The 288,358-nt window shown below is 39.6% G+C and overlaps 2 protein-coding genes across 2 annotated transcripts; both read right to left on the bottom strand.

Moving 5' to 3' along the window:
- Positions 1-77,668: 77,668 nt before the first annotated feature.
- Positions 77,669-230,160, bottom strand: LOC126195272 (xylulose kinase-like). Its single transcript, XM_049933803.1, has 13 exons — positions 229,976-230,160; positions 207,736-207,818; positions 207,489-207,633; positions 172,112-172,291; positions 165,028-165,129; positions 131,326-131,457; positions 131,001-131,154; positions 117,121-117,265; positions 108,786-108,901; positions 99,709-99,882; positions 99,182-99,279; positions 79,030-79,173; positions 77,669-77,860 (listed from the first exon to the last, which is right to left on the bottom strand). Exons 1-13 carry the CDS (start codon positions 230,018-230,020, stop codon positions 77,789-77,791), a joined length of 1,590 nt encoding a protein of 529 aa, XP_049789760.1. The 5' UTR covers positions 230,021-230,160; the 3' UTR covers positions 77,669-77,788.
- Positions 230,161-242,092: 11,932 nt separating this feature from the next.
- On the bottom strand, positions 242,093-242,561 carry LOC126195655 (uncharacterized). The gene is made up of 2 exons (XM_049934279.1): positions 242,495-242,561; positions 242,093-242,454 (listed from the first exon to the last, which is right to left on the bottom strand). Exons 1-2 carry the CDS (start codon positions 242,559-242,561, stop codon positions 242,093-242,095), a joined length of 429 nt encoding a protein of 142 aa, XP_049790236.1.
- Between the last annotated feature and the right edge of the window lie 45,797 nt (positions 242,562-288,358).

Raw genomic sequence — 288,358 nt, 5'->3', positions numbered from 1 at the left:
CATCTTTGATGGCCCACCAATACTATTATTTCTACAAGGACTACAGTGGGTCTGCATCTTTGATGGCCCACCAATACCATTATTTCTACGAGGACTGCAGTGGGTCAGCACCTCTGGTGGCCCACCAATACCGTACTCTCTACCAGGACTACAGTGGGTCTGCTCTGTGATGACCTACCTACCAATATTCTTCAAAACGTTGAATAACTCTGTTGTGGGTTTGCTCTGTTGTGGCCCATTACCTGTCAGCATGTCAAGAGTCAGCACTGTCTTTCCGTTGGAAGGACAACACTACTTCTTCAAGACTGCATGGAAATCCACTACTTCCGTGTGCATTGTCTTTTACTGCTCAGACTTTGAGAAAAGAAACGGCAGTTTTACTGTGATGAATGATCAGGACTTTCTTTATGAACTGTGAGAAAATTTTAGCTTTTGACCAACATTGTATTAATAAGTGTGTGCATTTGATATCTTTCTTACTGTAATTATGAAAATTTTTTCAAATCTGTATTGGCCAGTGCCCAAAACAATTTGTAAAATTTTTTGTGGGGAGCATGGGGGCTATGTAAGTAGGCTGTTTGTTTTCTTATTGGCAACGTTACGTAGCACTCTGTATGAAAATCACTGGCTGTGCTGTGTGCAGTCTGTGGCTAGTTTGCATTGTTGTCTGCAATTGTAGTGTTGGGCAGCGGCAGCTGGATGTGAACAGCGCATAGCGTTGCGCAGTTGGAGGTGAGCCGCCAGCAGTGGTGGATGTGGGGAGAGAGATGGCGGAGTTTTGAAATTTGTAAGACTGGATGTCATGAACTGCTATATATATTATGACTATTAAGGTAAATACATTGTTTGTTCTCTATTAAAATCTTTCATTTGCTAACTATGCCTATCAGTAGTTTGTGCCTTCCGTAGTTTGAATCTTTTATTTAGCTGGCAGTAGTGGCGCTCACTGTATTGCAGTAGTTCGAGTAACGAAGATTTTTGTGAGGTAAGTGATTTGTGAAAGCTATAGGTTAATGTTAGTCAGGGGCATTCTTTTGTAGAGATTATTAAAAGTCAGATTGCGTTGCGCTAAAAAATATTGTGTGTCAGTAATTTTTCAAAGGGGACGTTTCATAAACTTCTTGCCGTGCTATTCACCATTTCACCCATAGCAAATGGGAGAAACAGTGAACCCGGGCGGGGGTGATACGGTGAAGGACTTTTCTTATGTGTAACGTGTAAAGCTTTTATTTAGGTACATCCCAACCAGGGTTTTTGAGAAGTCATGAAATGTTAGCGTTTCCTATCTCATGCGAGTGTTATGTATATTCTGTTTTATCCAACGTCTCAACACAATCGTTAATTTAAAAATTAGTTTTCATATATTTTTTGCGAGTAAACTTTGGTTTGTCAGTGATTAAAAAAGTAAATGTCCTAATTACTGCCATTGTTTCAGGCAAAGACGGCTACATTTTAGAAAAGACAGAAAAAAAGGATCCAGCGATCCTGATTGGACAGAGGAGCAACTTAACGATGCCGTAAAAGCGGTCCAAATGGAATGAGCCTGAATAAAGCCTCAAAGGAGTTTCACGTTCCTTGGTCAACGCTGAAGAGACGATTAGCAAACGTGTTCTTTACGAAAAAACCCTTGGGTGGGCCGCCTGTAATAACACAAGAATGTCAGAAAAAGTTGGTAAAACATATCATAAAATTACAAAACTTCGGATTTGCACCGAGAAGGACAGAAGTACGTACCATGGCATATACACTAGCTGAGAAATATATCGAACATCACAAATTTAACGAGAAAAGGAAATTGCTGGAATGGACTGGCTACATTTATTCTTAAAAATAAATCCGGAACTCTCAATCCGCAAATCGGAAGGATTTTCACAAGCACGGTCAAGGGGTTTAAGTACGGTACAAAAACGTTTCAAACTATTTTTCATTGCTGCAGAACATCTTGGTAGAGCATAACCTCCTTGATAAGCCGGGAAATATATTCAACGTAAATGAGTCCGCACTTCAACTGAATAATAGACCAGGTTACGTGTTGGCAGCAAAGGTGTCTAAGGGTGTTCCAGCGATGGAAATGTCGTGTGGCTAGAGCCTCCCGTCGGGTAGACCGTTCACCTGGTGCAGGTCTTTCGATTTGACGCCACTTCGGCGACCTGCGTGTCGATGGGGATGAAATGATGATGATTAGGACAACACAACACCCAGTCCCTGAGCGGAGAAAATTTCCGACCCAGACGGGAATCGAACCCGGGCCCTTAGGATTGACAGTCTGTCACGCTGACCACTCAGCTACCGGGGCGATAACATCCGGTGAAAAGGTTGAAACCATATCTGTAATCGCTTGCTGCAATGGAGAGGGCATGTTTTTACCCCCAGCTTGTGTTTTGAAGCGAAAAAATGAAAAGGCCGAGTACAAGGACGGTATGCCGCCGGGTTCCACTATTTTCATGTCACAAAAGTCGGCGCACGTAACAACTGATATTTTCCTTCTGTGGCTAGGGAACCATTTCGCACCGGGAAAGCCTGAGGGAACAGTCGTGCTTATTTTGAGTGGACATAGCTCTCATTGCAGCAGCATGAATACATTAGAGTTTGCAGAAGAAAAAAACATAATTTTGCTCTGTCTACCCAGCCACACCACACACTACCTGCAGCCGCTATAAAGCTCTGAAATCCTATTATTACAATGCTTGCAATACGTACATTAAAATGAATCCAAATAGAAAAATTTACAGACTAATATTCGGAGGACTGCTTACAATTGCATGGGTACAAGCAGCTACGACAGAGAATGCAATATCGGGGTTCAGAAGCACAGGAATCATCCCGCTTAATCATGATGTCATCGCCGAATACGCGTTTTCAACATCAGCTTCAGATCAACATCAGGAAAACAACGAACGTCATGAAAACAGACTTACTTCACCTCGACCAAGTTGTTCGCACTGGCAGGAGATACCCAATCCCTCGGAAGGAGCAACTGCAGACGTAGATAACCATCAGGGACTTGCACACGTACAAGCTTCACCACAACTGGGCTGTTCGCAACGGGCGGAAAATCCACATGAAAACATGCAGTCTTCATCAGAAGCAACAGATATGGCCTCGACAGTGGCAACAGAAGAATCTCAAATAACCCATGGCAAACTCTTGGACCATATTTCGCCGATGCCTATCCTAGATAAAGTTGCACCTGCAAGGAAGAAGTCCAGAGCTTTAGCTGAGGTTTTGACTTCTCCAGAAAACATCGACAACCTGGGAAACAGAAAACGACAAAATGAGTCAGTGAAGAGTAGAGCAAATGCTAAAAAGAGGACCAAAGGAGAAACCGTAACCAAAGGAAAAACCGTCAAAGAGACTACCAAAGGAACTATCAAGCAGAAGCAGCCTAAGAAACGAAAAGCGTCTACTACTGACACCGAATCCGACTCGTCGCTGGATATCCAATTGCAAGACGATGATGACGACGCGGATGATGAAGGGTGTTGTTGTGTGGGGTGCGGTGAACTGTACAGTTGCACTAAAAATGATGTGGATAGGATCAAATGTATTAGCTGCCAACGTTGGCTGCATGAAGACTGTTCAAAATATGAATCTATGTGTGACGTATGTGGCAAAAAGCAGGGGAAATAAGTTCACAATTTCACCCAAAGGGCATTCGCCATTTCACCCATATACACGGGTGAAATGGTGAAATTGATAAAAATTAGTATTGTTTTTTTAAAAAAACGTTTATAGTGCCTTAAAGAGGAAGTGGTACTGTTAATGTGTTACTTATGTATTTTGTGAAAGGAGAGTGTTTTTATTTTGTTTAAATAAACAATTTCTTGTCTTCCACGAGGCCCAAATTGTTTGTTCACCATATCACCCTGATTTACCCTATAGATTTCTAAGGCTCAGACATTGTTTCCACGGAATTTAGATACAAGCATTTAGGCTTATTTACATTCGTTTTGATAAAATTACTGTGTCAACTAGTTTTGAGCCCTCTGAAAATGTACCGCTATAAAGAGGCAAGGAATGGTTTAACGAGAGGCGTTTAACATTTGTTGCCCAATGGCAATGGCAGTAAATCCTCAATACTATCTCATTCTTACGAAAGCTTTTTATAATATGCCAATTCACAACTTCTGAAAATAACCGCCGCTATACCTGCTTTACCGCCAACCGAAGGCTGAGATGAGGGCAACGGACTGGACGGACACATCTACACAGTGGAGTCGTAAAGCGGGCATTGTGTGCACAAAAAAAGGGTTCAAATGGCTCTGAGCACTATGGGACTTAACTTCTGAGGTCAGCAGTCCCCTAGAACTTAGAACTACTTAAACCTAACTAACCTAAGGACATCACACACATCCATGCCCGAGGCAGGATTCGAACCTGCGGCCGTAGCGGTCACGCGGTTCCAGACTGTAGCGCCTAGAACCGCTCGGCCACTAAGGCCGGCATTGTGTGCACAGCCACGCACATTAAAAAGTCACAAGTGTTCGTGTTCGCCGATACTGCAATATTGCCTGTGACCCACTTCCATTGGCCACCTCGGTTGTATAAGAAACCCTGGCGTCTGAGAAACGCTTAGAAATAGAATCTGTATTACACCTCATAGCTAGGACTAACAAGTTCCAAGGCACAGTCGATTTAGATAAAGATCTATAAGACTGTATCTGTTTACTTGTTGCCATGGGAAGCGACGCGACTTTGGAGAGAAACATCTTCCCCCTCAGTGAAAACTTAAAAAAGCCAGTAATTGGCGGTTTACTTTTTTCCAGAGACGCAGGTTTCATAATTCTTGCGCCGGTTCGAAATGAGTTTGTGCTGTCGTGTGGTGGAGGGGGGGGGGGAGATTTAGCGCCTCTAGAGCCCTGTGATTGGCTCAAGACGGTGTGAAGACGGTGTCGTTCGTGCACTTTGTGGGAAAACGGATTTTTTTTCTGAAGAGGTACGAGGCACTCTTGAGCTGGACTTTGGTCTGGAAGAGCGGACTTCTGGTCGATGCTCTGGCATGCGTGGTTGTTGCTTAGGTCCTGTCCTGAGACTGACTTCACTTGTGAGTAGTTTAGACTGGGAAGCCTTTGGTTAAGTTCTTACTGTACTGAAAGTGTGACTTCAAATGTCTCGGACTACTCATTTGCCAAGGGCGTACTTGTTCGTTTTTCGTTTACTAGTCTTGACATTTGGTATCCTTGTGCGCTCTGTCGTATAAGTGAGCCAAACTGGTCCTTGGTACGACCAGTGAACGGGTGTGTCACATACTGAATTCTATCGTGATTTTAGAGCTCTAGTAGAGAGTAAATTGCGATCCGTCTCCCTGAACGCTAGACCGTGAGATTTTTGCATTTCTTTCATGGCCGCGATCGATTCACAGGTACTGCCTCAGGTCTCACCTCCGCAACACACATCTCGCCCGCTGCAAGCTACATTGCTGCTCGAAGGAAGCACGGTAACGTACTCGTGCTCTGGCCTTGTCAGGGCGTACAGATCTCAATCGCCACTTGCTCTCAGCTGCACCTATGTAGTGAAATCACAGTAGATTTAATCAATCAAAATCTGCTTAGCGTTAGATCAATTCAGATTGCGTTATCCACATTTTTAGGGCCAGAGTACTTGACTCACCTCTACCACCCAGGATCCTTGTCCATTGTGGTCTTAAACCACCAGTTACTTGTTTACAGTACTCAATCAAAACTTGTTTGGCATAATTTTTGTCTGTCTTTGTTTTGGGAAAATATATGTTGTTGGAACTCTAGTAAATTTTGCTTCATTCTCAATCTTTTTTTTTTAACAGCCCCACAGGGTTAACTTTTAGTTTTGATGATTGCCACTCCAATTCATGTATCATGTCTGTGCCACTATCTCCCCTATTTCGCGATAATACAAAACGAGCTGCCCTTCTTTGAACTTTTTCGATGTCACCCGTCAGTCCCATCCAATGCGAATCCAACACCGCACAGCAATACTCCAGAACAGGGCGGACAAGCGTGGTGTAAGCAGTCTCTTCAGTAGACCTGTTGCACCTTTAACTGTTCTGCCAATGAATCGCAGTCTTTGGTTTGCTCTACCCACAACATTATCTATGCGACCGTTCCAATTTAAGTTATTTCTAGTTGTAATCCCTAAGTAGTTAGTTGAATTTACATCCTTCAGATTTGTGTGACTTACCGCGTAATCGAAAATTAACTTAATTGTTTTAGTACTCGTATGAATAACTTCAAACTTTTCTTTATTCAGGATCAACTGCCACTTTTCGCACCATACAGATATCTTATCTAAATCAGTTTGCAATTTGGTTTGGTCATCTGATGACTTAACAAGACAATAAATGACAGCATCATCTGCAAACAATCTAAGACGGCTACTCAGATTGTCTCCTGTGTCGTTAATATAGATCAGGAACAATAGAGGCCTATAACGCTTCCTTGGGGAACGCCGGATATTACTTCTGTTTTAGTCGATGACTTTCCGTCTATTACTACGAACTGTGACGTTTTTGGCAGAAAATCACGAATCCAGTCGCACAACTGAAGCGATATTCCATAGGCATGGAGTTTGGTTAGAAGTCGCTTGTGAGGAACAGTGGCTTGACCTTCTGAAAATCTAAAATATGGAATCAATTTTACATCCCCTATCGATAGCACTCATTACTTCATGAATATAAAGAACTAGTTGTGTTTCACAAGAACGATATTTTCTGAATCTATGTTGACTATGTGTCGATAAATCGTTTTCTTCGAGGTAATTCATAATGTTTGAACACAGTATATATTCCAAAACCACCGGGCAGCTACGTCGCCTGGTCTGAGGCGTCTTTCACAATTCCGCCATTGGAGGTTCAAGTCCTCCCTCGAGCATGGGCGTGTGTGTTGTCCTAGGGATCGATGCAAATATTCAAAATTTGGGACTTAACTGCTATGGTCATCAGTCCCTAAGCTTACACACTACTTAACCTAAATTATCCTAAGGACAAACACACACACCCATGCCCGAGGGAGGACCCGAACCTCCGCGGGACCAGCCGCACAGTCCATGACTGCTGCGCCCAAGACCGCTCGGCTAATCCCGCGCGGTGGGATCGATGATCTCAGCGGTTTGGTCCCATACGAATTTATCACAAATTAACAAAATTTTTCAAAAAACCTACTGCAAATTGGTTTCAGTGATATGGGCCGGTAATTCAGCGGATTACTCCTATTTCACTTTTTGGGTAATGGTGTGAGTCGAGAAATTTTCCAGCCTTTAGGTACTGATCTTTCAGTGAGCGAGCAGTTGTATATAATTCCTAAATATGGAGCTATTGCATCAGTACACTCTGAAAGGAACCTGACTGGTATATGATCTGGACTGGAGGCGTTGCCTTTATTAAGTGATTTAAGCTGCTTTCCTACACTTAGGATATCTACTATGTTTCTCATCTTGGCAGTTGTTCTTGATAGGAATTCAGGAATATTTACTTCGTCTTCTTTGGTGAAGGAGTTTCGGAAAACGGTGTTTAATAACTCTGTTTTAGTGTCACTGTTGTTAGTGACTTTACCGTTGTTATCGCGCAGTAAGGTATCGATTGCGTCTTGCCACTCGTGTGCTTTATTTATGACCAGAATCTCTTTAGGTTTTCTGCCAGAGTCCGAGACAGGATTTCGTTGTGGAAATTATTAAAAGCATGTCGCACTGAAGCACGCGCTATATTTCGAACTTCTGCTAAACTTTGTCAATCTTGGGGATTTTGCGTTCTTTTAAATTTAGCGTGCTTTTTTCGTTGCTTCTGCAACAGCGATCTGACCCGTTTTGTGTACCATTGGGGATCAATACCACCACTTATTAATTTATGTGGTATACGTCTCTCAATATTGCCGTCGATACTATTCCTTTGAAATCATTCCACAGCTTTTCTACGATTTCATGATGAGATCGGAAAGAATGGAAACTGTCTCTTAAAAATGCGTTAAGAGCATTTTTATCAATTTTTTTAAATAGATGTACTTCACATTTCTTTTTGATGGTTATGAGTGTTACGGTATTCAGTCTAGCAGCAACTGCCTTGTGGTAGCTAATCCCTGTATCCGTCATTATACTGCCTATTTGTCCAGGATTATTTGTTGCTGAAGAGGTCAAGTATGCTTTCGTAACCATTTACGCTTCGAATGGGCTCATGAACTAATTCTTGGAAATAATTATGAGAAAGCATTCAGTACAATTTCGGATGACGTTTTATGCCTGCCGCCGGTTTCAAACGCACAATTTTTCCAGCATATCGAGGGTAGATTGAAGTCACCACAGACTATATTGTATGAGTGGAGTACCTATTTGAAATGAGACTCAAGTTTTCTTTGAACTGTTCCGCAACTATATCTTCTGAGTCGGGAAGTCGGTAAAACGATGCAATTAATAGTTTAGTCCGATTGTCAAATATAACCTCTATCCATACTGTTTCACAGGAACTATCTACTTCAAATTCACCATAAGGTAAACTCCTTCTGATAGCAATAAATACACTATCGCCAACTGTATTTAATCTATCCTTTCTGAACACTGTTAGGTCGTTTGAAAAAATTTCAACTGAACTTATTTCCGGTTTTAGCCATATTTCTGTACTTGTAACTATTTAAGCTTCAGTGTGCTTTCTATTAGGGCTTGAAGCTCTGGCTCTTGCCCAACACAGCTACAACAAATAACAACTACAATTCCGATTGTTGCTACAACTACCTTAATTTGTTTTACCTGACTCCTTTTAGACAGACGCCCTTTCTGTGGCTTCCTGAGACACTCTAACCTCAAAAACTGCCCAGTTCCTTACACACAGTCCCTGCTATCCTTGTAGCCGATTCCTGTGTACAGTGGACTCCTGAACTATTAAGCGGAACCCAGAAACCCACCACCCCATGGCGCAAGTCAAGGAATCTGCAGCCTACATGGTCACAGAACCGCCTGAGCCTCTGATTAACACCCTCCCCTCGGCTCTGCACCAAAGGACCACAGTCGGTTCTGTCGACGATACTGCAGATAGTGAGCTCCACCTTAATCTCGCAAGCAAGACTGGCAGTCTTTATCATTTCCACTAAACGCCTGAAACCAGAGTGAATCTCCTATCCAAAGTGACACACGTTACTGGTACCGACATGAGACACCACCTGCAGTTGGCTGCACCCTGTACTCTTCATGGCATCTGGAAGCACCCTTTCCAAATCCAGGCTGACTCCTTCCAGCATGCACATGGAGTGCACACTGGCTTCCTTCCCCTCCTTGGTAGCCATGTTCCTAAGGGGCCCATTATATGCCTATGTTGGAGCTCCCAGCTACCAGCAAACCCATCATCTGTGACAGCCCAGACCTAGGGGGCCGACAAGCTTCCTCTGGAACAGGGTGGACGACTGCATCTGGCTTAGAGACTTCGTCAGACACAGATAACACCCGAAACCTGTTCGTCAAACAAACTGTGGAGACTCTACAATCGGCCCCTCAGAAAGTCTTTCGCTGCCTGCCAGAGTTTGGAACGACCTCCCACTTGACCACAGGTGGCCACCAATTGAGGGACATGTGGGACATGCTCAACGTCCCTCACATCCCCGCTTCTAACCCCCCCCCCCCCCCACAGTGATGCCCCTTGGCAGGAGACTCAAGCTGTGTGATGGAACCCAACACTACCTGGAGCTGTGAGTGCAGGGCCACCAACTCAGCTCGTATCTGTACACAACAATAACAGTTCCTACTCCTTACTGAAGTCACTCCTGTTTGAAGCTAATAAAAATATGTAACAAACGAATGGTGTACTCAGCTTATTAGCAGCAGGAACTCGACGTGCTCTCTCCTGATGGTCTAACTGACACTGAGCTACACTACCAAAACAAACAAAAGCCTGTGTGATACGAGGGTCGATAACAACGGCGGTACTATACACTACACTGTTATTAAAATAAAATGTTTTGCCCAGTAAGCACTCAAACGCGCAAGAAATTACATAAATATACTAGTTACTACACAGATAACTGAAAATAAGTCGCTCCTATTTGAAGATCCTAAAAATATACAACAAAGGAACGATGAACTCGCCTTATCAGCAACAGGAACATGAGGTGCTCTCTCACTGACGGTCTAACCAACAGAACAGTGGTGGAAGAATGGTTTAATGATAACCGCTAATTGTTGATGACAAGAAAACTGTATGGATTAACCTAAACCACATAAGGAACATAAATAAGACCAATTGAAAGTTTACCTTATGGAATAGCCAAACCAGCAGAAGAATCGCGTAAAATTTTTAGGATTATGTATGGATCAATATCTAAGATCAGAAAGACTGTGTAGAAATTCTTAACAAAAAATTAAGCAAGTGGGTAAAATTTTAAGAATGCTGAAAGATTGTTGCAATGCTGAAATCGTGTTAATTGCTTATTACACCTGAATGCATAGTTTGCTAAGGTATAACATATTATTCTGGAGGAACACCTGTTTTGCAAAGCAGACTTTTAAACTTCAAAAGAAAGCTGTTAGATTAATGAAGCATGTTGCTTACAGAGAATCAAGCAGAGGTATTTTTAAGGAGTTAAAAATCATCACCCTACCTCCTATATGTTTGGAAGTATAGACTTCATTAAGAGCCATAGAGAGTTTTCAGCATTGAACAGTGAGATTCGGAATTATCAAATAAGAAATAGGGACAGTTATCATATGGTTATGCACAAAAATCAAAATATCAGGACAGTGTAGTTTACACACCAAAAGTCCTCTACAGTGCATTCCCAGATAACATCAAAAATACCGAACATTAATAACTTAAAAAAGAACTGAAAGATCTAGTAACAAACAACAGCTTCTACACTATTAATGAATATCTGGAACATTGCTAAAATCCGTAAGTTCTGCCTCATAAACTTTTTAAACAAAAATTCGTAATTATCAAAGTATCCCTAGGTAAAACTAAACTCCTTTCACTAATATACTCATGTGTCTAAGTATGTACCTATCTTTTATGTGATTATGAAGTTGTACATGTTATTATGCCTATTTAACTATAATATTTTATACTTCAGTAAAATCAACCAAGATGTTTAAGTAACTTTTCAGCAATATGTCTATTTTCTCTATATGTATGTACAAAATATTTATTTTCTTATGCCTAATTATGTGGAATACTTTTTATGTTGCTACAGTCATGAAGATGTGCTGATAAGAAAGCACCCAGCCTTGATGAAATATTCCTAGTTATATGTGACTATAGTTTGTATGTGAATGTAAATACGTTTTATTCTGTTTTGTACTTTGACAATTCCAGTATTATGAATGTGATGAAATGGGCGCTAAATAAAGGAATAAAAGTAATGAAGCACCTTGAAGGTGCGTTTAGCTGGGCCATATTTTACAGTAATGGAAAAGTGGACAAATGGAAGGACTATGAATTTTATGAAAGTGATTCATCTTCCACCAGAGCTATGGGACATTGAAAGTAAAGAGTACAAAGATCGCAGTCAGGAAAAGCAAGTTGGAAAGTTGCTGCTGATGAGTTCAGAATCGCTCGACAGGGCATACAAAAAATTCTGAAATCTTTGAACCTATGTCAAATGAAAGACAGAAAAGTTGCATAGGAAGAACGGAAAGGTATATGGTTTGCTTTTGATGCAATGTGTTTCACATTGTAGTTTAAGCACGAATTGGTAGTGTGAACAGTGGTGTGTGCTGAACAAAAAATTAAATCAAAATCAAAAGTGTACTCTTATTTCAAACATTTCTTAATGAAATATTTCAATCCTTATACCAAAGTGTTGCATATTTCTGGTACCATTCTGGTTGACGAATAGTAAACTTTAAAGAAGTAGGGTCTAATGTAGACTTCTGTAAGAATCGTCAGTAGAAAACTGAAGTGTGACTGGCAACTAGGTTGTAAATGGTAAATATTCTCTCATATTTACTCTGGTTTTGATATATGCTGCGGTACTGAACACAGTGATGTTAAACATTGCTGAGCAAGTCTATTAATAAAGAAACAAAGAAACTGATTCTCCTATGTGGAATAAGTTTGTACAGGACATAAAATACATAAGTTTAGTTGGAGACTTGAGCTACACAATAACTGTCTGTTGGGTGAAAGGCCCCAAGAAAAGTAAAAGATAATTTCTGGATTCATGTTAGATTGAAAAGTTGATAACACGAGGCATTACAATTATCAGTATCAAAGTCTACACATATCCCTGGTGCAGGGGCCACGTATTGACAAAGCTGGCTTCTTCAAATGTCAGAGATCGCTGCCTGGACCGAGCGAGGTGGCGCAGTGGTTAGCACACTGGACTCGCATTCGGGAGGACGACGGTTCAATCCCGTCTCCGGCCACCCTGATTTAGGTTTTCCGTGATTTCCCTAAATCGCTTCAGGCAAATGCCGGGATGGTTCCTCTGAAAGGGCACGGCCGATTTCCTTCCCCGTCCTTCCCTCACCCGAGCTTGCGCTCCGTCTCTAATGACCTCGTTGTCGACGGGACGTTAAACACTAATATCCTCCTCCTCCTCCTCCGCTGCCTGGAGTATGGCGTCAAAGATCCTGATGATTCCTTAATGAGAACACTGATTTATGAACCTCTATTCCAGTCATCTCATGGCCCAGAGCACTCGAAGGACTGAAGTAATCTGACACAGCCCAAGTGCGGCCTAAACACCGTGCAGGCGACAGTATAAAGCGAGGTCCATCTGTGGCCATGTGATCCTGCACAGGAAAGTTGGTCCAAGGGGTCAGCGGCCTTTGGTGGCGACCTTGCTGCCATCTGCTGGTCTGGTGGACGTTCGAAACCTTCGGGTTGTCGTCTGCTGGAGTGTCTCCTGCAACTCTGCTATGTAGGCCACCCACTTGGTGAATATATAAGGTTGACTGCAATATTATGGGTGTAATGTATCCCTCAAAATGTATTAAAAAAGAGTGTATGAGATTGCATTGTGTCTCTGAAAAGTAATTGTTCTTGAGATGGGATACATCACAAAGGGCCACAGTAGGAGTGGAAAACCGTCATGTGTGAATTGAAATTTGTGTTAGAGATAAGTAAAATTCACACTGGACCAGTATCTGCGCTTCTTCCTTAAAGACTATATTTTGTTGTGAATTCAGGCATATCTATCTTTGAGGGAGAGCAGATAAGTTTGGATATGGTGGACCGTGTTAATAATAGTACAATACGACGAATGAGTTGCATTGGACAGCAAGAATAATCGGACTTCGCATTTAAAGCACTTTTGACTGTTGGTTCGAAGTAAAAAGATGCAGATATGTGTATAACGCCGCGGTGATAGCGTGTAATTGACACATCACCAAACTAATCGCTTCCCAACTTGATTAAGCCGCTGAAACGTTAAACAGACCTTTACACATTATTAGTGATGATTAAGGTGCTTTCACGATCAGATGAAAACATATACATACTTAAATATGATTATTATTATTCTAGAGTTACACAGAGTGACAGAACGGCGAACTTACACGACTCTAAACAAGAGAAAAAGCAGGTACAGAGAAGGATAGCAAGTGTGCCTCGATTTTGAAGGGCCACACACACAACTGATGGATTGCAGTGGTCGGTTGCATGGGTGACCAATCGCTTCGTAGATCACACATGTGTAGGCACATCACAGCAATCGCATGGAAGTCCCAGGCTATCTGATGGATCACATGCAATTCGTGTTTGCGACGTGGGTGCCTGGCTGGTTAGCAGCGAAGCTTGAAATTATGGCTGCGACTCATTTCTGTAGTTATTGAGCGTGATTGTGCAGTTTTATTACTTTAAGTTTTGCCCACATTGAGTAAAAACTGTACATAAGAATATACAGCTATTCGGATACTATGAACTACTCTGAGTAGTGAAGTGGACACAGGCGTTGCCATTTATATTAAGAATTTATACAAAACACATTCTCCGATTTTTTAGAGATTACCATTTTGAAATTTGTGCTGTAGAATTTGAGAATCCCATAGTAACAACGGTACACTGGACTCCCTCGGATGATTGAGTTATTTATGAAGCAAATACAGGGTTATTACAAATGATTGAAGCGATTTCACAGTTCTACAATAACTTTATTATTTGAGATATTTTCAAAATGCTTTGCACACACATACAAAAACTCAAAAAGTTTTTTTAGGCATTCACAAATGTTCGATATGTGCCCCTTTAGTGATTCGGCAGACATCAAGCCGATAATCAAGTTCCTCCCACACTCGGCACAGCATGTCCCCATCAATGAGTTTGAAAGCATCGTTGATGCGAGCTTGCAGTTCTGTCACGTTTCTTGGTAGAGGAGGTTTAAACACTGAATCTTTCACATAACCCCACAGAAAGAAATCGCATGGGGTTAAGTCGGGAGAGCGTGGAGGCCATGACATGAATTGCTGATCATGATCTTCACCACGACCGATCCATCGGTTTTCCAATCTCCTGTTTAAGAAATGCCGAACATCATGATGGAAGTGCGGTGGAGCACCATCCTGTTGAAAGATGAAGTCGGCGCTGTCGGTCTCCAGTTGTGGCATGAGCCAATTTTCCGCGGGCTTCGCGTGAAACTTGCCCGCACGCGTTCAACCGTTTCTTCGCTCACTGCAGGCCGACCCGTTGATTTCCCCTTACAGAGGCATCCAGAAGCTTTAAACTGCGCATACCATCGCCGAATGGAGTTAGCAGTTGGTGGATCTTTGTTGAACTTCGTCCTGAAGTGTCGTTGCACTGTTATGACTGACTGATGTGAGTGCATTTCAAGCACGACATACGCTTTCTCGGCTCCTGTCGCCATTTTGTCTCACTGCGCTCTCGAGCGCTCTGACGACAGAAACCTGAAGTGCGGCTTCAGCCGAACAAAACTTTATGAGTTTTTCTACGTATCTGTAGTGTGTTGTGACCATATGTCAATGAATGGAGCTACAGTGAATTTATGAAATCGCTTCAATCATTTGTAATAGCCCTGTACATGCATTATTAACACTTTCAACACTGCCCTCTTTACACCAGGCACTTGGCTGTGAACTGGCATATTTAATGGATGTTTGAAATTAGATTGCAAACAACAGAAAAATGATAGGAATATGGTTTTTGCATCATTTAAAAGGAAAGAGTAAGAGCTTTACATGAATGTGAGTTTATTTTAGAATATAAAATACAAATGGGTGTTATAATTAATAAAAGAAAACACAAAAATGTGGTGGATAAAAAAGTTTTACATGGTCTAATCTCTTGAGTAATGCCATTATTACTGTATCTAAATTTAAAACAAAATGTCACTGGACTGTCTAACTGCAGGTACCTATCTTTTGTTTTTTTAGTTTTAGTGTTTTGAATATTCGTCGCAAGCCTTTCCTGTTTTTCATTACAGTCCCCACTCCAAAAGCTTTATTTTCCCACAACACGTCCAAAAGAGATGGACTGGTGTAGTACCTATCCATATAAATGCAATGTCGTTTGCCAAAGTACTGTGGACACAACCTTTTTACAAGGCCCTGGATACTATTGTTAACACTGCCTGCAGAACTTGTATATACATCACAGTTTAGCACATAACCAGTTGATGAATCGCAGAGAGCATACAATTTAATTTCATATTTATTGGGTTTGTTTTTCATGTATACTCTGAAGCTTGTTATACCACGAAAGGGACACATTGCCTCATGTATTGTCAGATTCATGCCTGGACGAAAACTAATTTTGCTTTTATTCACAAAGAAATCAAAAAAAGGCCTCACTTTGAGAAGTGGATCGTGCTTTTCTTCGCCTCTATTAATGAACGTAGCATTGTCATTCAAGTGTAACATCGACAGTGTAGCGCAAAATCGATCGCGACTCAACAATTTACTTGTAAATCCTGTCTGCGAAAACGGCTCCGTTGACCAATAATCACAGATTTTCGGCAATTTGACGACACACATATGCAAAATAATACTGAGAGACCAGTAAATCTCTTGCAATTTTAATGCAGACCACTTATGCCAAACAGTTTATTTTCAGGCTACCTTTGCTGCCGTAATAACGCTACCAGCGTACCGATTCATTTCACTTTTGATGAGCCGAATAAGGTCATCAAAGAAATAACTAAAATATTGAAGCTCCTCAGTGGCATCTGAAAAATGCGATGCTACGCCGACTACTTCCTGGAAATCCGGTAGTACTGGCTGATCGTCTAGTTCCGACCAATCTTGCTCTTTGTGGTCAGTGAGCCACACACGACCAGATACCACAGATGGTGACTGACAGTCTGTACCATTGTCTACATAGAAAAAGAAATAATGCTAAGATTGGTACTACAAGGTACTAAATGCTAGTGAAGTAATGAACACTACTCACAATACAAAATGAGGTAATGAACTCTTCACTTTATAAACAATTGAGACAGATACCGAGCGAGGTGGCGCAGTGATTAGACTCTGGACTCGCATTCGGGAGGACGACGGTTCAATCCCGCGTCCTGCCATCCTGATTTAGGTTTTCCGTGATTTCCCTAAATCACTCGAAGCAAATGCCGGGATGGTTCCTCTGAAAGGGCACGGCCGACTTCCTTCCCCATCCTTCCCTAATCCGATGAGACCGATGACCTCGCTGTCTGGTCTCCTTCCCGACAAACAACAACAGTTAGACATATACATACCCGAATCATCACTTGCACTTTCGTCTGGAGAGTACGAATCCTCATTGTCAATTTCAGATCCTGCATCTCCATAAAGAATATCTAAGATCTCTGCCTCAGTCAACCCGCTGAGCGATATTTTCAAGGTCGTAAACACCTGTGAATGAACTGCAGGTAACTTCGTCTTTGCAGTGCTCACAACCGCTCCCAGGATAGGAGAGCCGATAAGTGCTTGCCTCTTGCGGAAGAAGAATGAAATACCTCCACATTAGTTGACGAAACTGCTTCGGAGACCCGCTAAAAGCGCTTACGGAGCCAAATAATTGCTCGCCCGTACGGTATACGGGCGCCGTCGCCAACGTCAGGGCGGCCGCGCCCGTATGGCGTACGGGCACCGTGCTGTAAGTGTTAAAGGTTTTAGCTTGTAAACAGAGTGACATACCATAGTATTAAGCAGACATTTTAATTTAAACGTTCACACGACATTTATTTGACAGCTATACTGAAGTCAATTGTCATTTCATTTATTTTATCTCGCCCTTATACAATTTGCCGGCCGCGGTGGTCATGCGGTTCTAGGCTCTGCAGTCCGGAACCGCGGGACTGCTACGGTCGCAGGTTCGAATCCTGCCTCGGGCATGGATGTGTGTGATGTCTTAGGTTAGTTAGGTTTAAGTAGTTCTAAGTTCTAGGGGACTGATGACCACAGCAGTTAAGTCCCATAGTGCTCAGAGCCATTTGAACCATTTGAACAATTTATAACAAGAGTTATAATAGCCAGTAGTATGGATGATAAGAGGAGGAAAATTGTGGAATCATTGGCAATTTCTACGCTATGCACTCATGTATTTCTTGAAAGAAAAACTACATAGTACCTGTAAAATAGTAGACATAACACAGTGGGTAATTAGTGACAATAACAAACATAGTAGAAAAAATGGTTCAAATGGCTCTGAGCACTATGGGACTTAACATCTGAGGTCATCAGTCCCCTAGAACTTAGAACTACTTAAACCTAACTAACCTACGGACATCACACACATCCATGCCCGAGGCAGGATTCGAACCTGCGACCGTAGCAGTCACGTGGTTCTGGACTGAAGCGCCTAGAACCACTGGGCCACCGCAGCTGGCAAGCATAGTAGAACCAACATTTTATCGGTAGTCACTATAGTGTTGGTTTACACAACTCTTCCCTGCCTTACACACTTTTTTCAAGAGGTCTACTTTCTTCTGAGGTTATTTCTGAAATCAGTGAAGATATTTTTAATCTGTCTTGCAACTGCAATGAAATGCGTATTTTTGTCACCAAGTATGTTTCGTTTTATTGAAATAAAACAACTAAAGTTATCTTAATGAAACATATATACCATTGGTTCGCTTTCTCCATCTAGAAACAGTTCATTGAAAATGATTTTGATGTTAGTACTTAAGATTTTTGCTCACACGTTTAGAAATACAGATATCCTTACATTTTATTTGTCAACCTACGACTTTATGTACCCTTGAGAACTCAAAATTTGTCCCCCCCAGGGAGCCCACAGCTCTTTTGTGGGTATGTGTGTGGCGTGCATGAACCCCTGAGCTGCTGCAGCCTTTATTCTTTTCCGGCTGCTTTACCTTTCTCTACCTTCTCCTTCCCTGTCATTCTTCCCTTCCCTATGCCCCTTCCTTTCCTTCTCTTTGTGTCCTTCTTTATGTCAGCCTGGCTATGCTCATGACTTAGCTTCATCTTGCAATTTTGGTTGGTTGCTTTTCCTCCTCCTTTTTGGCTTCCCTTTTTTGGTCCCCCTCAAGAGTTTGACCTCCCATCTCCAAACTGGAAATCTGTAGTGTGAGCCAGATGAGGAAGAACTCCCTCCTTAGCATCTTCATCATGGGTTCTTCTCCCCCTCCTCCTCCTCTCCGTTTTCCCCCTTCCCCAACCCTCCCGCCAACGCCCTTTCACCTCCTTGCTAGGTCACCAGCTCAGCATCCATGTGGTGGGGCTGTTATATACCCATCTGGCTCAGTCCCCTGACAGCATAGGGATCACACTGCTGGTACCTGTGCTGTGAACACTTTGTGCAAGACAAGGAGTGGTTGCCCATCTTTTTGGGGCATTGGATTCCTGGCAATGACCATATTGCCTGGTGGCCATTGCTGTGACTGGTTGGCGCCCACAAGGCGAGCCACTGTTCAGAGTGGATGGTACCAGGGCAGATGTTGGCACATTAAATGGGTTAAACTCTCTGGCCACTCAACTGCGGCTGCGTCTCTTCCTCAACATAGTTCTGTCTCACATCCTGTTTGTGCCCTCCTGGCCTTACCCTATTTGGATGCACCCTGGGAGGAGGAGGGCCAGGCCTGCTGGCTTGGGGCAAAACCCTTTCCACAGTTCCTGGTCTGTATCAGGATCAACAGTGAGACGTTTGCTGTCACCAAACCCCTATTCTTTGGGGAACATATTGAGGACAAGTTCAGTGAAGTTCAGTCATTAAGCAAGATGAGATCTGGCTCTCTCTTTATAAAGACAACTTCTGCCAGTCAGTCAGCCTCCCTCTGTGCTTGCTACCATTCAGGAGACATCCCTGTGACTATCGCTTCTCACCTCACAAGCCACTGAATATGACACAGGATGTAATTTTCATTAGGGATATTCTCCTCAAGTTCGATGATGAACTGACGGCTAATCTGGAATGACAAGGTGTTCATTTTATCTGGCATTTCCGGATAGGTGCTAAGGACCATCATGTATACATTAGAACTTTCATTATCGCATTTTAGGGGGATACCCTGCCCGAGAAGATCAAGGTTATGATGTACAGATGCGACGTGAAACTGTACATTCCACATCCCATTCATTGCTCCCATTACCTCAAGTTTGGCCACATGCGGTGCCATTTCCATCTGTGGTGACTGTGGCTGCATTCGTCATATGGGGAGCCCTTGCACACTACCACCCAACTGTGTAAACTGCTCTGGTCTCTATTCTGCCCACTCACCGGAGTGTCCAGTGTACATGAAGGAAAAAAGAATTCAGGAAATAAAGATCCTTGGCCATATCAGCTACTTTTAGGCCCAGAAGAAGTTTGACAGACATCACCCTGTAAATATCTCCTCTACCTTTGCCTTAGTTACATCTGTTCATTGGCGACTCCATGGAGTGTTCTGTGCACCACGACCAGATAATGGATATAACTGGAAGGAGAAACAGCATTGGTCGTATTTTTTTGTTTTATTATCCGCAAAATCGATTTTAGGTCACTTAGTGACCATCCTCAGTGCTGTAATATACAATTAAAATTGGTAGGCACTGGTATCAACAAGCTTAGAGCGATCACATAAACTGAGCATTCCTCTTTTGCGGATAATAAAACAAAAAAATACGACCAATGCTGTTTCTCCTTCCAATTAGTTACATCTTCCCCTCCTCATCCCTCTCCCTTACCCCCATCCTGCCACCCTTCCTTTTCCTCACCATCTGTGGCTCCCGTCCCTTCCCCTCCAGGAACTGCTGCTCCTCCTCATCCTCCTCCTCCTCCTCCTCCTAGTCCAGGGAAGATGTCCTCTTCTCTGGCTTCTGCTAGGGATAGGGCTCCATCTTGAAACATCCCTCCCTGGTGCTCTCAGCCAGGAAGCTGCACTCCAAGGGTCCCAGTTATCTGACCCCAACATCATTGCCACCTATTCCCTCACTGATAACTCCTTCTCCCTCCCTCCAAGGGAGAAGGAGAAGCAACACAAGTCAAAGGATGAGGCTTCCCCAGGTTCCCCCTCCACCTCATCGCGAATTAGATCCAGCTTTGTGGATATCACCCCATCCTTGTTGGCGATGACCACCAGAAAAGTAACATGACCTCCCCTCGGCTTCTTTATGTCTCACCTGGACTCTCACCACATGATAATCCAGTATATTATCATCAACTTCTGGAAATACAACACCTTGTTTCCTCCTACTCTTCATTCTGTCTCGCTCTTCAGAAAATGCACTTTTGTGATCACCACTCTCCAACATTTCGTGTTATTGGGCATTCTGTCAGAACCATGCCTGCCCCGGGACAGTGCCACTTCACCAGGTATGAGTCTTCTATTGACCAACTTACTACTGTCTTTGATTTGTGTCTCTTCAATGACATTTCCCCTACCCACTTCAGTGCCATTCTTGGCACCTTTACTGCTATCAGCCTCACAATCTCCTCCCCTGCCCTCGTAGCTTGCCTACATTGGCCACCCCATGATCAGCTTTGTGACAGTGACCACTTTCCAGTGATTCTGTCACTCCCCTGCCTCCACTATGCAGACAGGCACCCACGTTAGGCATTCCACAGCGCCAATTGGCCTTCATCTATGTCTACTGTGCACTTCAACACCTCTCTCTTGAACTGGATTGATGCGGTTGTGCAGGACGTCTGTGCCACTATTCTTCATGCTACTGGCACTGCTGTCCCCCTATCCACAGGTCCTCCTCACCATCGACCATTACTGTGATTGTCAAAGGACGTAGCAGTTTCTGTCCAGGACCACCAAAGGCTGCTGCAGTGATTTAAACGACACCCTTCACAGACCAACCTCCTCGCTTTTAAGTATCTCCATGTTAAGGCTCGTTAGATTACCAAGCGGAGTAAAAAGGAATGCTGGTTGCTCTATGTTTCCTCCCTGGAGATGTATAGCTCTTCATCACACGGTTTGGTCTAAGCTCTGTAGCCTTCTGCACCGCCAGCGACAGTAAACTGTCCTGGGGCTTATCCTCCAATGTGCTCTACTGATCCACTGGTCCTTGCCGAACACATCATGACACACTCTGCGACAGCATCAGCGTCCTCTTCCTATCCTGCTACCTTTCCCTGGCAGAAACAGTGTTAAACAGACCCCCATCCACCTGTTTCAACCCTCACCAAGTTGAACCCTATAATGACAACTTCACTGAATGGGAATTCTTGCAGGCTCTTACCTCTTCACATGACATGGCCCCAGGCTCAGGTTCCATCCACAACCATATGATCCAACTCTTGGACATTACTCAGGGTCTTCAGCCACATTTGGCTTCCAGGTGCCTTCCCCTCACAATGGTGAGACAATGTAGTTATCCTCATCCTTAATCCTGAGGAGAGCCAAATGCCTCTCGAAAGCTAGCATCCAATTAGCCTGATGGACATACTTTGTATACTGCTTGAGAGGATGGTTAGCTTCCAGTTATGTTGGGTACTCGAATCTTGGGGCTTTTTTGGCTTCAGGGAAGGACGATCTCCAACTGACCATTTACTCAAATTGTAAACTGCAATCCAACAGACTTTTACTAAGCGTCTGCACCTTGATATGGTCTTCTTTAACCTACATAAGGCATACAATATGGATTCATGCCATAATATTTTAGTTACCCTCTACACCTGGGGCTTTCATGACCCCCTTCTAATTTTTATTCGTGAGTTTTTAACCCACCGGCTCTTCAGGGTTCAAGTTGGCACTTCACTTAGCACCCCTCGGATTCACGAGAGCGGTATCCCACAGGGTTCTATATTAAGTGTCACACTCTTCCTCATAGCCATCAATGGGCTTCTAACCTATGTTGGCCCTCAGGTTAGTCTGGTGTTGTATGTTGATGATTTTTGCATCTGGTGCAGCTCGCATTCAGTAGCATTGCTGAGTGTCAGTTCCAAGGCACCATTTGACAGACCTTTGCTTGGGCCATCTCCCATGGCTTCCAGTTTTCTCCCCCCAAAACGTGTGTTATGCATTTATATCGTCGATCCACATTACATCACAATCCAGAACTTTATTTAGGCAACCAGCTCCTCGATGTTGCAGCACAGCCCCATTTCTTGGGCCTTATTTTTGATAAAAAGCTGATGTGGCTGCCCCACATTCGATACCTGAAGACTACATGCATGTGGAAGCTTAATGCTCTCCACCTCCTGGCCCACACATCTTGGGTTGCAGACCATACTACTCTTCTCCATCTTTACCATGTGCTCTGGTCTCGTCCAGACTAGATTATGGAAGTAAGGTTTTTGGATCACTCTGAAAATACTTGATCCTGTTCACCACTGTGGGGTGCGTCTGGCTATTGGTGCCTTTCACACTACTCCTGTTGACAGTGTCCTCACAGAAGAGGGGATTCCCTGCCTATAAATATGATGAAGCCAACTCCTAATTTCTAATGTGATCACCATTTGCAGTTTCCTTGACCATCCCATGTACCCTGTCCTCTTTGCAAGTGAGGGACGTCTCCCTCCTTATCACCACCCACAGGTGGGATTGCTGGTTGGAATACTCTCACTTCCCTCTGTCAGGTTCTCCATCTCCACTCCCTGAAATATGTCCAGGGTGCTGTCACCTTCTACACTGATGGTTCTAAGATGATAGATACAGTTCAAAGATTATTGATACAGTTCTAAGATGATAGATACAGTGAGATATGCTTTCACATTTCCTACTGGCTTACAACACCATTTATTGCCAGAATCATGAAGTGTGTTCACAGCAGAGCTGCTAGCAATTACCAGGACCCTTCTTTTTGTTACTCAGGCCTCCCTCCACAGTGTTTTAATATGTACCGACTCAATGAGCAGCCTGCTACTCTTGTAATCCTTTGGTCTCTGCTATCTGTCATCTTCTCTCTTCCCTTGGCCATGGTCAGTTTTCTTTCTCTGGGTCCCAAGTCATGTGGGCATCCCAGAGAATGAAATGGCTGAGTGCCCGAGCGGTTCTAGGCGCTACAGTCTGGAACCGCGCGACCGCTACGGTCGCAGTTCGAATCCTGCCTCGGGCATGGATGTGTGTGCAGTCCTTAGGTTAGTTAGGTTTAAGTAGTTCTAAGTTCTAGGGGACTGATAACCTTAGAAGTTAAGTCCCATAGTGCTCAGAGCCATTTGAACCATTTGAATTTGAAATGGCTGACCGTTTGGCTAGAGAAGCTGATACTCGTCCTCCATTCCCTTTCATAACTCCAGCTGTGGGTATGCAGATCTATGTCAAATCTCTCTTTGCTCAAAAGTGGAATGACATCTCATGCACTATTGCTCTCAGTAATAAACTCTGCACAATCAAGGAGGCCACTGTGTTTTGGTGTTCTTCCTTCTGCTCCTCTCAGAAGGAGTCCACTGCTTTATGCCATCTACACATTGGTCATACCAGGCTCACCCATATGGTTGTGGAGCCAGATTAACGGTATCCCACATATTGGTGGAATTTCCCCTTCTTTTGGCCCTTTGTGATGTGTATAGTCTTTCTTAATTTTAATATTAGCAGATAATTCATGGATAATTGAACTGATTCTCAGTTTCCTCCATGAAAGTGGTTATTTTCCCGGTACAAGATTTTGCTTTACACCGGGAGCAGGGGCAGGGTGATTGTGGTTGAGATCTCCCTTCATGTTTTCTCGGTCTGGGACCTGATGACCACTCCCCTGTGCAAAGATTGCCCTTGTTTTCCTGTTTTTAGATTTGGCCTAGCCTTTTATGCTTTTTACAGAGAGTGTCTTAACTTCATCGTTTTATAATTTGACTCCGCTGACTGCATCCATCCACTTATAGCGAACCCTCTTTCTTCTGTGAGTAATTTTTATTGTGCCATAACATACAGAGTTAAATCACAAAATTTAATGCACAGGGACTCATCAATACTGCAATTACAATTTACATGTATTACAGAAGCAATAATTATTCATTTATAATTTACAGACACCGTGTATAACCTGACAACAGTATTACAGTAAAAAGAGAGAATAATTATTACAGTCATAGACATAAAACTTCTAAGCTTAATTAACAAAACATTTCAGCCACTTGCTTTCTTGCTCTGATTGTCGTATTATCACTAAGATAATCTTATAAGGAATAATAACATTTCTATACTAAGAGTTGTTATAGTTTTTGCTTTAGTTGCCCCATCTCCATGTTGAGGATTTGTTTCATTTTCAGAATGTTGTAAATTTTCATGCCCATGTATTCTGGAGTTTGTGCAAATAGCTTTAATCTATTAGTGGGAAGCATGAAATTCTCCTTGTTCCTAGTACTGTATTGATTCTTAAAGTTATGTCTATGAATAACATGGGGTTACTGTATACAAAAATAATCAGTTCATAAATGTACAAACATGGAGCACTCAACATTTTTAAATTTCTTAACAGTAGGCGACAGGATACTTCAACTGATTTTTGTAATTTTAAGATTCCAGTCATTTTGCTTGTGCCTCCCCAAAAAATAGTGCCATAAAAGTTGGAACCAGTTTTCCAAATTGTCTTAATATATTTATGACAGTTGAAGGAATTTGTTCAGGGTCATTGCCTTCAACAATGGCTGAAGTATCATCAGTGAATAAAACTCAATGTGAATTTATATTCAGGGATAGATCATTTATATAAAGTAAAAACAAAATTGGACCCAAAATTGAGCCTTGAGGAATGCCTTGTGAAATAATCATCCATTCACAGAAGGAATTTCCCTTACTTGATGATATAAATTCCCTTTGTTTACTGTTCATGAGGTATGACCTAAACCACTCTAAGGCACAACCCCCAATTCCATATCTTTCCATTTTATACAGGAGCAAGTGATGGTTTACACAATCAAATGCTTTCATGAGACCACAGAATAATCCTGCAACTTTTCTTGACTTGTTTAAGTCAGAACTGATTTTTTTCACAAACACATTAAAAGCCTCTATTGTACTCTTGCCTTTTTGAAAGCCTGACCTGAAATTATGTTTGATTTCTCTATATTTTTTTTAAAATTTGTGTTATCACCACTTTTTCAAATGTTTTTGAAAAAATCGGGAGAATAGAGATTGGGCGATAGTTCCCCATACCTTCTCTTGAGTCTTTTTTAAACAATGGTTTTACTGCTGCATACTTTAGGATATCTGGAAAGTGGTCTTCTTGGAGTGATTTATTAATTATTGAGCAAAGAGGGTGAGCTGTTATTCTGGCAGCTGCTTTAACTACTTTGGTAGGTATGCCATCCAATAGAATTTTTGTGTTTTAGCTGTAATATAGTTTTCTCTGGATCTTCAACTGAAATTTTCTCAAATTTGTTCAATTATTCTTCTGCCTTGTGTCTTAAACATACTTTTTCTTCATAAGCACATACATTTACATCTGGTTTAGTTACATTTATAAAAAAATGTTCAATGACTCTGACATCTGATCCAGGTTTGTTACAGTTTTACTCCCCATCTTATTTCTGGAAATATCTTTGCTGTCAGTTCTAATTCTCAGTTCTGATTTTACAATTGACCATACTGCCTTTGATTTTTTTCCATGACGTGTGATGTATTTAATATCAACACTTTTTTTTGCTGATTTCACTACCCTTTTAAATAAGCTTTTGAACTGTTCAACATAGTCAAGGAAAAAAGGGGTCTTTGTCGTGTTTCAGTTCCTTGTGCATTTTTTTTTCACTGGATATTTTTTTACAGCATTGATCCAGTTTAGCTTTTTAGGCACTTTTTTCTGGCACACTCTAAGTGGAAATATTTCATTAAATACATGTAAAAATTTATCAAAAAATATGTTCAAATGTACAGAGATTAAAATCTTATCTTGGACTTGCCACTTCACCTCTTCTAATTTAGAGCAGAACAGTTTTAAGTTTTCAACTGTAAAATGTCTTTTGCTGTAATTTTTTTCTGGTATTTTGTTCATTTGTATTAGTCATTTCAATAAACAAATTGGAATAGTCTGAAAGTCCTAAATCTGTATACAGCTTCCTTGCATCATCTAACTTATGATTTGTTAGAATATTATCAGTACAGGTTTCTGTCTTGTCATTTTTTCTTGTGAATTCCGTGCAGTTTGCCTTGAACCCAGATTTTTGGTTTTGGTCCATAAACTGTATTGAGTCACTGGCTCTATTTCATAAATTTTATTGAAATTAGAGGCTATTAAAACACTTTTCATTTTGTTGTTAGTGACTTTCTGTAAAAGACCCATTAACTTTGGTAAAAATAATTTTGTTACTGCTACACCTGGAATTATGTATATTTATATATTGCAATATTTTGTTTTTATAATTCAACTTAACAGCTTTCAAATACACCTTCTTCATTTAGAAAATTGATATCATCTTTAACTTTGGATTCTAAGGAGTTATTTACAAGTATGCATGAGTCTCCATGAGTACTATTTGTTCTACAGAAACTTGAAGCTACACTGATGTTGTTTAGCTTATTTAAAGTTGTGACACAATCTTTTGTAAGCCAGGTTCATTTAAACAAATAATTTTAATACTTTTGCATTCTGAGAGTAAACTCTGCAGTTCATCAGTTTTATTCACTCTACCATTACGACTGATTGTACCTAATCCATTTATATTCAAGTGCATTGAGAAAGTGTTGGTATTTCTGTCTGAAGTCTCAAAATTAGCATTCTTTGTAAGATTTCTACTCTGACTCTTTTCTGGTTTCTTATTTATACTAGAGTGTATATGTACTGTTAAACATTTGGTTCTACTTAACATAGTTTTTTCCTCCTCCTTGTGCCTGATGTTAAAAAATCTTTCAGGCGGGATGGAGGCACTATGTTTTGCGTGCCTGTTTCACTACACATTTCACTTGCAGCTGTTTCCTCTTCTTCTGTTGGTGGGGATGTTTTATGTGCTGGTTCTGGTCCAACTGGCACTGTTCATACTGCTGCTATATTATTTGGCATACTTCACTGCACTTCGCATGATTATTGTTTGCACTTTGTAAAACTGTTTGGATTGGATTGATTGGGCGTAAAGGAATGGCCACTGAGCTAGATGTGCCATGAGCATACCTCAAGATTTCTACAATTTTTTTACAAATGAATCTTTTTCCCTTCCCATTAATGTGCAAACCATGTCTGGTGTAGAATTCTCAGTCCATATCCCCAGTGTCAAGAAAGAATGTGTTTTAGGAGGCCTGGTAGATTTTATAATACTGCTTGTTGGCTTTCTCAATCTCCTTGTTTACACATTAAGAACTTGGGAGGCCAAATCTGCGTGGTATTCAAAAACAATTGTTCTCTAGTAGCATCAGTGTTTTTGTTAACGACTTTGTGGCTTGTTAGAGTTAATTTTTATAGACGTCATTGGAGCCTGCAGTTAATATCATGCATTGATCGTTACTAGTTTTGGAGCAGTTCTTTATGACTTCACACATGGATGCAAGTGGTTTGACGAAATGGGTGGCGTGAAATTTTGATGATTCCTCTCCCATGGCTGTCGGAATGCACAGAGATATCATTGCTATTCTTCTGCTCTTTAATTTCATTCATCTGGCGTTCTGTACATGGAACAATTTCAGTTTTAGTGACTGTATTTCGTGACGTGAGAGAGTTATTACGTTTGTTATTTATCTCCACAGCTGTAATTCCATTTCTAATAATATTTGGAATGTGCAAACTGTGTGTCGGTATTTCGCATCTATTATTTAGCGGTACACATTTTTTATGTTAGTTTAGGCCTAAGATGGTAAGTGCTTTTACAGTCAATGAACTGTGACTGTTTATCGCTTGTTGTCTCCACAAAAAGCTGAGCAAGGTACTCTAAAATGCAGTGAACAGAAACAGCAGGTTGAATAGAAACAAAACTTCATCTACACAACTACTTTCAATACTATAAGCTTGTATTGGACATTAATTTTAATTATTATTGTTTTTGGGTTGGCAACACTTCAGACTAACAGGGAAATTATGTTTTGCTGGTTTGGCAGCATTGTAGGCTGATATTTATCCTTGTGTCTGTGTCAATAGTTTTTAAGCCGTTTACCTACCTACTTTGAACTTCTCTGGTAAGTGAACATGTATTCTACACATGACAGTTAATGGCATTGTAAGTACTAGGTATAACATCCATATAAAACAGTAAGGGCTGGTTTTGTTTCACTTTCAATGAAATCAGGTCTGTGAATTTTCATTTTTTTTTATGCTTATAAACTTTGTGGGGTGAACAGAAACATGTTAATTCTGGTGTTTCTATTCACCTCACAATAACAAAGTCTAAAAAAAATCTTTTAGTATGCCATATTAATACTATATAATTCTCTAGTTATGTTACATGCACAACTAAATTATCTTCCCTGTTTCAGAGTTGTTGTTCAAATATGCCATGGAAATACAAACCCATCATTGGAGGTGGTTACAAAAAACACAGACCTACTTGTACAAACAATGCCCTCTCTCACATGAAATCAGGGGTTAGCTTGAGGAAAGCAGCTGAAAAACATGGGATTCATTATAGTGTACTATGCAGACATCTAAAAAGAGGCACCAACATTAAACCTCAAGGTGGACAAACTGCCTTGTCTTTTGAATAAGAGAACCTGTTTGTAGACAGGTTAAAAATATGCAGAGGATGGGGCTGTCCTATTGACTTTACAACCTTAAGAGTTCTAGTAAAGGATTTTCTGGACAGAAGGAGGAAGGAAGTGAGAACGTTCACAAGTAATCTCCCTGGTCATGATTTTGTGGAATCATTTATGAAGCGACACCAAGATCAATTAGCAGTGCAAATGTGCCAAAATATAAAACGCTCCAGATCTGGTGTTACACCAGAAACTATCAACAGTTACTTGAATGAACTGTCAAAGGAACTGGAGAATGTGCCACCATCTAATATAATAAATTATGATGAGACAAATCTTATATATTGTCCAGGAAAATGAAAGGTAGTCACATGGAGGGGAACAAAATATCCCGAAAGGGTCATGAACTCCTCAAAGGTATCAATCTCCATTATGTTTGCAGCTCTTGCAGATAGTACTATAATACCCCCTTATGTTGTGTATAAGGCTTTGCAGTTATATCGAAGCTGGACCGAATGTAGGCAAGATACAATGAAAGATACAATCAAGCAAAATCTGGCTGGTTCGATTCATTCTGCTTCGATAATTGGGTCCTTACAGTTGCTGCCCCATACCTGAAAAAGCTGAAAGGTAAAAAATTTATCATTGGGGACAATTTATCTTTGCATCTGTCCATAGAATCAGTTAAGTTGTGCAGGACAATGACATAAGATTTATATTCCTACCAGCAAATTAAACACACCTGACACAACCACTGAATGTGGCATTTTTTCGGCCTTTTAAAACTACTTGGTGCCAAATATTAGAAGAATGGAAGAAAGGCCCAGGAAGAAATGAGGCAACAGTTCCTAAGGATAAATTTCCTCTGCTTTTGAAAAAGTTATGTGACTCCTTGAAGGAAAAAAATATTATTGCAGGATTTAGGAAATGTGGGATTGTGCCTCTACACTGCAAAAAAGTGTTGTCAATGTTCCCAGGTACTGGTACCAGTACACCAGTAAATGAAAACCAGGATAAGAACAATCTTGAAGAAGACCTAATGCTGTTGACAACATTTTTGAGAACTCTTCCAGAGTCTTAGATAAGACCAGACTCCTAAACAAAGGAGGAAAATGATGAAAGTTAATGTCCAACCTGATAGAAGTGTTAGCATTGCTGACTTTGAGGACAAGTAACCCCCAATTCTTCACTTTACAGTGATCCAATCCCTTGACAACCAAACAAGCCAAGACAAAGAAAACAAAATACCAAGAAAAATAGAAAACGTCTTTATTCATCATCAGAGGATGGAGATGCATACTCAGTGCAGGACAAAGATGAAGACTTGATTTTTCTTCAGGTCAAGATGAAAATACTGGTATCTCCATAATCCATGATGACTACATGGTGGTCAAAGTATATGGTAAAACATCATCTTTTCGATGTTATGTTTGCTGAGTTAATTACCTTATTGACAATGGTTTTGTTGGAACATTTTTAAAAAGAGTTCCGCAAATGAAAAAGTCCACAATGACTGAAGAAGAATCCTGTGTCTCAAGAAACGATGTTCTCCTAAAATTGTCGTTGCCCGTTCTCAGATTAAGTGCTCGTTTCAAAGACATGCTGTGTCTTGAGGATGATCTGTCTGATTTAACAATTTATTAATAATACAGTACCAGGCTCATGGTAAACAACTGTGTTCTGTTTGTTCACCTAGAGTTTGAATAGATTAGCAATGTGACACAAACATTTTTGTATATTTTACTTAATTTTAAAATTAATAAACCATCATCTTTTGAAATAAATGTTCATCTATTTATTTTATAATAGAAAAAATATATTTCATAGCTTTTATCAACCTCTATTTGCTTTTAAAAGAAACAATGACAGTTTTATAACAGTATTTCTATTCACCCCTATCTGCAGGGTAATTAGAAACACCATGTTTAATTTTTTTAAATGTATTGAAAGAAAATAATTTGATAATAATATCATAAGCTGATAAGAACAATACAGACCTGAGTTTTGGGTAGTATTATTTTGTTTAAACTTGACAAACAATAAGTAAATTTTTCAACCAAAATACTTAAATTTGTTGCTATTCACTCCATCTTACTGTACCTTAATGCGTCGTCGAGCATCTTGACGCAATTTTTTGCATCCATTATTTCACTGAGGAGTGACTCTGTCACAGAAAGTTCCACATCTTCATTGTACATTTGTACTGCCAATTTGCGACCTTTATATTTTAATCCGCATTCGCATGTTTTTTCTTCATTAACTCACATGAAACAGTCAGACTGGCAGCATTTCTGAAACATTGAGCATACAAGGACTCCTTTTGTCATGTTTTCACTACACAGAAGACATTTGGTGCATATAAAACTCTCATTAAACATGGAGCGATTTGCCACCACCTGGATAACCGCCACTGCCATATTGTGAAAATTATACTGAGGGAATTAATAATAATTTTGATGCAGAAACATGTTATCATAGGCTGAGAAGTGGGAATTAACACTAAAAATGCTAACATCTATAACAGGTAGTACATTTATAAAGAGGTTGATTATTTACGAGATGCCAACTAACACTACTGAGAGAAAAAATACGCTTCTCATAATAGAAAACAATATACTGTGAACACAAAAGGAGGAGATGGCGTCGGACACGTCGGACGTGGAGGCCGAGGAGGAAATTATATGCATATAATCTTGATAATGTTCCTATTATTAATACATAAACTGCTAATTGTATGCTGTTATCACTAGTTTATTTTCTACACATCATTTACTAATTGTTCCAAGAACTTCCCTAATATTTTCCTCAAAGTTAGCCCTTGTGTTGGCAAATGGTTCAAATGGCTCTGAGCACTATGGGACTTAACAGCTATGGTCATCAGTCGTCTAGAACTTAGAATTACTTAAACCTAACTAACCTAAGGACAGCACACAACACCCAGTCATCACGAGGCAGAAAAAATCCCTGACCCCGCCGGGAATCGAACCCGGGAACCCGGGTGTTGGCAAATGCTTCAATTAGCAGATCTTCTGTGTAATCATATTATGAAGCTGATTCTTTAATTGCTCCATGCCAACATCCTAAAGCTCTGGATCACAAACAGACGATTATATATTTTACAATTTTCTTTCGGGGCGTTCTAGTTTCAGTTGCCCACCTGTGCAGTAATCTCATAGGCTTTTAGCAGACATCAGGGACAGTCCATCTGCTTAGTCTTTTGAACAGGGAAGGCCACAATAAATTAACAAATGCCTCAGCTATATCAATCAGTATGCCTACAAAGTACTAGTCACCTCATGTGTTCACAGTATGCATTATGTGATTTAACGCATCTTCAGTAGATTTCTGTTCACTGTTACTGTACAGCAGTGGGCTCATGCCAATTACCTGTCCATGGTGCCACAGGTGGCAGCACAGAAACTTTTCCTGTACTTCAGCTAGTGCATTTACCAAACAAATCGGCGTATAAGGTTTTGTGGATTTTTGTCTTCTTCCTTTTTTAGTATAATGACATTCAATATTTTCCAGATTATAGGCCCAACAAGAGACATTCGTTTAGTAACTGTACTGTTAGCTATGGAACAATTTGGTCTACTAGCTAGTGCAACACTTCTTCCGTCTTCTTTATCTTCATTACTGGCAGCTTTACTTCTTCCTGGGTAAATGGAATTACAATTAAATTATTCACACACTCCTCTAATAAATCAGAGTGAAAATACTAATGGTTATCTGTGCCTTCCATCACTGTATCATCTGGCATTAGTGTTCTCAGTAGGTATTGTACTCATGTCTCCCTATCTGACCTTATTGAGCCATCAGATTGTCTCAAGGTTCATTGTACAGTTGGCGACTGAACATTGTTTGTTACAGGTTTGTATGGGAAACCTCAAATATCAACTGCCATTTGGTCCTTGACACATGCCTCCCATTTTTCTACTCTTGTTAGGTGTAACAGTTTGTTATATTGTTGTTTGACTGCTCAATAGGCACTCAGCAGTCATCATCATTCTGTTTTCCTTAAGGATCCCTGGTAGTTTCTTCTCACCTGCCTTGCTGTGCATGTTAAATACTGTAGGGTGAGACTCCAGTAAATTTTAAATCCTTTTGAGTTTCTAACAAACGTTGGGATTGCCTTGGTCTTGTGCCTTCTGCAATGTTCGCACCAGTGCATAGGTTTTGGTGTCGACAGCAAATCTGCTTCCTTCCAGTGGCTGCATCTTCAATTTTGCATTTAAAAATTCCCAATTGGATTTCCATAGAATATATATTGTGTAGGACTGGATCTTAGTACCCAAGTCAATATCTGTGGCTATAATTATGAAATAAATGAGATTATGGTCACCTGTAAATCTGTCACAGCCCTCCTTGTTTGAAATGTCATCACTGCCTTTTGAGAGTGTGAGGGTGACATTTATATTTGTTGCAACACTTGCCTGATTTTGGAAATTAGGCAGGTTGAGTGGCCTATTCATGACATTAAGTCCAAGTTCTTATACAGAGTCTTGAAGGCAGAGTCCTATCAGTTATTCTGCTATGCCACAATGTTGATTTCACATTTGCATCTGAGGGAATATGGTATAGTTGTAGGTAAACAACTAGAATTCTCTCATATACAGATTTATTCACACTTAGCGTCTACACAGATACAAGTCCGGAGGCTAACTGCCGTCAGCGTCCAACATCCTGCCCCAAAGCCCTCTCCTCAAAGATAGCACACTTGCGCACAGAACAAATATCGATATTTATGGCGCTCTACGCCACATAGCCCCCCCCCCCCCAACCCGCCCAGTATGGGGTACGTCCCTGTGAATGGGGCGGGGGGGGGGGGGGTGGTGAGAAGTTAGGAAGGTAACACACAGTTCTTCTGCATCAGGCGGAAGCGGTCGACTTGGTAGGAGACCGGGGGGTGAAACCCGGTACGTCGATGGTGAAGTCAGCAAGCGTCGCCAGCGGCTGGAGACGACGTCCCGTCCTGGAGTGGAGGTGTAGCACTTCGTCAGCCGGCAGATGGAGAATCACCTTGCCAGAAGGCCTAACAAAGGCACGCAAATTGCCACATGCAGCACTTCTGCTCAATTTAAAGTGGTGCACCACACGAGATTCTGCACTTCCTCCCTCAGTATTGTCACATGTGAGTACCATACACACCGTATCACCATCTACGACAACAGATAATTTATGTATGTCATCAGGGTGCACATGTGTTTTGAATTCTTGGATGGCACCTGTGCGAGCAATGGTAGGGAGGCAGGGAGGTGTGGGAAAGCCATGGCAGGGGGAAGCATCTGCTAAGAGGGGGGTGGCAGGTGCACTGGACTGTGCAGGAGACAACCTCGGGCGATCAGCTGACAGACGAGGGAGCGTGACCAAAGGCAATGAGGAGCCAGCGTGGATTGAACGGCATGACAAAGAGCTGTCACACGAAGATGGTATAACAATGGTAGAATCCGAGTGGTTGGCAGTTCGACTGCGAGGGCTGTGAGGAGTGAAGCCCTGAAAAGATTGGCCACTCGAATTAGATGAATGCGGAGAAGGAGCAGTGCTCGGCAGAGAAGCACGCTGTGGAGAATCAATACCCAAATGCATGGTGTGGGAAGATGGATGGCCGCTCGAAGCAGGAGTGGGAGAAATAGGGGCAGAATCAGGGAGGTTCACCTGAGGCTCAATGAAAGCTGGTTTCACTCGGTTGAGTGAGACCGTGGTTACAGAGTCTTTTATGAGGAGATCCATGTTATTCTCAGAGCGTTTGACGACCTTGTAAGGACCTGTGTAGGGCGACTGAAATGGGGCTTTGACTGAGTCGTCTCTGAGAAACATGTACTCACAAGAGTCTAGTGTGCGCGGTACGTACACGCGCGGAGGTGTATGAGCAGCCGGAGGTGGCGGCTGAATTTTGCTGCAGTGCAAGCGCACCCGCTCGAGAAGTGAAGAGAGTTCAGAGGGCCGTGGAAGTGGGGTGGGAGTGACTAATTCTCCAGGCAAAACCAGAGGTTGGCCATACACAAACTCGGCTACGGAACCCTTGAGGTCTTCCTTGAAAGTCGCACGAAGGCCAAGGAGCACGAGGGGCAGTGCCTCTGTCCATAGTGAGTCATAGCAACGCAGGGCAGACTTTAAGGTGCGCTGCCATTGCTCGACAAGCCCATTGCTTTGGGGGTGGTATGCAGAAGTATGAATTTTGACAATACCACACATTTTTCATAAGTCAGAGAAAACTGAAGACTCGAATTGTCGCCCCTGGTCAGTGGTGAGGTAAACAGGTGAGCCAAATCTAGAGATCCACGAATCTAAGAATGCTCAACTTACTGTCTCGGAGGTAATGTTCGGAATAGGCACAGCCTCAGCCCACTGAGTCATCCTGTCAATAGCTGTAAACAAGTAACGGAAACCCTCGGAGAGGGGCAAAGGGCCTACGAGGTCGACATGAACATGGTGAAACCGGCCCGGCGGTTGGGCAAAACAGCCAAGGGGTGGAGAAGTGTGCCTGGAAACTTTGTTCTGTTGACACACCATGCATGCCCTTGCCCAAGACTGACAGTCACAGCGCATGTCTCTCCAGACTAACCGTTCAGTTACCAGACGGGTGGAAGCTTTGACACCGGGGTGTGCTAATGTATGTAATTTGTCAAAGACCTGGCATTGAAGGGGCTTAGGAATGAATGGCCGCAATGTACCAGTCGATTCATCACACCACACTAAGTCAGATATGCCAGGGAAAGTGGAGCGTACCGGTTGGAGAGAGGTTACCAGACGGGTGGAAGCTTTGACACCGGGGTGTGCTAATGTATGTAATTTGTCAAAGACCTGGCATTGAAGGGGCTTAGGAATGAATGGCCGCAATGTACCAGTCGATTCATCACACCACACTAAGTCAGATATGCCAGGGAAAGTGGAGCGTACCGGTTGGAGAGAGGAGCTGTGGTTTGAAATTAACTGCATGGTATCGGGGTCTGCCGATTGCAACCGAGGTAGGTCCGTTAAGTCAATTAAGGTTGTGACAGCACCAACACGTGAGAGAAAATCAGCGACCACATTGTCCGCTCCTCGGATGTAGCGAATGTCATTTGTAAATTGCAAGATGTAATCGATGTGACGAAAGCGTCGTGGGGGCGGATCAGCCGCAGGATTTTTTATGGCAGGAACTAACGGCTTGTGATCAGTGAGCACATAGAAATCTCGTCCCTCAACATCAGTTCTGAAGTGTCTTATGGCCTCGTAAACTGCAAGTAATTCTCTGTCGAATGCTGAGTATTTCTTCTGCGCGTTGTTTAGCTTTTTTGAGAAAAACTGCAGGGGGGTCGTAACATCGTTGTATGTCTGACTCAGTACTGCGCCGATAGCATTGTCACTAGCGTCAGTAGTGATAAACATTGTGGCGTCCGCCCGTGGGTGAGCAATAGTGACAGCGGAGGCCAACAGCTGTTTGAGTTCATTAAATGCCTTGTCCATGTCTGGTGTCCATGGTACCTGGTGGGTGCCAGAAGTTTGTGGGCCAGCGAGAGCATCTGTGAGAGGAGCCTGCACCACAGAAGCAGCTGGCAAATGTTTCTGGTAATAATTAACTGTTCCGATGAACCTGCGTAATTCCCTATAGGTCTGAGGGCGTAGCATCTCGAGAACAGGCTTGATCTTGTCCTGTGGTGGTGTCAGACCATCCGATGACACAACATAACTTAGAAATGTGACGGATGACTGGTGCAATTGAGTCTTTTTATTGTTCAGTTCAATACCAGCGGCTGCTAAAATATCCGTCACGACTTGAACACGCTCCTCACTCTGTTGTAAAGTAGAAGCAAAAACCAATATGTCGTCCATGTATACGAAACAAAAGTCTAGATGGGATAAAGTTTGACTGATGAAACGCTGCCACGTTTGGGGGGCGTTTTTCAACCCAAACGGCATAAATTTGTATTGGAACAGCCCGAAGGGAGTGGTTATGGCAGTCTTTTCAATGTCCTCTGGAGCCATAGGAATCTGATGAAATGTGTGCTTACAGTCCAAAACAGAGAAGTACTTTGCACCTGCGAGTGCATCATTGAAGTCTGCGATATGTGGGACCGGATATTTATCAATGATGGTGCGGGCATTTAAACGCCTATAGTCTCCGACCATACGCCAAGTACCGTCTTTCTTTTGGTCAAACAGGATACGACTAGCCCAGCAACCGGAAGAAGGTTCAATTATTCCCTTTTGTAACAGATCGTCCAATCGTTCTTTTGCAATTTTCATAAATTCCGGCTTGAGGCGGCATGGACGTTGCGATATGGGTGGCCCATCGGTTAGACGTAACCGACGAACTGTGCCGTTAGTGACTACTGCAATACGTGGCGCGGCACGACAGTCAGATGTCCGTGAAGCGGAGCAGGCAGTGGCGGACGGGCCAAGCTGTGGTGCTGAGGACACGGAAGTACAGGTGTGCCACCCGCTCATAGGCTGCTTAAAGGCCGCACACGTGTTAACATGGGCGAGGTTGGTACACTGGTTCTTGGTAGCGGGCCGTGCCGCTTCGAGCGCTGTAGGCACGAGTGGGCGTGGCCGGACAGCAGATGGCCGTAGTTCATTGCCGCAAGCTTGGCAAGTTAATTGTCCATTCGGAACCCAAGGAGCATGAGCACTCGGGCACACCCTATCATTGCAAAAGGGGGTGCTGACACAGTTTACAGAGTTCACAACATTGTCGTTAATGTGCGTGGGCACGGGAACACCAGATTGGCATGGACTGACCTTGTCTGTAGCCGACAAGTCGTCTGCTTGTAGTGCCGTGAGGTGTTGTTGTGTGGAGGCCAACTCGTGGTGTACGTCACGGAGATGCAGCAGCATTTCCATACGTTCCATCCGCAACTTCGAAGACTTGGTGCACTCCACTATCCACTTGTTTGTCCACGATTGCAGCTCCAAGGATAGGTTTACACACTTCTTAGCACAGCACACATGTTTGGTGTTAGCCGAACTGTCACTCGGCGAAGCGAAAGGAATATGTTTGTTAAGGGTGGGGTAAAACACAGTATTTTGCACAAAATCTAGTGACAACTGATAGTGCTTGAGGAAATCAATTCCGAGAATAGTTTCTTCAATTGTTGACACTAGAAACGTCCACTCCAGCTTGCACTCGGGCGATAGTTTCACTGTATACAAAGTGGAACCCGAACACTGTAGGGTAGACAAGTTCACTGCACGAAGTACTGTTTTGTGTGGTTGCACTTTATTGGTTGCTAGGCGAACCGGCAGCAAAGAGACGTCTGTGCCAGTGTCTACCAGAAAACATACACCTGATTGTAAATCGCAAACATAGACTCGACCACACTTACTGTTATTGTCCGAAACGGAGTGCAGCGTGGGATGGTGCCCATTGTTTACATCGCAGGAGGTGGCACCGTAACCTACCTGCGGTTGGAGTTTGGGTAAGAACACGGTGACTGGCATTTGTGAGCTTGCTCCCCGAATCTCGCGTGGAAGAAACAGTAAGGTTGGGCGGGCCTGTGCTCTTGTGGGTAGTTGCTAGGTGACAGAGTATCTACCCCAGAGTCTTCCACAGAGGCCGATGCACTGTCGTTGCGAGGAGTTGAAGGTGCAGGCCGGGCGGCTAGTTTAACAAACTTGTTATTAGCAGCACCAGACAAGGGCATGGCGTCAGAAAGCGTCTTAGTGCGGTCACGTTGTAACGGAACATATTAAAGGCTTTACTTTAATGAAGTATGCGATCCCTTCCAAATTCAACCAGTTTAACGAGTATTTATGATTATAGAAAAGTTATTGTGTATGTTAACAATGATTGCACAACATGTCTCCATAAACAGTCAACCCATTAAATTATACTGAATAACTAACCCACACAAAAGTTTATATCACTTGATCACTGATACAGCAAATGTCATCATGAAAAACACTAAGTTTATCTTGAATAATTAATATGAAGTACGAAAAATAGTGGCCAACTTAGGTATTTTGGATCTCCTTAAATAAAAATCACCCAGTGAAACCTATTTGTTCACTAGGAGCGTTTTCACTCAGTATTCACGTAATCAATCCTATTTTAGACGAAAACCAATGTAATTCTTCATAATTCACGTTACTTACTTATTTATGCAAATTAGAGAAGTCAATTGACAAACTTCTAAAAAACGACCTTTTTGTAACAAAGAATTATTCTGTCAAGTCAACAAATCTGTCTGTCATTTTAATAACATGTTAAATTATGTCACTCGATGCAAATTAACAACTTTTCTGCACAAATTATGATAACAGATGTACATGTGACTTATAAACTATATCTCTTTTTAGTAGTTCTTTGACAATGTTATAAATACAACCAGTCGGAGGCAGTCGGGGCAGTCGGAATGTCACTTTGGTGAAGTGTGTTTCTGTGTTATTGTTTGGCAAAACAAGTCAAAGAACATGTAAAGGAAGTACTACTTTGTGTTGTGTTATGGTCTTTGGTGGACAGTGGAATTAATATGGCCACTAAAGGAATAAATATTTGATGTTTACATACGTGTTGGTTTCGCTCGTTCTTTATCATCAAAAGCACATGAAAAACACGGAACCTCATGTGTTTACCCTAGACAACCAAATTTAGAGCCAGCATCAGCAACGAGACACCGCAGCGATCCAGCAAGCAGCAGCGATTACTACAATACAATATTTTGTAATGGCGCCAACCTAACATCAAGTGCTAACAAGCTCCGTAAATGGGAGTGAAATAGTGCGATTACAGCAATTAGCCGAAATATCCAACTACGATTTGGCGGTCCATTTACAAAAGTGGGGGCTCGTCCGGGATCTTTAAGTGCATCGATGATAATAGTGCAGCGATAAATTTCGTAAGTGCTTGGCACTCCAAAAAAATTTTATTTGTGCATTGTGGCAACAGTGAAAATATGTCAAAATTAAATAAATAAATAAATAAAGTGTGTTTGTGCGACTACGAAAAACTATCATCACACCGCTCGGAAGATTAACGTCTGGATTATGTCAATGGATTTCATCAATCAAGACTTCAGCTTCAATAAAACCGAATATAAGTGAAGAAAGCCAACAAGAACACCGACCACGACATCATAGCATAGACATAAAGCAAGGTATTTTGTTGTTGTTGTCATTTAAAATAATTAATTGTTAGCATGTCTCTACCTGAGAGGGATGAGATCGTAGGAAATGTAAAAATTGAACCAGGGGGTGGTGAACAATTAAACTTAACATAGTGGCTAGCAGAGTTTGCAACTCAAATAAGCTCGCAACTTAAACAATCAAGTGAACAAGTACGTTTGGATTTTAAACAATCAAGTAAAGAAAACACAGATAGACTGGATAAGTTAAGTTTGGATTTTGATCTATTAAGTACTCATCTCAATGAGAAGTGTGAGGAAATTAAAACTACCCTCAGTAAGAACACTAGCGAACAGTTGATACACTTCAGAAAAGAATTTCAAGTTAAAGTTGAAAGTTTAAATGAAAACATACAAGCTAACACAGACAGCATTGCTGTCATCTACAACAGAGTAGATGCTGAAGCTAAAAGATTAGATCAAAGAATAGACAAAACATCAGAAGACCTTAAACAAGAATACAACCTGTACACCACTAATGTAGATACAAAAGTAGAAAATATGCACACTAAATATTCACAATTGGAAGATGCATTGATGTCCAAACAAACGATTTACAATCAAAATACAATGTATGGGCACATCCAAGTGAAATGCTTTCCTGGTGAAAATCTGCACCCTATTGACTTTATTCACCAATGTAAGGATATGTTTGTTGTAGGAATGTCAGATAACCTAAAAATTAAGTTAGTAAAACGGTTTCTAGAAGGGGAGGCCCTATCCTGGGCAAATGAGAATAATGATTCTTGGAATACTTTTGAAGAGTTTGAAGCTAAATTTATTTGCAAATTTTGGTCACAATCCATACAAGCCAGATTAAAGTCAGAATTTCTAAATGGACCAGTGTATAGAGGGAAAGTAGGGGGAATGCAAAAATTTTGCAGAGATCAATTGAAAAAACTTGCTCACTTGAATAATTCTTTTGATATTATGACACAAATTGATGGTTTAAAAAGAAGATTACCAGAGAGACTGCAGTGGGAATTGGTCCATGGACCAGACGATTCAATGGAAGAGTTCCTGAAATTTGTAGATAGATTAGATAGGGCCTTGGAAAGAGAAAGTAACCAAAGTTTTGGCTCTGGCAACAACCAGTATGGGGGGTGGAACAGGAATGTAAATAGAGATTATTATGGGAGGAGAGACTTTGAAAATTCTGGAAATAATGCTCCAAATAGGGGAGATAGGAGATATGAAAATGATTTCAGAAACAATACACAGGAGGGAGGATGGAGGAGAGATAACAGGAATGATAGAAATAGGTATTGGGGAAGAGAACAAGAGAGAAGGGGGTTTCTTGAAACTAGTGAACAAAATGTTAACTACAAGCAGACAGACCGAGGGAACCAGCCGGGAAACGGTGGACAGTCCCACTAGATGTCCGTAGTTTTGGGGCTAGACAATATTATGACAGGACAACACATAACCGAACCTGGAAAAGGAGAGGATACAATGTAAAGAGTAAATACCATGAAAATACTGAAGTTGTTAGAATGAATAAATTAGAATTTAATAAAAGGTTTTGGGATACTATGAGTAAAAGTGATACAGTTAATAAAAACTGTGTTCAAGCACAGGTAGTTAGTGAAAGTGCAGAAGTTGAAGGTATTGCAGAGTTCCATAGTTGGGCTGAAAAAGATACTGGTGTGAATAACAAGTCAGACACACCACAAGTAGAATCTATTTTGGGGGGTTTATTTGATATGAAGGGGGATGACGAAGTGTTTAATGGAGCCAAAGACTCAATTGCTGAGATTCAGATACATAGGGGGGAAACTGCAGATGGGGTTGGTGTTGAGGAGGAGGAAGAAGTAATAGAGGGACATTTAAATAATGATCCTAAATCAAGTGATGTTATTGATGAGAGTGTGGAGGAAGAAATAAAAGTATTTGTAGAATTGAAAAGTGATGTGGTAAAGGTAAGTAATGTGACAAACATGGGTAATAATGAGGTTAATTTAAGTGAAATGCAGACTAGGGAATGTGTATCTGAGGACAAGCTATTGCCTATTGGGAACTATGAAACGCTAATCTATGAGAATGATGATAATAATAATAATAATATTAAAGAAAATATAAAGGGATGGAATGTAAATGTGTGTTTTCAAGGAAAAGGGGAAAAGTTTTTAGAAGTTTTGTGGAACAACTATGGAAACTGTATAAACAAACATGCCTTTTGGAAAGAATTAGCAAAGGTAAGTGCAACCTTGTATCCTATATGGTGGATAAGAATCCGTAGTGGACTTTATAAAAAATGGGGTGAAAACAATAATTTGTTGAGTGGCAACACAGTGTTAAGAGGAACAGATGAAAACAAAGGTTTATGTTTAAATGTCAATGCTCTGCAAACAGAGAGGGATGTGTCTAAGTGTAGGAAAGAGACATTAGACTTAGGAACTAAAGAAATTGAAAATGATGTATTATATGTTAAAGTAAACATTGACATTTGTCCATTTGAAATAAAAGAAAGCCCACATCCTAATGCGTATAGGCTTATCTTCCCCAGATCAAGAAGGTTATTTGGATTAAGAAACATCACTGAATTGAAACCATATAAATATGATTAAGCACATTTCCCTGTTTGAATACAGTTACTTACCCATTTTCTGTAAAGTGTTTTACCAGCAAAGATTTTTACTGGGTGTGTCAAATAGCAACTACCACTACAGACCCTGGAAAAGTTCCAGATATCTGAGACAATGTTTTTATATTTGTATTGTCACTATTGAATATTAAATTTTGAGACATCTTCTTTACTTGCAACGGGCAAGAAGGTGACAAACATTTATTACTTTCTTTTTGTATTGTTGAATATGGGACATACTTGCACCAAATATAAAAGACAATGAAAAAATTGTTGTGCAAGACAACATCATTTTGTTACTATTCTTTTTTTTAGGCATAAGATTTGTGTACAATTTTCTACAGCTAATCAGATGTTCACCAAGTTTGATGTTTGTGTTATTTTGTGACCAAATTAAGTGTGCAATTTTGGCATTAATAAGTTCTTGTACTATCTTGACTATGTGTCTCAATGGGAGACAAGTTTTTTTTTAATATTTCCTTTTTTTTAAAGGCATATTATATTCATACACGTGACTTCTCTAGTGTTTGTGTTTATATATCATGTCCATACTTATAATTATGTTCTTTGTTTTCATTTTCTTTATGTGGATCAAAAAGAGCAAACAGGTGGAATATTTTCCTATGGACATCTGACCTGTCCATCTATGTAATATATTTATGTTCCTTCTATTATCTTGACTAATCTGTGACGCAATGAGAGCTGACTTTGAAATAATTTACATATTTATTTTTTATATATCTTAAAATCGCATGTGATATATTTGTGTCTGTTTTTGATCATTTTCCATGTGGCTCACTGGGAGCAAAGCAACAATTTTTTTACTTTCATATATTACTAAATAATTTTATGATGCTGTCATACTGAGAGCCTTAACACAAAGTGCATTTGAAACAACACAACTAAAATATTTTCAGGAAAAAGTCATTTTGAAACGGTGTAACGGTTGTTGTATACATACACATTATGCATAGTAATTGACACATTTGTCCTAGTCGGCTAATATCATTAACATTCTGTAAATGATATTACCCGAGGGGGGTATTGTAACGGAACATATTAAAGGTTTCACTTTAATGAAGTATGTGATCCCTTCCAAATTCAACCAGTTTAACGAGTATTTATGATTATAGAAAAGTTATTGTGTATGTTAACAATGATTGCACAACATGTCTCCATAAACAGTCAACCCATTAAATTATACTGAATAACTAACCCACACAAAAGTTTATATCACTTGATCACTGATACAGCAAATGTCATCATGAAAAACACTAAGTTTATCTTGAATAATTAATATGAAGTACGAAAAATAGTGGCCAACTTAGGTATTTTGGATCTCCTTAAATAAAAATCACCCAGTGAAACCTATTTGTTCACTAGGAGCGTTTTCACTCAGTATTCACGTAATCAATCCTATTTTAGACGAAAACCAATGTAATTCTTCATAATTCACGTTACTTACTTATTTATGCAAATTAGAGAAGTCAATTGACAAACTTCTAAAAAACGACCTTTTTGTAACAAAGAATTATTCTGTCAAGTCAACAAATCTGTCTGTCATTTTAATAACATGTTAAATTATGTCACTCGATGCAAATTAACAACTTTTCTGCACAAATTATGATAACAGATGTACATGTGACTTATAAACTATATCTCTTTTTAGTAGTTCTTTGACAATGTTATAAATACAACCAGTCGGAGGCAGTCGGGGCAGTCGGAATGTCACTTTGGTGAAGTGTGTTTCTGTGTTATTGTTTGGCAAAACAAGTCAAAGAACATGTAAAGGAAGTACTACTTTGTGTTGTGTTATGGTCTTTGGTGGACAGTGGAATTAATATGGCCACTAAAGGAATAAATATTTGATGTTTACATACGTGTTGGTTTCGCTCGTTCTTTATCATCAAAAGCACATGAAAAACACGGAACCTCATGTGTTTACCCTAGACAACCAAATTTAGAGCCAGCATCAGCAACGAGACACCGCAGCGATCCAGCAAGCAGCAGCGATTACTACAATACAATATTTTGTAATGGCGCCAACCTAACATCAAGTGCTAACAAGCTCCGTAAATGGGAGTGAAATAGTGCGATTACAGCAATTAGCCGAAATATCCAACTACGATTTGGCGGTCCATTTACAACGTCCAGAATGCAGTGCACGGAGCTCATGTTGCCTGGCGGAGTATGCTCTGTCGGTGGCGTGTAAACGTTCATTTACTGGCCTATCTTCATACGCAGAGATTGCAGTCTGGACAGGCAAAGGCAGCTTTTCAGTCCAGATTTCTGCAAGCGTGTCATCAGGCATAACTTGCACATCGACGAGAAGACGGATGCACCCCCACAGCTGGGACGGAGACCTATCGCCGAGACGCTCTTCATAGATGAGCTGTCGCACATTTTCTCCCCTGGTTTTAGAGACGTGCTCCAGTATCGTCTGTTTTGCCACAGCATACTTCCCTGCTAGGTGGGGTGCTTTGACCAGATTGTAAATTAAATCGACGCAGTCATGAAGATGGTTCATGAAGCAGGCGAAGCGTGCGTCGTCGTCCAAAGCACAGACATTGAATGTTTGCTCAACCAGGTTAAACCAGAACTCCGGGTGAGCGGGTTTGAAGTCTGGTAATTTCGGCAGATTCGGCACTGCAGTCACTGCGGAGGTGCGCCTATTACTTTGGACGGAAGTAGAGCATGCAGAAGATTGCGAGTCCGAATTATTTGCGTCTCGTAATGCGGGAATCGCGAAATTCACTTGACGCCGGGGGGGTGGCTGAGAAGCGGCGGACGCTCGACTGGTGTGAGGATCGTAGTCAAAATGTGCATTCTCATTGATGTGGTAGCTCGGAGAGAAGCCACAAGTGCTTAAGTACGCTGGTGAATGTCCGTTATGCACACAGTATTCACTCGACCGTGGGTGGTGGGGCTGGTTGTAGATGTCGGGGTAATTACTGTCCAGCACAGAATTGTTGACTTGATTAGAAGCAACACAAGGATCCCACACACGTCCACTAGAATGCACACTCGGTGTGATATTTGCTGTTTGGTGAGCATTGAACACCTGTTGACTAGCCGGCGCGGAAGGATACACACGTGGCGGGAACTGATTCGAGTTTGAATTTACTACTGGATTTTCCAAAGTAGCAAAACCTCGCTCTACGCCACGAACTGTATTGAATTGTGTGTCCGACACAGGAGTAGGAATGTTCCGACCAACACGCTGTGGAGAACACGTGGGAAGGTCCATGCTAACAAAGCCAGAGTCCATGACCGTTGGCGGTTGGAAGATACTGGCGGCACTCGATGAATTCCACTGCATGTTCTGGCTGAAGGATTCCGAGGATTCTTGCGGTGTGTCCACTACAATGGCAGGAGTGCTGGAGAGATGTTGCTGGAATCTGGGCGGCAGTGAATGCTGAAAGGCCATTGTCTCGAGCTGAACAAAGGCCCTCGCGATCACGGAGAAACCCGACGCGGTAGGCGTGTAAATAACCTTCGGGCGGTAACTCGGACGCGTATTACACAAAACGGGGTCACCAGTGAGGGAATATGGTATAGTTGTAGGTAAACAACTAGAATTCTCTCATATACAGATTTATTCACACTTAGCGTCTACACAGATACAAGTCCGGAGGCTAACTGCCGTTAGCGTCCAACATCCTGCCCCAAAGCCCTCTCCTCAAAGATAGCACACTTGTGCACAGAACAAATATCGATATTTATGGCGCTCTACGCCACACATCCATTATGAAAATATTTCAGTCATGTCAACCCAGTATTGCTGGTGTTTTATCTCCTGACTGTTTTGGAAATATTGATTAGTTATGTAAAATTATCCTAAGACAATCATTATTTCTGTCATCACCACATGTTCATTGCACCATTGATGTATCTTTGTTATTGTTATATTTTTATCCAGCACCACAGTGGCAGTTGCTGGATAACATGATATTGTGATCTGTGCCATATGTAGCATATGAGATAATGCCCCATTCCTGTAGTATGGCTCCTGTATGTGGAGGTCCACTCTTCTAACACTTTCCAAAGTTCTTGCATCACTATGGTACTGCATGCACATTTCCCTGGTCAATTTTAATCATTTGTCTATTCCCTATTGCCATTAGGGTGCGAGTTGATTTTAGGAAAAAGAAGGATGGATGAAGGTTGTGTTTAACATCCCATCAACATCGAAGTCATTAAAGATGGAGCACAAGCTTGGACCGTGTCAAGGATGAGAAAAGAAATCAGCTGTGCCCTTTCATATGAACCATGCCAGCATCTACCTGTTGCAATTCAGGGAAATCATGGGAAAGCTAACTCTGGATGGCCAGACACTGTGTAACATTGTTGCTTTAATTTTCTATGAAAGTAGTGCTGATAGACAATAAAAGCGGTTTAAAAGCTGTGAGCTGTCTGGGGAAGTTAACCTTGCATTACTGCGCAACTGTTTCACCGGGTATCCAGTCTAGCTTACCAAATTCCCAACCAGACTAACATTAATTATAATCTTTTAATAGTCTTACAACAACCGGTGATATATATATAAAAGAGAATTTAAATAAAAAGAAATAAATCAGTTTATATTTGGAAATTTATTTTAACATTGATCATTGAAATTTCAGCATATTAAACTTGAGTCATAACTAAGCTGGTGCCTTATTTAGGACTGTGAAAATGTGAGTTTGTAATCTTACAGAACACATCAAATAGGGAGCCAAGATTGGGAGACTACATACGACACTGCATTCATAAAATATCACACAAAGAACATTGAAACAAATGCAAGAGGAAATTAACCACAACCAACCGATTCAATTTTCACCCAAAGCAGTTACGTTCATAGCGCAATCCTGTCCGTCATGTAATTACCACACACTGGTATACTAAATTCATACTAACTCTCTGTGAAATCTTCCTGAAAAGAATAGCTGAGGGCTACTTTGATGCTTTCACCACATGCTTCACGTGGTTAACTTGGTTTACACAAAGAGTGTAACTCCACAATAATTTTGATAATTAAAATAAATTACATCAAAACGCAATTTACTAAAGAAAAACCTCGAACTGGTTACTATCGTCTTACTATTAACCTCATGGGTCAAACAGTTGTATAAGCACGTAGTACTGGTCTCGTAAAGTACACCCCACATGGGTTGAACATAAAGAAAAGTTGCTATATTAAAAAAATATTGTCAAGACGAGACGTTATAATCTCACCCACATTCGCATTTAAGATAGATGATCTTAGTTAGAGTTACTGATCAACATGTGGTTCCACTTTACTCACAAAGTAGTGACAAAGCAACTACCGGAATATATTCTGAACTTCACACTCGAATTACACTGTGTAGCAATTTAAGATAACATTAGATATTTTAGAGCGAAACCTGAAATAAAGGTGATTAAATTTTCAGTTAGGCTGAACTTAAGAAATCCATTGTCCTACGGACTTAGCAGACACGCGCTTAGCCGGAGATCTTACCACTTCAGACGCTCGCCGCAGACAGACTGACCTGTGCTCCTACCGAGCGTGCTTCCCAAATACAAACAGAAGTGACCAGAGAGGCAGCTTCCTATACAAACATGACAAGCATAGAAACCTCTCTGCTTTTAGAAAGCGTAGCTACCTGTTCCGACGTTGGTCCTACTGTTCTCCAGCAGACAGGCTTGTCTGCTACCATCCAGCATGCAACTACAAATACATTTGCTCATTCATCCTCTCACACAGAAGGGAAGGGGGATGACAGTATTTTATCATATACAGTATATAAAAGAAAGCGGATGTAGGTTCCGTATGAGACTGTGTGACATGAATTACATATAAACTGTGTTTTAAAGTGTAGTAGTGTGACAGATCGTTCTTGTTTATGTGTAAAAGTAACATGTTTCACTGCTCAGTCTCCTCCCAGATAGTCAGAAACACCACGGTAAATTTAGAAGAAGAATTTATGCCATAAATGACAACAGATTTAAGAAATTAACATGAAAGGAATCCAACAGAAACCTTTCATAACCCCAACGCTCCGGGAAAAGACTGTGCAGGGAATTTTCTGGCCATGCTAGGAAATTCCCAAGCAGGCTTCTCACACCCAACTTACACCAAAAATTTAAAAAAAAAAGGCAAAAGGTCACCAGCTACTTGCTAAAACACAATAATTTCAACACATCTTTAGAATCTACCAATTTCAAAGAGAAAAAAAAAAAAAAAAAAAAACAATCTGTGACACCTATTTAAAAGATAGTGTAGACCTAATTCGGTCAGCAAGTAAAAACAATGGTCCCTGTCTCATTAATATGAAAACAATTTCTGGTTGCTACCCTTATGGAGTTCACCAGTATTTGCTCATTGCAAGAGCCAACTGATCACAGGAAAATTTATGACTGTTTATTAACAAGTAAAATTTATGATAATAGCAAAGGTGCCACAGCAATTTAAAAAAAAAAAAAAAAAAACATGAAAATAACATCAGTATTATAAAGCAGAACATTACAATGCACAATCCACAAAAGCAAAACAATGATAAGAGAAAAAACATGTTTTACAAAGTGGTTATTGCAAAAAAATTCTATATCTTATAAAACTAATAATTTGTAGAATTAAAATAACTTTGTGGCACTAAGTTAATCACTCTACTATATTTCAGTTAGTTAGCAAATAATGATCACTGTGTCATTATACTGAAACTACAATTAATTATGTGATTGTTACCCTTATGGTGTCCCTCACTATAAATATGCTCCATGCAAAGACTAATCGATCACAGTCCAATGAGAATGATTAGCTATCTGACTGATAAACGAAGCAATGCCACAGGAATGAATTTATGAAACAAAATATCAAAAATCTAATACAACACACAAAAACAAACTTTGAGTAATAAAACAGCTCTGAAAGTGCAATAGTCAACATGTAAAAAAAAAAAAAAAACAAGAAAAAACACCTGCAAAATACAAGAGTCAAAGTCTAAAAAAAAAAAAAAAAACAATAAATAGAACACCTGCAAAATAGAAGAGTCAGTCTAATAAACACCAATAAATTGAACCCCTGCAAAACACACGAGTCAAAGTTTCTCTGACAGAAACAAACGTATATGCATTGGACTAAGAACCATATAATCACTGTTCACTGACACACTCAGTAGTTCCACTGTTCCGAGGCTCAATATAGGAGGGGGGGGCGGGGGGTGGGGTTGTCGCCGCAGCTGTCAGTAGGGGTTTTTGTCCATTTGTTGCGTGCAATCCCGCCGTCTCTGCCCTCTCATGAAGTTTCTCTTGGTGGCCCGTGTCATGTACATCTCGATTTGGTTTCATGTTTGTGTTGTCAAATTCATGCGGTATCCTCGTTTGACACCCCAGGTTGATATTCCTGGGCAAGGATGACACTTAATGGCTCTTCTTTGTGCCACCCTTAGCTACCAGAAACATCGAACTATGATTTACTGTCGCTTGACAGTGGGCATCCGTCAGGAAATGTCAATAGGCGTCGTTGATGTCTGCAAGTTTCTCTGGACAGTATGTGTCAAAAGGCTCCATGCCCCTTGTGCTGTTAAATTCTTGAGTTATCCTCAATTGGCTCGCCGGTTTGATATTCCTGGGCAAGGATGACACTTAATGGCTCTTCTTTGTGCCACCCTTAGCGACCAGAGAACATCGAACCATGATTTACTGTCGCTTGACAGTGGGCATCCGTCAGGAAATGTTGATAGGCGTCATTGACGCCTGCAAGTTTCTCTGGACAGTACCTGTCAAAAGGTTCCACGTCCCTTTATCCCCTGTCTTCTGCCGTCTCACCGCGGCCGTCTCGTCACGGTCGCGTGCGTGTGGTGCGTTGCCAGCAGATGGATTTCAGCGCGGTGGACCGCTCGGCCATCTCAGGTCATCGCCACCATGAAGGGTCGCACTGGTGCGGCCGGCCATTAGCTCCGGGTGCAAGGGAAAGTGTTTGTCCCGTATCCTTCTTTTGTTGTGACCGCGCTCCCGAAGTGGCCCAGTTGACAGTGTGTCCTGCTGGGAAACCCACCGGTTTACAACTAGCCCTCCTCCTCGCTGCTCCCGCTGTCTCGTAAGAGTTTAGCCGGTTTGCTTTCACGTTCTCAACTGCATTCACAGAAATTGTTCATCATAGTTATGTGATTACAAAATGTCATACATAATACCACTTAGTATTGTCTTTCACAATTTTTAAGAACAAAAGTGAGACTTAATTTTTTTTTAATAAAAAGGTTAGAAGAATCGACAATATAAAAATAAAAGTTAAATGACTTGACAATATAAAAAATAAAAGTGAAATGACATGACAGTATAAAAATAAAAATTAAATGAACTGACAATATAATACCTAAATCCACATCACTAATGTGCTTCACTTGTGTTTTAAGAAATCAAATGATACTTATTAATTCACTAAAATGAATAGGATTATGCCTTGTGGAAGTATAGGTCAGGACAGCATAGGGTTCACATGTTATTTACACACACACACACACATGCACACCTGTTGTCTATACTACAAATTAACTACCCATAAACATGTATTACTCAAAATTCTACTTCTATCCACTACTAGTTAGTCCAACAAGCTACTTCAATGCTACTTCAACAAAGTGTTTACACCACTACAACATTGTTCTAATTCGTCCTCTTCCTGACGCTCGCCGCATATGTCTTGTCACATGATAAAAATGGAGAAACTTTCCTTAAACATACACAGTAAAAAGAACAATGCTTATTTACACGCCAAAACATTTATACCAGTTGACACACCTGATAAGAGACTCGCAATTATACATTTATCATACTCATATATTCACACATAAAACAGTAAGAAAATTTCATCTAAAATTACGTTATCACAAGAATTAATCACATAGATGACTCTGAGCAGGGTAAAAATATTTTCCTTATACAGGTTATACTACATTTTCTTACCCATTTCGTTCCTTCTTTAAGTTACCTTTCACTTCCAAATCAGTTATTTCGCCTGTGGTGGTTATTCTGGATTCATTTCTCATGAATGGCAAAATTGTGGTCACCTCTATTCTGTAAAAGAGTTTCATCTTAACATATTGAACTTACAACAGACACAAAAGATCCGAATCCTCCTGTAGTTTAAATGACAAATGTTTTGCTTCATCCTTATTACATTAAACCAAGCTTTCCTTCGGTCCCATAATCAAAATTATTTAATCTTCCTCTACCTTCAAGAGGGAAATTTCCTCAGTACAAATCATATAGGCTGTAGTGCATCCCGCCCAGCGAAAACAGTAAGCTGTAATGCTCACAGCATCAGCAAAACACATAAACGTCACTTTTCTAGGACAATTATTAATGCAGAATAATTTTTCAGGCTCTGGCTCAACATCAGTCTAGACTACAAAAAGGATCCATATTTCTGTTCCATTCTCCATTTGCTGACAAACTGCTCGTATTTGACTGTTGTTGTTGTGGTCTTCAGTCCTGAGACTGGTTTGATGCAGCTCTCCATGCTACTCTATCCTGTGCAAGCTTCTTCATCTCCCAGTACCTACTGCAACCTACATCCTTCTGAATCTGCTTAGTGTATTCATCTCTTGGTCTCACTCTACGATTTTTACCCTCCACACTGCCCTCCAATACTAAATTTGAGATCCCTTGATGCCTCAGAACATGTCCTACCAACCGATCCCTTCTTCTGGTCAAGCTGTGCCACAAACTTCTCTTCTCCCCAATCCTATTCAATACTTCCTCATTAGTTATGTAATCTAACTATCTAATCTTCAGCATTCTTCTGTAGCACTACATTTCGAAAGCTTCTATTCCCTTCTTGTCCAAACTGGTTATCGTCCATGTTTCACTTCCATACATGGCTACACTCCATACAAATACTTTCAGAAACGACTTCCTGACACTTAAATCGATACTAGATGTTAACAAATTTCTCTTCTTCAGAAACGATTTCCTTGCCATTGCCAGTCTACATTTTATATCCTCTCTACTTCGACCATCATCAGTTATTTTGCTCCCCAAATAGCAAAACTCCTTTACTACTTTAAGTGTCTCATTTCCTAATCTAATTCCCTCAGCATCACCCGACTTAATTTGACTACATTCCATTATCCTCGTTTTGCTTTTGTTGATGTTCATCTTATATCATCCTTTCAAGACGCTATCCATTCCATTCAACTGCTCTTCCAAGTCCTTTGTTGTCTCTGACAGAATTACAATGTCATCGGCGAACCTCAAATTTTTTATTTCTTCTCCGTGGATTTTAATACCTACTCCGAATTTTTCTTTTGTTGCCTTTACTGCTTGCTCAATATACAGATTGAATAACATCGGGGAGAGGCTACAACCCTGTCTTACTCCCTTCCCAACAACTGTTTCCCTTTCATGTCCCTCGACTCTTACAACTGCCATCTGGTTTCTGTACAAATTGTAAATAGGCTTTCGCTCCCTGTATTTTACCCCTGCCACCTTTAGAATTTGAAAGAGAGTTTTCCAGTCAACATTGTCAAAAGCTTTCTCTAAGTCTACAAATGCTAGAAACATAGGTTTGCCTTTCCTTAATCTTTCTTCTAAGATAAGTCGTAAGGTCAGTATTGCCTCACGTGTTCCAGTATTTCTACGGAATCCAAACTGATCTTCCCTGAGGTCGGCTTCTACCTGTTTTTCCATTCGTCTGTAAAGAATTCGTGTTAGTATTTTGCAGCAGTGGCTTATTAAACTGATTGTTCGGTAATTTTCACATCTGTCAACACCTGCTTTCTTTGGGATTCGAATTATTATATTCTTCTTGAAGTCTGAGGTTATTTCGCCTGTTTCATACATCTTGCTCAACAGATGGTAGATTTTTGTCAGGACTGGCTCTCCCAAGGCTGTCAGTAGTTCCAATGGAATGTTGTCTACTCCGGGGGCCTTGTTTCGACTCAGGTCTTTCAGCGCTCTGTCAAACTCTTCACGCAGTATCGTATCTCCCATTTCATCTTCATCTACATCCTCTTCCATTTCCATAATATTGTAACAAAAAAGACATATATCATCAATATTAACATATCATCGCATATTGGGAAGCCAATGGTTAAACAATCATATTATCGCATCCTCTTTTCAAGATTCTAAACTTACTCATTCCTTTCTCAGAGTTCTCCTATCTTAAAATATTCATACAGCACGCATACTATAGTAAGAGATCCTCATTTATACTGACAGATATAGAATAGTAATAGATAGATAGTAGCACTGAAAGCATAAAATCGGAAACAAGGCTACTAACAGCTGGGGACCTGGGTTTGCCAGACCCATAATACCCACAGATCGGATACTCCCCTGAGGTTTGCATTAATTCAACGCAGATCTTGCTTCTCTCAGGAGCGACTCTTTTCAATTTACACAAAAAAACCATAAACAGCATTTCACTCGTTCACAAAGAAACCTTTTATCTTCACATTTGAACCAACCTAAATCCTAATTGCACAAGGAAAGAAAAAAATTAACAACATTACTTCAATCAATCACATAGAAACATCTTTATCATTATTTTTACCAACATATTATCCAAAATGCATTTATCACAAACGTAAACTAATCAATTGTTTCTGTTCACCGTCCTCTCTACTCCTCACCGTCCTTTCTACTCATTTGCCATGTCGCTCATTTGTTCCGATTGGGCGCCTTCTGGGCTGATCATTTGTCATTGCCGGTTTTGTTCATTTCCATTTGCTGGATTATGTCTAGGGTTGGCCGGCCGAATTTCAACATCATGTGGTGCTCCGCCTACAATCCTATTTCCACCGTGTTCATCGTAGTATCGATTCTATTTGCTGTACCTGTTGCGTTCACGATCTTGTCCCCATTCTCAATCATTTCCGTTGTTCCGCCTGTGTTCGCGACTGTTACCCCAGTTTCTATGTGGCCAGTCCCGATTATTGTTCCGTTCGCGTCGCGACGACCAGTCACGCCGTTGATTAGTACTACGGTCACAACTGCGCCGCTGTGCCCCGTAATAACTTTGTGCCTGATTAGGCGGGCATTCTGCTGTATTATATTCCAACTCTTGGAGAAGTGTCTTAAACGTTTACACGTCCTCTTTGCATCGTCCTGCAAGAATGATGTGGCGCAAGTGCATCGGCAATTTGGTGATGCATATCCTAATTAGTTCCGCAGGTCCGTATGGATCGTATAGAAATTGATTTGCCTGCAGCATGTGGTCGAATAGGCATGCTGGGCTGCCGAAACCAGACTGGTTCAAATTTGGCAGCATAGTTATGCCATGCTGGACCCTATCTTGTGCCGCTTCCGACCAATAGGCGGAGAGAAAGGCTTGTCGAAACTCCCGAGTGGAGTTGCAGTGACGCGCTGCCGACCTCATGCGAATCGCCGGTTCACCTTCCAAATAGCCACACATATATTCTATCTTATGTGAACTTGTTCAGTTGGGGGGAAGACAGAACTGAAATTGCTCGAGCCATGCTCGTGGATGTATTCCTTTTTGCGAATTTCGAAATATCTCAAACTTTCTCACCGTAAGGAAATGTTTGAAATCAAATCCCCGCATTTCCTCCCGGCAAGGCCCTTGAATGTTTCTATTTTTCTCATGTCTGCCCCTCAAAATACATTCTTCCCTGTCGTCAAAATCTCCCTCGTGGCCGGAGTCCCTCTCTGCACTGTTTGCACGGCCATTTTTAGTGCTATTGGCGAGTTCGTAATCACATGCCATGCGGTTTTCCAGAAGTGCCACGCGTTCTTGTAATTCGCCTGTTACAGCTTTGTGCTGCCTGTTCACTTCGAACTGTCCCTTCTGAAATCTAAGAAGCGAACGCACTTCTTCGGTATCTGCGGCCGCTATCGGTGTAGTATTGTTCTTGCTTTCCGTCACCTTCATCGTGCCTACGATGTCCGCTAATGCCGCAATCTTATCATGTATTTGTCTGTTGTTCTCTGCCCCAGTCTGCTTCAATTGTTCTACTTGCTGTTCCAGTGCGTGAATCACTTGACTGTTGTCCGCTATTGTGTTGCTAACGGATATGGGACAATGCGTTTCCGCCTCTTGGACCCTCGAGAGTACCTGCTGGTCTTCTCTCTGGCATTCTTCTCTCAGCGCTTGGAAATTCCTAAGTAGCTGTTCTTCGCTCTCTTTAGATTCCACATCGCGACTCCGCTTGCCCTGTTCTAAGGCTTGCAGACGGTCATCGATTTGTTCAAGTGTACGGCCTAATTCTTTCATAATATCACTTTTTATTTCACTTGCCAGATTGTTTATTCTTTGTGAGTTATCATCGGACACTCTCTGCATTGACTTGTCGACTTTATTTGTCTGCTGGATTAGTTTTTCGTCTATTTGTTGGCCCAGCTCGCGGATCGATTTTTCAGATTTCTCTGTCATTTGTTCGCCTAGCTCGCGGATTAATTTTTCAGATTTCTCTGCGTTTTCTTTATTTTGTTGCAATAAGGCTTTCATGAGTTCTGCCAAATCAATTTGGTTAGTTGGAGGCAAATTAATTTCTGACTCTGATGTGAGCCCGTTCGTCCTGTTTTGCATTTCCTCTGAAGTATTCCCCAATGCATTTTCAGAACCGTCCGATGCGTTAATATTCGAAATCAAATTATCCCCTTGGTCCATGATGCTTAAGTTATTGGACCGCCTACTTTTAGCTTGGTTACATGTCTGCATTAGTTCAATTTATACCCGGTACGCAACACACTAATCAGAATAAATGTATCCCCCAAAAATTACGACAGTCACACGAAAGGTACCCAACCTAGTACACACTTTTTCACACGCAAAACAAATTTATATCTTTGATCAAATATAGAAAACAAAACAGGACAAACAACACAACGCCGCTCAACAACGCCGTGAATATTTTGAAAGTCTGCTCAGAAACAATGCAGAAGTTGTTTGAGCGCTGCAGGGAAAAAAATGAAGATTATACAACGCTCGCAGTCTAACGTTTCAGAGATTCCAGAGTCTAGCGGAATCACAGAACAGGGTCACCATGTGTAACATTGTTGCTTTAATTTTCTATGAAAGTAGTGCTGATAGACAATAAAAGCGGTTTAAAAGCTGTGAGCTGTCTGGGGAAGTTAACCTTGCATTACTGCGCAACTGTTTCACCGGGTATCCAGTCTAGCTTACCAAATTCCCAACCAGACTAACATTAATTATAATCTTTTAATAGTCTTACAACAACCGGTGATATATATATAAAAGAGAATTTAAATAAAAAGAAATAAATCAGTTTATATTTGGAAATTTATTTTAACATTGATCATTGAAATTTCAGCATATTAAACTTGAGTCATAACTAAGCTGGTGCCTTATTTAGGACTGTGAAAATGTGAGTTTGTAATCTTACAGAACACATCAAATAGGGAGCCAAGATTGGGAGACTACATACGACACTGCATTCATAAAATATCACACAAAGAACATTGAAACAAATGCAAGAGGAAATTAACCACAACCAACCGATTCAATTTTCACCCAAAGCAGTTACGTTCGTAGCGCAATCCTGTCCATCATGTAATTACCACACACTGGTATACTAAATTCATACTAACTCTCTGTGAAATCTTCCTGAAAAGAATAGCTGAGGGCTACTTTGATGCTTTCACCACATGCTTCATGTGGTTAACTTGGTTTACACAAAGAGTGTAACTCCACAATAATTTTGATAATTAAAATAAATTACATCAAAACGCAATTTACTAAAGAAAAACCTCGAACTGGTTACTATCGTCTTACTATTAACCTCATGGGTCAAACAGTTGTATAAGCACGTAGTACTGGTCTCGTAAAGTACACCCCACATGGGTTGAACATAAAGAAAAGTTGCTATATTAAAAAAATATTGTCAAGACGAGACGTTATAATCTCACCCACATTCGCATTTAAGATAGATGATCTTAGTTAGAGTTACTGATCAACATGTGGTTCCACTTTACTCACAAAGTAGTGACAAAGCAATTACCGGAATGTATTCTGAACTTCACACTCGAATTACACTGTGTAGCAATTTAAGATAACATTAGAGCTAAACCTGAAATAAAGGTGATTAAATTTTCAGTTAGGCTGAACTTAAGAAATCCTTTGTCCTACGGACTTAGCAGACACGCGCTTAGCCGGAGATCTTACCACTTCAGACGCTCGCCGCAGACTGACTGACCTGTGCTCCTACCGAGCGTGCTTCCCAAATACAAACGGAAGTGACCAGAGAGGCAGCTTCCTATACAAACATGACAAGCATAGAAACCTCTCTGCTTTTAGAAAGCATAGCTACCTGTTCCGACGTTGGTCCTACTGTTCTCCAGCAGACAGGCTTGTCTGCTACCATCCAGCATGCAACTACAAATACATTTGCTCATTCATCCTCTCACACAGAAGGGAAGGGGGATGACAGTATTTTATCATATACAGTATATAAAAGAAAGCGGATGTAGGTTCCTTATGAGACTGTGTGACATGAATTACATATAAACTGTGTTTTAAAGTGTAGTAGTGTGACAGATTGTTCTTGTTTATGTGTAAAAGTAATACGTTTCACTGCTCAGTCTCCTCCCAGATAGTCAGAAACACCACAGTAAATTTAGAAGAGGAATTTATGCCGTAAATGACAACAGATTTAAGAAATTAACATGAAAGGAATCCAACAGAAACCATTCAACTGGTCTGAGCCATTGTCCACCTGAATGTGAGTCCAGTGTAGTAACCTCTGTGCCACATCATTCGGAGTTGATTTTGTGTGAATGCTATGGAAACCCAGTGAGCACACACCTATGGAGTCATTCTCATCAATGATCACATAAAATTTGGCTATGTGTCATCACTAACTGCTTGTACAAATGCTTGATATCAGGTGTCTCCTGCCTCCTCTTAAAGATGACATCAAGTAGTCTGTGTTTGTAGGCAAGTTTTTGACTCTGAGTTGAATATGATCTACAGGGTGGATCACTATTAATAATGAAAACTCAGATGTATGAACGTATATGATAACACAAGCAAAAGTATTCCAGTAAACATTAGTCCACAAATAAACTATTTCAAATGTACTTCAGAATGACTGATTATGAGTCACCACTGACTTTGTTATGAAATATTGTGCTCATTAGTACAAAAGTACATAAACTTTGTTATTAAGTCTCCATCTTATTGGGTTCAGAAGCCAACTAACACCATGTTTGATTCTGAAGTCAGTGGCCGCTCATAACAACACATTCATAATTATCTTGCAAATGGGTCATTTGCTAACCCACATTTAATGGAATGGTGTTATTTCTTGTATTGTATACTTTCACCTGTGTCAGTTTTCATTACTAATTATGACAGGCCTACATCCTGTATTCAAATTGTGCACTTGGGTGCCTCTGGTGCCCCTCCTCAGCTTGGAGCTTTAAGCAGCCATTTGTGTCACTTGGGCCATAAACCATCCCACACTGAAGTTGAGTTAATCTCATAAGTTTCCCATAATTTTTGCACTTATATCAACACCCATTTGAATGAAGAATGAAGAAAGCAAACTGATGGTCATACAAAGTCTGTGTGTTCGGGCATTGAGCTCAGTTGCACTGAGACCAAGCATGTGTAGGTGTGTCAATTGCAAGAGCTTTTCCCCTATCTACCTGTGTTACCTCCTCAATGATCTGAAAAGATCATCCATATCTGGAGAACATTGGTTGTCAATGGAGTCTCTGATGTTGGGATCACTGTGACTGCACTATAAGGCAGTACGCCTAGTCTGTGAAGAGTAATACTCAGGTAGTATCATCAGTCGCATCTTTGGAGACAGACAGGGTTAAGACAATCACCCTTGCTATTTATAAATTTCGCTGGCAGGGGATCAGCACTATCTCTGTCCTCATGCAATGTGAGTCCACAGATCATATCAGCTATCTGACCAGTGAATGACTAATCAGCCTGCAGTGGTTAAAGATGACTCAGACAATTATTCACTGAAAAACTCAGATATCAGCAATGAGGCACTAGAGTTCACTCATTCTGTGGCATTGGACTGAAGTGCAATGTTTTCCCTCCTATACTATAGGCTGTTTCCGACCACTGGAATTTATAATTTCCACCAGCAAATCTCTATCATTCCTAAATTTCACCATATTCCACCTAAGTGTCTAAAATACCAACCTAAACATTTTGAATCTGTTCCCTGGCACCATATAAGCATGCTGCACTAGTCGCATCAAGGAAACACCTTGCAAATACCATGTAACACAAGTCTATTCTCAACAGTGACTGCAATTCAGCAAGCAATTGAAATCAAAACTCCCTTCATATATGCTGTACCCATTTGAAGCTACGCATTAAAGCTTACAGTACATAGCTTTAACAAACTGCAAGTAATTGATTGCTACATTTCAGCCAATGTTCCAAAACACCCCAGACATTTTCTTTAAGATCAAGTCGTTTATGAGGCCCATCGAGGTGTAATAGGAAGCCTTAGTGTTCGTCAAACAAACTATGTGTTCATCCCTGTGAACACAGCAGTTATCCATCTTGGAAGACAGAATTATCTATCATCCATCATGAAAAAGTAGAAGAAAGGGCAAAACTTGGTCTCTGTGAATGTTGAGATAAACATTCTCATTTGTATTGATGATAATCTGAATGAGTCAGTCCAAGTTATGGCCTGACCTATGCCCTACACACACTATGGGCTGAATGACTCATTTGGTGATTGGCAAACTCAACACCTTGCATCATTTTATAAAAAAGCAAAATCATAACTTGTCACACCACACTGCATGCCTCTACTTAGGTGCTAGCCAATTTCTGTGTTGTTTGTCCCACTGAAGCCATGCCACTTTCACTGTGAGCCATGCTGCGCAACAGCAAATGTCCTATAAATGCAGCTATTTGCAGTGTTCACTCAGAAATTGCTCGAGCTGGACCTGAATTCACTGACAATAGCAATTTCTATTGGGTCTGAAACTGATTGTCACTGAAAAAGCGTGACAATTGTCTCAGGTCCCTTTTGGTTAGGATATTTTTAAGACGGCTGTTCTTATGCAGTGTCACATGGCTCTGAGTGGTACACCATTCCTTGTAGACAAGCTGGACAGTCTGTCTGAGACACCAACAAAATGGGCAACATGATACACTGCTTTGTTGTAGACTCATCCAAACAAGACAGCTCCTTTCTGCCATTCTGTCATGCCTCCATGTGAAAACCATCTCATTCCACTAACTCCATACAACCAACCAACACAAGCACTGCACTTCACCATTATGACTTACGTAAGTGGTGGAGTGTGATATAAGTGCTTGGTACCAGTTCAGTGCCATGTACAGCCCTCTCAAATGACCAGTGTTCTCTTTGAAGGTGACAACTAATATTTTGTCTGGAAAGTTTATCTCTTCATAAGCATAACACAGATTGTGTCCAGTATCATATCAGGTGGCAAACCATTACTGAGGTTATACAGTAGATGAAACAGAAACTTCAAATTAGTTTTCACACAATCACTGTCAGTTTTCATTACTAATTACCATAGGCCTACATCCTGTATTCAGATTTTTCACTTGGGTGCCTCTGGCACCTCTCTGAGCTTGGCACCTCAGTGGTCACTTGTGTCACTAGGGCCATAAACCAGCCCAGACTAAACTTGTTTTAAACTTATATGTTTCTCACAATCCAAATTTTGTAAAAAGAAATGTTACCCAATTTGAATGGAGATGGAAAACTGGTCTGAATTCCACCGACCATCATATGAAGTCTGTATGTTCGAGAACTGAGATTGATTGCACTGAGACTATGCATGTACATGCGTGTTGGTTCCAAATGGTTTTCTGCCTACCTCCTTACTGTTTTGGAAAGATCATCCAGATCTGGATGATTTCAGTCACCAACAGAATCCCTGATGTCGATGCCACAGTGACCGCAGCCTAAGGCAGTATGCATAGTCTGTGGAAGAGTAAACCCTCAAGTATTGTCATAAGTATCCTCTCTGGAGTCATTCAGGTTTAAGAGGAAGGCTCTTGTTATTTATAAATGAATCCAGCAGGGGATCAACGTTGTTTGTTAGCTTCATGCAATGTGTGTCCACAGATCATAACAGGTAGTCGACAAATGAATGAGTAATCATCAAGCAGTTGGGGAAAAAAAAAAAGACTTTCGTCATATCAAGGAAACACCATCCTAATATCATCTAACACAACATCTACCTTTCAAAATGGCCTCATTTCAACTAGGAAGAGACTCACAAATTTCTTCAGATATGCTATATCCACCTGAAGCTAGTCATTAATGATTACAGCACATAGATTTACCAAACTGCAAGTAACTGATTGCCACATTTCAGCCACTGTTCCAAAACATCTCAGACATTTTCTTTGAGGTCATGTAGTTTATCAGGCCAATTGAGATGTGATAGGATGCTTTAGTGTTTATCAGACAAACATATGTCTTCAGCCCTGTGAACAAAGCTGTTATTTATCTTGGAAAACAGAATTACCCATCACACAAAAGTAGAAGAAAGGGCAACACTTGGTCTTAGTGACTGTGGAAATAAACATACTCATTTGTATTTATGGTAATCTGATTGAGTCAGTGCAAGTCATGGCCTGACCTATATCCTACACATAGTGTGGGTTGAATGTCTCGTTGGTTGATTGGTGAACTCCACATCTTGCATCATTTTATAAAAAGGCAAAATAGTAAATTGTCATACTATACTGCATGCCTCCACTTAGCTGCTGTCCAGTTTCTGTGTTGTTTGCCCCATTGAAGATGCGCCACTTTAATTTTCACTGTGAGCCGTAGTGCTTGACATCAAATGTCCATTACATGCAGCTCTTTTCACGGAGTTCTCCCAAATTGCTTGAGCTGGACCTGCATTCACTGAAAATAGCAATTTCTGTTGGGTCTGAAACTAATTGTCACTGAAATGACACGATAATCATCTCAGGTCCCTCTGTTCTTGTGCATTGTTGCATGGCTCCAGGTGGCACACTACTTCTTGTAGTCATGTTGGACAGCCTGCCCTGAGACACCAACAAAATGGGCAACTTCACAGTTTGGTTATGGGTGCATCAAAACACAATAGCTCCTTTCTGCCATTCTGTCATGCCTCCATATCGAACCATGTCATTGAGCTAATTCCATAGTGCCAACTGACACAAGCATACCACTTAACTGTTATGACCTAGGTAAGTGGTGGACTACTTGGCACTAGTTCTACGCCATTTGCAGCCTTCTAAAATGACCACTGTTCTCTTTTAAGGAGGAAAATACTGTGAGGGTCTCCCAGAAAGTAATGCACTGTATTTTTTCTTCTGCAATTCTTTATTGAACATGATGAGAATTACATACAAAAGAATGGTGTTTTATCTACACACCCTATTTTTCCACATAATCTCCATCCCTTCCTCCAGTGCAAAACAAGGGCATGTATGCCCTGTAGGTACCAATCATTGTCCTGGTAGCGGAGTCAGTGCTTCACTGCATGAATCACCTCCTCATCATCCTCAAAATGCCTTCCACGAATAGCATCCTTTAACGGCCTAAACAAATGGAAGTCTGAGAGGTTGAGTTCAGGTGTGTCAGGTGTGACAACTGTGGATGGTCTCCCCGACTGCTGCAAATCGTGGAGCTCCACCAAACCACCTTCTGATGACCTCACACCCACCCCCCTCCTGCCTAGTGACTAACTGTACTTCTGTTGACAGCAGATGCTCCATAGACTTTGCACAAGTGTTTGTGAATATTGTGAATATTTTCCACAGTTTCTTTCTTTGCAGCATGATGGCATGCTGTTTGCAACATGTATCACCTACAGATGCCATTTTGAAACTGTCCTGCAGCTACACTACTTGTCAGGAGTGACAGAAACTTGGTGTGCTCACTCAGGAGACTTCAAGTGACACATACATAACATTTCCCATTTGTAGCATTGTGTTCAGCTGAGAAAAAAAAATGTGGTACATTACTTTCTGGGCAACCCTTTATTTCATCAGGTGAGCTTATATTTTTGTAAGGTTAACACATGTTGTGTCCAGTACCATCTCAGGGTGCAAATCGCTATGGGGGTGTCCACCAGATGAAACAATGGCCTCAAATTAATTTTCAGACATTCTCAGTATGGCACAATATCTAGTGTCCTTGTATTTGCCCACATTATAAGCAGCTGTTCTTCATGAGGAATGTTGTTCTATGTTGTGGCCCTTCTTGGCCCCAGAAAGTTGCGGTATTGGGCAATTATCACTGGAGGAAGGTTTATCTCACTGCAGTCATCTAATTTATGATTGCCTTGTGCAAGGTAGGCATCACATATGCCTGGCAACATATTATGCATTAAAATTCTGAGCTCTGGATATTAAGGATACAAACCACGAGCTTGTTTCATAATCACAGGGGTTCATTGGACTAAAAATAATAAGTAAACAGAATCACCAATGAAATAACAAAAGTTATGATGTGCTTGCTCTTAATTGAAGGACTTTTATTTTTAATCTAAGGGATTACAGCCATATGAAAGAAGAGGACATGGTACTGGGCCTCCTCAACTAACCTATCACTCATTAAACTTTTGTGTTAGGCATGGTGTCCGGTAATAAACAGCATGTGTTAAATTATCCTGTGGAGTGCTTGGCCCTACGAATCATGTCAGCCACAGTTGTTGCCCAGACATTGGAACTAAAGCAAATCTGATACCATGCTTCCATGACTGCTTGAAGATTTGCATCTGCTCATGCATGAATATTATGATAATAAGTTATCTCACTCTGTATGAATCTTGCTTCATCCATAAATAAATTGAAAACTGAACTGCGAATCTTGAATGCTCACATTAGCTGAACTGTATCTGTTATTGTGGTCCTGTCCTGACAGCTTGCTCATGCTTTAAATGATATAGATAATGCATCTGTTCATGCGGAATTGGCCATGCAAGAGTGTAGTTCATGCCTTTAGCAACTGTGACTCTTGTTTCGTGTTCGTCACCATATTCATCTTGCAAAGTGTGTAAGTTTGTTGTGCTCTCTCAACCTTGTTACAAATGATCCTATGTCTGCAAGTTGCTGTAATGCGCCATTAAAGATGTCTTTTCACTTTCATGATACTTGTCTGTCTATTAAAATCATAGGCTTAACCTTAAAATACCATGTCTGCCATTTCCTGCATGGAATGATAGGACTCCATTCTATGTTGAAATTAGAATTATATTAATACCTTCAGCTACTAATGGGCATTGATATATTTCAACGAAGACAGGTGAAAATGTGTGCCCCAACCGGGACTCGAACCCGGGATCTCCTGCTTACATGGCACACGCTCTATCCATCTGAGCCATCGAGGGCACAGAGGATAGCGGGGCTGCAGGGACCATCTCGCGCATGCCTCCCATGAGACCCACATTCTCACCTTGTATGTCCACACACTACATTCGTAGTGTCCCACCCCAACACACTCATTACTCGTGGAAGACATTCTTACCAAGTCCCGTAAGAGTTCGGGGAATATGTGTGCATCCGCACAGAAGAAAGAGGTCTCACACTTCATGACTGGGTGATTTAGCAGACCAGGTGAGGTGCAATGGGATGCTTGAATTATTGTCAAATCAAGAACATATGCATGAGATCATGCAAACATGGCTGTTGTCTTGGAAGATGAGGGTGCCAACAGCATACTCATCATGGAGATTTAGATAAAAGGGCAGCAGTTGGTCACTGAGAAACATCCCATTTCATATCCATGGTAACTTGAATGAGTGGGCCTAAGTCAAGGTACAAAAAACGCCACCAAAATACCAGAGAACCACCTCCAGGCTGAACAACAGCTTCTGCATATTGCAGATTAAATGCATCATTGAACAGCATGCAGAGGCAAAACCACAACTTGTGATACCACATTATATGCCTCCAGTCAGATACATGTCTAGTTTCTGAGCTATTTGGTCAATTCAAGATGAGCAGCTTTATGTGCTGTTGTTCACTCGGAAACCAGTTGAGATGGAACTGCATTCACTGACAGCAGCAATTCCTGTCATTCTTTAAATGAACAGTCATTGATAAGATGTAGCAAGTGTCTCCAGTCCCTGATGATTAGAATATTTTTAAGAACACTGCTCTTACATCACATTACAAGGCTACAAGTGGTACACCCTTCCTTATAGACATGGACAGTCTGCATCAATTTACTAACAAACCAGACAACTTCACACACATTGTGGTCACGGGCACTTCTAAACACAACAACTACTTTCTGCCATTCTGTCAAATCCCTATGTATACCCATCCTACTACGCAATTTCTATGCAACTGACAGGCACATATTATACACGAACTCACTGCCATGGTGTACAGCAGTGATGAGTAGTCACATGAGCTCCCAGTTCTACAGTAAGTAGTGTGCTTCAGTGTGAGCAGTCTGCTCTTTTAATAAGGTGAGTATTATTTTGTCTGGTGAATTTATTTGCTGAAAAATTAGGCTGCATACAGTATTATCTCAGGGAACAAATCACTAATGGTGGCTTCAATAAACATTCAATCAGTTACAAATTAAATGTGTGTTGCATAGAGTACAGTATGGAAAGAAATATGGGAAAAGTAGTTACACCACTATTATCATGGAAAGTGAAATCTTCTTCAGAGTTTGTGCCATCTTCAGCCAATAGATGCTATGTGTTGTGTGATGGTTCCTCAGTTTCCTGTACATTTTTCTTCTCAGCTGAAGCTTCTGTCAACAGAAACAGAATTTTCAGTAATTGCAAATAGTTTTGTCTAGGCTGATGAGGATCCACATGTTACTGTTATAAAGAGCTGTTACTGATGGGTAACCATAGTCTGTGACTGGTTTATAGATTCATGCCTGTTTACAAAGCAAGGTGGTGCAGTGGCCAATTCACTGAACTCACAGTCTGGAAGATGGTGGTCCAAAACCTTGTCTGACTGTCCAGATTTTTTGCAGTTTCCCTAAATCACTTAAGGAAAATTCTAGGATGGTTCATTTGAACATTATATGGGTGATTTTCTTCCTGAGCCCGAGCATGTCTTCCAAAAATAATGATCTTTTCATTAAAGGGATATTAAGCCCTAATGTTCATGCCTTTTCTTGTATCTTCTTGCTCTTCTCTGTACAGCAACCATTCATACTGTGTTACTGAGTAACATACTCCTAACATTGTTGATAGAAATCCCACATGACCATTATCCATCATTTAGCTTGTATGTGATAGAGCTCAGCTTAGTTTGGTCATGAACATCTGTGTCAGATGTTCCTTGAGAGTTATATAGTTCGATGCCCATCTCATTCACTTGATCTAACTCCACTTGATTTCTACATCTGTATCTATGTGTATACTCTGCAAACCACTGTGAAGTGCATGGCAAAGGATACATCCCATTGTATCAGATATTACAGAGCTTTACCATTCCATTCATGTATGGTGCACAGAAAGAATAATTCTTTAAATGCCTCTGTGCATGCTACAATTGATCTTATCTTGTACTCACTGTCTCTATGGGAGGTAGTAGTATCACTTTCTTCAGCATCTCTGTGATACTCCCGCATGGATCAAATAAACTGTAACCATTCAAGCTTCCCTTCTCTGTACATATTCAATATTCCTTTTTAGTCCTATTTGTACAGGTCCCACACACTTGGGAAATATTCTAGGGTGTGTAACATGAGTTATTTGTATGCAATCTCCTTTGTAGACTGATTGCATTCCCCCAGTATTCTACCAATAAACTGAAGTATAGCAGCTGATTTACCCTTGACTGGACCTACGTGATCATTCTATTTCATATGCCTACAAAGTGTTACACCCTGGTATTTGTATGAGTTGATTGATTCCCACTCTGATTCACTGATACTATAGTCATATGATACGACTTTTTTCATTTTGTGAAGTGCACAATTTTACATTTCTGAACATTTAAAGCAAATTGCCAGTCTTTGCACCACTTTGAAATCTTATAAAGACCAAACTGAATATTTAAGCAGCTGCACTTCATCATAGTTAACTACATCATCTGAAAAAAGTACGAGGTTACTATTAATATTTTCTACAGGGTTATTAACATACAACATAAACAGCAAAAGTTTCAACACACTGCCCTGGGACATGCCAAAAGTTACTTCTACACCTGCTGATGACGCTCCATCCAAGATAACCTGCTGCATTCTTCCTGCCAAGGAAACCTCCATTCAGCCACAGATTTCTCTTGATACTTCATCTGATTGTACTTCTGATCATAAATGTAGATATGCTACAGGGTCAAATGCTTTTCAGATATCAAGAAATACAGCATCCAGACTGCCTAGACCCAAAGCTTTCAGTATGTCTTGTTAGAAAAGTGGGAGTTGGGTTGATTAATGATTATGTAATCCATGATGACTGGTAGGGAGCAGGTCACTCTGTTAGAGATATCTTACTATGTTTGACCTGACAATACATCGGAAGATTCTACAACAAATCAACATCAAGGGTACTGGATGGTAGTTTTGTGTGGTTTTTTTTTAATTATTATTTTTTTTTAATCACTTGTACCGTCCTTCTTATAAACAGGTGTGATCTTTTTGCTTGAGGGATCTATCATAGATCACAGTTAAAGGAGGGGCTTACTCAGCAGAAAATTCAGCATAGAATCTGACTGGGATTCCATCAGGCTCTGGAGCTTTATTCATTTTCAATGACTTCACTTGTTTCTCAACATGACTGACACTAATAGTTATTTCACTCATCTTTTCAGTGGTATGAGGATTAAAATGGGGGCAATTCTCCTGGATTTTCTTTTGTAAAGGAACAATTGAAAATGTTACGGATTTAACTTTTGCTTTGCTACCCTCACAGTCCCTCTACCTTACATTTCTAAGCATTTAAAGCAAATTGCCAGTCTTCACATCACTTTGAAATCTTATTAGCATCTGACTGAATGCTTATGCAGCTTGTTGCAGATGGCATTCATTATAGATAACTAGATCATCTGCAAAAAGTGCCTTATAAACTTTTCATGTGATCCCCCAATCACATGAAAATTTTATGAGGCACGTGTGGAGACTGAAGCCTGTGACATAGTTCAAATAATATCAGGGGTTGTTTGAACAAGTACAACAGAACTTTATGCAGTGCTGTCACGGTGCTTTGACAATTCTTGTAGACATAGCATCTTGTGTAGGTATTTTCTTATTTGATTTTACTGGCATTTGGTGTACATAGCATCCAACCAGCAATACATCTGATAATTACAATAAATTTACGTTGGTACTTACAGAGCACAGAGAGTGATGAGCTGAAGATATACTGGGAGAACATCAAAGTTGGTAGGAGAACAAGGCATGAACACTGAAAATTAATGTTAATATGTAGTCCATGGAGCTTCAATTTGAATATGAAAAGAAAATTAAATTGTACCAATTCCCACGTACATATTCAATTTATGTGATTTCCAAGTTAATTTTTGATGACCTTATCACATTTGATGATGTCCCATTAGTCAACTCGCTTGCTAGTATTAATATTAGAAGTTCATCCATTTTATTTAAGAGTCCTGTTATATCTTGATGATTTGATTAAAGATGTGCTCTTCTATACTTATTGTTCTATGCAAGATGTAATCTGTTGTTCATTGCAAGAATTTTCCAGGTCTGCATACTTCAACTGATCCAAAGCCTTTCATATTGCTTAGAAGGAACTTTATATAAGACTAGTGTTGCAAAGAATATATGGATGTCTGATACATTTATTGTTGAATTATTGAGGCTTATGTCCAAACTATGTACTACCTGTGCTCCCAATATGAACTGCTTCTAAAACATTTTTCCTCCCTGGAGCATAAATCATAGACTACCCTGGTGAGATCCCCAGATAATTACTTTTTATTTGTTACAGTAACAGGCCTATTCTGAAATTCGCACATCATGATTACTACTACCCAGTAAGGCAATTTTGATTTTCTTAACCATTTCTTTCCTAGTGTTTCCTTGCACTGCTGCTCATATTTGTCATAATTTGGTAGCAATAGTTGTGATAACACACCATAAGAAGAACTGCATCATTGTTATAAATGCAGTATTTTACATAAAATTGATACTGGCATTATTTATACTGATATCCATTTTATTTATTTGTTCTCGTTAAAGTTGTAGCAGTTTATCCTCTCATTCGATGCAGTAACAAATTTGATTTATTTCTTGAGTTTAATTTACTTATTTAAGAGAAGACAGTGTTTTGTGGTTTCTACGTGGTGCTGATTTGCTTAAATAGCTTGTAAATCAAAATAATTTGGCAGACAATGGAATTTCTTGAGTTTAAAAGTGTCCTCCTTTGTGCTATGGCATTTTTATTAGTGAAAATTATTCATGAAAAATAATATGAAGGTGATTTGTAGGTGACTAATTGTAATTAGTCAACAACATGCAATAAGGTTTTCAGATAGATGATATCTGTTGCAAAAGATATGGTAAAAATATATATAAAAATATTCCCACGTGGAATGTTTTCCTCTATTACATTCAAAAGATATGGTAATTTAGATATGTTTGCTACACAATTGGAGACATAATCTTACTAAACGTCTCAGGTAAGTTCTATATGAACAGTAATTTTGCAATCAGTAAAGTGACACAGAAATTAATGACTTCTGTTAAGTAATAATACATACAAAAATTTAAATTTAGTCTGTTCTTTATTGTAAAGTGAATCTAAAATAATTTTTCCAGAATCAACACTCAATTTCAAATTTCTTTTTGAAATATTTTGTACATTTCTTCTGTACTCACATGAAACAGGGACTAGCATATTTAACATTATGATTTTCACCAAGAAAAGATTGTAATAAAGTGATATTTTTGACTTTTTATTATTATTTATTGCACAAAAGTAAAATACAAAAGCTATCAAAAATCTATTAAAGTCACAGTGTCAACTATATTAAATCTTTGGCTACATCATTAAGTGCACATTTAGTTAAAGTACAACCATTAGATGAACAACAATAAATTACAATTAAAATTAGCAACTTGTGTTCAAAATGAAGAACAATAATTTTAACTCTAAAATTGTTCAAGTAATGTATTATGCATAACACTTTACCATTGGTGTGTTTTGCAACATTATTAATATACATGAAACTCCTTAGTGTAAAGCTAACACAAACATCAAAGACACAATTGTGAATGGTATTACTGAGGAAACAAAAGCTCTTAGTTATAAACAGCAGAAAAATTAGTAGTGCCATGAAACTGTTAAAGGTAAGTTTCAATATTTCGGCATCAGAAGGTTTTTCACCATAAACAAAATGAAAAATATTATAAAAGGAGAAAAATGTGAAGATGTAGAAGAGGAAGAGCAGCTCTCATAATCAAACATATGTGGGATATCCAGACAGATTAAATTAAAATTTAACAATGAAACCATACTATCTCGAGAGACAGCCAGACTGAAAGATAAGAAGCAAAAGAAAGAGACAAAGAGGCACTGTATGGCCTTCCAGGTACTGGTGACACTGTAATAATACCTGCTCGTAGTTCTTACATACAAACAGCTCACTTAGAATGTTGCTGTGAACATTGTAGTTAAGTTTCTGCCTCAACACACATCATTTACTTGAAGCAAAGAAATATTTGCAGTATTTTGAATATTTTTTTTTTACTATTACATTATACAGCTTTCACATTGCACACTTAAACACAAAACCTGATATCAAGCTGTTATAAAACAATCTCAAAAATATCCTTCCGTGTGAGATCTATCACAATAAGACAAAGAATCAATTAAAAACTAATGCTAAAAAAGACCACTTCACAAGTTCCTCCTTAAATACAGGTTGTCTAGAAACTATGGAGAATTTAGAGTGATAAAATTTCACAACCATTGTTTGAATATAACAGTTAAAAGCTAGAATCCTAAAACACATTCATGTCCATAACTAAAGGATTCTTTGAGTTCCATTAAAAAATATTTCATCGTGATGGACTAAACTGTGCCAGGATAGCAGGAAGGAAAACATGTGATGTATCATGTGCCTCTGTACCACTTAGATATAGTGATTCTAATTCCATGTTTTGTGTGTCCAACACCCCTGGATGCCACTATGTACCGGTGTCGCATTATTAGAAGATAAGTCTCCAGCTGCCTTAAGCCCCATGTGTCCAGCTGTGGTGAGGATACCAGAAGGTAGGTGTGTAGAAGATGTGACACAGCCTACTGTCAGAATTGTTATCTTTCCTTATGTACCCACAGACATCAACCTGCACAGCAATAGCTCCGATTTGAGACATCACGGCATCCTCTGGGTCATCATATCATCATTGTTTGCTATCAAAGGCTATTTTTGTGTTAGGTACTCATCAGCTGTGTTCCCCACATGGCTCAATGAGTACAGTGCCATGCCCACTTAGCAAGTGTTAGCAGTCACCTATCAGTGCGACTGCTATGTTTAAGCCCAGAAAGTGACTTTTCCTATGTGTTTACCCTCGGTAAGTGTTAAAACCCTATCATAATTGTGAAAAGGGGCCAGTGTGGTGTTTTCAGCATCCTGGATTGGGAGAGCATCATATCAGGAACACTTACACCACTACATGTGTGTCACAGGGCAAATGTGATGGCTGCAGCTCATAGATGTGATGCCCTGCAATTATATATGTTCCCTTTTTATCATACATTTAACCCTGACATACACCAGAAAGACTATTATGCCTTACTACATGAGATTGGCCTAGAAGACAAATGCTACCTGTATTGTGAGGGCATTATGCATCTAGAGTGACAGTATACTCTTCAGAGTTAATTGGAACATGCATAGGGTTCTCTAAGCCAAATAACTACAATCCTCATTCCACCAACACATACCAATGCTAACTTACACTGGGTGCCAATCAAGCAGTTAGACGAATTATCTACTGGATAGACTAATCCACATTATAAAGAACCAGTTTGCATCCTGTACTGCTATGTAAGGGTATCATACTTAGCACTGACTTTCTCCGTGCCACTGGCAGGTGGATGTGACACAGAGTAAAAGCTCCCCACAGTCCCTGGCCAGTTTTCAAGTGCATCTTGTATTTATAACATTATATCACATGTTACAACATTTACAGGTCAGCTTTATGTGCATTTATCGTCCTCATGCCTCTCATTTTGAGAATCTCATAGATTCCTTCACTTATGAACTTAAGTGTAAATAGTCTGTTATGAAAACTCAGTCTTATATTAAACAGGTGCATTAGTTACTCATATAGTTTCTGCTACATGCTGCTCTGACTTGAATTTGCCAGTATTTTGAAAGGAATGTTTCTAACACCAAATAGACGATAAACCCACAGATTAAATAAAATATTTTAATTTGTCTTTCAGCATAGACCACAGGTTAGCAGTGATTCATCCTCAAAATACCTGTCCAGCCTTAAATTATCTAGTTTTATACCTTACAACAAATGTTCTGCATCATTACATCATAATAATTTTATAATCATTAAAGTTGTGACTTCCCACACCACACCAACAAAAGATATTTCATAATACTGAAACGTCTGATATTGTACAAAATTGATTTTAGCTACAATGGCATCTAAAGTTACTCATTTACCACAGTGGAATTAAACTGGCATAAAAGTTATCCATTCACCCCTGTTTTATGAAAATTAATGCCATTAAAATAAGCATAATTTTGTGCAAAAATGATAAAAGTAATATATACTGCCTACACTGAAAGTAACACCCATTTCTGTTCAATCTCAGTTTCAATGTGTGGTAAAAAGAATACTGTATAGATCATAAATCACTACTCAAACACTTAGCACTTAAGAGAGGCAGACATTAAATAAGGATTGATTAATATTAATAGAGGTAGCTACAAGAAATTATAGCTATTTCTGTTACCAGGATACTCACAAATTTTTTTATCACAAATTGGAACTTAAATTCATCCTAAAGCCTTAACTTCGATGGGCTATGTGTTAGTGATCTGAGCCATTCTAATACACCTCATAACTCACTTCCAAGCTTCAACTTGATGGTATATCTCTTTTGTTTCTGAAAGCTGGTATGCAGGTTTAATCTCTCAGAATGTTCTACAAAAGCACAGATATTAAAGATTAATTCTGCTTTCCAATCTGTGGACTATGTTGTTTATCTGCATCCTTCCATGAATAAATAATTTAATTTTTCTTCCCAAATATGTATGAAAGCTAAGAAGAAATTTCAATAGTCTTGCAGTTGCAAGAATTCCAAGGGCTTGTCTTCATTAAGAACTACTAGATTTCCTTTCTGCTTCTGGTTTATACATGTCAATAATTATAACTAACATTGTAAGTTGATTAACCAAATTAGAAATGTAAGAAAATAGAAACAATAGCTCATGCACCTGCATACCCAGTGAGGGACAAGGAATGGCAGCTAGTCACCCCTCCCCTAACCACCTCCTCCCTACACAGGCAGGCATATCAGTTCAGTATAATTTTGAAGAAAGTCTAAGCAAGTAACAGACAATGACTAGTAGCAAGTGTATCCAGATCCAGTTGTCAGTAAATCTCAAAGCTATTTTACCATTCAATGCTACGGTCACTGAAAATAAAATGCCAGAGGACTCTGGGTTCCAAAACATTTCAGTATTGTTGTTTCTTCCCTTCTCAGTGGCAGCCAATGTCAAAAACTACTAAACATGTGAATACATAATGTATTTGTGTTTATGTGAATGTCATCTGCTTGGTAGCAAAATAATATGTATAATTCTTGTACAAACTGTTCTTTTTCACTTAAGTTTATTGTAGGTGGTAGAACTGGAAAGAACAATTAGAGAGATTCGAGCGCACACGGAGGCTTTCCAGCAGTCGTTCTTCCTGCGAACCACACACGACTGGAACAGGAAAGGGAGGTAATGACAGTGGCATGTAAAGTGCCCCCCGCCACACACCATTGGGTAGCTTGTGGAGTATAAATGTAGATGTAGATAGAAAGCACTGGTACCAGAAATATTAAGATCATTCTGGGAGATTTCAACACCAAAGTGGGACAGGACGACACGTATATGCCAACAGTGAGGAAGGAGAGTATACATGTGAAAACAACTGGGAATGGACTGCATCTCATCGGTTTTGGGCTTAGCTAGAACCTTCTGGTGAACTAGATGACCTTCCCCCACAAACTGATACACAAAGGTACCTGCACTTCCTCAGCTGGTAATGCCATCAATAAGATCATATGCATAAAGATGAGATGAAGATGAGATGAACAAAAAGTATATGACAAGTATTAGATCCTACAGACAGGCTGATACAGACACAGACCATTACCTAGTACTCAACAAACTACAACTTCAGTTGTGTTGTAAAAGGAGGAGGAACAACAGGGTCCAAGAGTCAATTTGAAGTTGAGAAGCTTAAGGATCCAGAGTTGTATCACCAGTATAATAATATCAGAGTTCATAACAAATCTGAGGTAATGAAAGAAGTGTTAATGATCAATGGGAAGATTTAAACAGGCTGTAGAAAAATGAAAGTGTGAGAAGACCTTCAACTGAGATGGCGGATATAATCTTATTCGTGCAAGAAAGCAAGCTCATGATGCAGAGAAGACTCAGAGATATTCTTTGCTATGTTTATGCTATGATGGGAGTGGTGGTGCTGCCACCATAGATGTTGACACCATCTGCGATGGCATGACGTAACTACCAAAACATCAGAAGCCGTCCTTGGGATGTATAATGCCACCACACCATCAGTTTTGACAATCAGTTGCTCCTGATGAAAACAATGGTGTAAATCATCATAAGCTTGAGGTTTTACCCTGAATTGACATGGCAAGAAGTTCAAGAATGTTTTATATAGTTGGAGGTAATATTTTGGGAAGTTGTTGAATGCTGAAGATCCTGAAAATGTCTTCCATGAAGGAAGAATTGCAGAGGGTGTACAGGAAGAATAATCTGAAGTAACTCAACAGGACATATGCAGAGCAGTTAAGAAACTGAATAATAATGAGGCACCAGGATAATTGCAGAGATGTCAAAGATGGATGGTGGAACACTTCAGAAAGAGAGATATATATTTTTGTAAGTGAAGTATAGAGAAAGGAGGTGATCCTGAAAGAGTGGAAATCAGCTACTATCATCCCACTGCACAAAAAGAACAGTAAAAGGAATTACTGAGGTATTTCTTATCTAAGCATACCACACAAAGTTTTATCACTAATAATTCTTGAAAAGCTGAAACCTTTCACTGAAGACATTGTTGGAGAGTACCAGGCAGGTTTTCAGACAGGAAGATCAACTGTGGATCAAATTTTGACCATGAGGTAAGTCTGGGAGAAGTGCTGAGAATTCAACCGTCAATTTCTGATTACATTTGTGGATTTCTCAAATTCTTATAATAGTATAAATAGATTAAGCATGTACAACATCCTGAGGGAGCTTGGCATGCCAAGGGTATTAATTAACTATTGAAGGTATAGACAGCAGAGACAGAAGCCAAAGTGAAATACCACAGCAAGTTATCCAAGCAATTCAGCATCAGAACAGGTGTGAGACAAGGTGATCTAATTTCACTATTGTTTTTCAATTTGGTCTGGCGAATGTAATTCTGGAAATGAAAAAAGAAGGCAAAGGGGTGAAGCTAAACTGAAGAATGCAGTTATTGGGATATACGGATGAGATGGAAGCCACAACAGAGTCAGAGGAAGAGATGGCAGAAACCACAGAGAGCTTATCAAAGAATGCCAATAAGACTGGACATGTTTAAGAGAAGGCTCAAATGATAAAAGTATCCATAGAAACATCTAATAAAGCCCAGTTATGTGTTGGAATATGAAACTTAGTGAGAGTGGAAACTTTTATGTAGCTTGGCACCTGGTTCTGCAGGCATAATGACCTGAAACAGAAATTAATCAATGTACTGTCTAAGCACCTAAAATTTATTTCAGTCTGAAACACCTAATGTCATCAAAAAATCTGTTAGTTAAGACCAAACTTAAAGTGTATAATGCAATGATAGTACTGGCAACATTATGAGGGACAGAAACATTAAGCACCACAAAAAAATGAAAAGAACCTGTTGATCTTTGAAAGGAAAATCATGAGAAAGATTTTTGGATCATCCTGCGAAGAGAAAACTTGTGGACATACAAAAGACCAGGAACTGCATGACCTGATGAAACAACTAAACATCATCCAGAAAATGAAAGAGCAAAGAATAAGCCTGGCAGGGCACATTGCCAGGAGGCCAGACAAGTGTCAGGCCAAAGCTGTGTATTTGGGAATAATTGAAAGACCAAGGAAGTGAACTGAAGAAGAACCTTCAGCTACTGGGTGCCCATGAGAACTGGACCCAAAGTGCACAAGATCATCATCTTGTAACATTTGCATTAAAGCACCGTTTCTGGGACAGGGAGTTGTGCTGGCCCAGGATCAAATATGCTTGACAGATTAATAATGAGGGCTGGTGTGCCAGCCAGTCCGGATGTGGTTTTTAGGCAGTTTTCCACATCCCATTAGGCAAATACTGGGCTTCTACCCAAGTCCCACCTCAGACAATTCACAAACATTCAGAAACTTTTACTCACTTCCACACTACTTGCAGGCAGTCGGGGGTACACATACCTGTAAGAGTGTGGAAGAGTGGTGACAGGAAAGGCATCCTGCCACTCATTAAATTAATCATGCCAAATCCATAAGTAATCATGCCAACCCTATGTTGATGTGGGAAAAAGACACAAAAGATAGAAGTTTTTATCAAGAAATTCTGATTTACTTCTTCCATCCCTCTCACCTCCAGAAAACTAATGAGCTGCCTTTCCTCCCTCCTCTCTCAGATTCTGAAAATACTCTTAAACACATGGACTGTAATTTTTTTTTTAAAGGACAAAGTTCAAGGTCAGGTCAGCATGTGAAACAGACTTACTCTTATCTCCTCTATGTCATTTTAAATGATACAGTTAGCTTTTAGCACATACACCATGTTCATAATGCAAATCTTAATTTTTTGCTGCCAATTTAAATCTGTCCATATTACGAAATACTAATATCACCATTGTGCAGTAGGAAATAGTTCTTAGATAAATGTGTATGATAAATGCAGAAATTACACACATAGAACAATGTAGATCACTCTGAAGATCGTCCTGTTGCAATATCTCTTTTTACAAAATGAACACAATGTTAAAGCAACTCTTAGAGAACAAGTAGCTATTAGATACATTATAGCACAACCCAATAACAAAATAGTTGGTGTTCTTAATAATAAAAAATATTAACAGTTTTATCTGGTAAGTATTGCACAAACAAGAATCTCATGTAGACAGAAAATCATCTGAGGTATTAATAATTTGCTATCAACACAGAAATAGCAAATAGATGGTGAAGATTGTGGTTATAATTTTTGATGGTCATTGGTAATTGCTTGTATTATGTTTCGGTACCGTTTCAGCATTGGATCATATATCTGAAATCAAAATATCATTTGTTATATAATGGGTAATTCAAAATCTATTTTGCTAAAAGTGCAGCTTAATTATAAAAAATTATGCACATCAACAAGCAGTAACAAATAACTGGCACAAGTTGTTTCAGTTTTAGTAGATAAGAAATGAAATAATTGTTGAATTGTCAATACATATTCCAAACATTCAGTAAAACTACAATGAACAAAACCAGAGTTGCGTATTATGAAAATTTCCAAATTTATGCTAGTTTAAGAATAATGATGAAAATTATTTTATAGTAATGGAGTGTAAAGTTATAATCACAAGGGAAACAAATCCTGCTGCAATTGACAAGCAGTTATTGTATTGGTGCACAAGGAACAGACATCAACAAACTTCATAATGAAACAATGGGAGCTGGACCAGGGACCACATCATTGATGGTATATCATTAACTGCAACAGCAAATGTCAAAAGGTAAAGTCACCACAAGCTCAAAGGTTGTGTTAAACTCGTAGCTTTCTTCTTTTGTAAGAGAAGGACAATATTTTCTACTGTTCAAATAATCTGTCTCAGTGCATGGTATTTATTTGGCTTGAAAACAGATGACAGCAGGTCTGGTATCGACTTCAATTAATTATACCATGTTTTGAAGTGTATGACATGTATTTGCAGTTGCAAATAGGGACAACCTACAACTGTATAATGAAATGACAACAATGAAAATTTGTGCCAGCTGGGACTCATGCTCTAAGCCAAAACAGTTAAGGAGACTGCTCGCTTAAAGTGGGAAATTTGGCTTTACGTCCTGGACTGGCACATATTTTCACTGTTGTCATTCCATTATACAGCAGAAAGGTGTCGGTAATTGCAGTTGGGAATACATTTCATATATTTTATTATGGCTGTAGTCACTGCAATGCCTGTTCTTCCAAACAAGCATACATACTGAAGGAAAATTGCACCATACTACCACCATACTACTTACCAACACAGGCACTGCAATATCACATTTGTAGGTACAAAAACAGTCATTTTTTCAAAACATTCTATTTTACAGAACTATTATATACTTCACAATATCTTACAAAATTCAAATGATCATGTAATCTAACAAAATAAGAAAATATAAATAGTCTGAAATTCTTATGAATTACATATATTGTAAGTATAAAATAATAATACTTACAGAAGCAGCATCACGATGAGGCTGACAAACCAGATGAGGGTGGCCTAAATGTGAAACCATTTCTTTGAAGGAACTTCCAGAGGCATGAACTATAGCATGCTTGGCTTGGTATGCAGCCCCCAGGACAGCAGAGTTCACTATATCCTACATTATACAGAATTATTTGAGCAAAATTGTATATCACAGTGTTCCAGTGAGAATAAATAAGACATGGATAAGCAAACTGTGGATCAGCTTCAGTTTCATCAAGTATCCATTATAAATAAAATAAAACTTCCTACACACACCTGCAGCAATATCATAAACTGAAACAGATACATCAGTTTTCTGTAAATGAGAAAATTAATGATATAATATGGGATTACTGGACAAATTCCATACAGGAGGTTCAGTTATCCTTCTTTCCTTGCTGATATGACAGTTATATCTAGAAATACAGAGCTAGTTGTAGAACAGTTGAATCTGTTAAAAGCTGGAAACCAGGATTCATTTCCGAGTGTCAGTTTCATGAAGAACATCAAGAAAGTACTAAAGTATCTAGTAACATGGCATTCTGCCCTTCACACAGCTCTAATACTGCCATATGTACCAGGTCTGAAAAGGATGTGCATAATAATAATAATAATAATAATAATAATAATAATAATAAACCCTGTGGCGGTCCGGGAAAAGAATAGACCTCCGGAATATTCTCCCAGTCGTAAAAGGCAACGAAAAGAACAAACCACTAATAGGGCTAACGCCCCTTCTAGTGTGATTAGTTGGTTCAGGACAGAACTAATGAAGCCTTGGACAAGTTCTGTCATGGTCGGGGACGATGCTTGAAGCCTATGCCCGTCCACAATGGTAACGACACTGCTAGCCATACGGAAAACAATTAAAATCCAAAAAGAGGTGTTTTGCAGCATATGCTTCCTGCAACCAATCTAGAAGGAAAACAAAGACAGAGGATGAGATGGTCAGATGAAGTTAACCGACACCTCATGTTCTGTTATTACCAAGCAACAAACTTAGGAACCAACACAACTGGATACAGATCACAAGTATACACAACATTTATCACCAGATACCCAGAATTAAAATTTTTAACAGAACAACGACTAGATGATCAGATCCGTGTAATAATCAAAAATAACAGGATACCCGAGTCAGAATTAGAAAACATCAAACAACAAGTACAACAAATACTGGAACAAAATAATGTGCAATCAGAAGAAAAAGAAAATACAGTACTGGCCTCAAACATCCCAGAGCAAATAAACAAAGAACAACACACATAAATTAAACAATCAGAGGAAAACAAAATCTTAAGACAGCCACCAGAACAAGCACAAATAGAACACGAAGTGACTCACATGTTAGATATAGAAGAAAAATTTCAGCTGACATATATAGAATACAAAGACACAAATACAGACATTAGACAATTCTTGCATAGACCACCAAATAACCCACAAGTCGAAACAACAATAACAAATATCAACACAATCATACACAAGAAAATAAATGAAAATACAACTATGGAAGAGTTACAACTACTGGTTTATATAGGAGCCCTCACTACACTAAATATACACACTAGGCAGAGATCAGAACCAACCAACACACAGAAGAAACTCACAAAACCAGCATGGCAACACAGGCTACAGATCAGAATAGGAAAACTGAGAGAAGACATCAGACAGCTAACACAATTTATAGGAAATGAAAGATCAGACAAAAAACGAAAAAGGTTAGGTAAAATCTCACAACAAGAAACGATAGAGCAATTAGGTGAAAAGAAGCAGAAATTACAAGCATTGGCCAAACAACTTGGAAGATACACAAAAAGTGAAAATAGAAGGAAACAAAACCAAACATTCAACACAAACTAAAAGAAATTTTACCAGACTATAGATAACACACAAATTAAAATAGACAATCCACCAAACATAACAGACACGGAACACTTCTGGAGCAACATATGGTCAAACCCGGTACAACATAACAGACATGCACGGTGGATACAAACAGAAACAGGCACATACAAGATGATACCACAAATGCCTGAAGTGATAATTTTGCAACATGAAGTGACTTGCGCAATTAATTCTACGCACAATTGGAAAGCCCCTGGAAAAGATAAAATAGCAAATTTCTGGCTAAAGAAGTTCACCTCAACACATTCACATCTAACTAAATTATTTAACAGTTACATTGCAGACCCATACACATTCCCTGATACACTTACACAAGGTATAACTTATCTGAAACCTAAAGATCAAGCAGACACAGCAAACCCAGCAAAATATCACCCCATAACATGCCTACCAACGATATACAAAATATTAACTTCAGTTATTACACACAAATTCATGACACATACAACACAGACCAAAATTATAAATGAAGAACAAAAAGGCTGCTGCAAAGGAGCACAAGGATGTAAAGAGCAACTGATAATATATGCAGAGGTGACATATCAAGCTAAAACAAAACAAAGGTCGCTACACTTTGCATACATTGATTACCATAAAGCTTTTGATGGTGTACCCCACTCATGGTTACTACGAATATTGGAAATATACAAAGTAGATCCTAAATTGATACAGTTCCTAAACATAGTAATGAAAAATTGGAAAACCACACTTAATATCCAAACAAATTCAAATAATATCACATCACAGCCAAGACAGATTAAGCATGGAATATACCAAGGAGATTCATTAAGTCCTTTCTGGTTCTGCCTTCCTCTAAACCCACTATCCAACATGCTAAATAATACAAATTATGGATATAATATTACTGGAACATACCAACACAAAATCACACATTTGCTATACATGGATGATCTAAAACTACTGGCAGCAACAAATCAACAACTCAACCAATTACTAAAGATAACAGAAGTCTTCAGCAATGATATAAATATGCCTTTTGGAACAGACAAATGTAAGAAAAATAGCATAGTCAAGGGAAAACACACTAAACAAGAAGATTACATATTGGATAACCACAGCGACTGCATAGAAGCGATGGAAAAAACAGGTGCCTATAAATATCTAGGATACAGACAAAAAATAGGAATAGATAATACAAATATTAAAGAAGAACTAAAAAAAATATAGACAAAGACTAACAAAAATACTGAAAACAGAATTGACAGCAAGAAACAAGCTGCTGGTGGTGGTGGTGGTTAGTGTTTAACGTCCCGTCGACAACGGGGTCATTAGAGACGGAGCGCTAGCTCGGGTTAGGGAAGGATTGGGAAGGAAATCGGCTGTGCCCTTTCAAAGGAACCATCCCGGCATTTGCCTGAAACGATTTAGGGAAATCATGGAAAACCTAAATCAGGATGGCTGGAGACGGGATTGAACCATCGTCCTCCCGAATGCGAGTCCAAAGAAACAAGACAAAAGCTATAAATACTTATGCTATTCCAATATTGACCTACTCATTTGGAGTAGTGAAATGGAGTAACACAGACCTAGAAGCACTCAATACACTTACACGATCACAATGCCACAAATATAGAAGAATACATCACATACATTCAGCAACAGAAAGATTCACATTAAGCAGAAAGGAAGGAGGAAGGGGATTTATCGACATAAAAAACATACATTATGGACAGGTAGACAATCTAAGAAAATTCTTTATAGAACAAGCAGAAACTAACAAAATAAACAAAGCAATCACTCGTATAAATACATCGGCTACACCATTGCAATTTCATAACCGCTTCTACAACCCTTTAGATCACATAACATCAACGGCTACGAAGAAAGTAAATTGGAAAAAGAAAACACTACATGGCAAGCACCCGTATCATCTAACACAGCCACACATCGATCAAGATGCATCCAACACATGGCTAAGAAAAGGCAATATATACAGTGAGACGGAAGGATTCATGATTGCAATACAGGATCAGACAATGAACACCAGATATTACAGCAAGCATATTATTAAAGATCCCAATACCACAACAGATAAATGCAGACTTTGCAAACAACAAATAGAAACAGTAGATCACATCACAAGCGGATGTACAATACTAGCAAACACAGAATACACCAGAAGACATGACAATGTAGCAAAAATAATACATCAACAACTTGCCATGCAACATAAACTAATAAAACAACATGTTCCCACATACAAGTATGCACCACAAAATATACTGGAGAATGACGAATACAAATTATATTAGAACAGAACCATTATAACAGATAAAACAACACCACATAACAAACCTGACATCATACTTACCAATAAAAAGAAGAAATTAACACAACTAATCGAAATATCCATACCCAATACAACAAATATACAGAAGATAACAGGAGAAAAAATTGAAAAACTCATCCAACTGGCTGAGGAAGTCAAGGACACATGGCATCAGGATAAAGTTGACATTATACCAATTATACTATCAACTACAGGAGCAAATATCCACCAGTACATCAACGCAATACAGCTACATCCAAACGTATATATACAACTACAGAAATCTGTAATTATTGATACATGTTCAATTACCCGAAAGTTCCTAAATGCCATGTAACATATACTGTGCAGTTAAAAGGAAGTCACGCTTGATCAAGGTCCGCGTCACTTTCCATTTTTAACCAGACATAACGTCTGAGAAAGGAAAGAAATAATAATAATAATAATAATAATAATAATAATAATAATAATAATAATAATTATTATTATTATTATTATTATTATTATTATTATTATTATTATTATTATTATTATTGTTATTATTATCATAATCACCACCACCACCATTGCTATTGTGCTGGGTGAATTAAAATGTTGACATGAAAGATTATTAATACACTTCCGTAAAAGACAAACACGTTTTCCATTTTTGTGAGGACTATTTTGTATCACTATATGGCAAAACTGCATGGGGCATGGTATGTATTGTCATCCCCAGTGCTTGGTGACTTGGTTCATCTGAGGCAGCCATAGGGTATTACACTAGCTATATGTTGCAGAGAGTTCATACCTAGGGCATGCTGGAGTTATGCAAAACAAGGGGGGTCTTTTGTTTGGTAGCACTAAAAGTTTGTTTTTGTATATATTTTGCATGACAATGAATTTATGCATACAAATTCATTTTTGTCATGCATACTAAGATCTGGAAGTTTCCCAGCATAATGACTATTCCATGGAGTTTTGAGATTGGAGCTGGATGACATCCATCTGACTGGCACTCGAACCCGGAATATCTTGTTTGCTAGGCTGTTGCATTAACCACTGCACCATCCACACACAGCATTTATCACAAATGCATGGACTATCTTGGCTAACCTACATTCCAACACAGTCACACATAATCACAGTTCCTATCCACATCCATGTCATCCCTTCTTGCTAATTTTAGATTCCTGTTGGAGGTCAAACGATATTGTGCATCCACACTGAAGGTTGTGAATTCATTGCCCATTAGAGTGAATCAATTATATGAATGTGTGGTATCTGTTCTTTTGGACATGTCAAAAAGAACAGACACCAAGCTTTCACATAATTCTTGATTTAGTTAACTGCAGAAACTCCAGTGTCATGTAGAAGAATACACTGGAAAACAAACAAATTTCTTGAGAACAAATTTTTTATTCTATGATCAGATAACCTAAGTCAGATCATTAATGGTATTTGACAGACACTTAGGTTGTCAAATAGTACAGGGGCAGATACCATTGTTACTGCAAAGCCAATATTTCATAGCTACTGTGAACAGTAACAGCCCTATTATAACACTCTCTTGGGCTAAGCCCAAAGTTATTTTAACCCCTAAGTTCTGTCTGCTAGAAAGTCCAGATCTAATTCCAAAATGGAATCAATATTCCATAAACTTATATTTTATTTCAAAGTAGATAGTGTGGGAATATACTGCATGACTTCTGGAAGTCAAGCAAATTATAGGGCCCATTATGTCCTATTTTCTGGATCTCATGTACAAATAAAGTGAACTGAGTTCCACAACAATACTTGTTAATGCCTACAGAGATGATCTGTGGTCTCTCCAAAACATCATCGTATGAAATCAGATGGACATTAGAAATACAAGTCTATTGTAATGGAACAGGCCAAAGCCAGCATCCAGTGCTGCTTTTAGGGCACCAGGTCATGGTAGATGATCTGTCAACAATAGCAACCATCTTCTGTGTGCCTGCTTCCACACTGACTTCATTCTGCACGATGACACCTGAGCTTAGGGTATTAGGCCCCTTTCAGCAAATTTTTGCTTGATCTAGAAATGTGACAGTGGTCAGCTACTGACAGCATGATCAGCTCCAGACATCTGTATTTAAACCACGAGCCCAGCCGAGTAGGTTATCGGCACAACAATTACAGTCATATTACATCATCTGCTGAGTGTCAGTTGCCACCACAAGATTGACAATGCTCTACAGACACAGTCATAATTGGTGGAGCTGTACTGGATGATGCTGCCAATACTACAGCAACACCTCTATGAGACCATCTGTCAAGAAACTTGCTGCAGCTTCATGGCCCATGCCACAAACGGACAACCAACTGGCTCCATTTGCTGGGGGCTCCCTGCCACCAGCTGCTGCTCTCCAGGCAAAGGTCCAGAGTTTACGTCTGTGTGATGCCATCATCTGCCATAGCACTAGAAGATGCCACTGGCTGCTTCTTGCCACTGGCAGATCCATATTATGTGTTCCACTCAGCTGCCTCTGTGTCAGCATCCCCCGAGTCAGCATTCCCTGAGTAAACAGCTTTCCTTCCAATAGTTTGTGTACACCACCAGGCCATACAGTACGCATATGCAGGGACTACATGGGATGATGCCAGCCTGTGGTCCATATAAGACACACTCATGTAACTGTTCAAGTCTATTTTGTTATCTTCACACTCATGTGTGTCTGCAACCTGTCTCTTTCAGCTTCCTACGAAGCTACATTCTGGAGTCATTCCTATCTCTCTTGCCATCATACAAACCCATGACACTCCAGGTGGAAGTTGAATTCCTCCTGAAAAATGGCTCCCACCACCCAGTAGCAGCCATTACACGAACTCGCGCACTTCATTGTGAAGTCAGAAGTGGGATGACTTGAAGACTGATTGAGTGACAGAGAAGAAGCAGCCCACTTCATTCTGGTGAGAGAAGCTGATGGAGACTGCAATGGTGATTCAACTTGGACAGCACCAATATATGAAAGTAGCAGCTCAGATTTTGGATTTTCATTTGTGGGACCCACATACCTGTCCATCCTCCTGGCCTTGGATTTCCACCCTCCTACTTTTCACTATGCCCAGTTTAGATTCAAATTTTAGTATTTGGTAAAGGCCCCATGGCTGAACTATTAACAGCTGTTGGTATGTATATAGTGCAGTTTGCCAAGACACAGCTCCGTGCACTGGACCACACAACTTAGTTTGCTGGGTATGCCAACAGAAAGGGCATTGCTCCAGGCAGTGAAGAGAGGGTACATGGTTAAGGTGATGACCTTAGGACAATGTAAACAGTAGGTGAATACAAGCATGGATTGTTATATGTAATGGTGCAGAAGTTTATTGGTCTACATGAGTGTATCTGATACACCTTTGTGAACCAGTGTGAGTACTGGGAATAATTAAGTATTTGCTTGGGTAATGGATTAAAGCAACTTTTAGGTGAGAAATTATGAGGAATGTGTACTGTGGCAATGTGAATAATAGAATCTTGGCATGTTTAAATTAGTAACCTTAAGACAATGTAAACAGTAGGTGAATACAAGCACAGATTGTTATATATAATGGAGCAGAAGTTTATTGGTCTACATGAGTGTATCTGATATGCCTTTGTAAACTAGTGTGAGTGCTGGGAATAATTGAGTATTTGCTTGGGTAATGGATTAAAGCAACTTTTAGGTGAGAAATTATGAGGAATGTGTACTGTGGAAATATGAATAATAGAATCTTGGCATGTTTAAATTCGTAAGAAACAATGAAGCTTTGTAGCATGATATGTTGAATAATAGGGAATTTGACTGTTTTCTGGAAATCATTTTATCATGGCACTGTTTTCCAGCTTTCTAGCACTGGCCAAGGCACGCCAGTACTCTATGTACCTGCGGTCACTGAGGTATCCTATGTGCCTGTACGCGTTGCTTCACATGAACTATTGTCTCAAGCACAGTTATTGCTGGCAGACAAGATGTCAGAATGAGATTTTCACTCTGCAGCAGAGTGTGCACTGATATGAAACTTCCTGGTAGATTAAAACTGTGTGCCCGACCGAGACTCGAACTCGGGACCTTTGCCTTTCGCGGGCAAGTGCTCTACCACTGAGCTACCGAAGCACGACTCACGCCCGGTACTCACAGCTTTACTTCTGCCAGTATCTCGTCTCCTACCTTCCAAACTTTACAGAAGCTCTCCTGCGAACCATGCTGAACTAGCACTCCTGAAAGAAAGGATATAGCGGAGACATGGCTTAGCCACAGCCTGGGGGATGTTTCCAGAATGAGATTTTCACTCTGCAGCGGAGTGTGCCATGTCTCCGCTATATGCTTTCTTTCAGGAGTGCTGGTTCTGCATGGTTCGCAGGAGAGCTTCTGTAAAGTTTGGAAGGTAGGAGACGAGATACTGGCAGAAGTAAAGCTGTGAGTACCGGGCGTGAGTCGTGCTTCGGTAGCTCAGTGGTAGAGCACTTGCCCGCGAAAGGCAAAGGTCCCAAGTTCGAGTCTCGGTCGGGCACACAGTTTTAATCTGCCAGGAAGTTTCATATCAGCGCACACTCCACTGCAGAGTGAAAATCTCATTCTGGAAACATCCCCCAGGCTGTGGCTAAGCCATGTCTCCGCTATATCCTTTCTTTCAGGAGAGCTAGTTCTGCATGGTTCACAAGAGAGCTTCTGTAAAGTTTGGAAGGTAGGAGACGAGATACTGGCAGAAGTAAAGCTGTGAGTACCGGGCGTGAGTTGTGCTTCGGTAGCTCAGTGGTAGAGCACTTGCCTGCGAAAGGCAAAGGTCCTGAGTTCGAGTCTCGGTCGGGCACACAGTTTTAATCTGCCAGGAAGTTTCAAGATGTCAGAAGTCAGTACCTATCTTTTCTGTCCAATTTGCCTGATCACTTGGCTATTTCTATTGCCTCTCTAATCTTCCTCCTGAAAGTAAGAGGATGTTACGCTAGTACACGTGCTTCACCAAAATCAATCTGTTTGCCGCACTCCTGCTGGTGTTCAAATTGACACAAGCACTGCTAAAGCAACTAGAATGAATTTTGACACAGGCAGAAGACTCATCACACAAGTTCCACAGGCACCAAGAAGATATAGTTTACCGAAGGTCCATAAAGGGGCCTTTCCTTTATGACCAATTGTGAGTACCATTAATTCACAGTCTAGCAAAGGAACTGGCTCCAAAGCTCTGACATTTGGTGGGCTACACAAATTTCTATGTTAAGGACTCCACCAACTTTTAAAAGAAAAGTGTATCTCAGCCACAGACCTGATGGTTAGCTTCAACGTAAAGTCTTTATTCATGAATGTAGTGGTACAAGACACCATGAAAATCTTAGAAGAACACATGGCACCTGATATCTGCGATCAAGTGCACCACTGTTTAACGACCACCTGTTTCAGGTGGAAAGGGGAATTTTATGAACAGACAGATGGTGTAGCTATGAGCTCCCCTCTCTAGCCTATTGCAACAGACATCTTTATGGAAGCATTTGAAGAAACAGCTCTCCAGTCCACACCATTACACCCAGAATGTTGGCTCCAATATGTTGTCGATACTTTCATTATCTTGGCACATGGAGAGGAAGAGCTATGAAATTTCCCCCAACACCTCAACCAGCAGCACAGCAGAATCCAATTCACTATGGAGATAGAAAAGAATGGGGTGCTGCCTTCCCTCAAGGTGGAAGTTTACAGAAAGTTTGACGATAAACTGGGCCATAGAGTATATATGAAGCAAACTAGTACGGACAGGTACCTGCATGCCTCCTCAAATAATCACCCTAAGCAGAAGAAATCCACCCTGCACTCTTTAATCAAGAGGGCTCACAGGATCAGTGATAAGGAACATCTAAAGAATGAACTACAAAACCTCAATTCCATTTTTTGTCCCAATGGCTGTGGAATGAAAGAAATAGATAAAACAATGATGTCAAAGATCAAAGGCAATGGAGGAGAGCAAAATGGAGCACTAATCGTCACTGTATTATCATATGTTCAAGGTGTCACTGAACGGGTGGGAAAAATTCTCCACTGAGCAGGTATCAAGCCGATTTTCCGAAGCAGCAACGGAGTAGATGATATTTGCACAACAAAAAGATACATTTGGCAAAATACATGCTGCTCGAGTTTATGAAATCAGACACGATTGTGGATTAGTGTATGTAGGTGGGACAGGGTGACCCATCAGCACCCGAATATCTGAACACGAAAAATATATCTGACTAAGGCAGCATACTAAGTTAGCGGTGGCAGAACACCAGCACGAGTGTGGCAAACAGATCGATTTTTGGTGAAGCATGTGTACTTGCGAAACAGCCTCTTACTTTCAGGAGGAAGATCAGAGAGGCAATAGAAATAGCCAAGCGACCAGCCAACATGAACAGAAAAGATGGGTACTGACTTCCGACATCTTGGCTGCCAGCAATAATAGTGTTACAGGACGACAGCTGACGTGAAGCAACACATACAGGTGCGTGGGAGACCGCACTAGCCACAGGTACATACAGTACTGACACACCTCAGCCAGTGCTAGAAAGCAGAAAAACAATGCCACATCACAGCGGCCACCTGGTTTTCCGTTCACCATTTTCCACCAATCACAAGCAGTAATGCGAACACTAATCAAAACATCGGGTTTCTATCAATGAAAAGAAATAATAAAAACACCAATAAAGACTTCTAACATACCTCCCCTTTATCCTAAACAGCCTATCAGAATTAGATAACAGCTATGTCTGCAGGTATATAAGAAACAAAGTTTTCTCATTCAGCAGTAAACGAAAACACTCTGAAGAAGGTCACTTGCAACAGGGACCGAAACGTTGGTAGTTTTATATATATTGACAATGCAGTCACAAACCCAGAAAAATTTTATTGGATGTGACAATGGCTGCAGAAGACTACGTTTATATGTTATTTTATGCTCATACCATGCTTTTTTTCCTTCATGAATTTCAGTATTCCTTTATAAAAATGGAAATAAAATGCAAAGAATTTGAAAGCCCATTAAATGCTCTATTCGAGTCATGTGATGCCTGTGATGTCACTGGCTAGCTCACTACTCCTACTGTCATAAATCTAATTCACAGTGATGTCTTGTTTTGGAATTCACATTTTCGAAAATGGATTACAAATGGTATGTAGTACAACAATGTACACATACATCCATAAAAACTCTTCAAAAATTGTTTTTGAGTGTTTCAGAGAATAAGGTGCATAAAAATTGGTTGCACTGTACCAGAAAAATGCCATCATGTTGATGCCTGAGTTGCCTTAATTAAAAAGTCTTGCACTCTGAAGTTAACAGTAATTTACCTCCAACATAGCTTTTCCACTGTTACAAAGAAGGATAGAATGTCAACAAAATTAAATTCTTACTAAAATTATATCTGCTTATGGTATATCTGCTTAACTGGTAGCTCGGTTGACATGTTGTGCCTCTATTTGTGCACCTGTCTTCTTTTTTGTGGGCCTTAGCTGTGTCCACACTGGCATCCCACATATGCACCCCTCACATCTGAAGGATTTCAACATTCAATTACTGCATGGCATAGTGTGCAGCAACATTTAGATTAAGTATCTATTAATGATGTGGACAGCAGTGTGACACAACCTTCATTCAGCCGCACCTCCCAACATCTGTCCGAGCAATGTGGTATCACATAACCTATGGAAAATTCAACACTAACCAGCATTTACATGCAACTGGTTTAAAGGGCAGTCCTTTATGCTCCACCTTTCACTCAGTGAATGTTGACACTCATCGCCTGACCTGTGTCAATGTTCACGAAGTCTGGACATTGGGGCGACAAATGGTCACCTGTTTACTCCTCACCCCTCCATCCATGGTTGAAACATACACATTCATTTACCCAGATGGCATATGTTTTCCTGCAGCCAGACTTGTGCAATAGTCTGGGTCAAAGGATAGATGGTCACCTAACTTCACGGTGTTGGGGACAAATCATGCCTCAGTCTTTGGAACCTCCTACAGAATGACGTCCAAGCTACCATGCCTATTTTGCCAATTACCTCTGTGGGATTTTGCACGATGCCATGCTCAGCTGGAATGTGCCTGGCATGGTTGGCTCGACTGCTGTCAACAAACACCCTTCCCTCACATTATTTCAAGCCCCTGGCGGGTGCAGCACCTGATACCCCAGTGTCCTTGTTTTCCATTCCTGTCTCTCCTATGTACCAATGGTATGTCACACAATGAAAGTTCATGGTTACAATTAAGTATCTCATTCTCTGACTGCCCCTTCTTGTCATCTGCTGGTTGGGTGGTAGTGTTGGAGACGCTGTGGCCAGGCCTCGTGTGGTTGACCACTGCCTACCCTGCACCCCTGGGTGCCATCATGATACACATCTCCTTTCCCATGATGTGAAACAATAAAGCTGCTAACTGGACTGAAAAGAAAGAGTTGTAGAAAAAAGAGCAAACTAGGAATTAAAAACTCTGTTTTGTGGAACAGTGATCTGAGAATAAAGAAAACAGAATGCCAATGTGTGAAAGTTATTTGAGAGGGCTTACTGTGGGCTCAAGATGATTAATATGAAGTGTAAAAACAATTGTAACATATGCATGATTGTATTTCAGTTAGATCACCATCAGGAATCTGGTGGCCTGGATTTTCTTAGGAGGAAGAAAGCCGAGGCCAGGACCCAGTGCCATATCTAGAGCACCAGCACCTACAGCCAATGACTGCCAACACAGCAGTCCTCCCCTATGTGCCAATTTCTGCTCTGACCTCCTTTCACGTGATAACTGCAGGCTCTGGGACACAGGTCCTCATTCACGATACTTCTGTGTGACCTAAGAACCCGACAGTGCTACATTCTCCATGTGGTCAGCTCCGGGCACCGGTATTTAAACCCTGGCTCAGCCAAGTAGATCATTGGCACAGCACGGTCATGTAATGTTGTCTGCCATGTGTCAGTGTTCTGCTGATGCACTCATAATCAGTACAAATGGAATATGCTGTACTGGACGAGGCCATACTTCTGATGCAGCCAATACTCTGCTGCTGCCTCTATGAGACTTCCTGCACAACAAGCTACCACTGCCACACGGTCCACATTTTGACTCTGGTCGACAAGAACCACACGCACCATGCAAGAACGCTGCACTGAACATCAACGTTACAACCGCCTTTTGCAGCCAAGCAAGTCCGCTATTGCTGAACATTGTATTTCTACTGGACATTCAATGGAGTATGAGAAAACAATGATTTTGTCCACAGCAACATCGTTCTGTGACTCCATTATTAAAGAATCCGTAGAAATACGACTGGCGGAAAATCTGTTAAACCATGGCAGTGGCTATCAGTTGGACAGTGCATGGAATCCCATCATCTCCACAATTTGCTCTAATAGAAGACGACAGAGTGCACCGACGGCTGCACCAAACAGCAACGCAGAGGGCGACTGAGTTCCGCTATTCCACCAGCGATGGCGCTGCCGGCAGGCAGTGTGGTTCATCTATCAAGTTTTCGACGTATGCGCAGAATAGTTACAATACGCTATATATTGCGGAATGGAGGATGTTTTCGCCAGTCTGCGATGGCTCACCTGAAGATGACTGGCAGGTGCCCAGTTGAAATATCGTGCTAAGTATTGAACGACAACCGACTGCAAGCCTGAAATTTGTTTGAACAACAATAGTAGATGGCACTGGATGCCTTTTGCTGGCAACAGAGCCATGGCGAGTGCTCTGCTTGGCCACCACAATGCCAGCATCCACCAAATTGGCATTCTCCAAGTAAGAAGCCTGTGTTCCAGTTGTCCGGATATGCTGCCAGGCCATATGCCATCATGCCTCTCTGATTCAGGGACAACTCCAGACTGTGTTCTGTACACGTATGCACATATATACTTGTTCAATTTTAATGGAATAACAAAGAATTGTTATGTTCACACTCATGTCTATCTGCAGCCTGTCTTTCTGCCTTCCTGCAATGCTACACTCAGGAGTCACACCTGTCTCCCTTGTCATCATGCAAACCCAGGACACCTTAGGTGGGAGTTTAACGTTTCCTGAAAGACACAAATTTTGCTTCCATCACCCAGTAACAGTCATTGCACACCTCCATCCACCACACTATATTTACGAGCATGAGTCTGATAATTCATTTGAAATTCATTGTACTGAAAAAAGTTAGATATTCAGAAAAGCAGGATTTGTGGACAAATATGTCGCAAAGCTTATGATTGACCACTTTTGTAGTAAAGTGCAAGCATTCATTACAGGAGAGAAGAAGTTGGGTCATATTCTGATGAATTTGTTAACAAAAATTAAGTTAATGTGCACTGTACCTGACATTAAAGATTCACTTTGGGTTAACCAATATCAGTGTAGCCTACATGTTGAAAAGAAGTCACAAATTTGCGAAAAAAAAGTTAAATGGAAATAAAATTATATCACTAGGAACTGCACAAAACAATTTTGTCAGATGTGAGTGCAAATATGCTGAATTCCTGAAAAATTAAATAAATGTTAATTTCAACAAAACAAAAACTGCTATATACTTGAAACTGTTCAGCTCCCTGTTACTATGACAAAAATGAATGAAAGTAGAGTAAATGCTGAATTCATGAAATGTTCGGAATACATTCTCAAAAGTTGGCTTCACCAGTGTAATATAATATATTTTAGCCTAACCTCCCTTTTCAAAATTCATATTGATTAAAGACTCCAATGATAAAATATCAGAGGACTATGTTGTTGTTGTTGTTGTTGTGGCCTTCAGTCCTGAGACTGGTTTGATGCAGCTCTCCATGCTACTCTATCCTGTGCAAGCTTCTTCATCTCCCAGTACCTACTGCAACCTACATCCTTCTGAATCTGTTTAGTGTATTCATCTCTTGGTCTCCCTCTACGATTTTTACCCTCCACGCTGCCCTCCAATACCAAATTGGCGATCCCTAGATGTCTCAGAACATGTCCTACCAACCGATCCCTTCTTCTAGTCAAGTTGTGCCACAAACTTCTCTTCTCCCCAATTCTATTCAATACCTCCTCATTAGTTATGTGATCAACCCATCTAATCTTCAGCATTCTTCTGTAGCACCACATTTCAAAAGCTTCTATTCTCTTCTTGTCTAAACTATTTATCGTCCATGTTTCACTTCCATACATGGCTACACTCCATACAAATACTTTCAGAAATGACTTCCTGACACTTAAATCTATACTCGATATTAAAAAATTTCTCTTCTTCAGAAACGCTTTCCTTGTCATTGCCAGTCTACATTTTATATCCTCTCTACTTCGGCCATCATCAGTTATTTTGCTCCCCAAATAGCAAACCTTATTTACTATTTTAAGTGTCTCATTTCCTAATCTAATTCCCTCAGCATCACCCGACTTAATTTGACTACATTCCATTATCCTCGTTTTGCTTTTGTTGATGTTCATCATACATCCTCCTTTAAAGATAATGTCCATTCCGTTCAACTGCTCTTCCAAGTCCTTTGCTGTCTCTTACAGAATTACAATGTCATCAGCGAACCTCAAAGTTTTTATTTCTTCTCCATGGATTTTAATACCTACTCCGAATTTTTCTTTTGTTTCCTTTACTGCTTGCTCAATATACAGATTGAATAACATTGGGGAGAGGTTACAACCCTGTCTCACTCCCTTCCCAACCACTGTTTCCCTTTCATGCCCCTCGACTCTTATAACTGCCATCTGCTTTCTGTACAAATTGTAAATAGCCTTTCGCTCTCTGTATTTTATCCCTGCCACCTTCAGAATTTGAAAGAGAGTCATAGGGTCAGTATTGCCTCACGTGTTCCAACATTTCTACGGAATCCAAACTGATCTTCCCCGAGGTCGCCTTCTATCAGTTTCTCCATTCGTCTTAAAGAATTTGCGTTAGTATTTTGCAGCTGTGACTTATTAAACTGATAGTTCGGTAATTTTCACATCTGTCAACGCCTGCTTTCTTTGGGATTGGGATTATTATATTCTTCTTGAAGTCTGAGGGTATTTCGCCTGTCTCATACATCTTGCTCACCAGATGGTAGAGTTTTGTCAGGACTGGCTCTCCCAAGGTTGTCAGTAGGTCTAATGGAATGTTGTCTACTCCAGGGGCCTTGTTTCGACTCCGGTCTTTCAGTGCTCTGTCAAACTCTTCATGCAATATCATATCTCCCATTTCATCTTCATCTACATCCTCTTCCATTTCCACAATATTGTCCTCAAGTACATTGCCCTTGTATAGGTCCTCTATATACTCCTTCCATCTTTCTGCTTTCCCTTCTTTGCTTAGAACTGGGTTTCCATCTGAGCTCTTGATATTCATACAAGTGGCTCTCTCTTCTCCAAAAGTCTCTTTAATTTTCCTGTAGGCTGTATCTATCTTACCCCTAGTGAGATAAGCCTCTACATACTTACATTTGTCATCTAGCCATCCCTGCTTAGCCATTTTGCACTTCCTGTCGACATCATTTTTGAGACGTTTGTATTCCTTTTTGCCTACTTCATTTACTGCATTTTTATATTTTCTCCTTTCATCAATTAAATTCAATATTTCTTCTGTTACCCAAGGGTTTCTAATAGCCCTCGTCTTTTTACCTATTTGATCCTCTGCTGCCTTCACTATTTCATCCCTCAAAGCTACCCATTCTTCTTCTACTGTATTTCTTTCCCCCATTCCTGTCAATTGTTCCCTTATGCTCTCCCTGAAACTCTGTACAATCTCTGGATCTTTCAGTTTATCTAGGTCCCATCTTCTTAAATTCCCACCTTTTTGCAGTTTCCTCAGTTTTAATCTACAGTTCATAACCAATAGATTGTGGTCAGAGTCCACATCTGCCCCTGGAAATGTCTTAAAATTTAATACCTGGTTCCTAAATCTCTGTCTTAGCATTATACACTCCTGGAAATTGAAATAAGAACACCGTGAATTCATTGTCCCAGGAAGGGGAAACTTTATTGACACATTCCTGGGGTCAGATACATCACATGATCACACTGACAGAACCACAGGCACATAGACACAGGCAACAGAGCATGCACAATGTCGGCACTAGTACAGTGTATATCCACCTTTCGCAGCAATGCAGGCTGCTATTCTCCCATGGAGACGATCGTAGAGATGCTGGATGTAGTCCTGTGGAACGGCTTGCCATGCCATTTCCACCTGGCGCCTCAGTTGGACCAGCGTTCGTGCTGGACGTTCAGACCGCGTGAGACGACGCTTCATCCAGTCCCAAACATGCTCAATGGGGGACAGATCCGGAGATCTTGCTGGCCAGGGTAGTTGACTTACACCTTCTAGAGCACGTTGGGTGGCACGGGATACATGCGGACGTGCATTGTCCTGTTGGAACAGCACGTTCCCTTGCCGGTCTAGGAATGGTAGAACGATGGGTTCGATGACGGTTTGGATGTACCGTGCACTATTCAGTGTCCCCTCGAAGATCACCAGTGGTGTACGGCCAGTGTAGGAGATCGCTCCCCACACCATGATGCCGGGTGTTGGCCCTGTGTGCCTCGGTCGTATGCAGTCCTGATTGTGGCGCTCACCTGCACGGCGCCAAACACGCATACGACCATCATTGGCACCAAGGCAGAAGCGACTCTCATCGCTGAAGACGACACGTCTCCATTCGTCCCTCCATTCACGCCTGTCGCGACACCACTGGAGGCGGGCTGCACGATGTTGGGGCGTGAGCGGAAGACGGCCTAACGGTGTGCGGGACCGTAGCCCAGCTTCATGGAGACGGTTGCGAATGGTCCTCGCCGATACCCCAGGAGCAACAGTGTCCCTAATTTGCTGGGAAGTGGCGGTGCGGTCCCCTACGGCACTGCGTAGGATCCTACGGTCTTGGCGTGCATCCGTGCGTCGCTGCGGTCTGGTCCCAGGTCGACGGGCACGTGCACCTTCCGCCGACCACTGGCGACAACATCGATGTACTGTGGAGACCTCACGCCCCACGTGTTGAGCAATTCGGCGGTACGTCCACCCGGCCTCCCGCATGCCCACTATACGCCCTCGCTCAAAGTCCGTCAACTGCACATACGGTTCACGTCCACGCTGTCGCGGCATGCTACCAGTGTTAAAGACTGCGATGGAGCTCCGTATGCCACGGCAAACTGGCTGACACTGACGGCGGCGGTGCACAAATGCTGCGCAGCTAGCGCCATTCGACGGCCAACACCGCGGGTCCTGGTGTGTCCGCTGTGCCGTGCGTGTGATCATTGCTTGTACAGCCCTCTCGCAGTGTCCGGAGCAAGTATGGTGGGTCTGACACACCGGTGTCAATGTGTTCTTTTTTCCATTTCCAGGAGTGTATAATCGATCTGATACCTTTTAGTATCTCCAGGGTTCTTCCATGTATACAACATTCTTTGATGATTCTTAAACCAAGTATTAGCTATGATTAAGTTATGCTCTGCACAAAATTCTACCAGGCGGCTTCCTCTTTCATTTCTTAGCCCCAATCCATATTCACCTACTATGTTTCCTTCTCTCCCTTTTCCTACTGACGAATTCCAGCCACCCATGACTATTACATTTTCATCTCCCTTCACTACCTGAATAATTTCTTTTATCTCATCATACATTTCATCAATTTCTTTGGCATCTGCAGAGCTAGTTGGCATATAAACTTGTACTACTGTAGTAGGCGTGGGCTTCGTGTCTATCTTGGCCACAATAATGCGTTCACTATGCTGTTTGTAGTAGCTTACCTGTACACCTATTTTTTTATTCGTTATTAAACTTACTCCAGCATTACCCCTATTTGATTTTGTATTTATAACCCTGTATTCACCTGACCAGAAGTCTTGTTCCTCCTTCCACTGAACTTCAGTAATTCCCACTATATCTAACTTTAACCTATCCATTTCCCTTTTTAAATTTTCTAACCTACCTGCCTGATTAAGGGATCTGACATTCCACACTCCGATCCGTAGAACACCAGTTTTCTTTCTCCTGATAACAATGTCCTCTTGAGTAGTCCCTGCCCGGAGATCCGAATGGGGGACTATTTTACCTCCAGAATATTTTACCCAAGAGGATGCCATCATCATTTAATCAAACAGTAAAGCTGCATGCCCTCGGGAAAAATTACGGCTGTAGTTTCCCCTTGCTTTCAGCCGTTCGCAGTACCAGAACAGCAAGGCCATTTTGGTTAGTGTTACCAGGCCAGATCAGTCAATCATCCAGACTGTTGCCCCTGCAACTACTGAAAAGGCTGCTGCCCCTCTTCAGGAACGACACGTTTGTCTGGCCTCTCAACAGATACCCCTCCGTTGTGGTTGCACCTACGGTACGGCTATCTGTATCATTGAGGCACGCAAGCCTCCCCACCAACGGCAAGGTCCATGGTTCATGGGGGGGGGGGGGCTATAGTATTACAAAATAGCACAAGCAACTATTATTTCTTGCAACATAATCTGTGAACAGAATAGCCTCTGCTGTAGTGTGCAAGTGTGTAAAGTGCAACATAAAACAAGGTGATGTCTTAAAGAAAGTATACACTCATTGAAAGAGTCTACATTTGGCAGGGAGTAGTGATTGCACATTATCCTATTATTAATAACTACTGTATCATATTTAAAATACAAGGTTGACCTACACAATTTACTTTACTTTTTATCTTAACTTCTCTGATTTAGGCGGTGAGGTGATAAGACATCATACTTGAATACAGGTGGACAGTGGTTTGGACCTCTGTTAGGTTATCCAGATTTAGGTTTTCCATAGTTTCCCTAAAGCAGTTAAGGCAAATGCTAAGTTGATTCTTATGAAAATGACTTGGGCAGTTTCCTTTCTCAGTCTGAGCTAGTGTTTTGTCTCTAATGATTCTAATCTTCATTCCATTTTGATCTCTATTATCCACACTTTTAAATTTGTTAACAACTTTCAACAATGCAATATGATCAAACTATCAATGTATTCATGTATTTATGCATTACATAACAACTGTAAATTGTTTTCCATATAACTCACCAAAACATAGACATCTGCATTGAAAACATCTGCTAAGACCTGAAGAATAGTTTGGTTTGCTGATGCGCCACCTGTTGCCAGGATTCTCATATCATTGCCTAAAAAAAAAAAAAGTTACCAAATTTTTGAAGATTTGACAATCTGTCTTCAGCAGAAGTTGGTAATGTTGTGTTACATTATTAGGTGAACAACTTACTGAACTTAACACATATGCACTGACACAGACATTCATCTACATAAAATTATATGAAGCCAGGGTCCTATTCCTTGTTTCATTCATTTCATGTAAAAATAGTTGAGAGTATTTCTACAGTTTTTTGTAGTTTCAAACTATAACATATTAAAATGTTCAACCAGAAACCAAATTAAACGTCGAAACAGAAGATAAAAGGGGTAAAGATGGCTAACAATCTGTTATCTGATGCGGCAAAAAATTCAAATTATCTTCTGGTTTAGATCATCTACCAGTCACATAACTGTACAGTGTTACATGCACTTGAAAAAATACTTGGCACAAAATTACCAACCTACAGAAAGACCAAGATCTTCTGCATGAGCTCTCCGTGCTATAAACTGCCCTTCGATGGCAGCTCGAACTTCTACTTCCTTACTACTGAACCTAGACACTCGATCACCAGCTTTGTTGTAACGAAAATCCCCTTGAACAAATGGTATAATTTCTTGTGCATCAAAGTAAAGTCCTGAAACAGAATGGAATCGACTAGATTAAATCACTCCTAAAATTAATAATAAATAGATTATGAAAAAATCTGTATCCATGAAAAACTGAAGTCAAACAAAGACAAAAAAACATGTATTTATACAGTAGCAACAGACACAAACATGAAAAAATTCTATCTTTCAGAAGACTAAGAAGAATAAACTCTATCTCTTAAAAGAAACCAAGTTGATAGATGAGACAGAGATATTAAATAATTAAGTTGGATAATCGAGCAAGATTCCTGATCAAGAAAGAAACAGCAAAATAAAGAAGGTGGAAAATCAACAATCAAATGTAAACAATAGGTGATATCTGGAAGTTAGAATGCAGGGAGTGAAGATTAACACAAGAAGTTCAACTGAGACAACGGCGAACAGCAACAGAGGAATATGAGTGAACAAGTAGTGGAGAAGAATTGGAAGGAGAGGAAAGAAAACAAAAAAGATCCAGAATGAGATTTTCACTATGCAGCGGAGTGTGCGCTGATATGAAACTTCCTGGCAGATTAAAACTGTGTGCCCGACCGAGACTCGAACTCGGGACCTTTGCCTTTCGCAGGCAAGTGCTCTACCATGAGCTATCGAAGCACGACTCACGCCTGGTACTCACAGCTTTACTTGGTAGAGCACTTGCCCGCGAAAGGCAAAGGTCCCGAGTTCGAGTCTCGGTCGGGCACACAGTTTTAATCTTCCAGGAAGTTTCAAACAAAAAAGATGTAGGAGAGGACAACATAAATACAAAGTAGGTAAAGACAATAACAGAGATATGGTGGAATGAAACAAGAACATAGGAGACAACAAGCAGAGAAAAGTTGTATGAAAATAACCAAGCACATACTTTGTAGCAATTTAAGGGCAACAGATTCTGAGATCCTGGTCCTGCTAGGAAGAATACAAATCATTAACATGATTAAGAAACCATAACAGTGACCATTACTGCATTTCAAAGCGTGCTCTGCATGGCTATTAATACAGACTCTCTGTCAGTGATTGGTGAGAACTTAATGGTGATACTAATTTATAATACTTATACCTACAAGGAAAGATGAAAACTGTTTTCTTGTCACCTAATATATGGCATTGATTGTCCAATGAGTGACTCACTTTGAGGTGTAAGTCTTACTGATGAAGGTAATGGAATGAGTTGAAGGAAAGTGCATAGGACAAGTTGTTGATGGGAGTCAATCTTGGCAGTGCATACCACATGGCAAGGAAGTAAGTTGAGGAGCAGCAAGTGTTTGGTTACATTAATTTTGGGGTTTGATTGGTGACAAAAGCTATTGTAGGTTGGTGTGAAGGCAGTAACAGGTAGGAAGGGATTCACTTTGAAGCATGATGTAAGAAAATCAATGTCCAGATACAGCAGTTGATTAATGATTGCCAGCTCATGACAGAATTTTATGACATTGGTTGCCCTGATTTGTGTTATGAGTAAGTAGTACTGCCAATATTTCAGATGTACAGCAAATCTTCTACTTAAATTGGTTGGTAGTGTGGCTGTAAGATGTGGAAATAATGGAGGCAGGTTGGGCATTCTCTAAGTTGTTTCTCTGTATGTTTACACAGGATGAAATTTCAACTCTCCTTCTCCCTTTCATATCTTTATATCTCATTTCCTTTATTTTATATTAATTTAACATATATGTCTCTTAAATGTACAAGTACAATTCTTAATATTTTCACTTGTCAAATGCCTTACAAACTGTACAAACTGTTCCCATCTTTCAAATACACTTGCATCATTCTTTCTCCTATGTTCTCATTACTTCTACATGCCCTTCCATTGAACCATTATTCATATTTGATAAGGTATGTGTATTTCTTGTCCCACAAACCTGAGTGATTATTCCCATATTACACTTCTTGTGTGTATGTCTTTACTCATCCTTACATCTACTTCCTTTTTAATTTAAATGAAAAAAGAAAACAGTTGTTTCTAAAACTAGAAATTCGGTGTGTTTTATGTACTTACATCCACTACTACCTGCTACAGTTACTTCAATTCTGTGTGTCTTCACACACACACACACACACACACACACACACACACACACACACACACACACACACACGCGCGACAAGCGTGCATTGGATCTCTTCTTCTTTCACATATAGTAAAGAAACTGATTTTATTGAGTAAATTATTTACAGACCAGTAAAACACTGACATCACATTCATTCTGTATTGAATAAAATAATAAATACATAATTTACACAAGGAAAAGTTACAGTAATTAAAGGCAATATCATGTTCAATGTGTCTTCCTCTTTTTCAACTATCTCAAAAAGATTTGTTTTGAGAAACCTTAGTCAACAACTTTTGGTTATGAGGATATCTGAAAAGTCAGGTCTATCAGGGATGTATCCGGACTCTTCTTGACCTGGAGGACAGTCATAAGAGCTACATCATGTCTACACCTGTTTGATGGCTGGTCATCATAAGCAAAAAGGAGGATTGCAAATGATGACAGGCTGTCTGAAGACTAAACAGATCTCAATATACAAAATTATGACAAACATATCTACCAAGGATTTGATTATTGTTCTTTATAATGTGCAATTCATTTAGTTTTTTGGGGCCATGAAGATAATTACAAACAGATTATTATTTTGAATGAATATCTATTGGAAGACAATTCTTGGTGTTAGCATAAGATGGGATATCTCAGTTTTGTCATAAAATCAAGGAACTGATCGGTGCTATCTGATTTGGGAAAAAAATTAGCAGAGTGTACACTCCAAGTATTGCATGAAGGCCACCTTTTAGATTTTTACAAAAAAATTTGGTGGAAACTATTCCACCATTTCTCAAAATACTTGCCTTTCATTAATTGATGCATTCATGGAGTATGCTGAAAAAAAAAGTAGTTCCACTTGCTGCCACTGGGTGAAAATATGGCACTGTAAGCACTCAGAATGTGAAATGTTCCCTGTTTTGATGCCAGTAACCTGTTAGTTCCTTGGCATCATTTATTAATTTCTTTTGTGAAATGACTTGGTATAAATAGTTAAGAAGGCTGAAGTTTTCCAAACAAAGTGCAATAGCTGTTGAGAACAAAGACCAAATACTGCTGGTAAAGTTGTTTTATCAGAATGGCAGCAATAGCAGCACTGCATTTCAGAAATATTGCTGACAGAAACAGCTGCAAAGAGAGCCATGTCAATAAATGGGCTAAAGAATACAATCTAGAAATCTGGACAAACAAGCGAATTAGGTGGTGCAGCGGGGGAGAAGGAAGTGGCCCATTCCCATGGCAGTTGTTGATGAAGTTCCTGTAGCAATAGCCAACTGTACAGTACATGCCTCAAATTCTGCAGCCAGTGCCCAAGCTGTGTTATGGGAATTATCTGTCCCTGAGTCAACAATTCAAAAGATTTTATGGTGTATTTTATATCCTTACAAAATACAGAATGTGCACCAAATGAAGCCCCAAGATAGGCTTCTGTGATGTGATTTCACCCTTTATGTTTTGGCACATATCAAAATGGATGACATGTTGCCATGAAATATTCTTTGGACAGATGAGGCACATTTTATGCTGTATGGTATTGTGAATGCTCAGAACTGTCACATATGGTGTTCTACTCCACCACATGTCATTCAGGAACATCCACTGCACACCACTTATGTGACTGTATGGTGTGGTGTCACAAGCTCCTTGTGCTTGGTCCGTTTTTCTTCAAGGAGATGACACCAAGCAGGCCAGTTAGGCCTACAGTGGGCATCTGCACTTTATAAATACCTCCTTGTGCAACATGTGATTCCAGCTTTATAAGAATACAACTGGGTCATATACCATTGTATTCATCCAAAATGGGTGACACCACATGTCACTTGTCAGGAGAAAGATTTGTTTTGAGAAACCTTTGGCAACAACTTTTGGTTATGAGGATATCTGAAAAGTCAGGCCTATCAGGGATGTATCCGCACTCTTCTTGACCTCAAGGACAGCATTACATCAAACATGCTCCAAGCAACTATTCCCAATGCTGTGTGATGGATGCAGCATGTCACTGAGTGTGGAAACCATATCAAACATGTGTTGTAACTCTTGACTATATCCTAATAAACATGCTAGAACAGTCGTTATTATGTGTTTTGTAGTTTTTCCCCATTTCATGCACCCGCATTACATTCTGAGTGCTTACAGTGGCATATTTTCAGATGGTGGCAGAAAGTGGAACTGTAATTTTTTTCAGCATACTTCACAAGCACACTGATTAATGAACATATCTGCAATGTTTCAGCATCCTGTGATGTATACAGCCTACACTGCAGCACTCAAAACACCATCAGTTTTATTATAACCACCTGGTACTTTTGCATGCACTTGAATCATGTAAGAACAGTTTTTTTCATTCTGGAGCTGGAATCTTTAAATTTGTAAATCTTATAGCCTACACTGCAGCACTCAAAACACCATCAGTTTTATTATAACCACCTGGTACTTTTGCATGCACTTGAATCATGTAAGAACAGTTTTTTTCATTCTGGAGCTGGAATCTTTAAATTTGTAAATCTTAAAGAGCATTAAATTTGACTACTGAAACCTGAAAATAATTTGAACATTATAGGAAATAAAACAAATGTTGTTAAAATAGAGAGTAGAGTGAAATTTGCATGGAAGCACAGGTGTTTGAAGAACATTCAGCCTTTATCCCTAAAGATGCAATACATATATGTAAAGGAATATCTGCTACAGGCATAACTAAACAAAAGGAAACCACAGTAATCAGAATTGTAAGCAGTACTGTAGTTTTAGCTAAATCCAAAAACAACCTTCAAAAACATACAAAATTAAAATAAATTAGAAAAACTGACATTTTAGAATGTAGCAAAGTGTTCAAAATAGGAAATACAAGCAATATATGGAGAGAAACTGGAGCACGCTGTCAGTAACCGACCACAAACAATGGGGCATCTAGGGTGGTTGGGTATAAGGACTTCAAGAAGCATATATAAGGTAAGAGTGTTGGGAGTGTTAGGGGTGAGGGGAGAGATGGACTTTGGGCAGAGGTTCTGGGATGGGCCTAAGGATTTGAGGAGAGACTGGAGATCCTGCTGGATTTCTGGATTGTGGTCACTGTAGCGAGGTTTGTAGGTGAATGAATCTCATGGCTGGCAGAATCCTTCTGTCAGGTAATCCTTGCAATCCTGAACAACAGTGGTGGAGTCTTTGCCAGTGGGTAATATTATAAGGTTGGGATCAGTTTTTAGGAGGTGGATTGTAGTTATCTCTATGAATGTATGGGTAGTTTGCATGTTGAGGGATTTGTGCTATGATGGCGAGGCAAGGTGCATGGTTAAGAAATTCTGGAAAGTTGACATGGGGTGATTTGGGGCAGTGGGGGTTGATCACAATTAGATGGAGGAGTGAACTGAGTTAGGCAGTGTTTAACATTGGTCTCTGGTTGCGTCTGATTGGTAGTGTTGGCAGCAAAACAGTCCACTGTGGGGACTGTGAGAAGGGCAGAAGGTCCTTAATAAGTCCTGCATGATTGAATTTGGGAGTGGGGAAAATGGTGAGGCATTTAAAAAGGACTGATATTTCTGCGGGGATAAGGCTTTTGGAGGAAAGATTCATGACTGTGTTACAGGTCTGTTTACCTTCCAGATTCTGTGTGGTGGTGGGAGGGAGTTTTTGAGGGTGGGGTAAATGTAGTAGGTCTCTGAGGCAGGATTTGTCAGTTATGAGGGGACGTGGGGCAGATTTGGAGGTTGTAGTATAGGTGGCTGATAGTGGTAGTCCAAGTTGGAGTAGGAATTGAACACAGTAGAGAGTTTTTGAGGTGGCATGTTGCTCTTTCTTTTTCACGGAGGGCAACAGTTTCAATGTGTGATATGGGATTCAGGAATTTGCAATTGCATAGCAGGAGAATTTTATGGGTGGAGAGGAGGTATTGCAAGAAGGTTTGGGCCTGATTGATATGGTTTTTGCAGGACTAAGTTGGTGAAGGCTAAGGACTGGCAGAATCTGAACAGATGGAGTTCATTGAGGAAGGCATTGTGGCAGCCAGAGATGGGTAATTTGATGGTAAGGCCATTTGGGGGGATTCAATGAGCCAAGTAACAACACAGAAACAGAATGTGGGACTGGGTTCTGGCAACGGATAAGCAAACTTTTCTGTATCGACACAGATGGAAGGAGCAAGGATCCATGGGGGAGGATAAAAATACATAAATAATGTAGAAATATGTCTAAAAAAACTCATAAAAATACACCCAATTAGGTGGGAAAAATCACGATAGTATGAGACAGAAGAAGTGAAGGAAAACAAGATGAACTCTGAGGGAGCAGGTCAAAAGTGAAAGGTGGAAACCAACTGAAATTGGAGTGAAGACACAAAGAGGTCACAGATTATAATTTGGTTTTCAGGTCAATGGGTGGATAAGTGTGAAGGGGGACATCAGATCTGACTAGATTAGGTGAAGTTAGTAGTTGTGAACGGGAATAGAGTGGAGAAGGGGGAGGAGGGGTGGAAAGGGGTTGATAGGCTGAGATAAAAATTTGTGGGGCACAGGAAGGTATGGGAAATAACAAGTGAAAATACAGGAGGATGCAGGACGATTGCTCAATTTGAAGGTATGGGATTAATGATATCAGCGGGTGTCGTGTGACGTGAACTGCTGCACCAACAATCAGTGCGATATTGGAGCCATCTATTGTGTGCAGCCAATATAGCTGATACAGCGTGGCTCATAAATAGCGAGTGCTGTGTGGTTTGTAAGGCGACAAGAGAAACACAGGAAAGAAGAAAAAGAAGGAAGGCCACTGAGTATTGTAATGCATTAGAAAATAGTAACAAAGGAGAACAGCACTGAGTTATGGGATGGAAGAAAAGCCATCAGGCAAAATAAAACAATGGAAAATCCAGGATGGAATGTAACAATTTTATGAAACAAATAGTTGCTACTCACCATATAGTGGAGACACTGAGTTTCAGACAGGCACAAAAAAATGATTGTCAGGAAGTGAACTACCAGCCAAGTCCAAGGTTGAAAATAGACAACACACACACACACACACACACACACACACACACACACACACACACACACACACACACACACACACAACCACAGTCTCTGGATGCTGAAGCCAGACTGCGAGCAGCAGCACATGATGCATGTAAAGAGGATGCTGAGGCAGGGAGGGGAGGAATAGCAGCTTAGGGGTGAGGGACAGTAACGTGTTGCTTGTTGGAGCCTACAGGCATGAGGTGGAGAGAGGGTAGAGCAGCTACGTGCAGTCGGGAAGTTTGACGAAGTGCAGGGGAGAGGGGAGGGGGGGGGGAGGGAGCAGAAAAATAAAAAGCCTTTGGGTGTGTTGGTGGAACAGAGGGCTGTGTAGTGCTGGAATGGGAACAGGGAAGAGGCTAGATTCATGCGGACAGCATGCACACCTTCACTCCACTCCTTACTCCCACCTTGGGCTACCACCATCCACAACCTAAACTACAATCTCCAAACATCTCCCACATCCCCTCATAGCTGACAAACCCTGACTTGCAGACCTACTTCATTTGCCCCACCCTCAAAAACTACCCTCGTGACTCAGTATCACCCAGGACGGACCAACTGAAACACATTCTCTGCCAGGGTTTCTACTACCTCTTTTCATGCCCTTACATGGGGTATGTCCTACCCACTATCCTTCCCACCCCTCTCACAGTGTTATTCCACCACCCACTGAACCTACACAATATCCTCGTCCATCCCTACAAAGCCTCTGCTCCCAACCCCTTGCCTCATGGCTCATATCCCTGTAATAGACATACAGACATCTTCCCAACACCAAGTACTCCAGTCTGGTCACAAGCGTCATCTACCCCATCAAAGGCAGGGCTACCTGTGAAACTGTTCATGTGATCTACAAGGTAAGCAGCAGCCACTGTGCTGCATTCTACATGGGCATGACAATCAACAAATCATCTGTTCACATGAATGGCCACCAACAAACTGTGGCCAAGAAGCATCTGGACCACCTGACTGCTCAGCACGTCGTCCAACATCACATTCTTCATTTCAGTGACTGTTTCATAACCTGTGCCATCTGGATACTTCCCACAAACACCAGATTTTCTGAACTGTGCAGGTGGAAACTCTCCTTCCAATATAACCTACATTCCTGTAACCTTTCTGGCCTCGTGCTGCTGTTCACAATCTGACCTCAGCAGCCAAAGACTGGGGTCATGTAACTTGGGTTGGGTGACAGAATTATATTTTGAGAGGAGTGGAAGGATTATGGATAAGATGTGCCCCATTTAGAGGCATGATTATAAACATTCACAGCCCTTTCAAACCATGTCATTAAGTTGTTAAGAGTCTGTAGTGATAAAGGGTAATGAGGATGGTGCTCTTTTTCAGTTGGTTTGGAGGATTAGAGTCATGTGTGGATATGGCATGAGACATCTGTTTGCAGACTACTCTTGGAGGATAGTGCTTGCCTGTGAAGGCCTTAGCAATGTCGTTAGCCTACTGGTCAAGGGTTTGTTTGTTACTGTAGATGGGTGAACAGTCTGCATGAGAGAGATTTTTTACTGTGGATGGGATGCAGTTATTAAAATCAAGGTACTGTTAATGGTTGGCAGTCATGAGATGAGCAGAGCTTTTTATGCATCCACAGAAGATATGGGGTTTGATGTCTTGATTGGAACAATTAGCTATCTGTCAACAGCTGTGCCAAACTGAGACTTAAACCGAGGCCTCAGATATTTTTTGCGATTGTTCTACCAATTATGAATGTTTAATGATCAGAAAAGAGGAATGATTACCACCTAAAATGTCACTGACAAAAAAAGTTTAAAACATGAACTTGGAAAATAAGCAAAGTAAACATGTCATGAATAGAAGAGTAGTTTCGTTTGTGAAGAAATTATTTACCCATATTTCCAAAGTTGCCTCTAGGTGTGCTGTCCAGAAGCTCATTGAAAAGATTCCATGATCGCTCTGCACAGTCATCTCTAATCCGTTCCCTTGTGAGAGATCCATTCTTAAAACTGAAGCAAAACAAACAGAAAGTAAATGAATGAGAACCAAGTTCATAATAAATTGAGGCAGTCTACAACATATCACTAAAAAATTTTTTGCAGCAATGAGGTGCGTCCAGTGAAAGTACATCTAGTGCAATGACATAAAAATTCATGTGTTCAAAATTATATCATGTGTTTGCTAACATTGCCAGTGAAAGAGGATTTTATTCATTCATTTATGTGTTTGCTAACATCACCAGTAAATGAGGTTTTTTTTCATTTATTTATCAGGTTCCATGCAACCATGCTACCCAAAGCTACTTGGTCATGGAACGATTTTATTGTCGGCTGATTTGAAAACTTACAAACAAAGAATAAATAAAACATAACAAAATTTGTGAGAGATTAAAAAAAAACAGCACATTAGACAGAAGTACCGAATTACTGCAAATGACTCCCAAAGAGAGTAGAAGGAGCACTCCACAAGGAAACCTTTCATCTTAGATTCAAAGACTTGGAGTTTACCACCAACTTATCAAAAATAAAATCTGTTAAACATTTCATTTCTTTCAGTACAATGCTTAATGAGTGTTATCTCAGTGTATATCATTTTTCTGTTTAGTGTTCACTGAATGAATGTTGCAGTTTCTTCTGGATAGGTCAGTATTGTAAACAGCAAATCCTGTGGTGGAATATATGTACAGGGATTGCCTTAGTATTCTGTGACATCTGAACAGTGGCCTACATGAAGTTCACGAATGACACCACAGTTCTGTCTGACTGCCTGCTTTGGGATAAGAATATTCTCCGTGAGTGCACAGAACTGCCCCAAAATATAACACTATACAAGATAATAGAGCAAAAGTAAACAGGCCTTTGTGTTTCATTTTCAAAGACAGTGGAGATTATTCTTACTGTGAAGACAGCAGCATTCAGTTTCTGCAGAACATCTTGAATGTGACACTTCCAAGAAAGCCTTCCACCTAGCCCCAGTTCTAAGAATTTAAAATGGTCTGTTTTGCTGATTGTATGACCAAGTTGGGACAGCAAAATTTTGTTTCTACAAGAGTCTGAATCTGTATGCATTGCAATTTGTTGCAGTGAAGCATTAACATGTTCTGCAAAAGCCAGACCCTATTAACTACCTTGCTTACATCACACTGCATGTTTTTCATAATAATGCAGAAGTACTAGGAGAACGTTTCCCTCACACACACACACACACACACACACACACACACACACACACACACTTTTCTTGAATCGCATAAAGTTCCAACTTACAAAGCATTGCATGATCCACATAATTAAATGTTTTGTTAAATCAAAGAAAATTACTACCGTCCTCAGGCTAGCTCTTAGCACTGCTAGTGCCTCACACACAAAATAATACATTGCATTTTCTGGGCATACTCCTTTCCAGAAGCCAAACTACAAGTTTGACAGCAAATTGTGTGTACTAATCTGTGGCACTAATCTCTTCTGTACTTTCTTCTCAAATATTTTTGTAGCAAAGAAAAATTTCTAAAGTGTTTTCACTAATGACTGTTTTAGTCTTTTAGGAAACTGACACATACTTGGGGTAGCTAGATTTCTGCCAAAGTGTTACCAAATGGTATTGTTTCTGGTCAATGAGTGAAACAATCAATTGAAATTAATAAATAGCATTGACCATCTGACAGAGGTAGCAATCACTATGTCAATGTACATACGCATAAATCGTGTCATCAGTTCTGGAAAATCTCCTTCTGGTGCATGCACATGATCTTGCTGCACTGACACTTTTGCCATACAAAACGTTTTGAAAAGGAAAGTTGATGATCTAATCCCAGGGTGTCTTTGTGTACAATGTTGTTATTCTGTCTAAAAGCATAGATGCATGGCTTGTGATTGGTAAAAATCGTGAACTCTCTGGCTGCCAACTGGAGGAAGGCAGGGGGGGGGGGGGGGGGGCAAGTACTTGATTGAATCATAAACACAAAGAAAGTCTTGATCATAAGTGCTCCACTTCTGCCAAGCACCATCAACTAGCTGTGTAATGCAGCACCAATAGTAGTCTGGCTAGCATCTACCACCAATGCAAGAGGTGTGACCATTGGGGGGTGTGCCAGGACTGTGGCATTTGCTATGCTTTGCTTTGTTGCTTCAAAGCCATGGCTCATCACGTCTGTTCATTGGTTCAAAGAATTTCCCTTAGTTTTAGGTCCAGAAAGTGCTTTACTTAGTGGTTCTTGCAACTTGACCAAGCCAGGCAGAGGATGCAGGTAAAGATTTAGCAGTCCTAGAAAAGAATATACTTTCCTAATGGTTACATTCTTGAAATTTTCATGATGGCTTCTACTTTGTCTGGAAAAAGTGGTGACCCTGCTGATGAAATCAGATGGCCCAAAAAGTAATCTGTGGTTAACCAAATACACACTTGGTAGTGTTTAATAGCATATTATGTTGTTCTAAGTGTTTAGAGACTTCCACCAAGAGTTTCTGGTGCTGTTTAGCAGTGGTTGTAAAGACGAGGATGGCATCTAGGTAGGCTAAACAGAATGACAACCGTTTACCAAGACTACATTAACATTGCATAGACCAAATGTCATGAACACACTCTTGAACAAGACATGATTATGGATATTTTCAGGATGTCCTCATCTGCATCAGGAACTTGTTTGAAAGCCTTTGCAGAGTTTAGCACACTAAACCCAGACACACCACAAAGAGCATATTTATAATCGCTTAGCATGGGAACATGGGAGCTGGATATCTGTTGGGCACTGTCCTTGCATTCAGTGCATGATAATCATCACATGGCTGCCACATGCCATGCTCCTTATGTATGAGGTAGAGAGTTGATGACCACAGACTGCTAGAAGGCTGAATAATACAGTTAAATTCTGCCTTTGCGAAAGCCAGACAGTCAGGACCCGATCACCTAGGTCTGCACTGATTTACCTCTCTTGGAGTGCCTGGAGGACGTATTATAGCTGTCAACTGTTCCATGTACTCAGCATATTTGCAACTTGCCATCTGGACGAGCTTCGCACTGTGTATCGCTCCACTGCATTGGCATCCGGCAGTTGTAAAGCCTGAGATGCTGTTGGCAAGCCTTGAATTCATCATGTCTAGTACCAGATGATAATGCACATGAAGTCTGCTTCAGTTATGGGTCCTGTGGAGTCAGCAACGGTGAAATTCCAAAGGAAAGGCTTGGCACAGACCCAACTCCAACTCAATAAGTTGACTGCCGTAAGTCACTTTGGATGAATTGTTTCCTCCAGAGAGACAGAATGAAGTCCATTTGAAGTACTGTAAGGTACATGGATAAATACACAAGTTTGAACCAATCCAGAAGAAATTTTTGTCCTGTCATCTGAGACTGTGATTGGCAATCAGATGTGTCTATGTCCAACTGCCAATGGCATTTGGGTAAGCATAATGTGATGTACACTTTTACGTCTCATCTCCAAACTCCTTTGATATCAGAGAAAAGAAGGTGGCTGCACTGTGCCATTTGGGGCCAAGGAGACAGTGCAGGTACAACTACACGATCTCTTGCAACAGCGTCCCCTGCCACTGCTGGAGCAGTGACAAGCCAGCAGTTAATTAACTTTTCTAGTCAGAGCTTTGATCATGTCTGCAAGGCAGATGTAAGCTGCATGAGTCACCTTGGATGAGATAGCACCGTTGCAAGGCACTGCCACTAAATTTATCGATTATTGGAACTTGTGTCCTCTCAGGCAGGTCCATGAGACACTATTATAAATTTCACCTGAGCTAGAAGAAAGCTACCACAAAGTACATAGCAAGGTATTAGGTACAACACCTGCATCAACTTTAAGGCGTAAGTGCCTGAGATATTGTGATGGTTTTCTGTCATCAATTTTGTCTTGCAGTAGGTCACTGTAATTTTAACTCCAGTGAGCTACTACGGAGTGATGTGAAGATGTACATAAGGAAAAAGTCATTTACAATAACATATGTGGAAAGACTGTTCTGTGAAGTTCTTGTGATAGTGGGTGCAGCCTCATGGACAAAAAAGGTCGAGCACATAGAAAAATGTATTCAAGCAGCACAGGTATCATCAGTGACAATGAAGATCTAAAGATCTGTCTTGCTCATGATGATGATGATGATGATGATGATGATGATGATGATGACAATGGTGGTGGTGGTGGTGGTGGTGGTTTTGCACTGATTGCAGCAACAGTGATGATGGGAAAGTAGATGAAATTGCATCATTGTTGCCATAAATTGGTGAGTGAAAAGCTGTGAATATTGGTTATTTATTGCAACAATGTCATTATAAAACAAAGAATGAGAAGTTACACTTTCAGATGTTGTTTATTTTGTAAACTATATACACTATTGTTTTCAAGTGTCGGTCATTGTCAAATGCTTATTTTCTATACTTATTTGCTTTGTTATTGAAAGTGTGTGCTTTGTTATGCTTATATCTAGATTTTCATGCAGATGTTTACTTGCTCTCATTGATGTAGCAACTCAAAAACGAATTCTTAAATACACTGTTGTTGTTCAATAGCTTACTTTTACAAGATGGAACAGAAAACTGTATGGGCTTTTATGTGTATAGATGTTGCTGTTGCAACATCACTATTGCAGTATAGCCAACCTAACTTGATGTAACTGCACACAGAGACCAAACCAAAATCCAGTGCCTCTGGCAGCTGGAGCACAAACTCTTTGACAGCTCACATAAACAGAGAAACTAATGGTAACTGACAATCTTGGTCACTACAGGTATTTAGTTGGATATGTTGCTGATATTGCTTACAACTTTTCTTAACTGCTTTTATAATCTGTCCCATGTACTCAATGTCACACTGGCATGGAATACCATATCCATCCGGTCTTTGGAAGCTTGTCATCTTTAACCAACAACTATCTTTGTTAGTACAGGTGAAATACTGTATATGCCATGTCTCAATAGGCCTTACCAGTTTTTGCAGGTACTGAACCAGAATGGGGCAGACAAGTAAGCACTTCCTTTTCTTTTTACTTCTTGGTCTCAATCTGTTCCACAAGTATTGTTGCATTGTGTGCAAAAGTGGAAATGTCAACTATGCTGGACACACACAAATGTACCACTCTATAAATAACACAGAGAAAAATTTCATAAATCGCTAAAATTGATACGCTGGCTATGCCATGAGCAGTTACTGTCTCACAGCAGTCGGAAAACAAGGTTAATTCTTCAATACTTCTAGTCAGCCTCTTTTCAGTGTTGCAAATCATGTTCATTATATGGATCTTGAAATTTTCTTGAGGCACTGAATATGAATTGAGACTAAAAATTTCCATATACTGTATACAGTACAGACTAATATGTCTGACTTTTGATCTTTCAATTTTCAAAATGAATCAAAGACTGAGGCCTGATTTTCACGTATGTGGACTTGAGGAATGAATCTACACCTACATCTACGACGATACTCCACAAGCCACTGAACAATGCGAGGTGCAGGGTAACCTGTAGCACTACTAGTTATTTTCCTTTCCTGTCCCACTTGCAAATAGAGCAAAGGAAAAATGACTCTCTGTGTACCTCCATATGAGTCCTAATTTCTCATATCTTATCTTTGCTGCCATTACAGGTAATGTATATTGGTGGCAATGAACTCATTTGACAGTCAGCTTCAAATGCCAGTTCTCTAAATTTTCTCAATAGTGTTTCTCAAAAGGAATGTTGTCTTCCCTCCAGGGATTGCCATTCGAGTTCCTGAAGCAAATCCATAATACTTACATGTTGTCTGAACCTACTGGTAACAAATCTAGCAGCCTGCCTCTGAATTCTTTAGATATCTTTCTTCAATCTGACTTAGTATGGATAACAAACACTTTATCAGTACTCCAGAATGAGTTGCACCAGCATCCTATATGTAATGTCCTTTACAGGTGAACTGTCTCTTTCCTAAAATTCTGCCAATAAAGCAAAGTCGACCATTCACCGTCCCTACCACAGTTCTCACATGCTCATTCCATTTCATATTGCTTTGCACTGTTATGCCCAGATATTTAAACAACATGAGTGTGTCAAGCAGGAAACTAGTAATACTGTATCTGAACATTACAGGGTTGATCATCCACATCACCTTACATTTTTCCACATTTAGAGCTAGTTACACTCATCACCCCAACTGGAAATTTTGCCCCAGTCACCTTATACCTTCTTACATTCACTCAATTTCGACACCTTACTGTTCACCAAGGCATCATTAGCAAACAACCTCAGGATGCTGCCCACCATGTCTGCCATATAATTTATATATAGAGAGAACAACAATGGTCCTATCATACTTCTCTACGGCACTCCAGATGATACCCTTGTCTCTGATGAACCCTCACCACTGAGGGGCAACACACTGGTTTCTATTACTTAAGAAGTCTTCAAGCCACTCATATATCTGTGAACTTATTCCATATGCTCTTAGCTTCATTAACAGCCTGCAATGGGGCACCATGTCAAATGCTTTCCAGAAATCTAGAAATAAAGAATCTGCCTGTCACCCTCCATCCATTGTTCACAGTACATCATGTGAGAAAAGTGCAAGCTGAGTTTCGCACAAGTGATGCTTTCTGAAACCATGCTGATTCATGGACATAAGCTTCTGAGTTTCAAGAAAGTTTATTATATTCAAACTGAAAATATGTACAAGAATTCTGCAGCAAACAGAAATTATAGATATTGGTCTTTAATTTTGCGGGTCCGTTCTTTTATCCTTATTATATACTGAAATCATCTGCAAATTTTTCCCCGTCATTTGGGACTTTGTGCTGGGCAAGAGATTCACGATACATGCAGGCTAAGTAAGGGGCCAATGCTGTAGAGTATTATTTGTAAAATCAAATTGGGGTTGCATCCAGGCTTGGTGGTAATGCACTGAAAGCTGGGACAACAGAAGTAAATACAACCTACCCAGACAAAGTATATAATTCAGGATAAAACAGTAACAAAACATAAAAACACAGTACCAGACACAGAATTTATGTTTGATCATTAGACATGTTTCATCTGTACAAAATACATGTGTCATTTGTTGTAGCACAAGTAACATGAATATCTTACCCCAAGTAGCCCCTGGCATATATAGAATGGCTGGCAGTTGGGAGCTGTGGGGTGAAAATCCCCATTCAGTCATCCTGTGATTTGACCAAATCCTTTAATGCCAAGCACGAGCAGTCTTACGATGCTTTTCTATGAAGGCTGTGTTGTCAACAGAAAGTCAATGCATAATTCCCTCCCATTCTAATCTCTGATTTAACCTGCCTTCAGTCTCCCTATGCACCTCTATCACAGATCACCCATTACATGATATGTCAATGTCATTCAAATAAGTCAGCAGACCAGAAATGTTCTTTTAATTTCTGTTACATAGAGTTGTTGCAAGTGCTTAGTTGCATCACTGGTTTTTATGTATTAAATCTGTACATCTGTGGTAAAAACGCATTAAAATTTCTTGACATTTTCTTGAATTTGTTGACTTGTTTGTCAATTTCTCTGATTTATGAAAACCAACACAATATTCATTCAGCTTACATATTCCAAGACTGAGTCCCTTCATGTATGATTTCTTGAATTATTCTTTTTGCTATAACCTAGTAGATGACACAAATATCAATTTTCATTCCTTGATTCAAATAATTGACACTAAATGAGCAATACAGATACAGAAATGACTCAGAACATTACTAATCTTTCAGAAAGTGCCCTTCTTCTAGATAACTAATACAGAACACACATATACCTCCACTGTTACAGCGTTGCAGCTGACTACATTGTACTGTGGCTGCAGCTTGACTGTTGAGTTACAGTCCTGGGACAATGTTGTAATGGTGGTGGTGGTGGTGGTGGTGGTGTGTGTGTGTGTATTCTGTTAGCTCTGTAAACGTACGTCATCCAAAAGCTCAGCAACATTTTCAGTCTTGTTTAAATGCCTATAAGTCACTCAATGCCCCAATTGTATGGTAAGTTGTTACTTTTACACCTCACATTATTTATAGTCCACTAAAAACTTTTAGTTACTTTAGTTCATTTTAAAAATAGTTGTTCCAACAGTAAAGCAAAATATAAGTTGCTCACTTCAACACTTTTAACAAAATTTTTGATATCATACAACAGTGATTGTATTTAACAATATAAGAGAAAAAGGCAGCTCAGATCACTATAGTTAACACATAAATAAATAATGTGATCTGGACTGCCTTTTTTATTATACTATTTAATCAAAATGTATTACCACAGCAGTGCCATATACTCCTCGCTGTTGAGTGGATTGCAGAGAACATGGCCATAAGGAAGGGTGTGTGGCTTTTCTAACCACAGGATTAGTGTGTCACTTGTGCCAAGACTTACGACAACGTCATTTTTAGTTTGTCGCATTCCTATAAATAAAAATAAACCTTAAAAACATAATAAGTATTTTGAAAAAAATGGTGGGTTTTTAAAGAGTATAAATCTTTCTGACAGAATAAAACTGTGTTCCAGGCACAGGCTCAAACCTGAATCTTTGTATTTTTACTGCCTTCAATTGTGAAAGGCAAATATTATTCAAGTCTCAGTCTTAGATACAGTTTTAAACACAAAAATACATTCATAGAAATTTGCCTACACCAAGGAACAAAATGGAAACACAGGGGAAAAAATTTTCTGCTATTATGAAAGAATTTTAATCTTCACAATAATAGTAAGCATAAATTGCTTCAGTTAACAGAGAAGTAGAATGTAATGTGCTTGCAGGTGGTTGAAGGTCATAATTTGTGTGGTGACACTGACTAATTGTTGAAATACCATTTCTCATGTAATCTTCGTTACAGTCTTCATGTAAATTACTCAGTTATAGAAGTAGTTATCATTTTCAAGAATGTTATTTGAAGAAGTGGCACACATACAAAAAATTGTAATTGTCTCACTCTACTGTACACCAGGAACTCATTAAAAAACTTTCACAGACAAACTCAATACACTAATATCATTAGTTTCAAGATATATATATCGCAAAGCTTTCATAACCGGTGACATTACCATAAACATAAGGGAAAAAGAGAGAATGTATCTTACAATAAATTCATTTAATCTCTACTGCACCCATGAACAACCCACAAGGCAAGGAGATTGCTTAGACATAGTAACCCAAGAGCATAGATATTATGTAGAATGTAGGGTGATTAAATTAGGAATATCATAAAGGACTATGTCCAAATATTAAGAGTGCCATTCTCTGAATGTACCAAAAGTTTTCTAAAGTATAGAATACTAAATAAAAATAAGCCTGAAAATGCTGTAAGGGAACTAGAATTAGTGGACCTTTTCTGTAAACTGACCACTGAGAAAACCATTGATGATTGCATCACTTTGTTTCTCGACATTTTTCAATGCACGCTAAATAGCAACTGTCCAACCACCTTCAAGAAAAATATTAATGACACTAAATGTGACCATAAAATACTAAAATATGGTATAATTTGAATAAAATAAGAATGCTCCTTCTTATAGCTAAAGACAGCTCTATTGAAAGGGGTGGAGTTAATACACAAAACTCAAACAGGTCTACAAAATTGATATTAAAACAGCCAAATGTGAAGCAAATGACAGCTAGAATTTGAATTATAGAAACAGTAGCACAGCAGTATGGAATGTCATTAAACGTGAAATAAACCAATGTAAAAAAAAGGCAATACCATTCCCATAGGCTCAAATGCATTAAATTAATACTTTGTAACTGTACAGGCTGTCGTCATTCAAGCTGCAACAACAGCTCAGTTGCTGAGACACTTTACCCCAAGAAAAAAAAAAAAAGTAAATAAATACATTACTGTGATCTAAAATTCCACCACATAATATTAGCAAAGCAAATAACAAGCTTGGAAATTCTTTCCAACAGTGGACTATTATGGAATGAGCAACTTCGCCATAAAGAACATCACAAATGAAATTAAAATGCTGTTGCTTTATCGAGCCATAAGAATTGTGGCAGATGGTACTTTCCCCAAGCACTTAAAATAACTGCTACACTGCTGGTGTTTCAGAAAGGAGAAAGACACCTCTCTGGTAAGTACTGACTAATCTTAATTCTCCAATTGTACCAAAAAAGAATAGGAAGCTTTTTATTCAAAAATATATATGCAACAATTTTGAAAATAATGGGTTACTGACTGCAAACCAACTTGGCTTTAGACCAAATCTGTCAACAGTAAAAGCAGTAGGATATCTGTTCCATATTTTGTTTGATAGTCTTGTTAAGTGATGAGCTACTTATGCTATTTTTTCACCTACAGACTTTGGCAAAGCCCTGGATTAGATGTCACATGAAACTATATCAATAAAATTACCTCACTATGTCATAAGAGATACGTCATTGAGCATATTTAGAACCAAGAACAGTTATTGAAAATAAAATAAATGATTTCTCAAATCACATAGTATGTGAAAATGTGCTGTATGCTGACAACATCACACAGATAGCAAGAGGTGAAAACTTACAAAATGTTCAAAATTACAACAGAGAAATAACTAAGATGACAAATCTGGGTTCTGGCCAACCAGTTGTCCATTAAGAAACAAAAACGGAAGAACTTTATCTCAGTCTCAGAGTAATGAGTACTGACAATAAGAATGTGAAATTACTTGGACTGGATCAATAAAAAAACTGTTGTGGGATGCACATAAATTACTTAAGCAGCAAACTAGCAAAGAGTATAATTTTTGTTGCCGGTACATAAATTAAGACAATATGTCAGTAACAGTCTGCTACTATACTCTTATTATGTGTTCTTTCACTCATATCTGCAATATGAAATACTGTTGTAGGGAAATGCACCAGATTTGAATTACAGTGTATTCTAGTTTTGTCTCCAAGGAAGATATGCAGAAGTCATTTCAGATCACTTAACATTATGATAGTCCCCAACTTTTAGTTCTATAGGTCTCCAATTTGTGCCAAAGAAAATTAAAACAAACTAAGAACAAGAAATAATGTTCTTTTGCACAATACAAGAAATAGTCATGATAGATTTACCATACCCAAGACTTTCTCACACACAGAGTAGCCATATACATATGAGACTAAAATTCTGTAACACATTGCTAAATTGACTCCCTTACACAAGTTTAAAAAAGTTTTAGAGACTTTATTAAAAGAGCAAGAATTTTACAAGTTGGTGAATTCATGGATAGTGTTTTCCATGAATAGTGCTTTGAGTAGCTGTACTTTTCAGTAAAATCATATCTAAATAATCATACAATTAAAATTAGAATTGTGCATTTATCCACCAGTAAATAAGTATACTAGTATTATTGCATAAAGAAGCCATAAGTAATTGTAAATGTCGGTTATTAATATGTAACTGCAAGTAATTGATATACAATTTTAATTATGCATTTATACATAATGTGTAAACAAGTACTCCAGAACCTACACAAGTGTACCAGTAATCGGCATTGTACTCTACTTATAGATGCTTTTATTTTCTGATAAAGCTATTGTATTAACTGTACTTTACATGCTGGCAAGGCCAATTGTATCAAAATGCACTGTACAGCTGATAATAAACATTCTAAAATGTTAAAAGTAAAGTCACAATAACTTTTTTTTTGTATATTGAATCCTTAAGTGGCACTTTAGGAATGGTCAGGTAAGGAAAACGAAAAGCATGTTCTCCATCAACAAAAAGCAAATCTTATTGCTTTCATGTTCCATGGACCATTCATTTTCAAATTGTTCTTTGTCAGACTTTTGGCATCATTGGGTAAGGGATTAAAATTTTTGGTAGCAGCACGGTGCACATTTTTCTGTGCAACAGACAACCTTAATGTGGAATAATGAGTGTCATTTTTCTTCTGGTATTGTAATTATGTATGTCATTGTTCCATTTGAATTGTAGAGGGTTAGTTACAACAAAATTTATGAGGAAATAAATATACTGTAAGCAGCAGTCAAAATGCCTAACTCCTAAAAAGGGTGTCTACAAGATGATTGTGGATGGGGACCACATATTATTGTTACAGCACATTTTTGAGCAATGATAACTTTCTTTCCTAAGTGTGAGTTGCCACAAATTATTCCATATGACATTACTGAATGAACATATGGGATGTGTGTTAATTTACTGATTTGTCTTTCCCCAAGATTTGCAATGATTTCAAGTGTCACATTTTTCATTTTTTTGGTGTGCGGAAGGGGTGAATATGTTTTGCCTTTCTGAAATTGCAAAATTCTTCTGTTGTTCTGTGCATGTTTGGATTGATCACAATACAACTGAAGACTAGAAATAAAAAAAATCCTCTAAATGCAATAATCATAAATTGGGGAACATGATTTTTAAGACTACAAGGTAATTAATAGTCATAATGTCAGTGTAATGTGTTTTATTTGAAAGTTAAGCATAACATGGATCTAGTTTCCAAATCAACTTACGAACATTATATTGTAATATAATGAAAAACTTACTGAAAGTGGAAAGTCAACAAAAGGCTCTAAGTTCCACAGTTCAGTACTCAGCACAAAGATAGTAAAGAGAGCAAATGAATGAAACAAAAGCTTTCTTGTACATACACAAAAAATTCGCCACATAACACTTTTGTAAAACCATTTGAGTCATCATGTGTCTGGTGCTGCATCATATCAGTCTAATCTTTCTTCTTTTCTTGAGATACATGGCTTTTAACACCTAGGGCACATAGTTGATTTTTCTTGGAGTCCTGTGCTTGTAAACATTTTTTTAATAGTGATATCTTTCCAGCCTCATTTCATTTAAGCTGCATCTGGTCTTAACTACATGGGGCTTATGTTTGCCCAATCACAGCCACTATACTTTGGAAATGTTTAGTTTTGTTGTTTTTGTATTACAATTTGCCACTTTCTTGAAATCTAAGACGTCAGATACATTCATGTTACTGTTGATAAATGGCTTTATTTGTGTCAATTCCTTTACATCATCTGGAACAATACACCTGGTAATTTTCTTTTCTGAATAAAAGTGAAATCCCTGTCTCAACTTAAAAGGAGTGACCTGATATGAGGAACTTGTGGTTTATTTTTTCAAAAACATCTGCTATAACAAGGTACATCGAGAGAAAGAGGATTATTCTGTTTTTTTGTTTTAGTCCCAACAGTTGTCACTCAAGATTATCAGCATTTTCTTTAAAGATGCAACATCTGCAGAGATTTTAAGCAAACAAGAACCAATTTCATTAGTACCACAACTTCCAAACCTTTGTGACACAAAATTATGTTTACATCATTATTATCAGCTATATGGACACTGAAGTTGTAAATGAAAGTTGTGTGAGGTAAAACAATGGACTATGAGTCAAAGTTGGAATGAACAGCAATTGCAAAATCAATTAATTCTGAACAGATAACAATGCTAGGCTTCTAAGATTCATTTTGGTCATACTTCATCATATCTTTAGTATCTCCACCAGTGCAGATCACGATGGAGGCAGATGAGCTGGTACACATAGCACAGCAGAATAGTGTGGAAATCTGCCATGGAGAACGTACATGACACATAGTATGGATAGATACGCTGGCTATTTACCTTGCGGACAGTAAGCCAGGCAGGGCAGTTCTTATGCTAAGTTCAACGACTGTAGACCTAGACTTGTGGTTTATATTAAGTGTTGTTGCTGAGTGCTCTATCATCAACCTGGTGCAGCCATGTGCAGGGTTTATCCCCTTGCACATCTCTATGTGGTTTCAGAAATTTCTGCTTCTCTCAGATTAACTTGCACAGCAAGTTTTTATTTCCTCTAATGCAGTTCTGTTCCCCATCATTATTGAGCCACTGTTGGCCCATGAAGTACCTGCACCAACAGTGTGGTGTAGCTCCATTGTCATGCTTTTGCAGGTACCAAAGTGCCAAAGTGACAATGAAGGACTTTCTTACATGCAATGAACGACATTCTTACATGTGAGAAACCCCTATTTTTTGTTTCCATTTTACCATTGTTAATTTTGGGCCACCATGGACCCAGCATTTCTGCAGTTCAGGCAGGAATGGTTGCACCCACACAAGGAAAAGCAACAGGAGCAGATGCAGAGTGTGAATTTGGTTTGCACCCTTGCCAATGGAACATTAGGTGCCTTTTGTGCATTCTTCTTCCCTGTCCCTGATGCTGTTTATCAGCTTCAATCAGTCTACAGAGACGTGGGAGAATTACCTGGACCAGTTCTTGCTGCACTGCCAGTAACACCACTTTTCAATTGTGCAGCCACTTGGGTTCATTTGAAGCTGTTCAAAATTAAAGCACTCCATTGACCTTAAAAAGCTTCCCTTTCTCATTTGCTAATGCAGTATTTCAGACATCAAACCAATGTGGCGGTAGAACAGCTGCAGTTTAGCCAGAACCCTGGGCAGACATATGCGGCCTGGATCATAGCAAACCATGAGTCAGCCATCAGACACCCGTGTGTTTTCTCTGGATTCTGGGACCATCCCCTATGTTCAATATGGGTCACTCCAGTGTATTTTGCTGACAATGGTTGTGGAGCAGCAGCCAGTAGAATGTCAGGCAGGCAATGGAGCAACAGTCATCCACATTAACTTAGATACTTACAGCCTTTTGGAGTGCCAAGAGTTGCAATGACTGCTATGTCAGGTTGTGCCTAATAGTGAACTGAGTCTTCCTCAGTGGGGGCAATTCTCCATCTCTATGCATTATAAAAAAAATCAGAATAGCAACTTACATTGTTAATGGCATCACTATTAGTGTAAAATACACACACCAAAAAAAGTTTTGCATCATCCTGGTTCCCAAACTCCTGAAGATAGATGTTGACTGTGGATATTGTATCACAGACACAGTCTCTTTCACTGTTCAGAGATGTCACTAAATCCGCCTAAAGATGCAAACAACCATACATGAGCAGCGCCTATTAGATGGAGGGGGTCTGACTCAGTTCCAGTCATTACACCAGGAAGGAGGTACACAGCTCATGTTGTCTGTAGTTCAACCATGCCTAGACGGCCAATACTGAGATTAAATCACGTCTGCATTGTTACTTTCTGCCTTGAACGGCTCTCAACAAGGGAAGTGTCCAGCCATCTCAGAGTGAACCAAAGCGATGTTGTTCAGATATGGAGAAAATACAGAGAGACAGGAACTGTCGATGACATCCTCGCTCAGGTCACCCAAGGGCTACTACTGCAGTGGATGACCACTACCTACGGATTATGGCTTGGGGGAACCCTGACAGCAATGCCACCATGTCGAATAATGCTTTTTGTGCAGTCAGAGGACATCATGCTACAACTCAAACTGTGCGCAATATGCTGCATGAGGTGCAACTTCACTCCTGACGTCCATGGCGAGGTCCATCTTTGCAATTTTGACACCATGCAATGCACTACAGATGGGCTCAACAACATGCTGAATGGACCGCTCAGGATTGATATCACATTCTCCTCACCAATGTGTGTCGCATATGCCTCCAACCAGACAATCATCAGAGACGTGTTTGGAGGCAACACGGTCAGGCTGAACACCTTAGACACACTGTCCAGTGAGTGCAGCGAAGTGGAGGTTCCCTGCTGTTTTGGGGTGGCATTACAAGGGGCCAACATATGCTGTTGGTGGTCATGGAAGGTGCCATAACAGCTGTACGATATGTGAATGCCATCCTCCGACCAAAAGTGCAACCATATCGGCAGCACATTGGCGAGCCATTCATCTTCATGGATGACAATTCATGCCCCCATCGTCCACATCTTGTGAATGACTTCCTTAAGCATAATGACATCGCTTGACCAGAGTGGCCAGCATGTTCTCCAGACATGAACCCTATCGAACACGCCTGGGGTAGATTGAAAAGGGCTGCTTATGGATGATGTGACCCCATCAACCACTCTGAGGGATATACACTGAATCACCATTGAGTGGGACAATCTGTACCAACAGTGTCTTGATGAACTTGTGGATAGTATGCCAAGACAAATAAAGGCATGGATCAATGCAATAGGACATGCTACTTGGTATTAGAGGTACTGATGTGTACAGCAATCTGAACCACTACCTCTGAAGGTGGTACAACATGCAATGTGTGGTTTTCATGTGCAATAAAAAGGGCAGAAATGATGTTTATGTTGATATCTATTTCAATTTTCTGCATAGGTTCCACAACTCTCGGAACTGAGGTGATTCAAAACTTTTCTTGATGTGTATATTTTTAGGCTCGACATCCTCTTTGTTTTTGACTTCCAGATAGTCGACAAAGTGCATTTAGTTCTGCAGTCCACGCCTTTTCATGATTTAGACTTCATACTGCAGTCATACAGCACACTGTTTGAGAATATTTTGGGTTGGGCATAAAATTTTGAGACTTATATTTGTCTTAAGGCATCAGCAGTACCTAAATTTTGCATCCTATTTCATTGAGTCAATGTGCCACCCCTTTGATGGTGATACAAAAGCCCAAGAGTGCCATGTGCATTTGTGGCAATTTTAAACAGACGGTCAATTTGCATTGTGCCACGGATTCTTATCCAATTCTGTGGCTAGTAGAGCTGTTGGCAAAGATGTAGGGGGAACCAGTATTTCTCACCTACCTGCAGTTTCCATTGCACACTGTCTTTGGGACTTCCTCTGTACTCAACAACCCCTTTGGTTATATCAGTTTAATCGATTGCCTTTTGGAATCTTGTCTGTGCTAGTAATTTGTCAACAGCATTTGGAACACCTGATTCATGGCATTCTCTGTTTCAGCAATGATCTTGGTGTCATCTGGGTAATTGACTCCACAAGAAAGGAGCATTTACAAAGCATTCATTGGTTTTACACTGCCTTGTGGAGAATGGCCTTCATTGCAAGCTGGGAAAGTATAGATTTTTTTTCCCCAAGGATGCATTTTTTGGGATATGTGCTTAAAAAATATGAAAGATGGCCTCATCTCTATGGACAACCACATCAAAGCCATCATCAAATAGCCACTGCCCAAGAACCTCTTTACACTGGTGAACCTTTACCCTGGCCTGTGATGCGTCCCATTATGGCATTGCTAGATCAGAATCTAGATGGCATCAAACAGCCCATCAGTCATGCACCAAAGATGATTTCCATTGCACAACATGTTTGGGGTAAAAAGTTTCAATTTTCTTGCATGGGATAAGGTTCCTGCTTATCATTGACCACAAGCTGCAGGTTTTCTTATTTGGCTCTCATTTTAAATTGTCTGATAAGATTGCCCACCAGTTTCAGAAGTGGGCCCCCTTTGTCAGTAACTGTTGGTAGGACATTCATTACTGCTCCACTGTCCATCATGACAATGCTGATCTGCTATTGCAGCTGCTGGCGGGGCCTGATCTGGAGCCTGATAGTCAGGACACTCTCGTGTTTGCTTTGGATGATGCCTTGCAGCAAATCCTGTCATATTTTCCACTGACAGCATTAGAGGTTGTGACTGCCATGGCTGCTGATCTGCTTTTCTGGAAAATTGTTTCAGGGTCCAGATGCAATGGCTGGAGCGTGACAGTTTCAAATTGGCTGGTCCCAGAGCTCCCTTGAGAATGGGTGGTTGTTGGTGGTTGACGCACTGTCCAGTTTCCCATACATAGACATCTGTCCTCCAAATTGTTAGCTATCAGTTTTCATGCATTTTCAGTTATTTTTGCCATTGAGGGATATGCGAGGACCCTCATGTCTGATAATGATACAAAATAAATTTGTGTTGCAGGAATTTGAACACTTCTCCATTTGCAGCAGTATCTGGCATCTGACGACCACCACATTACACCTGCCTTCTAACTCGGAGGGAGAGTGCTTTGTGAGTATGAAGAAGACCATGTCTGCCTCATTCTTTGATGATGTGGTGCATCAACAGGTGCAATCCAGTGGATCATTTGTGAGGCACCAACCATGGATCTCCTGGAATTGCTGCAATCTTAGTTGCATGCCATATACCACCATGTTCTGCAATGTTTTCCTCTGCAGCTAATGTTTGGGCCTGGTCCTTTGACCAGCAGCAGCAATGGTTGCCAAGTGTCATGGTGGGTCACAAAGGTTGACAGCTGCTTATGGCGAATTTCAGTAGGGAGCAGCCTACCCATCATACAAATAAGTTGTGCCCACACCTTGTTGGGCCCCCTATGGTCTTCTGGTCAGGCAAGCGGCACATGTAGTCATTGTGTTGTTCCAAGGACATGGATTCCACTTGCAGCAGTGTGCCTCCCCCTGATAAAAGTATCATAATAAAACTGTAATATAATGTCATGTAATGTAAAACTCTAATGCATTTTCATTGTTATATTAAAAACTGTTCAGCAGTTGTGAATCATTGTTGGTTTTGATGGCTTTGATCATTTAATGTACATTAAGATAGGGACTGAGACATTCTTTTTCAGTTTTGCATCCACTATAGTGATTTTGGTCTCACGGAAAAATTTGTTCATGTTGTGCCACTTGATTTTCTATTCTTTCACTGAATTTTCTGTGTTGCATTTTAGTACCCTTATCTCCTTGTATGTCATAAGGCATTTTTTCCCTTTCTTCCAGTTAGTACCTAGATTTCCTTCTGAATTAATGAAAATATTTTAGCAAATGTTCCTCTGAAAATTTACATTGCATCACCTTGCTCATCTGTAGCAGTGTAATGAATAGTTGCTTGTCTCCTGCTCTGTGTACAGTCATCATTGGTACCATGACATCAGCCATATCAAGCTACTCCCTTGTTTTTCAATACCTGCCACATAATAAAAATCTTCAAACAGCACAACTTTGAGTTCATAGTTAAAGTTCTTACATTTGTACTTGATGTTAACTGACTCTGAAAAACAAGAAGGAGAACACTGTGCACTATATCTGATGAGTTTTTTCTTTTCACAATGAAAATAACTTAGTGGAACATTATTGGTGCTTTCAAGCTAAAAGATTAAACATTTGTCCAGATATGGTTTGATTAGTGATCAGTAATGATACTATTTCCTGTGCTGGGCAGGCTTTTGCAGGAATGCATTTATTACTTGAACTTATGTATTCATTCCCTCCATTTTGCAACTTTTCTTCTCATTGCAGCCACAGTATCTTCTCCTTTAATTCATCATTTCTTCCTGCTTAAAATGCTACAAACATCTGTTACCATCACCATTTTATTTAACTCTGAAGAGTAAGTGTGGAGGACACAGCAGCTTTCATATGTTAACAGCAGAAGCTGTTAAGCTGTATGTCATCTGTTGATTGAATTTGGTACTGCATTTTCATTCATGGCAGTTCAAGACTTTTATACATAACTGGGCTTGGCACGTAGATCCCACAATACACAAAACTTCAAAATTCCTTATTATGGCACTTACAACAATTTTTATTTCAAGTTTTCACTCACAATTAGCTAAAAGCTTGTTTACATATATGAGAAACAATAGTGACCTAAGACTGAGCCCTGTGAAAACCCATAAGTGATGTATATCCAATCAGAAGAATTTTTTATGGTCAAATTTGTTGAATTATTAAGTGCAACAAGTATTAAGGAATGTATTTCATCCTTCTGACTTAAACAAAAGCCTTTTTTAGACCAGAGACATTTAGTTTCATTTTAAAGCACTGTAACAATTGTGTTTTTTCTAAATAATATTAATATTATGGTTGCAAAGACTGAATATATCCTGTACAACTTGTAAACCTGAGACTGTAGAAGAGAGACCTAAAAGATAACATGAATTAAGTACAACTATTATGATTACTCATATGTCAGTTATCGCTACATCTTGTCAAATAGCAGAGTGGGGGTTTTAACATCATCAAAATATATTTCTATTATTACAGATTCATTATGATAGAGTACCCTAATTTTTGTAGTTGAGCTTCACACTTGATGAGAATTATGACAGGAATAACCATGATATTAAAATAATTTTTGTCAACAGTAGTGTTGAGAGCAATGAGACAATTCCTACAGACATTCAATATTTCAAATGTTAATGTACTGCAACATAAATGAGTATACTTCTGCTGTCTTTGTTCAAAGACAATACAGTGCAATATGTTCACAAATCAAAAAATATGACTGACAATGTTCTAATGCAATCAACTAAGTGGTTCATCTCATTTTCTACTGGATTTTCTCTTTATCTTCTACATTACAGAGAGGCTCTACCAAGCTATCATGCAGCTGTAAGTCTAGCAGTCTTGAAAAAAAAAAGGATACAAAGGAGAGTTTGACTTAATCAGGAACTTTACAGCAACACCAAATATCACTTCTAGTAGCTTCTTTCCTCAAATTGCTCTAACCCTGCCACAATGCTTCCTCTCCCTGCCGATCACCAGCTTCACTCTTCTCCACACCTCTTACTATATTTTTATTTTTACAAACACAACATTTTTATTTTTTCACATCACAACCAGATTTTAACATTAATGTGTTAATGTTGTGTCAGACAGACAGTTGTGTCAGAATGAAATATAATATGAAAAAAAACATTAAAAAATTGAAAAAAGTCAAATATTTTGACTAAAGTAGGAAGTGAAATAAATTAGAGAAACATTTGACGTGCCTTTGCATGATTCTCAAAACCATGTGAAGCAAATGATGTGCTAGTTGAGAGTTTAAAGTTCAATGTTTAACTTACAATCTTAGAAATTTAAAGAGTAGTAGAGGATATTTGGCTGGTGGATTATATAGACTGTGCAGTCTGCTGTTGTGTAGCTTTGACATGTTTACATCATCTATCCCTGAAGGCATACAAAAGTTTCCAATAAGTTTATAGTGATAAAAATTTTTCAGTAGAGAATCCTTCAAATATCAGGAAGTAGTAGGCACACTGCAAATCAACACCTCATTTCCTGTAAGTAATTTTGAGCATCAATCAAAGAGGTGCATCAAATGTTTCTCTAATCTTTTTATTTCTCACTTTTAGACAAATCATTACACAAAAAATGACCATTTTTCTTTTTTCTTTATTTTTAAGTTTTGCTCAGAAATATGTTCTCAAAATGTCTTAAATGTAGAACTTGATTTGAAGGTAGCCATATTAAAAATCAAATTTAACACCAATGCAACATTCTTTACAAGAATAGCTATGCCTGGAACAGGCAAACTTTTTGATACGTCATTTGTGGTTCTACAATTTTCTTGAAATGTCCTGAATTAAGTACTTGGTGCAAAGGAAGCCCATTTGACAGTTAATATCAAACCAAAGCAACTTTTCATGTGTGAAACAGCTAGTCATTGAAAAGATGAACTTTCTGACACCTTATTTGCATTCCTTGTGTCTTCTGATTTCAAACTGTCTTAAATTTAGTTCTTGATTTGAAGGATGCCTTTTCGACAGTTAAATATCACACCAGTGCATCTTTTTATGTGCATAATGGCTAAGTCTTGAAGAAATGAACTTTCTGACACTTCATTTACATAGGTGGTGGCAGTTGTCATGAAATACCTCCATTTTTCCTGAAACCACTAGTCAAGTTTTTCATAATTACCTTGATTTCTTTCCAACAATTAAATATTTTTTCTGCAAAACCATACCTCACATTGGTCTACTTGCTACCCCATTTGTCCATTTTTGACTCCGTGTAGCTTATGAAAATTCGGACAATATTTTCCCTCAAATAAAGTATTAATTTTTTCTTAATTACTCTGATTACTTTGAAGCATTTAAACACTTTTTTGCAAAACTAGACCTCATGTCCTTCAGTTTGAAACCCCATTTGCCTGATAATCCATTTGTCCATTTCCCACTCTTAGATTATCTATAAAATTTCAGACAAAAACCCATTTGTTTATAGAGGGTCATGTTTTTGTTACATTCAAACATTGGACCAAAAATTGCACTGAGATAAAATGACTGGTTAGTACTTATCTCCATGAGATGAAAATCCAGTACTGCCAATAAACAAGTGTAAATATGTCTATCGGCAGTACGGAATTTTGTCTCCCAGATATAAGTACTGGCCATAGTTTCCGTCTCTTTAAACTTTTATAATTAGATACTCAGTTCTTTCTTAATGACCTGATTATTTAATACCATTCAGGCAATGGTAATATTCCCAAATAATGAATTTGGAAGCATACAGACAATAGTGAAATACATAGAGATTAGAGAAATGTCAAAATAAACAGTAAAAATTTAAGACAATTTTTAAGAACACGTGGCTTCATACAAAATCAATAAATGTTGCATACTATACCAATAAGTGATGCTGGGTTATCTCCAGTAAAGGCCACTACTTTGCAGTCAGTACTGAAGTCAAACCGTTCAACAAAATAGTTAGAAACTGGGCCCAACAAAGTGTAAGAGGGTACAGGCTCCCCCAACTTTTCAGAAAGACCAGGAGCACAGGCCTATAACAATGAGTAAGTGATTTCTTGATAGTTATTTTTTGGGCACAGACCTTAGAACATTAACAAAATCAATGTTTGTCTTGGAATTCAGGTTACTTTGTATCAAATTTTCACTGTTTGAAGTACAAAATGAAAGTAAGTATGCCTTAATAAATATTTCTAATATCTCACCTCAAGGCAAATTTTGGACCATTTCTTCTGTGTAATGTCCATTAGGTTCATACCAGAACCATCAGCATAGTCTATTGGAGCATAGTGACCCAGGAACAGTGAACATACAAAGCTGCTTACTACTGAGATTCTCTACAGAAAGGAAAACAGAGTTGTAGAGATGAGATATTTGTATATTTTTAACCAGGCATATATTCATACTAGGTACTATTTCATGAAATTATCACTATGCTGATGTAAAACTGGTAACACTTTTTTTCAATTTTTTCCCATGAGTTTACAGACAAATTTAGTGATGTGTTTGAGTTGAATTCATCACTTTTTTGTTAGTCAATCATCAACTCCAAGTACCCGATTGACCTCTAATGATCAGTTGCTTCAGACTGAAACCTTTGTTTGTTTTAACCCACATTTTCATTTATTAAAAGTTAGTTCATATGTACATAACAGATACATTTTGTGACTACATGAAATTACTTGACTTATTATCCATCTCTTTTCTTACCTAATATTCTACTTGCATGTACTAAACCATTGATTCATGGCTTCAATTTTGGTTTCCATTTTTGAGCTCCCAACATTTACTGAAAGTCTGAACACTCTTTTATTTGCAGTGAGATAACTTGTTGTGTGGGGGTAGCTTCTATGTGATAATCCCCTCCATCATGATTCTTAAAACATGATGAATTACTTCATAATAATTAATGTAAACAATCTTAAGAATTCTTCAACAGCTTCACAAATATATTGCCTTCTACAAAATTTGATTGCAATTCATACTCCCCAAATCAAATGTCATCAGTCAGTTAATAAACACAATAACAACAGAGGACTGAATTTTTATTCTTCTAACTTTACAGAAAGTTTTGTTTTGGCATGTTTTTAGCTGTTCTGTCCTTGAGTCATCAGGTTTGATCAACTTATTATAAATGTGAGTCGCATGTAAATAGAATTGGCATCTGTGGGGAACTCTTGCTTCCCTTAAGATGCATTGAATAATAGAGAAAACGGGCTTTCAGCTTCATTTAAAATTGTATGAAATATAAACTGGACCAAGCAACATGTCATTATGACATACTGTAATAAAACTGATTATGGTGAGATAAATATGCTAACTGATCTTGGATCATATGAAGTGAATGATCACACCAAAGACATAAAATCCAAAAATCTCTACTACATGACTATGCGAAAATCTTTAAATGTCAATGCTTATAAATAATTATGAAATTATAATGATGATTATGGACTTCTCAAAAAGGTAGACAATTAATTGTATTTTATTTATGAAATTTATGTCCCAATGATTGTTTTGCATACACACAAATCAATATATGCCTCTCCCTTAAAACCCACATCCTTTCGTCTTTCCCTCTCCTTCCCTCTTTCCTGATGAGGCAACAGTTTGTTGCGAAAGCTTGAATTTTGTGTGTATGTTTGTGTTTGTTTGTGTGTCTATCGACGTGCCAGCGCTTTCGTTTGGTAAGTCACATCATCTTTGTTTTAAGATATATGATAATAATTTCTTTGTTACATGTTGTTAGAGGTAAATATTTGTTCTTTTGTGCAGATGGTTGTACAAGTTTAAAGTGAGAGGCTGGAGAATGAGTTATGTGTGTTTTATTGATTTGCATTGGGAAGTGAGATGACTTACAATATACATAGATGATTATAGAAAGATAAACACACAACAAAGAAGAGCAACAAAAATGAGTATTTTCCATTATTAACAGAACTAGTTATTTAAATTCGACTGTCCCTGCCACTCACTGCAGAGTCACTATCTCAATGTGGCAAGTGCTGTGAAAATGTGACTAGCTGCCCAAGTTACTAACTTACTCCAAACATTAATAAATCAAATTTGGGCAGCAAGAGGGCATGGATAGTCAGAATATGGTGATGTTATCCAGGATTTTCTGAAAGTGATATGTGAATACGGAGTTGGACTATTTTTCTTATTGCAGATTAAAAGATATAGTGAAATTTTTATGTGAACAATCAGCCAGATACGAACCAGAACTGCAAAACAGTAACAATAGCAACAGAAAGGAGTTTGTAAGCAAAAAGAAGAAAAGGATGAAAAATAAAAGGTGAGGTGAACAACTAACAATGTCAACAACCAAAAACAAAGCTTAGCATTGGAAATATTTTTTGTTTGCTTTTTTGGTGAAGTTTTTTGATGTATAATTACTAACAATGACAGGCAGTGAATCTGGAACAGTAGGGAGTAATACTGACATGGCAGACTTAAATAGTGTAGTGAAACAAGAACAGGAAAATGTTAATGATGAACTTGTAAAACAGAAAAAGCTAATGGATTACTTAAAATGAGATGATAATAATGACATAAGTACCATGCTGTGGTTGTTAATAAATATGAACAATGGTAATAAGAATCAGTTCACAAAAACAGGTCATTCAATAGGAACATTATTTGATTGTGTCAGTAAAAATACAGCTCAAATAAATGATATCAGCCAACAAATTGATAGATTAGATGTTCAAGTAGAATCTGCTGACTCTAAAATGAAAGAAGTTGAATGTGACTTTAATATTGAAATTAAAAATGTCACAGATGAGATCACTGAAGGTAGATAGTAAAACAAAATTGCTTTCGAAAATGTGAATGAGGAAATAAGTACTGTGGACAAAAATGTAAATAATTGAATTTCAAAATTGGAAAGTAATGCTGACACGAAAGTGGCACTTGTTGAAAGCAGTTTTGTTGAACAGGTGAAAACAGGAGACAGCAAAATCGTAGAAAATGTGAACGGTACCATGTTTTGCAACATTCCAGTGAAAACTTTTCCCAGTGAAGGTAGTTTACATACTGTAGATTTTCTGCACCATTGCAAAGATAATTTTGTGTCTAGTATGACTGATATTATGAAAATCAAGTTTGTTAAGAAGTTTCTGGAAGGTGAAGCATTAAGCTGGACAAATCAGTATACCAATTATGACACAACCTATGGAGATTTTGAAAAACAATTTTTAGGTAAATTATGGTCAGGGACTGAACAAGCTAGAATAGTGAATTTCTCAATGGACCAAGTTACAGGGAAGGGTGTATTAGCATGAAACAGTTTTGCAAAAATGAGCTTAAAAAATTAGCACATTTGAGCAAACCTTTTGATGAACTGACCCAGATTGACACTTTAAAAAGGATGTTACTAGATGAGGTATAGTGGTCCTTGTCTGTGGGCCAGATGACACTAGTCCATTTTTTGAAATATGTAGATAAATTAGATAGTTTTTGGGGGGAGGGGGGGGACAGGGAAATACAACTACAACTGACACATAAATTTTGAAAGAGGTGTTAAAGTAAGTAAATCAGAACCGTGTTTCCTCTCCTCTCCAATGGTAGTGCTTGGTTCTTTGTTGTGAACTTCTTTGCTCCTTCCTTTTTTTCTATGTTTTTACTCTTTGAAGTGTTTGTTGTTGCTCTGAGTCATCTTTTGGATGTTACGGGAAGAAGATCACTATTCCTGAAAGGGTTGTGCTCTTGTTATAAAATTATATCCTAAGTCCATCCACAACAGGTTATAAGCCCAGGTTTGAATGCTTCAGGCTCTGAGAATTAAAGTATCCATTCATGAGACTATTTTTCCATTTAATAGGATATTTGTGAGACTGCAAAATTTTTGGAATGGCAGACACAGCGCTTCAGTTGATTCATGATATTAGTCGGACAAACATTTGCAAACTATCAAGTAAAGATCAGTGGGAAACATAGAAATGGCAGATCCAACTTTGTTGAAAGGACCATTCTCTTTATTCTACTGTAGATGGTACACATCAGTGTCCGTCAATAGTGGAAGGAGAAGAACCATCTGACACATATTGGTGCTGGCAACGGGCAGCTCATATCATTGGAACAGTGCTTGATGAGGAACTTGCTTTTCATGTAAGAAAGAAGACTGGCGCAAAAGAAACTTGGGATACCCTTATTTCAATATACGAACAATCTTCATTGCAGTGACTATATTCATTGTTCAATTGTTTCTTTGAAATGTCAAAAGATGACATCATGTCTATAATAAAACACATGTCCCTCCTTGCAAACATTTTCCCTGACTTGTGCAGTGAACTGAACAAAATTAATCTAAATGGAACTTTTCCCCTTTCGCTGCTCCAACATTGTATTTTCAAAACATTGGCACCTGAATATCAGTTTTACAGGTCGACCTGGTATCGCGTTTCTGAACCTGAGCAGACGACACAGCTTCTAATTGAGAATTTGCATTTGATTGAGAATTCACTAGCGACATAGGCAGCTGGTGTTTCCTACACAAAATCAAAATTGAATGAGCAACATCAAAAACAGAAGAGATTTGCAACAGAGGGGAGTAAGTCAAAAAAGAAAAGTCATACATGTCTGTATTGCAAGAAAGCTGGACATATTATAGCAAACAGCTGAAAGCGCATAGCCACAGAAGAAGCAAAAGCGACAGCTAACAACAATAATAATTCGAGTTCCAGTTTAAAAGTGAGCAACAAACCAAATACATTTCTAGCTGCTAGCTTGTTGTCACATGTTAATTTTGATAGTTCAGATTCTTGGATTTTGGACTCTGGCACAACACATATTTCACCAAATAAACAGCATATCGCTACATTCGAAAAGTTTCTGATTCCACAATGTATGCAAACAGCTGCCATAAAAGTTATTTTTGCACATGGGATTGGCAGTATCCATATTGAAATATTCACAAACAAAAGGTGGACACCTGCTTTGCTTGAAAATGTCTGGTATGTATGCGATGTCAGACATCATCTTTTCTCTGTCTGTCAAACTACACAATGTGGATATAATGTGGCTTACAATAACAAAGGTGTTATCATTCAGCGACGTAATGAAGTAGTCGCAACAGGAAGACTAGTTGGTTCAGTATACATCATGAACATGTGAGTTTGTCCTCCGGATTCATAAGTAATGATTAACATAACAACTTCAGAAGAAGAACTACAGTGTTGGCATGAGAGACTCGGTCATCAAGATAAACGTCATGTACGAGATGTGCTCTCTTGTTTCAGTATTTCAGTTAAATTCCCTGATACCACATCATCTTGTGATGGATGTGTTCTTGGCAAATCCCATTGTAAAACATTTAGCCATCGCAGAGATCGTCCACAAACTGTCGGTGAGTTGATCAATGTAGATGTTAATGGATCCAAGTCTATCAATTCTATAAATAGTTTTCATTGCTATGCAAAATAAATATGATGTGGATAACAATTTGAAAACATTTTTGAAGGAGTGTGATGCTATTGGTTATAAGGTAAAAGGATTTTGGTCTGACGGTGGAGGAGATTTGAATTGTAACGTGGTAACTGCTGTTCTATGAGACCATGATATTGAGTTTCATCTTACATGTTGAGACACTCTTAAGCAAAACTGTGTTTCTGAACAAGCAAAAGACCATATAGTTGAATCAGCTCGCTCAATGTTAACGTCTAGCAAGTTACCTAAATTGTTTTTGGCTCATGTATGTGACACAGCCATTTTTCTACTCAGTCGTAGTGAGAAGTCCAGTGTTGAAGGTAAAACATCTTTGAATTGTGGATGGGCAAGGTGTTTAAAAGTTTGAACTATCTATGAATTTTTGGATCAAAGTACTATGTTTCTTTGCCAAAGAAATTTCGGTCTAAGTTTGATGAAAAGGCTATACCTGGTCATTTCATTGGCTATGTGAATGAGAGAGATGGTTACAAAGTGTGGATTCCATCAAAACATCATGTGGTGACATCATGCAATGTTGATTTTCAGTCAGAAAAGCTATGTACAACTGGAAATTCGATTGAATTGGAATTTAATTCTGTACCTGAAGAAACAGGAGAGGATATTGAATCTAATGTTGATCAGATTGAAACTATTGACCAAGAATATTGGGATGAGTTACCAAATCAATGTCCAGTTCGTGAAACATGCCCCCAGTAAAACTTAGTGACTACGAATTAGGATACCAGTCTCACAACTCTCAAGAAGAAAATGCATTAGTTTGCCAGACAAAAGCAATCCATGAAGAGCTTGCATCAACGAACTTCAATGAAACTATGGAAACTAGTAATTCCAATGAATGGTTTAATGCAATCAAAGAAGAAATGAAGGCATTTGAAGAAAATGATACCTGGGACTTGGTAGAACTGCCTAAACAAAAACGTGTTATCGATGATCGACGGATGCTTCATATTAAATATAAGCCCGATGGATCGATTGATTGATGCCATGCTCACTTGGTTGTGCGCAGTATGTTTCAACATGCCATACTTGATTATGATGAAATGCTTAGTCCAGTTCCTTGTTATGACGCCATTCATGCTGTAATAGCAGTTGCAGCTGAAGAAAATCTGAAACTTGCTCAGTTCAATGTTATAACTGCATTTTTATTTGTTGACTTGGATACAGAAATATACATGGCTCAACCAGAAAGTTTCAATGATGGGTCAGGTTGTGTTTGTCGACTCAAGAAATCATTTTATGGACTTAAGCAATCACCTCATTGCTGGAATAATAAGTTTATTCATTCATGAGAATTACAAGGTGTACAACTTTGCTTCTGCCATTTTTTCCCCAACATTTGAGGCTTTAATGAAACAAATTGGTTACACATGTATGATTCAAAGTATTTTCCATTGCTGGTCACTACTTTCTCCCATCTTTCGGGCAGTGTAAGAATCCCACGTCGTAAAAATTGTTCATCTTTTGAAGCAATCCACGAATCGTTCCAATTTGTGACTTCTTCATGAAAAAGGAAGTATTGGTCAGCCAGACCATGCGCCATTGATCAAAACATGTGATAGTCAGAGGGAGCAATGCCTGGAGAATATGACAGGTGGGGTAGGACTTCCCATTTTAACATTTCCAAGTACATTTTGACCTCTTTTGCAATGTGGGGTTGAACGTTGTTGTACTTAAAAATCACTTTATCATGCCTCTCACTGTATTGCGGTTGTTTGTCTTTTGATGCTCTTCTCAAATGCATTAATTGTGTTCGATAACAAGCACCTGTGATTGTTTCACTTGGTTTTAACACCTCATAGTACACAACGCTGAGCTGGTCCCACCAAATGCAGAGCATGATCTTGGAGCCATGAATATTCAGTTTGGCCGTCAACATGGAAGCATGGCCGGGATATCCCCATGATTTTTTTGCATTTAGGGTTATCGTAATGAACCCATTTTTCACCACTGGTCACAATGCGATGCAGAAATCCCTTCCGTTTTAGCCTCTGAAGCAACTGTTTACAAACACACAAATGCCGTTCAACATCTCTTGGTTTCAGTTCACACGGGACTCAAGTTCCTTCTTTCTGAAACAAGCCCATAGCCTTGAGACATTTTGAAATGGCTTGCTGTGTCACTCCCACTAATCGTGCCAATTCTTCTTGAGTTTGACGTGAGTCTTCACTCAGCAATGTCTCCAATTCTGCATCTTCGAAAACATTCTCTCTTCCACCACTATGTTGGTCTACAACATTAAAATCATCGTTTTTTAAGTGTTGAAACAACTCACAACATGTTCCTTCACTACTAGCATCCTTACCATACATACTTGAGAGCATTCGATGAGACTCAGCCACTGTTTTCGTCATACTGAAACAAAACAGTAACACCTCCCGCAAATGACGAGAATTAGGCTCATAAACTGACATTTTCAATCAAGAAGAACTTTATGATGCAGACACGAATCGACGAGTGTTTGAATGAGGTTATGTTGACTGAGGTCCAAGTTAACTGCCTGATGTCTGCGATCTGTTTTTTTACAGCAAAAGCAAAGTTGTACACCTTGTAGTTCAACCGCAAATCTTTGCATTTACATTCAACAAAGCAAAGCTGATTGCTATTTATTTGATGATGGACTTATCACAGGAACAACAGAAAGTGCGGTGAATTCATTTTTAGATATGTTACAGACTGATTTGAAAATAACAGTGAGTTCCTTAGACTCATTTTTAGGTATGCAAATATAGCAACGAGAGTCTGGCTTGTTTATTTCACAGCAAGCATACACAGAGAAGTTCTACATTGTTATAACATGGCTGATTCAAAATGATTAAAAACTCCATGTATCAATGACCAATTAGACAGTGAATATAGCAATACTCTTGACAACAACATTCCTTATTGTTCAGCTGTGGGATCATCAATTTACCTGGCAGGCTCTACTCATGTATGCTTATGCTGTCTCAAAAGTTGCTTGATCTATGGCTAAACCCATTTCTTCTGATTGGAATGCTGTAAAAAAAAGTTTCAGATATCTTCATGGTACTTCAGACTTAGGTCTCTTCTATACTTCATGCGGAAGTAAACTTTGTGCCTATGCTGATGCTGATAATGATGCTGACTAAAACAAGATGATCAACAAATTATTTTGTTTCAATGATTGGTTGGTGATACAGATGTACCATGGACATCTCAACTGCAGAAATCAGTTGCACTATCCACCACTGAAGTGGAGTTTGTTGCTGCAAGTGAAGGAGCCAAGGAGTTAGTATGGCTCAACAGACTGCTGTTGAAGATCAGTGGAAAAAGAAACATGCCCATATTGTTAATTAACAATGCAAGTGCGATTAAATTAGTGAAAAATGCAGAGTTCCACAAATGTTCTAAGCACATCAAAGTACAGTATTATTTTGTACAAGAACTCTATCAAAATGGGGATATCAATGTATAATATGTGTGTTCTGAAAATCAACATGGTGACATTTTTACAAAGCCTTTAAAATCAAACAAATTTAAAGCAATGTGTACCAAGATAGGACTTCACAACTAATGTGTTTTGACCTCTTATTTTTTATTTAAAAGTTGTTCAGTGCACCACAGTTTGATTTGGGGGGAAGTGTTAAAGTAAATAAATCAGAACTGTGTTTCCTCTCCTATGGTGGTGCTTAGTTCTGTGTAGTGAATTTCTTTGCTCCTAAGAGTGTCTTTTTTCCATGTTTTTTACTCTTTGAAGTGTTTGTTGTTGCTGTGAGTCATCTTTTAGATATTAAAGGAAGAAGATCACTATTCCTAAAAGAGTTGTGTTCTTGTTATAAAATTATACCCTAAGTTCATCCTCAAGAAGAGGTAGTAATCAAAATTAGCACAGTAATAATCACAACAGGAGGGAATATAGTAACCACAATGATAACAGTTACCATAAGAAGGTGTGGTGTCACAGCCAGACACCACACGTCCTAGGTGGTAGCTTAAATCGGCCGCGGTCCTGTAGTACATGTCGGACCCGCGTGTCGCCACTGTGTGATCGCAAACCTAGCGCCACCACAAGGCAGGTCTCGAGAGACTGACTCGAACTCAGCCCAGTTGTACGGACGACAGAGCTAGCGACTAGACGTACGAAGCCTTTCTCTCTCATTAGCCGAGAGACAGAATAGCCTTACAGTGATTGTAATTAAAGTCTCCTTTGTGCGATGTACCACAATGAGTTATTAAAGATAAGTATTATACCAGCTACGTACTTTTCTTCATAGCATTAATTACGTATCCTGTTCCAGTACTTCACGCCCGTCTGCGTTAGTCTCGCGTGCCTTTTAAGCCACCTCTATTTACAAGGTGTTGGCCCAGCTGCCGACACATCACATGGCGACGAGTCTACAACGGATCTTGTGTTTTACTTTGCCCTAATTTCTTTGTGTCATGGCCTCGCCACAATCTCCAGATGTACTGTCCGAATTTTATCGCTTGCAGAATCAGCAGACGCAGGCGTTATTGGATGCTCTTGGACAGCTCGTCCAGGGTCAACGTGCGCTGCACACCGATGCGGCCGCCGCCGCTTCATCGCTACCGCCGCCACAACATGCTGTTGCACCTCAATTCAGACCCTTTGATGCCACCCACGAGTCATGGCAAGAGTGGTCCCGTCAGTTCGACTTCCATCTAGCAGCCTACAGAATTCAAGGTAATGAGCGGCAGCCATTTTTGCTTTCTTGTGTCGGTGTGTCCACCTACCGAGTGATAGTGAAGTTGTTTCCCCGGCGCAACGTAGCAACTCTGTCCTACGAAGAACTTTTGTCTGCTTTAGATGCCTATTTCAAGGAAACAGTAAATGTCGTTGCAAAAAGGTATACGTTCTTTCGTACAAAACGTACGGCCGGTCAGACTAATAGGGAGTGGGTTGCGACATTGCAAGGACTTCCTAGGGAGTGTGCGTTTGAATGCGAATGTGGACTTCCTTATTCAGATACTATGGTGCGTGATGCAATAGCACAGAACGTTTCTGATGTTCGCATACGGGAACAGATTTTGAAACTAGTTAATCCCTCCCTTCAACAAGTGTTAGACATATTGGACAGGCAAGACACACTTGACTTTGCTCAGGACTCGTTTGAAACTTCACCAGCAGTGTGTCACATTAACCGGCCCGCCGGGCCCGCTGCACGTGACGCTCAGCGGCCCTCGCGCCCGTCAGCGCAGCGGCAGCCTAGCTCGCAAACACGTGCGCCGTGTAAGCAAGCTAATGCAGTGCAATCATGACCGCGGTGTGCAACTAGACATTCGCGTGAAAATTGCCCGTCACGCCAAGCTATTTGCTTTTACTGTCATAAGAAAGGACATGTCCAAAGTGTTTGCCAGAAAAAGCTCAGATCAGACACTCACACCAATTCCAGGCCCTTTGCTTCGCGCCGGAATCGAACCAAGGAAACTCAGGCTCGTGCACCTTCGCCCATGGATGTTCATGTCGTTCATTCCACCCCGTCCAGTGACAGTGTTCATTCCACAAAAAGTGTGCGTCGACGTCGACGGAAGTCCCGTCACGTCGCACGTGATTCTGTCCCAGTGTCTGTTCCAGTTGCACAAAACAGTCGCTTTTGTCGTCAGCAGGACAATAAACTTTTTGTAGACTTAGACTTTGCAGGCACAGTGATACCATTCCAGCTCGATACCGGAGCTGCAGTTTCATTGCTCAATCACGACACGTACAACCAACTGGGCAAACCTCCGTTGCGTGCCGCAAATGTTCAGCTCAATAGTTACTCAGGCCAGAAAATACCAGTGTTAGGACAGTGCAGCCTTCTTGCAACATACAAGGGACACACAAAACTTGTGTCATTTTACGTTCTTCGTTCTTCTACTGCAGTGAACTTGTTTGGTTTAGATTTATTTCAGTTGTTTAATTTGTCTATAGTAAATCAGGTCCTCTCAGTGATTCAGACTGTGCCTTCCGCCAGTGTTTCTAGTCTATGTGAAGAATTTGCGGACATTTTTGCACCGGGCCTTGGTTGCGCTAAGAACTATGAAGCACATTTGGAACTCAAAGCCAACGCGCAACCGAAATTTTTCAGTGCGCGCAATGTTCCCCACGCATTGCATGATGAGGTCGCAAGAACATTAACCGATTTAGAATTTCAAGGTGTCATTGAACGTGTGCAGGCTTCTCTCTGGGCCTCACCCTTAGTAATTTTGCCAAAACCTTCCGGAAAATTGAGACTTTGTGTGGACTTCAAGGCAACTGTGAATCCACAACTTGTGACTGCAACTTTTCCTTTGCCCCGCCCGGAAGATCTTTTTGACAAACTGTGCCCGGGAAAATATTTTTCAAAGTTGGACCTAGCAGATGCGTACTTGCAAATACCTGTGGACGAAGAATCCCAGCGCGTCTTGGTGGTAAACATGCATCTTGGTTTGTATCGCTTCAAAAGACTGCCATTCGGGTGTGCGTCCGCACCTGCATTGTTTCAGCAATATTTACAAACTGTTTGTGCGTCGGTCCCTACTGCTGCGAACTATCTGGACGATATTGTGATCTCCGGAAAGACAGAAGCCGAACATTTGCAAAATCTCCGAACATTATTTCAGGTCTTGCGACAAAATGGTCTTCGCTTGAGGAAGGACAAATGTGTGTTTTTTGCTCGTGACTTGCCGTACCTGGGACATGTCATAAATGCCCAGGGCATCCATCCGAGTCCGGAGCACCTCCGTGCCATACAGGCCTTGCCGTCGCCACAGAACTTGATGCAACTACAGAGTGTGCTGGGTAAAATAAATTATTATCATAAATTTCTGCGCAATGCTTCTTCCATTTCAGCTCCGCTTCATCGCTTACGCCGTAAAGGTGTTCCGTTCGTCTGGACGCCGGAATGCGAACGCGCCTTTCGCCAGTTGAAATCGGCGTTACTTTCAAATACTTGCCTTACGCCGTTCTATCCCCAGAAACCCCTTTTGTTGATGGTAGATGCATCGGATTTCGGGATCGGGGCTGTGCTTGCGCACAAAGATGGATCGCATGATCGCCCTATTGCCTTTGCATCAAAATTGCTCTCATCTGCGCAAAGAAATTATTCACAGATAGAGAAAGAGGCTTTAGCTCTCGTGTTTGGTGTTACTAAGTTTCACGATTTCTTGTATGGTCGTCACTTCACCATCATCACGGACCACAAACCTTTGACATCGCTTTTTCATCCGAACAAGCCGGTACCTCCGCGTACGGCGCAGAAATTCATTCGCTGGTCTCTTTTCCTCTCGCAGTACCGCTACGATATCTTGTATCGGTCCACTGCTAAGCACGGAAACGCTGATGCGTTGTCCCGTTTGCCTGTTGCTGAGGATAAAGCGTTCGATTCTTCCGAACTTGCTTGCATGTTCATTGATGCGGAAACCGATGACGTGGTCGCATCGTTTCCGATTGATTTTCATCGTGTCGCTACAGCCACGGCTGCTGACCCTGTCCTTGCTCCCGTTTTGCGTTTTGTTGCTACGCAATGGCCCTTGTCCAAGTCACGGATCGAGGATCCGCTGGTTCGCCGATTTTTTGCTCACAAGGAGAGACTTTTTGTACGACGTGGTGTTTTGTTGTTGCGTTCTGATAATGATCAGTCCCGAGTCGTGGTCCCACGTTCGTTACAGTCCTCTGTCTTACGGCTTCTTCACCACGGACATTGGGGTATAGTGCGTACGAAACAACTTGCTCGTCAGCACTGTACTTGGTTCGGAATCGATGCTGCGATTACGAATATGTGCTCCTCTTGCGTGGTGTGTGCCGAACAACAATCCGCACCGCCGCGGAAATTCTTTGCATGGCCGAAAGCCACTTCCCCTTGGCAACGCTTGCACATCGATTTTGCTGGTCCATTCTGGAATGCTCGTTGGTTGGTTGTGGTCGATGCTTTCAGTAATTTTCCTTTTGTTGTCCGGATGTCTTCCACGACGTCTTCTGCCGCAATCCAAGCCTTGTCTGCTATCTTTTGCATTGAAGGTCTTCCGCAGACTATTGTTTCCGACAATGGCCCACAATTCATGTCCGCAGAATTTCAGTCCTTCTGCAAGGCCAATGGTATTCAACATCTGACGTCCGCGCCGTTTTCGCCTCAGTCAAACGGTGCCGCGGAACGATTGGTCCGGACTTTCAAGTCACAGATGTTGAAATTGAAAGAGTCGCATTCTCGGGAGGACGCATTATTGCTCTTTTTGTCCTCGTATCGCTCTCAGCCCCGCGATGGTCGCTCGCCGGCTGAGTTGCTCCATGGTCGTTCTCATCGAACCTTGATGTCTTTGCTGCATCCGCCACATCAGGTTCCTGTGCTGCGCCAGACTCCTGCTTTTGCTCCTGGCGACGTTGTCTATTATCGCACCTATCGCGGTTCACGGCGTTGGCTCGCAGGGCGCATTCTTCGCTGCCTCGGCTGCGCGATGTATTTGGTTTTGGGGGCCTCTGGTGAGGTGCGTCGGCATCTCAATCAGCTGCGCCTCTGTCGTCGCCCGGGTTCTGCCGCTCCCCGTCTGCTTTCAGCGACGGAGCCGTCAGGTCAGCACCCTGGGGACCCATCTCCTGGCTCGCCTCATCCCCAGGTGTTACCGACGCTGCCTTCCATTTTGCCTCATGGCGTCGCGCCGCCGCAGCCGCCGCAGCCGCCGCAGCCGCCGCAGCCGCCGCAGCCGCCGCAGCCGCCGCAGCCGCCGCAGCCGCCTCCGGCGCCGCCCGCAGTGGACGCTTCGCTGCAGCCGCCACGCGCCTCCCTGGGTCACGCGCCGCCGATCGCTTCCCGTGACCAGCTGTCCTCCGCCATGGCACTCTTGCCCGCTCCGGACCAGGTGTCGTCATCGCGCATCGGATTCTCCGACCACATGGAGGTCGACCCTTCGGCCCCTCCTGTCTCTTTACGGGCGCATACACCGCATGTTGACGTGCACCCTGGACTAGGTTTTCAGGCGTTTCCTAGCTCCCCTCGGACCGAATGGCCGGGTGCGGGTGGCACAGCCTCGCCTGTTGTTAGGCTCCCCACCTCATCGCATACGTCAACATGGGGTCCTCCCCACGGCGGGCGGAAGCCTTATCTCACGACCGTTCGCCGATTTGCGGGGGAGGAATGTGGTGTCACAGCCAGACACCACATGTCCTAGGTGGTAGCTTAAATCGGCCGCGGTCCTGTAGTACATGTCGGACCCGCGTGTCGCCACTGTGTGATCGCAAACCTAGCGCCACCACAAGGCAGGTCTCGAGAGACTGACTCGAACTCAGCCCAGTTGTACGGACGACAGAGCTAGCGACTAGACGTACGAAGCCTTTCTCTCTCATTAGCCGAGAGACAGAATAGCCTTACAGTGATTGTAATTAAAGTCTCCTTTGTGCGATGTACCACAATGAGTTATTAAAGATAAGTATTATACCAGCTACGTACTTTTCTTCATAGCATTAATTACGTATCCTGTTCCAGTACTTCACGCCCGTCTGCGTTAGTCTCGCGTGCCTTTTAAGCCACCTCTATTTACAAGGTGTTGGCCCAGCTGCCGACACATCAGAAGGAACACACTAGGGTAAATGATAACAATTTCCAGTCTGGAAAGCAACATAGTTGCAGCAAAAAGAGAAAGAAAAGTAAAAAAGCTAAATGTATCTGTTCCATAGAAAAAAAGGTTGCAGGAACAAAATGTTTTGTGCCATATGTAAATAAATATACAGTTACAGTTGTTCAAACATTTTTGAGCAAATGATTTAAATGTGCTAACTTACTATTTTTGCTTGTGCTGTGTTACTTTCCTACTAGTTGTAAATAAGTCATGATTTGTATTTTGTTATTTTCTTTCATAAGAAGTAATTAGTTTTTTTACAGTGTTATTTGTCAATGTTTAGAGTAAGCCTTAACTGCAAGACTCAAACAACTCCTGAGCATTTATTCAGTTCTTAACATAATTTTCTTTGTGATATATAGAATGTTGAATGTCATAAAGCTGAATTTGGAATCTATAACATGGTAATGAGCAAATGAGTATTATGCTACTGTCATGATGTTTCTGTAAGGTGAGTTTATTGTTAATGGTGACATTTAATTGTGAATTGTAAGATGAGAATATTTTGTGAGAAGTGAGAATTAATGAAAATGTCTTATGGTTCTATCATAAGGATAATTACAATAATGATGATTATGTCAATGTATTGTGGAGAACTATGATGAGGAAGCAGTAGACTAGAGACTTTGTATTACACATGATAGTAATTTGCATTCAGCAAATCATGTGAAATATTATTGCTAAGTATCATGTAGCTGAAAAACATAGTTACTAGAGGAGTCTAAGAGAAGAGTGAAAGTAAAATTTTAGCTGAGTTTTACAAAAATGAAAATACAGAACCATGTGGAATAATAATTTAACAGAGCTATTACATATAAAGAAAAATAATTACCAACTATACTACGTAGAGAATTACATAAAAGCAAAGTTGAAACCAAACATTGTAGGCAGACTGCATTGTACAGTAAAATAATAAATAGAGATGAGGTCACTGCTAATTGAGATATGGAAAATTTTTTACTATGTCAAAATAGACTGTCTGATTTATTGTTTTTGCTTGTGAATAGTGCTTCATCAGTTTGAATTTCCATGCTGCAACATTTGTCTGTTACTTAAATATTCATCTTTTTATAACTACATTATACTATGTATTTGTCTTCTACTGTCTCAGTGTAATGGAATTAATTGAAGATAAGTTCACCAACACATTAGTAATATCAAATGAGCTTATATGCATTAATAAAAAGAAAATTAAAATTTTTTACTTAAATGATTCAGACTGAGAAAATATTACTATATCAAACAATGGAAAATCCAGGATGGAATGTAACAACATGATAGAAGGAAAGTTGCTACTCACCATATAGCAGAGATGCTGAGCCATGATAGGCACAATAAAAAGATGCACACAATCATAGCTTTCGGCCATTAAGGCCTTTGTCAGCAGTAGACACACACACACACACACACATACACACACACACACACACACACTGACACAAGCGCAACTTGCACACACATCTGCAGTCTCAGAGAGCTGAAACTACACTGAGAGCAGCAGCACCAGTGCATGATGGGAGTGACAATCCATTTCGTACCAATAAGTCCCTTCCGTACAGCCTAGCCACCCATGGTCCTCACATCTGCAGTGATCAGCAGTCCCTCTCTAAATATACCGATGATCTCACTGAAGCCTTCACTGACCATAATTTCCTCCCATCCTTGTACAAAAACAAATCTCCCATGCCTTATCTTTCCAGTCTCCCACCACCTCCCAAAGTCCCACAGTCTGGCCACAGAGGAGCATTCCCCTCATAACTCAGTACCATCTGGGGCTGGAGCATCTGAATTACATTCTCTGCCAAGGTTTCAATTACCTCTCGTTGTGCCCTGAAATGGGAAATGTCCTACCCACTATCCTCCCCACCCCTCCTACCATGATATTCCGCCATCCACCGAACCTACACAATATACTCGTCCATCCTTACACAACCCATGCTCCCAATCCCTTACCTAATGTCTATTACCCCTGTAATAGACCTAGATGCAAGACCTGTCCCATACATCCTCCTACCACCACCTACTCCAATTCCAGTCCGGTCACTAATATTACCTATCACATCAAAGGCAGGGCTATCTGTGAAACCAGTCATGTGATCTACAAGCTAAGCTGCAACCACTGTGCTGCATTCTATGTAGGCATGACAACCAATAAGCTGTCTGTCCACGTGAATGGCCAACTTCAAACTGTGGCCAAAAAACAAGTGGACCACCCTGTAGCTGAACATGCTGCCAAACATGATACCCCTCATCTCAATGCTTCACAGCCTGTGCCATATGGATCCTTCAAACCAACACCAGCTTTGGTAAATTGCACAGGTGGGAACTTTCCCTGCAATACCCTATGTTCCCGTAACCCTCCTGGCCTCAACCTTCATTAGTCACTGTCCTCAACCGTCCAGTTCCCTCCCTGTTCCCATTCCAGCACTACACAGCCATCATTTCACCGCCACACACGCAGTCTTTTAATTTCTTTTATTTTTATTTTTCTCCTTTTCGCACTTACCTCCTCCTCCCCCCCCCCCCACCCTGCACCTTCTCTCCTACCCTCCGTCTAAACTGCAACACTTCACTGTCCACCACTCCCACCATACTATCCCTCCCCCTCCCCGCCCCAGCCTCCTCCTTACCCCCAACCAGTCGCAACTCCCATCATGCACTGGTGCTGCTGCTCGCAGGGTAGTTTCAGCTCTCTGACACTGCACATGTGTGGGCAAGTTGCGCTTGCGTGTGTGTGTGTGTGTGTGTGTGTGTGTGTCTACTGCTGACAAAGGCCTTAATGGCCCAAAGCTATGACTGTGTAAATCTTTTTATTGTGCCTATCGCGGCTTAGCATCTCCGCTATATGGTGAGTAGCAACTTTCCATCTCTCGTAAAATATTACTATAGCCAGCCACTGTTAGCAATACCAAAACATCTAGTGCTTTAGTGAATAAAAATGTGTATGGAAAATGAAAAAGTAAGCAGTTTACAAGCTATGTCAGTTCAGTTATTATTGTGGTGTCTTTGTGAGGGAAAGGCATAATGGAGAGTATTTTTTTAGACCTATGTGAAGTTAATTATTAACATATTTTTCTTGGTTTATAATACATGTTGTACTATTATGGATAGAATACAGGAACTACAATGCAGAACAATTTTTCTATTTGAGGTATATTAATGATACTGTGTGGTGTTGTGAAATATCTTGTAATGTTGATAATATTTATGTTGAGGTGAAGTGGTGCGAGAAATGAAGATTTATTGTATTGTGAACTATAATGAATATGTGAAGTTTAAGAAGTTTATAATGATGTTAGGGAAATGAAATATTAGGGACTTATTGGTGCTCTGTCTTGAAATGCATTGTACTTTTGTTTATGATAGTGTTGTTGTTGTTGTGGTCTTCAGTCCTGAGACTGGTTTGATGCAGCTCTTCATGCTAATCTATCCTGTGCAAGCTTCTTCATCTCCCAGTACCTACTGCAACCTACATCCTTCTGAATCTGCTTAGTGTATTCACGTCTTGGTCTCCCCCAACGATTTTTACCCTCCACGCTGCCCTCCAATACTAAATTGGTGATCCCTTGATGCCTCAGAACATGTCCTACCAACCGATCCCTTCTTCTGGTCAAGTTGTGCCACAAACTCCTCTTCTCCCCAATCCTATTCAATACCTTCTCATTAGTTACGTGATCTACCCACCAAATCTTCAACACTCTTCTGTAGCACCACATTTCGAAAGCTTCTATTCTCTTCTTGTCCAAACTATTTATTGTCCATGTTTCACTTCCATACATGGCTACACTCCATACAAATACTTTCAGAAACGACTTCCTGACACTTAAATCTATACTCAATGTTAACAAATTTCTCTTCTTCAGAAACGCTTTCCTTGCCATTGCCAGTCTACATTTTATATCCTCTCTACTGCATTTATGATAGTATGCTGTAGAAAATATTGAGAAATGAATAAAAGGAAGTTAGGAAAAGTGATGTTGAACACTAGTCTTTGATTATATGATTGATGTTTATGAAAGCTTGAGCTCAGTCTGATTTGCTGAAAATATCTAAATTTTATTTAACAACTGTATGATTCCACAGCATGGGCATGAGAAAGAGTTCACATTGGCAGGAAATAACTTACATGTACTAAATATCTTGTTGCTGACTATAAAGTATTAACACCTAGTAAAGTCATTTCCATGTTAATTTTAACGTAGATTTCAGTGTTGGTAACATTTTTGGCATAATTTATGGCCAAGATCTTTTTTACATAAGTAATAAATACCTCCGTTTTTAAGAAAACATGTGAGAATGAGCTAGTTGTCTCATCTTGCAACATAATTTGAAAGACTTGAAAAGCAATTTTTCATATGCTACTGTACATTCTATTCTGTGATATGAAAACTAATGAATGCAAAATATTTTTAACAATCAGAGACTAATGGACAAAATAAGTGATAAAACTGATTCACTTGTGCATGGAATATGTAGGGGGTCAGCTGACTTTGGTAGGCACACCACGTGGTGAGTGGTGCCTTCCCTAGCAGGGTGTATCCATTCTTAATCTCTGGTGCACTCTACTCTAACTCTTTCCTAGCCAGGTTCTGTTCCCACTGAGCTCTTCGATTTCTCTTTTTTTCTTACTCTTTTCTATTCAAGGTTTTATCCTATTTCCTGTCACCACAACTTCCATGGATGAAGTGGGACAACAATTCTGCACTTATAGCACCTGCCATGTCAGGCATAAAAAAAGTAAAAAAAAAAAAAAAAAAAAAAAAGCCTTGCAAAATAGATGAAGAAACAAGTTTTGTTATAGCATATTTTTATATGCAAATGGCTCAGTATTCTGTACGAAAGGTAAATTTACAAGCAAGACCTAGTAAAATCTTACAAAAATATTTCATTGGTGTTCTGAGAAAAAGGAGTTGACATTTCGCCTTTTAAAGACAGATTTGTAAATACTGGTATACAGACATTCTCATGAAATACAAATTCTACTGTCATACTAATATGATAAAATCACTATTATGTGTACCTTCCTTTTGTTTTTCCTGTATATGTTACATGATATTTGGTAATAATTGGAGAGTGACAGGATAGGTAAAAGGGCAGGCTTCGAAATTGTTTTTGAAAATTTGTGAGGAAATAACTTAGCAAATACAATTATGTTCTTGATCTCATTTGAATGAAGTGGTGATGCAAAAGGAGTCAAAATGCTGTATATCATGTAATGAAGAACCGTTGAATACTGATTTGTTATACTCCAAAACTTGTTGGCATAACCAGTGTTATCGTGTTGTATCAAAATTTTTCTCATATGCCCATCAAAAAAAGTTTTGCATCACCCTGGTTCCTGAACTCCTGGAGATAGACGCTGACTGTGGATATTGTATCACAGACACAGTCTCTTTGACTGTTCAGAGATGTCACTAAACCCGCCCAAAGATGTAAACAACCATGCATGAGCAGTGCCTATTAGGCGGAGGGAGTCCAACAGCTAATCAGTTCCCATCATCCCACCAGGAAGAAAGTACATGGCTTGTGTTGTCTGTAGTTCAACCATACCTAGACCATCAGTGCTGCAATTTGATTGCATCTGCATTGTTACTTTGTGCCAGAAAGGGCTCTCAACAAAGGTAGTGTCCAGGTGTCTCTGAGTGAGCCAAAGGGATGTTGTTCGGACATGGAGGAGATACAGAAAGACAGGAACTGTCGATGACATGCCTTGCTCAGGCCACCCAAGGGCTACTACTGCAGTGGATGACCGCTACCTACAGATTATGGCTCAGAAGAACCCTGACAGCAAAGCCACCAGGTTGAGTAATGCTTTTCGTGCAGCTACAGGACGTCGTATCATGACTCAAACTGTGCACAATAGGCTGCATGAAGAGCAAATGATGTTTATGTTGATCTCTATTCCAATTTCTGTACAGGTTCCAGAACTCTCAGAACCGAGGTGATCTAAAACTTTTTTTGTTGTGTGTATCTTATATTTTCATTTTTTTGGGGGGGGGGGGGGGAGGGGGGGTCTATTTTAATAAAACTGTTTATGGTGAGATAAATGTACTAACTGACCTTGGATCATATGAAGTGAATGAAATCACACCAAAGACATAAAAACCAAAAATCCACTACTGCATAGCTATGCGAAAACCTTTAAATGCCAATGTTTATAAATACTTAATGTAAGTACAATGACTATTATGGACTTCTCAAAAAAGATTGACAAATAATTGTATTTCATTCATGAAATGTTTGTCCTAAAGATTGTTTTGCATATAAATAGATCGATACATGGTAATCATTCCTTTGCTACAAGTTGTTAGAGGTCAATCTCTGTTCTTTTGTGCAGTTGCTTGTACAAGTTTGAAGTTGGAGGATGGAGAACAAGTTATGTGTATTCTATTGATTCGTATTGGAAAGTGAAATGAGTAAAAATATATGTGTAATTCTGCAGAAAGTCCACCAGATTTCACGTTATTATTGGAACAGTAACCTGATCATCCTCTAGATGATTACAGAAAGATAAACCACAGAATGCAAATGAACCATCAACACACAATAAAGAAGAGCAACAAAAAAGATCAGTATTTTTCATTATTAACAGAACTGGTTATTTAAATTCGACTGTCCCTGTCACTCGCTACAGTGTGTCACTATCTCAGTGTGGCAAGTGCTGTGAAAATGTGACCAGCTGCCCAAATTACTAACTTACTCCAAACATTAATAAAGGGTGGGGAAGGTCAGAATATGGCTTGGTTGATGCCATAGCAGTGACAACACATTTCTAAAGAAACTGCCTCTGGCTAATGGGAGATGGAAGGGGGGATGGAGGGGTGGCAGGTGTAGGGGGAAGTGAGTGGCAGTCAGCACTTAAAAGAGGTCAATACACAATGTGTGCCTTTCGTATTGGACTGGCATTTTCATCTGAAATAATTTTATGGTGTTTTCATCTGAAATAATTTTATGGTGGTAACTGTGATGTCATGTGTCTTGAAATTTTTCACCAAAGAGAGAGATACGTAGGTAGATGAGAGATAGAGATAGAGATAGAGAGAGAGAGAGAAAGAGTGGTGCAAATGAAAAAAAAATAAACAAACATCACACAAAGTTTCTATAATCATTCTTTGGTAACACAACAGTAAAATAACATCAGACATCGAAAGAAGCCTTAGACTTGCAACTAAAGACAAAAAGCCAACATCAAAAAATGGTATGTATCTCCGTGGAACTTATGGATTTGGACATCTACAAATGTATATTCATGGGGACTCATTTCTTCCAAAAAATAAACATTTCATACATCTAAGTCTGCAGAAATATGTAACAATTGTTGACACAAAACAATGACAGATGTACCACAAGTTTATAAATCAGGAAGCTGTCTCAGGAGAAACTGGAAAGTGAAGTCTACAGAATAAAGCACATCCTGACCTGACAGCCATTCACTCTTTCAGAAGGAACTGTGAACTGGAAAATCTAATACAACCAGTGTGTTGTGTTTAACATCTAAAACACTACGTAACTAGAGGAAAAATGACTTTTAAGTGGCTGTGTTTATTTCGAAAAACCTTATCACAAAACAGTGCTTACAAGATTACTCAACTTAAAGCTGCACTTTAAAAAAAGTATGGTTTGTCTCTATTATGAGACAGATATACATGGTCATATCACATTAATGTGACCCTCACCTAGTCTGACATCAACATGCAATAACCACTCACAGATGACTGCTGGCAGCACTAGGAGTTGAAGGTATATAAAGCATGTGATGTGACATGTAAAACAGTGCAATTGTTATCATGATGTGGAGATGGAGCGATTTACCTGACATCCAAAAGTGAATTATCCTGGGCTTTCAGGCCAAGGGTGAAAACATTTCTGAAATGCCTAATTTTGTAAACTGTTCACATTCGGCCATGTATACTGTGCAAGGAAAAATGGCACTATTCAAAACCTGCATCGAGCCACTGTGGTGCACCACAGACCATAGATTATACATGTGATGAATATGGGCAAATAGATGTGCAAATTTGAACAAGTGACTGACCAGATGAACTAAGTGGCTACCAACAGTGTCTCCACAATGACTGTTCAGTGAAAGTTACTGCATATGGGCCTCCACAGCAGGCACATGGTTCATGCATTCATGTTGACTGCTGTTGATTGGCGATGAACACTGTAATTTGCCTGCCAGTAGTGCAACCAGACATGCACTGAGTTGTAACTGGTAGCCTGTTCAGATGAATTACATTTTATGCTTCATCAGAAAGATGGCCATTAACAACTGTTGGATGGGTCTAGCATGGAGGAAGGAGCATTATGGTCTGGGGAATGTTTTTATGGCATTTAGTGGGTGATATTTTCATTCTGCAAGACACAATGGAGCAACACATATACACATCTATCCTTGGTAGCATAGTACATATTGACTATTAACATAACTGCTTTCATAGATTAGCAATTACATTGACACAGAAGGAATTGGATGGGGGAAGGGGTGAGGGGGAAGTAAATGGAGAACATAGCCTGTTATTAATTATTCCTCTGTCACAAAGTGTAAGTGTTCCTTCTGGTTTTTTTCAGCCAGAAGCCTATTTTTACTCTTCTGTCTGTTTATTTTGCTGTCTACCCAGCCATTGTCTTCAACTACTCCAAGTAAAACATCTCATTAACTTTTTCTATGATGTCACTATTTATTTGTACTATTTTTTCTAATATATTAATTGTACATTATTACAGTTAGCTATATTTATATGAGATTACAAGAAGTTATCATAAATTCCAGACAGTTATATTGCATGTTATTGGGTAGATATCAATCACCTTAGTATGTATTCCTTATTTTTAGGAAACACTCTAAAGGTGTTGCGAATTTTGTAGTGGGAGGACTCAATCCAGCATTAGCCTCCAACTCATCACACTTCCTGCACAATATCTCAAATCTACGCCCACCCCTCTTCCACTTGAATCAATGCTTGACGCTATCATTGCAACCTCATTTCACACAAATAGCCCTCATATACAAGGCTTTTCTGTCCTAGAACACTACTTTTTCCAACAGCCATTTGACAGTCTCTCAAAACCTTGTTTGCTATTACCCTGCTCAACTTCATCCTCACCTACAAATAATTAACCTTCGATGACCAGATCACCGAACAAATAAAGGGGACCACTATGGGACCCAGGATGTCCCTGTCATATGAGAATCTTTTGATCAGTTGTTTTGAAGAGACATTCCTCCCAGAATCATGATAAAGAACTACTTCTATGCTTGCAGCAGCTTAACTCCTATTCCCAACGCTAATTAATCTGATTCTTTTCCATGTTTAAAGCAACCTTCCCTGACACTGACCTCCAACTCACTGAAGCTCACGTCCAAAGTTCATTCCATATAAAACCATCCAATAAGCAACAGTACCTCCACTGCAATATCTGCCAACCTTCCACATCAAAAATTCCCTTTCCTATAGCCTAGGAATCCATGACAAATGTATCTGCTCTAACAATGGATTTGTCAACATGTGTACTAACAACCTCAACCAGGCTTTCCCCTTGCACAACTAACCCACAAACTTTTTCTGTACAAATCTTCTGGACAGTCTCTTTCTCTTGCTTTTCAATAAAAACAGTGTCTATTGAAAAACAAAACAAAACAAAAAAACACATTACTTCGCCAAGGACATGGCTTTCTCTAGTCAAGACCTGAAATGAGATCCTCTCTCCGAGACTGTTACCTGAAATGCTCCTCCATGATACTGACAAGAGGGAGATTGAGTTAATAATTAAATCACTAAAGACCAAGAACTCTCATGGATATGACGGGGTATCTAGCAGAATACTGAAGTATTGTTCCACGTATGTTAGCTCAGTACTTAGCCATATCTGTAACTTTTCCTTTAGGAGTGGTCGGTTTCCTGACCGATTAAAGTACTCGGTAGTGAAGCCACTTTATAAAAAGGGAGACAGGGATAATGTTGACAATTATAGACCTATTTCTATGCCATCGGTGTTTGCTAAAGTTATCGAGAAGGTTGTATATACAAGGTTACTGCAGCATTTAAATTCACATAATTTGCTGTCAAATGTACAGTTTGGTTTTAGAAATGGCTTAACAACTGAAAATGCTATAGTCTCTTTTCTCTGTGAGGTTTTGGAAGGATTAAATAAAAGGTTGCGAACGTTAGGTGTTTTCTTTGATTTAACGAAGGCTTTTGACTGTGTTGACCACAAAATATTACTGCAGAAGTTGGAACATTATGGAGTAAGGGGAGTAGCTTACAATTGGTTCGCCTCCTACTTTAAGAACAGAAAGCAGAAGGTAATCCTCCGCAATATTGAGAGTGGTAATGATGTTCAGTCCCAATGGGGCACTGTTAAGTGGGGCGTTCCCCAAGGGTCGGTGCTGGGGCCACTGCTGTTTCTTATTTATATAAATGATATGCCTTCTAGTATCACAGGTGATTCAAAAATATTTCTGTTTGCTGATGACACCACCTTGGTAGTGAGGGATCTTGTGTGTAATATTGAAAGATTATCAAATAATGTAGTTCATGATATAAGTTCGTGGCTTGTGGAAAATAATTTGATGCTAAATCACAGTAAGACTCAGTTTTTACAGTTTCTAACTCACAATTCAACAAGAACTGACATTTTAATCAGACAGAATGGGCATGTTATAAGCGAGACGGAACAGTTCAAGTTCCTAGGCGTATGGATAGATAGTAAGCTGTTGTGGAAAGCCCATGTTCAGGATCTTGTTCAGAAACTAAATGCCGCTTTATTTACCATTAGAACAGTATCTGAAATAAGTGACATTTCAACACGAAAAGTAGTCTACTTCGCATATTTTCATACGCTAATGTCATATGGTATTATTTTTTGGGGTAATTCTTCTGATTCAAAAAGGGTATTTTTGGCTCAAAAACGGGCTGTTCGAGCTATGTGTGGTGTAAGTTCGAAAACCTCTTGTCGACCCCTATTCAATAGTCTGGGAATTTTGACATTGCCCTCACAGTATGTATTTTCTTTAATGTCGTTTGTTGTTAGCAATATTAGCTTATTCCCAAGAGTTAGCAGCTTTCACTCAGTTAATACTAGGCAGAAATCAAATCTGCATGTGGAATGCACTTCCTTGACTCTTGTGCAGAAAGGAGTGCAGTATTCTGCTGCATCCATTTTCAATAAGCTACCACAAGAACTCAAAAACCTTAGCAGTAGCCCTAACACTTTTAAGTCTAAACTGAAGAGTTTCCTCATGGCTTACTCCTTCTATTCTGTCGAGGAGCTCCTGGAAGAGCTAAAAAATTAAGCAAATTCCAGTGTTACATTCTTGATTTTCTTTATTTAAACTAACGACTTGTCGCCTGAATATGTTTCTTATATTTCATTTCATTCTGTTTCTACAATCGTGTTATAATTTCATGTATTGACTCGTTCCATGACCATGGAGACTTCTCCTAAATGTGGTCCCACGGAACAATAAATAAATAAATAAAATAAATAAATAACATTCTTCCCACACTGTCCACTATCTGCTTCCATTGCCCTCTATCCTCTGTACTGTCCTTGTAAAACCATATGGCATTCTCAGGCCACCATCCCTATCCCTGCAGTCATTCTCCTGTAAAACCAGCCCCATGCACCCACCCACTACCACTTAATCCAGCCCCACTCTTAGTAGATCTTTCATCAAAGGTAAAGCTACAAGTGAAACTACACCCATTGTTTACCAACTAACATGTGATCATTGCCACAACTACATTGGCTCGGCGTATGAATGGACACAGAAGAACTGTCTGCCTTGGGTACACCCAGAACACAGTTGCTAGCACATTCTACAGCAGGCTGTGCCAACACTACCCACCCACCCCTCAACCCCACCCCGACACCCCAACCCCACCCCATCCTTCCCCTCAGATTGGTGCCTGCGAAGGCTCTTGTACACATTCGCAGATAGGTGCAAATGGTGTATGAACCCCACCAGCTGGCCTGACTGCATGTGTTCTGTGCATGCACAATCTGATTCACCACCCCTGCTTGCCTGACCCTGGCCTGTGGACTATGATCACATATGCTATGGGCCGAATGACAGACTGGCATTTGTCCACTTCTGCCCATCCTGTGCCTGTACCCACAACTTGGGCAGTGCAATATCTGGAACAGCCTGCTCTATAGCATTACTCAAGAGATGTGAGTGTCTGCTGCACCATGTCCCCGCATCCTGCACAAATTTCCCTGAAATATGGAAATGGGAATTTGGTCTACAACAAGTTCTCACATCCCATCACCCTCCTCCTGAGTTTAACCTCTGTTAACCTCTCCCCATCCCTGCCCTCCCCCTTCCCCCACCCCCACCCCCACCCCCACCCCCACCCCCACCCCCACCCCCACCCCCACTCCCAACCCTCACCCCCACCCTGTGTGTCACTTATATATTTCCCATTAATATACACATTCCTTTTTCTAATTTGCTGGTATTTTTACTTTTCTTTCTTTTTCCCTACTTCTTTTTCTTTTTTTAATTTGTTTATTTTCATCTTCTGCCTTCCTTCTAGTTCTTAATTGCACTGGTCATTGCACTCCTCACTTCTCTTCCTCTCAATCCATCTTTACTTCTGAGTCTGTCAACCTATTGTCTCTGGACTAAAGCTGGCACAATAATTACCACTGTATCACCTTTGACCTCCTACCATCTCTGACTCCTCCTGTACCTCCTCTTGTCAACCAAAGCAAATTCATTTTGTTTTTAGTGAATGACTAAAGAGAGCATCTATTACTCCTACCATTGAGTTATCAGCCATCTCTAAGATCTTACAAAAAAGATATGAGAATTTTTTTTGACACTATATGGCCAAAAACAAATGCTTTTAAATTTGTAATTCTGTCAACATATGCTTGATAGGTTTAGATACAACATTATACCTAGTGACAAAGCAACCAATGGAAATTGTTTTCTTTTTTTGTTGGCAGGCACATATATTTACATATTAAGTGTTCCTAAGCAACATCCCCAAATAGTTAAGTGTTCCTAAGCAACATCCCCAAAGAGACATAAGGTGTAGCATTCCATGTGGTGAACTTCAATGGTGCACTTGTGCATGAAACTTACATCTCTGTTGTGCAAACCACCATGATGTGCATGGCAGAAGGTACTTTCCACTGTACCACATATTAGGGTTTCTTGCCATTCCACTTGCATATGGGGCACAGGAAGAATGACTGTTAACTGCATCTGCATGTGCTGTAGTTAACCTAATCTTATCTTTATAGTCCTTATGGGGGTGTTACATATGGAGTTACAGTTTAATTCCCAGTTTTTAAGCTTGATACTGGTTTTTGAAACTTTGTAAGCAGACTTTTACAGGATGATTGGCATCTATCTTCAATTATCTCCCCGTTCAGGTTTTCCAAATTTTTGTGATGCTCTCCCAAGTGGAAAATATCCAGCTGGATCTTTTCCCACTACTGTTAATCTACTCCTCTTGAGCAATTAAGTTTTTTCTCTTTATATTTTATCTGTGCCTAACTAACGATACTCTGTTGTTGTTGTTGTTGTTGTTGTTGTGGTCTTCAGTCCAGAGACTGGTATGATGCTGCTCTCCATGCTACTCTATCCTGTGCAAGCTGCTTCATCTCCCAGTACCTACTCCAACCTACATCCTTCTGAATTTGTTTAGTGTATACATCTCTTGGTCTCCCTCTATGATTTTTACCCTCCGCACTGCCCTCCAATACTAAATTGGTGATCCCTTGATGCCTCAGAATATGTCCTACCAACCGATCCCTTCTTCTAGTCAGGTTGTGCCACAAATCTCTCTTCTCCCCAATTCTATTTGATACCTCCTCATTAGTTATGTGATCTACCCCTCTAATCTTCAGCATTCTTCAGTAGCACCACATTTTGAAAGCTTCTATTCTCTTTTTGTCTAAACTATTTATCGTCCACATTTTGCTTCCATACATGGCTACACTCCATTCAATACTTTCAGAAAAGACTTGATGTTAACAAATTTCTCTTCTTCAGAAATGCTTTCCTTGCCATTGCCAGTCTACATTTTATATCCTCTCTACTTCGATCATCATCAGTTGCTTTCCTTGCCATTGCCAGTCTACATTTTATATTCTCTCTACTTCAATCATCATCAGTTATTTTGCTCCCCAAATAGCAGAATTCATTTACTACTTTAAGCATCTCATTTCCTAATCTAATACCCTCAGCATCACCCAATTTAGTTTGACAACATCCCATTATTCTCATTTTGCTTTTGTTGATGTTTATCTTATATCCTCCTTTCAAGACACTGTCCATTCCATACGGCTGCTCTTCCAGGTCCTTTTCTGTCTCTGACAGAATTACAATGTCATCGGCGAACCTCAAAGTTTTTATTTCTTCTCCATGAATTTTAATTCCTACTCGAAATTTTTCTTTTGTTTCCTTTACTGCTTGCTCAATATACAGATTAAATACCATCGGGGATAGGCTACAACCCTGTCTCACTCCCTTCCCAACTAATGCCTCTCAACTCTTACAACTGCTTTTTCGTCCCTGTAAAAATTGTAAACAGCCTTTTGATCCCAGCATTTTATCCCTGCCACCTTCAGAATTTGAAAGAGAGTATTCCAGTCAACATTGTCAAAAGCTTTCTCTAAGTGTTATCTATATTCTAAGATAAGTTGTAGGGTCAGTATTGCCTCATGTGTTCCAACATTTCTACGGAATCCAAACTGATCTTCCCTGAGGTCGGATTCTACCAGTTTTTCCATTCGTCTGTAAAAACGTTTTGTTAGTATTTTGCAGCCGTGGCTTATTAAACTGATAGTTCGGTAATTTTCACATCTGTCAACACCTGCTTTCTTTGGGATTGGAATTATTATATTCTTCTTGAAGTCTGAGGGTATTTTGCCTGTCTCATACATCTTGCTCACCAGATGGTAGAGTTTTGTCAGGGCTGGCTCTCCCAAGGCTATCAGTAGTTCTAATGGAATGTTGTCTACTCCGGAGCCTTGTTTCGACTTAGGTCTTTCAGTGCTCTGTCAAACTCTTCACACAGTGTCATATCTCCCATTTCATCTTCATCTACATACTCTTCCATTTCCATAATATTATCCTCAAGAACATCACCCTTGTATAGACCCTCTATATACTCCTTCCACCCTTCTGCTTTCCCTTCTTTGCTTAGAACTGGGTTTCCATCTGAGCTCTTGATATTCCTGCAAGCGGTTCTGTTTTCTCCAAAGATCTCTTTAATTTTTCTGTAGGCAGTATCTATCTTACCCCTAGTGATATACGCCTCTAAATCCTCACATTTGTCCTCTAGCCATTCCTGCTTAATCATTTTGCACTTCCTGTCGATCTCATTTTTGAGACATTTGCATTCCTTTTTGCCTGCTTCATTTACTGCATTTTTGTATTTTTTCCTTTCATCAATTAAATTCAGTATCTCTTCTGTTACCCAAGGATTTCTACTAGCTCTTGTCTTTTTACCTACTTGATTCTCTGCTGCCTTCACTATTTCATCTCTCAAAGCTACCCATTCTTCTTCTACTGTATTTCTTTCCCCCATTCTTCTCAATCATTCCCTAATGCTCTTCCTGAAACTCTCTACAACCCCTGGTTCTCTCAGTTTATCCAGGTCCCATCTCCTTAAATTCCCACTTTTTTGCAATTTCTTCAGTTTTAATCTACAGTTTATAACCAATAGATTGTAGTCAGATTCCACATCTGCCCCTGGAAACGTCTTACAATTTAAAACTTGGTTCCCAAATCTCTGTCTTACCATTATATAATCTATCTGAAACCTTTCAGTATCTCCAGGCTTCTTCCATCTATACAACCTTCTTTTATGATTCTTGAACCAAGTGTTAGCTATGATTAAGTTATGCTCTGTGCAGAATTCTACCAGGCGGCTTCCTGTTTCATTCCTTACCCCCATTCTATATTCACCTACAATGTTTCCTTCTCTTCCTTTTCCTACTATCGAATTCCAGTCACCCATGACTATTAAATTTTTGTCTCCCTTCACTATCTGAATAATTTCTTTTATCTCATCATACATTTCATCAATCTCTTCATCATCTGTGGAGCTAGTTGGCATATAAACTTGTACTACTGTAGTAGGCATGGGCTTCGTATCTATCTTGGCCACAATAATGTGTTCACTATGCTATTTGCAGTAGCTTACCCGCATTCCTATTTTCTTATTCATTATTAAACCAACTCCTGCATTACCCCTATTTTATTTTGTATTTATAACCCTGTATTCACCTGACCAGAAGTCGTGTTCCTCCTGTCACCGAACTTCACTAATTCCCACTATATCTAACTTTAACCTATCCATTTCCCTTTTTAAATTTTCTAACCTACCTGACCGATTAAGGGATCTGACATTCCACGCTCCGACCCGTAGAATGCCAGTTTTCTTTCTCCTGTTAACAGCGTCCTCCTGACTAGTCCCTACTTGGAGATCCAAATGGGGGACTATTTTACCTCTGGAATATTTTACCAAGAGGACGCCATCATCATTTAACCATACAGTAAAGCTGCATGCCCTTGGGAAAAATTACAGCTCTAGTTCCTCCTTCCTTTCAGCCGTTCGCAGTACCAGCAGAGCAAGGCCGTTTTGGTTAGTGTTACAAGGCCAGATCTGCCAATCATCCAGACTGTTGCCCCTGCAACTACTGAAAAGGTTGCTGCCCCTCTTCAGGAACCACACATTTGTCTGGCCTCTCAACAGATACCCCTCCGTTGTGGTTGCACCTATGGTACGGCTGTCTCTATCGCTGAGGCACACAAGCCTCCTCACCAACAGCAAGGACGATACTCTATGCATATTACATACACTCAAAATTGTAAAAATTCTATAATACAATATTTCTCATTAATTTACTATTCAGGGGGGAGTTTTCATTCCACAGGTTACGATGGTATAGTTAGTTTTGGTGAAGTAGGTGCTAATGAAGAGTACCACCAACTAATAATTTAAATTATTACTCCATCATGTAGTGATAAAAAAGCATGAGCTTATCAACAGATCTGAGACTACTGATATCACTCATTAGTTATCATTACAACACATCCTCCAGTCCTATAATCCTTGTAGCCTCAATCTCCAGTAACTCATTGTCCCTGCACCATCCACACAACAGTTCCCACTTCCTCTATCCTGTCACCCCCTCCCATATCATGTCCTCATGTTGCTTTCAGCACATGATGCTTACCACCAGCCACTACAATGATGCCAGCCCATATATCTGCCACCTCTTCCTGCTGCATTTCTAGCCTACAAACTGGTTCCGAACAGTTAGCCACCCAACCCCAATTCTTCTGGCTGAAAAGTAGCATTTACTCTTTTACTCTAGTTCATCAAAGGATAACTCTGAAAGATAACAAGTTTTCTTTTTCTCACGCGTGCCCATCGACAACGCAATGCGTCTGCTTTTCGGTCAGTTGTAGCCTTTAATTCTAAGACATAAACAAATATCAACAACTCTTTCAATTTTTTTACTGTGAGATTACATTTAAAGAGAGATTCTGTCATGAGATAGTTACTGAGCAAATAAAGAAGTGCATGGCTTATAAGCTATCAGTTTCAGCTGAATTTATGTAAATGCAAGACCAAGTTTACAATGAGACAAAACAATTCAATATTATTTGAATGTAATCTCAGTATTAAACCACTGCACTCTGTGATATTAGTAATTTACAACAAAATAACTATTCAAAACATTTTAAGGTGGAATTACCAAGTCATCTTACAGCTTTGTTTTTGATGTGTCTCCTGTGTCCAAATCATATGATTGGGAAGTGAGCATAACAAGATGAATAAATTACAAATTCACAAAATGTTCCTTATGTTAGAAAATAATTTTGCAAATAATATTTCTTATTTTACTTTTTGCTGCTCAACGTAAGTTGTTTACCTTTTCACTCTCTCTTTGCACAGATAACAACATTTAATTTCATGATTAGGTATTATCTAAATTAGAGTGACTGAATGGACTCATTAAGTTTAAATAAAAGTTCTTAGATCTGCAACCACGCTGTTCACCCCTCCAAACAATCACAGAGATATTGATCAATCCAACAGAAGATAGTACAAGAATTATTCTTAAAATCCTAAAATCCCTCCCCCCCCCCCCCACCCCTCCCCCCCTTCCACTCCCTTTCCCACCTTCACCCCTGAACCCACAAAACAAAGAGTGGTGCACATGTCTTGCAGAAACAAAACTGATATGGTATATGTAAAAATCAGATCACATATGCAAACATACAGGCAGTATTTTCTGCCCATTACTCACTAATGTAACAAAGGCTGTATTCTTTGTATGATGACTTGAACAATACAAAAAACACACATAGAAAATAAGAACTACAATAGAAAGATAACAAATGTGAGTAAAGCAGATTCTTATTAAACAATTACCTAGAAACATTTTCCCCAGTTTTCATGATTATGATCACTCCTGTAGATAAATTAACATTTGTATGCTATCCTTGGTACCTGTTAAAGTATAAAGTGCCTGCATAACTGATTTCTTCTGTGGCACATACATACTGAGTAACACATTTGATATTTTGAACTGACACATGTTAGAAATCCACCAGTGAGACTCATTTATGGTGTTCTGATTCTAGTTGTCATTGTGTTAATGGAAAGTTCTTGTAGAATGTAAATCATTTAGGAGCTTACCAAATAGTGCAGGTGTTGAGTCTTCAACAGGCACAATTATATGTATTCAGCTAGTAAAATGTAGCCATATGAGTATGAGTTTGTGTGCATATTATCTGTCTAGTTTGAAAATAATATTTGTCCAATAGCTAATAAAGTTTTCAGTCTTGTGTATATGCCTGTCAGTGACTTAATGTCTCTATCATTTGGTAAGCAGTCAAAGTGTTAAGATATACTTATATAAAAGATTATATTCACCTCTGTATTTTCATATGCCGAAGGCTTGGTCTGAAATATTTTTGCAATCTGAGGGCCAGTGAAGCGTTCATATGCTTTGGAACCTGTAATTTCTGCCAGTTTCTGGAAGCAGTTTTTAGAAATAATCTGAATTAGTTTATCATATTTTATTAAACTGAAGATAAAATTAAAATCTGGATGTCATATGCAAATATAAAAACTACAACTAGTGTCAAAGTGTCCATAATAAGCAATGCAGAATATGAAGTTGTGAGACGTTTTGTTATCTCTGATTTCACAATCTCTCTTACAGAAGGTGCATTTAGTTGCAAAATCTTAAGAATCATCTTTAGTTGTTCCATTCCTGCCTCATCTGCTCCAGGTTCTGCAGTTTCTTTTAAATTTTATAGAGTGTACTGCTTAATGGTGTATGAACCAAACAATCTACATCATGTTCTTTATTTTGTGGTGATAACTGGTTTCGGCCAAATCAGGCCTTCTTTAGATCTAGATTTAGAATTAAAGGAAAAGAAAAATATAGCCATTAATTATTATCTATCATCTAACTATAGTTGTACATGTTAGAGATGTATTATTTTGTAATGCAAAACTGCAACACTACAACATACGGTAGTTGTTTTACAAGCAGCCTCACATGTGACAAAACTACAGTTATTAGAGGGATGACAAAAATTCATGACAAACAAGAACAAAAACTTTTTAGAAAAATCTATTCCACTGTACTCCAAGATGGAAACTGGATCAAATGACCTACAAAGGAACTCTACGATCACACAGTTGACATCACAGTCAAATTTAGGAAAAGATGCCTATAATTTGACACACACCTATGTAGGATGGATGAAAACAGACTCTCAAAGAATATTTTTAATACTCAATGACAGCAAATTAAAGACCAATTTGATAAAAGAAAAACAAGATGATCTGCAACAACTAAAAATTTCAGAAGAAGAAACTGAGGACAGAAAAGTTTGGAAGTAAAACCAAAAACAAGAAACTTGAACAAGTCTTCACAAAAGAAACAACAGAGAAAATGGACAGACTAAATGAAGAAAAAACACAATGAATTAATGAAGAGGTTTTGGAAAGAAAAGAAAAGAAGAAAAGGAAGTGAAGCTGTGACCGGCTCAAATTCATACATTTCCCTAAAAGTGAATAATCGAGAATAATATTAATAAACGTACCAGATTACTAAAAATCAGTAAAGCAGTTGCTACTGTCAGCATTAATAGTTCTGCTTTTCATTTTCCTCTTGTCTAAATTTAAATCTGAATTTGTCATGAATTTGTCAGATGAATATAATACACACACATGTGTCATTCAAAAAAAGACTGTCTGCTTCTTTTTCAATAATAGAAAAGAACTGTGTATTATCAAGTAGTGATATGCATAAACTTTAGAGAAATGTAAATTGTCCTATTATACAGGGTGGTCCCGAATTCATGGTACAAACTTTAATGGTAGGTACAGGACATTGTAACAAGGATTTATTGTATAGGAATGTATAGTCGCAGGTGACGCGGTGAGGCGTAAACAGGGGAAAGAGAAATGGAGTGATCGGTTGGTGTCACTGCCGGTAGAGGGCAGTAGATGAACATGATGTATCGCAGTAGGGACAAGCGCCATTCACAATTGTGCTGCCGTAGACGATGGGTGACTTTACGTATGCAGAAAAAGCAGACATGCATTACATGTACGGCCGTGCAAATGGTAACGCCAGAGCTGCGTTACGAATGTATCGCGCGGAGTATCCTAATTGACGAATGCCGGATCATAGAATTTTTCAACGGTTACATCGTCAACTTTGTGAAACAGGTACGTTCGACGTCAACAGACATGACGCTGGTCGATTAAGAGCTGTACGCACTCCACGACTGGAAGAACGCATCTTGAACATAGTGGCTGATAGACCCGAGTCAAGCACAAGAACTGTTGCGCGTGACGTACATGTGAGTCATCAGACTGTATGCAGAGTGTTAAATGAAAATCGCTTACACCCCTTCCATTTTCAAAAAGTACAAGCATTGAATCCGGCAGATTATCCTCTTCGCGTGAACTTCTGCCAGTGGTTGTTGCAGCAATGTGCGTTGCAGCCGGATTTCGTAGGTCATGTGCTATTTACAGATGAAGCGACATTTTCACGCGAGGGTGTCTTTAATGCGCACAATTCCCATGTGTGGGCAACAGATAATCCACATGCAACGCGTCCACATGCGTATCAACAACGTTTCGGTATTAATGTGTGGGCTGGTATTGTGAACGACTTTTTGATTGGGCCATACTTACTACCCACGCGACTCTGTGGCGAAAGCTATCTTATTTTTCTGCAAGAAGTGTTACCAGAACTGCTGCAAGATGTTCCGCTCGCCATTCGTAACCGCATGTGGTTTCAGCACGATGGAGCGCCAGCACACTTCAGCACTGCTGTACGGAATTACCTGAATGCCACGTTTGGTGCTAGATGGATTGGGCGTGGTGGACCAGTCCCTTGGCCACCCCGATTTCCTGATTTCTCTTGCCTCGATTACTTTTTATGGGGACATCTTAAGAGCCTTGTTTATGAGACTCCAGTTGACTCAGATGAGGATCTCGTTGCTCGCATATCTGTAGCTGCTGCAGGTGTGCGTGAAATACCAGGCATCTTTGAACGTGTACGCCAATCGCTGCACCGACGCTGTCAAGCATGTATCGCTCATGGTGGACGCAATTTTGAACACTTACTGTAAACATGACACTTGTCAACAACGATTTCAATAAAATCTTTCGTTTTCCTTTCGGCCGTTATTTCCCCTGTTTACGCCTCACCGCGTCACCTGGGACTATACATTCCTATACAATATATCCTTGTTACAATGTCCTGCACCTACCATTAAAGTTTGTACCATGAATTCGGGACCACCCTGTATTTGTGAAGAAGAGATACATAAAATTAGCACAATGTACATAACATTAGCAGAACAATTTCCAGTGTCACTGCAGATAAATGCCTGTGAAAAATATACCAGATGCTTCAAAACAAAAGGACAGAATTCAGTTGCTTATTACAGACAAACTATACAAGAAAGAAATACATTGGGTTTGTCAACAAACAGAGGAAGGTTCAAAGTTTTGACACTGCTGCACTGTTATTTCTTTGTAGCAGCATGTCAATTACACTACAAGAGAAATAATTTTGTATGTTGGAATTTAAGTGAATCAATCCACTGTTCATGTGCAAATTGCATTCCTTACACCTTCCAATTTTTTTCTGTGGTGTGCATCAAAGGCAGAATCTTTGTCCCATCTGTGGCAGCTACTCTTCAAGAGCTGAGAAATCAAATTGTAGAAGTGGTTCATCTAGTAAACAGGAACATTTTGATTTGTGTATGTCAGTTATATTCAGGAACTGAATGTATTTACTGCGGAGCTTAAAACTATTAAGACATAAATCTGCTTTCTCCATTTATTTGATGTTGCTAAAAAATGAACTACCACTAAAACTGAGCATTATATACATGGAGTCACCAATAAAAGTTCAAAATCTCACACCCATGTAAGTTGATACAATGGATCAGTAATTCAATAATTGTGTAATAAATTTACTACAATTTCTAGAAATGAGATGCTTATAACTATTCTAAATCATAATGACCCTTTACATGTTAATTATGGAGATCTTAAGGGCAAGGAGGAAATGGACAGAGTGTGGGAAAGAGGAGACAGACACACAGAGAGAGGGGGAGGAGGAGATGGACAGAGAGAGAGGGGAGAAAGAGATGTACAGTGAGAGAGGGGGAAAGAGATGGACAGCGAAAGAGGGGAAAGAAATAGAGAGAGATGGGGGGCAGGAGGCAAAAAGAGAGAAGGGGGAGGAGGAGATGGGAAGGAGATGGTGAGAGGAGGAGATGGACTGTGAGAGGGGGTCAGAATGGGAGGAGAAGGAGGCAATGGAAGGTGGAGAGGAGTTGTTGGCAGGTGGGAAAGGAAGCTGGTGTTAGGAGGCAGGTGGGAGAGGGAGTTGGTGTGTGCCAGAATGTTCCAAAACAACCTGTTGGTAATTTATTTCCTGTATTTAGTTGACATGGAGTACTTTAAAATTATGAAGAACAATTTGCTGTTCAGTGTGTCAATCAGGTTATGAGAATGCGCACTGCAATAAGCCAATATTTTTTTCAATCTGTTGCAGAACCCTAGATCACTGCACATGGCTTTACCATCCTCTTCAGAGTCATATGGTGTAAAACAACAGAGAATCAGATACATATGTGTCCAATATATGACATAATTGTACATATTGCCACGGCCACAGGAGTTGCATGATGTAAAGCAGTGTAGAATCAGATAGTTGCCTGCCTGAAATATATTTAACTCATATGTGTGTGAGGCAAGCAAGAAACTAGTATATTATAAAAATGAATGTTTGTCATCTCCTCCTGAACCACTGGATTGGTTATGATCGAACTCGGTACATACAGCATTTACTATCTGGAAAGAAGCACTGTGTAAAAACCACCTATCTTCCAAAGGGGTGGAGAAGACACATAAGAATATCTCAGGAATATCTGGAGAAATTTCAATCAAATATTGCACATGCATTACTCATTATTGGTATTATTTGTATAAACCATGATCAACCATTTCCAGCAAACACAATTAATCTCCCTTATGCCAATAATCTGGTGTTAGCGAGTCAAGAGAAATCTTTTGAAGATGTTGAAACCCACCTGCCAGAGTTGAATGTTTATTACTTCAACAATCAACTTCATCCAAACCTAGCTAAAACCCAACTGCATTTGTTTCATCTTAATCATTTATTTTGCAAACTTAACATCACATGGCAAAGGATGTAATTAGTAAATATGGCTCATCCAATATATCTGGGAGTCACTCTAGATCATACTCTCATGTACAAGCAGCACTCTGAGAATACAAGAATGAAGTTGGAAGCCAGAAATAATATCCTCTGCAAGATCACTGGGGCTCTCAATCACAAACCCTCAGAATGACAGCACTGGCAATATATTACAGTTCTGCAGAGTATGCATGCCCAGTCTAGTACAAACTACCCATGCAAACAAAGCTGACAAAGCCAGTGAACAAAATGTTGAAGCTTATTAGAGGATATCTGAAACCTACGTCACTTCTAAAACTTTACCTGTCCACAGCCATGAGCTATGGTGCTCATCAGATATTCATCATAAAGTAGCAGCCAATTTGGAGAGAACTAATCACACTTACCAGCAGAAACCTCCATTACTTGAGCTCATTCCAGCAGTCACACAGTTGAGGTCCAGAAGAAGTTTCACCAAGACTGCAAACAACGGCAGCTACAGCAAGGAAAACACTATAGATCTCTCAACTTGAGAATAATTCAAACTAGCCATCTTCTTTGAAAACCCTCCCACCTCAGCATGAACAGAACTGGATGACATGGAGGTCACGCAACCACCTTCCGTCTGGAGTTGGAAGATATAGAAGTAACCTCCAGAAATTGCACTTCCTTGTGCATACCACCAACTGCGACTCCAGAGAAGAACACACCAAGGAACACTTACTGGTCTGTCAACTACTCCCTGCATCTTGCACAGAATAAGACCATCTGCTCATGACTCCAGGTGCAATTGAAATTGCATCATTTTGGGAAACAGTAATGTAGCTTACTAATTTTTCTCTCTTTTGTTTTTAATGGAAATTATTACATATTGTATTTGCTTCTGACTAGAATGAATAACATAATTTGTATAAAAATACTTTGTGGGTAATACACCCATACCTACAACCCCTAGGAGTGGATGTGAGGATAAGAAGCTGTGACATGTAAAAATGTTTGATAAGGACTAATATTAATATTGAATTGATAGATTCTGGGGTTGTTGATAAAGTTTCACTCCTAGATGTGTGTGTGTGTGTGTGTGTGTGTGTGTGTGTGTGTGTGTGTGTGTGGAGGGAAGTGGGGGGAGGGAGGAGTGCAAAGACAGTGACATATCAGCCCATCTCTGTAACGCCTGAATGAATTTCTATCACACTGAGTACATACATCACTTGCAACCTGAAAAAAATTACTATGACAGTTAGACTCACTAGCATCCCTATGGCTGAGAGTGGGTGTAAAGAGGGGCGACATAAATCATAATTCAGGGATGCCTGGAGCAATTTCTACCAAATTTGGTACATACACGACTCATATTTTGTATAGTAGTACTGTGGGAGTAAGGTACCCCTACTGGCCTTATGGATGGGGATGGGGATAGGGATGAGAGAGAGAGAGAGTAAAATGACCTGTTGGTATTTTTTTCTTGTCTTTAGTTGACTTGGAATAATTGAAAAGTATGATGTGTGATTTGTCTCTATCTGTGCTGTTCAGTGTATCAATCAGGTCACAAGAATGAACACAGTTGGCCAATAATTTTGTCAATATGTTTCAAGACATAAGATCATGCCATACGGGTGAGTACCACAGATAAATTTAACAACCTCCCTGGAATTGTATGGTGTAAAACAGCAGAGAGTCAGACATACATGTGTGCAACATAAATGATAAAAACATGGGGAAAGAGACAGGTTAAAACCTAGTTATATAAATAAGTCCTCTCCACCAAGTAAAAGAGGTGTGTAGCAGCAGAAAGGAACATAGAAAAGGACAACAAACTGTCAAGTTTAAAAAAGTCATCCTTTGGAGATAAACACCCCCCCCCCCCCCACACACACACACACACACCTGCCATGAATTACAGTTTTGTAGGGATTTATCTACAGAAAGTGAGGTAAGATTCACAAATTAAGTCCCTATGGAACTAATTAAGAAAAATTATTCTGTTAAGATATTCTTTGTTTGTGTCAAGATATTTGTGTGAGACATAAAATTCTCCTTGGCAAACAACAATGTTATGGCATTAATGGCATCTCTATTGCATATCTCTATTGCATAGGTGGAAACCTTTATAACACAAAGTGGAGGAGTCGCAAGAAATAAATGACCCACAGAAATGAAACTAAACTCTGCAAGAAGGAATATAAAATTATGGAGCTTCATAATATATTCTGTTTTGATATTACAGTCACTGGTAGGTATTCTCAAAAACTGTGTGTGAAATGCAACACTCACCAATGGACCTCCAACAGCTGCCTCTAGCTGCTGACATTGTTTGGAAGTGCTTGAATCTTGCCATACAGGTGATTCTTTCACTGAGAAACAGCCACTTAACTGTTCATGCATGAAGCGATCTGGTGAAAGTGATTCCAAAACTTTCTCACTTCCACGCTGCCAGTAGACGGATCCATGTTGCTATAATTAGATGAAAGAAAAGATTTTAGGTCTAGTTATTGCATGTGGTTATTGCATGTTATCATCACATCTGTTCACAATGAGTCCCACTCGTCTTTTCAAAGATACACAGTGAGCATCAAACTGGGGAGCAGGGAAACTCAAAAGGTATGCTGTACAATCTAGTAGAGTAATGCCTCGAACCAGTATTCAGTAATCCAGATTTAGATTCAAATTAATTCAACAAAATGTTCAAAGTCTTAGCAATAAGCACAATTACTTATATACCACTGCAGAGATAATGCTGATGTTTTTGTTACAAGTGAACATTGGTATACACATGAACTAATTTGTGTATGTCAGCGACTGTCCATGATATTTTGCTCTGCCCTTAGCAGAAAAGAGAAACATATCAGTGTAGTTACAGATGTAATGCAATAGATGCAAGTACTTTTAGCTTAGAGGGTAGAAGAACTAGCAGCAATTAATTACAGATAGAAGAAAGAGAATTGATTTATTATAGTCTGTACAGACCTCCCTGTGATAACCTAGATATTTTCTTTGAAATTCTTAATAAGCTGCTTGTTAATATAGACAGTAAATACTGCAATAAAAACGGCTGCTATAACATCACCAACTGAAGGTATAAACAATGACTTGCTGTGTACTGACTCCAGCTAAAAAAACCTATTGCTAACACTAGATCTTTCCTGATAAATGAATGAGCCCCCTACAAAGGTCAATACCAGAAAATCCACACTGGCAACATTATAACTAAAATATCTCACTTTACAAATAATGCATCAATTTTGAAACTTGCCATTTCTGAAAACAATGGTTTTCAATTACTGACAGAAGATGAAATTCATTATGTCAGCAGTAAAAAAAGAGAAAAATTAAGACTTTTCCACTGTGCAATGCTAAAGGATGGTAATAGTCAGAAACTACAGATAGAATTCAAGAACTATCACGATCATTACAAACATTTACTATTAAACACTAGAAGTAAAAGTATCTAGCCACAATGTGAAGAAACTTGAGTAACACTGGCATCACTGTTTTGGAAGTTATAAACAGCTTCAGGGATAGTGATCTTAATGTCAACTATAAAGGGAGTATCATCAAATATCACAGTAAGATCACAATTTTTTTTTTAATGAATACTTTTCTTCTGTTGAAAAATCCTTCAATGACCACTTCAACAATATTCAGTATAGATATGAGATCATTCCAGTTAAACAAAGCATGTACTTGGCCCCATCTAACAGCAAGGCAATAAAATACATAGTAAGGACACAAAAACCCAAAATCAGCAGGCTGTGATGGGTTGTCAGGCTATGATGGGTTGTCTATCAGCACTTTATAAAAGTCAACAGAGAGCATGTCTGATGCTTTTGCCACGCCAATAAATGATGTTAACTGCACCCAGTAGCTTCCCAAACAATATAAAAATAGCAAAAGTAACCCGATTTACAAGAAAGGTGAAAAATCTAAAACTGAAACCTACTGACTCATTTCAATCTTACCTGCATTTTCTAAGATAATTTAAACTAATGACAATCCTGTGTAAATAAAATCTAATATTTGAAAATCAGAATGGTTTTGTGAAAAACAAGTCAACTTTAGTAGGCTCAGCACAGATAATAGATGAAATTATAACTGCCATAGAGAACAAGGAGTATGTTACTGGAGTGTTCCTTGATCTTGAAAAAGCTTTTGATTGTGTCAACTTCATCATATTACTTGAAAAGCTGTGAAACTTGAATATTATAGAAACTTTCTATGACTTGATAAAACAGTATACAAGCAATAGAAAACATTTTGAGTTGCTTAAAACCAACAGATGGTCAATCAAATCCAAAATTACTATTACTAAATATGGAGTACCTCAAGATTCAGTGTTGTGACCCCTTCATTTCTTGATTTATGTTAATGATATAAAGTACTGTTCTTGGAACTCACAAAATATACAGATGCGGTGCAAAGTCCTATCAAGGAAACAGTTAAGTGTTTCAATGACAGCATCTAAACGTAAGTGCTTCGAAGACTGTAACAATCGAATTTAACTCTCGGAAACAAATAGAATTTGGTATGAAATTATCCATAGGAATTGACATTGGAAAAAAGGAAAAAAATTGACAAAATTCTTGAGATTCACAGACCAGGACAATCTCACATTGGAGGTGATATAGATTTCTTAGCCTGTAAGCTATTTAAAAAATATTTGCCATAAATATGACTACCAAATATTGTAAAGACATATATGTGTAAAAATGCATAACATTCATTATTCTCATTCAGTTTGAACTATGAATTAGAAATATGGAATGCGACAGCACAAACCAGCCTAAACACATTACTAAAACTGCAGAAAAAAAGCTTTCAGAATTATTTGTGGTGGCAAATGCAGATAATCATGTCGGAGCTGGTTTCCAAAATTCAGTATGCTTACCAATATAGAACTGCAGTTAGCCTACACCCTAGGTACTTAAAACCTTACAGCCCTCCCTATTAATAAATTAAACGACCAGCTCAAAAGAATTTTAACAGAAAATTCATTTTATTCTATAGATGAGTTCTTTATTTATATGAAAACGCTTTACAAGTATATCTAATGATAATAAAAATTTCTAACACTATTTCTTACATATTAACAAACATTAAATGTATTAAAGTGTAAAAATTATGGTTAAACACAAAAATTTAATTTGTAAACTGAGATATTCAGAAGAATAATCTGTATGATGTCCTAAAACTGCATTATTTCTGGGGATTGTATATGATTATTCAATGTTGAATTATTATTATTATTATTGTTATTACTACCAAATGGATAAAACTAATAAATTCTCACTACAGAACAGTGTAAAAATTTTATGTCGGACCAAAATTGTAGATAACTACATTATTACCAGCTCTAATCCCAAAAGACAATACCACATGATGACTACCACAAGAAACTTTATTATGTCTAGAAAACAACTTATTATAATGGGTACACTAGCCATGGAGTGGCTCACAATAACAACATTTTAGCATATATGCAGAGGTAATCATGTAACTGAGTCAGAGCTGGCTGAGCCCATCCCTAAATGATGCCAGCCAGCCAATAGAGTGCATTGATGAGAGACCATGTGCACATCCACAAGTGGTGGTCTTCAACATTTGTCAAATTTCCTACTGGATCTGCCAACTTCTGTGGGGTGCCTCACAACTGCACACCAGGATCTTGGCTGTGGATCTATGTGGGTCACTACATCTCTTGCCCGTTGGGGGCAGTGCATTGCTGACCTCAAAGGTGAGTTGTGGATGGATGTGATGTGAAGATGTCATCCACATCCATGGAGAACCAACAGGGTATAGGAGTGTGCGACCCCCAGTTCTTGTCAGAGATCTGAGGATACAGGCAAAATTGACCGCCAGTGGGAGAAGAGGCCCATGCTCTCTCTCCCCCCCCCCCCCCCCTTTACCCATCAGAGCATGATGGGCAGTCCTAGTTGGGATCCATGGTGATGTCCAGCAGCAGTGCAGAAAGTGGAGGCAACACCACTGCAAGCTCAGGTTCCTCCTGTGACACTGAACCAGCAAGGGATATGCACTCTGGCTGGTGTGCTTCCAGAGCTGCTGCCAGAGGCTGTGAAGCTGTGAGGCCATAGGATCTTCGTGTGGAGGTGCTGCCACAGGTGGGAGAGAAGGCTGAAACCCTTGTAGATAGGCAGCGCCCAGTGACGGGGATACTGGCATAGATGGTGCGGCTTACCTGTATGCAGAGCTGATTTTGATGGCACCAGACCTCATGGTCACCTGTCCATATGGTGTAGACACGGTGGACATTCTGGCACACAATGACAGCTGGTATCCAGTGAGGGCTCTGACCAAAACCACACAACCAGACTGTCAGCCACAGTATAAAACCTGGTACAACAGAACGCAATGACAGGCGAGATCCAGGACAGCCTCTGCATCCTTGACTGGCATCTGTGTAGAAGCTCTGTTGGGCTACAGGAACCAATAGGAGCCATCTGATAGGCCATCAGAAAAAAAATCTAATGCCTCTTTGGTGGGGAAGTCTTGCAGATTTTTCTTCTGGGACTTAAATGTGCAAACCACGAGCTCGGCCTACCTGTTAAGATTGTGTGTGAATGAGAGGGAAACAAATATGGCAAATGCCTGACTACACACAGAAACACATAAGACAAGAAATGTGGTCCATTGTCAGAAATGAGGGCAATTGGAAAACTCCCACAGAAAATTTTTTTGACAGAACTTGAATAGGGTCTTCGGTAGTGGCCATGGGGCACTTGACCGTGGATGGAAAATGCACAAGCACTTCAATGACAATCAGCCAGAACACATTCAGAAACAGACCCACAAAATCAACATGGATTCATTTTCAGGGCTGGGTTGCCAGAGGCCAAAGAGAGAATGATTACCTGGGAGCTGCCTGTTGGCTAGTACACAAGGGACATGCAGCAACCAAGTATTCCAGCTCTTGGTCAAAGCTGGGCCAGTAAACATGTATGCAAGCAAAGGGTTTGGTTCAGGAAGCACCTCAATGCCCCTTACATAACAGCTGTAAAACCTCCTGCCGCAAACTCCCAGGAATGACAACTCAGGGAACTGCATTGTCTGAGGAGATGAGGATGACCCCCTCTAACACTGAGAGATGATGGCACAAGGCAAAGTAGTTGTGAAGTGGATCAGGCAAGTGGCCCAGAGGCCAAGAAGACCAACCCTGTTGAATGAGGTTGATTACCTGTCTGAGGACGGCCATTCTTGCCTTGGTGACTTGGGCGCTAGTAATCGCAAAACCATCAACCGTTTGGTGGGAGTGGTGGGAGGAGACATACACTGATAAGCCAAAACATTATGACTACATGCTTAATAGCTTGTCTGTCCCTCTTTGAATGTAAAACACATCACTGATTCTGCATATCAGGTATCTGACAGTTCGTTGGTAGGTTTGTGGAGGTATGTGGCATTAGATTTCTATGCATAGGTCACGTAATTCACATAAATAACAGGTCACTGGTTGCGTATGCAGTGATGGTGCCTGAAAGTGACCCAGGTTCCATAGGATACACATCAGGCAAATTTGGTCATCGAGAGATCAGCATGAGTTCATGCTCCTCAAACCACTGTAACACATTTCTATCTCTGACACATTGACAATTATGCTGCTGAAAGATGACATCACCATTGGGGGAGACATCAAGCATGAAGGAATGCAGGTGGTTCACAGCTGTCATCAGGTCTTCGATTATTACCACAGGTCCCACGCAAGCGCAGGAGAATGTCTCTGCATAGCATAATACTGTTCCCACCAGCCTGTGTACATGGCACGTTGCATGTTTTGAGCTGTCGTTCACCTAGATGACAGTGTTTGTGGAGACAACCAGTGACCTAGTGTAGCAAAAGTGCGATTCACCCAAAGATTGATTGATGGTCGAATACCAATGGTCCCATGCCCACTGCAATCATAAATGACAATGTCGCTGGGTCAACATGTCAACACATAGAGGTGGTCTCCTGCAGAGCTCTATGTTCAACAATGTACGAGGTGCTATCCAAAATTTCTGGGACAGGTGCTACCATCTGTTGAAAACCTTACCATTGGACTACTGGTCACCATCACCCTCGAAGTAGTTCTTATCTGCTTGTACACACCGGTCCCAGTGCTTCTGTGACTGGCCATACGTTTTCTGGAAGTCGTGTTCTTTGAGGGTGTTTATCACTGCCAGCGATGCTTCTTGAATCCTCTCTAGAGTGTCGAACTGACAGCCTTTTAACTTGAGTTTCAGTTTTGGGAATAGCGCAAAGTCACAAGGTGCCAAATCTGGTGAGTACGGTGGGTGGGATACAACCACCATGTTGTTTTTTGCCAAAAACATCCTGGACATGTGCCAGGAATTTTGTCATGATGCAGCAGCCAATTCCCTTGACACCAAAGGTCGGGCCGTCATTGCTGCACGTTTTCATGGAGCTGTCGCAAAACATCACAGTAGTACGTGGAATTCACTGTTTGGTTGGGTAGAACAAACTCTTTTTGCACAATTCTCTTGGTATCAAAGAAAATGATGATCATGCTCTTCACCTGTCTCGCTTTTTTGGGTCTTGGAGAGCCGGCTCATGCTCTGTCCCCCAAACACTTGTTGAATCATTGCAAGGGCCTCCAAAGCACTTTTCCCAGATTCACACGGAATTTGATACACACACACTGTTCTGTTCCTGGATCCATCGTAAAATCGCCACACACCAAACACAGAGTAATACAGAAATCACTGTGGACACACAGCATGTCCTCCCAGCTGAATGCCACTTCGCACACTGACTCATCAGATATGCAGCTCTCGCCACCTAGCAGTGCAAAGATCTACTTCTACTACTTTCCAGATGGCAGCACCAGTCCCAAAAATTTTAGATTCCACCTCGTATGACGAGTGGTGTGCTCCAAAACACTTGTGCATGCACCAGCTTTCGGCAGACACACCACAGATCACCATCTATCCTACTTTACAGAGTACACAAGGCTCTGAACCCCAAGTTCTATAGTGATTCATAGACGTCCAACCATTTAGTACCTTGTGGTAGTTTCACTGTCTTTCTACCTCTTTCTGTAGGTACTCCCGACAGTAGCACATGAACATTCAACCAAATTTGCCATTTTTGAGATACTCATTCGCAGGCTGTTCTTAAAAATAATCTTCCCTTTGCCAAAGTTGCTTATCTCAAAGGATTTACCCATTTGCAGCCAATATCTTCACTAGAGTGATCCCCCATCTGTGTCTGCTCCACTTACATACTTTTGTTACCACATCACCTTCCCACAATGCCACCAGGCGGCATCCAGTGTCACTGTAGGCAGTGGTCATAAAGTTTCGGGTTATCAGTGTACAAGTCACTTACGACGAATTTATTACTACATTTTGATTTTGTATGCCCTGAATTAATGGATATTTTCTAGAAGGATAGGAACCTTGGAATTATATGACACCACAACTGATTATTATATAGCATATGTGATGAAGGCGGCTAAAGTAATGAGAGTTTTATAAGTTTTCTATGTTCAGGAGGGCAATGCATTTGCCTACCTTGAGTAACTATTAGTTAATGACATCCCTTTTTATTATTCAAGATGATTGTGTCACAATCGCCAGTCATACTGTCAGCTACACATACAGAATGTTGGTTTCAGCCAATAAGAGCTACATCTCTAACAGAGCATGAGTTACAACTTGGGTGGTAAATATCGCATGAAGACCAGGCTAGAATTAGCTCAGGGTTTAGTTCACATCAGCACTTTACCCAAAGAGTAATTCACCTCAGGGTTTAGTTCATGTAAGTATCTTATTCAAAAAGCAGCCCCCTGTGCAACAGAGAGCATTTATCTGGCAAACCATGGATGTAGCTCACAAAGGGAAATGAGGCCACATCTTGAAGGTGTGGGGTTATTCCGAAGCTGCTCTTTGTGACTGGTACAGAGGATCAGTCAATGAGACATATTACACTCACTACATTCTTTTAAAAGTGGTGGTCTGACACAAATAATTTGATCTGCCTGTCAAATTTGAACACTATCCTATATATGAATTGTGTTTGTACGTGTTCTGTAATGCTGTACTGTACTAATAACAACAATTATTATTATTTCTTTCCTTTCTCAGACGTTATGTCTGGTTAAAAATGGAAAGTGATGCGGACCTTGGTCAAGAATGACTTCCTTTTAACTGTACAGTATATGTTACATTGCATTTAGGAACTTTCGGGTAATTGAACATGTATCAATAATTACAGATTTCTGTAGTTGTATATATACGTTTGGATGTAGCTGTATTGCGTTGATGTATTGTGGATATTGTGTGGTATGACTCCTGTAGTTGATAGTATAATTGGTACAATGTCAACTTTATCCTGATGCCACATGTCCTTGACTTCCTCAGCCAGTTGGATGTATTTTTCAATTTTTTCTCCTGTTTTCTTCTGTGTATTTGTTGTATTGGGTATGGACATTTCGATTAGTTGTGTTAATTTCTTCTTTTTATTGGTGAGTATGATGTCAGGTTTGTTATGTGGTGTTGTTTTATCTGTTATAATGGTTCTGTTCCAGTATAATTTGTATTCATCATTCCCCAGTACATTTTGTGGTGCATACTTGTATGTGGGAACGTGTTGTTTTATTAGTTTATGTTGTATGGCAAGTTGCTGATGTATTATTTTTGCTACATTGTTATCTCTTCTGATGTATTCTGTATTTGCTAGTATTGTACATCTGCTTGTGATGTGATCTACCGTTTCTATTTGTTGTTTGCAAAGTCTGCATTTATCTGTTGTGGTATTGGGATCTTTAATAATATGGTTGCTGTAATATCTGGTGTTTATTGTTTGATCTTGTATTGAAATCATGCATCCTTCTGTCTCACTGTATATATTGCCTTTTCTTAGCCACGTGTTGGATGCGTCTTGATCGATGTGTGGCTGTGTTAGATGATATGGGTGCTTGCCATGTAGTGTTTTCTTTTTCCAATTTACTTTCTTCGTATCTGTTGATGTTATGTGATCTGAAGGGTTGTAGAAGTGGTTATGAAATTGCACTGGTGTAGCCGATGTATTTATATGAGTGATTGCTTTGTGTATTTTGCTAGTTTCTGCTAGTTTATTATTATTATTATTATTATTATTATTACATAGTGCCAGAAAAAAATAGTAGACCTGGAAAGACAAAATCAATTTCAATCTGATGAAGCATATGCCACCTGTGGGATAATTGATCACTGATAATGGTTTCAGCATTGTCCGTCAATGGGTAACATAGTGGCATAGCTATCAGAGCGCCATCTGTGTCCACCCTTTAATACGAGGGACGTTTGAAAAGTCCATGTAAAAATTAAAACTACTTACGTGTTTTGGGTAAACCTTTTTTTTGTTTTGACATAGTCTCCTTCTAGACTTATGCACTTTGTCCAATGCTGTTCTAATTTGTTGATCCCTTCTGAATAACAGGAATTGTCCAAGTCTGCAAAACAGCTATTAGTTGCTGCAATCATGTCCTCATTTGAATAAAATATTTGTCCTGCCAGTCATTTCTTCAAATTGGGGAACAAACAGTAGTCCGAGGGTGCCAAGTCTGGAGAATAGGGGGGATGTGAAACGAGTTGGAAACCTATTTCCATTAATTTTGCGACCACAACTGCTGAGGTGTGTGCTGGTGCACTGTCATAATGGAAAAGGACTTTTTTGCGGTCCAATCGCCGGCGTTTTTCTTGCAGCTCGGTTTTCATATGGTCCAATAACGATGAATAATATGCACCTGTAATAGTTTTACCCTTTTCCAGATAGTTGATGAGGATTATCCCTTGCGAATCCCAAACGACAGTCACCATAACCCTTCTGGCCGAAGGAATGGTCTTCGCCTTTGCCGAAGGAATGGTCTTCACCTTTTTTGGTGCACATTCTCCCTTGGTAACCCATTGTTTAGATTGTTCTTTGGTCTCAGGAGTTTGGTAATGTATCCATGTTTCATCCACAGTGATGAAACAATGCTTAAAGTCCTGCAGATTCTTCCTGAACAGCTGCAAACTATCCTTGCGACACTTCACACGATTTTTGGTCAAGCTTGAGCAATTGCGGAGCACATCCTGAGGATAGATTTCTCATGTCCAAATGCTTATGCAAAATATTATGTACCCATTCATTTGCAATACCCACAGCACTAGCAATCTCACGCACCTTAACTCTTCTGTCATCCATCACCATATCATGGATTTTATCAATGGTTTCTGGAGTCGTAACCTCCACAGGCCATCCAGAACATTCAGCATCACTTGTGCCCATATGACCACTCTGAAAATTTTGAAACCACTTACAAACTGTTCTAATCATATGTCGCAGAGTCACTGTAATGTTTATCAAGCTTCTCTTTAGTCTCCTGAGGCGATTTGCCTTTCTAAAGTAATGTTTAATCACAACACAAAATTCTTTTTCGTCCATTTTTTGACAATCACTTGACTTCCTTGATTCACACGAAAGCCAAACACAAAGAAATAGACCAATATTGCTGAAACTTGGTGTGCGTTCTTTCCAAAGATGCTACTAACTAAACATGAACTCAATACGCGCCAGTGGTACCATCTCTTGGACTTTTCAAATGCCCCTCATAGGGAATGCTCACAGCCAAATGGCTCAGTGTGGTGCAAATGTGTGAAGCAAGTAGACAACCAAGCCATGAAGATACACTTGTGCTTCCTACAGCCAACTGAGCAAGTTTGAATGGGCCAACTGTGATTTTTAAAGTGGTGAGACGGTCCTTTCAGGGAACTGCCACATAAGTTTGACGTGCTGTGGTTGCTGATATCAGCACACATACTCACCAGGATCATCGTATCGTAAGAGCAGCAATGGCAGACTGTACAGCTACCATAGCACAGATAAGAGAGTTTGTGAACCAGACGTGTCAAGACAAACTGTTGTGAACTGGTTATTAGCAGTGGTACTACAAGCATGCACACCTCTAGCCCATCTTCCGCTCATGTCACACCACTGACATGCATGGCTTGACTGCCTTCAGAGGATCGTTTGGAAGATGTAATGGGCTGGCCTGGTCTTCAGCAATGAAAGCAGATTATGCCTGCAGACAAGTGATGGTTGTTTGTGCTACAATGTAGACCCTGTGAGTGCTCTCTTGTAGAGCGCATTCATCCAAGACACACTGGTCCTATCCCAGTCCCTGCAGTGAGCTACAACTCTCATCCACCTTTGGTGCTTCTGGAGGATATGATGATCAGTGCATGGTGCATGCAGAATGATGTTAGATCCGTTCTTTTCCCACTCTTGTCACAGGAAGGTGATGTGTTTTTCCAACAGGATAATGCTTGTCCACATAGTGCCCACGAAACTCAACATGCTCTGCAAGATATGCAACTTCCTTGGCCATCACATCTCTGGATTTGCCTCCAATTGAGCACATATGGGATACGATGGAACGAGAAGTGACTCATATGACTTACCCAACAACTCTCACAAAACTATGTGTACAAGTTGAGCAGACATCATATAATTTATCCCAGGACGGATTCGCCATCTGTACCATCAACTGGATGGCAGAGGCAGCACCTGCATTGCCACTTGTAGAGGCTACACCACTTACTAAGATGGGTGGTTGAGAATGGGTCAGTACCTGATTCCTCAGAACCGCTTGTGCTATCAATCTGTAAATGTAATCATTTCATATACTCCATACGCACTGTTGCAACAATAAATCTTAAGTGAATTGGATACCTTTAAAAAAGGGTGTACTAATTTTCTTCCAACCATGTATAATAGGTTTATTTTGAATATGATACTGGAAGGAACACCAGTAGGCACTTGATGTGACTGGATGTTCACATTCTTCCTCCACTCATGGACAATATATATATGCAAATAAATATACATTGCTCACCATTAAAACTGATGCTTAAAGAAAGATTTTTAAATAATAAAATCTCTTATTGTGGCTCTGTAGTATAGAAGGAAGAAGACATGACAAATGTATGTCATTTGTTGGTATATAGAAGGCAAAATTTAGTACAAGGCTCTCTCAGTTCCTCTGTGAGAAATGCTGTAGCACAGTTAGGCATCGAGTCAAACTGGGCTTGAATGATTGATATGGACACATTCTTACATGTTGCTTCAGCTCTGTCCCAGAGTTCATCAATCATAATGTCTAATGAGTCGTAGCATGCCATATCCTAGGCAAACTATAACCAGATGTTCTCAATGAGTGAACTGGTGAATGTACTTGCCAGGATAACAGTTGAACACTCTCCATATTGAGGTGGGTTAGGACAACATCCTGCCTTGCATTATCTTGATGTGTCAACAGAATCTACAACCTAGAAAACAGTGCTCAGCCACTGGCCATAACATGTCATAAATGTAATACCTGCCATCCAAATTTCCAGTTGTGCTAATGAGAGGGGTTGTGCTGAGTATCCAAAGGCACCCCATTCCATCGCACCAAGTTCTTCACCCATATGACAGTTTTCCACATCATGATGCTGTATTCAGTACTATAGCATCAAAATGTATTAGTGTGAAAATTGTGATGCTGTATTCAGTACTAGTCTGAAATTATCACATGGCTGCAGCGCTGCATGATCCTGCAGCCTGATGTCCTATCAGGCAGTAGCTGCATTGTATTGTTGAGGTCCTGCACGGGTTTCAGTATGACTGTTCTGAACTCATGAATTTCGTATTTACATGACAGTCATGTAATCCCAACCAACAAGAGCAACAATATCTTGGAAAGGTAAACTGTAGTCACAACAAGCCACAATCCTTGATCTGGTAGACACTGCTCCTTCTTACAAGAGGCATAACATGCTCTCACAAACAACCAATATTAAAGAGGGATTTCTACATGAGAAATCCACTGTGCAGTCTGTCTTATTACAGAACATAGATGGTATTATTCCTACCTAATTCGCATGTTCAAGCATGTTATACGCTGCATGCTAATTTGACATTTGTTGCATGCTGCCTTCGTGGTGTTGCAGTTTTAATGGCCATCAGGGTAAGTATGCAGGGATTTACAACATAGCTTCCCGAATTCAAAACACAGTAAAACCAATTTCATGGATCAGATTTCTTTTATTTTTTTAAATTATGTAGGCACATAACTTAAGTTTTGTTTTACTCAGTTCTGAAAATCATATCAGGTAGGAGATACTCCCCATGGCCCATACACTGATTAAGCCAATTTCTAGTGTTTCTCATGATCCTTACCAGCATAGCAGCAAGTGTGTTTACAGTTTATGCCTGGATATTGGCCTTCACGTCTTGTAGGGTCCTAGGACAGTTGACATAAACACAAGATTATAAAAACCACCAAAGCAAAACAAAAAATCGCAGGAGCCAAATCACCCAAGTGGGCTGGCCACTTCGAATTGCCCATTATTGAGATGAAGTGTTCCAATAAATTTTCCCTCAAAACAGCCATGGATGCCCTTGAGGTGTGAACCATTGCTCCATCCTGTTGGAATCAAATGTCGCCTAAGTCCAAGTCATCACATTTTGGCAAAAAAATTCTCCAACATGTTCACATATAGTTCTGAATTCACTGTTACTGTAACCCCATTTTCTTCAAAAAACCAGGGACCAACAATCCCAGCTGAGGAAACGGCACACCAGACTGTAACTGTAGATAACTGCTGAGGGCTCTGATGCATTTCTTGGGGACTGGGTCAGTCCAGTAACACATACTCCATTTGTTGACTCATCCAGTCAAGTGAAAATGGGCTCATTGGAAAAAAAAAAACTGCATCCTCAGGAACTTTTTTTAGAAGTGCCTCACATGTGTTCCTCTGAGAACTGAAGTCATGTTTGAAGAGTTCCTGCACAATCACCAAAGTATATAGATGGTAGTGAAAGTCATAATGAAGAATTTGCCTCACTGAACAATCAGAATGTCCAAGGGCAGATGCATTTCTGCAAGCAGAATGCCACGGAGATTGCAAGATTGAAGCTCTCACTGCCTGAATGTTTTCACAGGATCAGATGGGTCCAGGGACTCCAGTTCTTCATTTTGTAATACTTGCTGTTTGTGTGAACATAATGACCCATGTAACAACTGATTTCCATTTCAGAACACAGCCTAACAGGACTACATTGAAATGATTTCAAAAAGCACGCTGGGTTGTGATCACGGGGCATCCATTCAAAAAGTAGGCCTTGATGGTAAACGCATGCTCCTCACAATTCCATCATATGATGGTGACTGGCCTGGAACAGAACAACACTTTAGAACTATGCCTATCAAATGAGACCACCCCACTATGACCACTACAGTCCGAATGGTATGCATGTCAAGCAAGGAAGCTATGTTGCTGCACCAAGGTATTTGGGGTGTCACCTAGCTGATTTGATTTTTAGAACTGTTTAAAACAAAACTTTAGATATGTACCAACATTATCAAAAAATTCTGATTCATAAAATGGTTTTTACTGCATTTAAAAATCATGAAGTTACGTTGCTGTATCCTGTATAATGTAGTTATTAATGGTATGGAACAGAAATGTGGTGTGTCACTTTTACTGCTGCTTTAATAAATAACAATGATTTACGTTATCTTCCTGTAATATGATGATGTCAATTTGGGTAGATGCCAAAACTAATATATCAGAAACTCTCATACAGAACCCAAAAGGAATAACTTGAAATGGTCACATTAATTTAATCATAACAAAGGCAAATGCTAAGTTTAAATTCATTGGCATAATACTGAGCAGTTGTTTGTCTTTTAAAAAGAGTATCATCCAGGCAAAACGTATGTCTATTTTTATGTATTTCAGACAGAAATATTATACTTTAAGAAGCATATCAGTATTACCAATGATTGATGATGAAATTAGTGACTCCGAAAAGAAATCACTGTTTTTCTTAAGACCTAGTTTTTAAAGACCTAAACAAAAATTTAAGTACTGTACATTTTCACCACATACTAGTTGTGAGTATGTATGGGTAGAGCAAGAACTGCATATATCACTGAAGAAACTATCCACTGGCCTTCCTCAATAGTCAAGGCAAAACCTGTACCAGAATGGATGTAATAGCTATATCTTGAATGCAAGACCTTGTGATTATCCAAACATAATATCTCTAGAAACTCTAAGTAAAGGTCTAGCAGTGCTTACAATCCTATGAATTAACCCTTTCATAGCTTAAATTATGCATTTTCAAAATGCACTTGTGATTCTTTATTTGATGGTAGAATCTGTATTAGTTTGCCACATATTTTGAAATGTGTTTCAGCTTTTTATTTTTCAGCTTTTGATTTGCAGCAGGGGCTTTCCACACATCTTTTTTGCCTGTTTTCACTAGAACTTCTTCATCTCAGACTGGATTTGTATACTTAATTTTTAATATTCATTCATAATAGGATGTATCAAATGCATTCAAGTTTCCATGTATTGCTTTTCCACTGCCCAAAGATAATTTCAACACTATAGTGTGCTTCCAAAGCAAAACATTATATTCTGTTCTCAATTATAAGCTAGAATTTGATGCCAGTGAGCCTGTTTTGGTTCTTTTGAGCTGTCACCCATTTCAGACTCACACGTCACTACAAAGAAAATTTTTACACTTCTGCTGTTGATTTCTCATTTTCATTTTTGATGTTTAGCTTCTAATCATTATCCTTTTCATTACTTTTTATCACTTTCATATTTTCTGTTTGGCATTATACCAAGTTCTGTGCTAAGAGATATTATCTATTCTGTTCAACAGTTCATACCAAATGTGCATTGGTTTCAACAAGAAGAGTTTCTTCATCTGTGAATGTTAGCAATGACATGCTGTTTGTTCCTTTTGCAGTTTTACTTCTTTTTGGAAATTCTTTTGTGTCATCTATTGTTTCCTCACATGACTTCAACAATACTGATAACAAGCCATAATCCTACCTCACTCTCCTCTTAAAATTAGCTCACCTTTCTTGATTTTCCACTTTCGTTAATTTTTTGTGGGGACTGAAGATTACTTGCCTCTCTCTGCAATATACACTCAATCTTTTCAGTGTTGTGAACATGTGGTGCTGTAAGAGAAGTTGTAAGTGGAGCAGATATGAATGGGGAACTATTCTAGTGATAATACTTGCCATAAGTCAGGAAATCCATTGAGATGCAAGATTCTGAGAAACGGTACATCATTATGGCCCAGCACCTGAGAATGACCTTCTCAGAAACAGCAAAGCTGGTCAGCTGCTCATACGCTTCTGTCATAAGCATCATGTAGCTAATAGGATAGTCAGTAACATCCGCACTTGGATATCAGAGAACTGATTAATGTTTAATAGTAACAAAAGGCAATATGTATAGTTTTTACACCTATATCTGTACTCTGCAAAGTTCACAGCAGAGGGTAAATACCATTATACCAGTTATTTGGGCTTTTTCTCGTATCATTCACATATGAAGCCTGGAAAGAATAATTGCTTAAATGCCTCTGTGCATGCTGTATTTAGTCTAATCCTGTCTTCGTGATTCCTATGGAAGCAGTACACAGGGGGTTTTAGTATTTCCTAGATTCATCACTTATAGTTGGTTCTAGGAGCTTTCCTATTAGGCTTTTATGGAATAGTTTGTATCTATCTTCAAGCTTCTACCAGTTCAGTTCTTTCAACATATTCATGATGCTGTCTCATGTTTTAAAAATCCAAACATTTACACATACAAGATAAATTAAACAATGAAACACCCATGATGGAATAATGACAATATTATGAAAAGGATAGATTGCTACTCACTATATAGAAGGGATGTTGAGTCACAGACAGGCACACAAAAAGACTGCTAACACGTCAGCTTACAAGCAAAAGGTCTTCTTCTAAAGTAGACAACACACATGCACACTAGCACACCTCACACACACATGATCACTGTATCTGAACACTGAGGCCAGACTGCGAGTGGCCAGAGGCAGTAGTCGTGTGTGTGTGTGTGTGTGTGTGTGTGTGTGTGTGTGTGTGTGTGTGTGTGTGTGTGTGTTTACTACTTTTGAAGACCTTTTGACCAAAAGCTCAGATGTTGTTAGTCTTTTTATTGAGCCTTCATGTGATTCAAAATCTAATCTGTATGGTGAGTATCATTCTATCCTTTTCATGAAAGATAGCTTAAACATTTATGATAAGTTAAAGCTATGTATGTAGGACCAGGAATTCAATCTAGATGTGTACCTTACAGGCTGTTTTCTTTGAATTAAACCATGTATGTTGAAGCTCTGACATGGTCTTAGAGTTTTGCTCACATGCTCAACTGAATGAACACTGCTTGTGAAAACCATTATATGATTTTAACTTGTCACAAATAATCAAAACAGTGTTTACTCAACCAACAATAAAAGAAGTGTGTCTCATTTCCTGGATTCAGTTCATACCATACGATAGATATTGAAGCAATGCTTTCTGAATAAAGTTACTTTATCTTGAATTTGTCTTTGTCTTTCTGAATAAAGTTACTTTACTTCATTTATTTTATATTATTCCAGCCTTCCCACTTCTTGTTTCCTTCTGCCATATTTTTCAGATAACTCTTGCACTTCAAAATCAAATGTACATTCCACATCAAGCCCTCTGTATTGTAATTCATGAAAGACAGAGGAACTGTAACCATTGCACATGCTACACATGCATCAAATGCACAATAAGGAAATCTTTACAAGCACCATGAGAGTTATCAATAATGAAGTGAAATGTGTTACCTTCAGTCGGGACAAAATGCCCTAAGATGTATGAGAGAATTGCTGAAATAGACAGTTATGTCATACCAAGAAACAAAATAAGTAGCTCCAGTGTTCACGTAAAGAGCTTTAGTGGAAATGCAGTCATCACAATTGTACTCATTAGCAAATGAGCACTGCAAGCATGCAAAAACCAGTTGGGATGGTAAGCATGCTGATCTACTTATTAGTCACACAATACTACAAAATTCCTCTGGTTATATTTGCTGACTCAACTGTTGTTGTCTCAATCACTCTGCAACCAATAACACTTCAAATCATTATACAGCCAGCCATTTTCTATCTAGATGCTTCTTCAGGCCTTGAATCTCATCCAGTGAACTGCATGCCACTAGAGTCTTTGTTAGTAAGATAAGCTTGGAATCAAAGACTATAATACAAGACCAATGTTTTCTAACACTTTCCTAATGAATTGCTACTAACACAAGCAAATTAAACAGGAAACCTGCTGTTTTCTGTTACTATTTCTCCTTTCTTGAAGCAGTTTCCATATAATATGTGCAGGAAATGCCCACTGAGTCCATCATGTTGAAGAATTAAGACAGCTGTGGAGAGAAAGAACTAGGAGTCAACATTCTAACTAGCCAAGACAATATGAGTAAATACCACTTTCAGAGGGACTCTCTCTCTCTCTCTCTCTCTCTCTCTCTCTCTCTCTCTCTCTCTCTCTGTTTTTCTTTCAGTCTGCACAAACAAACACCACACCAGTTTAAAATGTTACTTAAACAACATACAAATTCTTAAATAACTTATTACTTCATCATAAAAAAGTATAGAATTGTAAAAAAAAAAATATGATAATGGAAGAAAAATAATAAAAGGAATAAAGGTAACATTCAGAATACAGTTGAAGCAAAGAGTGATCAATAGGCACATAAACACAACTAAAAACATTGTTAAAACTTTGAACACTGTCATTCTTCAGAGCTAATTAGTATAGAAGATACATTCACACACACACACACATTAGTCTGAAAGTTTAGTAATGTTTTCAGTCTCTTTTATGTGCCTGTTGCACCCAAAACACCTCAACTTCGTGATTAACTGTAAAGTAAATATATGGAACAAATAAATATCATTCTATATACATTCATTTTCTACTTCTGGAACAGTAAATAACCAAGAATAAATCTCAAACTTTATTACAATCAGAGAAAATAGCCATGTATAATGAAATAAGAGATTATATTAATGTTAATAACAACAAGGAGATCAGGTTTAAATGTTAATTTCTTATAATGTGGTGTATATTTATTATTTGGTGATTATGGAAATTTCAGTTATTGTCAAGAGAAAATTGCTGTCTGTTGATACATTCTGAAGACATGTGAAAGCGTAACTTCCAGGTTGGGGAGGTGCACAGGCCTCAGACACTATCAGTCCAGTGGATGAAGACAAGGGTGGGTCAGCGTGCCAGCCAGCCTGAATGTACTTTTTAGGCAGTTTCCCACATCCAACTAGGTGAATACTGGACTGGTAGCCAAGTCCCATCTCAGTTACGAGATTTACGAACATTTAGAAAGACATTTGCAATCTCTCACATGGATAACACTGCACGCAGACACCTGGGGTACACATATTCCCTCCATGGTGTATGGAGAGGACAGAGGAATAACATGGTGGTGACAGGAAGGGCATCTGCCCACTCTTATATTAACCAAGCACACAGTTTTAATCTGCCAGGAAGTTTCATAATCACAGTTGTTGTCCCTGTTCCCCTCACATCTCCCAAAAACTATAGTTCTCTCCTCTCTCCCTCCACCCCCCCCCTATCTCTCTCACTCTCTCTGTTTCTTTCTCACAAGTTTAAATACACCCTGCCCCCCCCCCCCCCCCCCACTCATTCCCCACTCCTCCTCTTTCTTCTCTCATCTTTGGCCCTCTCTAACAATCACGGAATATATAATCATGTATTTTTACTTTTAAAGAGGATTATGTTGCCTTACTTGCTCTAACTGTGTCATAAAGAATATTGCTACAGCGAAGATCAAATTCTCTTTAGTAACTAACATTTGCATAATGTTAATTTTATTTCACCACAAGGCAATTTACCTAAAGTAGTTGTGTTTCCTACAGAGCTCATACTTGTAGTGTGGTGGAAAAGAAGTACAAGGTATGATCAAAAAGTTATGGGAATTATTTAATTTTGTGGACTTTTTACATCCAATTTTATATATATATTTTTATTTTTTATCTTGTTGGTACACATGTTCCTGATGTATATTTGCATTTTGAACTGTTTTAAATGTTTACTTTATTATTGACAGTCCAAAAAGTTATACGTGTTTTCAAGTGCCCAACAAATTTTTACTTTTGGAAAAGATGGATCAAAGAATATGCATTAAAGGTTGCTTGAAAATGGAGTAATGTGCAGCACTACATTCAGAATGCTGACTGTGGCTTTTGACAAATCATCTATAAATAAGGCAAGAGTTTATGAGTGGTATAAACATTGGCTGGACTCTGACACTGTGTGAATAGGACTGTGGTGGGATTGCTTACTTAAAGATAGCTGGCACTACTTCAGACAGACTCACACATGAACTTGTGTTAATGGCTATTCCTCACAGTCAATGGGCCACTCCAGTGGTAACAGCACACAGGCCCAACAGCACTTTGAGAATTTAAAGTGATGGTAAACGCACAAGCTGAAGTTGAAAGTTACCCGCTATAGACCCATGATGAACTCTTTGCAAAATTAGGCTATGGCAATTATTCAATAAAATCAATCTTGCAACGGCACATCTTCAAACTCTCCTGGATGCAATATCACAAGCTCACCCACTGCTCAATCTGCCATAAGGCCTACACCATTATAATTAGTTACCTTCTGGAAACTCAACACCCCCTGCCATATGCCAGTGTTTTACAGATCAGGGGCTGGTAGCAAAAGGACTCAAAGGATAAATTGAAAAATTTTAGATGCTTTCCAGAATGATCATCAGCAGCATTTCTCAAAATCATCATACTGTTTCAGTAAGAGGACTCAAATATAAGATGCACAAGTGTTATTTCGTGCAATCATCATTGACATATTTGGGGTTCACACTCTCAGGCAATAAACATGAACCTATGGAAGATTATTTTGCAGGAATTGACAACACGCAGCCATTGATGAATGTCAAAGACATACAAATGTTTGAGAGGCTCCCCTAACTGAAGGTCGCAGTCTGGCAGAGGTGATTCATGGCCCCCTCTCCACACCCTCTTGGGTGTGTTGCATCCACCATCTGCAGATAGCAAGCATTGCCATATCCTCTTACTACTGAATGGAAGCCCCTATGTGGGCCTGGAAGTCTGGATGCTAGCCATCCTGGATCTGTGAGGCAATCTCTGGCTGACCCATGTCCATGATGTATACCCTGGCCTCTGCCCATGGCCTTCTGTGGTACCATCAAAATCAACTTCATCTGAGCCATTTTGGTCAGCAGCCACCAGCACTCCACAGTGATATCCATGGACAATGATACAACACCTTTCCCAGTAACAGCGCTGCCAGACCATGGACTATCTTCTTCTTTCTCCTAGCAGTTGTTGCTATGGAAACTGAGTAGCTGGCACAACATTACTGTCGACTGTCGTGGTGTAGCTATCCATAAGGGGCTTCTCATCATGATAGCTCTCTGAAAAGGCCACAGCTACCAGAATCCTGCGTATAAGCTGGCCCAGACCAGTCTGAGCCAATTGTAATTCTGTCACAGTGTTGATGGCATGGAAGTGGATGTCTGTCAGTCTACTGATTTGGTTCTCATTGGGGACTTCGTTTACGAGTGTTTACTCTTTGAACTTTGTTAGTAACTGGTTGAACTCTTCACACTGCACAAGTTTTGAGTGTAAATCACATTTACAGTAACCTCCATCCAATATTTACACTAATTGGCTACTTTGGCATCCATCAGTTCCTTGATTGTCTCTCGTACCTTTTGCTAGTAGCTTTATATTTCTACTCTTTCCCAAGCAGCTGATTTGGCAACACATGAATTAAATAGTCAATATATCTACATACATATCCTGCAAACTGCTGTGAAGGGTGTCATAAGAGTGTACTTAGCATGAAATTACATGTTTGTTCCCATTCCACTCGTTATGGAACATGGGAAGAATGACTGCTTAAAATTGCTCTTGTGCCTGTCGTAATCACCCTAACTTTGTCTTCAAAAGTCCCTACAGGAGCAATAAATAATTATTTAGTGCCGATTCTATTACATTCATGATATTGGACTTGTGAAAGTACAGAAAAGTATAAAATATTACATATTTACATCATGTACAAAATCTTATCATTGGAATGAACACATCTTTATAACAAAAACACTATTCTGCTTGATTAGATTATAAAATTATGTATGTACATACAGACTGAATAAAAGCTAGTGAAATCCCTTGGTTGATTTTACTAAAACTGTTAAATACCAGTATTTTTGTTAACTAGGCATAGTAACATATGGCACAAAAGCTAGGTTCATAATTACGTACATACATGTATGAAAGAAGTTTGGTTTTATCTAGGAATGGTTCATAATTATGAATTTTTGTTTAGAGAGTATGAAGCAGACCTACAGATTTGAGCAAAATTCCAGGTATTCATTAATGCTGTAGAAGCTGTTGTTTATTAGTAGATTTTTCAGTTCTTTTTTTAATGTATTAATTTTTGGTATTTTTTGATGTTATCTGGCAATGCACTGTACAGAATTTTTGGTTTGTAAACAGCACTGTCCTGATATATTGATTTTCTGTGCACATCCCTATTATAGTCATCCCTGTTCCTTGTTTGATAATTGTGGATTTCACTATTCAAAGCTGAAACTTGACAATTTTTAATGAAGCAGAAGCTTTCAAAAAAAATGTAGATGGTAAGGTCATGATTTTTAATTCCTTGAAGATACCTCTTCATGGTGCTCTGTAAGCAACATCACTTATTAATCTTACAGCTTTCTTTTAGCACTTAAAAGACTGCTTTGCAAAAGAGGTATTTCCCCAGAACACTATACCATACTTCAGTAGACTATAGATGTATGCCTAATAAGCACTTAACACTGTTTCAGTATTGAAGCAATCTTTAAGCACTCTTAATATGTAACAGAACTTGCTTAATTTTTTTAAAGCATTTCTACATGTTTTTCCCATCTTAGATGCTCATCCACCCATAATCCTAAAAATTTTATGTGATTCTTTTCCCGAATTTGGCTTTTCGATAATGTGAATTTTATATTGGTCCTATTTTTGTTCCTTATATGGTTGAAGTTCATCCACACATTTTTCTTGTCATTGACAACTAGACAGTTATCTTTAAACGATTGTTCTGCCACTTCTGCTCTTTTGTCAACTTTTGCTGCATCTCATAATCATTCTTCCCTTCTATAATAAAGCTGGTATCATCTGTAAATAATATGGTATCAGCTGTTGAAAACTGTTGTGGTAGGTCATTAATAAAAATCAAGAATAATAATGGTCTCAATACTGAGCCCTGGGGCACCACATAATTAACTATTTTACATTCAGAATGGCACACATTTCCATCCTGAGAGATTTGTATGCTTTGTTTCCTATCAGTTAAATATGACTTGAACCACTCATGGGAAATACCATGGACACCATAATTATACAGTATTAACAGCAGTAGATTATGATTTATAAGATCAAATGTTTTGGAAAGATATAATAACAGCCCACAGATCAGTTCCTTGTCCTCAATAGCTTTGTAAACAAGTTTTAGGAAGCTAAAGAGAACCATTTGTGTAGATTTGCCTTTTCTGAAGCCATTCTGTGCATTTACAAGAATTTTATTTTTGTTTAACATGTCTAGCAAACTGTCATACATTATTCTTTCAATTATTTTCTAAAATACAGATAATAATGATAGTGGTCTGGAATTTTTAATGTCAAACTTGTCACCACTTTTATAAACTGGTATTACTGTTGACTGCTTAAGTTTACTTGGAAACACACCAGTTTCAAAGAGGTCATTGATTATGTCCACAAGTTGAGAGACAACATTATCAGTACTATATTTAATAATTTTGTCTGGGATACCATCAAATCCGCAGGTCATTTTGCTCTTTAGTTTGCTGAGTGCCGATTGTACTTCTTTGGATGTTACGGGATATAGGTACATTGTCCTTTCATTTATTGGAGTTATTACCTTTGTCTTTGGATTATATTTAGTGGCGATCAGGTTTTGGGGCTACATTAATATAATGATCGTTAAATATATCAGCTATTAGAATTGGATCATCAACAATTTCATTTCTGTGTTTTATGGTGATTTTATTACTTGCATTTTCATGTTTGCCTATATGATTATTAATAACTTTCCACATATGTTTCATTTTGTTGTTACCCTTTCTGATATATGAATCATTGTGCTCATTTTTTGCAGCAACTATAGCTTCCCTGCAATTTTTCCTATAACACTTTACATATGGTTTCAAGATAGTATTTTGCTTTGCACTTATATAGCATTCTAAGACTTTCTGATGACACTCTGATTTCACTTGTTACCCATGAATTTGATTTTTTGTTTATTTTCATTCTCTTCAGAGGGAATTAAATATCATACCGGTATTTATAATTTGACAGGAACTTGTTGAATTTTATATCTACAGAACTATTGCTTTCCATGTCCCAGTTTACATTTTATAACATTAGATTAATTAATCTCCTCTCAATACATCTCCTGTTGTCACTTCTCTCATGAGATTTCTCTAAAGTTGATTTAACTGCTTGATGATCAGAGAAACCTGTAACCACTACCTCAGATTTAAAGCCACATTTTGATTTGTCAATGAATATTTGGTCTATAGTACTTTCACTTTTGCTGCCGTATCTGGTGGTATCTTCTACACACATGTCCATATTATATGTTTTTAGTAGATTAACCAGTTTCTGCCCTTTTTTACAGTTGTCCTTGAAATTAACATTGAAATCCCCAAGCACAATTATGTATTTTGACTGACTCTTTAGATAGTTCAGAAGATTTTCCAAATTTTCAGAGAACGGACTGAAGGATATCTCTATATTCTTAACTTAGTACTGGTTCTTGAAACTTTTTATTTAGGCCTTTGCAGGATAATTTGCATCTACCTTCAACAGTCTGTCAGTTTTTCAACATTTTTTGATACTCCTGTGTATGTCAAACAAACATGTGACCATTCGTGGCACATCTTTTTTTTTAAATAAGTCCAATATCCTCTGTTAGGGCTATTTGGTATGGGTCCGACACACTTGAGGAATATCCTAAGATGAGGTGTACAAGTGATTTGCAAGCAGTCTCCTTTGTACAGTGACTGCATTTTCCCAGTTTTCTGCCAATGAACCAAAGTCAGCTACCTACCTTACCTATGACTGATCCTGTGTGATGATTCCTTTCCATATCCCTACAAATAGGTATAGCGAGGTGTTTATATGAACTGATTGATTCTAGTTGTGAATCATTGATATTGTAGTCATAAGGTACTACTTTTTTTCATTTTGTAACCTGCATAGTTTAACATTTATGTGCATTCATAGCAAGTTGCCAATCTTTGCAACACTTTGTAATCTTATCTGAGATTTGACTGAATATTTCTGCAACTTCTTTCAGAAAGTACTTCATTATAGGTAACTGTGTCATCTGAGGTTACTATGGGTATTTTTACCAGGTGATTTCTCTGTGGCATGTCTGAACTCACTTCTACTTCTGTTTATGACTCTTCACCAAAATTTAACAAGCTGAACTCTGCCTACCAAGAAATCATTAACCCAGTCACAGATTTTGTTTGGTACCCTATATAATGGTACTTTTGTTAATAAATATTCATGTGTGCCAGGTCAAATATTTTTGGAAATCATGAAATACTGCAACAACCTAATTTCCTAGGTCCATTGCCTTCAGGATATCTTGTGAGAATAGTGAAATTTGTGTTTTTGATAATGAATATTTTTTTGGAATCCATCGTGCTTACCATGGAGGAGGTCTTCCTGTTCTGGTTCTTTATGTATCCACAAAATTGTTTTCATCCACCAAAAACTTGAAGACATCTAATTTCACTCTATACCAGAGTCAAAGTTTCTCTTTCCTTAAATGTCTAAGTTTTGCTTGTGTGTAGCAAAATTGGGATGGCCCTTGTTTTCGAGAACTCTTATCTTCGTTTCCTTTTTTATCCTTCCAAGTATCTGGCTGAAGTCATTGATTTTTGTTTTAGCTTCAGTATCTCCTGTGGCACTCAAGTGTGTTTTGAAGATATTTTGAATCTGAGACTCCACAATCTTAGGATATTAAACGTAATTTCTCAGTGTCACCTTGCAAGTTATTTTCAGTGCTTCGTGTAATATTCAAGTATATTCAGTATAAACAGTGATTAGGATCAAGTAAGAGTTCAAATAAAATCCAGGTGTTATTTAATTTTTTAAATTCCTCAGGAGGTTGTTCATGTAAATATTAAAAAATGAATGGGATGCAGAGAGCAACTCTGCCTTACTCTTTGTTAACTCATTTGTTAAAGGACCGTACAGCTCTAATACTGTTGAAGTAACATGGTACCACTTCTCAGTGTCATAATTAGATTTCTCACAAGAGTTTAGCTCTTAGAATATTACCAAAATCTTTTTGGTAATCTACAAATGCTCAATGCATCATGTGACTGTCTTCCCCCCCCCCCCCCCCTTCTTTACTTGTATTCTATTATCTTCATCTTTCTCTCCCTCTCCTATCCCTTCTCCCCTCTCCATTGCTACAACTTCCCTTAGTTTGAATCTACCTGCCTGCTACGTGTCTTTCTTGTTCTACTTCTCAGGAAAAAAATTTTCCCTCTATAGATACACTGTTTATGTTTTAGTTATTCTGAAGCGTTTGATTTTATTGAAATATAAGGGTTACTATAATATGTATGTCATAATAAATATAAAGTAAAAGATGTTGCATGCCTCATTAGATTGAAGGTAGGGTCTGATGGCCCTTAGCTTGTCAGAATAAATAAGATTTAAGTGCAGCTTTCAGTCTATTGTTCAAAACTCTTATTATTTGCACTAAAATCACACAATCTTACATCAGTATACACATTACAGGGTGGAGATAGAAGAGGGTGAAGAGCAAGTCCTTGGCACATTAAAATAGGGGCTGTCTGACTAAATTCCAAAAGAATATCACAGGTGCTAAAAAAACGATTTTGCAGGGATCAGCAGCTTCTGTGTATTAAAGTTATATGCATTCACTGTGCAAAGTAAATAAAAATTCTAAACCCAGAACCACTCCTAAATTGCTAAACAACCTTCCCACTTAATCCCTGAATAACTCCATTTCTTTTATACGCTTTGTATCTTGTCAGATGAAACCTTGTGAATCTCCCGAACTTTCTTTCTCTCTCTCATGATCTTATATTTTCTTCAGTCCTCTCTCCTCTTTTTACAGATGAAGAAACCTCTGCTTATGAAAACTAGTGTTTTATCATCAGTTTGCATGTCTGCTGGAGTCAGTTAAGTGGAACTGTTTTCTAGTTTCATTTGACTGTAGCTTCATTTTCATTATTTGCTTGCATTATTGCATTTCTATAGCCAATTCTGCATTAGTACTAACACTGAATTATGATGATAAGTCCATTTCAAACTCTACAGTCAACTTCTATGTTTTGTTTTAGCTCTGTTTATCATTAAGTAATATTCCTTGATTTTTTGGATTCCCAAGAGAGACAGAGACAGAGAGAGAGAGAGAGAGAGAGAGAGAGACAGAGAGAGAGACAGAGAGACAGAGACAGAGACAGAGAGAGAGACATAAATGTTTGTTAGATCTGAAGGAGGACTTTGCCATGATACTTACCAGTTCTAAACATTTTTCTACATGTCTATCTGTGGCTCAGCACGTCTTCTGTTCGATGAGTAATGCTCTGTCTGCATACTGATAATTAAGTGTTGATGAGTATTATTCTATGATAAATATCAGTGCGGGGATTTAAATATTTAGACAAAGCAGTACATAAATAGCAGCTATTTAACATACATGATGATTCTTATTAACATTTAAAAATACCTGAAGTGAAGTAGATGCCACTGCGACATATTAAAGACACATTGGGCTGCAAAAGTAAAAAATAACCAAAAAGTGGATTTCAGATGTTGAATATGTGGTGTCACCAGATGATGTACCTCACCTCATGTGCAATGCTTGGGCTTGTTGCTGTACCCTGCTAGTAGTGCATGTGAATTTGAGTGTGCCGAGTGTGGCACCACTGCACATACGCACTTGAATCAATCACCAACTGTATCAGCACAGGCCAGCCACTGGAGGCCACCTGAGGGAGATGTGCACACAGTGCAGTTTCTGCCATTCCTTCTACCAGTGACTCATGCATATATATGTGCACAGCAGCACTGAATGACCCTCTCTATCTTATTCTACTTTGTATTGCACACATTAGTTGTTCTGTATTTGTGGAGTCCCAAGAGGCTTATTTCCATTTTTGTTCAGACTTTTTGAATAAAGCCATATTTGTGTGACTTGGATCAGTTTTGTGCATTATTTGGTTACTACACGGTTGGTGATGAGTTTGTAACATTGTCTGTGTGTGCAATCTTGAGATGTGGTTTTCCAGGTTTATTCATTATGGACACTGTGTTACTGGCCCTGATTGAACAGCGTACTTCAGCTGTTGGCTACCATTACCATTCCACCAGTCCATCCACCCACTTTTCCTCCATATGATGGTTCAGTTGAGTATTGGGAAGCTTATGAAACAAGACTCAGACAGCATTTTTTGGCTTTCAGTGTGACAGACTCGAACTTGTGCACAGCCTTCTTTCTCCCATTGATTCCACCTAAAGTGTATCAACTACTGACTCAGCTTGCTGCTTTACAAGAACCAGCAGCTCCTATGTTTGATCACATGTGCAGTTTATTGTTCAACTACTATCACAAATGAATGCATGTCATGAGGCACAAGCTGAATTCTACCTATGCTGGAAGGAACCAAATCAGTTATACAGGGCCTGGGCAGCCAAACTTCATGCCCTTAGCTGTAAGGGTCAATTCATTACTGATGCCCGTAATGACTCTTATGCAGACTGTATGCTGCACAAAACAATTATTTGCTTAGCTCCAGACACGGAAGTGCGCCAGAAGGTGCAGAAGTTTTGCAAACAGCACAGTCGTTTTGAAGTTTCTCGGGCAGTGGGTGACTAAATCAAAGCATGGGTGATGGGGCAGTAGCGTCACAAGATGTGCCCACTAGGACAACAGAGAGCCTGCACAAGTAAGTGACAGTGGCAGTGGTAAACATGTGGGCCCTGCACCAAGTTGACAAAGGCCGGCCCAAGCAACCGTGCGACCATCACAGTGCCAGCATCGATGTTCTCTGTTTCCATCTTGTCCTTTCTGTTTTGTCCAGCATGAACATTTGGTGTGCCCTAAGTGCAGGGCTAGTTGTAATGCTTGTGAGAAGGAAGGCTACATCGCCACCATGTGTCATTTGCCAAAGGCTGCTCAGGATATGGATATGGATGTAAACTTTGAGACTCCAATGCTGGTGACTATTTCAGAGTTGTTTATCATGTTAAGTGTTTTTTGCCAAGTGCTCCAGCTACATGTTGACACAGGTGCTGCAGTGACATCACTGAATTCTCAAATCTATGTGAGTTTAGGCTCACCTCCATTGACGCTGGTCACATAGAAGGTTATCAATTATAACAAACAAAACAGTGTGCTGTTGGGACAATTTACAGCACCAGCCTCTTACAAGTCAGTGGTTCATTTCATTACATTTTTGGTGGTTGCTGATGCTGGTGTTGAGAACTTGCTTGAGATAGACGCATTTTGGGCATTTAGATTTTCTATCACCAATGCAGGTCACCTTGTGCCTGATCAGGTACCATATTCTATTGGAAACACTGTGTAAGGAGTTTTTGGACTTGTTTTTGGAAGGTATAGGGTGTACTATGAATTTCTCTGCTCATATTTCTTTGAAATCCATAGCTCAGCCTCATTTTTGTCATGCACGTCCTTTTCCTGTTGCCTCGAAAGACCAAGTGAAAGCAGAATTGGACGGACTACAATCTCTAGCAGTGGTGTAACCTGTTATGGCTAGTGACTGGTCATCTCCACTGGCTGAAGTTATGAAGCCACCAGAAAAAATTCACCACTGTGGCAATTTTAGTACTACTGACAATGTGCAATCAATTGTGGATACGTATCCTCTTCCACATCAGGAGGAACTGTTGGTGAAAATGTCGGCTCACCAGTACTTTTCTAAAATTTATTTGTCTGAAGTGTATCTGCAAGTTCCTGTGGATAAGAAGTCTCACCGTATTCTGGTTTTGAATATTCCTTTTGGTGTCTGTCAATATTTGCATCTTGCTTTTGGTGTGGCTAGTGTCCCTGCCATTTTCCAACAATTTTAAGGCAAATGACTATGCTTGTCCTGAGTTGCATTAATTATGTTGATGATACTGTTGTCACAGGTTCCTCCACAGCTGCTCACTTGAAAAATTTGTGCACTTTGTTTCCTGTCTTACTGTCCACAGGCTTACAGCATGACCTTACAAAATCCCAGTTTTTTCAACCTTCCACTGTTTACTTGGGGTTCAAGGTCCCGTGGGATAGGGTTCCCCTCTACTAGGCCATATCTCCACTGTTACCTCTATGTCTCACCCCTCATCCACTAAGGAGCTTCAAGACTTCTTATGGAAGATAGCCTACCACCATAAATTACTAATGCTTGCAGCCACATTAACCCACCCAAGGCATTCCTTGTTACACTAAAATGTAACTTTCTGCTGGAGCCAGGATTGCGGACATGCTTTTCAAATGTTGAAATCTGACTCCTCTCAGTGCCTTGTTTAGCTATGTTCTCTCCAGACCAGCACACAGTTTTGGTGACCGACACTTCACAGTATGGCCTTGGTGCAGTCCTAGCACACTGATATTCTGATGGCTCTGAGTAAGCAGTTGATTTTGTCTCTAAATCTCTCACTCCAGTAGAGTAGTGTTACTCTCAAATGGAAAAAAGAGGCTCTTGCCATCATTTATACCCTCCAAGAATTTCATGATTTTTTTTGTATGGCTCCAAGTTTCCCTTGTTACTGACCATAAACCCTTGGTTTCCTTGTTTAATCCTCACACTTCCTTGCCTGACAGGGCAGCACACCACATACAATGCTGGGTGCTTTTCTTATTTCATTACAATTACAAAATCCATTTTCAACGTATGTCCAAACATGCCAATGCAGATGCCTGATCTCACCTTCCTGTAGGTCCTGATCCCAACTTTGATCATCAAGAATTGGTTTGCTTCCATCTTGATACTGAAATGCAGGCCACGGTCAAGGGTTTCCCAATTACGAGCTTGCACAAAGCAGCTGCATTGCAACCAATCCATTTCTTCGCCAGGTGGTTCGGTTTGTTCAACAGGTCTGACCAGATAAGCCACCAAGTCAGGCCTCGGATCTCTTGCATAGCTATTTTTCCTTACAGTATCACCACCCTGTTTTTGATGGTATTTTGCTGTTATCCACAAAAGACCTCTCTCCCAGAGTAGTCATTTCTGCCACATTACGAAGCAAGGCTCTATGCCTCCTCCACCACAGTCATTAGAGAGTTATGTGCACTAAACGGATAGCTAGGAGACATGTGTTTTGGCTATGGCTTGATGGCAAAATTGTCCATTTTGTCATGGCTTGTGAGTAGTGTGCCGACAACAGGCAGCTCCCAGGGTGTCTCTGTCCCCCTGGCCCGCTCCACACCTGCAATGGAAATGCTTTTATGTAACTTTGCAGATGGATGCATTTGCCTGGTTTTCTTACATTCTCAGGTGTGTGTGTCAATGTTGGCTGAGATCATAATTAATATCCTTTTGAGCATTTTATCTATTGAGGGGTTGCCTTACACCTTAGTTTCCAAAAATGGGTCCCAGTTTGTTTCTCACACCTTTCAATTCTTTTGTCCCCATCGTAGCTTTTTTCATGTTATGGCTGCACCGTTCCACCTTCAATTGAGCAGTGAGGCAGAATGACTAGTGTGTACATCCGAGTCCCAAATGGAAACATTTGTCATGGATTCTTCACTGGACGTCGCCCTTCTTCATTTTATGAGCACCTATCACTTCATGCCTACGGTGGAGCAGAGGCCAGCTGAGTTACTTCATGGCAGCCAGCCATGCACACTCCTCTAGCTTCTGCAGCGTGCACCACATCTTCTATGGTCAGCTTTGTCTGGCTGCTTTGCGCTGGGATTGGATGTGAGGGTTTGGTTACTGGCCCAAGTGGATACAGCCGCAGAGGATGCCACCTTCACGTCGTCTGTATGGCCAACGGACTGTCAGCACACCACTCTGATCAGTTGCACCCTTACTTGCCACCAGCACCTACTGGTTCCCGGGTATGGCCCCCATCACCACAGCCCGCCCTGCCCGGCCTCCCTCTGCATCAAGCTCTTTATCGCCTGCTGTGGAGGTGCCCCCATCCCACTGGCTGCCTCCTCCACACTGTTTCTTGGCACTGGGCAACACCTGCCTCTAACCTCAGGTCTGTTGCCACAGCCGGCTGTTCCATACGGGCCGCCTCCACTGTCTCCCTCACCGTCATCGCCTCGGCCCTCATCATCGGTGGGTGCAACCCATCTCCTGTGCACAGGGACCTGCCTGCTGGTGATGACCCAGAGATGGTGATGGCACTCTCCTCTCTCCTCTCCTGTGCTGTGCTGTCATTAGGTGCCATACGGGCCCACTGTCCTCAGGCATGCCCGCATGCCAGCACATTCCAGCCCTACGCTCCAGTGCCTGCCTGGAACTTCATCCTGTCCCCTCGATCAGCACGGGCTACCGCCACTCCTGATCTGATGTATGTGTCTCTCGTCGGGCCACCAGCTCCTCCACCATCACCTGTGTGCCCACTTCGCACAAGGGAGAGGTGTGCCGTATCCTGCTACTAATGCATATGAGTGTGAGTACAGTGAGTGTGATGTTGTCATGTATGTGTACTTGAATTGGCTGCCAACTGTATCAACATGGCCTGGCCACTGGAGACTGCCTGTGGGAGGCGGTATGTATCACGCACATCAGTTGTTCTGTGTCTTGTGGAGTCCTGCGACGCTTATTTACATTATAGTTCAGGGGTTATGAATAAAGCCATATTTGTATGATTTTGATTGGTTTTGTGTATTAATTGGTTACTATTATGCTTGTCGATCCTACACTTGCTGGTACGAGGCATTGCTGCACAATGCTCCAAATTTGAAACACCCTTTGTAAATGATTACTGTCCTCACTGTAACCAAACAAAAGCTGTTCTTATTTTGTGTTTCTTTCCTTTTGTCCATTCTTTTTTTTTTTGTTCACAGATATTATTTAGTAAAGAAAACATAGGTCATTTACAGGTAAAGACGAAATTTGGAAGCATATGCTTATTCACTCGTGACACAATATAATGGGTTTCTGTTGTACCGTACTTTGCAGAGACTGTGAGACCAGTAAATACAATAATAAATCTTACCTCAGTGTAAACACATATCTGAAACAATGAAAGAAATACCGCCTGCCAGAAGCAAGACTTGGACCCTGACTCCTACATGCTAAAGTCATGCACGGAGGCCCAGTGCCACACCAATGTGAATACTGACTTGGGTATGAATCATCAGGTGCAACAGACCGATAGGCTCAAATGCTGCACATGCAATGATGTACATCATCTGGCGACAACACATGTTCAACATTTGTCAGCCAATTCTGGGGTATTTCCCGACATTTGTGGCCCCACGTGTCCTGTATTAAATTACCTGTCTCAGCATCATCTACATCACTTTGGAGGTTCTTAAATGTTAATAAGAATCACCCTATATGTAAACGAGGAAACAAAGGAAAGTAAGAAAGATCAGAATATAAGTTCTACCAATGATATGGCCATCAGAGATGGAGCACTACCTCGGACAGGAGAACGACAGGAAAAGGCTTCAGACAGATCCTTTTCAAATAAATCATCCCAATATTTCCACTAATGATTGATTTAATGAGACAGCTGAAAACCTAAATCTGGATAGATAGATAGGAATTTGAATCCCAGTCATCCCAAATGTGAGTCCAGTTTGTTAACCAGTGTGCCACTTTACTAGGTCTGAAGAAGCAGCAGCCTCATCCCCTCATTTTCTTTCCATTTCCTAAAAGTTTCAGTACCTCCAAATGAATGTGTGCCAGCACATACAGCAGTGCAGTAGTATTCATTGCAAATCAAGTACAAAGATACAGTTTTAATAGAAGATTCTCTTTTGTAAATGTATATTTTTTAATGTTCCACATCCCTAGAGGTTCTCTACCATGACAGGATCTGCAGAACAAAGTGAATATATGTCTTTTGGGTATGCTGCTGGATCATATTTAGTGCATCCTGCAATATTTACTCAAAGCAACTGCTCAATAATTGCCACTCTCCATCAATAATAAGTGGCCACCACCTGGTGAGGTCAAACAATTGCCATGAGGAAAAATTGTAGATACACAAAACATGATCCAGTGGCATCTTGCCATTTTGATGGGTTTTCTGGCTTGAAAAGAAGACCATAGCAATAATATATATTCATCTTGCTAATTAATTCATCATCCAAAATTTTCCTTTACTGCTTGTTCCACATTCAAGTTAATCAGCTGTGGTGATAATCTACAACTCTTTGTTTCATCCCTTTGAATGGATTTCACTTACCTTTATAGACTTTGTAGGTACCACAAACAACTAAAATGTCTGTCTGTTGTTATATTGTCTCTTATTTCAGCAACATAGTGTGCACAGTTTATGGAAAGGAAAATGTAAGCAACAGGTTGGGTTAGTTATTACCTGTTGTGTGACTCTATATAACAATTTAATGAGAACCTGTGAACAGCGCTCATCTTACCTAAAATACAAATAAATATTTGGTAGTGTTGGACTTGACATACTACTAGGATAGTTTCTTACACTTTTATACATGTCTATAGCCAGTAGAAAAATTTTGCCTCCTAAGGTAAGTACTGACCAGCAGTTCTGTCCATAATTTTACATTCTTCTCAAATGATTTTTTTTTAATAATAAACTTTGGATAACATCATTCTGAAATGTCATGATACTTACATAATTTATCAGTCACAAAAACTCTAACTCTGATTTTTGTTGCCATTTACCTTTTAAATGTTATATAATTTATTGAGTGTTTTTTGAATGTGCTGCCTTACTAATACCATGAAACTAACACATAGCACAGGAACACCATTGCAAAGGACTGTGTGATATCAGCAAGTGAAAAACTACTAATTTACATAAATTATGTTTTCTTTTTTTAAAAAACAAACCAAAAACAAAAGGAAATAATGAAAAAAGTTTCTGTGGAGATTTCAGATACATACCATGTCATTACTGAAGAGACCAGCACTTTCCTTTTTTTTATTTTAAGTAAGTAGAAGTAGTTTAGAGACAGAGAGAGATAATCTTCAGTATCTATGCTGCAATTTAATGTACACCAGTTGCCTTCCCATCAAACTATGAAAAAACTACTAAACAAACTTAATCTCCTACTTACATTCCTCTCACACCCATCCCCTCATCCCTCCACCTTTGGAAATTCGCATTTCTTGAAGGGACTTCTGTTGTGGTAGCTCAAATTAAATAAATAAAATGGAACAGAAAATGTAGGGAATTTGAATGATTGCGTTATTTAAAAATATAGCTATGAAATATTAATCATAAACTACATTTCAGATGCACTTTCCCATCGAACAAGGACTTCTAAGTGCATGCATATTGACATTGTTCCAATGCTAATTTAGATTTATATCACTAATTTTGTTTTGCTAAAGGGAGCACAAGCTATCCCACTTTAACAGAACTTCCAAAAAATTTTTAAATTACAGTTTCTTCCCACAATGAATTACACTATAAAAAACACAGGTTTTGACCTAGAACAAATGGTCTGTTTCAGAAATGTCAGTACACATAGAAATTAAAGAAAATATTCTGCATGTATTACTTGTGCAGTTCCTGAGATTGCAGCAATCTTCTCAAACTGAGTTCCAGAAATTCTAAGCCTGTCCATGAGCATATCAAGTGCTTTTACCCACATGACTGGAGAGGCCCACACCTCCCTGCCCTTCCGTACCACTCCTGCATGTGTCCTGTAAAAAGTTCAGATCACAGTCACTCATAATGTGATATCACATATAATTGAAAAATGAAGTTTATGACACTGAAAAAAAAAAGAACTTACTATACCGTACCTGAATTCTGGCAAATCATTGTCAAACTGAACCTGTGCTTCATGTAGAACAGTTAACTGATTGTCAACTACTACTGCTTTAAGCTGTAATAAAGAAATAAAGAGGACTATAATTATCAATACAGTCCTTCAAAACAGTAAAACATTGACAAACTGACTTATTTCTCATACTCTGTATGTCTGCTAATAATACTTTTGAAATAAAGGAAATGAAATGACCAGCATTAATGAAACAGTTTTTTGATGCTGGAGATATTTATAGAATGATAATTAAATCGACACCCTAGCGGCAAACAGGCGTTGATATACATCATTGGGAACATGTTGAAAATGTGCGCTCCGACTGGGACTTGAACCCGGGATCTCCTGCTTACATGGCAGATGCTCTATCCATCTGAGTCACTGAGGGCGCAGAGGATAGTGCGCCTGCAGGGACTTTTCCCTTGCATGCTCCCCGTGAGACCCACATTCCCAACATGTCCACACCACTACATTCATAATGTGCCTAATAGGTGTTTGCTCATCACACTCATTACTCGTGGAAGATTAATCTACCAAGTCCCATACGAGTTATGGCATAGCGCGTGCATTCGCACAAGAAGGTCAATGGCTGGGTAGCCATATTTTAACTATATAGTTATTTTAGTATATAGTATATTTTAACTACATAGTTAAATGCAAAATGCATGCCCATCACGTAACACGACATGTTATACGTGTGGAAAAAAAGGTCATGTCCAAGCAGTTTGTTTGCAACAGCACTAACACGCCAATTTTGCCCGCTCCCAGGAAAAAACAGGTTCATGCACATACATTGAACATTGTGCTTTCCAAACCTACAACAGGTTCTGACAAATGTAAGTTTAAGGTTGTGCCTCATTCTCACCATAGTGCTGTGCAACGACATTCTAAAAAACTATTTGTCTCATTACGAGTTGCTGGCCATCGTGTGAACTTTCAGTTGGACAGAGGTGCATCAGTCACTTTGCTTAATGGTGCCATATACAAGCAGTTAGGCTCACTATGCCTTTCTAAATCTAGCAAGCACCTTACTGCTTACAATGGACAGAAAATTCCAGTGCTTAGACAGAGTAGTTTGCCTGCCACATACAAATCTCACACTAGAAAAAAGAATTTTACTGTCTTGAAATTGCAAGACAGTGAGAACATTTTCAGTTTAGATGCCTTTGATTTGTTTGGTCTTAGCATCCAAGACAATGTATTTTCCATATCGGCTTTTGATCTGAAAACCAATGTAGCTAGCTTGCTTAAAGAATTTCCTCAACTATTTTCAGATTGAATGGTAAATGCTAATAACTTTGTAGCACATGTTACATTGAAAGACAATGCACAGCCTAAGTTTTTCTGGGCCTGCCCCATTCCAATTGCTTTATGAGACAAAGTAGACAGAATCGCAAGACATTGGTGTAATTGCTCCCACTCGAGTTAGTCAATGAGCCAGTCCAATAGTTTTGTTGCCTAAACCTTCTGGGCACATTCACATTTGTGTTGACTTCAAGTCTACATTCAACCTACAGACAGTAGTTGGCACTTATTTGTTACCTCGCCCTGAGGAACTCGTGGACAGGCTTGGTGCAGGACGGTACTTTCCTAAGATAGATTTGCGTGTTGCCTACTTGCAAATTCCATTGGATGAAGTTGGCACTTATTTGTTACCTCGCCCTGAGGAACTCGTGGACAGGCTTGGTGCAGGACGGTACTTTCCTAAGATAGATTTGCATGTTGCCTACTTGCAAACTCCATTGGATGAAGAATCACAGAAAGTGTTTATTGTAAATACACACTTAGGACTATTCAAGTAGTTGTATTTGCCCTTTGGCAGTGCTCCCATTTTTCAATGTTACTTAGAACAGTTGATGCAAAAGTGCCATTTTGTTCAAACCATGTTGATGATATTGTTGTCTCAGGTCATTCACCAGGGGAACACATTGCCAATTTGTGTGCTCTTTTTCGAGTGTTGTCAGAAGAAGGACTCAAGTGTCGTCTCGAAAAGCATGACTTTTTTCAGACTGAACTACAGTTCTTAGGTCATGTGATAAACAGTCAGGGTGTGCACCCCCTTCAGTCTGATTTGCTTGCAATCCATGACCTGCCTGTTCCTTGCAATGTATCTGGACTGCAGTCAGTACTAGACAAGATGATGTACTACATTCAGTTCATACCAAATACCACTCAGATCACAGCTCCATTGCATCACTTGCGTTGCAAAAATGTACAATTTTGGTGGTCTAAAGATTGTCAAGATGTATTTCAGAAACTCAAAAATGCTTTGCTTAGTGACGGATGTTTCGTGCATTTTGACCCTGCCAAGCCAATAGTTTTGCAAGTCGACACTTCTTCCTATGGAATTGGTGCACAAGATAGACCTATTGCTTTTGTCTCAAAGTTCTTAACTCAAACTCAGTACAATTACTCTCAAATTGAAAAAGAAGCTCTTGCTATTGTTTATGATGTGACAAAATTCCATCACTATTTGTATGGTCGCAAATTCTATTTAGTGACAGATCACAAGCCTTTGCAGTCCTTGTTTCATCCATGAAAGCCAGTCCCTACATGCACTGCTCAAAAATTGCAATGCTTTATATATTTATTTATTTATTTATTTATTTAAACGTCAAGTTCTATAGGACTAAACTGAGGAGCCAATTTCCAAGGTCATGGAACATGTCAGTACATGAAATTATAACATAAAAGTAGTAACAGATAAAAATAAAATGTTTACGAACCCAAAAAAAGTCAATCATAAGCTTAGGTAAACGCAATCAACAATACAACAAGAATCAGCTTAATTTTTCAAGGAATTCCTTGATAGAATAGAAGGAGTGACCCATGAGGAAACTCTTTAGTTTCGATTTGAAAGCATGTGGACAACTGCTCAGATTTTTTAATTCAAGCGGTAGCTTATTGAAAATCGATGCAGCAGTATACTGCATACCTTTCTGCACAAGGGTTAAGGAAGTCCGATCCAAATGCAGGTTAGATTTCTGCTGAGTATTAACTGAGTGAAAGCTGATTATTCTTTGGAATAAGCTAATATTGTTAACCAGAAATGACAGAAAGGCATATATATATACTGAGGGGCCAATGTCAAAATATCCAGACTCATGAACAGGGGTCGACATGAGGTTCGTGATCTTACACCACTATTTGCCTGAGCCGCCTGTTTCTGACCCAAAAATATCCTTTTAGAGAGGGAAGAGTTACTCCACAATATAATACCATACAACATAAGCGAATGAAAATTAGCAAAGTAGACTAATTTTCGTGTTGAACAACCACTCACTTCAAATACCGTTCATATAGTAAAAATGATAGCATTAAGTCTTTGAACAAGATCCTGAATGTCAGCTTTCCATGACAGTTTGCTATCTATCAGAACACCTAGAAATTTGAACTGTTCAGTTTCACTAATCATATGCCCATTCTGTGAAATTAAAATGTCAGGTTTTGTTGAATTGTGTGTTAGGAATTGTAAAAACTGAGTCTTACCGTGATTTAGTGTTAGTTTATTTTCTACAAGCCATTGACTTAGATCAAGAACTGCACTATTTGAAACTGGGCCAATGTTGCACACAACATCCTTTACTACCAAGCTAGTGTCATCAGCAAACAGAAATATTTTAGAGTTACCCGTAATACTAGAGGGCATATCATTTATATTAATAAGGAACTGGAGTGGCCCCACACTGATCCCTGGGGTGCCCCCCACTTGACTGTACCCCACTCAGACTCACATCACAGCCATTCTCAGCACTATGAATAATGACCTTTTGCTGTCTGTTGCTAAAGTAAGAGGTGAACCAATTGTGAGCTACTCCTTGTATTCCGTAATGGTCCAACTTCTGGAGCAATATTTTGTGATCAACACAATCAAATGCCTTCGTAGAAACAAAAAATATGCCTAGTGTTCAAAGCCTTTTGTTTAACCCATCTAGTACCTCATAGAGGAAAGAGAATATAGCATTTTCAGTTGTTAAACAACTTCTAAAGCCGAACTGTACATCTGATATCAAATCGTGTAGTATAAAATGATCACTTATCCTTACATACACAGCCTTTCCAATAACTTTAGCAAACACTGATGGCATAAAATAAGTCTAAAATTGTCTACATTATCCATTTCTCCTTTTTATACAGTGGCTTTACTACTGAGTGCTTTGATTATTCAGGAAACTGATGATTCCTAAAGAAAAAATTACAAATGTGATTAAACACAGGGCTTACGCGCACAGCACAGTACTTTAATATTCCGCTAACCCCTCCATCATATCCATGAGAGTCCTTAGTCTTCAGTGATTTAATTATTGACTCAATCTCCTCCTTGTCTGTATCACAGAGGAATATTTCAGATATCAATCTCAGAAAAGTATTTGCCAAGGAAGTTATAGGATTACCTGTAGGAACCAAATTTTTATTTAATTCACCATCAATGCTCAGAAAATGATTGTTAAACACTGTACATATATCTGATTTATCATTAACAGAAATATTTTTACTATGGACTGACTTTATATTGTTGACCTTGTGCTGCTGACCAGACACTTCCTTCACAACTGACCACATGGTTTTAATTTTATCCTGTGAATTAGCAATTCTATTTGCATACCACATAATCTTTGCCTTCCTAATAACATTTTTAAGCACCTTACAATAATGTTTGTAATGGGCTACTGTAGCTTGATTGTGACTACTTCTAATATTTTGATATAATTCCCCTCTTTGTTCTACATGATATCCTTATCCCAATAGTCAGCCACCTGGGTTGCCTATTACTGTTAGTAACCCATTTAGAACATTCCAATGGAAAGCAACTCTCAAAGAGCATGAGAAATGTGTTAAGGAAAGCATTATATTTATCATCTACGTTATTGGTACTATAAACATCCTGCCACTCTTGTTTCTTGAAAAGGTTTAAAAAAACTCACTGTTGCTGTTGGATTAACTTTCCTACACAGTTAGTAATTATATGTGATATTTGTTTGAATACAAAAGTCTGTTAGTGTTAAAATTTGTGCATCAAGGTCTGAAAGGCCATTTACTCTTTTACTAACAGAATGCCCATCTAGTAATGAAGAACAAATAAAGATATTGTCTATGGCTGTGCAACTGTTCCCCTGCATCCTTGCAGGAAGAAATGCAGTCTGCATCAGATCATATGAATTTATAAGATCGACCAACATCCTTTTTCTTGCACCATCATATACAAAATTTGTATTGAAGTTGCCACATATAATTAATTTCTGGTACTTCCTACAAAGTAGATCAAGAACCCTCTCTAGCTTGAGCAGAAATGCTCTGAAGTCAGCGTTAGGGGACCTATAAACAACAACAATTAGAAGTTTGCTTTCACTAAATTCAACTGCCCCTGCACAACATTCAAATATCTGTTCAGTGCAGTGCCGTGATACGTCTATGGACTCAAATGGACCACTGTTTTTTACATATGTAGCCACTCCCCCACCCTGCAAGGAACTCCTTGAAAAACAGACAGCTAATCTGTATCCTGGTAAAGGAAGCCTCTGAATTGTCAAATTATTTAAGTGGTGCTCTGATACACCAAAAATTTCAGAGTCAACATCTCCTTCTCTACTTGGAAACATGACGTCCTCTGAAGGTGAGCCCTTAGTTAGAGGGACTTCCTTTAAGCAGGTATACCTGTCGGCTGACTTCAATTTAAAAAAGATGCAGCTCTAATACCAACTACTACAGAAATTTTTCGATGAGTGATCCCACCACCACACACTATGCTGTCACCTATAAGCTTTGCCAGCTTCCCCTTCCCATACCCCCGGGCTTTGTTGCTTTCACAGTATCAGTACAAAATTGTGTACAGATTTACGACAAAGCATGGCAATGCAGATGCCCTATCTTGCCATTTGATTGGCGCAGACTCTGATTTTGATGCATCTGCTGCATCTTGTTGCCATGTTGATACACAGGACTCTGAATTACTGGAATCTTTTTCCTTGAACTACAGAAAAATAGCACAGGCCATGGAAGCAGATGTCAACATCAAGATTTTGTTTCATTATATTCACACGTCATAGCCTTGTTCATTGAACAGTATCCAGATCTCAGATGTGCGCCAATATTTTGCGCATCAGCATAGCCTTTTAGTTCAACAAAGTGTGATTCTAGTTCAAAATGACAATGGACAATTCCATGTCCTTATTCCAAAAGTGTTGCAAAAGGACGTGATGGGAGTGCTCCATTAAGGACATTGGGGAATTGTTCTCACTAAATAGTTAATGTGCCAGCACTGTACTTGGCAGGGCACGGACACCCACATTGAACAGATGGTGGCACAGTGTGACGCATTCATGGAGAACCAACCTACTCCCACACAGACATTTGCAGCTTGGTCTATGACTCAATCACCATGGCAACGAGTGCACATACGACTTTGCAGGACCATTTTGGAACACTCGTTGGCTCACAGTGGTAGACTCTTTTAGCAAGTTCCCATTTGCAGTGCCTATGAACTCTACCACATCATGTAGCACCATTCAAGTGTTGTCCTCAATATTTTTCATAGAAGGTTTGCCAGAAGTACTTGTATCAGACAACAAACCACAGTTCAGTTCACTTGACTTTGAACAGTTTTGTGAACGCAATGGTATTCGTCACCTAACAAGTGCTCCGCTTCACCCACAGTCCAACACTTTCACATTTTCAAGCACCAGATGGCCATGCTTCGCACCACCCACACACGGGAACCGGCACAGCAACTCTTTCTCATCTCATGTCACTCCCACCCATGAGACGGACCATCACCTGTGGAACTCCTGCATGGCTGCTGCCACTGGGCGCTGCTACACTTGCTGCATCCACCGCAGCACCCAGCGTCACCGGTGGTCCACAAATATTGCTTTGTGCCATGCGATCTTGTTCTTTTCAGGGTTTGTGGCAACCGTGGGTGCTGGGAAAGAGGCGTGATCCAGGAACACATTGGCTCTTTTATGTATTTGATTGCAGGTCCTGATGGTTTGCAGCACAGCCACCAGAACCAAATTCGCGCACACTAATTGCCCTGTGATTCTGCTGCTTTATTTATGTCTTCACTGGACCACTCAGCCTTTGCAGCCACCCGCTGGTGCCACCAGGGCACCCCAGAACATCCCCGCTTGTCGACCTCATGGACTTGCCCCCCCCCCCCCCCCCCCAGGTGCCATTCACAAGATGACATAAAATCAGCTAAAGAGAATACAACAATTAGAATAGCTACTTCATACACAGAGGCATTCAAACAATTATTATTTCCATGCCCCATACATGAATGGAGCAGGAAAAAATCCTAATAACTGATAAAATGGGAAGTTGTTTCTGCCATGCACCTCACGGTGGTTTGCGGAGTATAGGAGGAGATGTAGATAAAACATGCTGCTCCTCTATGGATCCTCTCTATTAATTGTACTTTATAAAGGTCCCAGACTAACAAGCAGCATTCAAGATCAGCTGAATAAGGCTATTGTAAACCACCTCATCCATGGGTGAACTACTTTTCTTTGCAATCTTCCGATAAACTATAGTTTGGCATATGCCTTTATTTAATGTGGTCATTCCACTTAAAATGCTGTGACTGCAAACTCCTAGGTATGAAACTTCCTGGCAGATTAAAACTGTGTGCCCGACCGAGACTCGAACTCGGGACCTTTGCCTTTCGTGGGCAAGTATGTTCCAGTTGTAGCTGTTTTCAGTGGCTAGCTGTTAACAGTGTAATTGAACTATCTAAATCATATTCATACTCGGCAAGCCACTGTAAGGTGCATGGTGGAGGGTACCCTACACCACGACTAGAAATTTTCTTTACTTTTGCACTCACAAATAGATCAAGGGGAAAATGACTGTCTATGTGCCCCCCTATGAACCCTAATTTCTCATATGTTATCTTTGTGGTCCTTACACAAAATGAACACTTGCTGTCAAGGACAGCATACTGGGTTCTATTGCTTAAGAAGTTTTCAAGTCACATATCTGGAAACCACATTTAATGTATTTGCAGTTGTGAATGTGGATAACCATCAGCTACATAATGGGATGACAACAATGAAAATTTGTGTCAGACTGGGACTCGAACCCGGACTTCCTGCTTATTGTGAGCAGCCGCCTTACCATTTGGCTGCCTACAAGCATGACTCACGGCCAGACCCAAACTTTCATCAACCATGGAAGTTTGGGTCTGACCATGAGTCATGCTCGGGTAGCCAAATGGTAAGACGACTGCTCGAAAGCAGAAAATCTGGGTCCGAGTCACAGTCCAGCACAAATTTGCATTGTCGTCATTCCACTGCCTCCACGCATGCCAAAAGGAACTTTGCATCACAATTGACAACAACACATGCACTGCAACATCATATCTGGGAACCTGTTCCATGTTCTCATACCTTCATTAACAGTCTGCAGTGGAGCGCCATGTCAAACTCTTTTTGTAAAACTGGAAATATGGACTCTGCATGTTGACCTTCATCCCATCACTTAGTGATTTTACATAGTACCAGAGTTTTCTCAGGTTTTTGGTCAGATCTTTTATTAAGGTATGACAGTGGTAGTTGTTATATGCTTCTTGCATTGATCTTTTCACAGATACACAAATCTCTACTAACCTTTGCCTGTCGCCATTTGCATATTCCCTTTTGAACCAATACTGCAACAGCCTTTGCTTCCGCAGCATTTTCTGGATTTCATTGTTAAACTGCAGTGGGTGTTTTCAGTCCATAATCCAATTATTAGATACACATTTGTACAGAACACAATTTATAATCTGTGTAAACTTTGTTCATAATTCCTGTATGTCCATCATAGAAGGGCTAAATGATGCCAGTCCATTGTCTAAGTGAGATGCTAACAACTGCTTATCTGCTCTTTGCACCAGAAGCACCTTTCTAGCCTTCTTGACTGATTTATTAACTTTTGTAGCCATAGTCAGTATGCCACCATCATGATCACTAATCCCCATCTCTATACTGACGCCATCGATAAGGTCCAGCGTGTTTGTAGCTACAAGGTCTAAGATATTTCCATGGTTTGTGGGCTGCCAAACTAGCTGCTCAGACAGTTTCCAGAAAATGTGTTCAAAAGTACTTCACAAAACTGTCAATATTGAGTCTTTCTGCCTGTTTATATGAAATATATTAATTTGCTTATGTCTGTGGTCAAGTCATATTCTGCACTGAGGATTGATCCTCATATTCATTTAAAGACAAAAAGTTGGTTTATTTTGCATATTTTCATTCGCTGTTGAATTATATTCTGGGGGCAGTGAATCTAAGTAAATACAGTATTTATTCGGGAGAAGCATGCAGCAAGAGTTTTGTATAAAACAGATAACTGCACTTCTTGCAGCAGTAGTTTTAATTATCCTGGAACTTTTACATTCAGTTCCCACTATATTTACCTCTGAATGGTTGTTGTTGCTGCTGATAGTAATAACTTGTTTCAGCTGAACTGTGATCCATACAATTGGAATACAAGATACAAAAAAGTAAATGAAATTTTTATGAATTAGGAAATGGCAGAGTAATGGTAAATGTATATAACAGAGCACATTGTAAACATTTGTTCATCAAATATAAGATTTTAACAGTAGTTAATTTGTATATTCTTGATAGTTTTTATCACATACTTGCTGAATTACCTAATTTAGTTATAACAAATCAGAGACATGATAATAATACAAGAACCTGTACTTCTCTGATCTTATCTAGAAACAGATTAACAAAAACCAGTAACAGCAATATGTACATGGTGTAGCGGATCGTGTAATACAAGAGCAAAAGATACATGGCGGAACAAGATATTATATGAAGCGTACTCTGGTGCAACTGACTGCAAGAAAGCAGCATTATTGCTGACCTCTCTCTATTCCTTGAACTAAGAGAGCTTTGGTTGAGTATTAACTATTGTGAAAAGATATAGTCTAGCTGCTGATCTTAATGAGTATGGATGAATGTATTATGGTTTAATAGAGAAGGCTCTGTTGCAAGACTGCCATCTTGGCAGCATAAACAAGGTGTGTATTGCATAAATTAGTCTCCATCTTATGGTTTCACATTTTCAAATATTTGTGCATGCCTACGAGAGATTTCTTTGGACTGTGGAAGCTCGAACCTGCAAACTCTATATGGTCATTAATTTAAAGACTCTTAAACAAATCCACTTCAACAGACAGGCTTCCATGGAAAGGAGAATTGGACCATAGTTAACATAGACTAAGATTCCTCCAGATTTAGCACACAGTTTGACAACCGGCATTGAGTACAGCTTACAGTCAGTGCACAGCAGCAGATCTCTAGTCTACAATGCACAATCGCCTGAGCATAAACATCATCTAGTGGGATCTGTTTGGTTTTTTATTCATTTCAAAGATCTTAACGCTTTTCTTAGAGAGACTGAATAATAAAGAACTAATTTCTTGAATCAGTAATAATAATTAAATCAAAGCAGTAATTAAATGAATAATAATAATAATAATAATAATAATAATAATAAAAGCAGTTCATTGAGGCTATTTTTGTCTCTGAAAGGAAGTTTCCAACACAGATCTCCACACAATAACTGGGTTCAGGGTGAAATAATGACTCCTCTCATTGATCATTACATCTCAGTAAAATTACAACAATTTAGCTTTCACGTGAGAGGGAGTTACAATGGCGCCCAATGTGACAGGATGTCTAGAAGTGGTATGAGAATTGAATAACTACTGAATTTTGACTTGTGGTAACTTTATTTTTCTGAGTGACAACAAGTAATCATGACAAAGATAAATTTGGAACCTAATCAGTTTCAATGAAAAAGTATCAATATGTGTGTTTTAGGTTAAGATTTTGTCACTTGCATATGCATTACTATTACAATAGACTAATGAATGTGTGATTTGTTTCATGTACTCCCACAACCAATACTTCCTGTTGGAGAGAGGTGATATCCTGTGAATGCGGAGCAATGCTAGTATCATTTCTCATTGAAAGGCAAGATCAAGAAAAGACTTTAGCAATGCTCTTTCTGTGCCTTATCATAACAATCTCAAACTGGCAGAATTAGTAGAACTGTAGATTTTCATTGGTTGAGGATAATAATTTCCTAGTAGTTTGAAGTAGAATAGTATTTATTTATTTATTTATTTATTTATCTGAGATGTATAGTGACTTTCTATGAACATTTTTCAAAGTGAATAATTTGGGTGTTACAGATTATTGCATTGCAGGTGTTGAGTGCTTTTGTGCAAATATAGGGTGTGTCTTTTTTAATTTTTGTGTGCATGTGTAATGGTTAAAATCCGTACCAAATACAAAATGGAACAACAAAAGGATTTAGACAATTTTGAGATGGAATCGACTCAGAATGTGGTAGTTGAACATGGTGATGCAAGACCTGCATCATTGGATCAGTCAGAAGTGTCCTTTGTGGACAGATTTACAAGAGAAGTGGGCTCTTCATGCAAAACAGAAAATGTACCAATGAGGGTAGTAGAAGATACTATTGCCCAAATGCTAACACATTTTAAAAAATAAATTGTGCGAGGTATGAAGAACATGGAAGAAAATAACAGAAAAGAACTTAAAGAAGTATTGATACAAATAAAGAATTTGGAAGAAGCTAATAAAACTGCAATCTTTATCTATAAAGAATGAAATAATTACCAAGGAAGTTCTAGACTTGTACAAAACTGTTGCTGAAGTGAATCAGAAGCAAGGACAACTACCTGTGAAGGAAGATATACAACAGATGAGAAAAGAAATGAATGATGTAACTGAGAAACAACAATCAGTAGATGAAAAATTAGATAATTTGTCAACAGTAGTAACTGAAATTGCTTCAGGGTGTGAGAAATTCATTGCACACAATATCAACGAGAAACATGCTGCTTATGAACAAAAATTAGAACAATGGATACAAAAAAAAGATGTTTCAGTAAGCACTTTAGTTGAGAAGAAAGTAGGGGAAGGAATAAATTCTGGTACAATCAACATCCCTCAGATTGAAAGAATAGTAACTGAAGGAATGAAAGTAACACAAAACAAATTTTCAGAAGAGCTTAACACAGTGAGAAGGGACTTTTCACACATGTCAGATGAGTTGAAGATGTGTCAATCATCATCTACGAATAACAGACAGGAAGATGTATCGAATAATCCTTGGGGAAATGTTGCTACCAGCCCAGAAAGTAACAACAGATCCGGTTTCATTCAAGAAGCAGGCAGAAAACATCATCTAGTGAGATCTGTTTGGTTTTTTATTCATTTCAAAGACCTAAGCTCTTTTCTTAGAGAGACCGAATACTAAAGAACTAATTCCTTGAATCAGTAATAATAATAAAATCAAAGCAGTAATTAAATAATAATAAAAGCAGGTTACTTTTTGACTCTGAAAGAAAATTTTCAACACAGATCTCCAGACAACAACTGGGATCAGGATGAAATAATAACTCCTCTCATGAATCATAACATCTCAGCAAAATTATAACTTACCTTTCACGTGAGAAGGAGTTACAACGGCTACAAAAATCTATAACAAATAACCAAAGTATGCCCTAAGCAAACCATTTAACAAAAAGTTGCATAGTTCCTTGTTAGCTAACCCATTTTATTCATTAGAAGAATTTTAAGACATGCCCAATATGAACATGACAATGTAATTGTAATAAGTTAAGTGTTCTGATGAAGTCTATTGTATGTACTAACGCTGAATGACTAACACTGAATCTGAACAAAATAATTTTCATGTAGAGCTTGCTTCCTCGTCTGGGGTTGAGAGTGAAGTTACGTAATATGGTGGAAAGGTATTCAACCAGCTCCCACCTAAAATAAAGCAGAGAAATTGAAAGTCCCGGTCAACCCAAACAACACTTAAAATGTACCTCACTAGACAATTTTTCTACAAACTAACTGAAAGTCTAGATTTAAGGACTGTTTGTTGCATGGCAACAGTAGTGTTCATTTAAAGCTGCTCAGTAAACAGTAATGTAAACAGGGTTCATTATCTATAGATGCAGGTAACTATTGTCTTTGGGGAATACAATTGTAATCACATAATTGTTAAGCTTCTGGCAGAATAAATAGTAGTTATTCAATATAACTGAGGTTATGGCAGCTTTTTCTCTTTCTAATTCACTTGGTTAAATTCAGCTGGCATAAGTATGAATAGCATTAACTAGTATAGTGATAGTATTGTTAATTTGGTGTACTGAGTAGCATACAGATACCAAGTTGCAGCAGTTTGTGGGCATGTCAGTCAGCACCAATGCTACAGCCTGAACTGACAACATCCCTTCAGGCACAAGACAACTCATGGTGCAACTGCACTACGATTATAAGATTATCTCTTTTCGTTAATGTATACTTTGACTCATTCTACATCGCCAATAAAATTTGGTACCCGTCTTCTCTATTCATATTGTCGGGTCGCTTGGCTATTTCTCTAGCCTCTCTAATCTTCCTCGTCCAACTAAACAGCTGTTTCGCCAGTACACGGGCCTCTTGAAATTATATCTTCATCCTGCACTGTTCCTGATGTTCTGTCACCGCTGATTTGTTGTATTGTTTGAGGCATATATATCTCTCGTGCTCAGCTAACAAATCAGCGGTGGCAGAACATCAGGAACAGTGCAGGATGAAGATCAAATTTCGAGAGGCCCGCGTACTGGTGAAACAGCCGTACAGTTTGAGGAGGAAGATTAGAGAGGCTATAGAAATAGCCAAGTGATCCAACAATATGAATAGATAAGATGGGTACCGACTTCCAGCATCTTGGCTGCCAGTTGTGACAGCTTTGCGGAATGACAGTTCTCGCAGAGCAACAGGCGCATGGTAGGCCACAGCAGTGGAGGGTACACAGAGTGCTGACGCAGCGTAGTTGATACTAGGCACTCAGAAAACAATGCTACACTGTAGTCACTGCTTAGTCTCCTATTTGCCAATTTCCACCAATGGCAAGCAGTAAAGGAAACTCCAATGGGAAATGCCCATTTCCGCCAATGACAACACGCAATGCAAAGACCCATAAAATGAACTCCTAATACCCTTCCTCCTCACCCTCACATCCAATGACAGCACTCCTCCATAGTATATAGGTATCCAAACTAGTGCTCATTCAGCAGTTGGCTATACACCCTGAGGAAGGCGCCTTGCAACCGTTACCGAAATGTCAGAATTTTATAGATGACAATGCAGCCTCAAACTCAGAAGAATTTTATTGACTGTGGCAACGGCCGGGGAAGCCTATGTTTACATTCATTCTACATCACTCAAGGGTCTCTGTACTAGGAGAATCCAAGGAACACACTGAATGACTGCACAAATGACTGAGTCAATCAGTGTGGGGCTTCCTGCATTTCACTATTACTTCCATGTAGACAGCCTGACAGAGTTTCTAATGTTATCTAACTGGTCATTTACATATATTGATAACAGTAACAGTTCTGTAACATTCCCTGAGCTACATACACACCTGATGATATCTCTCCATTAAGAACAACATACTGAGTTATCAGCTAGAACTCTTAAATCAAATCACAAAGCTTCCAGTGTTAGAATAGAAAAGAAGTTTATAGTCTCATAACATACAATTTCAAGTCACATTTTCATGTACAGGAAACTTGCCACAACACAACAATTTATTTACCATTTTCCTTACAATATCATTAATATAATATCCTGTACTAAATATATAATTGCTACACAAAACATACTTTTTTTAAAAAAAAAATGTATTATAAAATGCTATGCAAGTGTTCTCTCACACTAAAATTTTCATATTGTCTTGCCATGAACTCTTCAATGGAATAGCAAGATTCCGAACCAGTCTGATGAGGTTTTTTAAATGTGTCTAAATTGATAGTGAGCAATTTTTATCCTTTCCCTCTGTTGTAAATTTTCATACCCCATATACTGCAGAGTTGAGCATAAAGTTCTAAATGGTGGGTGGTCAGTGTAAAATTATTTTGATTTCTGGCATTGTGATCATGTTGAAATTAATTTGCTACAAATGAATCAGGGGTACTATGTACAAAAATAATCTGTTCATAGGTGTACAATGAGGGAACACTTAATATACTCACATTTTTTAACAGTGGGTCACATGATTTTCTTCGCTTTACATTGTGAATATTTCTAATGATAGTTATTTGAAAAAATCAAAATGAAATGATTGTATGGCATTGTTGGCCGGGAGGCCCCATGCGGGGAAGTTCGGCCACCATATTGCAAGTCTCTTTTAGTTGACACCGCTTCGGCGACTTGCGAGTCAATGGTGATGAAATGATGATAAAGAACACACGACAACCAGTCATCACGAGGCAGAGAAAATCTCTAACCCTGGCAGGAATCGAATCCGGAACCCTGTGTGCGGGAAGCGAGAACGCTACCGCAAGCACACAGAAATTTTAATATTACAGATATGTGGTTCAAGCTATCCCAAAATATAATTCCAAACCTTATTACTGAATCAAAGTAGCTGTGATACACTACTTTCCTTATTTTCATGCTGGCAGCATTTTGTCGTACAATCATTACAAATGCTAGGCTCTTTAATTTATTTGCAAGGTACTGTATATGTTAGTTCCATGATAAATTTTTATCTAATTGCATTTTAGGGAATTTCATACAGTTAGCTTCCTGCAAATCCTGGTTTTTAAGATTGATTTGAATATCATATAGCTTTGCTTCTTTTGTTTTAAACTGCATTAAGGAATGGTTTTTCCATGTTTAATTTTAACCCATTTAAATTAAATTAGATATCACGTCTGTAAGGTACTAACAACAGTTTAAGGAATTTGGTCAGTACTATTAGTTTCAATGATTATGCATGTGTCGTCTGCAAATAAAACAAAGTGACACTCAGTATTAAGTGGTAGCTCATTTACGTAAAACAGAAACAAAGTGACGCTAAAACTGAACCTTGGTGTACTCCTTGTGAAACGGTTTTCCATTCTGAGGCATAATTTCTTCTCTTTGATGTTGTAATCACTGTCTTCAGTTCATTTGGGACTTGAACCATTCTAATACAGTGGCCCTAATTCTACATTTTTCCGGTTTAGAGAGTTGTGAGCAATGGTTCACGCTATCAAAGGCCTTTCATAGAGCACAAAAAATTCCTGTACTTGCAGGGAGTTGTCTAGAGAGAAGCTAATTTTGTGTACAAACTACATGTTTTCTTCTCCCTTTTTTGAATAGTAGTTTAACTATGTGATATGTGATTTATTCATCTCATTACATACAGTTTTCAAATCATTTGATTTGATATACAGGATACATGTCAAGATTTACAAAAGAAACTTCTTTCACTTTTTTAAGAGAAATGCAAAAGTTTACATTATATTTTACATTTTTAAGTTACAGCGACACATGTACATAAAATAATACACGTAATACAATCCCTGTGTTCAGACTGTGAAGCTGTCCTCAATGAATTCATCGACAGAAAAATAACACTATCGCGTACTTCATTGTATCTAGAAAACAACCTTCTTCAAAGGACTGTTTAACTATTGTGAATAGTAGATGCACAATTATTTTAGTGACTGCCTAAAACCCTTTTGTTGGTATTTGTATAGCATTCCCTATATCTTTTGCAGTAGTTTTGGTGAATGCACTGAAAAGTTCACCTTCAAAATCCTCAGTGCTGAAGAAATTTACGTATCTGCGTAATTTTCTCATCAATGTTTGATCTGTTTACATTCAAAAAGAATTTATCGAACAGTTCTGAAATTTGAGCAATATTTATAGTACTTTTGTCCCCTATCTTGATTTGGGCAATATCATGGGCTTTAGTAGTAGTGCCTGTTTCAGATTTGATCACTCATCATAGCACTTTCATTTGTTTTCCCTATCCAAAATAAATCTACTATTTGACAGTTCTTTTGCTGCCATACTTAAGCTTATACTTTGCTCACTAGCTGAAAGTGCAGAACTTGATTGAATTGCTCTCAAAAGTTAAGGAATAAGGCACCAACCTGGATGCCGCTATCTACTGCCAACTGGATCTCGTGGGTCACAGGTTGCAGAATTCTGTAGAGGATCTTTCTTCTACAATTGATTAATAAAATCTAATACTGAGAGCATTTCTTGCAATGTGGTATGGCCTACGTAGGTCTATCGTTCCAGATTAAATAGAGAATAACGTAACTTCTTAAAAAAAAAAAGTTATATGTGTTTCATACATTGTCAGTTATACCAGTAGTTTTATCTGTCTTCTTGGTCACAAAATGTATGTCTAAAAGTTGAAACTTGGGTTGTCACAGAATTGCCAGAAGGTTGGACTGCCTCTAGTTAATTGTGAGTTTTAGACAACATTTCATATATCTTGGTAAGGAGGCTGATCTAAGATGCCATGTCTGCAGAAAGATTTAGTCTTTGAGTACTTTCAATTTCTCAGATACATTATTTAGGGTATTATACTCTGACACACCCACCTCCAGTAGCTTCCAGTTTTCTGACAGTAGTCAACCCAATTTTCAACTACCCATGAATAGTAGCCAACTACTTCTATTTTTACATAAAAACAAACATTTGTAACTCTATGTTTAGGAATATGAAATGAATAAAAAGATGTCTGTTACAGTCACTAAACAAACTTCAGTTGTACAGGATCTCAGGATTACAATATATGTTTCTGCAAGCACAGTCACTAATACATGCCAGTGTCATGGTGCTCATCTCAGCGATACCCAGTTCAAATCACTGTGGCTGAAGATATTTATACCCTAGTATTTTAGTGAACAAGAAAACGTGAGATGGCGGTGCAAAGTTCTTGGTCATCAGACTTCGCCAATGTCCTGGATTAAATACAAAATACTCTCTGCATAGTCTTGTGAGTGACACTTTGTGACACAGATGACGGTAATCTGTTACGTTCGGTGGCTTCTTTGATATTACCTGATGGGAGTAAACTATTGTGCACTGGGGATATAGCTCATTTACAGATATATGAATTAAAGTACTTATTTCTCTTCAAGATTTCATTTATAGTATATGAGACATTTTTATGGAGAAACAACTTTAAACTGAATATAAACACATTTCTGCTGCTTGCTGAACTTTTTATTTCTGTGTGTACATATAAACTTTTGCATTATTCAACATACCAAACTCAATTTTTATTGATGATATTAACTGTATGTTATTTAGCTTATACTGAATACAGAGACATACAACTTTTTCTGTTTGTACTTCTATCAAATGTGCTGTGTGTAATCCATTCATATTAATATTTATATTACAATGGAATGTCATTAATGTATCTGTCATATTATGCCAATTGTATGCGCAATATAAATTTAAGAACAAGTTAATAACAAGTCAATCACTCTAAAAAAGTGTAAATGTTCTATGCAACCTAGGTAATAATGACAACGTTGATGCTTCAGCTACATTCCAAGCTACAAAATATATACATACAAAGTTGGCCCGGGGCACCTATTTGCTGAGTTTGATTTACTTTACACTTATTTATTCATCCAAGGATCATCTCACAATGATATTATAATATAATGAAAAAACTGCTCAAAATATATACATACACAGAGTGCATAATTATATCTTTAAGAGAATAGGGCAAATGAAAAAACTGCTCAAAATATATACATACACAGAGTGCATAATTATATCTTTAAGAGAATAGGGCAAATGGCTGGCCATACAGTTAGTTGTCCACCTAAATAGTCAAAGGAATCTTCAGAGAAAAGCCATTATGTGGTATTCTGACTAGATCATCAGTAAAAGAATTATAACAGAAGAAGGAATAAAGATCTTCAAAAATGTGCTTGCCAGGATTGACTGGCAGTCTGAAGTTATAGGATTGGGACCAACTGACACTTTTAAATATTTTAAGGGTTTCTTAAAATTACTGCATCGAGTCACCTTTGGCATTGTTCTTCAGTTTTTATTATCTCATTACCAGTTTTGAACCACCTAGCAATGGTTCATCAGATGGTATATATATATATTGATTACTTGCAGCAGTGTGGGCGTCATGCAGTTGTGGCAAGATGTATAAACGAAACATGTAAGCACTGAGTGTGGAGAGAATTATTCATATTATTAAATGCATCTTCCAGATCCTCAAAATAAATCTCGACAACTGTTTCCCATCAGTAACCATAAGGAATCCCTTAGATAGATAAACTACTAAACAGAAAAGAAATACACAGAGACAAAGCATGGTACACCCCCAAGCTGGAACACAAAGTATGTTGTTCTGCTGCTAAATAAATGACCAAGTTCAACAGCAACATATGCCTGGGCAAAAGATATGTTTCATTGTTGTTATCTCAAAGCTGCACAAATCTACAGAAAGGAAGTAGAAGTAGCCAAGAAGGCACATAATGTCTGGTTCATTTCTGAAGCTCCCAAACCACGCAAAGCAGTCTGGGAACTTAACAAGCACAGAAAAAGACCCACAACCCCAGTCCTGGTGATTGTTAACAAATATTTTACTGATGTTGATGGGAATAATGCAGCTGAAGGACTAGATTAAGAAATTGATATTACAAACAATATAAGCATGAGCAATAGCAATAGCTGCACCTTGACCAGGTGGAAGTGCTTCCAGAGCATATAGCGGAAATCTAGAAAAGTTTTAAAAATACTCTGTTAACACACATTCATACGGAAAATCATGTGCTGTATCTGATATTGCTAAACCTTTGGCTCCTGTTATTAACCACTCACTTGAGGTTGGTGCTTTTTCAGACTTCTTAAAACTGGCAAAGACAGTGCCTTTGTATATAAAAGGTGATGCTAGCAATCCATCCAGTTAGACATCAATTTCTATAATACCTATAATAGCAAAAGTGATTGAAATTATAATGAAAACCCAACCACTATGTTATTTCGAAGACAGCAACCATTTCCTGGATAGACAACATGGATTTAGAAGAGGGAAATCTACATTTACTGCAACGCTTGATGTAATAACAAAGATAATGGAAGCATTTGATGAAAAGAACTGCAAGGCTTTAATTCTTTGAGATCTAAGCAAGGCATTTGATGGCACCTCTTGTAAGATACTCCTGGAAAAATTAAAAGCTTATGGTATAAAGGGTGTCATTTTTGAGATTCTGTCTTATCTAGGAGACAAGACAGCAGAGTGTTTGCAGCCAGGGAGCAATGTCTCATGAGGTGGCATGTGAACAGGATGTACCGCAGGGCTCCATGCTTAGCCTTCTGCTCTTTTCTTATGCCTGTCAATGACTTAAGTTGTGATGGCTCTACCCTGCTTTTTGCAGATTATACAACATTAATGACTAAGGGTAGAAATTCATCTGAGGCACTAAAGGATGCTGATATTTTGTTTGAAGTAGCAAAAAGTGGTACAAAACAAACAAAATTAAATTAAATGAAGATAGAGCCCAGGAAATATGCAGTCTTGGTGACTGTGGACTCATAGTGAATGTTGATAATTTCAAACCCTGGGAATCACAACTGACAATAAGCTGCTGTGGACCAAACACACCGCATGTGTGTGTTCTAAGCACTCAAGAGTAATTTACCTTGTCAGGATGCACAAATTCCTGATAACAGATCAGTACTTAATCACAATATATTATGCAACGTTCCACAGTCACATTACATATGGACACTCTACTGGAAGTAAAAACATATTGCTCCTACAAGAGAAGGCTGTAAGAATAACATCTTCCAGCAAGAAATTTGACCACTGCAGTCCCATTTTCAAGCAGATGGGAATAATGACAATATTTATCCAATACGTTTTCAATTCTCTCGTCTATATAAAAGGAAATCAAGGATCCTACAGCAAGAGAGAAAAAATTCACAACTATGACACATTAACTAACGCCAACACCGATATTCTAAGCTGCTGCCTAAGTAAAACACTGGACAGATTTCCCTCAGCAGACCTGTAGAGCTAGACTGATATCAACCATCAGCCACTAGGCCTATATTCTGTAAATGAATTTTTCTCTCCAAGTGCAATTTTAGAATGGTCAACATGATACAAAACATGTGAATCTACGAACTGGAAACATCTAAGACCTGCAAATAGTTGTTTATAAGCATTGTTTATAACATTTGTGTTATGCAATGCTTTTTGTCTGTTATCTTAGTTTTAGTAGCGATAAAATGTGATGCAATCTGCTTGGCCATGACCTGGGAACAATGCTGACTTAGTTCTTGTACTGTGTTCTAGTACTGTATTGACTGTCATATTCTCTTTGTTTTTACACTACCCATTTTAATATTACAGTTCCAACAGCAATGTTTTATTGATTTTATGTATTATATATTATTTCAAACTTGATGTTGTCTGTCTGGCAATGGCTGGTGAATGACATAGAATTAGTAATAAAGGTGACAGGATCATATCATGTATGTCTTAAATTCTTCTGTTGTGTAACTTCCTTTTTCTTTAAGCTGGTCTTCAGAGGTGTTTGTTTCTATATACTTTCAATGTTTTGTGCTTCTGTTGATAACATATCGTATCTGCACCCCTTTTGTGTATTTCGAAGTCTTACATGAAATGTTAATTATTTACATTTATGGCTCACATAACAGTTCTGCGCCATACAAATGACAACATGGATAATATACAAAATAAAATGCATTAACAGCCTCGAGTAGCTATCATAGTCTGCTTTAAGGACATTTCTCCAGGATCTTGGATTACTGATAAATGCTTTCTTATGTGGGGCCGCAAGCTGATAATGGTAGTCCACTGACGTGAATTACCTATACGTAATATTCATGTATTTAGAAACCGAAACATTTGTATTATGTCTTTTTTTTTGCCAATAAACGGTGGATCCACATATTAAGTGAATAAAAATCTGCTAAGAACTCGTTTACAAACGAGATGAAAATGACAAATTCATGCAGATATGATTTAATATAAGGTACCGCATTTTGATGACACTACCACAGTTGTCACCTGTCAAACAAACTGGGATATTACTGAAATCGCTATGACAACCCCACAAGCTTATTATTCGAAAATGGACAATATTCAGTGCCAAAACAACCTAACCTATTACAATTTTACTACTCGATATCGATTTCTTTCTTTGGCGAACATGCCTCGTCATATAACTACAAAAATTGTGTGGGATTGTGTGTTTTCGTCTGACATGCCACATTAAATGACATTGCCGTGCGCGTAACAACGTTGTGAGAAACCTCCGTGAACACAATAAAATATCATTTACCGTGCACATTAATTAGGAACCCACTTTCAAAGACATGTGCCATTTCAAAACCAATGTTCATCACCTGTTGTGTGCTTAAATCAATCCCCAGGTACGAGTTACTCTCCATGTCAGACGTTGTTGGTACACAGCCGCTAACTGTGCGTGTAGGCGTCAGCTGTGCACCAACTAAGCCACTTATTACTACTTCCCCCACTATTACAGGAGCTGGATTCGGAACGAAAGTGATAAGCAGGCGATTAATGCAGTGTCAACAGTTCAGAGTGATGTAACCCACATATCCAGATTAGCATAACTGAAAAGACGAAAACTGTTTCTTGAAGGAACCTTGCGAAGACCTTTTTCAGTAAGAATTCCTCGAGCTATTCTGCTTGAAGATGTACGCAGGAAACAGCCTTATCTTTAAAATTTAATAAAATTGCCACACTTAATAGCATGACACACAAACGGCATCATTAACCTATATTTTATCGACTTCTACGAATTATCCTTCGGTCCACACGCGGTTTCTAAAATGTTCTAAATGTTATTGCCGTACTATGTCTCGTTCGGAAACTTTTACTTAGGATAAGAAAAATTTTCGTCGGGTATAATTTTTCTTTAGTGGTTATTTGACGGAAAACAGAAGCACAATTTGCAAAGCCTTCTACCCACATTATCTAAAGACCTTAACCAAGCAATGGCTTAAAAAAGGAGGCAGGACTGCAGTCTTCAACAAGCAGAAATAAAAGCGCCTACCACCTGCAGATAATGCTACAAAATCCGCCAGTGATATAGGAAGTGTACCCAAAGCCCCATCAGGGTCAAAAGTCCGGTACATACGCAACGATCTGTATGCGCCGATGTCTGTGCAGGCAATTTGCACACATTTATTTACTTTGCGCATCATAGAACGAACCTGATGTCCAGAAAAATTATTTACGAAAGGCCATAGAGATATACAAATATCTACCGACGATGCAACTTCTCACATTCCATTTCCTCTGCTCTTGCCCTCTCTTTTCTTCCTTAAATGTCCTCGGTATTTTTGAAAAGATCAGAAAACAATGGAGATCCAAACCATTCTTGGTTGCCTCCGGCTCTAGGTGGGTTACACATTTATTTATCTCTTGTTCCGGTGATCCATGTTGTGACAGTATCACAGGATATGGAACGTGTCAATTTTACAAGCTTTTGACCAGAATTTATGGTAATACATAAAACAAACCAAAAACAGTAAACAGTAACTTAGGTTCCACTACAAAAAAAAAATACATTTTAGATATAGATAGAGATTACAAAACAAAAAACAGTAAACAGTAACTTAGGTCCCACAACAAAAATACATTTTAGAGAGAGATAAAGATTACAAAATAATAAGTGTTACAGAGAAATAAATATATGTTTACAATAAAAATATTCGGTATTACAAATACAAATTTGGGCATACATTTGCAATTTACAATACAAGAGATGTTAAACACTGTAGTTCAGGAACTCTTCTATGTATAAAATGATCCTTGCAATAGCAACTGCCTTAAGATTTTTTTAAACAGGAGATCATCATCTTCCAAACACTTAATTCTTGAAGGGAGGGCGTTAAAAAATCTTACAGCCACTGAAATGGACTCCTTTCTGCACCATACTTAGATTTGGCTGTTCATAGTGGATATCATGTTTCCTTCTAGTATTGTGACTGTGATATGCACTATACAGCTTAAAAATGGATTTTTCTATCCTTATAAAGCACATCAATGAGAATATATATTGCGCAGTGGATGTAAGTATTTCAAGCTTCTTAAAAAGATTCCTGCATGTGGCTCTGGGATGGACTCGACACATGATCCTTATGGCTCCCTTTTGTACACACAATACTTTTTTAGCCAGTGGCTGATTTCCCCAAAATATAATTCCAAATGCCATAATTGCATGAAAGTAACCATAATACGCTGACTTCATGGTTTCCATATTTCTATAAGAAGAAACAATGCGCAATGCGTATGTTGCTGAACTTAGTCTTTTGCACAGATCCACGATGTGGTTAAACCAATTCAGTTTGCTATCAATATGCAAGCCCAGGTATTTTGAGGAATCTACCCTGGATATTGTCTGCTCACCTACCTTTACAAATATTTCCTCATCTTTGGATGTTTTGTGGAACTGAATGTAGTTTGTTTTACAGTAATTTAAAATAAGACCATTAATGTTGAACCAGTTCACCGTTTCATTTAAAACCTTATTTGCCGTTACCTCAAGCTTATCTACTGAATTATCAATAAGTAGATTTTATGTTGTGTAATCCTACTGTTATCATTTGAACTCCTGGCTGCAGCATATAGTTCTCTTCTTGTTTTACAAGAGATTTTGATGCCTTTAGTAATCCAAGGCTTGTTTCCAGATTTGAACAGGTTTTCTCTCACTGATTTTTTAGGAAATGCTTCTTCAAAAAGGCTTGTAACTGCATTGATAAATATATTAAATTTTGAATTAACATCAACTGTAGCATATACAGGAGACCAGTCCACAAGCCGTAATTGCTGATTAAAGGTTTCAGTGGTGTGTCTGTTTATAATCCTAAATGTTTTCCAAATGAAATTTTCTTTCTTTGTACATTCATTTGGTTTAGAGTGAGGAATTGCCCTTCATGATCAGAGAGACCATTTATAATATTTTTCATGGTTAAATAATTGCAAATATCCTTATCTAAAATTACATTATCTATTAAAGTGCTAGAGCTGGCAGTTACTCTAGTTGGAGTGTCCACCACTGGTACTAAATTGTAACAGTACATTAAATGTTCAAAATCTGTCTTGTTTCTATTTTCTGTTAAAAGGTCCACATTGAAGTCACCCATAACAATGATAGATTTAGTTTTCCTACATAGGTGGGCCAGAAGTGATTCAGTTTGTCTTAGAAATACATTTAGATTTCCAGCAGGTGCCCTGTAAACAGCCAGAACAATAACAGTTGCACTGTCTGCTGTTAACTCAATGCCACACACCTCAAAATGTTGTTCATCACAGTATTTGCTTAAATCTATGGATTTATACACTATATTATTTTTATAAATATTGCAACATCACCTTTTTCCATAACAGATCTACAGTAATGAGTAGCTAAACTAAAGTTCTCAATCTGTATCATGTAGATCCCACTCATAACGTGATGTTCTGAGAAACACAGTATATCAGACTCACTTTCACACTCGTCTTTTAAATTTATTAGCAACTGGTCTATTTTATTCTTGAGGCTACACATATTTTGGTGGAATAAAGACAAAGTTAGATTTTTTCTCACCTCTGCATTTGCGAGATGTTTGCTAGGAGTGCCTTTTTTCAGTACATTAATTGATAGTATTGCTTGAGGTGTGGAAAACTCATATTGAACACACGAGAGAGATGCTTCACGCAACTTTGAATCCTCATCTCTCGTGTTACGCACCATAAAAAACGCTGAGTTTGTTTTCTGTTGCATGTAGGACAGGCAATAGTTACCGCTGAATATGTTGTTTTAGCTGTTGGTTCCGCCACTGACGATTCTGCTCCTTTTGAGGATGCTTCTTTGTCTTTTGCTGAGACTGGTCCCATACCGGTACATGGAATTTTTCTGTTCGCAATGATTTCATTTATCATTTTACATACAAAGTTTTTTCCTTCATTATTTAGATGCATTCCGTGTTTGGTATGCTGGCATCTGTCCAATTTGCCTATATGGACGCTGCATTTTCCAAACAAAGAACGCATCTGTTTTATTTTAGTGTTAGTTTTACGAATTTCTTTATTTACACATGAGTGATACATTAGATCATATCTGTGTGGTAATGTTGCAACTATTGTATTTTTTGTTTACTGCGTTCCAGGAATTTCTTTAGTTCAGAGAGACAGTTATTTGCTTTGTTTTTCGCAACATCATTTGCACCCGCTATACACACGACATAGTCATTTTTTCCCGACATTTTGTCTTGTAAATCAACACCAATAATGTTTATTGCTGTTGCTTTTGGCTTCACAAAACCTGTTGCGTCGTATTTCGTGTTTTCTCTGAATAGTCTCGTCATTTTTCTGCCGTGACTGTCCGTTAAAAATAATACATTACTTTCGTCTTTGCACTGTTGTACGTTTTGATTGATAGTGTCTTTCTCATTACTACGTGCAATAGATGTCCCATTGTTATGTACAATAGATGGCATGCTCAATTTCGCACCTTCATTGTTTGCGTTAATGCTGAACTCAGAGCCTGTATCACCATTCTGATTACAAAGTTTGTTCAAAAGTTCATGTTCCCTTACCGATGTTAGGCCTAAATCCGCCTCTTCACGCACGGAAAGAACTTGAAATTTGTTTTTAACCGCTAACTGCTTGGTGTTTTTACTCCCTGGTAATGCTTCCGTATTCACACCTCTGTTTTTATATGGTATATTTGTCCACTCGTTAGAGTTTTTTTGCGGAAGAGAACTGGTCTTTTGTTTGACTAATGACACACTTATTTCTTTTCGAAGTTCTGACATCTCACTACTCAATACACTGACGATTTGCTGAAGGCTAGAAATACACTCATTTAACTTAATAATTTCGTCCTTACAATTCACACACACTGTACTTTTACCGATATTATTTTCGTTTTTCGCAGGAACACTACTCACTTGTACACACAACATCTCCGCCATCTTAGGCATATTGGAACTCTTTGATAAAATGTTCTGATCGACATTTTTTAGCCGTTTCGTTGCCTGCCATTGGGTAACTCAAGTGTACACTAATCATAAGCTGCTGCCTTTTTATGTGATCTCCTTGCTCTTAACTTTTCAGAACGACTAAATCCTGTATATTTCAGTAAATTCAGTAACAAAATCTCTTGTACACTGGCGCTTATTAGTCGTTTCACAATTCAGTGTTCAAGCACATGGGAGAAACTCCGAATGGAACGAACAGCTGTCTTCACGTTTCACGTGTGAGATTTGCAGCGGTTTCCTGTCCTCATTATACGCTTTGTGCCCACAGATTTGAGGAATTTTGCTTAAACCTGGAACTCCAGCTTCCAATTTTGAATCAAAAAGATACAGAATACCATACATTCTATCCCTGAATCCTATTAATTTCTGATGGCTAGTAAAAATAATTTCAGTCTCTTCGGTCTGCCCACAACTCATTGCGCAAAATTCAAGTCCACTCGCTACAATCGGTCTGCGCAAATGTTATAAGCTCAGGCAAATTGTTGCACAGGGGAGTCTGAAACAATAACTCAATATATAAGGTAAGTTCAGTGGTCAGAACGGAACAATGTTAGTAATGATAAACAAGAGCTGTGGTAGCTGTGAAACTTATTCTTAAATAATTTATTTGTTATGTTTGGGGCTCGTCAAGGCAATTTGTTATACACTTTGACTGACATTTACACATGGCCTTTATTACTTTTTACAAATCTATGTTTTTTGCTGAAAGCAAAACAGTACATGTTCTGGTATAATAAACGTGTCTTCGATTTGTGGCAATTAAATTAGGTGGTTCAGCAAGAGTGTATATTGACGGGTACATATAAATTAATTACTATTATACTTATAAAGAAAGATTTACAACGTGTTCTGTTACCTACCTTTGCCATTACTTACTTTTTTATTTACCAACTAATGACGTACATCTATTGAGCATATCCAGGTACATACTTTCTTTGTCAGATTTTAAATTAGTGAACATTAGCCTTACCAGATTAATCAGTAGATTTGTTTAGATAACTAATAAATTTTAGCCACAATACTTCTCTCTCGATTTTAATTCTAGATACAGTAAGCCAAAAAGATTTCGTAAGGCATATGTATTCTAAATAAATAAATGAAAGAAAGAAATCTAGTAGCTATAATTCTGTGCTATGGTAACATCATTTTGGATATGACAGTCATACAAGGCACAAATATTATAGCTCAAGTTTTCTTTACATTAACAAAAAAATTAAAAGCAATAATATTGTACCAAAGTTACAACAGTTAGATACAAAAATGCTGTTAAGAAGTTGCCTCATTTTACTTTTCATTTTTTTCTCTTCCTGTATATCCATCCACACACAAGAAGAGAGCAAAGCATGCATTCCCTCAGAGAGATGCTCGGCTCTAAATCTATTTCAGTGGACACTAAGATGAAAATTTACAGCACAATTATATGCCCGGCAGTAATGTACAGTTCAGAAACATGGAGTACGACTAAGTGAGAAAAGGAAAAACTATTAATATTTGAAATAAGAGTAATGAGGGAGATATAGGGACCAGTTTTAGATAATGGAGAATGGAGGAGGAAAAACGAGGAAATCTACCTTCTGATGTGGCAACCAATTATCCAACAGAAGATAAAGAGCAAAAGAATACAATGGGTGGACCGTGTAGCCTGTATGCCAGATGGAAGACAGGCAAAGATGACACTACAGGGAAACCAAACACCAAACGCCGAATTGGTCGACCAAGGCATTCATTCATTCATTTTCATTTACACTCCTGGAAATTGAAATAAGAACACCGTGAATTCATTGTCCCAGGAAGGGGAAACTTCATTGACACATTCCTGGGGTCAGATACATCACATGATCACACTGACAGAACCACAGGCACATAGACACAGGCAACAGAGCATGCACAATGTCGGCGCTAGTACAGTGTATATCCACCTATCGCAGCAATGCAGGCTGCTATTCTCCCATGGAGACGATCGTAGAGATCCTGGATGTAGTCCTGTGGAACGGCTTGCCATGCCATTTCCACCTGGCGCCTCAGTTGGACCAGCGTTCGTGCTGGACGTGCAGACCGCGTGAGACGACGCTTCATCCAGTCCCAAACATGCTCAATGGGGGACAGATCCGGAGATCTTGCTGGCCAGGGTAGTTGACTTACACCTTCTAGAGCACGTTGGGAGGCACGGGATGCATGCGGACGTGCATTGTCCTGTTGGAACAGCACGTTCCCTTGCCGGTCTAGGAATGGTAGAACGATGGGTTCGATGACGGTTTGGATGTACCGTGCACTATTCAGTGTCCCCTCGACGATCACCAGTGGTGTACGGCCAGTGTAGGAGATCGCTCCCCACACCATGATGCCGGGTGTTGGCCCTGTGTGCCTCGGTCGTATGCAGTCCTGATTGTGGCGCTCACCTGCACGGCGCCAAACACGCATACGACTATCATTGGCACCAAGGCAGAAGCGACTCTCATCGCTGAAGACGACACGTCTCCATTCGTCCCTCCATTCACGCCTGTCGCGACACCACTGGAGGCGGGCTGCACGATGTTGGGGCGTGAGCGGAAGACGGCCTAACGGTGTGCGGGACCGTAGCCCAGCTTCATGGAGACGGTTGCGAATGGTCCTCGCCGATACCCCAGGAGCAACAGTGTCCCTAATTTGCTGGGAAGTGGCGGTGCGGTCCCCTACGGCACTGCGTAGGATCCTACGGTCTTGGCGTGCATCCGTGCGTCGCTGCGGTCCGGTCCCAGGTCGACGGGCACGTGCACCTTCCGCCGACCACTGGCGACAACATCGATGTACTGTGGAGACCTCACGCCCCACATGTTGAGCAATTCGGCGGTACGTCCACCCGGCCTCCCGCATGCCCACTATACGCCCTCGCTCAAAGTCCGTCAACTGCACATACGGTTCACGTCCACGCTGTCGCGGCATGCTACCAGTGTTAAAGACTGCGATGGAGCTCCGTATGCCACGGCAAACTGGCTGACACTGACGGCGGCGGTGCACAAATGCTGCGCAGCTAGCGCCGTTCGACGGCCAACACCGCGGTTCCTGGTGTGTCCGCTGTGCCGTGCGTGTGATCATTGCTTGTACAGCCCTCTCGCAGTGTCTGGAGCAAGTATGGTGGGTCTGACACACCGGTGTCAATGTGTTCTTTTTTCCATTTCCAGGAGTGTATTTATTGGTCCATTTGATTCATTACATCCTTAAACAGTACATTGAATATAGGAAAAGTCAAAATTGCGAAAGGAGCAGAAACACACACACACACACACACACACACACACACACACACACACACACAGACAGATAGAGAAAGAGAGAGAGAGAGAGCATGACAAAATTAATTACAGATAACAATCATAAATTACAAGTGACAAATATAGCAATTTGAATTTAACCATTATTACATAATCATTGTTTACAAGGCTATTTTTTGTAACTTAAAAATTCTTTTACAGAGTAAAAACATTTTTTCCACTAGAAATGACTTAAGATTATGTTTAAAAAAAATTTATGTTGCTGCGATTGTAAATCACTGGGTAGGCTGTTATATAGCTGAACTGTTATCCGTGATACACTTTTTTGGTACAGTGCTGTTCTACACGGTGACATGTGAATATTATTTGTGTTTCTTGTGTTGTGACTGTGTATATGCTTATTTTGTTGAAGATGTCCAGTTTGGTTTAAAAGATAGTCATTTGCGAACAGGATACAATCATATATGTAAAGGCTCATTATTTTCATCTGGATGAAATGTGGTCTACATGTTTCCAGTTTTCTTAGGTTGCAGATAGCCCTGATTGCTCTTTTCTGCATCCTAAAGACCTTCATGCTGGTGGCTGAATTTCTCCAGAAGATTAGCCCATATCGAAGTAGTGCATGGAACTATGCATAATACGCCTGAATAACTGTAGACTTGCTTGCACTTTTATTTAAGACACGCAGAGCATAACACGCTATTGAAAGTTTTTTTCTTAAGTTCATTTATATGACAGTCCCATTTTAAATTATCCTGTACCCATAGGCCTAGAACCTTTGTGTCAGTAACCGAGTTCAGTAACGTATTTTCCAGGTATGGTACTGTAACAACAGTTTTTTCTTTATTTATTATTATTTAATTTTTTTATACCAGCTAGTAATATGGGACGTTGCTACTTCCAATGAGATTTCGGCAGCAGCTGTCATTAATATGCTGGTGTCATCAGCAAATAACATTAGTTTTCCGAATTTAATAAAGTCATTTATATCATCAGTATAAAGGAGGAACAGTAGATGTCCTAGGACAGAACCTTGTGGCACTCCGTACTTTATTGTTGATTTACTGGAGACATGTGTTGTTGTGATAATATTTCCTTGTACTGAAATGTCATCATGCCTTAAAACCACCACTTGCTGCCTGTTTTCTAGGTAAGATCTTATCCACTGATTTGGGATTCCTCGGACACCTTTTTGATCTAATTTGTGAATGAGGAAGTCATGGTCAATTATGTCGAAAGTTTTTGAAAGGTCCAGAAAGATACCAGTAGCATTTTTTCTGTAATCCAGTGCTTTAAGCACAGCTCCTATGTACTCATACATAGCTGTTGTTGTAGACTTTGATTTACTGAATCCATGTTGATTTGCTGATAGTAATGAATTTTTTTTTAATCTAGCTTAGTAGTCTATTGTAGAAAATTTTCTCAAAAATTTTGGATAAAACACTGAGATGGGATACTGGACGATAATTATTTACATTTTCAGAGTCGCTTTTTTGAACAGTGGAGTTACTTTAGCTGTTTTAAGGCTATTGAGAAAGATTCCAGTTGATAAGGAGTTGTTTAATATATATATTAGAGGTTTTAATACATTATCGGATGACTTTTTAAAGACATAGTCTGGCACACCATCCAGTCCACATGAATATTTGTTTTTGAGTGACCTTATTATTTGTTTCACCTCTGTTTCCGTGACTGTTTGAAGGAACATAGACTTAACACTAGCATTTAAATAATTTGGTAGGCATGTAGGTCCATCGTCATGCTGATTTTCGATTAACTGCTTTGCTATACTAGTAAAGTACATGTTAACCTTTTCAGCTACCTCTTTTGGATCTGAGTGTCTGTTATTTTCAATTTGAAGTGAGATATTTTGCGAAGTTGACTGTTCTGTACCAGTTTCTGCTCTAATAACCTTCCATACAGCTTTCATTTTATTGTTTGCATTTGAGATGTACTCATCATTTTTTCGTTTTTTGGCTTCTTTTATTACCTTGCTGAATATTTGGTTGTATTTTTTCACATAATTTCTGGAGTAGTATTTCTGTGCTTAATAAGACAGTGAAGAATTTTTTTCTTTCTACGGGAAGTTATAATGCCTTTCGTTACCCAACATTTATTTTTTACTATCTCAATCCTCCTTTTTTTCATTGGAAACGCTATATGAAAGTAGTGAAGGTATACATTGTAGAAACTGTCGAACATGCTATTTACTTCAGTTTTAAGAAGCACCTGGGATCGATCCCAGTTCACCTGTTTCGTAAGCAATACTCTTGACCATTACACTACGCCGTTAACAGCTCTGGATGGACGACCTGACGAATGACCTAGCAACCCTGGGGATTTTAGACACCTGGCGGAACCAGGCACAAAACAGGAAGGAATGGAGGCAGTTTGTGGAAGCAGTGTGTGCTCTGCAGCGCCTGTGATGGCTAGCTATCTCTTCCTGTGTACATTTTTACTTCATTACTCTGTCTGTTTAATTCAGTTGTTTTCATGTGAAAGAAATTCTCTGATTGAATACAAAGGGGTTATCAGTGTTAGAAGTTAGATCAAATGTTTCAACTTAACTTTCGATTTGGCATTAGTGATGTGTGGATACAGAACTGAAAACTTTGCTGTCAGGTAATCACTGCTTCTGTTATGTTATGTTATGCTGTGGAATTCTCAATTTCAAGCAATTTCTAGTGGTGCTATATACCTTCATTTTTATTGAATTTATCTTTATAATCCCAAGTAAGGATCAGAATTTTGTATGTGTACAAACTGTAGGAAGTTAGAATGTTATATTTTTTGAAAATTGGCTTGCAGCTGTCTCTTTGCCTTAAGATATTTTTATTATTCTGAATGATCTCTTATGTAATTTGAATATTTCAAATGCATCAGTCAAGTGGCCCCAGGTCTCGACAACATAGCTCATTATAGCACAGAAATATGAGAAAAACGCCAAGCACTGATCATCTCTAGTTATCAGTGGCTTAATTTGTCTGTAAAAACAGCATGGCTAAATTTATTGCTTACATTGGCAACTTGATCTTTTAATCCTAAACAAATGTCTACAGTGATCCCTAAAAATTCTGCACTTTCAATTGTTCCATTTAGCTGCTGCAATTCGAATAATTCATTTCTCTCTTTCTTCTGTTGTTTTTCAACAGTCCTCCAGTAGTTCTCTCGTAATTGAGAATTTGCCTACTCACTTCAAACCAGTCAGTGATCATTTCAAATGTTTGATAACTTTTAGTTACAGTCCATTGTATGCTCAGTCTCACAGTTATTCTTGTTGCGTGATCTACAAACAGCGCCAGTTCACATTCTGTGTTATAGTGTAAATCAATTACCTACATAAGGAAAGCGAGTGGTTCTAGAATCCCGCCCTATGGCACACCATGTTCTATGTTTTGTAGTTGCCCTAGGTGCTTCCCTTGCTTTTATTAAACTTCCATTGCTTAGTTTCTGTTCTGCAAAAATAGCTTTATGACACTGAGGGCTGTTTCTCTAATTCCATACTGGTGTAGCTTCATCATTAACTGTGATCAGGCACATTAAGTGAAGCACGAAAATAAGCCTGTTTGTGCAAAGTTTATTGTAATGTGTAACAGCTTACAACTAAAAGCAGACAACGATAGATACACTGAATAAATAGCAAAAGCCAAAGCATCTAAAGAAGACAACACAAAGCAAAGGAAAACAGTTTTGCTTCTTAAAGCAAGAACATTGTACCATTAACACCCTCAGTTGATGTTAATTATCAATGTTACAAAACAAGCTATAAGATCTAAGTAAGTCCTAACAAGGCTCTAAATTTTCCTAATTTTATTTTACCTAGTAGCTTTGTCAGAAAATCAGTTTGTTGGTTATTTGTGCTCATGCATTTCAACATAACTTTCTTAGTAGACATTTTCTTTTATTTATTTATTTATTTATTTATTTATTTGATTAGCCATCCGTAGACATTTTGCAATGTATGGATGTTGTCAGTTTGGATACAGTGATTTTTGCAGATACATTGACACTTTTATATGCATTTACAGAGTATATAAATACAATGACATTTATCACTTACATTCAACAATTAAATATTCACTTATTGGACAGTCTCACAAACAAAATTTCACAACTACATGCTTTAGTTTATTCTGGAACTGTGGGCTCTTCCAACGGTTTATTGCTGCTTATTGTCTTCAAAAAGTACAACAGCGCTTTTACTGCCAGAAAGACTTTGTTACAAATTATTGAGCCAAAAGGCTTTACTAGTTGCCAAGTTTAAGGCCACAAATTCAGATTGTGTTGATGACAGAGACACTGTCCTTTGCTTTTTAGATGCCCATGAAACACTACAATCCTGGACTTTGAAAAGATAGCCCCTTGTGGACTTTCTGTATACTCTGTCACCAGAACAATCAGAGTCCACAGAACCAGTTATAGGATCAGTACACTTTTCATTCCTAGCATATAACAGACTCAGTTTTAGGGTTCCCTTAATGTAACGCAAGACACGTTTTAAAGCATTCCATAAATCCAGACTTGCCCGTGATTGGTACTTACTTAGAATACTTATAGTTATGCAAATATATGGTGTGAAATCTAACATAGGATACATAAGTGATCCATTAATTTTCTATACCTTTCTCAATGTCTTCATTTTCAGGTCCTGAAATCATTGAACGAGCAGTTTCAACCAAGGTGTGCATTTCCCTTTCAGCTCTTCCGTTTTGTTGTGGTGTGTACACAATGTGTCTTAGATGGGTTATGCCATTTTTATTCAAAAATGTAGATAAGTCAGTTTACATAAACTCCAGTCCATTACTAGTTCTATTCAGAACAGTTTCTCCCTCAATTGTTGCAATAAACTTCTTAATCAAATCTTTAACTTAGTTCTTCTGTTTCATAAAGAATACTTTGTAATAACCAGACTAGATCCTTAAAAAGCGAAAAATATCTTGCTCCTCCAAGAAAATGTGTCTCTATCGGTCTATAGACGTCTGCATAACCCAGTTCGAGTGGGGCATTAGCTCTCAAGGAACTGACAGCGAAAGGCAAGCGATGCTGTTTACCTGCCAAACATTCTTCACAAGAGACAAAGTTGTCAATGAGTCAATGAAGCTCATTCCCTTACATGACAAAAACTCTTTCATATGCATGATGCTGTGATGGCACAATTTTTTATGCCAGACACTCAAGTGTTCAACAGTGTTAGACAAACTGATCAGGTCACTATCAATATTGACTGACGAAAGCTCAAAAGTATCCCTGCCGCCGTTGGATAAGCAGCTGCCAGCAGCAAGTCGTATACTCTTAGCTCACTTATTTGTTACATAGTTTAATTCTTAATTTCTTTGCGCGTTTTTGGGTACTTGCATTGTTTAATTAATAAATTTCGGGCGTATTACAGTATTCGAGAGTAATAGTGTAAAATCGCATAGTCTCCTTCCGCCGCCGAGCAGTGTGTCAGCAGTGCGCAAGTAGCAGCATTACTGCATTTACTAGGCAATCTTGTATTTTAATAACCGTTTAAATTTTGTGTCGAATTGTTTGTGCTCTCTGTAGATTAGTTCAGACGTTCTTTTCACGGCTGTGGCTGCCCAGGATACTGCCCACATTGAGGCTGACCCTTCACCCGTGGTAGAGTGGGAGGTCGTCTCGAGGTGTGGCAGGGGCTAAAGACATTCTGGAGGGCTGAAGGGAAGGCCACTCCAGTTTGTCTCACGAACCGGTTTCAGGCTGTGTCTCCGGCTGATACTGATCTTCGGCCGGACATGGCTGCTTGTCCTGTTCCAGAGGTTGCCCCTCAGTCTGCAAGATCCAGGCAGTCGCAGAGGGTGGGCTTACTGGTAGATGGGGGCTCCAACGTCAGGCGCGTAATGGGGCCCCTTAGGGATATGGCAGCAAGACAGGGGAAGAAAACCAACGTGCACTCCATGTGCATACTGGGGGGAGTCATTCTAGAATTGGAAAGGATCCTTCCGGATGCCATGAAGGGTACAGAGTGCACCCATCTGCAGATGGTCGCTCATGTCGGCACCAATGATGTGTGTCGCTATGGATCAGAGGAAGACCTCTCTGGCTTCCGGCAGCTATCTGATTTGGTGAAGACTGCCAATCTCACTAGCGGGATGAAAGCAGAGCTCACCATCTGCAGCATCGTCGACAGGACTGACTGCGGACCTTTCGTACAGAGCCGAGCGGAGGGTCTGAATCAGAGGCTGAGACGGTTCTGCGACCGTGTGGGCTGCAGATTCCTCGACTTGCGCCTTAGGGTTGTGGGGTTTCGGGTTCCGCTGGATAGGTCAGGAGTCCACTACACGCAGCAGGTGGCTACACGGGTAGCAGAGGCTATGTGGCGTGGACTGGACGGTTTTTTAGGTTAGATGGCCTTGGGCAAGTACAGAATGGGCAACAGCCTCAAAAGGTGCGGGGCAAAGTCAGGACATGCGGGGACCGAGCAGCAATCGGTATTGTAATTGTAAATTGTCGAAGCTGCATTAGTAAAGTACCAGAACTTCAAGCGCTGATAGAAAGCACCGAAGCTGAAATCGTTATAGGTACGGAAAGCTGGCTGAAGCCAGAGATAAATTCTACCGAAATTTTTGCAAAGGCACAGACGGTGTATAGAAAGGATAGATTGCATGCAACCGGTGGTGGCGTGTTTGTCGCTGTTAGTAGTAGTTTATCCTATAGTGAAGTAGAAGTGGACAGTTTCTGTGAATTATTATGGGTGGAGGTTACACTCAACAACCGAGCTAAGTTAATAATTGGCTCCTTTTACCGACCTCCCGACTCAGCAGCATTAGTGGCAGAACAACTGAGAGAAAATCTGGAATACATTTCACATAAATTTTCTCAGCATGTTATAGTCTTAGGTGGAGATTTCAATTTACCACATATAGACTAGGACACTCAGATGTTTAGGACAGGTGGTAGGGACAGAGCATCGAGTGACATTATACTGAGTGCACTATCCGAAAATTACCTCGAGCAATTAAACTGAGAACCGACTCGTGGAGATAACATCTTGGACCTACTGATAACAAACAGACCCGAACTTTTCGACTCTGTATGTGCAGAACAGGGAATCAGTGATCATAAGGCCGTTGCAGCATCTATGAATATGGAAGTTAATAGGAATATAAAAAAGGGGAGGAAGGTTTATCTGTTTAGCAAGAGTAATAGAAGGCAGATTTCAGACTACCTAACAGATCAAAACGAAAATTTCTGTTCCGACACTGACAATGTTGAGTGTTTATGGAAAAAGTTCAAGGCAATCGTAAAATGCGTTTTAGACAGGTACGTGCCAAGTAAAACTGTGAGGGACGGGAAAAACCCACTGTGGTTCAACAAAGAAGTTAGGAAACAACTGCGAAAGCAAAGAGAGCTTCACTGCAAGTTTAAACGCAGCCAAAACCTCTCAGACAAACAGAAGCTAAACGATGTCAAAGTTAGCATAAGGAGGGCTATGCGTGTACCGTTCAGTGAATTCGAAAGTAAAATTCTATGTAAAGACTTGACAGAAAATCCTAGGAAGTTCTGGTCTTACGTTAAATCAATAAGTGGCTTGAAACAGCATATCCAGACACTCCGGGATGATGATGGCATTGAAACAGAGTATGACACGCGTAAAGCTGAAATACTAAACACCTTTTTCCAAAGCTGTTTCATAGAGGAAGACCGCACTGCAGTTTCTTCTCTAAATCCTCACACAAACGAAAAAATGGCTGACATCGAAATAAATGTCCAAGGAATAGAAAAGCAACTGGAATCACTCAACAGAGGAAAGTCCACTGGACGTGACGGGATACCAATTCGATTCTACACAGAGTACACAAAAGAACTTGCCCCCCTTCTAACAGCCGTGTACCGCAAGTCTCTAGAGCAGGCTGTTCCAGCTCGTCGGCTCCGTTGGAGCTGCGGAGCGCTCCCTGCTCCAGGGAGCCGTGTCGCTCGCTGTGACCATTCAAGTGGGCCGGCACGCTGGCACGTGGCACGGCTAGCTGAGGCAGGCGGCAAGGCAAGCGTTTTGATGTGCCAGCTGCGTCTTACAAGATCGACAACCTCATACTCTCAGCTGCTACCACGTGGTGACATGCTACACCAGGAAATACGATGTTCAGGAAATAAATAAGAAACAACTGTTTTACAAGAAATTGCTGTAGCTTGACATTTTCTTTTCATTACAAGATTGGAAATATCACGCGTCAAAGTGTCCGCAGCGTTAATGCGGAGGATGGCCTTCATTGTTGCAACCTAAAAGGATCGTTCCTTACTTTTTACTCTTTTCATTACTGAGAAAAGCTGCTCACAACAATACCTAGATCCAAACATGCACATAATCTGAGCGGCATTGTTGTGAAGCTTGGGAAATGTTTTTTGCTGTAATGAACGATACCATCGTGACAACTCCAACGTGTTGTAGTACCTCTCTTTCAACAAAGTTGAATTTTGCAAATCAATAATCTCCAATTGAAGTGACGATGACAAGTAGTCGGGGGAAACTGAAAAAGGAGTGCTGAACACCTTAAGTTCCCTTTCCAAACTAGTGAGGTCTCGGAATCGTGTTTCAAATGACGTGATGAGCTGCTTTAACTTTGTTTGGTAATCGTCGAAAGTAGTACCTTCAGGTAGTTTTAAAGAAGCAAGACGATTGAAGAACGTTAAATGTCCATTTCTCATCTGCCTCTCAAATAAACGTAAATTTTCCATGAACGCTTTGATCTGGTCGCGCATGTCAACGATTAGCTGCCCTTTGACCTGCAATGACAGATTTAAATTATTCAGATGCATAATTATGTCGGCTAGGAACGCCAGGTCTGATATCCATTTCATATCTTTCAGACAACGCATTTCTTCCCCTTTCGTTTCGAGAAAAAGGGATATTTCCTTACGAATGGCAAAGAAAACATCAAGAACTTTTCCCTGACTCGGCCAACGAACTGTACTGTGGTAAGGTATATCCCCATACTCTGCTTCGATATCTTTCAGGAATCCTTTGAATTGGCCATGATTCATACCGTGAGGCCGCACAAAATACACACACTTCACGACATCTTTCATTACGCCATCTAGCTCTACTGTTTCAGCACACAGTGCCTCTTGGTGAATAAAACAATGAAGAGTCAAAATGTCTTTCCCGAATTCGTCCCTGAGTTTATTTTTCAAACTAGAAGCAAATCCTTGGTGACGCCCGATCATTTGTGGTGCACTGTCTGTCGCTACAGAATGGAGCTTATCCCATGGCAAATTTATATTGTCCACTGATTCACAAACAGCTTCAAAAATGTCACGTCCTGTTGCGGTGTAATCGAGTGGTACCACATCCAAGAGTTCTTCAGTTACTTGCAGCTCCATGTCGACACCACGCACAAAGACTGCAAGCTGAGCACAGTGAGATATGTCGGTGATTTCGTCAAGCGCTAGCGAAAATGCAACAAAGCTCTCCGCCTTTTTCCTGAGCTGTGTCTCTAAATCCGCTGCCATGTCCAGGATTGGACGAGACATTGTTTGCTTCGACTTGGAAACAAACATTCTGCAACTACTACCATGCACGATTTTCCGAGTGGTCCCACCGAAAACGGCTTGCCACTCGTCGCAATGATGTGAGCGACCCTATAGCTTGCTCGAATTGCAGATTCAGTCGTGTTTTCTCCACTCTCATTCACCTGAAAATTATAAACGTGTTACAGGACACAAACTATGTTGCATTTTTTGATACCCTCCGTATTACGAAACCGTTTTTAAACTTACGTCTCCTGGTATGTCGTTCTTAAGCCTGGCTACCAGTTCTCTCTGTGCAACTCCTTCTACCTGATCGTAGTGCGCTGCGTGAAGACGTGTATAATGTCGTTGTATATTGTACCTCTTCGCAGAATTAAATACTTTATGACATACAAGACACTGCGGACGACCATCCCTGTCAATGAATAGAAAGGTATCCTCCAATAGAGGTACAGGGCTCCCGCAGCTAGTCATAGCTGTCATTGAACACGGATTATTGCGTCAGTTGCGGCTGCATGCGGCCAGGGGGCAGTGAGTTCGCTTTCCCCCTCCACACGGGCTCCGAGCTGCCACAGTGAGCGCTCCGGAGCGCTCCGGCTCCCTGGAGCTCGGTTGGAACAGCCTGCTCTAGAGGAACGGAAGGTTCCAAATGATAGAAAAGAGCACAGGTAGTCCCAGTCTTCAAGAAGGGTCGTCGAGCAGATGCGCAAAACTATAGACCTATATCTCTGACGTCGATCTGTTGTAGAATTTTAGAATATGTTTTTTGCTCCCGTATCATGTCGTTTCTGGAAACCCAGAATCTACTCTGTAGGAATCAACATGGATTCCGGAAACAGCGATCATGTGAGACCCAACTGGCTTTATTTGTTCATGAGACCCAGAAAATATTAGATACAGGCTCCCAGGTAGATGCTATTTTCCTTGACTTCCGGAAGACGTTCGGTACAGTTCCGCACTGTCGCCTGATAAACAAAGTAAGAGCCTGCACAATATCAGACCAGCTCTGTGGCTGGATTGAAGAGTTTTTAGCAAACAGAACACAGCATGTTGTTCTCAATGGAGAGACGTCTACAGACGTTAAAGTAACCTCTGGCATGCCACAAGGGAGTGTTATGGGACCATTGCTTTTCACAATATATATAAATGACCTAGTAGATAGTGTCGGAAGTTCCATGCGGCTTTTCGCAGATGATGCTGTAGTATACAGAGAAGTTGCAGCATTAGAAAATTGCACTGAAATGCAGGAAGATCTGCAGCGGATAGGCACTTGGTGCAGGGAGTGGCAACTGACCCTTAACATATACAAATGTAATGTATTGCGAATACATAGAAAGAAGGATCCTTTACTGTATGATTATATGATAGCGGAACAAACACTGCTAGCAGTTACTTCTGTAAAATATCTGGGAGTATGCGCGCAGAACAATTTGAAGTGGAATGTTCATATAAAATTAATTGTTGGTAAGGCGGGTACCAGGTTGAGATTCATTAGGAGAGTCCTTCGTAAATGTAGCCCATCAACAAAGGAGGTGGCTTACAAAACACTCGTTCGACCTATACTTGAGTATTGCTCATCAGTGTGGGATCCGTACCAGATCGGGTTGACGGAGGAGATGGAGAAGATCCAAAGAAGAGCGGCGCGTTTTGTGACAATGTTATTTGGCAAGCATGATAGCGTTACGGAGATGTTTAGCAAACTCAAGTGGCAGACTCTGCAAGAGAGGCGCTCTGCATCGCGGTGTAGCTTGCTGTCCAGGTTTCGAAAGGGTGTGTTTCTGGATGAGGTATCGAATATATTGCTTCCCCCTACTTATGCCTCCCGAGGAGATCACGAATGTAAAATTAGAGAGATTCGAGCGCGCACGGAGGCTTTCCGGCAGTCGTTCTTCTTGCGAACCATACGCGACTGGAACAGAAAAGGGAGGTAATGACAGTGGCACGTAAAGTGCCCTCCATCACACACCGTTGGGTGGCTTGCGGAGTATAAATGTAGATGTAGATGTAGATGTACTGTCAACCACAGTGTTTGTTTTATCCAAACACGCTGAAGTAACTACTGAAAGTTCTTATTGTGATCTGTTTAGTGAAAACAATATATGATACATTCTGTTGACACATTTCGACAATGCATGACATTCACGTTACTGTTCAAGAATTCACGTTGTTCCCTGTTTGACACTAAAGCATATTTTTGTCCAACACAGTTCCTTCAGAAGACAGATTGAATATAAGTTCAGGTACAAAAGCTCTCCACTAACTACTGTTCTGACAAATTTAAGTCCATTCCATGCATGCATTTCCACAGTCCCATGCACAATCACTTCAAGAAGTTTACCATTATCTATAGTACCTTTCATTGAGCTTTATCACTGTCCACTTTCGTAAACAGTTCTCTCTTATTGCACATACGCTCCTAGCACCGTTATCCATGATCCGATAATCTTCTAGGTCAACTCATTGATTCATACACATAAAGGGATTTACATCCTGAGCCTTTTTTTCTTCCTTCGATTTCAACAGCCTGCAAATGACCTCTTTTCTTACAATACTTGCAGCTTCTCGTTTCTCTATTCGCTTTACATTTACGCTCTTTTCCATAATGGCCCTTCTTACCACAAGCGTAACAGGCAATTTTTTGCTGCCTGATAACATTGGCCAAAGCTACCTCTGGCTGATCGGACTGGTTATTTCTCTCTTCCTCAATCTTGAAATTAACTCCTTAAGCATTTGCTTCTGGAAGGAGATAGACTCCCATGCTGAACGAAAATGTTTATATCGCTCTGGCAGTAACATTAACATTATTATTATTATTATTATTTTATCTGAAACTGGCTCACCCACTTGCTTCAATTTTGTGTTGATTTCTTCTTCTTTCTACATAACTGTAACAGCCGAGTCTTCACCAAACTGTAGCGAGAAAAACTTTTGCTTAAGGAGGTGAATACTCACTGCATACTATTTTTCATACGCAGTCTTCAGTTTCGACCACATGCCGGTTGATGGCGTACACGAAAGTAGATGAGTGAGTGGTGATACCTCCATCTGCATCACAGTAAGTTCCTGCGCTTTTGGACCCTCTTCCAGCCATGCTTTTACTTCAGCTTCTTTCTCCTCTGTTGGCTTAATAACAACGCTGTTGACAATATTTAAATGGCCTTTTTCTCCGAATATCACTTCCATTTGGAATTTTCACACCACCCAATTGTCTCCTCCAGACATCTTTAAACACTGAAATTGATGGGTAGATTGTTTCATTCCTCCACACCAACACTACGACTGTAATGTCAAATTTTGCTGTTATGAACGACGTCACCAAACAAATCTCTGCCACTACACTGAAAAATAGACCTATGCACCTGGGCCTACAACCTGTGAACAGGTGCAGTAAATGAAGCCTGTCTGTGCAGAGTTTAGTGTAATGTGTAACAGCTTACACTAATGGCAGACAACGAAACACACACAGCATAAATAGCAAAGGCCAAAGAATCGAAGATAACACAAATCAAAGAAAAAGAGTGTTTCTTCTTTAAGGTAACATTAACATTGTACCATTAACATTAACATTTGATGGTTATGAAGAACAAAGACATCAGATGAGTCCCAAAACACACCAACAGGGATTCAAACTTGCTCTAGGCCTGCTGAGACAATATTAATAAATAATTATAATAATGAGTTTGAAACCAACTAACACTGTAGAGTTTCCTCTCTGGAACCAAAAGAGCCTACAGTTTATGATACAGTTTTTATTAAAAATGACATTAACATGACAAATACTGTTCTTTCTAGGATCTTCGACAAAATTGGCAAGAGGCTAACTGGTCTGACATTTTCTGGGCATATGGGATCATATTTTTTGAAAAGTTGTAAAATTCTGGCAAACTTTTTTATCTTGGGTTATTTGTTTTTCTAGACATGAATCGGCTAAGTGACAGAGGATTTCAATAATTTACTTAGTGGTTAGCTTCAAAATTTTATTTGAGAAGCCCTTAAGTATGTGGAGTCTTTATCGTTTTTAGATTTGCAGTTATTTTTCTTGTTTTTTATTCAGTTGCAAGATGCAGGTGACATGAGTTTCTGGTTCAGTATATTTTTTTTATTTTCGAGAAGTTTTTGGGCCTGCAGAGAAGCACTGTTGTTACCGTATGGAAGAATTTGGCAGATGCTAGTAAAATATTTGTTGAAAGTGTTGCTAATAACTATTGAATCTTCTCTTATAGAATTATTGATTTTCTGGTTTAAGCTTTTATTGTGATTTTCTGATGCCTTTCCTGTTTCTCTGTTTATTATCACCCTCCTCTGACTTTGTTGGGGGCTTGTGCAATAATATTCCCACTATGGTATATAGTTTTTTGTATCTATTAGAGTTTTACTGTAAAACTTTTTATAGGCTCTATAACGTTTCTGATTGCCTTATTCTTAATCACAAGAATTTCATTTAGTTTTTGCTGTTTCCCCAAAGTATTAATCCATAACTTGAAATAGATTTAAAAAAGCAAAATATGATGTCATTTCATATGCAAAAGTGACACCAGACATCAGTCTCTTCTGCAAATATATTACTTTTGATCATCTAACAGTTATTCATTCAACATAGGAGTAGCATTTTATTTTGTTGACATCTACAATGGCTAAAACCATTATGTTTTCCTATTTCTATAGTTTCTGGTAGACTGATCCACATATTCTGGGTCTTTTTTACGTTTAATAGTAAACCGTTGCTACTGAAATGTTATTGTCACTTTTAAAATCTCACTGCCTAAGATACTGATGGCTTCACAGCTGTATTTCTTCCGAAGTTCCTTGTTTCCCTTTTATTTATTCATTGGATGTCCGCTACGTGTTTCCACCATAATGTTAAATGTGGTCAAAATTACCACTTTTGTTTGGGTGAGCCTGGCTGCACACTGGTAAAGTCATGAATGGTGTCATTATGGAATGTACATGCTGTATTGAAGAGGACAGAGGCTGTGTATCGACTTTTGTGTTTGTTCTAGACACCAGACTGCAGTAGTTAATCATGCAGATGAATTAAACGAGCACTTCATTCTATCTTCAACTGGTATAGTTACTGCAATTTTTGAAGCTATTGATCCCTTTATTTTCTTTGGACGTCTGAAGTTGCCAACGTTTGTAAAAATATCTCACAATACTATTTGTAAATAGTTAAACTGGCAGTTTTGGAAGCAATGTCACTCTAGTTCAGTTGGTGAAATGGAGATTTATGGTAACAGAGATCCTGTGATTAAAAATACCAATAGGCTGACTTTTTTTAATAACGCGAAAATTGCCATCAAATAGCACATTAAACTTGATGCAAGTAGGGAATTATTATCAGAAATGATCAGAATGAGATTTTCACTGTTCAGCAGAGTGTGTGCGGATATGAAATTTCCTGGCACGATAAAAGTGTGTGCTGGATCGAGACTCCAACTCAAGATCTTAGCCTTTCATGGGCAAGTGATCTACCGACTGAGCTACCCAGGCACAACTCACGATCCGACCCTACAGCTTCTCTTCTGGCAGTACCTCGTCTCCTACTTTCCAAACTTCACAGAAACTATCCTGCGAACCTTACAGAACTAGCACTCCTGGAAGAAAGGATATTATGGACACTTGGCTTAGCCATAGACTGGGGGACGTTTCCAGACTGAAGTTTTCACTCTGCAGTAGAGTGTGCGCTGATATGAAACTTCCTGGCCCCTGGAAGTCAAAAGTCCTGAGTTCGAGGCTTGGTCCAGCACAGAGTTTTAATCTGCCAAGAAGTTTCAGAAATGATACTGTTGCTAAAATTAAAGATTGAAATGTCTGACACCAAATAATAATTTCATAGGTATTCTCCATATTGTCAAAAAGTTATACCTAACTCAATCATTGAAGAACTGCATCAGTGTGTCTGAAGTTGTTCTAGTACTTTATTCGTAAGGATTATTGAATTCAACCTTCGAACACACCTTTGAGATTTTCATTCTCACCAGGGAGAAAGACTGGTGCCAGTCTGAGTTATTTTCTATGAGACAACAGAGAAGTCGTTAGTCACATCTACTGCTTAATTTAACTTCTCTGTTGCTGGAATACTTGTAACTCGAACTGATCCACTTAAGAATACTTTATTCATCTGACGCCAAAGGATTACACTTAACAAGCAATTAGGAGGATAATTAACCTGTATCCAAGAGTGACAGTGCAAAACAGAAAACCTAAAACATGGAACATAAGAAACAGGGATAAACAACATGTACGGTGAAGGCACAAGCATGCTATAAGAAAGGCCAGCCCCCCAGTGGCCAGTCGCAGAACTCTTTGACAGTCGCAATTCATTTGTTACACATGAAAAGCGCAATGTCTCTGGTGGCCAGCATAGAACTATCTTGACAGCCACAAGTCAGCTGCTACACCATGTGACACTGTGATGTGAAAACACTATGTGAACAATTAGCTCATCTGCACTAGCTCATAACAGCTGTCACGTTGGATGCTATGTCAGTCTCCTCAATGGAAGCGGAGTGTCAGTACTGAGGAAGAGTGAACACAGCATCCAGAGTGGTCATCCATGCCACAGGATGCTCTGCACGCGGCTGCAGAGGACGCAGTGCTTGCAGCTAGGTATCTTGTTCCAGCAGGTTCTGATGCCTCTTCACGAATGTATGCTGGCTTGAATCTATTCAGAGAAATGATCGTTGAGTTGCCATCCACCAATATTCCATTGTCTGCATACTTCTCCATAACACACAGTACAGGACAGTGTAAGGAGGTCGTAGCGGTTTTTTTACATCATCAGTGCAGAGAATGAGATGAGAGCAATGATTCAGGTCCTGAAGCACATAACCAAATGCCATGCTGTGATGTGAAGCCTTTGGAGGATGGATCTGTTGAACATGGTTCCACTGGCTGGTCTTGCATGGATGTTTGCAGTGTATCAGCGTCGATGATATCACTGGGCAGATGTGAAGTCTCTCTGTAGACCAACTCCTCGGCCAATGAATCGATGTTGGGTTTATAAGTTGTTTACAGGCCAAGTAGAATCATTGGGAGAGCCCAAGTCTATATGTTGCATGGCACTTTAATGCCACCTTTAAGTAACAATACCAGCCATGCCATTGCTAGCGAGATGGTAACTAGTGATCTTATGGTGAACATAGCCACAAAACCTGGTAAGTTGCGAGGACAGGCCTGACTCAAACTGCCATCCACAGTCAGTAGTGAAATGCTCGCTAGCCACTTTGTGCAAAGGTAGAGGCTAGGTTTTTGGTGGTAACGTTATCAATTGGCACTGCAGCTGTCCAGTAGGTAAAATGGCCAATCATTATGAAACGATAGTGCTGAGTGTGCGATGCAGGAAGCAGTCCACAACAACCAGATGTGTATGGGAAAAACTTACAATTGTACTTGGAAGGTCATCGAGACACTTCACACCTTTGGCATTACAAACATATCCTAGTCCATTCTCGACAGTCTTTTCCCATGCCTGGCCACACAAAGCATTAGGACATGAGTCGAACAGTGGGATGTACTCCTGGATGGCACAAGTTCGGTATGCTGTCAACGGTTTGTGTTTTGAGTGCCGTTGGAAGAAATGGGCGAGGTGAGAAGCCACAGTAGAGCTTCTCCCAGAATTTCGACAAACTGCTACTGCAATGCTGACATGGCACTGTAGAAGAATGTTAGGAGATCCTCATCTTCTTGTTGCACTCAGGCCACAGCAGAAAAGTCAGTAGCCCTTGTGATGCTGCTGACATATGAAAAATAGTCACCCACTACATTGGTAGTAGTGGGGCAAAGACAGCATCGAGCCCCCTCTACATTCATGCCAAATTTATTTAAGATGGTGGATCCAAGACGGTGGCCATACATGTGACAACATCGCACTGACATCATGGCAGGAAATTCAAATTTTGCCAGGAAAATAGGTCAATTGGCTATCTCCACTAACCTAACCCCTCCCCTCCCCCTCCTCCCCTCTCCCCATCTGGAAACTGGCAGGAAAAGCGCTAAGTTCAGTGGATTTTATTCGACGATTGGGATCTTTGAAGTTGAGTCCTTCAGATCTGTTAGTGAGTTTCGATGTGGTATCCCTATTTACACGAGTTCCTCTGGAAGAGTCCCTTAGTTTGACCAGTGAAAAACTGGATGAATAGCTGGTGAAGCTTTGTCGTCATGTGCTAACCTCCACGTATTTTTTATTTAACGGTAACATTTTTGAAGAGAATGACGGAGTGGCTATGGGTAGTCCCTTGTCACCCAAAGTCGCCAATTTATTTATGGAGGACTTCAAGGACATGGCACTGAGGACTTCAGCTTTGCAACCAACGTGCTTCTGGAGATACATGGACGATACCTTCTGTGTCTGGCCACATGGACGTGATGCTCTTAGCAGATTTTTGGACCACTTCAACTGTCTTCATCCCCATATCAAATTTACTATGGAGGTTGAAAATGATGGGATGCTTCCATTTTTAGACGTTATGGTTTATAAAAAACCAGATGGAACTTTGGGACAGAGTGTTCACCTAAAGCCGACACACACAGATTGGTATCTGCATCCTAAGAGTTATCATCCACCACACCAACGCAATGGCGTCCTTAGGAGCTTGGTACGGAGAGCATATGCCATTTTCGATGCAGACAGCTTAACCCAAGAACTTGAGCATTTGATGACTATTTTTAAGGAAAATGGATACACCGAGAAACAGATTCGTCGGGCTATGGAGTTTGGACAATCTCCGGAGGTGTACGAAGAGGAACATAGATCTGTGGCCCTTCTTCCTTATGCTGGAGGCTTATCGTTTAAGATTGGACGAATTTTAGGGAATTTTAACATTAAGAGTGTGTTCCGTCCACCTTCTAAGGTTAGGGCACTGTTCGGCTCTGTGAAGGATGATTTGGGGCTTAGGAAACCCGGGGTGTACAAAATTCCGTGTCAATGTGGGAAAGCTTACATTGGCCGTTCGATTCGCAGACTGCATGACAGGTGTGTGGAACATCGCCGTCATATAAGGCTACAATAGCCGGAAAAATCGGCGGTAGCAGAACACTGCCTAAACTGTGGTGGTTGCCAACATTTCCGGTTTTTGGAACAGTGTCTATAAAGAGGCGATTGAAATTAGGTTTGCTGATAATTTAATCAACAGAGACAATGGGTCTCCTCTTAGCAAGACGTGGAATCCTGTATTATCTCGAATCAAAACTGAACGTTCTTCGGTGCGGCCATGATTGCGATATATCGTTGCCAGCAGTGTATCACTAAGGGGGCCCCACCTCCCTGTTTTGGAAGGCAGAAACCGTGATGGGCAGCGCATGCGCCGTGTACTGAACGGTGGCCTATATAGCACGTCGAGTTGCAACCTGGCGTCATTTGTCAGTGGGACTCATCAGCAGAAGCAGTATTTTCCTGAAGATGGCGACCAGTTGGATCGCCGAAATATCGAGTCAAGTTGATTTTAGGATCCGGCGGCAAACCCGAAGAGACTTTCAAGACATAAGCACTTATTTTGTATGCAGTGCAGTACATTGTTTATTTAAACAATCCCAGTTTCATTGATCAAGCACTAGACAGTAGCCCCATCCAATGGGTTCACCTTAAGATCCAGACAACTGACCTAGTTCGTAACACCAACACCAGAGGGCACTGTAGGCCCTCCCCCTTCCTCTCCATCCCACACTGTGACATCATTCAATATGGTGGCCTGAGGGAAGTATGGTGGGAAATTCGCTCAGTCTTTGTAGACCTGCTGGACCGGGAAGACATCACATTGGTAGGCTAATACAGCGTGCACAAGGCATTGTTTAGAAAATTTGTTTACGTATATTGTTTTTTATTTCTGACATCATTGGTGTTTATGCAATTTTTATTCCAATAGCGAAAGGAACCACACAATTACACTGTCACAGATCATACTAAACATATCTGAAAAACGTCATCTTGCGCATTCTGTACACCAGAGCTGCGGCAGCTGGAAGAAGCCATGACTTGGTTGGCTCCACACTTGTCACCAGTTACCAGCAACTGGAAGGGCCGCACTGAGCACCTCCAGTCATGCTGGAAATACATTGGCCTTTTTTGTGGCACACTTGTCATTGAAAACGAACTGCTTCAGGCTTATTAAATCTGGTGTTTAAGCAGTGTACAGAATACTGTCACATACAAATCTTGAAGGTGCCGCAGGAACGAAATGTACTATTGTACAAAGAGGGAGAGAGCTTGTAATGTATGTGTGTAGAACTGTTAATGGATCCTAGCCATGGTTCGACATACGTACCAAGAATAATGGAGATGTAACCCTTGTGCGCAATTTCTGGTTAGGCCACCTCACAAGGGCAATTATAAATTTAAAAATTACAGGGTTGCCACCAGCCCAAGCCCTTCCTACCAATTAAGAAAAGACCAAACTGGAAATTATCAGCTTAATTAAATTAAGAATTTAATTTTGTGAATGCAAATTTTTAAAAGAAACTAACAAGATGAACAGCATTATATGTCGTACATTAATGAGCTTGTTTAATTAAATGTGAATTCCTCAATTTTGAGACAGTACAAAGTTCACTTTGATTTTTCCTCCCAGTTTGTTCATCACAAGTAAGCAGCGTAACTTTAAAAAAATCAGGAAACAGAATATTAATTTGAAAAGTGGCATTAATAAGAAAGATAAAGGATGCAGAATTTATATTTTATGTAGTACATTTATTTCATGACTGAAATTGATGCACATCCTATGAATACACGTGACTGGGGCCTAAATAAAAAAATTAACTAAATAATTCCCAAAAATAGTAGAATAGCGCAATGAAAAACGAAAAACACACAAGAGGGAAGTGGAACACAATAATTCAATCATTCCATCTACATACCCATGACAGAATGGTTCAGATACCTATCACCATTATGCTCATACACTAGCTTGGAAAGAGGTATTTCCGATTCGCAAGGTTTTGTAGAGTAGATACGACATGGAAACCGCGCCTGCCACTTACGTACGGCCAAACTTCAGCACGTGATAAACTTGATTACGAGTTAACTGTTCAGAAATTAGACATTAAACCAAGCACAATTGTAAGAAATTTTAGTGGTGCAGTACCAGAATGATTTTGCCACCACAAAATAAAATTAACTCGGCAAGGCAGAACCCCCCTCCCCCCCCCCCCCAACCGTTTCAACTTACACGTGGTCTGTTCAAAAAGAAACCGTTACAATCATTTTCTCTACGCGCACGAAAAACGGATATTTTACTGAAATTATAAAACACGATACAATTAAACTGGTAATACGAAAACCTATTGCAGTGCAGTAGTAGACCAGAAGGATCATTGATTCCCAAACACGAGGTTCAAGACAAACACAAAAAGACAATAGCACCTTCCACAAAAAGATAGAATATGAGAACAATAAAAATCACACTCACTCGAAAATATTATTATTCTCACATTCACCCAAAAGTTATACTGACTAGCTTTTCCTAAACATATTCACTGCTAGAAATTCCACACCATGATGTCCGAAAGGGACAAAGCAACTTCCACACCTTTAATTTCAACCACCATCATAGCCGATTTTTTTAACAAAATAATTATGCCACATTCCGAAAATACATAACTACACACGCTTCAGTTAAGCTGAAGTACTTAAATATTCCATGGGGAAGTTCTAATTCGACCTACTTCCTATCAGCGAAAACCTCCTCTATGAGCAACAAACTGTATTCACTAACCGCTAGTTACAGAGTCCTTTCTCCACCGAGTTTCGCTTAACTATCAGTGCAACGGGTGTCACCAGAGGGGTAGGCTTCCGCCACCAACCTGACTGTCAAACCAACCTCAGACTAAAAGGGGTAAACCTCTCTGTCCAGGTACTGGAATCCTAAGTTGGTCATCTTGTGCTACCTTCCGAACGAGAAGCAAACATCACCTGCTCCTAGCAGACGACAACCAACTCAGAGTCCTCCACAAAAGAAACCAGAAACCACACATAAAAACACTCATTAAGTCATATTCAAGCACACATAAGATAGGGTGAAGGGAGAATGTAATAAATACAGGCCATGATTTCCTATGCAATATAAAAAATCAAACATTATATCATTTAATAACCTTTAGTTTGATTGCTCAGTTTTTTTAGGAGAGTCAATAAATTAAACTGCAATCACGCAGTGGACAGAATAGGATGCACAGAATCCAGTGAGACAAACGTCTTATGAAACGACTCCACAGAGACGTTTCAACACACCGAACCCCCCCCCCCCCCCACCCCTCAAAGACTGTGCAGGGAACGTTATTGCCATGCTATGATGTCACCCAACAGGCTTTCCACCTTGCAAATTACACGGAAAGAAACGTATAAAATCAGCCAACCAGTAATTACAAAACTCAAGGATGAATACAAGTTTACACTAAAAGCATTATAGTATGAGTTTACGTGTGGTACTGATTTACTGAATTAAAAAAAGTGGACCTCATTTGGTCAGAAAAAGAGACATTCATTTGTTTGCAGAGTACCACAAGAAAATGATGTGTAGGTATGATTTAAAACAGTATACACAATAGAACATCTTATCAGCAATCATATTTGATTAATGAAATTACAACTTATAGTGAAAGTTAATTGTGTTACTAATTTACTGAATTAAGAATGGACCTTATTTGGTCAGCGAAAGGGACATTGATATGTTTGCAAAGTACCACAACAGCATGATAATGCACAACATCATAAGAATATATGACACACAGACATAATGTTACATAGTATACAGAAAATCATAGTAATAAACATACACAATACATAGACATAATTTTACACAACAATCGAAAATCATAGTAATAAACATAATTGAGTCATGAAAATAAGATTCTGACATGTCACAGAAAAACTAGTATGTATCAAATCAGCAGACATAAAAACCCACTAATAAAGATGTAAACTACAAAATGATTCCTCTCAACGCTACATGAACATTAACATACCACGTTACAAAAAAAAGGAAACAAGATATCTCGACTAAACAATTTATATATATATATATATATATATATATATATATATATATATATATATATATATAACATTTACACAAATATGTTGACGAGTTAATTAATCCAGTTATTAAAGATATTAAAATTCAGAAACTTATAACTTTACAAAATTCATCATTTGAAATCTAGATTTTTTTCAAAAATCTCTTAAAAATGTACTTGCAATCAATTATAAAGGCACTCTGTATTTCTTTGATTTGACCTTTCGAGAATGATGAACCTGACAAAAAAATGCTTGAAAATTTGCGCATTCGTTTACAAAAAAAAGAAAAGAAAAGAAAAACATCACTTGCCACACTGAAAATTGCACTGCACAATCAAATTGCTGTATCCTTTTCGACACTTCCAAAAGTTCACATTTACGTAGAGATGGAGGCAACTTGTCAACCTAATTCGCAGTCGTGTATCCAACTGTCCATTTTGCTGACGATCTTATTGTTCTCCATCCTCAGAAACGTCAGTGAGAACTCGCCCAGCTACTGTCGTCTCTGAGAAACGTCATGAGACAATTCGTTGGTGCAACTTGTACTTGCGACGATTGTATCGTCCTCAATACTCAGAATGTCAAGCAAATCTCTTGTGGCTACTGCTGTTTCAATGACGTGGAACAGCCCATTCCATAAACAGTAGTCTAAATCTTTTCTTCAATCCTTGTGAAGCGATGCTATTTTGGTCATATGGATACTCTGGCGCGAGAGCGACACTGACAGGCTCTTCTTTGTGCCACTCTCTGCAGCACAGAGCATTGACCAGTATGTAGTGCCACTAGAATTGTCTAGCAACAACTGCTCAAATCTATAACAGGTGTCATCATGGTGGGATGGCACCTCAGCAGCATCCCACAATGCCACACGAAACTGTGGATCCAACTCTTCCTGTCACGCTCGTTTTTGTGGTTGAGTGACTATTCGTGGTTGTTAGCATGTCCTCATGCAAGGATGGCGCTAATTAGCACTTCTGCGCACTATCCTAGGCAGCAGAGGACATCGATCATTCCACATTTTCTCCATCCATAACGTAGTGTGCCCGTGCAACTGCCAGCTTCTCAGGCACGCCCTCTTCCACACCGGGTTAGAAATGTAATCAGCCCAGATGTCCATGTGGGCCGGCCGCGGTGGTCTAGCGGTTCTAGGCGCGCAGTCCGGAACCGCGCGACTGCTATGGTCGCAGGTTCGAATCCTGCCTCGGGCATGGATGTGTGTGATGTCCTTAGGTTAGTTAGGTTTAAGTAGTTCTAAGTTCTAGGGGACTGATGACCACAGATTTTAAGTCCCATAGTGTTCAGGACCATTTGAACCATTTTTAGATGTCCATGTGGGTATGGTTTGACAACTAGCCAGACCTTGTCTATCTGCAGTTTCATCGGCGTCTGTCATGTGTTGTTTCTCTGCGGTCTCTGACCCAGCTGGTTGGTCCTGTCAGCAGTTGCCATGGACACAGAGACCACTTCTGGCAAACCCATCGACCTGTGCGTGGTGAGGGAGGGGAAGGTCTCTGCTGCAGCGGTGTCTCGTCAGCTCGCCTGAGCGAAAGTGTTTTCCGAGCACCGCTCTCTAACATCCCCAGACTTAACTGGCATGCGCCATTCATCAGTTTGCTCCACGCAAACAATTATGCACTGACAAATTGAACTTCCATTTCAAACCCCACCATCTCTCTGATTTTTAACAAGCATGGTTACAAGGATAAAACTTAACTCGCCCAATAAGATTTCGTAAAAAAGGCATTAATGTAATTAATATTGGCATAAAAATTTGACCCATAATTGGCAATATATCGAAAACTAAATAGAATGTCATAGAATTCTAACTGACTAAATCTTTTTAAAAAAGTTAAGAATAAATATAAAAATTTAATGTTTAAACAGTTTTCTTAAACAGGTATTCAGTAATCACTATGCAAAATTGTGTCTAGTCTTTGATGCACTGATCTGTTTAAGCACTACTATATCACAAGAAACAAAGTAAATTACTCAATGTAAATTATATAGGAGTGTTGTGCTCACAAATCAAAGAAAACTTATTTAGCTAATTCAATAAATATAAAATATTCAAAAGAAATCAATAATCTGTGAATAATAAAGAAAATTACAACTGTTATCTCAGAATCTTATGGATTTACTCCTTTGATTACACTTTCAAAGGTAACTATTACTTAAATCAGTTTAAATTATGGTACCAGAAGGATTATTCGAGCTCCTTGAAAATGGACTGTGATCACATTTTTGGAGTAGGAATAAAGATGCACAAGGAAAATCGTTTAGAGACATTCCAACACCTGTTAGCTACTTTTAACAACATCCTACATAGAATCAAATGCAAAATCTACTTATTATCACAATGGAACTCGTCCGCTAATTTAAGGCATTTGCACTATATGCTCGATTCAGAATACCACCACTATCCAGGTATGTGGTGTGGTGTCTCTCTCTCTCTCTGGAGTGGGTGACACTATATCGACTGAAATCATTGACTGGCACCCCCTTGAACATATATAAATGTCATACATTATTTCACTAATAAGATTACAAACACAAAACCTCATGTCTGAAAAAAACCATTCTTATTACAACATACAATTATATTAAACTCATTAATATTTTTTTTACTCTAAAGCTTCTTCATTCATTTCCTAATTTACAATTAACTGCTGATTAGCATACTAGCAAAAAAACAAGTTTAAATTCGATACTTCATGTCACCATGATCAGCTGTCTTCTGTTCTCTTTACTTTAGTACATGCAGAATTATTTGCTGGCACACCAACTGCTTGCAGGAGAGATACCTTGAACATATACTTCAGACAAAAACAACAAAATATAGATACAGTTCCATTTTGTACACAATACCTCTGTATAATTCATTGCTTGATACAACACAACTGAAATAATGTACAAATATCCTACTGCTAAAGATTGCTAAACACAAGTCCATTATTACTTCTTCTCGAAAAATATACCTCTTCATTTAGCGACAATAACTCGTTCTCGAACACTTCTTTTCCAAAAACGGTTTCACATTCGATATGTGGTGCAACCCTTTTGATTTTCGGGTGCGTAGTCTTTCTGTTTCCACAACCTTCGGATGTGGAATACGCTTCACTCGGTGAGGTCCATTGAACATATTCAAAAACGTTTTGCACACTCCCATCCGCTTATTCGACAACTTGTGGGCCCTCACGAGCACCTTCTACCCCAGTGTGAATTTTATTTCTCTAGTTCTCCTTTTATATGCCTTCACTCTTGGATCAGCCGCCCTTTTAATGTTCTCCAGTGCGAGGTTTACCACAGCTCTGTGCCATAACCTCGGTTCTGTTGGCCAAGGTACAGTCTCTTTAATGTTACTCGGTGGTTCAGTGTTTTTTAGCACTAGGACAGGTGGCAGCTTCGACAAGGCATTAGGCAACTCATTTTGAAGGTCTTGGAAGGTACTTAGGTGCGTATCCCACGACCGATAATTGTGGCTATAATATAAACGACACAATTTGTTTATTTCCTTAATCGTTCACTCATGCAGATTGGAGGCTGCGTGAAATAAGGATATAAATATTGGCTTAATTTTCCTTCTCTTTCACAAATGTTTCCAAAGTCCTGATCTAAACTATGGTCCGTTGTCTGAGATGACGTGCTTCACGGGACCAACACCTTTTAGGAAGTGGTCAACAAAGGCTGCCGCCACCGTTCTTCCCATGGCTCGTCGCAATGGTGGCAGGCACATGAATTTGGTGGTGAGTTCGACCGCCACTAACTCATACGCATAGTCTCTCTGAGAGCAAACGAGAGGCCCTAGGAGGTCGACGGCCGCGAGTTCCCTGAGCCTGCTAGGAACAATGGGGTGTAGTGGTGCGGAATATGACACAGTAGACGGTTTTGCTCGCTGACAGGGCCTACAAACTCTAATGACACGATGAATTCACTTCAGCATGTTATTGAAGGTTTGTTCACTAGTTCGTCATGAATAGCTAATAGCCACCGGGCGTCGTTTACTCCTCGCCTCTTAAACAGAATACCATTCTGCACCAGGTAATGCTGCCACAGCGCGGCTGTGTTCCTGTCATGCCGTTTCGTGTTAATGTCACACAACAATTCATCATTATCCTGCTCGTGACTAATGTCACTCAGCGAGGCATTGATATGGTTTTCAAATGCAACTCCTTTGGTGTATATGATACTAAAATTATTATCCCATAAATCACCTTCCTATGTATGTTTGAGCCCCAACACGCGACAGTGCGTCTGCAACCACGTTCATTTCTCCCAGAATATACACTATAGTGAACCGATACTCTTGGCGCCAAAGGGTCCACCTGCCTAATCTTTCGCTCTTGTTAGAAAATGGAAGGCCCGACGATCAGTGAAAACTCTCGTAGTTCGGCCGAACAATTAATAACGAAACTTTTTGAAGGCCCATACGATCACTGGCGCCTCGAGTCCGTTACCGAATAATTTCGCTCGCTGAGAGTGAGCACATGGCTGTCAAACGTAATGGTTTTCCATTTCCTGGGTTCATTTTCTCCGCCTGTTTGAAACACCACCGCCCCCTGACCATTAATTGAGCTGTCCTTCATTAAGCAAAAATCTTGGTTCAGGTCGGCATGTGAAAGTAATGGTGCATTGACTAATGCTCTCTTTAAGCTATTAAGTTCTTTATCTGCCTCTTGGTCCTATATCCAGACGTTATTTTTACTTTGTCAGTGAACACAGATGTGGCGTGGATGATATCCCCACGTCGATAAATCTTTTGTAAAAACTGCAGAGCCCTAAAAATGCCCTCAGTTGTCTTTTTGTTGTGGGAGTTGCACATTCGTCTATAGCCGCGATCTTATCTGGGTCGGGGGCAGATCCCGTCGGCAGAGAGAACGTGTCCTAAAAAGTTAATGTCTTTGCATCCGAATTGTGATTTTTGTTTAGTAGATGGTTACCCCAGCATCTGCAAAGACATCCTAAAGTCTGTTCAGGACCCAGTTATGTTCCTCTCAGGACTTTTCAGCGATTAAAATGTCATCAACATATATCGTAACTCATGCTTTTAAATCATTGGGTAATATACTGTTCAATCCTCTGATGAACGCAGCCGAAGGTACGTTTAGACCGAACGGTAGGCGGCGGAACTGGTAACAGTTCCCTTAACACATGAACGCAGTACACTGCCTGCAGGTCGATCGAGGGCTATCTGCCAAAAGATCCATCAGAGATCAATTGATGATAATATTTTAACACCATGGAAGCGTTGGAGAACCTCGTCCAGGCTTTCTGATCTGTCCATTTCCGGCATTATTACAGTATTTATTTGACAGGAGTTTAACACTAAATGGACAGAATTATCCTGCTTTGGCACTATCAGTAACGACGGATTGTATGAGCTTCCTGTCATCTCAATAATACCTTGCTCTAGCATCTTTTTTAATTCCTTTTCTATACTCGCCTTGTACACAAGTGGGATAGGGTACGGCTTCACGAAAAACGGTTCATACTCACGTACCCTGAACCTGTAACTGAAGCCCTTTATCGTGCCTGGTGCTTCTATAAGTATGCTTGCGTGGTTTATGATTATCTGGCGCAGTCCCCATCCACATTTCCGGAACAGGAAATCCTCTCATTCAGAATACTGGCAAAAAAACCATTCTAATACTGTTCAATAGACATTTAAACCAACCCATCCACCAGGTTAACGTTGAACTCAAGCTCAGGTTGCGATTCGGTTGTTGTTGCTGTTGTCTTCAGTCCTGAGACTGGTTTGATGCAGCTCTCCATGCTACTCTATCCTGTGCAAGCTTCTTCATCTCCCAGTACTTACTGCAACCTACATCCTTCTGAATCTGCTTAGTGTATTCATCTCTTGGTCTCCCTCTACGATTTTTACCCTCCACACTGCCCTCCAATACTAAATTGGTGATCCCTTGATGCCTCAGAATATGTCCTACCAACCGATCCCTTCTTCTAGTCAAGTTGGGCCACAAATTTCTCTTCTCCCCAATTCTATTCAATACCCCCTCATTAGTTATGTGATCTACCCATCTAATCTTCAGCATTCTTCTGTAGCACCACATTTCGAAAGCTTCTATTCTCTTCTTGTCCAAACTATTTATCGTCCATGTTTCACTTCCATACATGGTTACACTCCATACAAATACTTTCAGAAATGACTTCCTGACACTTAAATCTATACTCGATGTTAACAAATTTCTCTTCTTCAGAAACGCTTTCCTTGCCATTGCCAGTCTACTTATATCCTCTCTACTTCGACCATCATCAGTTATTATTTTGCTCCCCAAATAGCAAAACTCCTTTACTACTTTAAGCCTCTCATTTCCTAATCTAATTCCCTCAGCATCATCCGACTTAATTCGACTACATTCCATTATCCTCGTTTTACTTTTGTTGATGTTCATCTTATATCCTCCATTCAAGACACTCTCCACACAATTCAAGTGCTCCTCCAGGCCCTTTGCTGTCTCTGACAGAATTACAATGTCATCGGCGAACCTCAAAGTTTTTATTTCTTCTCCCTGGATTTTAATACCTACTCCGAATTTTTCTTTTGTTTCCTTTACTGCTTGCTCAATATACAGATTGAATAACATCGGGGAGAGGCTACAACCCTGTTTCACTCCCTTCCCAACCACAGTTGGAACTGTTGCTGAGCTACCTGAACTGGAGAAGTGGGGTACAAGAATGCAACTGCCCTAACTGTGTCGCCTTCTGCGCAAGTGAATAGTGAACTATTACTCCATATGTGCTGGGCACCCTTTGTGATCGCATGCGTTGTGAGTATTCTCAAGGGAAATTTGAAAGATTCAATATGGCCAGTATTTGCGCTGGACAATTGTTCCCTCCCATGTAAATTGACTGTTTGGCTACTTGTACTGCGATTCCACTCATTTGCTGTCTTTATTTGGTTGAAAGAACCTCAACTGTGGTGTGTGTTGTGTATGTCTAGATGGTGAAAAACAGATGGAAAAGACATTTGCTGGTTCTTCAGACATTCTATTGTAAGTATTAGAATCTTAGTTGACTTTGTATAGTACAAGGGTGATTTGGAATCTATTATACCATTGGCATAGGTATTCGTTGAAAAATATGATTGGAAGTACTAGTTTTCTCTACTTCCGAGTTTTCACGTAACGATCTTCACAGACAAGAGAAGTTTCTGGTTTTTCATTGGGTTGCAGCACCTCCCACAAAATGACCTCGCTAGAGATTTGGGTATCTAGAGATATAATTTCCACTCTTTATCTGAGGAAATTATACCGTACAAGCGATTGGTGGCGCACTGCTATGTGGTCGATATCAAGAACGATCGCGTAAATGTATGATAGTCTGGCAAACCATGTAAAAATACTTACGTTCTTGGAATTTCAGAGTCTGGAGATGATCGCAACTAGTTGCAGAAACCACTGCAGCAAGCTGGTCAGATTGGAAATGGTATCATCACGGCATGCCCTTGTGCCAGGGGGAACCGTTGGCTGCGGTGGATGACCGACCGACCTCGCGGGAAATATCTAGCGCTGCGGCTATACACGGTGCATGTGCTTACGGTTTTTTGGATCTGTCTGCCTTCATGATGTATGTACGAGTGTCTGGCGGTCGATAGCTCTATGCAGGATGCAGAAGTGATGATTTTGTATCGTGCAGAATACGAATGGTGTTTACTACATCGATGTGGAATGATGGTACAATCGTTTGTGGTGATATAGCCTGATTGGAAATCGGTTTACACTGAAAAATTCAACGAGAGCAGTGTACCTGAGGAAGTGTCTCTGGCGCTAGTTTCTGTATTTCATGAACTGTAGACCACTTCTGCAGGGTTTAAATGTCAGTGCAATATGATTGCTGTATGTTTGTCACTATGTACAAAATAGTTTTCCGCTGAAATTCTGGTAATTTGTCCATCTGCACAGAGTGGCAGACAGTGCTCCCACACCGGCAGCAACAATTTGGCGGTAAATTCGGTAAAAATCAATTACGTTGCTCCATTCACAAGAAATTCCTTGACGTTAAGGAGTCATAAGACATCTTTTGTGTGGGTCATAGGAGCCGCTACAGACTAGTTCGAACAGGACAGGGGTGAGGTATCTATGGAAAGTTCCGTGACATTTGAGAGTCACGTGATGTCTCCTTAGTTCAAGTGTTTAGAGACAAGTACAAACAGACCAGTCTCCTCTGGTTCAGACAGATGGGATAATGTCCCCCACCTGCCATTGAGGCTTTACAGCACCTCCAGACCAGCCATTGTAGGACATCGAAAATTCACCGAAAATTCCACCCATTTTTCTCGTCTATAGGACAGTGCTTCGAATTATGTTTGTGTTTTTTTCACGATCTGTTGTGGGATTCGAAATACATCATGAACTTTTAGATATGTAATTGTTCTGAATTTTCCATCTGTCCTTAGGTACTAGTCTGCTTCGAAAGGTGAAGAAAATAAAAAAATAACAACCTTAACATCCCTGACTCCAGCAGCAAATATGAACTAAGCCCACTCAGCATTTCAGAAAAGTGAACACCGCAGCAGCAGTAGGACGCAGAAATTTTTCTCTCTCTGGCAGTGCCTCAAACAAGAGCTAAAATTCGAAAAGTGTTGAGCGTCCTGTTTAGAGTTACATAAATATTTATTTCGACTTCGAAATATTGTTGTTTTGGCGTGTAAAATCGGATATTGCGGCTGATACCAGTTTCGGGATCTATTTCCCACAAAAGTGGGCGAAGTGTCTCTGGCTGAAAGGCTGGATGAATATTGGGAGGTTTCACAAGTGTGTGCCAGAACCCACCACAGACTTTTCAGAGTGTGTGTTGGATTATGACGGATATTTCTCGGTATAAAACGTGTAATTACATCGGAAAGTGTTTAGATATTATTGTGCCATTTATAAAGCTCTCTCTCTCTTTGTGCAGTGGTACATTTAGTTCCTGTGATATCTTCAGGATATGTATATGACAATATTCCGTACATTGCTTAAACAACAGATTTAATAACTCCTGAAACGGTTTGTGTTCAACGACAAGGGATATCTGTGTGCAACAACGAAGGCCAAAGTATTTCCAGCATGACAGGTAGTGTGGCCCCTGCGTTTGCCAGTGGCCGGTGGCCGATATGGAGCGGCCCAGCACATGGCTTCTTCCAGCAGTGGTGACTCTGCTGTACAGAGCACACGCGAGAACGTTTTTCAGATATGTGTAACGTGATTCCTTTTGCTATTGGAATAAAAAATAAGGTACTACAGTTGTTTTACATCGTCTAAATTATTTAAACACCAACATCAATTCTGGGGTGTAGTCTCTTTTCAGACATAAATAAACAATATTTTTAAAGACACTATTTAAATAATACCTTGTGCACGCTGTATTAGCTTGTCGTCGTCAGGTCCTCCCATTCCAGCAGCTCAACACAGACTGAGCGAATTTTCCGCCATTTTTCCTCGAGCCGCCATATTGCATTACGTCACAGGAGGAGGGAGGCAAAGAGGGAGGGTCAACAGTGCCCTCTATTTTTGGTGTTGTGAACTAGGTCAGTTGTCTTCAGACCTCAAGGTGGACCCATTGGTTGGAGCTACTGTCTAATGCTTGATCAATGGCAACTCAAATTGTGTAAATAAGCAACATGCCACATTGCATACGTGATAAATGACTATGTCCATCCTAACCAACAACCCAGCACAGAGTCCTTTTCGCACCAATTTCCTGATATGGGAGGGGGATGAGAGGGGAAGGTGTTGGAGGTATGTTAGTGGAGGTAGCCCAGCTGCACTATTTCCCCAGCAAAATTTGAATTTCTCATCATGACATCAATGCGACGTTGCCACATCTATGGCCGCCATCTTGGATACTCCACCTTGAATAAATTTTGCAATAATGCAGAGTGGGGCTATGCTGTATTTGCCGCACTACTTACGTTATCGATACCTGAAATGTGTTAGATGTCAGTAGTGAACTGAGCTATGAACTGTACATGATTGTATTGGTGTGGAGAGGAGTTGGCATTGTTATGCTTGAATGTAAAAGTCGATGGTTTATGGTCTGTGAATATCGCGAACACCAGTGCTTCAACTTGAGTGTGGGGGTATTTCACTGTGTCATATATGGTCAGGAGATCGAGATCATAGAATGTGGTATTGTGTCTGAGATGGTAACAGTTTTCGTTAGCAGTATGCCCATGGTTGCCATGAATCTTCTGACCACTGCTGTAGCTCCACGCGACGACTGGACGACTTCCTGACACTTAAATCTACACTCGATGTTAACAAATTTCTCTTCTTCAGAAACGCTTTCCTTGCCATTGACAGTCTACATTTTATATCCTCTCTACTTCGACCATCACCAGTTATTTTGCTCCCCAAATAGCAAAACTCCTTTACTGCCTTAAGTGTCTCATTTCCTAATCTAAATCCCTCAGCATCACCTGACTTAATTCGACTACATTCCATTATCTTCGTTTTGCTTTTGTTGATGTTCATCATATATCCTCCTTTCAAGACAATGTCCATTCCGTTCAACTGCTCTTCCAAGTCCTTTGCTGTCTCTGACAGAATTACAATGTCATCGGCGAACCTCAAAGTTTTTATTTCTTCTCCATGGATTTTAATACCTACTCCGAATTTTTCTTTTGTTTCCTTCACTGCTTGCTCAATATACACATTGAATAACATCGGGGAGAGGCTACAACCCTGTCTCACTCCCTTCCCAACAACTGCTTCCTTTTCATGCCCCTCGACTCTTATAACTGCCATCTGCTTTCTGTAAAAATTGTAAATAGCCATTTGCTCCCTGTATTTTCCCCCTGCCACCTCTAGAATTTGAAAGAGATTATTCCAGTCAACATTGTCAAAAGCTTTCTCTAAGTTTACAAATGCTAGAAACGTAGGTTAGCCTTTCCTTAATCTAGCTTCTAAGATAAGTCGTACGGTCAGTATTGCCTCACGTGTTCCAATATTTCTACGGAATCCAAACTGATCTTCCCCGAGGTCGGTTTCTACAAGTTTTTCCATTCGTGTGTAAAGAATTCGTGTTAGTATTTTGCAGCCGTGACTTATTAAACTGACAGTTCGGAAATTTTCGCATCTGTCAACACCTGCTTTCTTTGGGATTGGAATTATTATATTCTTCTTGAAGTCTGAAGGTATTTCGCCTGTCTCATACATCTTGCTCACCAGATGCTAGAGTTTTGTCGGGACTGGCTCTCCCAAGGCAGTCAGTAGTTCTAATGCAATGTTGTCTACTCCCAGGGCCTTGTTACGACTCAGGTCTTTCATTGCTCTGTCAAACTCTTCACGCAGTATCATATCTCCCATTTCATCTTCATCTACATCCTCTTCCATTTCCATAATATTGTCCTCAAATACATCGCCCTTGTATAGACCTTCTATATACTCCTTCCACCTTTCTGCTTTCCCTTCTTTGCTTAGAACTGGGTTTCCATCTGAGCACTTGATATTCATGCAAGTGGTTCTCTTTTCTCCAAAGGTCTCTTTAATTTTCCTATAGGCAATATCTATCTTACCCCTGGTGAGATAAGCCTCTACATCCTTACATTTGTCCTCTAGTCATCCCTGCTTAGCCATTTTGCACTTCCTGTCTATCTCATTGTTGAGACCTTTGTATTCCTTTTTGCCTTAATTTGCTGCATTTTTATATTTTCTCCTTTCATCAATTAAGTTCAATATTTCTTCTGTTACCCAAGGATTTCTAGTAACCCTCGTCTTTTTACCTACTTTATCGTCTGCTGCCTTCACTATTTCATCCCTCAAAGCTACCCATTCTTCTTCTACTGTATTTCTTTCCCCCATTCCTGTCAATTGTTCCATTATGCTCTCCCTGAAACTCTGTACAACCTCTGGTTTAGTCAGTTAATCCAGGTCCCATCTCCTTAAATTCCCACCTTTTTGCAGTTTCTTCAGTTTTAATCTACAGTTCATAACCAATAGATTGAGGTCAGAGTACACATCTGCCCCTGGAAATTTCTTGCAATTTAAAACTATATCCTAGTCGATGGGGAATGGGGAGAGAAAGTAACAAATGTGAAGGTAATAGCAAGTGTGAGTGCAGATGGAGACCATAGATTACTGTGAGACAATGGAAAACGTTAGTGTGTGAAAAACAGAAAACAGAGGAAAGTGATAAGGATATGGGATTAGAAACTGAATGAGAGTCAAAGTGCTGAGAAGTACAGAGAATTAGTCACACAAAAATTTCTAAAACAAGTTTTCTGCGAAGTAGAAAAAGAATGGAGTTCATTCAAAGACACTTTAGTCAAAGCAGCACAAAAAGTATATGGTAGAACATCTGGAATGGAAAGACAGACAAGTTGGTGGGATGATACCACAATCCAAGCATTTAGAAGAAAAAATGGAGCATGGAGAAAGTGGTGGAAAACTAAAAATGATGAGGACCATGAAAGACATAGAGAGGAAAAGAAGAAGTACAAAGGAATAGTGGAAACAACAAAGAAAAAGGCATGGGAAGAGTTTCCATTTTTTTACATATTGAAGAAGATGTGATGAGCAAATGAATATGTTTTATAAAATGATGGGAAATAAAAGGAAGGCTTCTGAGGTACCAGTAAGGATGGAAACAGAGGATGGTACTGTGATTGAAGATCCAGGAATATAAAAGGTCTCTGGAGAGAACATTTAAAGAAACTGTTAAACGCTGAGGAGCAGGTACATGAGGAAACAACAAGTAATGGAGAAATTGAGAGAAGTTGGGAAGCAGAATTAGGACAAATTACACAGGAAGAAATGGAAATAGCTGTGAAGAAGATGAATGTGCGGAAAGCCCCAGGAACTGATGAAGTATCAGTGGACATGATAAGAGCAGCAGGTCCCGTGGAAATGCAGTGGTTGTATAGAGGACTGTCAAGTGTGTGGAGAAATAGTACAATATCTGACAAAGGAAGAAAGGAGACATTATTCTCATCTTCAAAAAAGGCAATAATAGACTTTGTAAAAACTACAGAATAATAATCCTTATAAGTCATACAGCCGAGATTTTAAAAGAATTTTACTAAATCGAATAAGTGAAAAGATAGGAGCTGATTGAAGACCAGCATGGGTTTAGGAAACGAAGGAGCACTATCGACCTGATTTTTTTTCTCCATGAGCTGATGGAAAAAAGTTGGGAGTATAACAAAAGGGTGATAATGGTTTTTATAGATATAAAAAAGGCATATGACTCGGTTAACAGGGAAAGACTCTGGGAAGAAATGAAGAAGGCAGATAAAGAAGAGAAATACATTAATGTAATAAAGACAATGTACAGAGGACACAATTGTAGAATTAGAACACTATTGGGGAACTGTGAATACTTCAAAATTAAACATGGAAGTATTCTGTCTCCTGAACTTTTTAATGTTATGATGGAGTGAATGAGAAGGGCAGCTAAAGTTATAGTAAAAGAAAAAGACCAAAAAAATGATTTTTGCTGGGTGATATGGTAATATGGGACGATAAAGAGGTAGATATACAGTTACAATTTGATGTGTGGAAGGAAATAATGAAAAGACATGGATTAAAAATCAATAAAAATAATAGTGAAGTAATGGTGTTTGGAAGAGTCAAAGGGATCAACGGGAATATTATTTTGAAAGGAGAACCCCTGAAACTGGTAGACAGTTCCACTTATTTAGGGAGAGAAATATCTAGTGATGGAAGAATAACCAACGACATTAATAGGAGGTATCAGGCAATTTCTACCAAACAATAATACACCTAATTTGGAATAAGGACGCTTCAGAAAAAGCAAAACTCCTTATGTATAAGAGTTATTACTTCTCTATTGTGACCTATGGAGGAGAAACGTGGACAATGAGAGAAAGGGACTGGAGCAGACGGCAAGTGGGGGAAATGAAATTTCTCAGAGCAGTTGAGAGAAAAACAAGAATGGAAAGAGTAAGGAATGTAGATATTAGAAAGGACCTTAAACAAGAAAGTATGAAAGAAGAAATAGAAAAAAAGTGATTAAGATGGTATGGGCACGTTAAGAGGATGCATGGGCAGAGACTTCCAAAAATTGTGGAAGAAATAAGGACGGATGGAGAAAGACCTAGAGGGCGCCCGAGAACAGGGTGGAACACGGAAGTGAGAATAACTGTGGAAAGGAGAGTTGTGACCTGGCAGCACGTGGAGGAAGAAAAGTGGTGGGAGGACCGAGCCAAATGGAGAGGACTCATCAGCGCCCAGACTCGGCAGTAGCTGGAACAGGATCCGGATACAAGATTGTTCCTAAACCAGTGTTTAATTTTTTTAACTAATTCCTCATTTACCTGAGTGATTGGAGATATCAGCGTTACATCTCTCTCAGCAAGAGTTGTATTTATGCGTGAAGCAAGCGCTTCATCGCATGTGTTAATCATTTCAGCAATTTTATTGAATAACAGCGAAAAGGGACCTACGATGGGAGGAGGTACTTGCTCAGCACTTTCCATTGCTTGTGCCTGCGTATTAGCTTCTGCCTCCACATTTTGAGAATTGTATTCTGTCACCATCGGATCGGCACTATTGTTACCGCCATCGATTTTATTTTCAGAAACACTAACATTTGCTGAATCCATGTTTTCAGTTTTACGTATCTTTGTCATAATACGAATTGAAAATACATATTGGAATAAAATCTCTTGACATCACACTGAATAGTTGGCGCAAATTAACCAGAAACTAATTGCTGTATTATTAAAATGACAATATGGTTGCTTCAAACTAAAACAGTCCACTACCATTCGTTTTCATCTCGCTTGCGAGCAGCGGAAAAATAGCCATCTTAGTATAGCGCTTAGCAACAATGACTAATGCAATTAAAAACCACGCAAAATGCAGAAAATCCAAAATTGACCATGAATTAAATGAGCTAAGCATCGCAGACTGCGAAATCAGAGCAACTCGTAACATGTTGATAATCATACCTTTTTCCCGTGTTGCTACTTGGAGTCTGCTGTAATTCCGTTACATCAGTTAATTTCATTTATGTTTCGTGTTGCTGTCATCAGTTTTTTCTTGTCTCCAACAATACATTCGATTCATGAAAAAAAGAACAAACAAGCATCAATTAACATCGTACAATTTTTTGTTTGAGCAACACGTTGGCTTCGGCCAGTTTAATATTACTAGTATTTTTTTAAAAAAATAATGTAGTATTATATTTATCATTTTTGCTGGTGGCAAAGCTTCTGAAATGGTGAAATGTTGCATAGAATATTTTTACTTGTCGATAACGAAATTATATATTTCGCCAACCAGCAGCAGATTCCCACTACACCGACAAGGACATTGACAGATGGCATTGTTTCGCGGCCTGTGACCGATCTCAAAACTAAACAGTTTGCGCAATTACATTGCCCGGATACTGATAGAAACGACCGGTAAAAGCGATCTCAGGGACTCTGAAATAGAAGTTTGATAAAGTAATAGCCGTTGGAACACTAGTAACATTCGGCTGTGGCCACCAAACAATTAGTCGGCAACTCTCCTTCGCTGCAACCTGAAAAAGTTCTGAAATGCAGCATAATAGTTTGATGTGTGGAATTAATGAAAAAGGAAAGTAGATTGTAAATTTAAACACGGCTTTTATAATTAAATTAGCATAACTACTTAACCCTCTCTTTACCAGCGTAGCTTATAAGAAACATCGTCTTTCCATAGATGTATTTTGCATCAAACCGATTTTAACTACTCTTTGCCACTGTTTACTTGAAGCTCCATGCCAGTAGTGACTGTTCCTGACAACAGATGGCAGGAGCTAACGCGCGGGAAGAAGGATACAATTGTTGAGCGTGACTAGTTGCTGGAGTCTTCATTGTGAAGAATTGATGATAAAAAACGTGTAAAATAGGTAAGTTTTGCACTTTCGTTAACAGTCAAATAATTATCGTGTGTTGTGACAATCCTTCCTGCATAAGTACATCATACATTTGACTTGCATAATGATTTCCAGATAAGAACTGCGAAAAACCTTATGTTGCTTCAAAGCAACAGTGGAATTGAGTGGAAATTCCGTAATATAATGCCTCGCTTTACAAATCTATTGATGTAGATGTTTGAAATTTTGCTTTGCAGGTATAACATCACATTCTAGACACTTTTTAAATATTGCGTCACTATGTCTGGCTTTTTGACTGATGCTGACCTAGAATATATTATGAATTTACCCGATAATGAGTTCAATGCATACATTGATGTCCCTGATGGGGATATATCAGATGTTGGGGATGAAGATAAAGATGAAACTGTCGAAATTGATGAAAGTTCTCAAGATATTTCCGAAGCAGCTGACATGAATTTCATTCAGATGGTGGAAAAGGAGGATGGAGCTGAAATTTCGGCAATTAGAGAGGAGCAAGAGACAGAATATGAATTTCCAAAGGTAGGGACCACTAACAGAAGTAACAATATTGGGAAAGTACATAATTATAAGTATAATTACGTATTTTAGACGTCAATGTCTTTACATTTCAGGATGATGCAGTCAGGAGTGGTAAAGTTGTTGATTCTCAGCCAAAATCAGATGTAAGCGACAACAATACAAATGCAGGAGCACCATCTACACGTGAGCAGGAGCAGCAGCAGCAAGTAAAACATAGATGTAAGCGTAGTGATTATAAATTTAGAAAAAGTGATTTTGTGGTACAAGACACAGAATGGAAAGGATCACTTCCACCACCACCAGTAGAGGAAATGACACCTTTGCAATATTATAAAATATTTATGAATGATGACATATTTGAACTCATTGCTGAGCAATCTAATATCTATGCTTTTCAGAAAGATTCAGTTTCTTTGCAGACGAGCAAAAATGAAATGGAGCAGTTTGTTGGTGAATACCTACACTCATTCGACCAGTATAAATGAATGGAAGGCATTTTGATTATGCCCATGTGCAGTAAAATACCAAAATTGCAAAGGTGTCAACTTTACCACTCCTGACTGCATCATCCTGAAATGTAAAGACATTGACGTCTAAAATACGTAATTATACTTATAATTATGTACTTTCCCAATATTGTTACTTCTGTTAGTGGTCCCTACCTTTGGAAATTCATATTCTGTCTCTTGCTCCTCTCTAATTGCCGAAATTTCAGCTCCATCCTCCTTTTCCACCATCTGAATGAAATTCATGTCAGCTGCTTCGGAAATATCTTGAGAACTTTCATCAATTTCGACAGTTTCATCTTTATCTTCATCCCCAACATCTGATATATCCCCATCAGGGACATCAATGTATGCAATGTATGAGTCTTCATTGTGAAGAATTGATGATAAAAAACGTGTAAAATAGGTAAGTTTTGCACTTTCGTTAACAGTCAAATAATTATCGTGTGTTGTGACAATCCTTCCTGCATAAGTACATCATACATTTGACTTGCATAATGATTTCCAGATAAGAACTGCGATGCCCCTCTTTCGGCAACGCCAGCATAGTCTCAATCACTTTTTCATGGGGAACTTTTAAGTGTGACCAACCGTTGGGTTATGCACCTAAATAAGTGTAAAAACGAATTCAGATATTTTTTCTCAAAACTTCGAAATTCGGTAAAGAAAGGGTTAATCAAAAGTTATAGACACGAGAGCGACCCTTACATATTGTGAAACAGCCGTCGAAAAGAAACGAGAGAGCTCACAGCTCCTGCTTTTATATAATCCAAAAACAAATTACGGCTACTGCCTTCAACTTGCTTTAGCGTTTCGATGTATATTCTATTAATTATTTAAAAAAAGCACCATTTCAGAGGGTGAAACCATGAACCATGTCAGGTGTAGTGATCATGGCCAAGATCCACAGAAGCCTTACAACTAAATTCCACGTCATAGCCACAGCCTGGGACAGTATGCCCAAGGATCAGCAACCGACTCTGAATCTTCAAGAGTGGCTCATCCTGAAAGAAAAACTGTTAAACAATGTGGAGGATACGTCGAACTTTCCAAGAGCATATGGGCGAGAAGAAGAAGAACCCAAATCGGGCGATTCCAAGAAGAAAATTTACTTGCTGGACCTGTGGGATAGAAGGTGATCTGTAGAGAAACTGTCATACTAAAAAGAAGAAAAATAGCGAGGAAAACTGAGTTAATGTAAATGCGTTGTTTGTTACCAACGGTTGGTCACACTTAAAAGTTCCCCATGAAAAAGTGATTGAGACTATGCTGGCGTTGCCGAAAGAGGGGCATCGCGGCGCATTACTGTTCGGCGGAAATCGTTCAATGAAATTCTCGAATGTCAATACACTGAAATTTCAGTTGGAGATAACGCTAAATGCGAAGTGAAGCGAATCGGATCGATAAAAGTAAAGAAATTCGTAAACGGGCGTTGGAGAGATGGATGAATTAGCACATCTCAAAAATAAGGAAGAATTTGTTTTCTGTCGGTATTTTTACAAGGAAGGGTTTTGAGGGGAGCTTTATAGATAAATTTGTAAACACGCCTCATGTTGGACGTGTCATTGTCCAAGGAAAAAACCAGGAAACTAGATCTGCAGAATATTTTTTGTTTCAGGCACCCAATGTGACATTAATTTGACAACCACAAATAACCTCGAAACCTGACACAAAAGATTTTGTTACATAAATGTCAAATTAATTGCAAATTGTTCCTTCACAAGCAGTTTAAAACATTGTTTTTTTTAAGCAGTATTTGACTTCAGCTTTGTACACCACCATCACCTTGTTTTCTACCATGGCTTCAAAGTCTGTATCAAGTGCTAAACCGACATCAACATGTTTCGATTCACTGGCTCTCACAGAAAGCTGAACCCCACGTGGTGTAAACTATGCAGTTGCCACAACACACAGGTTGGTAGAAATAAAACACAGAGGCGAAGTTTCTCATTGACAAAAACGAGGATGACATCGCAACATAATGGAAACTGGAAGAGTTTGTGGCATTGTAGAGCGCTCCCAACAGCTATCCAAAGGTGATGACCTATACAGTTCATCTCATCTTCTACAGTCATGGGGTAGTAGATGTCTCAGTGTTTTGTTTAAAAGATCATTGTTTCCTCATTTTGCAGTCATGCACATGATTACTGTTCTGGTGTTGACATCGCTGGAAGGTGCTGATCAGAACTGACGCAAGGTAGTAGAAATAAAAAGAGGTACTGTTATCTTATTTGTTAAAAAAAAGTCCGGAAGGCATCGCAGCATATGGAAAAAGACCAAGTCTGGCGCACTGAGGAACACTTCTACACAATTGTCTGAAGGTGATGCCCTCCACATTTAATCCTATGCTCCACAGTGACAAGTAGCAGATGCTCTCTCCAACTCAACAAAGTGGTGTCAGACAATAATTGTGTGCTAATCAACATTGTACCTGTGGATGGATGGGATGGGAAACACACTGTTGATATGGGACAATGTACCGTAATACGCACGACAGTTGATAGCACGATTAATTTTAGCAGTTTTACCAGTTGTTCCATAGTTTCAACGGCAGCCAGTGACACAGCAGTATGCTTCCACATTGCTGTATCATCGCTGAATCACCCCTCCACTACTTTGCAGACGCCATATACTAGATCGCAAATGCAGATAGATAACTGTGCAGCATGTCCATTTGGTCATATACAACAAAGTATGCGAGTTCCATAATTTCAACGCCAGTCATGACACAGCTGAATGCTTCCCAATTTCTGTATCATCGCTAAGTGACCCCTTCACTACGTTGCAATTACTATGTAATAGACTGAAAATGCAGGTAGATGACTGCAGGACGTCTATTTGGTCATATATGCCAAAGTATACCAGATAGGTTCCCATATCGGTGCAATTAGGTTATCTACATATTTCCAGCACATCGATCATAGAGCAGAAGTTACGATTACGACTGACCTACTTTCCCTGTGTGGATGAACATATAGAGTATACTCGCATTCGTAGGATAAAGTCGGACGTTGGCAGATCCCTCCCACATTGTCCTTGACCAATCCTTCCTGCAACACGGTCTCCAAATTAATATGCAACTGACCAGAAGTATGAGCGCCCTACACCCATTACATTCAACATGTTGTGAAGGGACAGGGCGAGCCGCGTCGGTAACTGCTCTTCAACGACGACTGTTCCACACCAATTTTATCCAAGGCACCCATCCAAATGCACAAGATCTCTCCAGGTGCATGCATGTCGAGGAGGGTAGCACCCCGTATCGGTGTATAGTACACATGAGAGTGTTGTAGTGATATATCAGCCGGTTAAGAAGAAACATGTGGTTTATTCATGATGGAGCTCCAGACGGATGGAATTAGAAACATTTGATGTAAATCAACTGTGCTATCAATTATGAAGTATTGTTCCACTGTCTGGAGTCAATACCAGGAAGTTACTGGCACGAGAGAAATGATCGTTGAGCATAAACGCACCCTTCTATAGCTACATGGTTCTGCACCCAAACATGCTATAATGTTAAAACCATATGGTTTCTGAAGACTGTAATGCAGTGTATATTTGTCCAATCACTCTGCAAGTTTCCTACCACAATCATTGCGGTGACAAACTTCAACCCGTCGAGGATGTGGTGCAAAAAGCATATATCAACGATGTGGAGGGTCATATTGACCCTGTCTTTCATTTATATTTGTTAAGTATTTATTGACACTTTTTAACAAAAGATGGGAATTAAACTTATGAATTACGTATTAACTAAAGGATTTTCATATGAGTGAACACCATTAAGTGCACAAATACTTTATTACTTAATTTTTACATAAAGTCTACAAAATAATCATTTTAACAGCTCTTAACGTTACATATTTTTTAAAATCTACAAAACTATACATTCTCATCAGTAATTCGGACTTTTTCCTAAGTATTTACGAGATAAATCTTCTTTGAACAGCCCGCATCTCGTGGTCGTGCGGTAGCGTTCTCGCTTCCCACGCCCGGGTTCCCGGGTTCGATTCCCGGCGGGGTCAGGGATTTTCTCTGCCTCGTGATGGCTGGGTGTTGTGTGCTGTTCTTAGGTTAGTTAGGTTTAAGTAGTTCTAAGTTCTAGGGGACTTATGACCACAGCAGTTGAGTCCCATAGTGCTCAGAGCCATTTGAACCATTTTTTTTTCTTTGAACACAAAATTAACAATAAACCGTTGACATAAGCTTTTAATCATCTCCTGCCATAGCACTTTCTTGGCTGAATGAAACAATGTGTTCTTGACAAATGCACTTACGACAACCTTCACAAACATGAGGTGTCTTACGATGTCTAGCATAGGGACACTCTTGATATCATTTTTGTTCACCTTGAAATTTCGATGCTTATTGTTTTTATTGTTATTTGATCACTGAATAATATCCGCGTTTATGCTGGCCATATTCAGTATTGCAGAGAATATAGTCTGAGGCCATTTTTTTTCTTTTGGATTACATCATAAGTCGCTGAAACCTCATCTGCAATGTCAAATCAACCTTTCGTAGAAATATTAAACATGAAGACAAGACATGAGCAAAACAAGTTTGTTTTCCTCTGGTATATGAGAAGCAAGCGTAAAATCCTTTTGGAATCTGAACTCAAATGAGTAGATTTCTCTGCCATCAGTTTTGCAAAACTCAGGAGGAATTTGCCTTTTGTTCTAAAGCACTTTTGCGACAGAAGTTAGCTCGTGTTATTTCAGCAGATGAAACACTAGTTCATAGCTCATAAAGCAATTACCAAAAGTCACATTACGACTTGTTTTTGAAATGGGTTGCAACAGTCGATTTACCACATCAAATGGTTTATTACTCAGTGAAGGGGACTTATGACCTAAGATGTTGAGTCCCATAGTGCTCAGAGCCAATTTTACTCAGTGAAAACGGTCCCTCTTGCTGTTTCCCAGCGTATATTTCGAGGATGAAGATACAGAAATTCTTTGTGTCGAACAAGGCAAATATTTTTATGCCATACTTGGCCGGTTTTGATGGAATGTATTGTCTAAATTAGCATCTGCTTCTGAATGCAAGCAGCATTTCATCTACGGTTATCTATTCTCCTTGTACACAGGCTTTCTTGCAGTTTTCAACAAATACTTCAAATATCTGACATATTGGCGCTAAGTTGTCCAGCTGTTTCCTTTCTTCACATGTGGATTTAACGTCAAAACGAAGACAGCTTTGAATAAACTGAAAACGCTGCCGTGTCATTGTCAGCCGAAATATTTCAACGCCTGTTTCGTCTGGTACCCAAAGGTCAACGGTGTTCTGCCTCACAGATCGGTAAAATCCAGCAATGTATAAAAAAACCAATATAAGCCTTCAGCTAGTTCAAGGTCATTTCCTTCATAAAATAGTGATTTGCAGCTACTTTACAAGCTGCTTTCCATTCTGAAATTTGCAAGTTTGTGTATTTCAAGGTAATACTAAGCATATTTTCATTGCAAAACAGACTCCAGCGTTTTAGCTCTGTCTTTGCTAATCTTGCCTCTAAACTCACGCCAGGTACCTGTCTGATAATATTTTCAGAATGGTTCCAAAGTTTTTGTTGAGGTGGATTTTTGCACCACTTGGTACTATCTTTACCAAAATAAAATGAACTGCGTACCTGATTTTCCTATCGCTCGACTAATTCTGGGCCGGGCGCGGTGGTCTAGCGGTTCTGGCGCTGCAGTTCGGAACCGCGGGACTGCTACGGTCGCAGGTTCGAATCCTGCCTCGGGCATGGGTGTGTGTGATGTCCTTAGGTTAGTTAGGTTTAAGTAGTTCTAAGTTCTAGGGGACTTATGTCCTAAGATGTTGAGTCCCATAGTGCTCAGAGCCATTTGAACCATTTTTGAACTAATTCTGGTAATGCAGCACTGTGGGCAGTATTTCGTTGCTCATTTTGTGGTATATTATCTTCTTTATCACTGCCTTCACTGGCAACTTGCTCAGTACAACTACTGCCACTGTGCTCACTTACAAAATCTTCATACTCACTGCCATCTGTCATAAAGTCGTTTCCATTGTCTGATAATTCCGCCACCCAACGACATATACACTCAGCCTCCCTTTCTTTGTTGTTCATTTTGACTACAAACACCAAAAACTACGAAACATTCATGAAAATAAACTGAAAAATGCCACAGAAACCTTGTGGTTGTGGAAGGGTCAAAAATATCGTCTTACCGTTTGCACTCGTTTATCCCCTTTCACGGACGGCAGCTGACTGAGTGCCTGTACGCGTTAGGGAGGGGAGTTCAATAATTACAGCTACTGTGAACTTCGACAATGTGCAACTGCACAACAAAGAACTGCCAAGAAAACAAAATGAGCAGGTTCAAACTGACCCTGCCACATCCTCGCCGGGTTAAAGCGATAAAACTGCTTCCTTCTACACTATCCTGGTGTCATAGGAAGGCATCGTCAGAGTATATATACCGCTCGAGCTGCTTATAAACCAACTAGAATGAAATCAGGAGACTGCTGTTCTGTCTTTTAGGTAATTTATGGAGTTACACGTCTTTTTAAGTCAAAAATGTATGTACCCTCAACTTCACTTCCCACGTCAGTCGTGCTTGTTGCTAGTAGCTGTATCAGTTTTGACGGATGTGGCTATGTCTCACTAGGAAATAAAACGAGGAAAAAAACGACACAAATATTTTCGAAAGTTGATACACCGAGTTACCAGCCACGTCCTGTTGCAAGAAATTACACATAATTGAGCAGCAAGTTCTTATGAGGGAGTAAGCACCACAATCAGTAGCTAGAGGAAATGTAAGAGTCTTATTCTTTTACAGTAGCATCAACACGTCTCTGGTAGCATTCCTCTTGTACATAGAAATCCTGGTCCGATGTTCGGTAGTTTTGCTCATATATTGGATAATATGGCAATTTAGACCTATCACCAGATCTTTCGAGTACGTCCATCCTCACACTGTTCAGTTGATTTATGTGGCATCGGCTCAACTCTGTTACAGAACACTCTAGTGAATGGCTTAAGTCTGATAAACACATTGATTCTTCTCCTTAATACTTAAGGAATAACACTGCTTATGAGAACCAACTGTAATTTGGTAATATCTATATTCGACTGCATGAATGCGAACACATTTATGAATTGGGGTACATATGTTTCGCCTGGTTTAATATGGCACCTCTGTATGATAATCATATCGCCTCTGTTGAAGTATGCGTTACGAAAACCCATGTAGTTTACAGAGGGAGGGAGAAGGTTAAAGCTGAATGCATCCAGAGCATAATTTTTTAGGTTTGCTCAGTCTTGACTCTCCGTGTGCTCCAACCCACTTCATTTCTCCGCATTTCATGGTACTTTTTCTCTAATCTTATGTATTCTCAGTCAATTACCGTAATTCTGCTAGTTTTTTCGCGATTTTAGATATTTTTCTGTATTTCCTTCAATTTTACGTATTTCTCATCAATTTATCATAATTATACCAAGTTTTCCTCGATTTTTACCGATTTTATGTCACTTTTTCATACTTTTTCCAAAGTTTCTCGTATATATATATATATATATATATATATATATATGCAGGCAATATGAGCATATATATACCATTCGTTTTTGATTTAATTCAGCGATATTAGCGTGTCCTACACACCAACCTATTAGAAAATTCTAAGAGTTTCCCACTTCCCCCAGATCTACATGCATGTATTTTGGCTAGGAAGGTTATGAAAAGCATAGCAACACTCTTCTCGTATCTAGATGAGTCTTAACGAGTGGTGCAGACTGCAAATTCATAGCCTGGATGCAAATCCATGTGCTCTTACGACACATCAGAGAGTGATGCAGTTGATGCAAACTCAAAGTCTGGCATAGTTCTACATTTTCATTTGACTTCCGCTCTACCATGTAGCGGTCTGCAACAGGGGACTGAGATGTGTACATAGTAGATTTCTGCTACTGCTCTGATATTTTTTCCTGTATGTATATGCTCTTATTGGTTACCAAATGAGCTTTGCTGCTTTTGTTTACACCTTCCAATTCTGATACTTCCCATGTCAGGACATCTACAAACTAGATTTTTTTATCTTAGTAATCAGCTCTTTGTTAGTTGACAGTGTGTTGACCACACTTAGTGTCGTGAAAAGTGAGATTTTCCCTTTCCCATACCTACAGATTATGCATCTGTGGCAGTGCAATTTATAGATGGACAGTTAGTACATTATGCACTCGAACTGCAACCACTGCCCACCAACAGCTCTACACACACAAATATATATAGATTATGCATGCATATTACCAATCGCGAAGACTCGATTTGAATCACTTGTAGGTTAATTTCGACAGTGCTGCAGCCCACAAATAGCGAAAACCTTTTTGCAAAACGATTCTTTAGGGGATACAAGCACATTTATGTTCATCCTCTAAAAGAGCATAACATCTTCGACGCAAGTTATATTACCGATATTTCATAATAATATTGTCAAGATTCTTCAGTAATAACAACAAACTGATGTATTCTGCTATGTACATCACATGCCCTTTTATACTCTTATTAAAGATCCATGATGATGGCACATGATCATCCCAACTACGCTATTTTGTGTGCTAGATGTCCATTGGAAGGATGGAGCCAATCCTTTATGAGCACTATTCTTATCAAAAAGATAGAACAGCGCATTATTCGGATGGTGTAGTGTAGCACTGTACTTGAATGCATCTGATCACTCATAACCAAATATTTTCCAGATGCAATGCACCTGCTCTATTTTTTGTATGTCCATGCATGTGTCATGGGATGTGGCGAGATATCAGTACAGCCCTGGAAGACAGAAATACCCGCCAAAATTCGAAATACCCGACAAAATTCGAAGTTCCCTCCAAAATTCGAAATTACCGTCAAAATTCGAATGTCTCACCAATACAGCAGCTGGGCAAGGACGAAGGATGGGTGTCAGTATGACGCCCAAATTTCATACATAGTAATATATTACACAATATGCGTCCCTTTACAGGCTGAGGAAAACACATGACATCATCTGGAACTGTAGTTGTTTGGGGGTAATTAATTGAGCAATTTAATTAATGGTTCAAATGGCTCTGAGCACCATGGGACTTAACTGCTGAGGTCATCAGTCCCCTAGAACTTAGAACTACTAAACCTAACTAACCTAAGGACATCACACACATCCATGGCCAAGGCAGGATTCGAACCTGTGACTGCAGCGGTCTCGCGGTTCCGGACTGTAGCGCCTAGTACCACTCGGCCATTCTGGCAGGCCAATTTAATTAATTTGCATATCAATTTGATATCAAAATTGCATCCATGCCGCAATCTCCCTACTAATAACGAGGTCTTCAAAAACATGATTTACAGACAGATAAATTTTGTCATTTACATACATATACATCTTTACATATGTATTTCCTGGCACCAGTAAGTCATTTATTTGTACAAGGAATAAAAGGGGTCCTAATTTAGATCCTTGTGGCACTCAGAGTTGAACGTCAAGTGGGCTTGACAGCTGACTACCTAAACTCACCACCTGCTTACTTTTATTAAGGGACAATTTGATTTGTCTAAACATTTGCCACAAATTCTATAGTACTTCAGTTTAGAATGCAAAAGAGGGGTCAACACAATCAAAGACCTTGCTTAGATAGTCAGCTGAATATGAACGGGGAGATTGGTAGTAGTTAGGGTTGTGGGCAGGCCCTCTATGGGAAAGTGCCAAGTGCTTGAGGGGTAGTGCTGTCCTAAACTGAAGCCTACACTAATATTTTCTGCAAACACTGAGTTTAGCTCCTTCATGCCCGGACTTACATGGTAACATTCAAAAAGATCTATTATCACCTCTGCTTTGATTAGTATCTACAAATATAGTTGCATTGGAAATGCAACAAAAGCAGTGATTTATTTTCAGCTGGCTTGTTAGCCATTTGTAACTTTCAAAGAAGTGTCATGAGTGACTAATTGTGTGTAAAACTTAAATTTCTCTTGTTGCCATGTTGAAATGTGCTTCTTTTGCCAAGACATAATGGAGTGTACACAGTGTCACCTCACTATCATGTTGTTCATATGCAATTGCGAGAGTCTGAGTTAGTGGTAAACTAAGTTTTATATGAGAAAAGGTAAGGTCAATAGCTTACGAAAATGTACATCCCAGGTACATGCATAAACATGTAATGTCTTCACTTATATTGTTGCCAAACCTATTTTACATCAGGTAACTCTTATCGAAATTAGTGACTAATAAAGACATTCACCGAAGTCTAAAGAAAACTTCAACACTTCACCTACATTTCATACACAGTAACATATTACGTAATATGCACGAAACGCAAAATGGTAGTGACCCTATTTGTCATTGCAAACTTTCTCGAATTTCGCGCTGTGTCTTGCTTAACTGCAAATATCACAATAACCATGTATATTAACGAAATGATGGGCACATCATCATAAAGCTAGCAGTTAAATCTATAAGTAAGGCAAAAATGAATTATTTTTACAGAATAGTTTCTGTAAAATCGTTTGAGAATGATTGTAGGGCGTGTGCCTTACTTCTAACATTGCAGCATGTCGCTGATCATCCAAAAGCAAGCAAAGAATGTTAGGCTCCCCTTCTGAAGAAGCGAATGAATTCACCCAGAACTTTGGACGAAAATGGGTCGCAGTGCATTGGTCACTGTATCCTACACAGACTATAGCACTTGGATTAGTGAAATGGACCTTTAGGTTGCAGTCTTACATTTGCTATCTCTCTTACAGACTGGAGTGACTTTTCATAGTTCGACAGGGTTTGAAGAAACAACTCTATGAGACACAAGTTTATAGAATATCTTTGTGATACTAACATATAATGTACTAGAATGAGATTTTCACTCTGCAGTGGAATGTGCACTGATATGAAACTTCCTGGCAGATTAAAACTGTGTGCTGGACCGAGACTCGAACTCCGTACCTTTGCCTTTCGCGCGCAAGTGCTCTACCAACTGAGCTACCCAAGCACGACTGATGCCCCGTCCTCACAGTTTTACTTCTCTCGGTCTCGGTCTGGCCCACAGTTTTAATCTGCCAGGAAGTTTCATCTAATGTACTATTTCTCTCAGTAGATTATTTGACATATTAAAAATATCTCTGCTACA

Source organism: Schistocerca nitens, chromosome 7 (assembly GCF_023898315.1).
Source record: "Schistocerca nitens isolate TAMUIC-IGC-003100 chromosome 7, iqSchNite1.1, whole genome shotgun sequence".
NCBI lineage: Eukaryota > Metazoa > Arthropoda > Insecta > Orthoptera > Acrididae > Schistocerca > Schistocerca nitens.
Note: the sequence above shows the minus strand (reverse complement) of the source record. Positions and strands in the feature narration are given on the sequence as shown.

Bases quoted from the DNA above. Each gene is read 5' to 3' on its own strand.
- LOC126195272 (XM_049933803.1), bottom strand. From the start codon at position 230,020: ATGGAGAGTAACTCGTACCTGGGGATTGATTTAAGCACACAACAG. The intron at 117,266-131,000 runs GTATAGTATGCA...TTTTATTTATAG, and splicing joins TAACCCAGCATCACTTATTG to GAATGCGACAAACTAAAAAT. The intron at 108,902-117,120 runs GTAATACATTTT...GTTTTGCTTCAG, and splicing joins GAGTATATGGCACTGCTGTG to TTTTAAGAATGGATCTCTCA.
- LOC126195655 (XM_049934279.1), bottom strand. From the start codon at position 242,561: ATGCACACCTTGGTTGAAACTGCTCGTTCAATGATTTCAGGACCTGAA. The intron at 242,455-242,494 runs GTATAGAAAATT...ATCCTATGTTAG, and splicing joins AAATGAAGACATTGAGAAAG to ATTTCACACCATATATTTGC.